The sequence below is a fragment of the Ranitomeya imitator genome, chromosome 4 (genome assembly GCF_032444005.1).
Source record: "Ranitomeya imitator isolate aRanImi1 chromosome 4, aRanImi1.pri, whole genome shotgun sequence".
Taxonomy (NCBI): Eukaryota; Metazoa; Chordata; class Amphibia; order Anura; family Dendrobatidae; genus Ranitomeya; species Ranitomeya imitator.
In genome coordinates, this window is record NC_091285.1 from 37,498,992 (window position 1) to 37,787,349 (window position 288,358).

At 46.0% G+C, this 288,358-nt stretch overlaps 3 protein-coding genes across 10 annotated transcripts; 2 read left to right on the forward strand and 1 right to left on the reverse strand.

The window, feature by feature from the left end:
* The first annotated feature begins 1,785 nt into the window (after positions 1–1,785).
* GLRA1 (glycine receptor alpha 1) lies at positions 1,786–174,267 on the forward strand. Of its 2 annotated transcripts, none has more exons than XM_069763534.1 (9): positions 1,786–2,435; positions 104,403–104,533; positions 105,233–105,300; positions 146,883–147,106; positions 150,268–150,350; positions 150,724–150,861; positions 151,593–151,807; positions 159,572–159,718; positions 172,090–174,267. In XM_069763534.1, exons 1-9 carry the CDS (start codon positions 2,380–2,382, stop codon positions 172,378–172,380), a joined length of 1,353 nt encoding a protein of 450 aa, XP_069619635.1. In that variant the 5' UTR covers positions 1,786–2,379; the 3' UTR covers positions 172,381–174,267. The 2 variants fall into 2 exon arrangements, with proteins under 2 accessions (XP_069619635.1, XP_069619634.1); XM_069763533.1 differs by having other exon boundaries at positions 2,072–2,435; positions 172,066–174,261.
* A 14,141-nt stretch (positions 174,268–188,408) lies between these two features.
* G3BP1 (G3BP stress granule assembly factor 1) lies at positions 188,409–211,062 on the reverse strand. Of its 5 annotated transcripts, none has more exons than XM_069763536.1 (12): positions 210,927–211,062; positions 195,648–195,761; positions 195,151–195,232; positions 194,894–195,067; positions 193,726–193,816; positions 193,311–193,404; positions 193,013–193,229; positions 192,814–192,915; positions 192,584–192,698; positions 191,893–192,018; positions 191,691–191,800; positions 188,409–189,566 (listed from the first exon to the last, which is right to left on the reverse strand). In XM_069763536.1, exons 1-12 carry the CDS (start codon positions 211,004–211,006, stop codon positions 189,357–189,359), a joined length of 1,515 nt encoding a protein of 504 aa, XP_069619637.1. In that variant the 5' UTR covers positions 211,007–211,062; the 3' UTR covers positions 188,409–189,356. The 5 variants fall into 5 exon arrangements, with proteins under 5 accessions (XP_069619637.1, XP_069619636.1, XP_069619640.1 ...); XM_069763535.1 differs by having other exon boundaries at positions 193,013–193,244; XM_069763539.1 differs by lacking the exon at positions 210,927–211,062 and adding an exon at positions 202,128–202,258.
* On the forward strand, positions 211,031–223,270 carry ATOX1 (antioxidant 1 copper chaperone). Of its 3 annotated transcripts, none has more exons than XM_069763540.1 (4): positions 211,031–211,170; positions 218,275–218,350; positions 220,741–220,894; positions 223,028–223,270. In XM_069763540.1, the coding sequence occupies exons 1-3, from the start codon at positions 211,165–211,167 to the stop codon at positions 220,866–220,868; spliced, it is 210 nt and encodes a 69-aa protein (XP_069619641.1). In that variant the 5' UTR covers positions 211,031–211,164; the 3' UTR covers positions 220,869–220,894; positions 223,028–223,270. The 3 variants fall into 3 exon arrangements, with proteins under 3 accessions (XP_069619641.1, XP_069619643.1, XP_069619642.1); XM_069763542.1 differs by having other exon boundaries at positions 220,741–220,886; positions 223,028–223,165; XM_069763541.1 differs by lacking the exon at positions 211,031–211,170 and adding an exon at positions 212,346–212,374.
* Positions 223,271–288,358: the final 65,088 nt, after the last annotated feature.

Here is a 288,358-nt window from a genome sequence, read left to right on the forward strand (position 1 = left end):
GGGACCCCTCAGTTTTGCTATGTTGATTATCAAAAATAGATCAGACCCCACTTTTTTATTTTTTTTATTTATAGCACAGGCATTGGCTGATGAACATTCCCATCAGCGGCGCCTGCCCTCGCTGTTATCAGTGACAGCAGGCATAGGCTGATGGGAGTAGTACTCCCATCAGCTGATGCCTCTGTCACCAGCGGTAAACTGCATGGGATCCACAGCATTCCAACCAGTGGTAATAATATTACCGCCGATCTAGTGCTGTCATACAGATGACAGCATGGGAAACATCCAGTGTTCAGGGTGCCGAACCCGAACAGTAACACAGATTTCCTGGGGACATCAATCAGCATGATGCTGGCAGCCAGATTATAGATAGATAGATAGATAGATAGATAGATAGATAGATAGATAGATAGATAGATAGATAAATAGATAGATAGATAATAGATAGATAGATAGATGATAGGTAATAGATAGATAGATAATGAGGATAGATAGATGATAGATAATAGATAGATAGATAGATAGATAATAGATCTAGATAGATAGATAGATAATAGATAGATAGATAGATAGATAGATAGATAGATAGATAGATAATAGATAGATAGATAATAGATAGATAGTAGATAGATAGATAATAGATAGATAGATAGATAGATAGATAGATAGATAGATAGATAGATAGATAGATAGATAGATAATGAGGATAGATAGATGATAGATAATAGATAGATAGATAATGAGGATAGATAGATGATAGATAATAGATAGATAGATAGATAGATAGATAGATAGATAGATAATAGATCTAGATAGATAGATAGATAATAGATAGATAGATAGATAGATAGATAATAGATAGATAGATAGATAGATAGATAGATAGTAGATAGATAGATAATAGATAGATAATAGATAGATAGATAATAGATAGATAGTAGATAGATAGATGATAGATAATACATTGGTGATAGATAGATAGATAGATAGATAGATAGATAATAAAGATTATTATTATTATTATTATCATGGATAGATAGATAATGAGGATAGATGATAGATAGATAAATAGATGATAGATAATAGATAGACAGATAACAGATAGATAAATAGATAGATGGATAACAGATAGTAGACAGATAGATTGTACCTGCCTCCATAGATTTCTCTACTTATTATTTTTGCTCCTCTACTTCCCTGTATATCTTTTCCTCTCAGCCCTCGGTCAGGAGGGGGTTAAGCCGACAAATCCGATCACTGCAGGTGCTGCTGATGGACGCACTCACCTGACGCGCTGCCCGGTCAGTGTAAATGCTGCAGAGGGTTTATTTCTGCTCTGCTGGTGGTAAATTCCGAGGGGGGCAGCTTTCGCCTCCCCCAGTGATAAACTTCTAACATAACGGTATGTTTCAGCAGGATGCCGCAGATGTGATTGCACAGACCCCATCGCCGGGCACTGGGCAGGACATGTCCTAAATCACAATCATCTCCAATTGCCAGAACTTCTTTTTTTTTCCTTGAGAATATATATATATATTTTTTTTTTATCAGGAACTGCTTCACAGGACAGAGGATGGCACAGAAGCTTCCAGGACAGTCGGGGTTAACCCATCCCAATGATGAACAAGCCTACCCTCCAATCCTGGGAAGCCTGGGACATTTAAAAATCAGACCGACCAATCACAGAGCCCGATGGGAGGAATTTCTGATGCTGGAGAAGGTTTTTTTTTTTTTTTTTTTTTTTTTTTTTTACATTTCAGCTTTTTTTTTTTTTTTCTTCTTCTTAGTTTAGTAAATTACTGCAGTAAGGACCAGGCTATGAAGTGTTGATTCCTCCAGGCTTATCATGGGGCAAGAAGAAAGATCCAACACGCCGATGCCCCCGGTCCTGGTAGAAACTTAAAGGGGGTGGGTGTTTTTTCCCCTTCTCATTTTAACCCCTTTAAGAAGCTATGGGACAGATTCCTTACTGCCACAGAGGCACACAACACGGGAGGAGAAGACAATGCTGAAGAGGGGACATTGAGGGTCCAGATTTGAGGGTTGTCCCTCCGTCATCTCCCCCCCCCGCAGGCTCCTCTATGGGATATCAGGAAACTGAGGTCTGAAAAAAAAGGGAAATCCTTCCTGATCTAGGAGCATAGTGGTCCCCAGGACCCATGACTAGCCCATGCTGGCAGGATACTAGCCACTTTGTATGGAGAGGATGGTGCAGATGCTTGGAGTGAGGCTTCCATGAGAGGAGGCTGCTGTCCCTGGTGCTGAAGCTGCCACCTTGTCTGGAGCTGTCCCTTCAGAACTCCAGCCACAGACTCTTCCTCCATCACAGGGACTGCAAGGACTATATCCTCTCAGTGAAAGAGCCACACAGCCGGCACCATGTGCAGCCTCAACGCTCTGGGCATCTACCTCTGGGAGACCCTCGTATTCTTCAGGTAAATGCCCATTTTTCTCATTTTTTTTTTTTTTGGCATGATTCAGAGGGGTTAATCTCAGCCACGGATTAAATCAGCCTGAATAATCTGGGGAGACTGTGTGTAATTTGTAACTGGCTGCTTTTTTTTTTTTTTTTTTTTTACTTTATGTAATTAGTGCTGCAAAATCTGTAACCGCAGTGCTGCTGAAAACAGCCCAGTGTTTGTGTCCCAGGGAGGGCGGCCACTAGCGGCCGTCTGGGCGCACTGCAGCTTTCGTCTCTATATACATGGCCGTTTAGCAGAAGCTTTTTTTTTTTTTTTTTACCAGATTAATATTACATGCAAGGAGGAAAGATCGTGATATGATCACATGTGACACGAAAGGGAAGAAGGGAAAAAAAAAAAAAGGAAAGATAAATGACCAAGAATGGGCAAGGTTACCTTGAGCCTTATTAACAATGCAATAGTGTGCTGCATGGATCTCTGTATGATGAGGGCAGGGGATTGTTCCTTTCCTTTCCTTTTTTTTTTTTTTTTTTGAGAGATAATAAAAAAAAAAAATCTGAATTATTACACAGGTTAAGGGAATTGGATTTTGCTAAATATTTTTGTAAAAAAAATATCCACTCTATTTTTTATTATTATTATTATTTTATTTTTTTTTATTTTTTTTATTTTTTTAATAACATTATTTTTGTTACATCCATGTTGTACTGTTGATACTGCTGAAATCGTGCCATTATTTTATACCACGGAAATCAGCGACGCAGTGGAGGTATTTGTAAAGGGCCATTAATCACTTGCCAGAAAGGAGTCATTGCCCATTAGAAGCTATTTGACTACTTATTATCATTTTATATATATTATATATATATATATATATATATATATATATATATTGGTATAAGATCATCTTTTTTTTTTCATTATATACAATAACATTTTTCTTTATTTTTAAACATTTATTTTACGAACGTGTGTATGCTTGTAAATCTTAATATGTATATATATTTATTTTTTTTATTTTGTAATTTTTTTTTTTTATTTTTTTTTACATCTATGCTTATTTTTTTGTAAGAAAATTCTCTTTTAATTTTTTTAACTGCGTTGCAAAAAAAAAAAAAAAAAAATCCTCCGTGCATGTCAAAATTTTCCTATAAAATGTAGGGGATCTGTTTTATTTTTCATTTATAAAATGTATTTAACTTTTTTTTTTTTTTTTTTTTTCATTTCACGTTTATATCCCATATATGACCATTCCACTATAATTTCGGGACACTTAGCTATAATTGTAAAAAATTTTATTTCTTCTTTTACTGTATTATTACTCATTATTATTTATTATTTTTCTATTTTTATACTATTACTTTATTGTTGCTATTATTATTTATTTATTATTATTTATTAGGTGTTGTAGTATTTATTTTTTAATTATTATTATTTATTATCATTACTTGTATCATATTATTACTATGATTTTGTATTTAACTTTTTGTACTAAATTGTATTTTATTATTTTTATTACATTAATATTATTATTCATTATTCATTATTACGTTTATTGTTATCAGTTGTAGTAGTTTTTATTTTTTAATTTGGTACTATTAATATGAATTGTTATTTTTACCATATTATTACTATTATTTTTATTTTATTATTTTTATTAGTACATTATTGTATATTTATTACATTATTATTATTCAATATTACTTTTATTATTTTTTATTATTATATTATTATTATTAGTTGTAGCAGTATTTATTTTTTTCACTTTTTACTATCATTATTTATTGCTATTTTTACTATATTATTACTGTATTATTATTTTTATTATTTTTTCACTTTTTACTATTATTATTTATAGCTATTTTTACTATATTATTACTGTATTATTATTTTTATTATAATAATAATAATGTATATTTAATATATTATTTTTATTATTATTTGTTATGCATATTCCTTTTATTATTTTTATGATTATTTATTTTATTTATTATTTAGTAATTTTTTATTTTATTTTTACTATGTTTATATATATTTTTTTATTTTTTTTTATTTATTTTTTTTAGTTTGTTTCATTCACTTGTCAAATGAAATGATAAAGTATCCTCACGGCTGGTTTGGATAGGTGATTTATAAAACATGGAGAAACATTTCTGGTCATAGTTCACATGGGTCTATTCACCGTGAAAGAAGTTTTTTTTTTCTCTGAAGACATTTTTTCCCCTCTCATTTCATTGATTTGCAGTCACTGTACCTTGACCAGCAGTGGACTCTCACTTGGTGACATCTATTGTTCTGTTTAACCAATGGGTCAGATGTGGACATTTTGACAATGCAATTAACAGATAATAATGTATCACGCTCTCCTCTCACTTGTGAAGGAACACTAAATTAACCATGGAGGCTATGAGTTGCATAGAGGACACATATGTTTACCTCCTGATAGTTTTTTTTTTTCAGTAGAATTTAGGGGGGAAAAAAAAGTCACAACACAACATCACAAAGACGTGTACCAAAATTATGTATATGGCTAGAAAATATTAATTAATGCCACCAGTACTTTTTCTCTAGCTCTCACCAGAAAATGACCTAGTGTTTAAATCAGTTTTTCACGTTCATTTTTGTTTTAATTTTTTGACAATATTATTTTTTTTTTCAGTGTCGAAATCAAAATATTACAAAATTCAGAAATCTTGCAGTTTTCATACTGGCCACTAGGGCGTTTTTTTAGACTCTAACTTCCTGTTGTCACAGGAAATTCACATTTACATTAGCCACACAGTGGTCAGACCACAGCCCTATCTTTTGTATTGAAGCATCTAATGAGCGTGTGCAAAGGGAAGGGGGCAGGATCAGCTGTGACATCGTCTATTGTGATTGGCGGATCTTGTGCTCTCCGCTGTATGAAGAGGAGTTATCTAGCCTAAAAAAAAAAAATTTACATGAAAAATTATTAAACTTGTAATTTTCAGATGGGCCACTGGGGATTTTTTTAAAAAAATCGTAATTCCTGTCTTTTCAGGGTGAGTTTTCAGCAAGTTCATTATCATCGGAGGCAGGATTACAAGGTTGTATGAAAGGTAATATTTCAATACTGGTAACGATTCAACAATCCTGCCTCTGATAATGATGTACCTGCTGAAATCTATTCCTGAAAAGACAGGAAGTCTATGGACAAATTCACACGTTCAGTATTTGGTCAGTATTTTACAAAAACAGGAGAGGAACAATCAGAGGAAAAGTATTATAGAAACACGTCACCACTTCTGAATTTTTCTCCAGCTCCTGGTTTTGGCTTACAGATACTGAGGTAAAATACTGAAAGTGCGTATGTTCATAGGACAGTGTGAAATTTGCAAGTTTACAAATTTTATTTCCAAAAGTTCTGTTCTGTGTATGTATGTCTATATATGTATGTATGGGCTCTCTTATGTACCGTGTATTGCCCTCTCTAACATCAATGACAGCTTGAAGTCTATTGTGGTAGTTGTGGATGAGGTTCTTTATTTTCTCAGATGGTAAAGCTGCCCACTCTCTAGCTCCTGTAAATTCCTGGACTGTCTAGCATGAACTGCACACTTGAGATCTCCCCAGAGTGGCTCAATGATATTGAGGTCAGGAGACTGAGATGGCCACTCCAGAACCTTCACATTGTTCTGCTGCAGCCAATAACAGGTCGACTTGGCCTTGTGTTTTGGATCGTTGTCATGTTGGAACATCCAAGTACGTCCCATGTGCAGCTTCAGGGCTGATGAGTGCAAATTTGCCTCCAGTATTTGATCATAACTTGCTGAATTCATCTTTCCTTCAACTTTGACCAAGTTTCCTGTGCCTTTGTAGCTCACACATCCGCAAAATATCAGCAAACCACCTCCGTGCTTTACAGTAGGAATGGTGTTCCTTTTATCATAGGCCTTGTTGACCTTTCTCCAAATGTAATATTTATGGTTGTGGTCAAAAAGTTCAATTTTGGTCTCATCACTCCAAATTACCTTGTTCCAGAAGCTTTGAGGATTGGAGGATTGTCTGTGTGCTGTTTTGCATATTGTAGGCGAGATACTTTGTGGCATTTGCTCAGTAATGGGTTTCTTCTGGTGACTCGAGTGACTCGATCATGCAGCCCATTTTTCTGCAAGTGCTTCCTTATTGTGCATCTTGAAACAGCCACACTGCTAGTTTTCAGAGTCCTGTATTTCAGCTGATGTTATTTGTGGGTTTTTCTTTGCATCCCGAACAATTTTCCTGGCAGTTGTGAACATTTTTGTTGGTCTCCCTGACCGTGGTTTTGTCTTTACAGAGTCCCTGATTTTCCATTTGTTAATCACAGTTTGAACGCTGCTGACTGGCATTATCAATTCCTTGGATATCTTTTTGTATCCCTTTACTGTTTTATACAGTTCAACTACCTTTTCCCGTAGATCCGTTGACAATTCTTTTGCTTTCCCCATGATTCACAATCCAGAAACCTCAGTGGCTGGATGAAAGATGCAAGAGTCTGTCTGGATTCCAGAAATTCACTCAGCTTTTATGCACACACATTGATTAAAAGTAAACAGGTCACAGGTGAGGATGTTACCTTTAGTAGCCATTCAAATCCATTTGTGTCAACTTCTGTGCATGTTATCAAAATCACCAGAATGCAAAAATACAAAGACAAAACACAAAGATTGAGCTTGGTTTAAGTTGGTATAAATTCAGTACATAAATGCATGTTCACATTTTCCATAAAGCATACAAAACCAATATATGCAAAGCATAATTTTGCATTCCATGCAAGCCAGGGTGTGGCCTCCCTCTCCTGAGCTGGAAATTACATTGGAAATTACTGGTGTCCCCAGGTCAGGACCCGGTATTTTTGTCTGGCTTTATTCACACACTGAGGTCAACTCTGAAACATGGTAAGGTTTTTAATATTAGACAGCGTAGGACCATCCTGATCATGGTCACCTTGTCAACAATGGGATGGCTTTTATGCTACAGTATTTTTGATCAAAAACAGTATTGCTAAGAACCCTGCGTTATTTAAATACACTATTGCTTTTTACTTATTTAGTTACAAGCAGGGTTTTTGCTCATTTTGTTTCTTGTAGATTTTGTATGCTTTATGGCCAACGTGAACATGCATTTATGTGCTGTATGTATACCAACTTAAACAAAGCTACATTTTTGTGTTTTTTGTGTGTCTATATATGTATGGGCTCCTTTTATGTGACTGCGCTCTGTGCTTCTTTCATACAGTATGCCTTTTGCTAAAAATAAGATCAGATCTTAGAAGTAATTTTGTTCTGGACTTTTTTAGCTAAATTAAATATATGGAAAAAGCTTCGATGAGAAATAAAACTATGTGAAATAACATGCTATACACCAAAAAAGAGAAAATAGCATGGACAGCACCTCCAAAAATTCATACAATGATCTAATGCCGCTAGGCAAAAATATATATTACTGAACATGAGCTTCTTAGTTTAACATTATGATCAGACTGTATGAAGTCCACTGCCGCACTGCCACGTCACGGCGAACTTCTCAATTTGTCCTTATCGCCTTAACGGAGCGGAGTCGTGCGTTTACCACTGCTGCAGCGACAATGCACCAGCAAGGCGAATGGCCTGGTGCCTCACAGATCAATGCATGAATTTCTGGAGGTGCTGTCCACTTTCTTTTTTTTTTTGGTGAATAGCATGTTCTTTCCCCTTTCTTAGTCCAGCACTCCTCCAATTTGGCACAGGTGATTTTAAATTAACAGGAGACTGCAAAGAAAGGGCTCTAGCCCATTTTTGCTCTCAATGGAGAGCTTGAGGAAGGTGAGTTTCAATGCTCCTTTCATTTGGTGTGGGTGCTGTGTGGCGGCCATTGTTGCTGTGGTTTTGTACTGGCGGTGCGGCGCGGACTGGAGTCATGGGGACTCAGCGTGAGGACTTAACTTTGGAGACTATAGGGTGGACCCACTGGACCATGACAATGAACCTCCCACGGGTGAGCTGACCAAGTGAACCACCCCTATACAGGGAGTGTTAGGGGCAGACCCGAGGGAGACTATCACCACGGCAGCTGGTAAGGAAGGATGGACAAGAAGGGCAACTAATAGGGATCAGTAAGGACTGACGGAGAGACTGAAACAGTGAAAGCGTGGGAATACTGACTGGACGGAGAACACGGGCAAGAAGGCAAGACGCGGGAACAGGGACTGGATGGAGGATACGGGCAGACAGGCTGGAGACAAGAACAGGGACAAGGCGGAGGACACGGGCAGGCAGACACTAGGAGAGAACAAAGGAGAGGACCAGGATTAGATAGACGGATACAGCAGCGGGAAGTGAACGGCGAACAAGTAGGCAGGGAGGAACGCAGGAGAGACGTGGGGCCAGATTCTCTTGTGGATCACAAATGAGCATAAGACACGGCCAAGAGGAAGAGGCTGCCTAATAAGAGCAGTGCAGCGCCGTACTTCCGGGTTGGGGGATCCTCCAGGAAGATAGAGAGGACAGGCAAGAGAGGCCAGGACCAGGCTCAGAAGTGTGCGCATGCAACGCTGAACCCAGCACGTGCGCACCCAATGTGAAGCAGAAGCCGGGTGCGAGCACTGAGGAGGAAGCGCCAGGCGGGGAACAGCAGCTGCGGGAGCGCGCCGGGACGCCAAGGAAAGGTATATATGGCAGGGCTCGGGAAGCGGCGGTGGCGGCGACGTAACACTCAGTCTTACAGCATGGGCGCTGTGAGATATCGGGCCATCTGCCCAGCCAGTGCATTGTCACTGCGGTGGTATTCGGTACATGACTCTGCTCTGTTAAGGAGATAGGATCCCACTGAGAAGTTCGCCGTGACGTGGCAGTGGGCTTCATACAGTCTGATCAGAATTTTAAACTAAGAACCTCATATTCAGTAATATATATTTGCCTAGCGGCATTAGATCAACGTATGAATTTTTAGAGATGCTGTCCATGCTCTTTTTTTTTTTGGTGTGCACTATGTGAAACATGACCATTTCATGGAGTCAGGGGACCATTTGTGTACGTATTGTGTTGACCTCTTGCCATACATTGAAAAGCCTCATTCCAACAATTAAAATGTACCTTTTGAATGTGGTTTCATCCAAAAATAGCAGGACTTTTAGTTTGGTTTTCATTTTTGCTTTTGTTTCTTTATTTGTTTTTATTACTTGTTTGGTTTTTGGTTTCTGTTTTTTACTTTTCTATCAATTTTGTTCCATTTTTTTCACCATTTTTGTGGAAAAAATTCAAGTCTTCAGTAAAAGAAAATTCTGCAATTTTTTTTATCACTCAGTAAGAAAACTCATGGAGCCAACTGCGCCTGTCCCATCACCTTGTGCCAGTAATGAAGCTGTATCTGCTGTCTTCATATTATATTGCACATGTCAATAAGTTGCCACCAGCAGTCTAGAGGATTAGGGTTAGTTGATTGTATGAGTACTCGTATTACTCCTACATGCTGTTCACATCTACATAAAATCCATGATAGGGGACATAGAAATAAGCAATGGCTTTATTCAGACTATATAAAAAATAGATGACAGATGATAGACGATAGATAGATGATAGACGATAGATAAATGATAGACAGATAATAGATAAATAGGTAATAGATAAATAATAGATAGATAGATGATAGATATATAGATAATAGATAGATAGATAGATAGATAGATAGATAGATAGATAGAAAAGAAAAATTGGAGGCAGCACACCATTTGTAGTGAAAAAGAGCTATTTAATCAGCCCAGAAAGCGACGTTTCTGTCCCAACAGGAACCTATCTCAACCTTGTTCTTTTTGTTAGATAGATAGATAATAGATAGATAGATAGATAGATAGATAGTAGATAATAGATGGATATATAATAGATAGATGATAGACAGATAATAGATAGATGATAGATAGATAATGGATAGATAGATAGATAGATAGATAGATAGATAGATAGATAGATAGATATAGAGATAGATAGATAATAGATAGATGATAGATAGATGATAGATAGATGATAGATAGATAATAGATAGACAGATAATTGATAGATAGATAGATAGATAGATAGATAGACAGATAATTGATAGATAGATAGATAGATAGATAGATAGATAGATAGATAATAGATAGACAGATAATTGATAGACAGATAATTGATAGATAGATAGATAATAGATAGATAGATAGATAGATAGATAGATAGATAATTGATAGATGATAGATATATAGATGATAGATATATAGATAATAGATAGATAGTAGATAGATAGATAGATATAGAGATAGATAGATAATAGATAGATGATAGCTAGATGATAGATAGATAATAGATAGACAGATAATTGATAGATAGATAGATAGATAGACAGATAATTGATAGATAGATAGATAGATAATAGATAGACAGATAATTGATAGACAGATAATAGATAGATAGATAGATAGATAGATAGATAGATAGATAGATAGATAGATAATAGATAGATAGATAGATAGATAGATAGATAGATGTGACTTTATGTGTTGTGGGATCATTTTCTGGTCACTTATTATTCTGCACATGTCTGACTTGCGAGCTTCATCTCATAGCATAATTCTGTTTGTGCCTGTTTGTATAGCCAAGGAACCACCGTAGGGTATTACATTTATTACCTGGTCTAATAAATGTCTTCTCTAGGGATGACAACGTCAGTGATTCATGTAATTAATTTTTGCCCCCCACTTTTTCGTACACCATATGCATAGACCATTTCAGGGTTAATCTGTAGAATTATCTGTAATCATAATGGCCTGAAAGTGATCAGGATCCCTAATCATAATAACAAAAAAAAATTTCAAATGGAGCAAAAATCACAATGGGGCTCACCTTTATAGTTATATCTGCTTCTAGGAAAGCAAGGTGACTACTTTTGCTGCCTTTCTTCTTCCACAGGGGCCGCCTTTTTGTTTTCCATATTCTGGAAAGGAAATTTTGGCTTTGCAGCTTTGGGGCCATTAGAGAAGGAGACAATATATTTTATTCATTGCCATTGGATATTGAGATGACTGTTCTCTGCGGGACTTACATTGCTGGTAAACAAAGGGCTAGAAAGTTGGCCGACGGGTCAAGGCAGGCGTGCAGGAAACTGGGAGAGGGCAAAATCTGGGTTCATAATGCAAGGGACATATTGTTAATTGTATTGAGGACTTGTCTCTTCCATGCGATTTGCTGCAGAAAATGGTAAAATAGTGATGGGTAAATGTCAGGGTCAAAGCCAGAAAGGCAGGTTGGTGGGCCAAGTGAGGTTGCCGATGGGTCACTTTGCATTAGCTTGGGTATATAGATTGCACAGGCCTACTGGAGCTCACTGAATATTTCTACTGGGTAAAAAAAAGTAGTATCAACAGAAAATTACCCATAAATCAAAATAGGACGTAAAAAAAAAATGGAGTATTGGATAAACAACAGGAAGCAAAATAAAGTATAAATTGCCAGTAAAAACAGATTTTATTAAGTCAAAATAAAGATTAAAAAAATCATTTATAGCTTCAGTGTTGACAAGGTGACTGCTAATCATAGGCAGGAACTGCAAACAGCACAATACAGGATGACATGACCTGATAGGGATTCAAATGAGAGTAATGCATAAATAAATAATAATAATAACACAATAATAATGCCTCTTATTCTTAATAAATAAACAGGATATACTGTTCCCAGGTTAAATACAAGTATAGGCAAGAGTAGACAGGAAAGTAACAATCACATGAGTAGGTCACCAGTCCATGTGAAGTCACCGATGCCCCGACGCACGTTTCGCTTCTTCGTCAGGAGGTGTGTTGGGGAGGGGTGGAGCAGATGAAGTAGTATGTGTCAGCGAATCAGAGCTTGGAGTCAGGAGGTGTGTTCAGTCATGTGGTTTGTATCGGGCTCATCACAGATAGGAGAAGTGCGGAAGATCGCTCCCAGATTGAACTGCTCATGCGTCGCTGACATCATTCACCGGAAGAGGATGGTTAAGCTTGTGGCCGAGCAGTCATGGATACGGCTCACGGCTGCCGCTCATTCAAAAGTCAGAGAAATGAGTCAGTGAGGCATGCGCAAAACTGGTGAGACAATCAGAATGAAGTGGGATCAAATATATACATGGTATAATAGAGTATTGCATAATATATCGTGATTTAAAGTGAAAAATTAAAAGTAAAAACAAACCCAATAAACATATATAAAAAGTGTTTATATTAATAACAAGTCCATACGGAGCTTGAGGATATTCCGAAATATAAAGATGGTAGTCACATCTAGATACTGTTCTGAGATACCTCTGGAAAGAACACAATCGGTGTCAAGACAGATTCCATGGTCTGATAATGTGGTAAGTACAATCTTGCATCGGGGTTATGGGATTTTCATAGTCGCCGTATAGGGCTCAAAATTGGTTCGACGAGGATGAGAACCGCCGTCAAGGTCACCGACCAAGATCACGTTTGGACCAAAAGGGTACGAATACAACCATTGAGGATACCATAGACAGACAATCAAATAGATATAATCCTATATGAAGATATAAGAAGAAGAATATTAGCATATGAAGGTACACTGGTAAGGTAAAAACAAGAGTAAAAAATGATACATCCCACCCCCATAAAAATAGGATACCCACCATTAAAGAAGGGAACTAACCCAACATTCTCATTGAAACCCCTTGGAGCCACCGTATGGAGTCTATAAATCCAATGACTCTCAATTTCAACTAAGGTTTTAAATAAATGGCTCTAATCAATGTAATCAATCAGATTTGTTTGGAGTTCTCACCGATAGGGAGCAATTGTTTGCACAATAGTTCATTTCTTGATATACCCTTTGCCCTCTGATATCCTCGACGGATTGACCGGTGACTGTATCCTCATTCTTGAAATCTGGAATAGAAGTCTTTTGCTTGTTTAACAAATGACTCTTCAGTAGAGCATATACGTCTAATACTGAGATGTTGACCGATGGGGATATCGTGGATAGTTGATTTTGGATGTGACGATTTAGCGTGCAAGAGAGAGTTGGTGACTGTTAGTTTGCAATAGACACACATCAGTTGTAATATATCCTTCTGGGGTCACCTGTATATTAATATCCAAGAAACTAAGTTTATGACCATAAATGTAACTACCGTAGATTTGTTGTTCAAATCATTAATATTTAATTCCATCATCATTATGTCCAATTGCTCTGGAGAGCCTTCCCAAACAAACCAGATATTGTCAATATAACTAATCTAGTTATGCATTTTATCAGTATGGTTGTTAGGGTTGCTCTGAAAAATCCCAAGCTCCGAGGAACAGATTGGCATTATGAAGGGGTGCAGGTGGCCCCCATCGCAGTTCCTTGGAGCTGAAGATAAATCTAAAAATTAAGCAATTGTGCTTTAGTATGAATTCCAATAGGCATAAAATGAATTCTACCAGAGGCTTCTCCAGGCTGCTTGATTGAAGGAACCAAGAGACAGCTTTGAGCTCATCATTGTGTCTGATGGAGTTCCACGTCAGCTATCACCATCAACATGTTGTCTTGCAAATGTAACCCATCAAAAATACAGAGTGCAGATGTAGTATCATTCCCAAGGGAAGGTAAGGTAGGTAAAAAAAAAGTCTAGCTGCTAGATTTTTGGTAATCGTATCAGTTTTCTGGTTTTTTTTTTCCACTGCATTAAATAATGTAAAAATAAGCCTTTTTTAGGCAAAAAATATTGCAAAATGCTCCAAAAACCATCCAGTTGTCTTACAAGCATCTTGTGAGCTTTTCCATTGACTTACAAAGTACAGAGCATTTTCCAAGTGGAAAATGCCACAAGAATGGAAGTGGTTAAAAGACATTCGAAAGTCTGAACATGTGCACAGCAAGTAATCTTTACATAGCGATGCTTAGGTTCATTCTTTTGAGCATTGTCTAATAGGTTTTTCAGATGGTTTCTGCAGTGGAATAGAGTAAGAGGTACTGGTGGCAGATCCACCAAAAGACCATTGCCAATGCTGCAGGAGAACGTGTTTCAAGCAACTTCGCCTGGGAAAACTTGGAGACTGCACATACATGTAAAAGATGCTGTGTGCCAGTGGAAAAATTTAGACCTGGGCCCCCACCTGCATGTTGGTTAGATCTATGGGCCCTTGTAGCATTCTAGATCCTATGAAGACATATGTGTTCACCCTCTATTTAATTATGTCCCCCATCCTGGTTCCTTCCTGTAATAATGTCCTCCATCCCGAGCCCCTTCCTGGTATATGGTCCCTCATCCCATGCCTCTTCCTGGTATTATGTCCCTCATCCCAAATCCCTTCCTGGTTTAAAGTCCCTCATCCCAGGCCTCTTCCTGGTATAATGTGCCTCATCCAAGGCCTCTTCCTGGCATAATGTCCCTCATCCTTGGCTTCTTCCTGTTATAATGTCTCTCATCCCATGCCTCTTCCTGTTATAATGTCTCCAATCCCAGGCCCCTTCCTGGTATAATGTCCCTCATCCCATGACTCTTCTTGGTATAATGACCCTCATTCCAGACCACTTCCTTGTATAATATCCCCCTTCCTGGTATAATGTACCCCATCCCAGGCCCCTTCCTGGTATAGTATCACTCATTCTGAATAATGTCCCTCATCCCAGGCTTCTATCCAGGTATAATGTCCCCCCATCCCAAACCCCTCCTGGTATTATGTCTCCCATCCTGAGCTCTTTCCAGTATTAATGTTCTCCATTCCATTCCAACATATTTAAAAAAAATGTTCTTTTTACCTTCCTCCGCTCCCAAGATACTCTACATCCTGTTTTTGCAGAGGCCAGCAGCTGACTTTGGCTTGCCCAGCACGGAGTATTACATCACTGCCATGCACCGCCTATGATGGGCACGTCGACGGCATATATTGCAGTGCAGGGAGCCAGCAGGTTCCTCTACAACGTTTTTACAATTTTGTTGGAAAAAAATGGCAAAAAACTTGCTGCATGAATAAAAATAAAAAGGAAGAACATATGAGTCGAACGCCAGGGCTGTGGGATACTCGGTACTGGGTCCGGTCACACTTAAAGTGGATGTCACGGTCACTGCGACCCGGTCCGTGGGACTGGGTGCCCAATTAAAGAGGAAAGGTCTTTAAAGGGTATTTTGGGATAAAGTTTATTCGTGACACCACCTGTGGTTCTCGGTCAGAGGGGACAGATGCTGCTTAAAGGGATCCTCTGGGGTGATGTTGTTGCAGCAAGATGGTGATGCTTCCCACAGGTGAATCGAGGTACCCAGGGCTCCAAAGGAGTATGGCAAGGATGGTGGGTTGCCGGTAAATAACGGAGGACACAGGGTTGCAGTCTTTACCTGGTTTACTGATGTTGCAGTCAGCCTCAGTCCAGGGTACCGGCAACAGGTACCTTTCTCTCTCCTGTCCTGGGACAGTATCTACCGTGCAGCCTGAGCTGTTCTCATGGGGTCTCTGGCACGGTGACTCCAGGCTCTATCTGCTGCTGTACCTCAGGTGTTGCATGGGCAATTTACGTACAGTTCTATGCCCTCCGGTGCTGCTGTGGGGCTTGCAGCTCCCCACAGCCTCGGGCTCCCCGTGCCCAGTTTCTGCGCTCTGGCTCAGAGGAGGCCCAATCGCAGCTTCCTTAAGCCCCTATTCTCTTCTCTGCTCCTTCCCTATCCCTGTCCACTCTCTACTGAACCCAATCCTCCTCCATACCAGGATCTTTATTGAGGGAAGCTCCCTTAAAACCGGGTTTAGAGCTCCCCCTTCTGGCCTGGATTCAGAAGGTATTGTGTGTGAGGTTACCTGCCAAAGGGATTCCACTTGTCTCCAGGCATGGCATTACCCTCCCCGAGAGGAAGGCAGCACCACTGTGGTACCCGAACTCCTGGGGTGCCACACATACAAAGACTATTTAAACTGTTTTTTTATGGATTTAGAAGTGCATTCTCTCCAAAATCCACATTAAATAACTCTGCAAGAGTATACCCCAAATAGTGCCCTTACAAAAAAAAAACAAACAGGTCACATGAAACTGCCAGGCCAGCACATGAGCCGCATTCATTTTAATCTAATGTCATAGCAAGATTATTTCATTCATGGGTTTTTTTTGTATTTATTAATAAAAATTTGTAAAAAATGTATTAAAATTCCTAAAAATATTTCAATAAATTAAAGTACTATTTTAAATAATTGCAGAGAAAATACAAAATAGACTAAATTAAAAACGGTCATTTAAAAATTAAAAAAAAAAAATCCTCATAAGATAATGAATGACACATAAACATTTTGAAAATCAATCCACCGTCATTCCAAAATCCCGAGCAATTAGATATTACTAGAGTTGGATACAGCCCTATATTAAACCACTTTCTGGTTCAGTAGAGCCGTGTATTTGATTTCACAATAAGGCCGTATCAGTCAGAGCAGGCGGCATGAAATCTGCTCCTGCTATAATCTCCCTTTATGGATTCCCACTAATATAAAATCTCGCTGTAAAGGAGATTCAGTAATGCCTTAATAGAGGGGCTGCTAATCGGTTCACCTTCCATCCAGCATTGGTGTAAACCTTCAGACGACACAGTTGTGGTAACCTAACAAATTGTGGAGGTCCCATACAGTTCCCATGACTCATTCAAAGGGCCACACATCAAATTTGGACAGAGAAGATCAAGGCATAAACACAGAAGCATATGACTTATACTTTTATGTTTAAAGAGAATCTATCACTTTCCATAAATATTTTTTTTAACCCAATGTAAATGCCGCCATTCACCTGATTCCGGCACTGTTTTTCTTTTGTTTCTGTGCCTCTCTATTCCTAAGATATAGCCCCCTTATCACATAAATCTATTATTTGGAACTAATGGCTGGTTTGGAACTCTGAGGACCACACCCTGGAACTCTTAGGTTCTTGAAGACGACACCCAGGAACTCTTAGGTTCTTGAAGACAACACCCAGGAACTCTTAGGTTCTTGAAGACGACACCTACGAACTCTTAGTTTCTTGAAGACCACACACAGGAACCCTTAGTTTCTTGAAGACCACACACAGGAACCCTTAGGTTCTTGAAGACTACGTCCAGTTGGAAAAAAATTACGTTTATATACTAGAACAAAGTGGCCATATCTCATAAATGAAGAGGTGCAGGAACAAAAGAAAAACGCTGGATTCCAAAAAAAATTACATACTTATAGCAATTGACAGGTCCTCGTTAAATACTCCTTTGACCTGTACATCAGGCTCCTTAGGACCAGATGCAGTTTTCTTGTTTGGCATCTCCGATCAACAAAATTGACTCCCAGGCTAAAATATCTTCCAGGTTAGCCTGTTCTTACATTCTTTTCCCTTAAAAGTTGAATGTTGGATTGGCCAATATTAATTTTTGGCTAAAATGGGCTGTCGGGTTTAGAGAACATAGTGTTAGGTCTCGAGTTCCCGCTTCTGCACAGGGGGAATCTCGAGCCGTCTCCGCTGCGGTCTCCCATTCTTGTCCAACCGCAGTGGAGTCTGCTCAGCGGGGACGTCGGTCCCGGCGTCTTGCTCGCTCTCACTCTGTGCAGAGAGTTACTGCTGCTTCTTCTGCTCCTGCCATTGAAGCCAGTGCTGGTCAGCAGCGAGCGGACTTCTCTGGGACTAAGTCATTGTCTGCACACACTGAGCATGCCCAGGGCAAGATCTCCCGTTGGAGATCGAGGGTCATGTGCTCAGACTCTGCAGCACATTCCATTGGTCCTCTTGGCAGGTCTTGGAAGGGCAAAGTTTCTGTGGCCACTTCCTGTCCTGCAACTATATAAACTGCGCATGACCACACGGCCATGCGCTAGTGTACAATTATATTGTGTGTGTGTAGATGTATGTCGAAGGATGAAAGCTCCTAAGTATCCCTCCCTAGTGTTGTTGTCTGCTCGCGGATGTTGGTAGCTCTCTAGCGCCCGACTATCCATCTGCTCGTTACACACTTCACAGCGTCCTGTGGCTGTGTCCGCCAGTACGGCGCCGTGCGCTTGCCTTGTGCTTTCCATACCCAAGCCTGGGTGGTTAGTGGCGTTCGTCAGTGCGGCTTCGCACACACTCTTGTGCTCATATAATATTTATAAGGTTCTTTACACACCCAGTTGTGGTGTTGTGCCAGCAAGGGTCTAATCGGACTTCAATCCCGTTTGGGGTTAAGTTCGCTGACCACTTGCTCGCGCTCTATGTGCGGTACCGCGGTCCTGTGACGCAACAGGATCGCTTTCTTCACACTGGGTGAGGTTAACCCACGTGTGTATATTTTTGAGTACCGTCATATAGTCTGCCATGTACTAACAGCAGGTTTTACCTGCACGGTGGACCCCGGACTGCGAACGCATCCATATCATCTTTCTTGGTGCGTTCCGCCAGTCCTAACATTGCACTAGCGCCAGGGTCTGGCTAGTAATGGCGGACAAGCAGCAATCTTTGCGGTATATCCAGCAGCTGGAGGGTAGGTTGGCGGCTCTCGAGAGCGCAACCTCAGCTGTGGATGTTACCGCAGTTGCTGTACAAGCTGCCAGCGTGGCTGCAGCAAGTATGTCCATTGCCACCCCTGTTCCGACATTTTCTCGCCTCCCGCTGCCAGAGAAATTTTCTGGTGATAGCAAATTTTGTAGGGGATTTGTGAGTCAGTGCTCTATTCACCTCGAGCTCCTGGCTGCACGTTTTCCCACAGAGCGGGCTAAGGTGGGATTCATAGTTTCTCTCTTGTCGGGCAGGGCGTTGGAATGGGCTACACCGCTATGGGAGCGTGGCGATCATGTGGTGCAGAGTGCTCCTCTGTTTCTGAGCACTCTGAAACAGGTCTTTTTGGGACCTCAAGTCTCCCATGATACTGCGCTTCAACTGCTGGCATTAACTCAGGGTGAGTCCTTGGTCAGTCATTTTGCCGTCCAATTCCGCACTTTAGCATCTGAGCTGGATTGGTCGGATAGGGCCCTTATCCCCATATTTTGGAGGGGTCTGGCTGACCACGTAAAGGACGCTCTGGCCACTAGGGAGATTCCTGCCACACTGGAGGACTTAATAACTGTCTCCACTCGAATTGACCTCCGTTTTAACGAGCGGAGGTTAGAACGAGCTCAGTGTAGGCAGAGGTTTCGGCTGGCTCCTACTTTCGCCAAACCTCTGGAATCTCCGGTCCTGGTTCCTGAGTCACTTGAGATCAGGGAAGTGTCACAAGCGGGATCTAAGTCCCGGACCGCTTGTGCACTCAGGGTCTGTCATGTTTGCCAGCAGTCAGGACATCTAGCCACCAGATGTCCTCAGCGGTTGAGGAAACGTCAGCGTCTAGTGGTAGTCGGTGGAGGTACACTTGACATGGCGACGTTTGCCTCTAAATTGTCCTTTAAGGGGACAATTACTATTGGCTCATTTTCCCACTCGGTAGAGCTCTGCGTGGATTCTGGGGCGGAGGGCAATTTTATGTCTTCTGCCTTCGCCCAACGTCACGCAATACCCCTGGTTATGCTAGCTCAATCAGTAACGGTACGAGTGGTGAATGGGTCGACACTGCCTTCACAGATAACACACCAAACCATCCCTTTTACACTGTCCATGTCGCCATCTCATCAGGAGATTATTTCTCTGCTCGTCATTCCGGAAGGAATTGATGAGGTCCTGTTGGGAATACCTTGGCTACAGTATCACTCTCCTCATATCGAGTGGTCCTCAGGCAGAATTCTGGGATGGGGTGAATCTTGTGGGGGTAGGTGTCAGAGGGAGTGCGTTCAGGTTGCTACAACAGAGGTACCCGCAGATCTTTCCTCTCTCCCCAAGCAGTATTGGTCTTATGCAGACGTGTTCTCCAAAAAGGCGGCGGAGATTCTTCCGCCCCATCGCCCCTATGACTGTCCTATTGACCTCTTGCCTGGTGCTGAGCCTCCCCGGGGTCGAGTCTATCCGCTATCTCTCCCGGAGACGGAGGCAATGTCACAGTACATCCAGGAAAATCTGGCAAGAGGATTCATTAGGAAGTCAGTGTCTCCTGCTGGGGCAGGGTTCTTCTTTGTGCAGAAGAAGAGTGGGGAATTGCGTCCATGCATAGACTACAGGGGTCTTAATGCCATCACCGTTAAGAATAAATATCCCTTGCCTTTGATATCTGAGCTATTCGATAGGCTCCAGGGAGCAAGGGTATTTACGAAATTAGATCTGCGGGGTGCTTACAACCTGATTCGCATCCGTGAGGGGGACGAATGGAAGACGGCTTTTAATACCAGGGATGGGCACTATGAATATCTGGTGATGCCCTTCGGGCTCTGTAATGCCCCAGCCGTTTTCCAAGACTTTGTGAATGATATCTTCCGGGATATGCTTTCCACTTCGGTCGTAGTCTATCTGGATGATATTCTCATCTACTCTCCAGATATTGACTCCCACCGGAGAGATGTTTGCAAAGTCTTCGATCTCCTACGGGCAAACTCCCTCTATGCCAAGTTGGAGAAGTGCATGTTTGAACAGGAGTCCTTACCTTTCCTAGGCTACATCATGTCTGCCCAGGGATTGGCTATGGATCCTGCCAAACTACAGGCTGTGATGGACTGGCAGGAACCCCATTCTCTTAAAGCGGTGCAGCGCTTTATGGGGTTCATTAACTATTATCGCCAGTTCATCCCGCACTTCTCAACTTTGGTAGCTCCCTTGGTTGCCCTTACCAAGACGGGGGCGAATCCCAAATTGTGGTTTGAGGAGGTCTCCAAAGCCTTTATCTCTATAAAGTCGCACTTCGCTAGCGCTCCCATTCTACATCGCCCCGATGTTGATAAGCCATTTATCATGGAGGTGGATGCCTCTTCTGTTGGTGCAGGAGCAGTCCTCTTCCAAAAGGATGCTCAAGGTCGGAAGCACCCGTGCTTCTTTTTCTCCAAGACCTTCTCATTAGCAGAGAGGAATTATTCCATCGGGGATAGGGAGTTGCTAGCCATGAAGTTGGCTTTCTCTGAGTGGAGACATCTCTTGGAGGGAGCACGTTTTCCCTTCCAAGTCTTCACAGACCATAAAAATTTGGTATACCTGCAGACAGCCCAGCGGCTGAATTCTCGCCAGGCCAGATGGTCCTTATTCTTCTCCCGGTTTCATTTCACCCTCCATTTTCTTTCTGGGGAGAAGAACATTCGGGCCGATGCTCTCTCTCGCTCCGTTGTGTCATCTGCGGAGGAGGAGGAGGAGCCTCGGCTTATTGTTCCCACCGAGAGCTTGAGAACTGTGGCTCTGGTTTTGCTAGAGTCTGTGCCCCCGGGCAAGACTTTTGTTCCATCCAATTTGCGACCGGAGGTTCTCTCTTGGGCACACTCGTCCAGGGTGGGTGGACATTTTGGTACCAAAAGGACATCTGAGTTACTGGCGAGGACATACTGGTGGCCGCATATGGCTCGTGATGTCGCAGAGTATGTTCGGGCGTGTGTCTCTTGCGCCAAGAACAAGACTCCTCGGCAACGGCCAGCTGGTTTGCTTTATCCTCTGCCGGTGGCAGACAGGCCCTGGGAGATGGTCGGGATGGACTTTGTGGTGGGCTTACCCAAGTCTCGTAATTGCACCATTATCTGGGTGATCACCGACCATTTTTCCAAAATGGTGCACTTGGTGCCTCTTCCACGGCTACCTTCTGCACGGGCATTGGCTGTTCTGTTCGTCAAGCATATTTTTCGCCTACACGGTATGTCAGACAAAATTGTTAGTGACCGGGGTCCCCAGTTTGCGTCTCGATTCTGGAGAGAGCTTTGTCGTCTACTCAGTATTGAGTTGAATCTCTCTTCGGCATATCATCCCGAGACAAATGGGTTGGTAGAGAGGGCCAACCAGACCTTGGTCACATATTTACGACATTTTGTTTCTGCCAGGCAGGATGACTGGGCATCCTTGCCACCGTGGGCAGAGTTTGCACTTAACAATGCCGTTGCCGACTCCACCGGTCAGACTCCATTCCTCCTAAATTACGGCCAACATCCGCGTGTTCCTGTGCCCATGCCTGTGTCTTCCGCTGACTCCAGGGTGGCAGACTGGGCTGTGGAGGCACGGGCCTCCAAGGAGAGAATGAGGTCTTCCGCCGATGTTCATCGGCGCCCCGCTCCGACCTTTGCTCCTGGCGACTTGGTGTGGCTCTCCGCCCGTAACATCAGGCTGCGTGTTGAGTCCACTAAGTTTGCTCCTCGCTACTTGGGTCCCTTCAAGGTTCTCGAACAGGTTAATCCTGTGGTCTCTTCCTCCACGCTTGGGTATCACCGACACCTTTCATGTGTCCCTCTTGAAACCCGTATACATGTCCCGGTTTTCCGAGTCATCTGCCGGGACATCGGGTTCGTCTACGGACGACTATGAGGTGAACGCTATTTTGGGGTGCAAGGTGGTACGCGGCAAAAAGTTCTATCTGGTGGATTGGAAGGGTTATGGCCCAGAGGACCGATCATGGGAGCCTGCTGAAAACATTCGGGCCCCACAGCTCATTGCTGCCTTCGAGCGTAGCGAGGCCCAAGGAGGGGGGGGCCCTAGGAGGGGGGTAATGTTAGGTCTCGAGTTCCCGCTTCTGCACAGGGGGAATCTCGAGCCGTCTCCGCTGCGGTTTCCCATTCTTGTCCAGCCGCAGTGGAGTCTGCTCAGCGGGGACGTCGGTCCCGGCGTCTTGCTCGCTCTCACTCTGTGCAGAGAGTTACTGCTGCTTCTTCTGCTCCTGCCATTGAAGCCAGTGCTGGTCAGCAGCGAGCGGACTTCTCTGGGACTAAGTCCTTGTCTGCACACACTGAGCATGCCCAGGGCAAGATCTCCCGTTGGAGATCGAGGGTCATGTGCTCAGACTCTGCAGCACATTCCATTGGTCCTCTTGGCAGGTCTTGGAAGGGCAAAGTTTCTGTGGCCACTTCCTGTCCTGCAACTATATAAACTGCGCATGACCGCACGGCCATGCGCTAGTGTACAATTATATTGTGTGTGTGTAGATGGATGTATGTCGAAGGATGAAAGCTCCTAAGTATCCCTCCCTAGTGTTGTTGTCTGCTCGCGGATGTTGGTAGCTCTCTAGCGCCCGACTATCCATCAGAACGTTACACACTTCACAGCGTCCTGTGGCTGTGTCCGCCAGTACGGCGCCGTGCGCTTGCCTTGCACTTTCCATACCCAAGCCTGGGTGGTTAGTGGCGTTCGTCAGTGCGGCTTCGCACACACTCTTGTGCTCATATAATATTTATAAGGTTCTTTACACATCCAGTTGTGGTGTTGTGCCAGCAAGGGTCTAATCGGACTTCAATCCCGTTTGGGGTTAAGTTCGCTGACCTCTTGCTCGCGCTCTATGTGCGGTACCGCGGTCCTGTGACGCAACAGGATCGCTTTCTTCACACTGGGTGAGGTTAACCCACGTGTGTATATTTTTGAGTACCGTCATATAGTCTGCCATTTACTAGCAGCAGGTTTTACCTGCACGGTGGACCCCGGACTGCGAACGCATCCATATCATCTTTCTTGGTGCGTTCCGCCAGTCCTAACACATAGTGAAATATTCTATTAAGGCAGTCTAAGAGAATAATGAAGATCACTCATATCTAGAGATGGGTGAATAAATTTGCATGACCCTGGTACAGTAGCTGGTTAAGTACTCCATAGGCTGCTGGATGGGAGTCCTATGAACCTTCTTCTACTTGTCGGTATCCCCAGCTTCTCTTTTGAGTAGCTGGTCTGATGCAACGTCATATTACAATGACGATGTTGCGCTAGTCTGGCTATTCAAAAGAATAGTTATGGATGTCGGCAGATAAGAGGTGGTTCACAGGGCTCCTGTCTAATGGCCATGGAGTACTGACTAGGGTCCTGAGAATTGATTGGCTCATGTCTACTCATAACAGCCATTAATTAGCCAAAAAAGAGAAAAGCAACAAATTGTGTCTCTTCCTCTAAAAGTAATATGTATAATGCCACCCCCCCCCCGCAAAAAAATAAAGTTTATGTTCACCTAATCCGAAAGACCATGTCCTCTTCTCCACTGCACAGAGAATAGTGACATCATTGCAACACTTGGCCAGGACGATAACATCTTGAAGGACGTAGACCGAGAGAAGTTTGCAGCCTAGAAGACGGAGAAAGGAAGTTACAGGATCCAAAAGTATTGGGGTCATTTTGACACCTACACAGACTGAAGCTTTGTGGCATCTCGTAAAAACTCGGCACATGTGCACTACCCCAGAACTTTGGCGCTGGAAACGTCACTTAGGGAAAACGAAAACTTCAAAAACTTTCACTATTTTTCTTTCTTTCGAAAAACTTGTGGCTGTAATACTCCATCCCTAATCCCCCACCCATGCTTGCCATTGTAAACCGATGCTGCCACTAATTAAATCTTGACGTTAAGGCTTTCAGCTCTCCCTATCATTAGCTTATTTTCAAGAGGCCCTTCTTGAGGAATTGCCCCTGTTGGTTATCCCGTAGATGGGGTTGAATGGGATTGACAAAAGAATTTCCCAAATAGTGTTTTATAATGATTTTATGGTATATAGAGGTCTGACATGCCAATGGATGTCTATACCATGCCATTGTTATCCTACGATGTAGGACTTAAGGTCTCCTTATGTTTTGGGACCCAGATAAACTGCACCTTCTCTATGTCACTGCCATCAACCGTAGCCTTAAGCAATTCTTTCCTGACCCAACTTTTTCACCTGATCCTGATGACGTGAGCGCTTGAGGATCTTTGAGCACGAAAGCCTTGGGGATATCTGTGAAATGATGTCGAATAAGAAGTTCCTCATTTGAGGCAATTATCACTCCATGTTCATCTTTTATAGCTCAGCAGCAGAATATTGCGCCTCTGCCAGCAAATAAACTCACATTTCTATGCTAATTTACAATATGCATTGTGTCAGCATCTGGCCGGGGTTGAGGCAGGCAGAACATGAGGTTGGTTGTGCGCCGGGTGATTTATATATGGGGTTGGTAGCGTTCAATCAATCTGGTTTAGATGGAAGCTTTAATGTCCTTGTTTAGTCCAAGGGATTAAGATTAGAGGAGGATTAATTGTGGTTTATCTAGTAAATATGAGAGATGCGATCTGATCTAACTCCCATCATTTTCCATATGTGATGATGGTAAGCATTGTACAGGAGGTGATGATGGTAGTACGTCATCAATGGATTTTTGTCATATCTGCCCCCATCATATCCGTTTTATATGGACACATTCGATACACTACAGGTTGTAATGAGCATATATGTATGAGATACACAGACTAAAATATCGGCATCTACCTATATATACAGAATTGTGCAAAAGGTTTAGTCAGGTGTGGAAACAATTTTGCACAGAAAGAATGCGTTCCAAAATAGAAGTGTCAGTAGTTTATCAATTTACAAAATACAAAGTGAAGGAACAAAAGAGAAAGGTTGTTCCAAACATCTTGGAGAACTAACCTCAGATCTTCTGTGCATGTTGCTTGTATAAATCCTTCTGTCTCCATGTAATCCCAGACAGACTGGATAATGGTGAGATCGGGGCTCTGTGGGGCCGTATCATCCCTTCCAGCACTCTTTGTTATTTTTTAAGCTGAAGATAGTTCTTAACAACATTGGCTGTATGTTTGGGGTCATTGTCCTACTGCAGAAAAATTGGAGCCAATTAGACAACTCCCTGATGGTATTATTTGATGGAGAAGTATCTGCCTGTATTTCTCAGCATTGATGACTCCAAGAAATGGACAACTTGGAGGACTGTAGACGCAGTAGTCGGCCAAGGAAACTTAGTGCAGTAGATAAAGGATGTGTCATACTTCCCTTTGAATTAAGAAGATGTCCAGCAGTGCCATCAATTTAGAACTGGCAACAACCATCAGTACCCAGCTACACCCATCTACTGTTCAGAAAAGTGGTCTTCATGGAAGAATTGCAGACAAAAACTATAAGTTCGATGTGAAAACAAGACTCAGCTATGCATGAAAACATGGGAATTGAACTGCAGGATAATGGCAGCCATTGTTCTGGACTGAGGAGTCAAATTGTGAAATATTTGGTTGTAACAGAAGTCAGTTTGTTCACTGAAAAGTTCCATCACCGTGTATTGCCCCCTCTAACATCAATGACAGCTTGAAGTCTTTTGTGGTAGTTGTGGATGAGGTTCTTTATTTTCTCAGATGGTAAAGCTGCATCTATCTATTATCTACCTATTATGTATCTGAGATTCACGAGGATGTAATTTACCTTCACAAACTACAGAAGTGACATTTATTTGGCTGATTCTATAGATACAATCTTGCGGTGTTTCTGCTGATACATGTAGAAATACAATGATTCTTCTTTACAATTGCAGGGATTTCTGACTGCACTGCATAGTTATTATTCCTTTCTTGCATATTCTGATCGATCCATGGCTTAAACAGTGATGATGGCAGCCAGGTATTTATATTCTAGTCTGTCCTGACATAGTTACATAGGCTGAAAAAAGACCTAGTTCCATCAAGTTCAACCTTTCTCCACCAATTGTACATTTTGTTCCTATATTAACTATAACCCACAATGTTATGTGCACTTAGGATATCATCCAGCCCTTGTATAAAGGCTGTTATAGTGTCGGCCATTACGACCTCCTGTGGTCGACAGTCTGACTGCTCTAACTGTAAAGAACCCTTTTCTGTTCAGCGGCCAGAAACTCCTTTCTTCCACCCAGAATGAGTGCCCCCTGGTCCTGAGTGTGGTCTTTGGAAGGAATAAGTCATATACCAGTCTACATTAAACCTCATGTGCCAAGTGTTTGCCCATCAGACATCTTATCCAGATCGTTTTGTAATATTATAATGTCCAGGTCAGATTTTAGTATCCTACATAGTACAGATCCCTGCGGTCCCCACTGCTCCCAGTACAGATCCCTGCGTCCAGGGGTGTAACTACAACAGGTACAGGGGTTGCAATCGCACCCTGGCCCTGGAGCCTAGGGGGCCCTAAAAGTCCCTTTGGCCTATAGAAATAGACTATTGCTATTAAAGGGAATCTGTCACCCCATTTTTTGCCTATAAGCTAAGGCCACCGCCATCAGGGGTTTATCGACAGCGTTCTGTGGCAAAGAGTAAGCTCCACATTGGGGAAAAAAATCCTTCCTGACTCCACATACGGCAATCAGACTAGTTCCCTGGATCAACTCCCTATCAAGGAATCTAGTATATATACCCTGTAACATTATACTTACGCCACTTCCTGTGTCCCTACTGCTACCAGCACAGATCCCTGCGGTCCCCACTGCTCCCAGCACAGATCCCTGCGGTCCCCACTGCTCCCAGTGCAGATCCCCGCTGTCCCCACTGTTCCCAGTACAGATTCCTGCTTCCCCACTGCTCCCCGAACAGATCCCTGCGGTCCCCACAGCTCCCAGTACAGATCCCTGCTGCCCCACTGCTCCCAGTACAGATCCCGGCAGTCCCCACTGCTCCCAGTGCAGATCCCTGATGTTCCCACTGCTCCCAGTACAGATCCCTGCGGTCCCCACTGCTCCCAGTACAGATCCCTGCGGTCCCTACTGCTCCCAGTGCAGATCCCTGATGTTCCCACTGCTCCCTGTACAGATCCCTGCGGTCCCCACTGCTCCCAGAGCAGATCCCTGCGATCCCCACTGCTCCCAGTACAGATCCCTGCGGTCCCCACTGCTCCCAGTGCAGATCCCTGCGGTCCCCACTGCTCCCAGTAGATATTCCTGCTTCCCCACTGCTCCCCGAACAGATCCCTGCTGGCCCACTGCTCCCAGTACAGATCCCTGTTGCCCCCACTGCTCCCAGTACAGATCCCTGCGGTCCCCACTGTTCCCAGTACAGATCCCTGCGGTCCCCACTGCTCCCCGAACAGATCCCTGCTGCCCCCACTGCTCCCAGTACAGATCCCTGCGGTCCCCACTGCTCCCAGTACAGATCCCTGCGGTCCCCACTGCTCCCCGAACAGATCCCTGCTGGCCCACTGCTCCCAGTACAGATCCCTGCTGGCCCACTGCTCCCAGTACAGATCCCTGTTGCCCCCACTGTTCCCAGTACAGATCCCTGCGGTCCCCACTGCTCCCCGAACAGATCCCTGCTGGCCCACTGCTCCCAGTACAGATCCCTGCTGGCCCACTGCTCCCAGTACAGATCCCTGTTGCCCCCACTGTTCCCAGTACAGATCCCTGCTGCCCCCACTGCTCCCAGTACAGATCCCTGCGGTCCCCACTGCTCCCCGAACAGATCCCTGCTGGCCCACTGCTCCCAGTACAGATCCCTGCTGGCCCACTGCTCCCAGTACAGATCCCTGTTGCCCCCACTGTTCCCAGTACAGATCCCTGCGGTCCCCACTGCTCCCAGTGCAGATCCCTGCGGTCCCCACTGCTCCCAGTACAGATCCCTGCGGTCCCCACTGCTACCCGAACAGATCCCTGCTGCCCCCACTGCTCCCAGTACAGATCCCTGCGGTCCCCACTGCTCCCAGTACAGATCCCTGTGGTCCCCACTGCTCCCAGTACAGATCCCCGTGGTCCCCACTGCTCCCAGTACAGATCCCTGCGGTCCCCACTGTTCCCAGTACAGATCCCTGTGGTCCCCACTGCTCCCAGTACAGATCCCCGTGGTCCCCACTGCTCCCAGTACAGATCCCTGCGGTCCCCACTGTTCCCAGTACAGATCCCTGTGGTCCCCACTGTTCCCAGTACAGATCCCCGTGGTCCCCACTGCTCCCAGTACAGATCCCTGCGGTCCCCACTGCTCCCAGTACAGATCCCCGTGGTCCCCACTGCTCCCAGTACAGATCCCCGTGGTCCCCACTGCTCCCAGTACAGATCCCTGTTGCCCCCACTGCTCCCAGTACAGATCCCTGCGGTCCCCACTGTTCCCAGTACAGATCCCTGCGGTCCCCACTGCTCCCAGTGCAGATCCCTGCGGTCCCCACTGCTCCCAGTACAGATCCCTGCGGTCCCCACTGCTACCCGAACAGATCCCTGCTGCCCCCACTGCTCCCAGTACAGATCCCTGCGGTCCCCACTGCTCCCCGAACAGATCCCTGCTGCCCCCACTGCTCCCAGTACAGATCCCTGCGGTCCCCACTGCTCCCCGAACAGATCCCTGCTGCCCCCACTGCTCCCAGTACAGATCCCTGCGGTCCCCACTGCTCCCCGAACAGATCCCTGCTGCCCCCACTGCTCCCAGTACAGATCCCTGCGGTCCCCACTGCTCCCAGTACAGATCCCTGTGGTCCCCACTGCTCCCAGTACAGATCCCCGCGGTCCCCACTGCTCCCAGTACAGATCCCTGTGGTCCCCACTGCTCCCAGTACAGATCCCTGTGGTCCCCACTGCTCCCAGTACAGATCCCCGCGGTCCCCACTGCTCCCAGTACAGATCCCTGTGGTCCCCACTGCTCCCAGTACAGATCCCCGTGGTCCCCACTGCTCCCAGTACAGATCCCCGCGGTCCCCACTGTTCCCAGTACAGATCCCTGTGGTCCCCACTGCTCCCAGTACAGATCCCCGTGGTCCCCACTGCTCCCAGTACAGATCCCTGTGGTCCCCACTGCTCCCAGTACAGATCCCTGTGGTCCCCACTGCTCCCAGTACAGATCCCCGTGGTCCCCACTGCTCCCAGTACAGATCCCCGCGGTCCCCACTGTTCCCAGTACAGATCCCTGTGGTCCCCACTGCTCCCAGTACAGATCCCCGTGGTCCCCACTGCTCCCAGTACAGATCCCTGTGGTCCCCACTGCTCCCAGTACAGATCCCTGCGGTCCCCACTGCTCCCAGTACAGATCCCTGTGGTCCCCACTGCTCCCAGTACAGATCCCCGTGGTCCCCACTGCTCCCAGTACAGATCCCCGCGGTCCCCACTGTTCCCAGTACAGATCCCCGCGGTCCCCACTGTTCCCAGTACAGATCCCTGTGGTCCCCACTGCTCCCAGTACAGATCCCTGTGGTCCCCACTGCTCCCAGTACAGATCCCTGTGGTCCCCACTGCTCCCAGTACAGATCCCCGTGGTCCCCACTGCTCCCAGTACAGATCCCCGCGGTCCCCACTGTTCCCAGTACAGATCCCTGTGGTCCCCACTGCTCCCAGTACAGATCCCCGTGGTCCCCACTGCTCCCAGTACAGATCCCTGTGGTCCCCACTGCTCCCAGTACAGATCCCTGCGGTCCCCACTGCTCCCAGTACAGATCCCTGCGGTCCCCACTGCTACCCAAACAGATCCCTGCTGCCCCCACTGCTCCCAGTACAGATCCCTGCGGTCCCCACTGCTCCCCGAACAGATCCCTGCTGCCCCCACTGCTCCCAGTACAGATCCCTGCGGTCCCCACTGCTCCCAGTACAGATCCCTGCGGTCCCCACTGCTCCCAGTACAGATCCCTGCGGTCCCCACTGCTCCCAGTACAGATCCCTGTGGTCCCCATTGCTCCCAGTACAGATCCCCGTGGTCCCCACTGCTCCCAGTACAGATCCCTGCGGTCCCCACTGCTCCCAGTACAGATCCCTGTGGTCCCCACTGCTCCCAGTACAGATCCCTGTGGTCCCCATTGCTCCCAGTACAGATCCCCGTGGTCCCCACTGCTCCCAGTACAGATCCCCGCGGTCCCCACTGCTCCCAGTACAGATCCCCGTGGTCCCCACTGCTCCCTATATCCCATTTAGAGAACACATACAGTAATTAATGACGACTCTTTGTTTCCTGTCATTTAGCCAATTCCTTTTCCAACCTTCTGTAGCTTCAGTATAAGGCTTTTATGTGGTGCCTCTGCATTTAATATTATGGGGGTCATGGTGTACCAGCGGAATATTACATATACCCTAAAATGCACCTACCTGACATTACACCACAACACTACAACACCAGAGGTCACCACTATGGGATAAATCCGATACTTAGGATTCCCTAAACCTGTGTAGATAGTATACAGTTATGTGCAGAATAATAAAAGAATAAAAGCCCAATCCTCATAATCGCATTTATTTCCATACACACAAAGGCGCTGGGAGCTGCACATTCAACTCCTAACAAAAACATCAACTAAATCAATTTTTAAACTGAGAATAATAGGCCGCTCAAAAAAATAGTATCTGCATTCTCATTTACAAACTCAAATATTTACAGGTTAAACTGAATTTTAGTTACAGACTTAGCTTTTCTGGTAATAATCACTGAACTACTGTGTTTCCCCGAAAATTAGACCAGCCGAAAATTTGCTCTAACATAATTTTACAGGATTTTTGGAGTATGCTTGAAACATAAGCCCTATTCCAAAAATAAGCCCTAGTTACAGTCAGGGCCAGCGATGGGTTGAGTCAAGCTGGATATTCACCTAGGGCACCCAAGTCTCTTAGGGGCAACCAGGGTTTATACTCCAATGTTAAAACTGCTTAAGGACCTTTGGTGACATCACAGTCATGTGACCATGATGTCACCAAAAGTGTCTTAATTGCAGGAGTCTAGAGCAACTGATCAGGAGACAGGCGGATATGTAGGGCCGCGTTAGGTGGAAAGGGGAGCAAACTGGCCATTTTCTCAAGGCCCCTCACTCTCTTTGGGGCCCCCAGACTTTTTATTCTGAGGCTAAGAAAGCTTGAGAAATATTGGTGACATCACAGTCATGTGACCATGATGTCACTAAAAGTATCTTAACCCCTTTACGACCTTGGACATATCCATGCATCCAGGTTGCTTGGTGCTCACCGACGTTGGGTCTATGGATACGTCCAGGCGATTTTGCGTGCACAGGGGATGTGCGTGTGCGATGACCACCGGGTATCAGCTGATTCTGATCCGCTCTCGGCACTTTAAACCCCTAAATGCTATGATTGATATCGATCGCAGGATTTAGAAGGCAAGCAGAGGAAGGGACTGCCCCGCTAGATGAATTCATTGAGAAGTTTAATTTTTTTAATGGGGTCATTTATAGGAGGTTCTGCTGTACTGGCACCTCATGGGCTCTGCCAATGTGACATGGCACCCTCAAGCCAGTGCATCAAAATCTGAACTCAAATATGGCACTTCTTCCCTTTAGACCTTTGCACTGTACCTAAAAAGTAGATTTTGACCACATATGGGGTATCTGGGTACTCAGAAGAAATTGCACAACAATTTTTGCAGTTCGTTTTGTCCCGTTACCTTCATGAAAATAAAAAGTTTGGGGTTAAACCCTTTACCACCTTAGATGTATAGGTATGTCTATGGTGGCCTCCCCCTATTTGCTGCGAGCTCAAACGACAAGCCCTTAACTTTTCCGGCACATGTCAGCTGATTTGAACAGCTAACATGTGCCCCTAACAGCCGTGGGTGGAATTGTGATCCACCTGCGGCTGTTGACATGTTAAATTCTGCTTTCAATCTCTTACCACATGACCGTGGGTTGTCGATGGGTTGGCATTACAACCCGGGGTCTGCAGGAGACCCCTGTGGTTGTCATTGCCTGTTAGCTATGGTAAAAAAACAAAGCAAAAAACAATTGTGGAGTTGCACTTTTTTGCAATTTCACCACACTAATTTTCTTTCCAGTTTTCCAATACATGATATGGCAATACCAATGGTGTCGTTCAAAAGTGCAACTCGTCCTGCAAAAAATAAGCCCTCACATGGCCATGTTGAAAATAAAAAAGTTATGGCTCTGAGAAGAAGGGGAGCAAAAATCAGAAACTCAAAAATGAAAAACCCAACGTCGCAAAGGAGTTAAAATAACATTTTTGTGGTACAAATGTGAATTTTTTATTTTCACGGCTCTACGTTATAAACTTCTGTGAAGCACCTGGGGGTTTCAGGTGCTCACCACACAACAACATTTATTCCATGAGAAGTCTAGTTTCTAAAACAAGGACATTTTCGGGGGACTTTCCTTTCTGAGGCCCATCGTGTGCCCAAAAATTAGCGTTCCCCAACATATGGAAAATATGAGAACTCAAGAGAAATTGCACACAAATTTGGGGTTCCATTTCCTCCTGTTAACCTAGGGGTCATGTTTTGGGGGTTTCCACTGTTAAGGCACATCAGGGGCTCCCAAATATGCCAAGGCGTCCGCTAATTACTACAGCCAATTTTGCGTTCCCAAAGTCAAATTAGGCAGCTTCCCTTCCAAGCCCTGCCATGAGCCCAAACAGTTTTTTTCTCCACATATGGGGTATCTGCGCACTCAGGAGAAATTGCACAACAAATTGTATGCAGCAATTTCTCCTGTTACCCTTGTGAACATGTTAAATTTTGGGCTAAGAAACATTTTTGTGGGAAAAATTTGATTTTTTTATTTTCATGGCTCAATGTTATAAACTTCTGTGCAGCACCTGGGGGTTCAAGGTGCTTACCACACATCTAGATAAGTTCCTTGAGGGGTCTAGTTTCCAAAATGGTGTCTCTTGTGGGGGGTTTCCACTGTTTAGGCACACAAGGGGCTCTCCAAATGTGACATGGCGTCCGCTAATTATTCCAGCAAATTTTACATTGAAAATCTCAAATGGAGCTCCGTCCCTTCCAAGCCCTGCCGTGTGTCCAAACAGTAGTTGTTCTCCATGTATGGGGTATCGGTGTGCTCAGGAGAAATTGCAAAACAAATTTGGGGTCCATTTTCCCCTGTTACCCTTGCAAAAATAAAAATATTTGGGTCTAATGTTCAGTGCTAATTTTTTGCTTCCACATTCCATCGATTTCTGTGTCAATATGTCACAAGAAAAACAATCTCAGTATCAGTGGGATCCATTGAAGCGTTCCAGAGTTATTACCACATAAAGTGACACTGGTCAGAATTATAAAATTTGGCCTGGTCATAAAGGTAAAAACAGGCTTGGGAGGTAAGGGGGTTAACTGCCGGAGTCTAAAGCTAAAGCGGAGACAGGCATGTATGTGCATGTAATGCCCAAAAGAAAGTATGTATCCATGTACACCCTCCGAAGAAGCTAACATGAAACGCGCGTCGGGGTAACCTTTCTCACCACTTCCAGGTTGCATAAACAGTTCAGTTGATTGTTATGGGTGTTTTCCATTACTGATTATCATTATTTTGCTTTGACAATAAATATTTACATGTGTATGTGAATTGTGTGCATTTACATGTGTATGTGCATTGTGTGTATATACATGTGCATGTGCATTGTATGTATATACATGTGTATGTGCATTGTGTGTATTTACATGTATATGTGCAGTGTGTGTGTATTTACATGTGTATGTGCATAGTGTGTATTTACATGTATATGTGCAGTGTGTGTGTATTTACATGTGTATGTGCATTGTGTGTATTTACAGTACATGTGTATGTGAATTGTGTGCATTTACATGTGTATGTGCATTGTGTGTATTTACATGTGTGTGTGCAGTATGTGCAGTGTGTGTATTTACAGTTGTATGTGCAGTGTGTATATTTACATGTGTATGTGAATTGTGTGTATATACAGTACATGTGTATGTGCAGTGTGTGTATTTACATATGTATGTGCAATGTGTTGTATATTTACATGTGTATGTGCAGTGTGTGTATTTACATGTGTGTGTGCGGTATGTGTATTTACATATGTATGTGCGGTGTGTATATTTACATGTGTTTATGTGCAGTGTGTGCATTTACATGTGTATGTGCTTTGTGTGTATTTACAGGTGTATGTGCAGTGTGTATTTACATGTGCATGTGCATTGTGTGTATTTACATGTATATGTGCAGTGTGTGTGTATTTACAGGTGTATGTGCATTGTGTGTATTTACAGGTGTATGTGCAGTGTTTGTATTTACAGGTGTATGTGTAGTGTGTGTGTATTTACAAGTGTGTGTGCAGTGTGTGTGTATTTACATATGTATGTGCATTGTGTGTATTTACATGTATATGTGCGGTGTGTGTATTTACATGTGTATTGTGTGTATACATGTGTTTGTGCAGTGTGTGTGTGTTTACATGTGTATGTGCATTGTGTGTATTTACAGGTGTATGTGTAGTGTGTGTGTATTTACGAGTGTGTGTGCAGTGTGTGTGTATTTACAGGTGTATGTGCATTGTGTGTATTTACATGTATATGTGCAATGTGTGTATTTACAGGTGTATGTGCATTGTGTGTATTTACAGGTGTATGTGCAGTGTTTGTATTTACAGGTGTATGTGCAGTGTTTGTATTTACAGGTGTATGTGTAGTGTGTGTGTATTTACAAGTGTGTGTGCAGTGTGTGTGTATTTACATGTGTATGTACATTGTGTGTATTTACATGTATATGTGCGGTGTGTGTGTATTTACATGTGTATTGTGTGTATACATGTGTTTGTGCAGTGTGTGTGTGTTTACATGTGTATGTGCATTGTGTGTATTTACATGTGTATGTGCATTGTGTGTATTTACATGTATATGTGCAGTGTGTGTGTATTTACATGTGTATTGTGTGTATACATGTGTATGTGCATTGTGTGTATTTACAGGTGTATGTGCAGTGTGTGTGTATTTACAAGTGTGTGTGCAGTGTGTGTGTATTTACATGTATATGTGCGGTGTGTGTGTATTTACATGTGTATTGTGTGTATACATGTGTATGTGCAGTGTGTGTATTTACATGTGAATGTGCAGTGTGTTTGTATTTACATGTATATGTGCAGTGTGTGTATTTACATGTGTATGTGCGGTGTGTGTGTGTATTTACATGTGTATGTGCAGTGTGTGTATATACATGTGTACGTGCGGTGTGTGTGTGTATTTACATGTGTATGTGCAGTGTGTGTATATACATGTGTATGTGCGGTGTGTGTGTGTATTTACATGTGAATGTGCAGTGTGTTTGTATTTACATGTATATGTGCAGTGTGTGTATTTACATGTGTATGTGCAGTGTGTGTATATACATGTGTATGTGCAGTGTGTTTGTATTTACATGTATATGTGCAGTGTGTGTATTTACATGTGTATGTGCAGTGTGTGTATATACATGTGTATGTGCAGTGTGTTTGTATTTACATGTATATGTGCAGTGTGTGTATTTACATGTGTATGTGCAGTGTGTGTATATACATGTGTATGTGCGGTGTGTGTTTGTATTTACATGTATATGTGCAGTGTGTGTATTTACATGTGTATGTGCAGTGTGTGTATATACATGTGTATGTGCGGTGTGTGTGTGTATTTACATGTGTATGTGCGGTGTGTGTGTGTATTTACATGTGTATGTGCAGTGTGTGTATTTACATGTGTATGTGCAGTGTGTGTGTATATGCATGTCTATGTGCGGTGTGTGTGTGTATTTACATGTGTATGTGCAGTGTGTTTGTATTTACATGTATATGTGCAGTGTGTGTATTTACATGTGTATGTGCGGTGTGTATGTGTGTATTTACATGTGTATGTGCAGTGTGTGTATTTACATGTGTATGTGCGGTGTGTGTGTGTATTTACATGTGTATGTGCAGTGTGTGTATTTACATGTGTATGTGCAGTGTGTGTATTTACATGTGTATGTGCGGTGTGTGTGTGTATTTACATGTATATGTACAGTATGTGTATTTACATGTGTATGTGCAATGTGTGTGTATTTACATGTGTATGTGCAGCGTGTGTGTATTTACATGTATATGTGCAATGTGTGTGTATTTACATGTGAATGTGCAGCGTGTGTGTATTTACATGTGTATGTGCAGCGTGTGTGTATTTACATGTGTATGTGCAGTGTGTGTATATACATGTGTATGTGCAGTGTGTGTATTTACATGTGTATGTGCAGTGTGTATTTACATGTGTATGTGCGGTGTGTGTGTGTATTTACATGTGTATGTGCGGTGTGTGTGTGTATTTACATGTATATGTACAGTATGTGTATTTACATGTGTATGTGCGGTGTGTGTGTGTGTGTGTATTTACATGTGTATGTGCAGTGTGTGTGTATTTACATGTATATGTGCGGTGTGTGTGTGTGTGTGTATTTACATGTGCATGTGCAGCGTGTGTGCATTTACATGTATATGTGTATTGTGTGTATTTACATGTGTATGTGCTTGTGTGTATTTACATGTATATGTGCAATGTGTGTGTATTTACATGTGAATGTGAGCGTGTGTGCATTTACATGTATATGTGTATTGTGTGTATTTACATGTGTATTTAGATATGTATGTGCATTGTATGTGTATTTATATTTAGATGTGTATGTGCATTGTGTGTATGTATACCTGTGTGTGTATGTGCAGTGTGTGTATGTGTGTGTGTATACAGTACATTGTAAGATTCCTAATTTATTAAGTTGTGGGCACCTTTTAATGAATTATGTGCATATTACTCCAGCGGCCCCGGTCTTTAAGACTGACCTGCACAATCTCCTTTTCTTCTCTTTCAAAATGTTCAGCGTATGACCGCTGCAGACAATCAATGGCCACAGAGATTGGCTGCAGCTGTCAAGCGCCCACCATGATGGAAGAGTCGGAAAGAAGGCTAGCTCCACTTTTTTTTAAATTGACATATTACCCCCTAGTCTGTTAAAAAAATATATATACTCACCTGCCGATCCCCTACTGCTCCTCCTTTCCGCCTATCAGATCCCTCACCAGATGACATGCTTAGGTGGATGACACTTGGCACTTGCAGCCGATCACTGCGTCCACTGATTGACTGCAGTGGTCTCATGCTGAAGGAGAGAAGGAGAAGGCACCAACATGGAACACAGTAACCAGGACGGAGGAACGACTGGAGAATAGTGCATGGCCAACAGCGTAGTGATTGGCTGCAGCGGTCACCTGCCAAATACCAAACTGAAAGAAAAGAAGAGGAGACCGGTCGGCAGAAAGGAAAAACTTCAGGGGGAACAGAGTGTGTGCATATGCTATTTTTTTGTGTGCCAATCTGGGGCCATGTTTAAAGGTTAAAAGAGGCATAGTGGTCTCCTCTCCTTCTCTTAAGCCATGGTGGCTGCCTGACTGCTGCAAACAATCAATTGGCTGCAGCGGTCACATGCTGAAAGGCAGGGAAAGGAGACCAGCAGGGCACAAGCCCAGCAGGACGAAGGACCAGTGGGAGATTGGAGGAGTATATGCTAGGACCAGTGGGAGATTGGAGGAGTATATGCTAGGACCAGTGTGAGATTGGAGGAGTATATGCTAGGACCAGTGGGAGATTGGAGGAGTATATGCTAGGACCAGTGTGAGATTGGAGGAGTATATGCTGGGACCAGTGGGAGATTGGAGGAGTATATGCTAGGACCAGTGTGAGATTGGAGGAGTATATGCTAGGACCAGTGTGAGATTGGAGGAGTATATGCTAGGACCAGTGGGAGATTGGAGGAGTATATGCTAGGACCAGTGTGAGATTGGAGGAGTATATGCTAGGACCAGTGTGAGATTGGAGGAGTATATGCTAGGACCAGTGTGAGATTGGAGGAGTATATGCTAGGACCAGTGTGAGATTGGAGGAGTATATGCTAGGACCAGTGTGAGATTGGAGGAGTATATGCTAGGACCAGTGTGAGATTGGAGGAGTATATGCTGGGACCAGTGTGAGATTGGAGGAGTATATGCTAGGACCAGTGTGAGATTGGAGGAGTATATGCTAGGACCAGTGTGAGATTGGAGTAGTATATGCTAGGACCAGTGTGAGATTGGAGGAGTATATGCTGGGACCAGTGTGAGATTGGAGGAGTATATGCTGGGACCAGTGTGAGATTGGAGGAGTATATGCTAGGACCAGTGTGAGATTGGAGGAGTATATGCTAGGACCAGTGTGAGATTGGAGGAGTATATGCTAGGACCAGTGTGAGATTGGAGGAGTATATGCTAGGACCAGTGGGAGATTGGAGGAGTATATGCTAGGACCAGTGGGAGATTGGAGGAGTATATGCTAGGACCAGTGTGAGATTGGAGGAGTATATGCTGGGACCAGTGGGAGATTGGAGGAGTATATGCTAGGACCAGTGTGAGATTGGAGGAGTATATGCTAGGACCAGTGTGAGATTGGAGGAGTATATGCTGGGACCAGTGTGAGATTGGAGGAGTATATGCTAGGACCAGTGTGAGATTGGAGGAGTATATGCTAGGACCAGTGTGAGATTGGAGGAGTATATGCTAGGACCAGTGTGAGATTGGAGGAGTATATGCTAGGACCAGTGGGAGATTGGAGGAGTATATGCTAGGACCAGTGGGAGATTGGAGGAGTATATGCTAGGACCAGTGTGAGATTGGAGGAGTATATGCTAGGACCAGTGGGAGATTGGAGGAGTATATGCTAGGACCAGTGGGAGATTGGAGGAGTATATGCTAGGACCAGTGTGAGATTGGAGGAGTATATGCTGGGACCAGTGGGAGATTGGAGGAGTATATGCTATTTTTTTTTTTCTAACCACAGTGGGACCTTTTGTCAATTTAAAAAAAGTATGGAAACTTCTTTTAGAAGAGCGATAGTCCACCCTTAAAAGTGATATGAGTGAAATGATTACCAGCCATGGCGTCCTAGATGATCTTTTTAGCTCAATTACAATATTTATTTAAAAAAAAAAAATCCCCATGAAAATGCTCAGTCATTGAGACTAAATGTCTGCGCACAAGTGCCGACCACCCACCTACACACCCCCACCAGTTAAATAACGTCGTCCCATTGTCTCCGCACCACCAAGGTTTTGTGTTCTGAAGACTTAATGGGGCACTTGTGAGTCAGTGGGGAGGAGGTTTAGACTTAGCAGGATATTCTCTTGTTCCATGTGAAGAGGAAAAGATGTGTAATACGATTAGTATGGTAAGTGTTCCTTTCATGTAGAAGGAGGAGGACGACTAGGAAAGATCAAAACGGATTTGAGATCATTGACGGCTGGAGAAAATAGTGAAGGTAGCACCGCTGTGCCAAGGCTTTCTGCTGGGCGGAAAGTTTAATTTGTTACTTGACTGTTAAAATAGGCAATTAACCTTCACACACAATAATGAATCAGCAGAATATCCACCGGAGTCAGGGAAGGCTGGAAACAGGAAGACATGGCCGCATGATAGTAGTCTGCATGCCACTCCATATCCACGATGGTACATACAGTGTGATCACTACACACAGTATGTGGGGCCGGGTTACAAAGCCCCACTGGTGCCACCACAAAGGAATTATAGGGGCTGTGTGGGGTGGTAAACATGAGGCTGCCTATTTTTTCAGAAACCGTGCCACGCTTGCCTATGGAGTGTGTGGGGCTGCAAGCCAGCTCCTTCAATGAGATAGATAGATAGATAGATAGATAGATAGATAGATAGATAGATAGATAGATAGATAGATAGATAATAGATAATATATAGATAGAAAGATAATAGATGATAGATAAATAATAGATAGATAGATGATAGATAGATAGATAGATAGATAGATAGATAATAGAAGATAGATAGATAGATATTAGATAATATATAGATAGAAAGATAATAGATGATAGATAAATAATAGATAGATAGATAGATAGATAATAGATAGATAGATAGATAATAGAAGATAGATAGATAGATAGATAATAGAAGATAGATAGATAGATAGATAATAGAAGATAGATAGATATTAGATAGATAGATAGATAATAGATAGATAGATAATAGATAGATAGATATAGATAGATAGATAGATAGATAGATAGATAGATAATAGAAGATAGATAGATAGATAGATAATAGAAGATAGATAATAGATAGATAGATAGATATAGATAGATAGATAGATAGATAGATAGATAGATAGATAGATAATAGAAGATAGATAGATAGATAGATAGATAGATAGATAGATAGATAGATAGATAGATAGATAATAGATAGATAGATAGATAATAGATAGATAGATAGATAGCTAATAGAAGATAGATAGATAGATAGATAGATAGATAGATAGATAATAGATAGAAAGATATTAGATAAAGAGATAGATAGATAGATAGATAGATAGATAGATAGATAGAAAGATATTAGATAAATAGATAGATAGATAGATAGATAGATAGATAGATAGATAGATAGAAGGGATGAGCAGAAGTTGGGTTTGGTTAGACCGAACCTTAGTCCAAAGTTCGATTCGGGTACCAGAACCTGAACCCCATAGAGATTAATGAGGACCCAAACTTTGGAGATGGAAAATCTTTCTTTCTTTCTTTCTTTCTTTCTTTCTTTCTTTCTTTCTTTCTTTCTTTCTTTCTTTCTTTCTTTCTTTCTTTCTTTCTTTCTTTCTTTCTTTCTTTTCTCTATAGATAGATAAGAGATAGCTAGAACAGATATGAGAAAAAAATTATAGCGTCGGATTGAAAACGTGAACAAAAAATTATTTTCTTGATGCCGCTCATCTGTCTTGCAGTTAGAGCTGTCCGCTCCATCATCCATCTCTCCCTGCAGTGTCTTCTTTTGGATCTTTAGTCTTAGTCAGTGCATCCGGGGACAACTAAGCCTCGGGCAACGCATGTAGTGACGTTGTGATGTCACGAGGTTAGACACCATGACGTGGTTACTGGACGTCTACTTGATGAAGCCTGGAGATTTGAAACAGTAGATTCGTCACCACGCCTGAAGTAGGAAGAGATCTGATGATGGGGCAGAGCGCTTTGGCTGCGTGACAATTGAATTGTACTGTGTAATTTTTTTTAGAACTCTACATTTATTATGCTCTAGGATGTGTAGAGACCGCCGAGCATAGCAAAACACATTCGATTTGGATTAAATAAATCTGATCCGAATCAAATTTCCGGACGAAATTGCCAAACGCACATTTCAACAGATTCACTTATCATTGCTTCTGTCCTGATTTCCTTCACTAGAGATGGGCAGATCTCTTAAAATTCTAATTTATCAACTTTCCCGAATTTACACTCTGCACTCTACAGAAGACAGAGAGAGGACCCCAATGATCCTAAGAGCTTACATTCTACAGGAGAGACAGGACCCCAATGACCCTAGGAGCTTACACTCTATAGGAGACAGAGGACCTCACTGACCATAAGAGCTTACACTCTACAGGAGAAAGAGAGAACCCCACTGACCATAAGAGCTTACACTCTACAGGAGAGAGAGGACTCCACTGACCATAAGAGCTTACACTCTACAGGAGAGAGAGGACCCCACTGACCATAAGAGCTTACACTCTACAGGAGAGAGAGGACCCCACTGACCATAAGAGCTTACACTCTACAGGAGAGAGAGGACTCCACTGACCATAAGAGCTTACACTCTACAGGAGAGAGAGGACTCCACTGACCATAAGAGCTTACACTCTACAGGAGAGAGAGGACCCCACTGACCATAAGAGCTTACATACTACAGGAGAGAGAGAACCCCACTGATCATAAGAGCTTACACTCTACATGAGAGAGAGGACCCCACTGACCATAAGAGCTTACACTATACAGGAGAGAGAGAGGACCCCACTGACCATAAGAGCTTACACTCTACAGGAGAGAGAGAACCCCACTGATCATAAGAGCTTACACTCTACATGAGAGAGAGGACCCCACTGACCATAAGAGCTTACACTCTACAGGAGAGAGAGGACCCCACTGACCATAAGAGCTTACACTCTACAGGAGAGAGAGAGGACCCCACTGACCATAAGAGCTTACACTCTACAGGAGAGAGAGGACCCCACTGACCATAAGAGCTTACACTCTACAGGATAGAGAGGACCCCACTGACCATAAGAGCTTACACTCTACAGGACAGAGAGGACACCGCTGATCATAAGAGCTTACACTCTACAGGAGAGAGAGGATCCCACTGACCATAAGAGATTACTCTCTACAGGAGAGAGAGGACCCCACTGACCATAAGAGCTTACACTCTACAGGAGAGAGAGGACCCAACTGACCATAAGAGCTTACACTCTACAGGAGAGAGAGGATCCCACTGACCATAAGAGCTTACACTCTACAGGAGAGAGAGGACCCCACTGACCATAAGAGCTTACACTCTACAGGAGAGAAAGGATCCCACTGACCATAAGAGCTTACACTCTACAGGAGAGAGAGGACCCCACTGACCATAAGAGCTTACACTCTACAGGAGAGAGAGGACCCCACTGACCATAAGAGCTTACACTCTACAGGAGAGAGAGGACCCCACTGACCATAAGAGCTTACACTCTACAGGAGAGAGAGGACCCCACTGACCATAAGAGCTTACACTCTACAGGAGAGAGAGGACACCGCTGATCATAAGAGCTTACACTCTACAGGAGAGAGAGGACCCCACTGACCATAAGAGCTTACACTCTACAGGAGAGAGAGAGGACACCGCTGATCATAAGAGCTTACACTCTACAGGAGAGAGAGGATCCCACTGACCATAAGAGCTTACACTCTACAGGAGAGAGAGGACCCCACTGACCATAAGAGCTTACACTCTACAGGAGAGAGAGGACCCCACTGACCATCAGAGCTTACACTCTACAGGAGAGAGAGGACCCCACTGACCATAAGAGCTTACACTCTACAGGAGAGAGAGGACCCCACTGACCATAAGAGCTTACACTCTACAGGAGAGAGAGGACCCCACTGATCATAAGAGCTTACACTCTACAGGAGAGAGAGGACCCCACTGATCATAAGAGCTTACACTCTACAGGAGAAAGAGAACCCCACTGACCATAAGAGCTTACACTCGGAGAGAGAGAGGACCCCACTGACAATAAGAGCTTACACTCTACAGGAGAGAGAGGACACCGCTGACCATAAGAGCTTACACTCTACAGGAGAGAGAGGACCACTCTGACCATAAGAGCTTACACTACACAGGAGAGAGAGAGGACCCCACGGACCATAAGAGCTTACACTCTACAGGAGAGAGAGGACCTCACTGACCATAAGAGCTTACACTCGGAGAGAGAGAGGACCCCACTGACCATAAGAGCTTACACTATACAGGAGAGAGAGAGGACCCTACTGACCATAAGAGCTTACACTCTACAGGAGAGAGAGGACACCGCTGATCATAAGAGCTTACACTCTACAGGAGAGAGAGGAACCCACTGACCATAAGAGCTTACACTCTACAGGAGAGAGAGGACCCCACTGACCATAAGAGCTTACACTCTACAGGAGAGAGAGGACCCTACTGACCATAAGAGCTTACACTCTACAGGAGAGAGAGGACCCCTCTGACCATAAGAACTTACACTCAACAGGAGAGAGAGAGAGGACACCACTGACCATAAGAGCTTACACTCTACAGGAAAGAGAGAGGACCCCACTGACCATAAGAGCTTACACTCTACAGGAGAGAGAGGACCCCACTGACCATAAGAGCTTACACTCTACAGGAGAGAGAGGACCCCCCTGACCATAAGAACTTACACTCTACAGGAGAGAGAGGACCCCCCTGACCATAAGAACTTACACTCTACAGGAGAGAGAGAGGACCCCACTGACCATAAGAGCTTACACTCTACAGGTGAGAGAGGACCCCACTGACAATAAGAGCTTACACTCTACAGGAGAGAGAGGACCCCACTGACCATAAGAGCTTACACTCTACAGGAGAGAGAGAGGACCCCACTGACCATAAGAGCTTACACTCTACAGGAGAGAGAGGACCCCACTGACCATAAGAGCTTACACTCTACAGGAGAGAGAGGACCCTACTGACCATAAGAGCTTACACTCTACAGGAGAGAGAGGACCCCTCTGACCATAAGAACTTACACTCAACAGGAGAGAGAGAGAGGACACCACTGACCATAAGAGCTTACACTCTACAGGAAAGAGAGAGGACCCCACTGACCATAAGAGCTTACACTCTACAGGAGAGAGAGGACCCCACTGACCATAAGAGCTTACACTCTACAGGAGAGAGAGGACCCCCCTGACCATAAGAACTTACACTCTACAGGAGAGAGAGAGGACCCCACTGACCATAAGAACTTACACTCTACAGGAGAGAGAGGACCCCCCTGACCATAAGAACTTACACTCTACAGGAGAGAGAGAGGACCCCACTGACCATAAGAGCTTACACTCTACAGGTGAGAGAGGACCCCACTGACAATAAGAGCTTACACTCTACAGGAGAGAGAGGACCCCACTGACCATAAGAGCTTACACTCTACAGGAGAGAGAGAGGACCCCACTGACCATAAGAGCTTACACTCTACAGGAGAGAGAGGACCCCCCTGACCATAAGAACTTACACTCTACAGGAGAGAGAGAGGACCCCACTAACCATAAGAGCTTACACTCTATAGGAGAGAGAGGACCCCACTGACCATAAGAGCTTACACTCTACAGGAGAGAGAGGACCCCCCTGACCATAAGAACTTACACTCTACAGGAGAGAGAGAGGACCCCACTAACCATAAGAGCTTACACTCTACAGGAGAGAGAGAGGACCCCACTGACCATAAGAGCTTACACTCTACAGGAGAGAGAGGACCCCCCTGACCATAAGAACTTACACTCTACAGGAGAGAGAGAGGACCCCACTAACCATAAGAGCTTACACTCTACAGGAGAGAGAGGACCCCCCTGACCATAAGAGCTTACATTATACAGGAGAGAGAGGAACCCACTGATCATAAGAACTTACACTCTACAGGAGAGAGAGGACCCCACTGACCATAAGAACTTACACTCTACAGGAGAGAGAGGACCTTACTGACCATAAGAGCTTACACTCTACAGGAGAGAGAGGACCTCACTGACCATAAGAGCTTACACTCTACAGGAGAGAGAGGACCTCACTGACCATAAGATCTTACACTCTACAGGAGAGAGGACCACACTGACCATAAGAGCTTACACTCTACAGGAGAGAGAGGACCTCACTGACCATAAGAGCTTACACTCTACAGGAGAGAGAGAGGATCCCACTGACCATAAGAGCTTACACTCTACAGGAGAGAGAGGACCTCACTGACCATAAGAGCTTACACTCTACAGGAGAGAGAGAGGATCCCACTGACCATAAGAGCTTACACTCTACAGGAGAGAGAGGACCTTACTGACCATAAGAGCTTACACTCTACAGGAGAGAGAGGACCTCACTGACCATAAGAGCTTACACTCTATAGGAGAGAGAGGACCTCACTGACCATAAGAGCTTACACTCTACAGGAGAGAGGACCACACTGACCATAAGAGCTTACACTCTACAGGAGAGAGAGGACCTCACTGACCATAAGAGCTTACACTCTACAGGAGAGAGAGGACCTCACTGACCATAAGAGCTTACACTCTACAGGAGAGAGAGGATCCCACTGACCATAAGAGCTTACACTCTACAGGAGAGAGAGGACCTTACTGACCATAAGATCTTACACTCTACAGGAGAGAGAGGACCTCACTGACCATAAGAGCTTACACTCTACAGGAGAGAGAGGACCTCACTGACCATAAGAGCTTACACTCTACAGGAGAGAGAGGACCCCACTGACCATAAGAGCTTACACTCTACAGGAGAGAGAGGATCCCACTGACCATAAGAGCTTACACTCTACAGGAGAGAGAGGACCCCACTGACCATAAGAGCTTACACTCTACAGGAGAGAGAGGACCTTACTGACCATAAGATCTTACACTCTACAGGAGAGAGAGAGGACCCCACTGACCATAAGAGCTTACACTCTACAGGAGAGAGAGAGAGGACCTTACTGACCATAAGATCTTACACTCTACAGGAGAGAGAGGACCTCACTGACCATAAGAGCTTACACTCTACAGGAGAGAGAGGACCCCACTGACCATAAGAGCTTACACTCTACAGGAGAGAGAGGACCCCACTAACCATAAGAGCTTACACTCTACAGGAGAGAGAGGACCCCACTGACCATAAGAGCTTACACTCTACATGAGAGAGAGGACCACACTGACCATAAGAGCTTACACTCTACAGAAGACGGACACAGTGACTCAGAAGATGGATTATGACTCTGCCCTATAAACCATCCATCTGTGGGAAGCGCTGATCTGTGATGTCCCCGGTACTGACCACCTCTGCACAAGGTATGATACTCTATAACCCGTCATAGTTGCAGGGTATTATGGGTGAAGCCCTGGCAACCAATAAAAAAGACATTCGCCCACTCTCAGATTTTCCGCGGATCGAGCCGCTCAGCTCTCACGATCACCAAGATTCCTTTTTGTACTTTCTCATTTTCTAGAACTTTCAACCTCAACCGATCAGAGATAAGCAACCAGAAGACTTTATCATCACCTACTGCCCCTTTCTCCTTACCTTGTAAATCGTAAGCCCTCGTGGGCTGGGTCTTTTCTCTCTCTCTGTATCAATTTATTAGGTTATTTTGCTTTTTATTTTTGATGTTATGTATTATATTGTGTGCTTATTTTATGCATTTCTGTAGTACAAAAGAAATATTATTCCACTAAAATAGTTGACAACTTTCCTCCTTGGTTCTGGATTCCTTAAATGCAGCATAAGTTGCAATGAAATACATTCAACTTTTATCAAAATTTACATTAGTCAGTTTCTGATTGGCTAAGAAACACTGCAGGGGCGGGGCATATAGGAAAGATGCCAGCAGTTCCACTTTACATCAGAGAACTTGATGAATTATGGTCGCGATCGACGTATTTCATATGCATCCCTGCTTAAAGGAGCGGTGTAATCACTGTACTGCTGGTATGACTCACACTTTTATTCAATCATTGACCTATCATCTCCTTCGGTGATATATTCATCTACGAGAAGTCGGGACTATTTCAGCACTTACTGAATTGTCAGGGTGCCAGCACTTGATACCTAGCATGAAATTCTTGATATATACTGTATAATGATTTGGCATGAATATGAGAGAGCTAAAGCTTGGCTCACTCAACCGAGAACGCTTTGTTCCCTTATTATTTTTTCTTTATCTATTTTATATATTTATATAATACTTGCTTTATATTTTTAATGTCAACTTTGTAAAATAATGATTTGTGGGGTTTTTTATGTTTTTTTATTTCTACTCTCAATTCTTTTTTATGTCTTTTTTGCCTTGAAAAAGTTCAAATGAAGCTTCCGACTACTGCCCTGGATACTTACATGATTGGTAAGCCCCCCACAACGGGGTCAGACTGATCCACTAAAGTAAGGTTGTCAATTTTTTTCAGGTACAAGAAAACCTTAATCGTTTTAGTAAAAGTTTCATCACAGTTTGGTCCAAGTTTCATCAGTTTTTTTTTGTACATTAAAAAAAAAAAAGTCAACTTTATTTATTTTATTCTCTGATCTAATAGTCTATGAAAATCGAATTGCTCTCGGATGCCGTCCCAGTGACCTGGGCTTTTATTTTTCTCACGTAACTACGGCATGAGAAAAAAATCGAGTGGCTCCGCAAATTGAATCGGATGCCATCGGAGTGCAGCTTGATTTAGACGGACACAGACAATGGAGAAGATGGAGAAATTAAGTTTTCCATCTTCTTCGCACCTTTGATATGATTCATGTGAGAGAATCGGATCACACTAAGCACGGACTGCACTCCTACGCAAAAAACGATATGTGAACGCGCCCTAACATAGGATTCCATAGTGAGGTTCTACTATTTTTCTATTTTGTGTCGCAGTTCTCTAGAGAACTGCAGCAGGTTTTCCTTTGTGATTTGTCGCATTACTTTTAGGCCGCATTGAGGTCAGACAAACCTTCGAAGAATCCTCTGACTTTCCTTCAAACTACTCAGACGATTTTCATCCGTGTGCCAACTGTGTCCGTTTTTTACGTCCGCGTGACATTTGTGTGGCATCCTTCTGGAATCCGATTTTATACTTGAACATTGTAAAATGTACATGATTAAAGACGGCATAATAACAGCAATAAATCTGTAAAAATCAGATGCGTACCGGATGTTGCGTATGGAACTAGATTTTTTTGCTCGCACGCATACACTTGAATAAGCGAGTCTCATCCAAAATATGAAAGAAATTCGGATCGCACTCGGCCACGCAAGTCACTGAGTCCGTGGAAAACATCAGACTGCATTCGGATAATGTCCGATTTCCACAGTCTGACAAAATGAAGACATTCTTTTCCACATCTTCTGAGAAAATCTGTTCACACTATCACACTATGATCACTCTCTGATCAAAGTATTACAACCCCTGGCAAAAATTATGGAATCACCGGCCTTGGAGGATGTTCATTCAGTTGTTTGTTTGTTTTTTTTTATAAAAAAAAAAATCAGATCACAGACATGGCACAAAACTAAAGTCATTTCAAATGGCAACTTTCTGGCTTTAAGAAACACTAAAAGAAATCAAGAACAAAATATGTGGTAGTCAGTAATGGTTACTTTTTTTAACCAAGCATAGGGAAAAAAATATGGAATCACTCAATTATGTGGGAAAAAGTTATGGAATCATGAAAAACAGATAAACAAAAAAACACTCCAACACATCACTAGTATTTTGTTGCACCACCTCTGGCTTTTCTAACAGCTTGCAGTCTCTGAGGCCTGGATTTAATGAGGGTCACACTGGACTCTCAATCAATCTGGCTCCAACTTTCTCTGGTTGCTGTCCCCAGATCAGCTTTGCAGGTTGGAGCCTTGTCATCGACCATTTTCTTCAACTTCCACCAAAGATTTTCAATTGGATTGAGATCCGGACTATTTGCAGGCCATCTATGACTGTGGAAATTTGCATGTTCTCTTCAGGCAGTCATCTTTATAAATCTCATTTGAATGGCACCAAACAAAAGTTCCAGCATCATCACCTTGCCCAATGCAGATCGCGATTCATCACTGAATATGACTTTCATCCAGTCATCCACAGTCCACGATTGCTTTTCCTTAGCCCATTGTAACCTTGTTTTTTTCTGTTTAGGTTTTAATGATGGCTTTCATTTAGTTTTTCTGTATGTAAATCCCATTTCCTTTAGGCGGTTTCTTACAGTTCGGTCACAGACGTTGACTCCAGTTTCCACCCATTTGTTCCTCATTTGCTTTGTTGTGCATTTCCTGTTGTGGAGATATTTTGCTTTAAGTTTCCAGTCTTGATGCTTTGATGTCTTCCTTGGTCTACCAGTATGTTTGCCTTTAACAACCTTCCCATGTTGTTTGTATTTGGTCCAGATTTTAGACACAGCTGAATGTGAACAACCAACATCTTTTGCAACATTGCATGATGGTTTACCTTCGTTTAAGAGTTTGATAATCCTCTCCTTTGTTTCAATTGATATCTCTCGTGTTGTAGCCATGATTCATGTCAGTCCACTTGGTGCAACAGCTCTCCAAGGTGTGATCACTCCTTTTTAGATGCAGACTAACGAGCAGATCTAATTTGATGCAGATGTTAGTTTTGGGAATTGAAATTTAGAGGGTGATTCCATAATTATTTTCCACTTAATTGAGTGATTCCATAATTTTTCCCCTCTGCTTGTTCTAAAAAAGTAACCATTACTGACTACTATATTTTTTGTTCTTGATTTCTTTTAGTGTTTCTTAAAGCCAGAAAGTTGCCATTTGAAATGACTGTAGTTTTGTGCCATTTCTGTGATCTGCTTTTTTTTTATTAAAAAAGCAAACAAACAACGGAATGAACATCCTCCAAGGCCGGAGATTCCATAATTTTTGCCAGGGGTTGTAGGTCAGTATTTTACCTCAGTATTTGCCTAAATCAGGAGTGGAACAATCAGAGGAAAAGTATAATAGAGACACGTCACCACTTCTGTATTTTTCCCGCAGTCCTGGCTTTGGCTTACAAATACTGAGGTAAAAAACTCACCAAATACTGACTGTGTGAACATGGCCTAACTCTTTCACTTAAACAAAGCATTACACTTTGGGGATGCATCACAATCATGCTAAAAGGGTTGTCCACCCATCAATCCTTTTTTAAAGTTGTCTGAGAATAGGTTAAAATGAAAAAATCAGTATACTCACATCAATCTGTCCCTTCTCCTCTTCCAGAAGAGCCCAGTTTGCCCATTCGTTGCAGTCAGTGATTTCTGTTCTAGTTAGACATGCATGTGACCGCTGCTGCCAACCACTGTCCAATATATCACTGCCGTAACCAGTGATTGGTTGCAGTGGTCACATTTCCATCTGAAAAAAAAGTACCATGATGTAGAACATCCAGGCCCTCACCTCCACTGGATAACATCTGTCCCCTCCCCTTCAATGTATAACATCCAGCCCTTCACCCCCTCCCCCCCCCCCAGTGTATAACATCTGGCCCTGGGTGTATAACATCCAGCCTCCAATGTATAACATCCGGCCTTTCGCCCTCCTAGTGTATAACATCCGGCCTTTCGCCCTCCTAATGTATAACATCTGGACCCTCGCCCGCGGTCTATAACATCCGGCCCCGGGTGTATAACTTCCAGCCCCTTGCCCCTCTGATGTATAACATCTAGCCCCTCGCCCCCAGTGTATAACATCCATCCCCGGGTGTATAACATCCAGCCACTTGCCCCTCCGATGTATAACATCCGGCCTTTCGCCCTTCTAGTGTATAGCATGTGGTCCCTCGCCCCCGGTGTATAACATCTGGTCCCTCACCCCCAGAGTATAATATCCGGTCCCTCACCCCAGGTGTATAACATCCGATCCCCGATGTATAACATCCAGCCCTTCGCCCCTCCGAAGTATAACATCCAGCCCCTCACCCCCAGTGTATAACATCCGGTCCCTCACCCCAGGTGTATAACATCCGATCCCCGGTGTATAACATCCAGCCCTTCGCCCCTCCGAAGTATAACATCCAGCCCCTCACCCCCAGTGTATAACATCCGGACCCTCGCCCCTGGTGTATAACATCCGGTCCCTCACCCCCAGAGTATAATATCCGGTCCCTCACGCCAGGTGTATAACATCCGGCCCCCGATGTATAACATCCAGCCCCTCGCACCTCCGAAGTATAACATCCAGTATAACATCCAGCCCTTCACCCCCCAGTGTATAACATCCAGACCCTCGCCCTGGTGTATAACATCCAGTCCCTCACCCCCCAGAGTATAATATCTGGTCCCTCACCCCAGGTGTATAACATCCGGCCCCCGGTGTATAACATCCAGCCCCTTGTCCCCTCCGAAGTATAACATCCAGCCCCTCACCCCCCTAGTGTATAACATCCGGACCCTCGCCCCTGGTGTATAACATCCGGTCCCTCACCCCCAGAGTATAATATCCGGTCCCTCACGCCAGGTGTATAACATCCGGCCCCCGATGTATAACATCCAGCCCCTCGCCCCTCCGAAGTATAACATCCAGTATAACATCCAGCCCTTCACCCCCCAGTGTATAACATCCAGACCCTCGCCCTGGTGTATAACATCCAGTCCCTCACCCCCAGAGTATAATATCCGGTCCTTCACCCCAGGTGTATAACATCCGGCCCCCGATGTATAACATCCAGCCCCTTGTCCCCTCCGAAGTATAACATCCAGCCCCTCACCCCCCTAGTTTATAACATCCGGACCTTCGCCCCTGGTGTATAACATCTGGCTCCTCACTCCGCATTGTATAACATTCGGCCTCCCATGTATAACATTCAGTCCCTCGCCCCATAGCGTATAACCTTCGGCCCCTTACCATGCCGCCTACCTTTACTAACATGTGGCAGAATATGTGGCTGGTGGTGCAGAGTTCACTGATATCAGTACGGTGCTGTAATAGGACATTACCAATATAACAAGTCCGGTCATCACATTTCTTCCCTCCTAAATCTTCCCCCATCACCTGTGAGTGATATTATTGAGAAGTGGAAGAAACCGCAGCAACTCAGCCACGAAGTGGAGACCCCGTAACATTACAGATGGGGGTCACTGAGTGCTGAGGAGCAGAAGGCAGAAAAGTCACTAACGCTCAGCTGACTCCATAACTGCAGAGCCCAAATATCTTCTAATATTAACATCAGCACAAACGCTGCACCCACACCGGGAGCTTCATGGCTGAGCAGCCGCCTGCAGCCTTACATCACCAAGCACAATTTTTTTTAATCAGCAGCTATTAATCTTTTACAAGGCTATTTACAACTTTGCAATGTATCCATAAAAATTGCATGCTATACTGATGGCCTGCGATTTTTTTTCTCGCACTGTCTGATTTCGGAGTGAAAACGTAGCATGCTGCGATTTTTTTCTGATGTCCAATACAGCTGAGAAAAAAATACTCAAATCTGCACTGATTCATTGAATAACATTGGTCCAAGTGCAATCTGATTGTATACTGGATTGCACTTGTCCGTTTTATATACAAGTGTGAACGAACCCTTACAATGCCTGTATGTCCTGAGCATGCTGGAGGCTGTATATTGGGTGTATTAAGTGGTGCATTTTCCCTAGTAATATTCTAAGGTATTTCTAGAAGGAAGATGGAATGTTTTGACATTTTTTTTTCCTCTAAGTGGTTCTGTCTATGCAGAAAACTGAAGCTACAACTCATTTTGGCAAATGGAAACAGCAACATCAGCATTCTGCGCAGCTAATGGGATGCTCACCTTCTAACATTTCACTCCAGACAGAAATGCAAACAGATCAAGTTCTCCAGATTATTTCCAATTAGCTCTTATTTAATTCCAGACTGAGAAGTGTCGATCCAAACCATTAATATTTACATCACACACACTGAAATAGAAGCGCGCCTTCCCTGACACATGTAAATTACATGTTATTGCTTAGTCCTGGAATATTTCTGGGTGTACACTCTGATAAAATGAATTTCAAATTTGTGGGATTGAGATTTCATTTAAATCTTTTAAACGCCCATGTTATTTCAGGATTCTTCATGTAAAGTGCCATTGTACAGTAAATTCTGAGTTAAAGGGTTTATACATAATGCCCTCCATAAATACCTATCTTTAACCCCTAACCACTATTGAAATTTGCATTATTTTAAAATTCTCTAGCATTCTGCGTATGCAGCTAACACGGTTCACTGAAACGAGTCGTCATCAGGGGATGGTGATAGAAGCAGGGTAAGTGAAAAAAACACCACCTCCTGATGACAACTTGTTTCAAAGCAATGATAGCAGCAGTGGGGCGGTGGTGCTTTCACTCACTCTGCTTCTATCACGGTTCCTTGATGACAATTCGCATCAGTGAATGAGGCGGCAGGCACAAAAGCTGCAGGGTAGCAATGACAAAAGCAGTGCGGCGGGAACAGAAGAAGTGTGGCAGCAGAGAAGTAAGTTGTGGTCAATTTCCAATGGCTCCACCACTGTTTAATACTCCCCTCAAATGAAATGTCACAAGCAGTAAATAGGGATGAGCGAATTTGCTTGGTGATACTTGGATATCACTCAAGTAGCTGGGTGCTCTGATGTGCTCAACACTCAACGAGCATTGGCTGGTGCTTGGATTTGAAGCTCGAATCACCGCCCCACATGTTTCGCTCCTGTTACACAGCCAATAAACATGCATGGATTTTCTGCCAGTCACTGCAATGCCATATTCAGCATGTTAGTGGCATTGTGTGATTGGCTGGCCGCATCAGAGGTTATGAAAGGACTAACACCGCCACGCTCAGCTTACTGATGCCATTGCGCATCTTAGGGACTCTTCTGATTGGAGGGAGAGAGAAGTTATCCAGGCCTGTGTGTGCACAGAAGAGAATAGTGAAACCAAAAACACTCAGTTTGAAAAAATGTTGCAGTAATCCGCAAGTGCTAGTAAAAGATGTAAAAAACAGGGTATTTGGTTGATACGTTTTTTGCAAAAAATGTATACTAAGCTGCTCTACCAATCTTCACGGTATACCCTTATCAGAGCAGTCCTAACTAATGTATGCAATCCCTATCTGATGTATTTAAAAACCTGATCATCTGTATATAACCTGTGTGAACAGGGTTCAGAGAGGAAAAATCCATGTGTGCATACAGGGTAGAACAGCTTTTGTGCAGATAGCCCAAGAGGAGTGGTGGAACTCCCCAGTCTTGTAGACACAAGAGAACAATTATGGAAACAGGAACACATGGGCTACTTGCACAGTGAACAAGTCTGTATGATCATGTTCACACACCACCAAGAAACCTGAAGACACAAAAGAGAATAGTAAAACCAAAAACACTCAGTTTGAAAAAATGTTGCAGTAATCCGCAAGTGCTAGTAAAAGATGTAAAAAACAGGGTATTTGGTTTTACTATTCTCTTTTGTGTCTTCAGGTTTCTTGGTGGTGTGTGAACATGATCATACAGACTTGTTCACTGTGCAAGTAGCCCATGTGTTCCTGTTTCAATAATTGTTCTCTTGTGTCTACAAGACTGGGGAGTTCCACCACTCCTCTTGGGCTATCTGCACAAAAGCTGTTCTACCCTGTATGCACACATGGATTTTTCCTGTCTGAACCCTGTTCACACAGGTAATATACAGATGATCAGGTTTTTAAATACATCAGATAGGGATTGCATACATTAGTTAGGACTGCTCTGATAAGGGTATGCCGTGAAGATTGGTAGAGCAGCTTAGTATACATTTTTTGCAAAAAACGTATCAACCAAATACCCTGTTTTTTACATCTTTTACTAGCACTTGCGGATTACTGCAACATTTTTTCAAACTGAGTGTTTTTGGTTTTACTATTCTCTTTTGTGTCTTCAGGTTTCTTGGTGGTGTGTGAACATGATCATACAGACTTGTTCACTGTGCAAGTAGCCCATGTGTTCCTGTTTCCTGTGTGTGCACAGCCTAACTAATCCTCTTGTGTTGATATTGGTGCTGATTCTGAAAGTGGCAGAATACAGCCTTTAGGCAGGGCTTAGGACTTTGCAGTCCCTTGCTAAATATATAGCTGCTGCACATGCCCACATTCTTTTTTTGGGGGATGAAAAATTTAATATATTGTCATCCATACAGTTTAACGTGCTTAATATTACATTAGGGTGGTAAATAACACTTCAAAAAAGCATTCAAAAATGTTTCTGGATTCAATTAGTCATCCATGGAGTATTACGCGCTTTGTGTTTCATTTTAGTGGCATATAACACTCCAAAAAAGTGTTGAAAAATTGTGCAGTATTGAATTTTTTATCCATAGAGTATTATGTGCTTTGTGTTCCATTTCGGTGGTATATAGCATTCCAAAAAGCATTTCAAAATTTTTCTGGATTGAATTTGTCATCCGTAGAGTATTATGTGGGTTGTGTTACATTTCAGTGGTATATAACACTCCAGAAAAGTGTTCAAAAAAATTTCTGCAGTCAATTAGTCATCCATAGAGTATTCTGTGGTTTGAGATACATTTCGGTGGGACCGTATTTTTTGGACTATAAGACGCACCCCTTCTCAGGCTGCTGTGGCTCACTGTTGTGGCTGTGGCCTGTTGGGTAGTGGTGGCGATGCTCTGCGGGATGAGGGAGATGGTGGAGGTGGTCTATGGGGTGGCTGGACCATTTAGACACAAATTACAGGATCATCAGTGGTACTGATCTATTGAAATAATTGTGTGCGTCTAAATTATAATAATATTGCTAGTGGTACTGGCAGTCTCTTTGCCCACAATCAGCTCCCCTATTCTGGTTGTCCATATTCTAATTGTTTGGGTGTCTGATTTTAAATGTTGTGTCATGGATTTTAATCGTTGTGTTAAATGCTAAGTTTTAAGCTCCCTGTTTTTTGCTGCTTTTCCATGATAATTTGGGATCTGGTTCTAATTTTTGATTTAATTGATTCTGCTATTTATGGTCTCTGAACAGTAGAACGATGGACCACACCTCAAGAGTCTGCTAAATATTACTGAAATATCCAAGGAAAAATATAGGTGAAATCAGCGCAAAAATAGGGTCTTATCCGAGAGATATAGTAAGCTTTACGCTTAGATTAAACTCACCTGTTTAATCCGTAAAAATAGCATATAGTGCAATATCAGCTGAAGCAGATCTACGGGTCAGCCAGTGACAATCAGACATCAATAGGTCACAAGGGGTTTGTGGATAGTCTCCGTGCTGCCAACCGGTTTAAAGACATATATCCCAGTGTAGTAAAATGATGGTTTATTTCGACGCATTTCGAAGTACAAAGTTACTTCTTCTCCAGGAAAACCACATGTATCTACTCTTCCTCCAGACTCTGGGACCTTGATTTCCAAATGAAATGCAAAATTTACTTTCATCTGAAAACAACACTTTGGACCACTGAGAACAGTCCAGTTGTTTTTCTCCTTGGCCCAGGTAAGACGCCTCTGGCACTGTCTATTGGTCATGAGTGGCCGGACACAAAGAATGTGACACTTGTAGCCCATGTCCTGGATACGTCTGTGTGTGGTGGCTCTTGAAGCAATGACTCCAGCAGCGGTCCACTTCTTGTGAATCTCCCCCAAATTTTTGAATGGCCTTTTCTCAAAAATCCTTTCAAGGCTGCAGTGATCCCGGTTGCTTGTGCACCTTTTTCTACTACACTTTTTCCTTCCACTCAACTTTCCATTAATCTGCTTGGATACAGCACTCTGTGATCAGCCGGCTTCTTTAGCAATGACCCTTCGTGGCTTATCCTCCTTGTGGAGTGTGTCAATGACTGCTTTCTGGACATCTGTCAAACCAGCAGTCTTCCCCATGATTGTGGAGCTACTGAAACAGACTAAGAAACCTTTTTAAATGCTGAGGAAGCCTTTGCAGGTGTTTTTTGTTAATTACTCTTATTTACTGAGATAATGACTTTTGGGTTTTCATTGGCTGTAAGCCATAATCATCAACATTAACAGAAATAAATACGTGAAATAGATCACTCTATTTGTAATGACTCTATATAATATTATAATATATTTGTTTACGTTTTTGTATTGGATAAACTGAAATAAATTAACTATTTGATGATATTCTAATGTTGCGAGAAGCACCTATGTATATATATATACAGTTTGCCCCTGGGTACATTTCGCCCCTGCACATTTTGTCCCCAGCATTTGGCCCCCAGGATGTTTCGCACCCACACATTTCACCCCCAGCAGTTCGCACCTGGGTACATTTCGCCCACACATATTTCATCCCCAGCAGTTTGCCCATTTTGTCCCCCTGCGGCAGTTCGCCACCGGATGTTTCGCCACTTGTGGTTCATGAATTCCCGTCCGTCATCAATGTTTTGCCCCCAGCAGTTCGCACCCGGCAGTTCGCCCCTGGATGTTTGTACCCTTGTGGTTCATGAATTCCCGTCCGTCGTCAATGTTTCGCCTCCAGCAGTTCTTCCCCGGAAGTTCGCCCCCGGATGTTTGTACCCTTGTGGTTCATGAATTCCCATCCGTCATCAATGTTTCACCCCCAGCAGTTTGCCCCCGGCAGTTCGAAGTGCTGCGGGTGAAACGTCCAAATCCCATATATATATATATATATACAGTGGGGCAAAAAAGTATTTAGTCAGTCAGCAATAGTGCAAGTTCCACCACTTAAAAAGATGAGAGGCGTCTGTAATTTACATCATAGGTAGACCTCAACTATGGGAGACAAACTGAGAAAAAAAAATCCAGAAAATCACATTGTCTGTTTTTTTATCATTTTATTTACATATTATGGTGGAAAATAAGTATTTGGTCAGAAACAAAATTTCATCTCAATACTTTGTAATATATCCTTTGTTGGCAATGACAGAGGTCAAACGTTTTCTGTAAGTCTTCACAAGGTTGCCACACACTGTTGTTGGTATGTTGGCCCATTCCTCCATGCAGATCTCCTCTAGAGCAGTGATGTTTTTGGCTTTTCGCTTGGCAACACGGACTTTCAACTCCCTCCAAAGGTTTTCTATAGGGTTGAGATCTGGAGACTGGCTAGGCCACTCCAGGACCTTGAAATGCTTCTTACGAAGCCACTCCTTCGTTGCCCTGGCAGTGTGCTTTGGATCATTGTCATGTTGAAAGACCCAGCCACGTTTCATCTTCAATGCCCTTGCTGATGGAAGGAGGTTTGCACTCAAAATCTCACGATACATGGCCCCATTCATTCTTTCATGTACCCGGATCAGTCGTCCTGGCCCCTTTGCAGAGAAACAGCCCCAAAGCATGATGTTTCCACCACCATGCTTTACAGTAGGTATGGTGTTTGATGGATGCAACTCAGTATTCTTTTTTCTCCAAACACGACAAGTTGTGTTTGTACCAAACAGTTCCAGTTTGGTTTCATCAGACCATAGGACATTCTCCCAAAACTCCTCTGGATCATCCAAATGCTCTCTAGCAAACTTCAGACGGGCCCGGACATGTACTGGCTTAAGCAGTGGGACACGTCTGGCACTGCAGGATCTGAGTCCATGGTGGCGTAGTGTGTTACTTATGGTAGGCCTTGTTACATTGGTCCCAGCTCTCTGCAGTTCATTCACTAGTTCCCCCCGCGTGGTTCTGGGATTTTTGCTCACCGTTCTTGTGATCATTCTGACCCCACGGGGTGGGATTTTGCGTGGAGCCCCAGATCGAGGGAGATTATCAGTGGTCTTGTCTTCCATTTTCTAATTATTGCTCCCACTGTTGATTTCTTCACTCCAAGCTGGTTGGCTATTGCAGATTCAGTCTTCCCAGCCTGGTGCAGGGCTACAATTTTGTTTCTGGTGTCCTTTGACAGCTCTTTGGTCTTCACCATAGTGGAGTTTGGAGTCAGACTGTTTGAGGGTGTGCACAAGTGTCTTTTTATACTGATAACAAGTTTAAACAGGTGCCATTACTACAGGTAATGAGTGGAGGAAAGAGGAGACTCTTAAAGAAGAAGTTACAGGTCTGTGAGAGCCAGAAATCTTGATTGTTTGTTTCTGACCAAATACTTATTTTCCACCATAATATGCAAATAAAATGATAAAAAAACAGACAATGTGATTTTCTGGATTTTTTTTTCTCAGTTTGTCTCCCATAGTTGAGGTCTACCTATGATGTAAATTACAGACGCCTCTCATCTTTTTAAGTGGTGGAACTTGCACTATTGCTGACTGACTAAATACTTTTTTGCCCCACTGTATATATATATATATATATATATATATATATATATATATATATATATATACAGTGTGTGAAGTAAGTATTCTCACCAAATGTTGGTAACAACCCATCCAATCACCACAGACAAAGAAATCATTCCATTTGATCACTGTGTATATAATGTTTCCAAAGACTGGAATAGTAAAACATTGAGACAGGCCATCATAGAAACCAGGCCCCTTAAAGCTCTCAGTACAAAGGATGTCATAATTAGGGAATATGGGGAGGCCTGTATCCTTGGTTTTGTGCCTATCATCTATGTGAAAAAGCAGCATAATTTGTCTTATTTCTTATGTTATTGTCAGGACTTTTAGCCCACAATACTTTGCTAAAATAAAATTTTGCATGTTTGCTTTTTTACCGCAGCTGTATTGTTAGGACAGCAAATCTGTGCACCTCATATATTATGTGGAGCTATATATAGTAAATATATAAGAACTACTTTGAGGTCATCATCAGGAATAGGAAAAAAGAAGAAGCTAGTGATCACTCATGGTCCATAGTACATGGAAAGTCAATTCACATTGGTTATACCGGTATTCAGTATCCAGTGGATAATGTTCTTCTTCATGTACTTCCTGCCCCTGGTGGCAGTGACATAACTTGTATCTTACGGGGTGTCATTGTAAAATCACCGACATGGCCTAACTGTTACCAACTATCACCCTTTGTATTAGTTTTGGTCTACTCATATGTGCCAATGGGACATTTTGGGTCCCCCTTGCCTCTAAGGCACAAATGAGACTGCAGCCCCTACAACCACTTGACTGATGGTAAATAACCATCTGGAGAAAGATGGACAGTGGATTATTGAGCTCATTTGACTTCTAGTAGTCCTGGTGATCAGTCAACACTCAGTACCTGATGGTTTTAGAGTTAATTCCGATTAGGACACCAACAGTACAGCAGTGTTTATGATCCCTAGTCATCTAGTGTGAGGTTATTCCATCAATGATGGTCCATAAGAGTCCAAAACCCCATCACCAACTTCAATCAGACATATTTGATTTTGTATTATCAACAACCATAGCAGGTCCCCTGTGAAAAGACTATGGACTACTTGGCTTTATCATGACAGCTCATGATCATTGTGTGGTGCGAATACTTCCAAAAGTTGTGCTGCCATCTCCCAATGAGCAGTAGAAGAAAAAATACCGCACACTCGAAACTGGTATGATGCAAAAGGTACCTTTTGCATCATACCAGTTTCGAGTGTGCGGTATTTTTTCTTCTACTATTGACTTGACCACACGGTCTGTTTTACCAGCACCTCCGTGTCCTTGACCTGAGTGCACACCATTATCCTTGTTCATCTCCCAATGAGCAAGCATTTGCAAAAATAGTTAAGACATAAGATTTTTTTTTTCAAGTGTCCAAGCAAAGCTCTTCTCAGAAGCATTACGACACATGTTCTATAATGAAGTCTACCCAAAAAGTGGCCAGAAAAAAGAGTCCTACATGTTGCACTTTGTATGAATGAGGATTTTTCCAACACGGTTCTCACAACCAGTTCTGTAAATAACATGTCACCTATAGAAAAGGTTTTTGCACTGATTCTGCTTACAAACCATTGCCTACTGTCTCACATAGAATAGGCCCAAAGAAAAGGGCTAAATTATCTGTAGAATGGCGATAATTAGAACTGAAAATCAGTGACAGAAACCATAGGGTTAGTCTCATATTTTTGCCATGGATTTCCCTCCAAAGAGTGATTTTTAAGCCATAAAAACCATAAACCATAAGTTACATTGTCATGGCAGGCAACTTTCTCAGCCACTACTTCGATTGATCCTAAACAGGTCCTGGCCTAGCTCATGATCCCTTTAAATCGTAACTAGATACTCAACTTCACCTTCTGACAGAATAAAGACATACAATATTGGCAGATAAACCTCGGTCCTGGAGCTTACGGGACCCACATAAGAAGACCAATACCATTAAAGACCAATGATATTTGGAGGACCTGTTGTGTATTACCACAGCAATTGTTCAGGGTCCTTAATTGGATGCATCTTCTAAACCACATCAGAAACACACCTGCATGAATAATAGTCAGTGACAGTCGGACACCCAAGAGATAAGAATGGTAGGAGCATGACCTCCACAAGAGGATATTCTTTCTGGAGATTCTTCGATGCTAAGATATAATAGATTGACAGTAAAATGTCTCTCGAAACAAAAGAAAAAGCTAAAAGTAACATCATTGATGAATCAAGGTCATTGAGGATATGTACAGTAACTATTCATGAGTTTGTAGAAAGTAAGACGTGGTAAAGTTTATTGCCCCGAGGCTGTCAAAGTCCTTTTGACCATGAAAGAGTTGGGTAGTGAAACTCCTCACAAAACAGCTGTGACATTTCAGTTAACAACTTAGCAGCTTCTCCGGAGAGAGGAACAATGTTTATGTTGAGATTTACATGCTCTGGGGAACATCAGCAAATAGTGACTGATTCATCTCTTGCCTTACTTGCCTGGCCATTCGGGTGTGCTTCAAATTGCTCAATTACTTCATCAAGCAGAAGAGTAACAGAGCATCAGATATTCCAGGGTGCCCAATAGATGTTACAGATGTAGCTCTGCTTAAAGATGGTCATTACTGGTCAAGCTCTGATCTTACAAATACTATTTGGTCCAAGTCCCTCTCTTTCTTTCTCATCCTTTGCTTAGTGTAGTTTTAGGGTATTACCCCAAAAAATCTCTCCAACGTTCTGGTCTTCTGACAAAATTACTGCCTGTTGTCAAGTGCAATCCTCCACTCCTGTCAAACTGCATACAGGCATGTCAGACAGGAGGGCTTTAAGCTTGGATATGATAAGATTTTGGATAATACCAATAATAATGCAAGCAGCAAAGTAAGGGAATATAGGTCTCAGCACCTAAAGTGCTGGGTATTGATGAGTAAATCTGCAAAAATTAAAATTTTCTCATTCGCCCGAAATTCTTCAGGGAATTCAATTTGCATTGAATTTATTCAATGCAAGTTGTATTATATTCTAGTCGTGTCTCTCTCGACCCTAGAGCTTATAGGAATCTGTCGCTTGGTTTTTGCAACCTCATCTGAGAGTAGCATAATTTAGCAAAATAAATCCCGATTTCAACGATGTACAACTAAGTTTACTGGGTGCAGCAGTTGTGACACTTTCAGAGTTTTTATATGCAGCATGTAGCAGAGCTCAGAGAACTAACCCTGCGCACACCACAGCTTTCTATGTACATTGTCTATTGACAGTGAGCTGCTAATCAGAGGAAGGGGTGTGGTCGGACCATGACTCACATGCACTGTAGTCCAGGCAGTGAAAATAAGTTCTTAGGCACGGTCTCAACATTGTGGATCCCAGTGAGCGCTAGAGGTGCCAAGAATTCCTGGCGCCCAGAGATGCTAAAGACATCTAAGCTCCTGAAGATGCCAAAGGTGGTCCAGCATAGACCAGAACAAAGAAGATGGCCGGACCAGAGCGCGGCAGCACGGAGGGACAAATGAGGACAGAGTGAGTATAATTTTGTTTTTCAACCTTTTCCAATCACTTTGTAATCTGACTAGCTGACATTTTACAGGATTCACCCAAGGAAGCTGCCATAAAATGTGGATTTTAATTTTTTTTATAAAATTTGAGGTTAATTTGATTCGGCACAAATTAACTCACTCATCCATGGTGGTGGCAGAATAGTGATGATGAAGAGGAACCACCCACTTAAAACTATGGATGGCAATTACAGAAAAGGAGAATTTGGACAGATTGTGGACATATTTGACTGGTACGTGCACGATGTTGTGTGGCACGAGGGCAGCAGTAATATGTTTTTCTAGAGCAACCAAAATGTTGGGCAGGAGTGATTGAAATACATGGTCATGTTGGGTCACCAGAGAGATATTCATTGTAGTGACTCTACCTTGGCCTATAGAGTAGAGTTCAAGATGGAAGACCACTCTTCTGGAAGGAAGACCACTCTTTATGACATCCAAATGCCCTAATTTTTAGCTATCATTCAAGTATTCATGGCATTATCCATTAATAGAAGCATTTATCTTCTGTAGTGGTGGAGCGCCTGAGGACATGCGAGATCATCTCAGACAACGTCGATGCTCACTGACATGTTTGACTTTCCTGTTAATTAGGTGTAAATTGACGTTATCATAATAACATGCTTACTCAACTTCTCAATTACATCAAAAGGCAAGAAAATAAAGAGGAAAGGTGTATTCATGCAAAGCAGATGTGCTGACCAACGGATTTTATAATTTCACCTTGGATGAGTATGAAGCAAAATTGGCCTATGTGAACTTCAAGGTTTAGAAAATCATTACTGGATGTTCCCAAAGGACTTTGCTTTGGATGAGGGAGAATTTAGCTGCTAAGTAATGTGCTGATTGAATTGACTGTATGTGGCACATAACGCCTATGATAAAAATATATTAGGGTGGATAACAAATTATAGTTGTCATGAAAAACTCATTTACAAACTAAATATTTAACCCCTGAATCTGACGAATTGCAATACAGTGACCGTATTTATGGAAATTATAAGGTTGCTCTTCTGGACGTTCCTTCGTTAAACTTGTATGTAATGTGTCTGGGAGTATTAATAAACCCATGGAGTCTCATGTTTTCTCTCTTACATCTCCGCCTTAAAGATTTTGATGCCTAACAATTGACTCAAGAGAAAAGTCTCTGACATACCACCAGAAAAAATTGGCTCCCATAACTATAACCAGAGAATGCTGCGCCCATAGATTACTTAGAAAATGCTGACCCCCCCCCCAATCCGTACCTATAAAATGCTGCCTCATAGCTGTAATTAGAAAATGCTGGCCTTAATAGCTCTCTCTCTCTCTCTCTATATATATATATATATATATATATATATATATATATATATATAAAAATGCTGACCCCCATAACTTCAACTAGAAAATGCTGAGCCCATAGTGGAATATAGAAAATAATGACTCCATAGACGTATCTACAAAATGGTGAACCCCATAGCTGTACTTAGAAAATGCTGACCACCCTCCATAGCTGTAAATAGAAAATGTGGACTTTATAGCTTGTCTAGAAGATACTGACCCCGATAGCTGTAACTAGAAAATACAGATTCCCCATAGCTGTATCTAAAAAAATGCTGACCCCCATAGCTGTACCAAAAAAAATGCTGACCCCCATAGCTGTACCAAAAAAAAATGTTGACCCCCATTGCTGTGCTTAAAAAATGCTGATCCTCGTAGCGTTAACTAGAAAATGCTGACCCCCATAGCTGTGCCTGGAAAATGCTGACCCTGTAGGTGTGCCTAAAAAATGCTGACCCCAATAGCTATGCCTAGAAAATGCTGACCCCCAAAGAGGTAACTAGAAAATGCTGACACCCATAGCTGTGCCTAGAAAATGCTGACTGCAAAGCAGTAACTAGAAAATGTTGACCCCCCATTAGCTATACCTAGAAAATGCTGACCCTGTAGCTGTGCCTAAAAAATGCTGACCCCAATAGCTGTGCCTAGAAAATGCTGACCCCCATAGCTGTGCCTAGAAAATGCTGACCCCCATAGCTGTGCCTAGAAAATGCTGACCCCCATAGCTGTGCCTAGAAAATGCTGACCCTGTAGGTGTGCCTAAAAAATGCTGACCCCAATAGATGTGCCTAGAAAATGGTGACCCCAAAGCAGTAACTAGAAAATGCTGACCCCCCATTAGCTGTGCCTGGAAAATGCTTACCCCTATAGCTGTGCCTAGAAAATGCTGACCCTGTAGCTGTGCCTAAAAAATGCTGACCCCCAAAACGGTAACTAGAAAATGCTGACCCCCCATTAGCTGTGCCTGGAAAATGCTTACCCCTATAGCTGTGCCTAGAAAATGCTGACCCTGTAGCTGTGCCTAAAAAATGCTGACCCCCATAGATGTGCCTAGAAAATGCTATGCCTAGAAAATGCTGACCCCCATAGATGTGCCTAGAAAATGCTATGCGTAGAAAATGCTGACACCCAAATGGGTAACCAGAAGATGCTGACCCCCATAGCTGTGCCTAGAAAATGCTGACCCCCAAAGCGGTAACTAGAAAATGTTGACCTCCAATAGATGTGCCTAGAAAATGCTGACCTCCATAGCTCTGCTAGAAAATGCTGACCCTGTAACTGTGCCAAAAAAATGCTGACCCCCATAGCTGTGCCTAGAAAATGCTGACCCCCAAAGCGGTAACTAGAAAATGTTGACCCCCAAAGTGGTAACTAGAAAATGCTGACCCCATAGCTGTGCCTAGAAAATGCTGACCCCATAGCTGTGCCTAGAAAATGCTGACCCCCAAAGCGGTAACTAGAAAATGTTGACCCCCAAAGTGGTAACTAGAAAATGCTGACCCCATAGCTGTGCCTAGAAAATGCTGACCCCATAGCTGTGCCTAGAAAATGCTGACCCCAATAGCTGTGCCTAGAAAATGCTGACCCCCAAAGTGGTAACTAGAAAATGCTGACCCCATAGCTGTGCCTAGAAAATGCTGACCCCATAGCTGTGCCTAGAAAATGCTGACCCCCAAAGTGGTAACTAGAAAATGCTGACCCCATAGCTGTGCCTAGAAAATGCTGACCCCCACAATAATTGGTTTAATCCCTCCAACTATTTACCAGCTTCATGTGGAAGTTAAGGTGGAGGCCCACTTACCAGCCAAGTCCCTAAAGAAAACCGCATACTACAACTCTCAGTATGAAATGTGGATTAATTATCATCAAGCTATGGTTCACCCAGAGATAGACTGCGCCATATACATGTCCCTAGACATAGAGAAACTTTCCAGTGTGAATGTGTACGTGGTCTCTATGTGTATGTTTGGTGTATATATTGTATTATTTGGTCATTAGAGCATGATATGATGGTATTATGTGTGCAGTGTATACTTATATATGTACCATATGACAGCATGTAGGGTAGTACTACATTATTTAGGCACCGTATGGCAGTATTATTTAGCAGTCTATAATGTTATTTTTTAGTACAGTATTTCTTTTCATTATGCACCACTTGGCAGTATTTAGTGGTATTGCGTATAGTATAGCAATATTATATGTACTTTAAAGGTTTTATTAAACAGTATGCAAGGAAATTTATTTTACACTTTGGGATTCCTCTCCTGACTTTTGCTGTTGAACTCTTTGATTTCTTTCTAACTCTCAACTAATACAATATTTTATATATGCAGAATGTACACACACCACATACACACCAAACATACACATTAAAACCACATATACAACATATACAGAGGTGCTTGAAAGTTTGCGACATCAAATTTTCACAAAGGTCCTACAAGTAGATAAAAAAACAAAAACAAATACATTGAGCGTAAAAAAATGCTTTTGTCATCTTTTAATTGAGAAAAAACATACAATATCACATATCTGTCAGCAGCAGCATTATGTGAACCTTTGGGATTAGCAAAAATTTTGAAGGTGAAAGTAGAGTTTGGTGTTTTCAATCAATGGGAAGGCAATCAGGTGTGAGTGGGTGACCTGTTTTCTTAAAAAAAAAAAAGAAAGGAATCGGTCAAAGTCTGATTTCACAACTCATGTTTGTGGAAGTGTATCATGGCACAAACAAATTTTATTTCTGAGGACCACAGAAAAAAGTTGTTGATGCTCATCAGGGTGGAAAAGATTGCATAACTATCTCTAAAGAGTTAGGAATAACTCCCAGAGCAGAGATTATAATAGTCCGCAAGGTCTCAAAGGAACCCAAGGTAGCTTCTAAGCAACTAAAGGCCTCTCATTTTTTCAACCCCAGACATGTGATATTGGATAGTTTTCCTAAATAGGAAAAATGACAATGTATAATATATTTTTCACCCATTTGTTTGATTTGTGTGAAAATCTAATTTAGTTTTAGATTAACCGTATGCAGAAATTTGAAAAATCGAAAGCGTTCATGAACTTCCAGGCAACTATGTACAAAAACATTGAAAAGTTTCTTACATCCTTAAGGATGATAAAAGAAAAACATTTTGAACCATCTTTTGCTTTGCTTGGTATGTTATGTTGCTACATTTCGATTAAGGGGAGTGAGAACTTTTTATACTTTCAGATTTTATAAATCTTTATTGGAAAGTCAACAAAAGACGGAATCAAGTGCTCTGAGGTTATTTTGGAAAATCCATGTATTGACTTTGTTTTCTTTCAAAAGAGACAGAAATGTGTAATTACCATCGGATTCCCTATTCTCCTAGATGCAAAATAATTAGAATTCGTTTTTACAAACTTCTTATTTTCCTTTAAGACTTTTTTGTATTGTAGGAACTTCTTAAAGATGATTGTGTTACTTTGTACTAAAATTCTAAACCGGATCTTTAGTGTTGCCTGGTTTGGCATTCTGATTATTTCGAAAATGAGCCTTGCTTTAGGCAAGATTTTTATTCAGGCAACAGCGCCACCCTTGTCCATAGGCGGTATTGGTTATTCAGCTGTAATCTAAAATCTAGCCAATGAACTGGAGCTTATTACATATATTGATAAAGGATATTTTGTTAAATTGGAATATATGGCACAATATAAATGAATGTTGAAAATGTGGAAAAATAGCTAAGTGCTAGCGTGCCAACATGCTTTTACTACCTTGGGTTTTGTAAGAGTTTTGGTATAGGCAGACCACCAAAAATCGTCAAGTCCTTTATTCACAGTTATTTTATTTCTCCCTTACCCCTTTAAAATACTAATGTTTTCATCTCACAAAAATTAGATGCACTGCTTACACAATTGTCAAGTTTTTTTTCATCTGTGACGTTAGAAAATAGAAATACCAAATAGTGTGACTCCAGGGTGATGTTCGTGTGCCGTTCCATTTTTTTCATCTGTAACAATACACATTGCTGAAAAAATAAGTATAGTAATTTGGAATGCTATGTATTTTCCATCTGTGACTTCAAAAATTAGTGTAGCCCACCAGAAACCAGGGGGAAAGGTTGTCGTGTCTTAAGAGCATCGCTAAATAGCAGGTTCTCCTTGACCAAATTGGGACAAAGGTAACTAAAAGTTTGCGTTGAACCTATCATCTGATTCGAGCGTCCAAAATTTCGGGCACCCTAAATCAGAGCCTGACTGCACAATTAAAGCTAGATATATCTTTCTCTGAAATGCTCCTGTGTTTCAGAGAAAATATAGATAGGCAAACCGGCAGTGGACTGTAGCCAGAAACCGGACTAGTCAGGGGTTTCCCAGGTTGGCGCTGCCCATCGTTGCTCCAGGTGTACATAGTGAGAGTTTTTCATTCACCTTCGGCAGCGCTGGGCAGAGCCGGCCAGGTGCAGAACCGGACTAATTTTGTTTCCGACTATCGTCCCTAGCCAGATCTTCTAGCTATACTTTTGCTCTGGCTTTTCAGAGAAAAGTGTACCTGGCTGTAATCGTGCAGTCTGGCTCCGAATCATATTTTAGGCACCATCAATAAAGTTCTCTTTGAAATATCGGACTGCAGCAGTGATGCTCTTTTTAAAACATGCAACCACTGCAGCCAATCAAAGACCTCAGCGGTCTTGTGCCATCTACTTTGGCATCACATCGGAGACCAATGATGGTTGCAGTGGTCGTATGTTGTAGACTGGATGTCACTGCTGCAGCAAAAACCTGCAGAGACCAGCAGAGACCCATCGTTGGAGCCGCAGGGATTTCAATAAGCTTGTAATTCTATTTTTAAAGATTTTTATAAAGCATGTCACTCAGGACTCAAAAAAATAAAGAAGGACTTTAGGCGAATTTATCTTTTTTATTTTAACTGCACATTTACAGATAAAGATTAGAGATGATCCAATCTTCTCCCCTGAATCTCTAGAATGGGAATTAATGAGCGCTCCTATATGCTGCAAATCTCAAACCTGTCATATCGATTCCACCATCTCTATAGATGAAGGAATCTATAAAAATTTATTTGCTCCATCGATTCTTCAGTGTGTGAATCATTCTGGTTTGCTGCAAATCTCAAACCTGTCAAATGGATTTTACCATCTCTGGTCGGAATCCTTGAGTCTGCAGTAATGCTAGCGTCGGGCGGTGCACTGGACACCAACCGCTTCTATATCAGGTTTAGAAGAGGACTGCGTGGATTACATGATCACATGTTAAGAACATGTAATCTAATCAGCTTCAGCTTTCCTTTACAATATGAGATATATTCTGTAGTTTCAAGTTTATCCTGCCACTTTCCAGAAGGTCTGGTGAAGGTTAGTGTAGAAGGGCTAGTAGAGTAACAAATAAATAAGTCTAAGCTCGAAATAGTGGAAATATGTAAAATATATAGTAATTTTCCATTATTTTTACAGAGATCCTTCACACTAGACTAATAGCTCAGAGTGGGGACCATTAGTTGGCCCAGACTTCACCACTCTGCTGTCCAGAATCCCAGAGTGCCTGTCAGCCATATCCTCCTTCTTCTCCTCTCGCTTCCTCAAACTCAATGTGGACAAATCTGAACTCATCATATTTCCTCCATCCCACAGATCTTCCTTACCTGACCTATCTATCGCAATCAATGACATCATGCTTTCCCCCATACCGAAAGTCCGCTGCCTCGGAGTAACCTTCGACTCTGCCCTGTCCTTCAAACTGCACATCCAAGCTCTTTCCACCTCCTGTTGCCTCCAGCTCAAAAATATCTCCAGAATCCATCCTTTCCTCAACCATCAATCTACTAAAATGCTTGTGCACGCCCTCATCATCTCCCGCCTTGACTACTGCAACATCCTTTTCTGCGGCCTCCCTGCTAACACCCTTGCACCTCTCCAGTCCATTCTTAACTCTGCTGCCCGACTAATTCATCTCTCTCCTCGCTACTCCTCTGCTTCCCCCCTCTGCAAATCTCTTCACTGGCTCCCATTCCTTCAGGGTATCCAGTTGAAATTACTAATACTGACTTAAAAAGCCATACACAACCTGTTTCCTCCATATATCTCTGAACTAATCTCCCGGTATCTTCCCTCACGTGATCTCCGGTCCTCCCAAGACCTCCTTCTCTCCTCCACACTTATTCGCTCCTCACCCAACCGCCTCCAAGACTTCTCCCGAATATCCCCCATCCTCTGGAAATCTTTGCCCCAACACGTCCGACTATCAACCACATTCGGATCCTTCAGACGGAACCTGAAAACCCATCTCTTCAGGAAAGCCTACAGCTTGCACTGACCCCACTACCTCCTCACCACCGAAGCTACCGCCTCACCTACACCGGAGCTCCTGCAATCCTCTACCTACTGTCTCCTTCCCCATAATCCTGTAGAATGTAAGCCCGCAAGGGCAGGGTCCTCGCCCCTCTGTATCAGTCTGTCATTGTTAGTTTGTTTACTGTAAGTGATATCTGTAACTTGTATGTAACCTCTTCTCATGTAAAGCACCATGGAATCAGTGGTGCTATATAAATAAATAATAATAATAATTAGTTGAGGATCCCTGTTCACAAATAGTTTTTGGCCTCCTTAATTTTCAACTACTAATTTCATGGTACATATGGTATGTCCACCTTTGGGCTTACATAAAATGAAACCAGTGGGCAAATCGGCAAACCTCTTTGAGACGACTACCCAAAATTGTGTTGAGAAGTGGTCTTCTAGAGAAGTGGTCCTCTAAAAGAAGACAGAAAGCATAGTTTACAGTGGGATACAACTTCAAATTTGTCTCAGTAGACATGAGCCAATAAATTTGAAAGCTTTTGGTCCAATGGCCAGGTCGTTATGGCGGCTGGACGAGAGCTTCCGTGGTTCCTCGTGTGTGCGTCATGCCACAATGATAATGTTTCACCAAAAGAGGAGCCAGGGATGTCGGCAAGTAGTTTATGTTATGCAGGGCTCTTATCCGGTGGCCATGGAATAGTGATCTGGCCGCTAGACCAGGGTCCTGCAAATCGATTTACACATCTTTAGTCCTGAGAAATCTGGTCTAGTGTAAGGGGTTGTCTCCTCAAACAGGAGAAAGTTCCACTGTCCAAGCAAACTGCCCTTGTGATGAAAGGTTGCCATCTCATAATTTGACCCCAATAATCCCAAGAACTGACATCTCTATAACACGTTGTTTGAAGAAAGACTTATTCTTTGAGACTTAAAAACCCAATTTATACAAAGAGAAATTTCCAAGTATTGTAACTACTCACTTTTTTTCTTAAATGGGCGCCCTAATCATAAGCTGATCACAAGGTGTTCCATCATTAGGAACCCCAATGATTAGAAGGATTTAATTTGAAGGGGAGCAACGTGTCCCAGTTCTCCTACAGCGCCACCACTGGGAAAATGAAGCATTACACAGTTCACCGCTTGTAACTAGTGTTGAGCGATACCGTCCGATACTTGAAAGTATCGGTATCGGATAGTATCGGCCGATACCCGAAAAATATCGGATATCGCCGATACCGATATCCGATACCAATACAAGTCAATGGGACATCAAGTATCGGAAGGTATTCTCATGGTTCCCAGGGTCTGAAGGAGAGGAAACTCTCCTTCAGGCCCTGGGATCCATAGGGATGTGGAAAATAAAGAATTAAAATAAAAAATATTGATATGCTCACCTCTCCGGCGGCCCCTGGACTTCACGCTGCTAACCAGGAGGCTTCTTTGTTTAAAAAGCACGCCTTTCGGACCTGTGAATGACGTCCTGGCTTCTGATTGGTCGCGTGCCGCCCATGTGACCGGCACGCGACCAATCAGAGGCCGCGACGTCATTCGCAGGTCCTCAATTCCTATAATTAGCAGTTTTGTGAATGAGAATGACGTCGCGGCTTCTGATTGGCCGCGTGCCGGTCACATGGGCGGCACGCGACCAATCAGAAGCCGCGACGTCATTCACCGGTCCGAAAGGCGCGCTTTTTAAACAAAGAAGCCTCCCGGATAGCAGCGTGAAGTCCAGGGGCCGCCGGAGAGGTGAGCATATCAATATTTTTTATTTTAATTCTTTATTTTCCACATCCCTATTGATTCGATACCGATACCCGATATCACAAAAATATCGGATCTCGGTATCGGAATTCCGATACCGCAAATATCGGCCGATACCCGATACTTGCGGTATCGGAATGCTCAACACTACTTGTAACCAATCTCCCCTTTGGCTAATAGATAAGGGACACTTGCCTCAACTCAATTCTATTACAGGGTATCTAAATATGGGTTTCCTAAATCAGACAACCCTTTTAAGACATCTAGACATCTGTAATTATGAAGAAACTGATCTGACATATAACAGAGAGATGGAGGGCACCATCAAATATAATAACCAGAAACAGGGGTTCAACCCACAGCATGACCTATAGTAAGATCCGTAAACACCAAGAAAAGGATGTCATGCTATATGGAGGGGACCACCAAACAATAAACAAAAAATATAGAAATAACTACAAATATTTTATTATGTCGACCAAAAAAACACACAAAACGACACACTACAGTTTAAGAACAGTTAAAAACACACACAGATGTGACATCATAGGTTCCAATAAGGAACCTCCCCCTGGACATGTAATATGATAAAGGTACAACTAAATATTTAATTCATGGGTACAACTGTCGTAAATACATATTTTCAAGATGATAAAGCTAAACCTAGCATAACCCGCTTGTGGTCACACAAATCAGTACATAATGACAAGAATGAAAGTAAATACCTGGCCCAGCTCGCAGCACTAAATATCAGGTACTACTATAGGAAAATGTGGTCCCGTTATTATACTGGGCAAGTGCCATGTACACATGTATGACAAATATGGAAATAAGAATTGCAAAAGGATATATACACATAAGCCTAAAGTAAAACCAGTTAGGCTATCCTACTATAACATGAGCAAAAACCAAAGCCCATACATAGCAAGTAAGCCCATATATACAGATGATGACCACAGTGCCAGAATAGGCCAGATAAGATGTCGTGTTTTTTTGGGCAGGAAATATCAAAATATGTAAGTAAGGCCTATAATAACCAGAATAAGATGAAAATAATAGGGTAGTATCCAAAATTAAAGAGGTACATCTACATTAAGCGCCCATATTGTGACCCACACATATATAGAATGAAATGGCAGCCAAGAGGTGAAGAGCCCCTAATGCTGAAATTCATATAAAGTGCAATTGCATTTGTCCCATATACACAAAGACCATGTCTGAGTGTCAGAGTGGCCCTCAGACCGGGCATACGATCCTAGGGGAAACCAGCGTATGATATTAAATGCAGCATAAAGAGGAACCAGAACCCACTATAGAGGGCAAAATACTACCATCTCTGTGCAAGTATAGAGTAGTGACGCTGATAGAACATGACCATAGTACCCATCCATACAGAGGTCCAGGGGGCAAAAGCCCAACGCGTATCGCCACCAAAGTGGCTTCGTCAGGGGCAGGTGCCAAAGTATGCGGCCGACTGCTATATATACACATAAAAGAGCTTACCCTAATTATGATTATGTGTATATATAGCAGTCGGCCGCATACTTTGGCACCTGCCCCTGACGAAGCCACTTTGGTGGCGATACGCGTTGGGCTTTTGCCCCCTGGACCTCTGTATGGATGGGTACTATGGTCATGTTCTATCAGCGTCACTACTCTATACTTGCACAGAGATGGTAGTATTTTGCCCTCTATAGTGGGTTCTGGTTCCTCTTTATGCTGCATTTAATATCATACGCTGGTTTCCCCTAGGATCGTATGCCCGGTCTGAGGGCCACTCTGACACTCAGACATGGTCTTTGTGTATATGGGACAAATGCAATTGCACTTTATATGAATTTCAGCATTAGGGGCTCTTCACCTCTTGGCTGCCATTTCATTCTATATATGTGTGGGTCACAATATGGGCGCTTAATGTAGATGTACCTCTTTAATTTTGGATACTACCCTATTATTTTCATCTTATTCTGGTTATTATAGGCCTTACTTACATATTTTGATATTTCCTGCCCAAAAAAACACGACATCTTATCTGGCCTATTCTGGCACTGTGGTCATCATCTGTATATATGGGCTTACTTGCTATGTATGGGCTTTGGTTTTTGCTCATGTTATAGTAGGATAGCCTAACTGGTTTTACTTTAGGCTTATGTGTATATATCCTTTTGCAATTCTTATTTCCATATTTGTCATACATGTGTACATGGCACTTGCCCAGTATAATAACGGGACCACATTTTCCTATAGTAGTACCTGATATTTAGTGCTGCGAGCTGGGCCAGGTATTTACTTTCATTCTTGTCATTATGTACTGATTTGTGTGACCACAAGCGGGTTATGCTAGGTTTAGCTTTATCATCTTGAAAATATGTATTTACGACAGTTGTACCCATGAATTAAATATTTAGTTGTACCTTTATCATATTACATGTCCAGGGGGAGGTTCCTTATTGGAACCTATGATGTCACATCTGTGTGTGTTTTTAAATGTTCTTAAACTGTAGTGTGTCGTTTTGTGTGTTCTTTGGTCGACATAATAAAATATTTGTAGTTATTTCTATATTTTTTGTTTATTGTTTGGTGGTCCCCTCCATATAGCATGACATCCTTTTCTTGGTGTTTACTGATCTGACATATAAAGAATTGTACCTTTGATGTAAAAAAAACAATATAGATAATGAGAGGTTGTATAGCGTCCCAGATGTAGGTCAGGATATCCTCAGCCTATGCCTTGGGGTGGCCTGACCATCTGCTCATCCTTTCCTTTCGGTACCTTCTCAATAGAAGCAGGATTTCTGTAGCCAATGAATCCTTAATGTGAATAACTGTATAAGTAATGTAATTTTTCCGGCAGCAATGTATCACTAACCCAGATCCTCATCATATGTTTATAATGGGTTTGGAAAGAGGAGATGTCAAGATCACCCTTCTCAGAACACTTTTGTCTTTAGAAGATATGAGTAAAATGTTCTGCTGGTGTCTGGAAGAAGCGACCTTTTTTTTTTTACAGAATTTGACACCTGTTTAACTTATTCAGATTCACTAAATTAATTAGAACCCCAATGTTATGGGTATTGAGGAAATCATCTAAACCTTTTTTAAAGGCTGTTATTGTGTCTGCCGTTACTACTTCTTGTGGTCGGCATTCCGCAATCAGACTGCACTAACTGTAAAGAACCCTTTCCTATTTAGCTGCCGTAATCGCCTTTCACCTACCTCAAATGAGTGCCCCCTGGTCCTTAGTATGGTCTTTGGAAGGAATAAGTCATGCGCTAGTCCCTTGTACTGACCACACATATATTTATACATGTCAATGAGCTATCCTCTGAGGCATCTTTATTCTAAGCTAAACAAGCCTGAAATTGGAACAAAAGATACTTCTTTACAATCTCTACAAATTGATAAATTAGGAGTAGTGATGAGTGAGTATACTCGCTACTCGAGATTTAGTTTATGTCGATGCAGCTGCATGATTTGCAGCTGTTAGACAGCTTGAATACATGTGGGGATTCCCTAACAAACAGGCAACCCCCACATGTATTCAAGCTGTCTAACAGCCGCAAATCATGCAGCTGCGTTGACATGAACGAAATCTCCGATCACGCCCAAATACTCGGAGACCACCCAAGCATGCTCGGGAAATCTCAAGTAGCGAGTATACTCGCTCATCACTAATTAGGAGTAATATACATTTGTGGCCAAAACTGACTAAAAATTGGGGTTCTTTTTTGTTAAAAAAAAAAAATGGGAGACTCCACCCTGCCTCGACTTCCATGAAGTAAACAAAATTACAGTTAAGAATACTGTGATAGCAGCATCGGTGCCCCTGCACGTGTCTTTTTCTTCCCCCTTGCAGGGATACTGGCCTGTGCACTCACTTGTCCATGCTCCCTCGGTGTCTGCTTCCTCCCACGACCTACACAAGGCAGGGAGCATGCTTAGGGCACTAGCAAGCACACTCCCGACCTCTCAAGAGGGCCAGGGTGCTATTAAAAACTTCCCCAGCCAATAGCTGGGAGACGTCTGGTATATAAGGCATCCTCCCCTATTAGGAGGTGTCTTAACAACGTTAGTGATTCCTTATGTATTCTGATATCTAGTTGTTAGGTCCCATACCTGTTCTCTCTGATCCTGTCCGCCCTATCCGCTCTGCCTGTGTCTAGTCCTGATTCTGATTTGTCTGACCCGCCCCTGTGCCCCTAGCCTCCCCTGCCCAGTCTGAACCAGTACCTGTGATCCTGCATCTGTGATCCCATACCAGTGGTCGTCCCATGATCCTATACCAGGCCTGGTGCCTGATCCAACATTGGTCTTCCAGCTTTTCCATCCCACTAACCAGTTCCTGGACGGTGATGCTTTTCTGTCCCGCTTGCGGGTCAGCTGCCAAGGCTCCTTGGGTCCATCCTTGAGTAGCATCTGGCTTTCACCTGGAGCCAAGTCTAACTCATCCATCAGGAGGGCGTCTAGCGAAGAGTCAGGTGTTTTCTTAGTTATGCCCCTCCAGGCTCTCCCCACTTCTACTCTTTCCAGACCTATATATAGCGTCACAATAAGTTTTTACACTTTTCTTGACGAATGCATCAAATTTATGAAGAACTAAATACTTGCACTGTTGACCATCATTCTTTAAGACTTCTGCAGTTTTCTCTGGCAGCTGGATGCCAGTTTTTGGACCAAATATAGATTGATGGCAACCCATTCTTGCCTAATTAATGCTTTGAGTTTATCACAATTTTGGTGTCCTGTTCTGTTTCTCCACCAACTTTTTGAGATTTGACCACAATTTTCAATGGGATCGAAATCTGGGAAATTTCCAGGCCATAGACCCAAAATATCAATGTTTTTGTTCACCAAGTCACTTAGCAATTATTTTTGCCTTGTGGAATGGTCTCCATCATGGTGGAAAAAGCATTGTTCATCATCAAATTACTCCTGGATCATTAGGAGAAATTACTGATGTAGAAGGATGTTTAGATCCCAAATATTATTCATGTTAGTGTTTATGAGGAAGCCCCCTCCGTTGGATGAAAGCAACCCCACACTTGAATGGTATCAGGAGGCTTTAATGTTGGCATGACACAGGACTCATGGTGGCACTCACCTTTTCTTCTCTGAACAATTATTCTTCCAGATGCCCAAAACAGTCTAAGGGGGGCTTCACCAGAGAAAATAACTTTCCCCAGTTCTCTTCAGTCCAATTTCTCTACTTCCTGCAAATTTTCTTTCTATGATGAAGCCCTCTTCAGACTGTTTGGGACATCAGGAAGACTATTTGCCTCTTGAGATCATTCAAGTGTGGATTTGCTTTTCATCCATGGAGGTCCATGGCCAGGAAACTCCCCAGATCTCAATCACATTGAGAACCTGCGGACAATCCTCAAAAAGTGGGTGGACAAACAAAACCATAGAAATTTTGATAAACTCCAAGCACCGATTAGACAATAATATGTTGTTATCAGCCAGAATTTGGCCCAGAAGCTGATACCCAGCTGCCAGGACAAATTGTAGAAGTCTTAATAACGGTCAACACTGTAAATATTGAGTCTTTGCATAAACCTCATGTATTTGTCTATAAAAGTTTAAAAACTTTTGAAATATTCATAATTGTACTTCTGTAGCCGTATAAACATCTGACTAAAAAATCTAAAAACACTGAAACAGCAAACTGTGAATACCAACATTTGCATCAGTCTCAAAACTTTTGGCCATGGCTGTACATACAGCATTGTAACGTTTTCTTTCATCTGTGGCACTGACTGACATTAATCAAATAGTATAAATTCAAGCATCTGTTTGCTTAGCTTGCTATTTTTTTCACCTGTTCGGAGACAGACCACACTGCAGAAAAAAAGGAAGTTGTAAACTATCAGATCAGTTTGTGGTAACTGAAGATGACATTTAACCTATGCCCCTGTCCATGACATTTGTGCCCAGTGCAAGAAATGGTCAAGTGAATTTTCATTATTCGATCCCCCAAAGGCCCTGTTTTGGCAATCCCCCAAAGGTCCTATTTTAGCGAACCCCCACAGGTCCTGTTTTGGTGATCCCCACAGGCCCTGTTTTGGCGATCCCCCCAGGTCCTGTTTTGGAGCACAGTTGGTTCACATTTGTCCTGTCCTTAGCATTCAACAGCAGTGGCCAGAATTGCCAACTTGGCCAATAACTGGACGCAGAGGTGACCCATCTCACCTACTTATTGGATGAGTGGGTACTTCTAGTGATCTCTGTTGAGTCAAAGAAGCAAGAACCATCATGGGACTAGGTAGGCGCTGGAATGGGACCTGCAAGGGATTGAGGAGGCAAACCTTAATACTAACCTTGATACATTCAGTTTTCTTGTAACTGTATTGACTATCGTTAAGTAATATTTTTATTATTATATCAAACATATATTTTAGATACCTATTTTATGTCGGCTGACCTGGCTTATGGGTCTGTTATCATAATAATATAGCCTAGATACTATTAAATAAAACAGTCATTTTTTTTCTTATTTGAAGCTTGCAGAAAAACAAAAGTCAGATACAGGAAAGAAAACCGATTGTGTTTCATTCTGGGGGTCCCAGTGGTCGACGATATGAAGGCATGATCAAATATACGTTCTTTATTATATGTGCACAGTGATATTTCTAATGTTGTACAATAGAAAACGATATTACCTGCCTGCCTCTAGATAGGAGTAGTATTAGATTTTCCAGGAATAATATGGTATAATATTATCTTTATAGAATCTATGTAGACTATTGTGTGGGAGGATTTTTTTCATATCGTAAGAAAGAGAATCATTTTCATCCTGACTGTCCTTGTAGTTTGCAGTGGTGGAGAAATTTAACTGTTATGGGCAGTTGAAAAGTGCAGGTAAGATGGCAATGAAGCACTGGCGATCATTTGTGATCATTTGTATGGCTTCCAAGAGCTAAAGTGCAGAATATATATTCATATATAATATAGTAATATAGAATACCTATCAGTGGAAGAAAATATAGCAAAAACCCAAGTTAACCCCATATCTGGTGGTGATAAGGGAAGACCCAGTAAGTAGAGTTGACCAAAAAGATCCCCTGTACCCAAAGGCCACAATGGGGCACTGCGAACCTCCTACTATCTGCCACCTCTTTGGCCCCTTAGAGATAGTACAAACAATATGAAGGACCACGTCAGTAATCTGTTGCCACAGAACGGGTGCTATGCGAAATGCCTCTTACTTGAAGGCATCCTCTGCCCCTCATTTTAGCCAATTTGATGTGACAACATCGTTCTGACTTGACATTCATGTGACATTGGCCAGGCCAGCTAATCACAAGAAACTGGCAGGTAGAAGGCGGCCCCAATGACCTCAGATTATGGATGTGGCTGACTGACTGGGTTCTGCAGACCAATTTGCATCTTCTCTATAGGCTTCACAACATCATTATTTTGCGGTGCAAAGCACTCATGGTCTTATGCACCTGTGCCGGGCTCCACTCCCTTCACCTAGGTCCGCTGCCCTCTGTTGTGTTCCACATCGAGCTTTGCAGGTTGCCCGGTGCGTGACATCATCTCCTTAGGCCTTTTAAGTTCCATTAGGACTCACACATGTGTCTTCGGATTGTTATCCTAGACTTTAGTACACCATGTTACTCACTTCCGTCTTTGCTGCCCTACTGACTTCACTGCATCATTTTATGATTCCCAAGATTACTGAGGGTGTTACCTCCTATCCCTCCTCATGTCTCATCCCGCTAGCTGCACCGATGTTCAGGGACCATGCACCTACCCAGACCAGCGTCTTAGTGGGTCCACTTCACCAGGAGAGCTGAAACAGAGCCTAACACATCGTATCTCAGTTGGCAGGACTTTAGCTCCTGTGGCCACTGGACCGGAGTCCTCCAAAACTTTTTGCTGAACTCCACATGTAAGGATCCAATACTAGCTCATGTTTCTCCCTTGAAAGAATTAGGCTAGGTTCACATTGCGTTAGTGCAATCCATTTTGCCGATACACTAACGGATTGCGCTAACGCAATGTCCAAAAAGGGATTGTGTTTGGCAGTCCCGCTAGCGCAGATGCCCGATCTGCGCTAGGGAAGAACGGACCCTGAACGCTGCAAGCAAATAACGGCACATCGCTGACGCATGCCAAAAATGGCATACGTTAGCGATGCGTTAGCGATCCGTTAGCAAATTGCAGTCAATGGGTGCGCTAACGGATCCGTTACATAGCGTTAATTGCGCCAATTTCGCAATGTAACGGATTCCGTTAGCGGACACCCACTAACGCAATCTGAACCTAGCCTTAGGGTATCTCTACAGAGGGGCTACAAATCACATAAAAAAGAAGAAAATTAAGTCAATGCGGTCTGAAGACCTTCTAATTTTTTCAAGCTTCATTTCAAAAATTGGAACCATCTCTATGGCACGTTATCCATTTCATATTTCATTCTAAAATGTCATTGGTGAACCAAACTGTGTTGTCAACCCTAATAAGTTATGCCCTGAAAAATGAAAACACGAACTAAATACACTTAATTTAAAATGGATGCTATCGGAAGACTCACCACTGGTGTAGTAGAAAAGTGCATTTTAAAGGGAACCTCTCACCAGGTTAAAGTCCGGCCAGCACCTAAGTCCTCTTTACAGAATTCTAGTATGCTATATGTATGTCCTCAATTCCCTATGCAAGGCACAAAAAAATACCTTTTATTATACACACAGATGGTGTGGTCTGGTCCAATGGGTGTCTCTGGCACCTCATCACTTCTTACGATCTTCGTCCTCCTTCCGTTTCATATGGATGACACGTCCTACATCATCCTCACAGTGTCCTCCATCGCGCTTCCGCACAGGTACACTTCACTTTGCCCTGCCCAGTGCGCATGCGCCAGGAAAGACCAAAGAGCGCCAATGACTTGGAAGTAAAGCTGGCACATGCGCGCCACAGTACAGGGCAGGGAGAACTGCGCCTGCACAGGAGCGTGATGGAGGACACTGTGTGGATGACGTGGGATACGTCATCCACATGATGCAAAGAAGGAGGACGGCGATCGTAAGAAGAGAGGAGGAGCCGGATAAGTACCAGAGACGCCCATGGGACCGGACTGCAACATGCGGTCTTTTTTGTGCCTTGCATGGGGAATTAGGGATATACATATAGTATACTAGAATTCTGCAAAAGAGGGCTTAAAGGTGCCAGCTAGCATTGTATATCAGGTAGTGATTCCTGGGAAAAAATGTATGCAAATTGAATGCTAGCTTGCATTTTCCACAATGAACCCACAATACTACATAGACCTATTCCAAAGGCTTCTCAAATATCCAATCAATACCTTTACTGATTATTATTATTATACATTTTTATAGCGCCATTTATTCCATGGCGCTTTACAGGTGAACGGGGCAAATATTGACAAGTACAATAAACATGAGTAAAACAAGGCACACACAAGTACAGGAGGAGAGGACCCTGCACGCAAGGGCTCACAGTCTACAGGGGATGGGTGAGGATACAGTAGGAGAGCGACCATGTTACAGATGTATGGAGGAGTCAGGTTGTGGATGGCTTTGTATGTCATTATTAGTGTTTTGAACTGTAGCCTCTGGGCAATAGGAAGCCAGTGAAGGGCCTGGCAGAGAGGAGAGGCTGGGGAATAGCGGGGGGACAGGTGGATTAGTCGGGCAGCAGAGTTTAGGATGGATTGGAGTGGTGCCAGAGTGCTAGAGGGGAGGCCAGAGAGTAGGAGGTTGCAGTAGTAGAGGCGGGGGATGATAAGGGCATGTACTAGTGCTTTTGTGGTTTCATGGTCAAGGAATGCACGGAACCGGGAAATGTTTTTGAGTTGAAATCGGCAAGAGGAGGCAAGGGCTTGGATATGTGGCTTGAAAGAGAGGGAAGAGTCAAGGATTACCACGAGGCACCGAGGGTTCGGGACCGGGGAAAGTGAGCAGCCATTGACATTGATGGATAGGTCGGGTGGAGGGGTAGAGTGAGGTGGGGGAAAGATGATGAATTCTGTTTTGTCCATGTTCAGTTTTAGAAAACGAGCAGAAAAGAAGGCTGAAATAGCAGACAGACATTGTGGGATTTTGGTCAGTAAGGAAGTGAGGTCAGGTCCAGATAGGTAGACCTGCGTGTCACCAGCATAGAGATGATATTGTAAACCGTGGAATTGTATGAGCTGTCTCAGGCTGAAGGTGTAGATAGAGAAGAGTAGGGGTCCTAGAACTGAGCCTTGGGGAACACCGACAGACAAGGGGCGAGATGAGGAGGTGGTGTGGGGGAGGGAGACACTGAATGTCCGGTCTGTTAGATATGATGAGATCCAGGATAGGGCCAAGTCTGTGATGCCAAGAGATGAGAGAATCTGTAACAGGAGGGAATGGTCCACTGTGTCATAGGCAGAAGACAGGTCCAGGAGAAGGAGGACAGAGGAGTGTCGCTTGCTCTTGGCGGTTAGTAGGTCATTGGTGACCTTTAGAGTTGAGCGACCTTGACCTTTTTAGAGTCGAGCCGGGTTTTGCGAAACCCGACTATGTCCAAAGTCGGGTCGAGTGAAATCGGCCGATTATGACGTAAAGTCGGGATCGACCGAAACACGAAACCCAATGCAAGTCAATGGGGCAGCATAGTCGGCAGTGAGTGGGGGCCAGGAAAACACCTAGAGTGCCCATTTTAATGTCAAAACCATCCATTCTTCTTAATGAAGCTTGTCAAGCGTAATTTACCTTAAAATAATTGGAAGGCATTTGAAATTGGGGGTCATTTGGCTAAAGTTGTGGGGGGTAGGGCTGGTTCAAGTAATTAGTGGGCCCAGTAAATCTGGACCACGTCACGGCAGTGGAGCAGGGAGAGGTAAGTATTTCAACTTTGCAAGTGCTGTGATCCTGAGCAAGCAGGGGGGGGCCCACTCGTTGGCATTGGCACTGGCACAGGGCCCCTCAAAGTACAGCGGTGTGTTTGCACGGCGGGGGCGCCTCCCACCGGCAGCAACACTTTTGCGTACTATGAGAGGCCCTGTGCCAGTGACGTCGCCAACTAGTATTCCTCCCCCCACCTGATGAAGGAACCTGCACTTTCATCTGCACCTTCCTCTTTGTCCCCGTGTAAGGTGGTATGGTATGCGGGAAGAGCAACCTGACTTTCAGCAGGGTCACAATGTTGTTGTGTAGCGTGCACGGGGAATGTTGCGTTATGGGTCAATGTACCAGCAGACTCATCTATCACTGGCTGGGCAATGGGCACGATGAAGTGGAAACACAGATATAGGCCCAAAGAAGAAAGTGGGCTAAATGCAGTTCAAAATTGGTAACACAGGAATAACCAGGGGGCATTGCAGTGGAGGACAACTGGAATGAGAGGCTGACACAGAGAGTAGGGCCAAATCAGTAAGTAGTCGAAATGCAGTTCAAAATTGGCAACCGTAGTAAACAGGCGGCACAGCTTTGTTCAGTGGAGGAGAACAGCAAGGAGTGGCAGACACCGATAGTAGGCCCCAACCCAACTAGTAGGCCAAATGCAGTCTAACATTAACAACTACTTAACGAGAGGCTGAAAATGGAATTTCAGGACAGGAAACCAGGAGAACAGCAAGGAGTGGCAGACACCGATAGTAGGCCCCAAACCAACTAGTACGCCAAATGCAGTTGTTCCATTTAACCACAATTTAATGAGAGCCTGAAGATAGAAGCTCAGGAAAGGCAACCTGGGGAACACCTTGGAGTGTAACACACCATCTCTCTCCACCCCATACCCATTTTGTAGGCCTAATGCTGTGTACTTTTCTACAACTACTAAACGAGAGTTGGAAGACCGAAGCAATGGCAAGGAAACCTGGGGAACACCTTGGAGTGTAACACACCATCTCTCTCCACCCCATACCCAATTTGTAGGCCTAATGCAGCCTACTTTCCGACACCTACTAAACGAGAGCATGAAGATCGAAGCTCAGGAAAGGCAACCTGGGGAACACCTTGGAGTGTAACACACCATCTCTCTCCACCCCATACCCATTTTTTAGGCCTAATGCAGTGTACTTTTCTACAACTACTAAACGAGAGTCGGAAGACCGAAGCAATGGCAAGGAAACCTGGGGAACACCTTGGAGTGTAACACACCATCTCTCTCCACCCCATTCCCCATTTTTTAGGCCTAATGCAGCCTACTTTCCGACACCTACTAAACGAGAGCATGAAGATCGAAGCTCAGGAAAGGCAACCTGGGGAACACCTTGGAGTGTAACACACCATCTCTCTCCACCCCATACCCATTTTGTAGGCCTAATGCTGTGTACTTTTCTACAACTACTAAACGAGAGTCGGAAGACCGAAGCAATGGCAAGGAAACCTGGGGAACACCTTGGAGTGTAACACACCATCTCTCTCCACCCCATACCCAATTTGTAGGCCTAATGCAGCCTACTTTCCGACACCTACTAAACGAGAGCATGAAGATCGAAGCTCAGGAAAGGCAACCTGGTGAAAACCTTGGAGTGTAACACAACCTGTCTCTACACCCCATACACAATTAGTAGGCCTAATGCAGCGTAGTTTCCAACAGCTACTAAACGAGAGCCGGAAGATCGAAGCTCAGGAAAGGCAACCTGGGGAACACCTTGGAGTGTAACACAACCTCTCTCTACACCACGGAAGGGCTGATTCTTAGGAAGGAAGGCTGTTGTAAATAAGCATTGCGCGTCCGAGGGTGATTATATTCTTATTCGGTATCTACTCACCCTCGGACGCGCCATGCTTCTTGATTTGTAATTAATGTTTATTTGCAATGTGCTTTTGACTTACTCAATTATTTTTTTAATTATTGATTTTATTAAATTAATAGTTTAACATCTTATTGGAAATAATTTAAAGGAGACGCGACAGGACAACACTCGGTGGATGCCATATCTGTGTTAACAACTCCAAAAAACTTTCAGTTAACTTCTTGCAGGAGAAAGAAATTGTAGCTGTTGGACCTTTGTAGTACAGTTCCAGATATTTGTTGTGTGTTTGTTTTGATTGTTAAAATGTCTGCATTTGAGATCTCAACACGATCTTATTTTTTATAATCAAATTAATTTTTTAAATATTTTATTAGGTTGGTTCAAGGGGTACACGGGCCGCAGTAGACAGGTCAGTGGAGGCCTAGTGGAAGGAGGGACCACAGACAGGCATCGAAGGCCTAAAATAATAACACATGGCTGTAGGCAATTTTAAATTGGTTCCAGGGGTACACGGGCAGCAGTGCCCTGGTCAGTGTAGTAGTAGTTGAAAGAATGGACCGCAGACAGGCATCGAAGGCCTAAAATAAAAAAATTGGGCTGGCTGTAGGCAATTTTAAATTGGTTCCAGGGGTACACGGGCAGCAGTGGTGTGGTCAGTGGAGGCCTAGTGGAAGGAGTGACCGCAGACAGGCATCGAAGGCCTAAAATATTAACACATGGCTGTAGTCAATTTTAAATTGGTTCCAGGGGTACTTGGGCAGCAGTGCCCTGGTCAGTGTAGTAGTAGTTGAACGAATGGACCGCAGACAGGCATCGAAGGCCTAAAATAAAAAAATTGGGCTGGCTGTAGGCAATTTTAAATTGGTTCCAGGGGTACACGGGCAGCAGTGGTGTGGTCAGTGGAGGCCTAGTGGAAGGAGTGACCGCAGACAGGCATCGAAGGCCTAAAATAATCACACATGGCTGTAGGCAATTTTAAATTGGTTCCAGGGGTACACGGGCAGCAGTGGTGTGGTCAGTGGAGGCCTAGTGGAAGGAGTGACCGCAGACAGGCATCGAAGGCCTAAAATAATAACACATGGCTGTAGGCAATTTTAAATTGGTTCCAGGGGTACACGGGCAGCAGTGGTGTGGTCAGTGGAGGCCTAGTGGAAGGAGTGACCGCAGACAGGCATCGAAGGCCTAAAATAATAACACATGGCTGTAGGCAATTTTAAATTGGTTCCAGGGGTACACGGGCAGCAGTGCCCTGGTCAGTGTAATAGTAGTTGAAAGAATGGACCGCAGACAGGCATCGAAGGCCTAAAATAAAAAAATTGGGCTGGCTGTAGGCAATTTTAAATTGGTTCCAGGGGTACGCGGGCAGCAGTGGTGTGGTCAGTGGAGGCCTAGTGGAAGGAGTGACCGCAGACAGGCATCGAAGGCCTAAAATAATAACACATGGCTGTAGGCAATTTTAAATTGGTTCCAGGGTTACACGGGCAGCAGTGGTGTGGTCAGTGGAGGCCTAGTGGAAGGAGTGACCGCAGACAGGCATCGAAGGCCTAAAATAATCACACATGGCTGTAGGCAATTTTAAATTGGTTCCAGGGGTACACGGGCAGCAGTGGTGTGGTCAGTGGAGGCCTAGTGGAAGGAGTGACCACAGACAGGCATCGAAGGCCTAAAATATTAACACATGGCTGTAGTCAATTTTAAATTGGTTCCAGGGGTACTTGGGCAGCAGTGCCCTGGTCAGTGTAGTAGTAGTTGAAAGAATGGACCGCAGACAGGCATCGAAGGCCTAAAATAAAAAAATTGGGCTGGCTGTAGGCAATTTTAAATTGGTTCCAGGGGTACACGGGCAGCAGTGGTCTGGTCAGTGGAAGTCTAGTGGAAGGAGTGACCGCAGACAGGCTTCGAAGGCCTAACATAACAAACTTGGGCTGGCTGTAGGCACTTTTAAATTGGTTCCAGGGGTACATGGGCAGCAGTGTATGGTCAGTGGAAGTCTAGTGGAAGGAGTGACCGCAGACAGGCTTCCAAGGCCTAACATAACAAACTTGGGCTGGCTGTAGGCACTTTTAAATTGGTTCCAGGGGTACACGGGCAGCAGTGGTCTGGTCAGTGGAAGTCTAGTGGAAGGAGTGACCGCAGACAGGCTTCGAAGGCCTAACATAACAAACTTGGGCTGGCTGTAGGCACTTTTAAATTGGTTCCAGGGGTACATGGGCAGCAGTGGTCTGGTCAGTGGAAGTCTAGTGGAAGGAGTGACCGCAGACAGGCTTCCAAGGCCTAACATAACAAACTTGGGCTGGCTGTAGGCACTTTTAAATTGGTTCCAGGGGTACACGGGCAGCAGTGGTCTGGTCAGTGGAAGTCTAGTGGAAGGAGTGACCGCAGACAGGCTTCCAAGGCCTAACATAACAAACTTGGGCTGGCTGTAGGCACTTTTAAATTGGTTCCAGGGGTACACGGGCAGCAGTGGTCTGGTCAGTGGAAGTCTAGTGGAAGGAGTGACCGCAGACAGGCTTCGAAGGCCTAACATAACAAACTTGGGCTGGCTGTAGGCACTTTTAAATTGGTTCCAGGGGTACATGGGCAGCAGTGTATGGTCAGTGGAAGTCTAGTGGAAGGAGTGACCACAGACAGGCTTCCAAGGCCTAACATAACAAACTTGGGCTGGCTGTAGGCACTTTTAAATTGGTTCCAGGGGTACACGGGCAGCAGTGGTCTGGTCAGTGGAAGTCTAGTGGAAGGAGTGACCGCAGACAGGCTTCCAAGGCCTAACATAACAAACTTGGGCTGGCTGTAGGCACTTTTAAATTGGTTCCAGGGGTACACGGGCAGCAGTGGTCTGGTCAGTGGAAGTCTAGTGGAAGGAGTGACCGCAGACAGGCTTCGAAGGCCTAACATAACAAACTTGGGCTGGCTGTAGGCACTTTTAAATTGGTTCCAGGGGTACATGGGCAGCAGTGGTCTGGTCAGTGGAAGTCTAGTGGAAGGAGTGACCGCAGACAGGCTTCCAAGGCCTAACATAACAAACTTGGGCTGGCTGTAGGCACTTTTAAATTGGTTCCAGGGGTACACGGGCAGCAGTGGTCTGGTCAGTGGAAGTCTAGTGGAAGGAGTGACGGCAGACAGTCTTCGAAGGCCTAACATAACAAAATTGGGCTGACTATAGGCACTTTTAAATTGGTTCCAGGGTAACACGGCCAGCAGTGGCCTGGTCAGTGTAGTAGTTGTAGAAAGAAGGGACCGCAGACAGGCTTCGAAGGCCTAACATAACAAAAATGTCAAAACAATGGTATTGTCAGTGCCAGGCATTGAAGGATGTCATCGCCTAGACTACACATTGGTGAAGCTGTGAGAGATAATTTTGCTAGTGGTAGAGCACTGTTTGAGCTGGGGGGGGAACTGGCTTGTGGCCGGCGGTACAGGCACAGGGCCCCTCATATTACAACGGTGTGTCTGACGTTGGGTGCGCACCACCACCGCCAGAGACACTTTATTGTACTATGAGGGACCCAGTGGCAGTGCCGTCGACCAAAAGCGGCCACACCCACCTCTTCAGACAAACAGCACTCTCAAGGGTCCAAGCGCAAAGTGGCGATAGCACGGCCCCGTGTGGGGAGTTTGGCCATTTCGTGAGGTGGAAACATGTCGTATGCTGGACAATCAGGTGAAGAAAATTACGAGATTGGAAAAGTCATTCAGAATAGTCCACAGGCAAGACCTTTTCATAGGAAAGCTAGGTGTCAGCCGGGCAGGGTGGGGCAAAAGATTTTGAAATCCAGTTGTGGTTCATTTTAATGAAGGTTAGATCATCTACATTTTGGGTAGCCAGACGAGTCCTTTTTTCTGTTAGTATTGAACCTGCAGCACTGAATACTCTTTCTGATAGGACACTAGCTGCCGGGCAAGCAAGCTCCTGCAATGCATATTCTGCCAATTCTGGCCAGGTGTCTAATTTGGATGCCCAGTAATCAAATGGGAATGACGGTTGAGGGAGAACGTCGATAAGGGATGAAAAATAGTTTGTAACCATACTGGACAAATGTTGTCTCCTGTCACTTTGAATTGATGCTGCAGTACCTGTCCTGTCTGCGGTCATAGAAAAATCACTCCACAACCTGGTCAGAAAACCCCTCTGGCCAACGCCACTTCTGATTTCTGCCCCTCTAACACCTCTGGTCTGCTGGCCCCTGGAGCTCGTGTGAGAACGATCACGGGCGCTGTGTGCAGGGAATGCCAGAAGCAAACGGTCAACAAGAGTTGATTGTTTTGTTGCTAATATTAGTTCCAAGTTCTCATGTGGCATAATATTTTGCAATTTGCCTTTATAGCGAGGATCAAGGAGGCAGGCCAACCAGTAATCGTCATCGTTCATCATTTTTGTAATGCGTGTGTCCCTTTTGAGGATACGCAAGGCATAATCCACCATGTGGGCCAAAGTTCCCGTTGTCAAATCTGCGGTTGTGCTTGGTTGAGGGGCAGTTGCAGGCAAATCTACGTCACTTGTGTCCCTCAAAAAACCAGAACCCGGCCTTGCCACGCCACCAATTTCCCGTGCCCCCGGGAAAGCTTCCTCATTAAAAATATACTCATCCCCATCATCCTCCTCATCCTCCACCTCCTCTTCGCCCGGTACCTCGTCATGTACACTGCCCTGACCAGACAATCGCTGACTGTCATCAAGGCTTTCCTCTTCCTCTGGTGCAGACGCCTGATCCTTTATGTGCGTCAAACTTTGCATCAGCAGACGCATTAGGGGGATGCTCATGCTTATTATGGCGTTGTCTGCACTAACCAGCCGTGTGCATTCCTCAAAACACTGAAGGACTTGACACATGTCTTGAATCTTCGACCACTGCACACCTGACAACTCCATGTCTGCCATCCTACTGCCTGCCCGTGTATGTGTATCCTCCCACAAAAACATAACAGCCCGCCTCTGTTCGCACAGTCTCTGAAGCATGTGCAGTGTTGAGTTCCACCTTGTTGCAACGTCTATGATTAGGCGATGCTGGGGAAGGTTCAAAGAACGCTGATAGGTCTGCATACGGCTGGAGTGTACAGGCGAACGGCGGATATGTGCGCAAAGTCCACGCACTTTGAGGAGCAGGTCGGATAACCCCGGATAACTTTTCAGGAAGCACTGCACCACCAGGTTTAAGGTGTGAGCCAGGCAAGGAATGTGTTTCAGTTGGGAAAGGGAGATGGCAGCCATGAAATTCCTTCCGTTATCACTCACTACCTTGCCTGCCTCAAGATCTACAGTGCCCAGCCACGACTGCGTTTCTTGCTGCAAGAACTCGGACAGAACTTCCGCGGTGTGTCTATTGTCGCCCAAACACTTCATAGCCAATACAGCCTGCTGACGTATGCCAGTAGCTGCCCCATAATGGGAGACCTGGTGTGCAACTGTGGCAGGTGCGGATGGAGTGTTTGTGCGACTGCGGTCTGTGGACGAGCTCTTGCTTCTGCAGGAGGACGAGGAGGAGGAGGAGGAGGAGGGGGTGCGAACGGCTACAGACAACTGTTTACTAGACCGTGGGCTAGGCAGAACTGTCCCAAACTTGCTGTCCCCTGTGGACCCTGAATCCACCACATTTACCCAGTGTGCCGTGATGGACACGTAACGTCCCTGGCCATGCCTACTGGTCCATGCATCTGTTGTCAGGTGCACCTTTGTGCTCACAGATTGCCTGAGTGCATGGACGATGCGCTCTTTAACATGCTGGTGGAGGGCTGGGATGGCTTTTCTGGAAAAAAAGTGTCGACTGGGTAGCTCGTAGCGTGGTACAGCGTAGTCCATCAGGTCTTTGAAAGCTTCGCTTTCAACTAACCGGTAGGGCATCATCTCTAACGAGATTAGTCTAGCTATGTGGGCGTTCAAACCCTGTGTACGCGGATGCGAGGCTAAGTACTTCCTTTTTCTAACCATAGTCTCATGTAGGGTGAGCTGGACTGGAGAGATGGAGATCGTGGAACTAGCGGGGGTGCCGGTGGACATGGCAGACTGAGAGACGGTGGGAGATGGTATTGTTGCCGCCGGTGCCCTAGATGCAGTGTTTCCTACTACGAAACTGGTGATTCCCTGACCCTGACTGCTTTGGCCTGGCAAAGATACCTGCACAGATACAGCAGGTGGTGCGCTAAATGGTGGTCCTACACTGCCGGAAGGGATGTTGCGTTGATGACTAGCTTCATTGGCCGAGGGTGCAACAACCTTAAGGGACGTTTGGTAGTTAGTCCAAGCTTTCAAATGCATGGTGGTTAAATGTCTATGCATGCAACTAGTATTGAGACTTTTCAGATTCTGACCTCTGCTTAAGGAAGTAGAACATTTTTGACAGATGACTTTGCGCTGATCAATTGGATGTTGTTTAAAAAAATGCCAGACTGCACTCTTTCTAGCATCGGATACCTTTTCAGGCATTGCAGACTGAGCTTTAACCGGATGGCCACGCTGTCCTCCACCAGGTTTTGGCTTTGCCACGCGTTTTGGGCAAGATACGGGCCCGGCAGATGGAACCTGTGGCGATGTTGATGCCTGCTGCGGCCCCTCCTCCTCCTCTGCTTCAGAACTGCTGCCGCCTGCACCCTGTTCCCCCAATGGCTGCCAATCGGGGTCAAGAACTGGGTCATCTAATAACTCTTCTTGTACCTCCTGCGCAACTTCGTCTGTGTCACCGTGTCGTTCGGTGGTATAGCGTTCGTGATGGGGCAACATAGTCTCATCAGGGTCTGATTCTTGATCAGCACCCTGCGAGGGCAATGTTGTGGTCTGAGTCAAAGGACCAGCATAGTAGTCTGGCTGTGGCTGTGCGTCAGTGCACTCCATGTCAGATTCAATTTGTAATGGGCATGGACTGTTAACTGCTTCACTTTCTAAGCCAGGGACGGTATGTGTAAAGAGCTCCATGGAGTAACCCGTTGTGTCGCCTGCTGCATTCTTCTCTGTTGTTGTTTTTGCTGAAGAGGACAAGGAAGTGACTTGTCCCTGACCGTGAACATCCACTAACGACGCGCTGCTTTTACTTTTACCAGTTTCACGAGAGGAGGCAAAAGAGCTAGAGGCTGAGTCAGCAAGATAAGCCAAAACTTGCTCTTGCTGCTCCGGCTTTAAAAGCGGTTTTCCTAATCCCAGAAAAGGGAGCGTTCGAGGCCTTGTGTAGCCGGACGACGAACCTGGCTCCACAGCTCCAGACTTAGGTGCAATATTTTTTTCCCCACGACCACCTGATGCTCCACCACTACCACTACCCTCATTACCAGCTGACAATGAACGCCCCCGGCCACGACCTCTTCCACTAGACTTCCTCATTGTTTTAAAAACGTAACCAAACTAACGTTATTTGTTGCAGTCACACAACTTACACGGTGAGCTATAACTTCAGTATGATTTAGCTACCCCTTTACAGGTTGGTGAGACCACAGCGAAAATCAGGCCCAATGTTACACACTCTTTTTTTGGTGGCTGCAAATTAGAGAGATGCCCCACACGCAGGACTGTCACTGAAGCACAAATGTTAATATTAATGTCACACTATTATTTTTTTTTTATTTTTATTTTTTTCAGGAACACTTTAGAAACCCCCCCAAAAAAAAAACATTGATTTTTGCAGGGAGAATTTAGAAAACAAATGTAACAAACTATATGCTTTCTATGGGCCACTGAGTGAGAGATGACGCACACAGGAATCAGGAGTGGCACACAAGCCCAGAGGCCAATATTTTTCTACCAATGATTGATGGAGTTATTTTCTCTGGTAGATTTTGGAACCCAAATCAAGGAAAAAAAATATAGGCTTTCTATGGACCACAATTGGAGAGAGAGAGAGAGAGAGAGATGGCACACCCAGGAGTCAAGACTGGCACACAAGCAGAAAGGCCAATATTAATCTCCCACTGTTTTTTTTTTTTTTTTTTTTTTTTTTCAGGGAGACTTTAGAAAAAAAAATAATAAAAAAAATATGATTTTATCAGGAAGAATTTAGAAACCAAATAAAATAAAATGATTTTTTCAGGGAGAATTTATAAAACAAATAAAACCAAAAATAGGCGTTCTATGGCCCACTGACTGAGAGATGACGCACCCAGGAGTCAAGACTGGCACACAAGCAGAAAGGCCAATATTAATCTCCCACTGTTTTTTTTTTTTTTTTTTTTTTTTTCAGGGAGACTTTAGAAAAAAAAAAAATAAAAAAAATATGATTTTATCAGGAAGAATTTAGAAACCAAATAAAATAAAATGATTTTTTCAGGGAGAATTTATAAAACAAATAAAACCAAAAATAGGCGTTCTATGGCCCACTGACTGAGAGATGACGCACACAGGAATCAGGAGTGGCACACAAGCCCAGAGGCCAATATTTTTCTACCAATGATTGATGGAGTTATTTTCTCTGGTAGATTTTGGAACCCAAATCAAGGAAAAAAAATATAGGCTTTCTATGGACCACAATTGGAGAGAGAGAGAGAGAGAGAGAGAGAGAGAGAGAGAGAGAGATGGCACACCCAGGAGTCAAGACTGGCACACAAGCAGAAAGGCCAATATTAATCTCCCACTGTTTTTTTTGGTTGATTTTTTTTTTTTTTTTTCAGGGAGACTTTAGAAAAAAAAATAATAAAAAAAATATGATTTTATCAGGAAGAATTTAGAAACCAAATAAAATAAAATGATTTTTTCAGGGAGAATTTATAAAACAAATAAAACCAAAAATAGGCGTTCTATGGCCCACTGACTGAGAGATGACGCACACAGGAATCAGGAGTGGCACACAAGCCCAGAGGCCAATATTTTTCTACCAATGATTGATGGAGTTATTTTCTCTGGTAGATTTTGGAACCCAAATCAAGGAAAAAAAATATAGGCTTTCTATGGACCACAATTGGAGAGAGAGAGAGAGAGAGAGAGAGAGAGAGATGGCACACCCAGGAGTCAAGACTGGCACACAAGCAGAAAGGCCAATATTAATCTCCCACTGGTTTTTTTGGTTGTTTTTTTTTTTTTTTTTTCAGGGAGACTTTAGAAAAAAAAATAATAAAAAAAATATGATTTTATCAGGAAGAATTTAGAAACCAAATAAAATAAAATGATTTTTTCAGGGAGAATTTATAAAACAAATAAAACCAAAAATAGGCGTTCTATGGCCCACTGACTGAGAGATGACGCACCCAGGAGTCAAGACTGGCACACAAGCAGAAAGGCCAATATTAATCTCCCACTGTTTTTTTTTTTTTTTCAGGGAGACTTTAGAAAAAAAAATAATAAAAAAAATATGATTTTGTCAGGAAGAATTTAGAAACCAAATAAAATAAAATGATTTTTTCAGGGAGAATTTAGAAAACAAATAAAACCAAAAATAGGCGTTCTATGGCCCACTGACTAAGAGAGAGAGAGAGAGATGGAACGCTTAGTACTGGCACACAAGCCCAAAGGGCAATATTAATCTCCCTTTTTTTTCCAGGGAGAATTTCTAAAACCCCCCAAAAAAAAAAAATAGGCTTTCTATGGCCCACTATTTGTGAGAGAGATGGGACGCTCAGGACTGGCACAGATGGCACGCTCAGGACTGGCACAGAAGCCCAGAGGCCAATATTAATCTCCCTTTTTTTCTGGGAGAATTTATAAAACCAAAAAAATATTTAAATAGGCTTTCTATGGCCCACTATTTGTGAGAGAGATGGCACGCTCAGGACTGGCACAGATGGCACGCTCACAACTGGCACACAAGCCCAGAGGCCAATATTAATCTCCCTTTTTTCAGGGAAAATTTATAAAACCAAAAAAAAAATTAAATAGGCTTTCTATGGCCCACTATTTGTGAGAGAGATGGCACGCTCAGGACTGGCACAGATGGCACGCTCACAACTGGCACACAAGCCCAGAGGCCAATATTAATCTCCCTTTTTTCAGGGAAAATTTATAAAACAAAAAAAAAAAATTAAATAGGCTTTCTATGGCCCACTATTTGTGAGAGAGATGGCACGCTCAGGACTGGCACAGATGGCACGCTCACAACTGGCACACAAGCCCAGAGGCCAATATTAATCTCCCTTTTTTTCAGGGAGAATTTATAAAACCAAAAAAAAAATTAAATAGGCTTTCTATGGCCCACTATTTGTGAGAGAGATGGCACGCTCAGGGCTGGCACAGATGGCACGCTCAGGACTGGCACACAAGCCCAGAGGCCAATATTAATCTCCCTTTTTTTCAGGGAGAATTTATAAAACCCCAAAAAAAATAAAATAGGGTTTCTATGGCCCACTATTTGTGAGAGAGATGGCACACTCAGGACTGGCACACAAGCCCAAAGGCCAATATTAATCTCCCACTGTATTTTTATCAGGGAGAATTTATACACCCCACAAAAAAAAATACAGAAAAATGAAAAGGCTTTCTATGGCCCACTATGTGAGAGAGATGGCACACACAGGGATGGCACTCTAGCAGAAATGCCAAATTGCCAATCTTAATCTCCCACCAAAAAAAAAAAAAAAAAAAACACAGGGAATGTCCTACAATTACTATCTCCCTGCCTGCAGTAATCTCAGCCAGGTATGGCAGGCAGCTACTATCTCCCTGCCTGCAGTAATCTCAGCCAGGTATGGCAGGCAGCAATAAGGAGTGGACTGATGCACAAATGAAATAAAAAGTGTGGACAAACAAAAAAGATAGCTGTGCAGAAAGGAAGGAACAAGAGGATTTGTGCTTTGAAAAAAGCAGTTGGTTTGCACAGCGGCGTACACACAGCAATGCAGCTATCAGGGAGCCTTCTAGGGCAGCCCAATGAGCTACAGCGCTGAGGGGAAAAAAAAAAAAAAAAAACTTCCACTGTCCCTGCACACCGAGGGTGGTGTTGGACAGTGCAAATCGCTGCAGCACAAGCGGTTTTGTGGTTAATGGACCCTGCCTAACGCTATCCCTGCTTCTGACAAAGCGGCAGCAACCTCTCCCTAAGCTCAGATCAGCAGCAGTAAGATGGCGGTCGGCGGGAACGCCTCTTTATAGCCCCTGTGACGTCGCAGACAGCAAGCCAATCACTGCAATGCCCTTCTCTAAGATGGTGGGGACCAGGACCTATGTCATCACGCTGCCCACACTCTGCGTTTACCTTCATTGGCTGAGAAATGGCGCTTTTCGCGTCATTGAAACGCGACTTTGGCGCGAAAGTCGCGTACCGCATGGCCGACCCCGCACAGGGGTCGGATCGGGTTTCATGAAACCCCGACTTAGCCAAAAGTCGGCGACTTTTGAAAATGTTCGACCCGTTTCACTCAACCCTAGTGACCTTAGTTAGGGCAGTTTCAGTTGAGTGATGTGGTCGGAAGCCAGATTGTAACCGGTCAAAGAGGGAGCAGGAGGAGAGGTGGGAGGACAGTTCAAGATGGACATGCTGTTCCAGAAGTTTTGAGGCATAAGGGAGAAGGGATATCGGGCGATAGCTGGACACAGAGGATGGGTCGAGGGAGGGTTTTTTAAGGATAGGTGTGATTGATGCGTGTTTGATGGATGAGGGGAAGACACCGTTTGTAAGTGAGAGGTTGAAAAGTTGTGTTAGGGTTGGGATGAAGACTTTTGCGAGGTTAGTGATGAGGTGGGACGGGAGCGGGTCAAGCGTGCAAGTGGTGAGATGTGATCTTGACAGAAGGATAGAGAGCTGATCGTCTGTCATGGTGGAGAAGCTGGCCTTGGAACAGGGTTATGAAGTCAAGAGGAGGGGCATTGGGGCTGCGGGCCAAAGCTTTGTCTGATGTTATCGATCTTCTGCTTAAAGAAGGAGGCAAATTTTTCAGCAGAAATGAGAGGGGAAGGGAGGAGGTGCTGGGGGACGGAGTAGAGAAATGAAAGTGTTGAAAAGCTGTTTAGGGTTATGAGTCAGGGAGGATATGAGATATGGATACTGATGAGCAAAAGAATGCCGAAACAACTGCCTGCGAATGGGCACCTCTTTCTTTTGGCTGTCTCGTTATCCGATCCTTAGTCATGTTGCAATGCTCATTAAACTGTTTTTTGGGGGGGTTTCAGCTAAACCTTTGCAACTACTCTGAGACTCCAGATTGCTAAATCCCGGCAGTGTGCAGTGTACACACTGTCAGAATTCCACTCTATTGTTTGTTGAAGTGATAGTAATGTACGTGGTTTGCATAGTTGCAGACATGTGTCAAATAGGTTCTCACCCAGTTTTTCATTAGAACATTGAGAAAAGTAGGAAAAGTTGCTAACCAGCATGTGACCGCAACTGCGCAAATGGCATACTTACAACAGAGTGGAATCCTGACAGTGAGTGATGCCGTAATAAAGGCATCATTATAAGATAGTGAAGTCGTCTTCTTTTACTTGGATTTTGCTTGGGAAAATGGATCATCCCACATTTGGGACTCAGGCATCTCTATGGTATTGCAGCCTCAGCCTAATGGTGTCTCAATACTACTATTGTGTGCACATTGCATACTGTCAGGATTCAGCAGCTTGCAGTCCAATCTGCTGACTTATGAAGTAGCTGCCTCCAAAGGTTGGCAAGAAAAAGTATAATCCCTTCTAGAGAAGAGCTAATTTGGAAATGTTTTCTATGGCTATCCTTCCTTTTATACACCTGTCTATTGGTTGTACCTTTACAAATGGTAAGAGTGCCTCTGTTCTTCCCACCAAGTGAATAAAAAAAAAACAATTTGCATTCCTGGATTTACCCAAGGGAGGGCAACTGCAGGTAGTTGGATTTTGCTGCACTTGCCCTCTTCTATTATCCCAATCACCTAAGCTAAATGACATATATATGGGATTTGCTGTAAATACAATTCCCTGCTATAAAAGTGAGTGGTGATTAAAGGTTAACCAAAAGGACCAGAATGAATGGGTCTATTTGCTTTAGTACCATGATATAGGGGCAAGATCCTGATTCCAGCTATGTATCACTTACTGGGCCACGGAAGGTGGTGAGTTCTCCTTCAATGGAAGAATTCAAACAGAGGCTGGACAGACATCTGCCTGAGATGGTTTAATGAATCCTGCATTGAGCAGGGGGTTGGACACGATGACCCTGGAGGTCCCTTCCAACTCTAACATTCTATGATACTGGGCTACTTGCTGTAGTTTTATTAAAATCACTGCATCATCTAATGCAGATCTACCAATCCTCTGAATGCTGAGCTCTGTATAACCCCGCCTACACCAATGATTGGCAGCTCTCTGTTTACACTTTGCATCGGTAGATATCAGTGATGGGGCGGGGCTCATTAATATGGAGGACTACATGGCAGCAGGTATACTAGTCCTCTGGTGATAATCTCCTGCTGATAAAACAGTGATTTTATCAAAACTACAGAAAGCAGCACAATAAGTGATACATCGCTGGAATCAGGGCCTCTGTCTCTATATTATGCTAGGTGGCAAAAACCTGGTGACAGATTCCCTTTAAATGTTCTGACTTTGACTCACAGAGTAGCTGTATTACTATAAAGGCATTTTTCTTCCTTCTGAAGGAGAACCATTTTTGGTGTGGGTGCCTATTGTCTTTCTCCCTCCTCATTAATAGTATGTCACTACTGGATCTTCAGTAATATCAGTATATACTGTATGTAAGAGTCGGAATTATTCTTATCGTGATCACATTCTTTTTCATATTTAATAGATACCTATTTATAGTTTTACAGTCCGGTTCATTTGCTATAAAAGGTGGACAGGAAATTACATTTTTTTCCCTTTATCAAATATTGAGTTTTAGAAGATTTACATGAGATAGTATTAATTTTTCATCTGAATTCTTGTGAAAATATTTTATGTTTTATCAACGCATTTATAGTATATTGCTTATATTCTTCTTCCAGTTTTTGTTCCGCAAACATCTTTTGTGTTGTTTTTTTGATTTGCTCAGCATTTTTATGATGATTTTGGCCGTCAGCGGTTTTTCGAAGGGTTTTTCTGATGACTTTTTTACAGTTTTATTTTTTCCACTCTATTGAATAATGAAGAAATTGCTATTGTTTTTTCGCTGAAAAAAATAAAACGGTGGCAAAAGGCTCCAAAAAACATCCATCCTTTTCCAGGCATCTTTTGAGCTTTCCCATTGATTTGCATTGTAAAGTGTGAGTGGAAAACACTTGAAGAATAGATGGGTTACTTCTTTTTTTATCCACTTGCCGTTTTTTGAAACCTTTAGCAGTATAAAGACGTAGAAAAGCCTAAACAAGTGTTTTTTTTATTATTTTCATTCTTTTGAGCATTTTCTGATAGATTTTTCAGGCAGTTTCCGTGGCGGAATTAAACTGAAAAAGATGTGTGCAAATAGCCTTATAGGGGTTCGCAGGTGGTTTAGGGCTTGAAATGGTAAAACTTCCAAAACCAAATTATCACAATCTGAGTCATTTAATAAAAAAAAAAAATATATATATATATATATATATTTATATATATTTATATATATATAAAGCTGAGTGTATGTATGTGTGTGTATGTATCAAGCCACGCCATTCCACATTGTCCCATCAGGAGGTACAACTCCTGTTTCCAAATGACATCATTTTGGGGCAAAAGAGAAATTTTTTCAACTGGATTTATGCCCACATTCAAAGTTCAAGGACAGATTTACCACTCAATTGTCCCACTGCTTCCATTACAAGGAAAAGAACCTCAAAGCAATCAAGAAGTAGGCTGGAAGATTCTAGTCTATTTGTATTGTAGAATGTAATAGTTTACGCTCATTAGCTAATGAACTTCTAAACAACAGAACATATGAATATCTAAAAGTATCTGCAAATGGCCAGATGTCTCAACAACAACAGATGCCAGCCGCTGAGATCTCGGCCCGTCCCTGAACGCCTGCTTTAGTGGCCGCACTGGCAGCAAAGTTACGTGTCAATCCTTAGTGAACAACCATTTTGATTTATGCATCGTGCTCCGCTCGCACTGGCATCGTGACCTCCGTTTTTACAGGTGCCATGATGGCTTCATCATGATCCATTTTGTACCAGATCCTTATGGATCCTATTACCTTATAAAGGGTCCATCGAATGTCTGATTTTATTGGCTAGGATATTACAGCATGCTTCTATTTTTGCTATCCAAGTAGAAGAGAACCTTGATGAAAATGTAAAATAAGCCTTAAAGGAGAAAGGAATTTACCAATAGTATCTGTCACTCTTAGGATTCAAGGGGTAACGTTTGTCCTTGCGGAGAGTAACTTATCAAGCATGCCGAGAGGCGGAGACCTTTAAGCCACAATGCTCCTCCGGGAAATATGCAAGGACTAGAAGGCTAGAACTCTGATGCTACCTAAAGGAAGTAGCAATCTTAAAAGTCCATGTCGACCCTTTAACGAGCCTTGTCACATGACTTACAATAAAAATCAAAACCAGAATCTCAATTTGCAGACACAGTGTTTCAGGGGTACTTCCCCCCGTCAGTGCAAAGTGTGAGATCTGGTTTGGCTGGGTGAAAGTCTCTTCATCTCGGTATGCTTGACATGTCACTCTACACAAGGAGAAACATTACCCCTTGGATCCTGGTCAGACCCTCTCACCCAGCCAAATCAGAGCTCACACTTTTGCACTGATGTGGGGCAGCACCCCGAAACACAGTGTCTACAAATTGAGATTCTGGTTTGGACTTTTACCCTAAAAGTCATGTGACAAGGCTCGTTAAAGGGTCAACATTGACTTTTTGGATTGCTACTCTCTATAGATGGCACCATAGTTCTTGTCCTCTTCCTCTCTGAAGAGACAATTTGCATATTTCTTAGGGTTCATTCCCACGTTCGATTTTTTAATACAAGTGCTATCCGTGGTTTTCATGGATAGCACTCATACCTGTGATAGTCTATGTGGCCATTCACCTGTCCGTGATTTTTCGCAGACCAAAAAGCCTATGGAAAATCCCAGAGATAAAGTGCCTAGCGAAAGTATTCAGCCCCCTGGAACTTTTCAACCTTTTCCCACATATCATGCTTCAAACTTAAAGATGCCAAATGTACATTTTTTTTGAAGAATCAACAACAAGTGGAACACAATTGTGAAGTTGAAAGAAATTTATTGGTTATTTTACATTTTTGTGGAAATTCAAAAACTGAAAAGTGGGGCGTGCAATATTATTCAGCCCCTTTACTTTCAGTACAGCAAACTCACTCCAGAAGTTCATTGTGGATCTCTGAATGATCCAACGTTGTCCTAAATGCCTAATGATTATAAATATAATCCACCTGTGTGTAATCAAGTCTCCGTATAAATGCACCTGCTCTGTGATAGTCTCAGGGTTCTGTTTGAAGCACAGAGAGCATCATGAAGACCAAGGAACACAACAGGCAGGTCCGTGATACTGTTGTGGAGAAGTTTAAAGCTGGATTTGGATAAAAAACGATTTCCAAAACTTTAAACATCCCAAGGAGCACTGTGCAAGCGATCATATTGAAATGGAAGGAGTATCATACCACTGCAAATCTACCAAGACCCGGCCGTCCCTCTAAACTTTCATCTCAAACAAGAAGAAGACTGATCAGAGATGCAGCGAAGAGGCCCATGATCACTCTGGATGAACTGCAGAGATCTACAGCTGAGGTGGGACAGTCTGTCCATATGACAACAATCAGTTGTACACTGCACAAATCTGGCCTTTATCGAAGAGTGGCAAGAAGAAAGCCATTTCTCAAAGATATCCATACAAAGTGTCGTTTAAAGTTTGCAACAAGCCACCTGGGAGACACAGCAAACATGTGGAAGAAGGTGCTCTGGTCAGATAAAACCAAAATTGAAGATTTTGGCAACAATGAAAATCGATATGTTTGGCGTAAAGGCAACACAGCTCATCCCCCTGAACACACCATCCCCACTGTCAAACATGATGGTGGCAGCATCATGGTTTGGGCCTGCTTTTCTTCAGTAGGGACAGGGAAGATGGTTAAAATTGATGGGAAGATGGATGGAGTCAAATACAGGACCATTTTTGAAGAAAACCTGTTGGAGTCTGCAAAAGACCTGAGACTGGGACGGAGATTTGTCTTCCAACAAGACAATGATCCCAAACATAAAGCAAAATCTACAATGGAATGGTTCACAAATAAATGTATCCAGGTGTTAGAATGGTCAAGTCAAAGTCCAGACCTCAATCCAATCGAGAAACTGTGGTAAGAGCTGAAAACTGCTGTTCACAAACGATCTCCATCAAACCTCACTGAGCTCAAGCTGTTTGCCAAGGAAGAATGGGCAAGAATTTCAGTCTCTCGATGTACAAAACTGATAGAGACATACCCCAAGCGACTTGCAGCTGTAATCGCAGCAAAAGGTGGAGCAACAAAGTATTACGTTAAAGGGGCTGAATAATATTGCACGCCCCACTTTTCAGTTTATGATTTTCCCCAAAAATTTAAAATATCCAATAAATTTCGTTCAATTTCACAATTGTGTTCCACTTGTTGTTGATTATTCATCAAAAATTAACATTTGGTATCTTTATGTTTGAAGCATGATATGTGGGAAAAGGTTGAAAAGTTCCAGGGGGACGAATACTTTCGCAAGGCACTGTAAATCTGCTTTTGATCCAAGGGTCAAATTAAAATCGGCAACTTAAATCAATGAGTCCACAAAAAAATCGGATGTAGTCTGAGGACTGTCTGATTTTCACAGACTGTCAGAAAGGAGAAGGTGGAGAAACTTTTTTTATTATTATTTTTCCACACATGAAAAAAAATGCATGACAGTCAAACCAATCTCTGATCCAACTTTAATGTCTGATTAGAATAATCAGTCCATTTTTGTCATACCTGGAAAACTTGGATGTGTGAATGAGCCCTTATGGTATGTGTCTTTTTGCTATGTATTTGGAGCGGAAACTGTGTGGAGTTTGCGTTTTTGATGTTTCCACTCCAAAAATCAGCACATATTTTGAAAAGGTATCCTGCTCTAAATAATCCCCTTTTTTAAAAAGGTCCATCAACAATATGCTAAACACAGGGATTTCTGCTTCTGGAACTGTTTAGGATTAGATGAATTATGTGAATTAAGTGTTCAGTTTCCCTACATCGCCTCTACAGGGCAAATAAAGTATTACATAGTTTTTTATTCAAATACATATTAAGTCCTTCAGAGACAAACCCTTTGTAATCAGTCTGGATGAGGGTCCTGAATGGGGAAATCTTACACTATTAGTCATTTATAAATTGGTTTTCTTCACCAATAACACTCTTTAGGGTTTGAATACAGCACTGCATACTATTGATCTAGAAGAAGAATTTTACACTCTTATCCTTAGCTTGTCTTTACTATCAATTTTCCATTTTATGCCTTTTTTTCATTATTGAAAATGTAAAGGAAATAATTTCCAAACTAATTTTAGGATGTGGGAAAACCTAAGTATGTCCAGACAAACAGGACACTTAGTGTATAATTTGAGCCTATCATCAGAAAAGAGAAAATTAATGCAATGGGATATAATCAAATTCTATCAAATTGTAGAAAGCAACAACAAGAACTCATTTTTAATATATTGGTTGGGAACATCCATATCACATCTCCACTATAGAGCTCACAGGTCAAAATCGGAGCCAACAATAGAAAAGGACACAGAATTTTGAAGTATGAGCGAAATGTTGTCAAAGCTTTGGTTCTACTGTATTCTACACAGACACGAGTTTCTTCTCCATGTCCATTTTGTCATTTATCCACCAAAAACTTCATTAGATGCTCAGTCCGTCATTTACATGTTTATTTTACTGTTTCTTTCTCTTTCAGTCTTGCAGCTTCCAAAGAAGTTGGGGCGTCTGCACGTTCTTCTCCTAAAATGATGTCTCCCTCTGATTTCCTGGACAAGTTAATGGGGAAGATCTCAGGATATGATGCCAGAATTCGACCCAACTTCAAAGGTAACTCATGCCTGCATTGACCTGGGGAGGTCCTCTAATTTATAATGTTATATCTAGTAATACGTGGTCCAAGAAGAGTGGTGGCCCTGTTAAGGCTTTCGCATTGGAGCCTAGGAGTTCTAAGTAGTGTTTTATGGAGGCAAATATATATCAGAAGACCCCTGTGTAAGAAAAATGTAGGTGTCCCTTGCTGTACAACATCTTGTCAAGGGTTTCATCATGGAGTTCCTTTCTCTTGGTTTTCAGTCATGTACTAAATGTTCTGGTAGATCATAATCCACCAGTGATCTTCATTGGATGTTGTCTGGTATTTTGATCAAGTTGTCAGCAAAGAGGAAAAAGTACTACAATAGAGAGAAGACCATTACTCACCCATTAATCCCCAATGTCAATGAGCTGCAGATGTGGTTCCCTCCAACCCTGCCGCAGAGATCTCAAGTGAATGATAAGCATTTGGGACCACCAGGGTGGTGGCACTGGGTCAACAAGGGATTTAATGTTTGAGGAAAGTTGACTTATTTTATAACATTTCCTTCTCTTAGGAAATCTTTCTGAAAATCCCGGGCAACCCATTTACCAAAGTCCCTTATAGATACTTAGAGCCAAAGAATAATTGCCAATTATGATAGTCATTAATGTATCAGTCTTCATTCAACATTCCCCACTGTTTTACTTAATAAATTCTCTGCTTCGACACAGGTCCCCCGGTAAACGTCAGCTGCAACATCTTTATCAACAGCTTTGGTTCCATTGCAGAAACCACTATGGTAAGCAATGATTTATTTGCTTTATAGTGTTAGTACAACGTGATCATACTCATGCCCTGCTTTATGCCTAGTCTAAAGCATGTAGTGGGTAGACAGGGCGTCAAACAGCTTCAAAAATAAAATCCAGATGTCAAACATTGATCCCTCAGGACTTGCACTTTGCTCTTTTATCACAAGTAAAGATGAGCGGATCCATCCATAACTAATCAAATTAGTTTTGCATTTCTCCCAAATTATGTATTTTGGCGAATCCAAAATTTGGGGGATTTAATTTGCTCCTGAGCGGGAGCTTGTTTTTGTGTGTTTGAGTTGAAGTTTTTATTGGTACCATTTAGGGCTACACAACATTTTGGGTCGCTTTTGAGGTTTGCTTCACATTTATCCTGTGCTCTACGCTGAGCTCTTATATCATCTACATCTCCGAAATATGTTATTCAGACAGAAATCTGATGGATCCATTGACTAATTAGGCAAGGGAAGCCTCTCTTTTGAGGGTATCCAATTTTTAGAGGTGCGTGCTTTTGTGAATGACTGAAAAAAATGGGACAATGCCAAGAAGGAGGCCAAAATGAAGTCTGAAGTGATTCAGTCTGCCACATTATAGTGAATGGTTCAGCGTGGGTTCTGTCTGAATCTTGCTATTGGGACATTTAAATGGAAACCCCAACTTAAGTGCTCAGCGTAGAGCTCAGGATAAATGTAATACCATGCGTAGCAGAGACAGAGGTCATTCTTTGATCTCCAGTTGCCATAACATCCATAGGCACCCTTTGGTTGTGTCCATGGGGTGAGAGTAAGAGTGGGAGCACCCTAACTCTCACAACCCACTAGATGCCACGGTCACTATTGGATTGCAGCATATAAAGTATTAAACAATCAGGGACAGTGCTGGCACCGGCTCTCACTACAGGAGCTCGGCTGCCAGCTAAGCTGATATCCTATGGTGATTGCAGACTTGTAAACCGCCACAGCATGCACAGCGCGCCATGTCCGGATAATCCAGTGCCAGTGGAGAGACTGAAAGAAATTTAAACATCTTTTCACACTGGCCACTGGGGATATTTTATTCAAATTTTATGTTCTTTTTGGAAAACAACATGTACATTAGTAGCAACAGACTGACTCAGATTCTGTATTTTTTTTAAAGTGAACAATGGGCGAATGTAAAGGTCTTTTTGAAGGGAGGCAGAGGAGGTGAGCTGTGACAACGCCTATTATGAATGGTGCATCATGTGTAATTCTAAAATCAATATCTGAACTCACCTCTGCTACTTCTCCTTCTCCCCATTTTAATTGTGGATAACATAGGGCATCACAATCAGTGTTCAGTGATGCCTGGTACATATGGTGTCATTCAGGCAGGGAGCTTATGGGTCAATACCATAGTATTGTTTATTTAATTAGCTCCTGGCTAGGGACCACACTCTATTTCAACCCGCAGCAGCTAACCATTAGCTGCCAGTTATATGTTTTACTTGCCCTGGTCCTCTGCTTATTTTAACTCCTAGCTCTTTCTACTTTCTGTTTTTTTAAGTCCCTGATTTTGACTTCCTGGATTTGACCAAGTCTCATGACTATTCTGCTAGCTTGCTCCACCACCCAGCAGCTACTATGTGAACGTAATCCAGGGGTTCCCGCATACGTCTAGATCCCTGAAACCCGCCTGTGCAAAGTCTGTTCGTGGAAACCCTTTTAAGAGCTGCTAACTTTCCACAGACAGGGTACCATACAGTTATCAGTTGTGTATACAGCTGTTATCTGTCCCTGCTATGCTGCCTGTGTTAATTAAACTCCTGAAAAGTCTTCTATGAAGAACAGGAAGTATCAGTTTTAAATCTACCTAGTGGCCAGCGTGAAAATTGCTAAATTTTCTATTTTTTTTAATACAAATTGTGATGTGATTTTAAAAAAATTCCCCAAAATTCTTAAACATACATTTTATACAGAGACTTGAAAATAAGTCTTATTTCTGATTACATATTCTGTTCAATGCAGAATCTTTTTTTTCTCATGTATATAATAATGGGGACATAAAGTGTTATAATGGTGGGCAAGGAGGTACTGGTTCAAGTAAAACTAATAACCTAGGGGAGAAATCTAAACCAATGTTGATATTTAGGATTCTTTTTGACAGTACTTCTGATGTTGAGGACCAAAGCAAATCTCCTATGACATGAGCGTATCCGTGATTGCTCTGTCGGCGGTCAATTCTTTTCATATAGCCGGAGCAAAGCGAGTCTTTTCGGCCTACAGAATGGTAATCATTGTAGCATGTCCTCCTCAGATCTATAAAATCCATTATGTCAAGGCCATGGTACTGCTGGCTTTCTGCTAACAAAGCAACCTCTTGAGTAATGCCTCTCCCCTCCTTCCCTGTTATCTGAAGCTCGGGGAGCTGACGGGAGCAGCATGACTCCATATTCCTAACCTGTCTGGGAATTAAAGCTCTTCTCTCTCACAGATTACTGGTCTCATGGGCTCTAGAGACACTTCATTATAGTACTATCTCACCCCGCGCTTTACAAATACTGATTGATTGAAGTTAGTGGAAGCTAACGCTCCATCGCTCGGAAGTCCCATGCAAGAGAAGATCGGAGAGTTCGTTGACCTTCTGTTAAGCCAAAACACTCCTAGTAGAGACGAGAAGATTGGGCAAAATTTGAATTCGCTTTTTTCCCAGGAAATTTGATTTGTCAAGAAGTTATTCTCCTAAAATGTAACGACTCTTATTATGATCTGGGTTCTCTAAAAAAAAAATCCTTGTACTCACTTCTCCGACCCCTCCGCTCCTCACCATCAAACGTCTGGTCCTCATCGCATCTTCAGATTGTCGACTCTCGTGCTGTATTCGTTAGCATCGATATGGCCAAGGAGGTTTCTGCGCATGTCATGATGCCATGACATTTCGCGTGACCAAAGGAGATCTGAACATGCAGTGAGGACCGGACGGGTGACACAGAGGGTCAAATAGAAAAGCAACAGCACTCCATCCATTTTTCAAGACCTGCTGGGTTGAAACGTTGCTTCACTATGGCAAAATAAACCTGTCTTTTTGAATTACTACACCTGGATGGAGCGCTGTTGCTTTACTATTTGAGTATCTGATTGTCCTGGAAGGTTCCCTGAACTTTCAATGAGCGCCCCGACAAGTGAGTGCTGTCAGCCTTCCTTTTTTCTTCTCTGGGTGACACAGAGGGGTCGGACAGGTGAGCGATAAGGTAAGTAGAAGGAATTTTTTTTACATTTTTATGGCCTTTTACGATTTTGAAAAATTAGCAGCCAGCACCGCCATTAAGCTAAATCCACGTGGAAACAAATTACCAAAAATTTGAATTTTGGTGAATGCGTATTTTTTGTAATATTGGAATAAAATTAAATTTTACTTTAATTTTTTCGCTCATCCCTAGTAGTAAATACAATCTATATTGGGTGAATCATTGGACAGTGTGTAAGTCATACTACTTTATAGAGCTGGGGTCAACAGATGAGTGAGTACTGATAACCAAGAGTATATATACTAAAAAGACAGACCAGGCAGCTGCTGTAGGACTCTTCTAGAAAAGGGGCTCATCCCAGCTTGGTGCCATACTCTTGTGAAGAACTGTGACGAAAAAGCCCAAGAATCATGGAAAGGGCGTAGAGGGGAAAATACCTTCCTTCCCTGTTAGTAAACCACAGCACAATTACTATTCCTGTTGTCATTTTTTTTTTATGGAAAACTGAAAAATACCAATAAAGTTGAAAGTCAAACATTTTTACACATGTTGCTCTACTTTGTAATTTGCAAATTTTTGGCCAATTTTTGTTTTGGAAAAAAAAAGTCTATTGAGATTGAGAAAGGTGATTTTCTTCTTTCCTATAGGACACACGCTTTATGGTTGACTCTCGAAACCCCCCAACCATTAGCTGATTGAAAGCACCAGAAGTGATGCAGCACCTTACATTCTGTAGTGGTCATTATTGGTACTGCGAGCTGTCTCCCATTCCTGGCACTTTCAATTAGTTGATTACTGAATGTGCTTGGAATCAGGCCCCTACCTCTTCTAAAGATAGGTCATCGATATCAAAGTCCGGAAAAAATCCTGCAAGATTGTCAGTGTGTCTTTGTATAGGGCTCTTGTGTTGAGACTCAGCTTAGGATTTCAAGCCACATGTGGCTTACAAACACAGTTGAAGAACACAGTGTTGGTGCAACTGCCTACTAGTTCAAGAGCTAAACTAAGCCATATAATTCCAGACTAATCTCCTAAATTCAGACCCCAGGTCACCAATAGAGAAGAATAGGCAAGTACTTAAAGGAACCTGTCAGCAGGATTGTGCACAGTAACCTACAGACAGTGTCAGGTTGGCGCCGTTATACTAATTACAACAAGACCTGGTGGTGAAATCTGTCTTGTGGTTGTTGTTTAATCTTTTTCAGTTTTGAGTTAATGATATGCTCCGGGATAGCCTGTCGGGGGTCTTCATGTGGTGCTCTGCTTAGCTATTCATAATGAAAACTGCTGACAGGTCATTGACCGCACTGTGACCTTCCCACAGTTTACATAATGAATATATGTACATACTGCAAAAACAAACTTCTGCCGGTGGTGCCATCTTGCTAGAAAAGAAAAAAAATTCCTCCTCCAAGACACTGACACTGTCTGTAAGGTTGATGTGCACAATCCTGCTGACAGGTTCCTTTCAAAAAGAATAGTGTCATGCCTCTGGCATATACTGGGACCCAGTATATGATCCAGGATAGTGAAAAACCGCTTAGATGCTACAGTCAATAGCGGTCAAACTGCTTAGCTGCTGCTATCAATAGCAAAATGGTTTGCCAAAGGGAAAGGGCTCCCACTGTCACATTGACCGTAATGCGATCGCATAATGTCCATTAGCTATTATTGGAGCCAAAACTCAACAATGTAAAAATGTAAAAACAGCAGGTGTAGTTGAATTGGTTGGGCATTGTTTACCTAACACATTGGCAGAGCATTCAGTTGGTCTACCATTGTTTACTTTCACACATTGGAGGGCCATTGAGTTGGTCAGGTATTGTTAAGTTTCACAGATTGGTCAGACATTGTTTACTTTCACACATTGGTCAGGCATTGTTTGCTTTCACACATTGGTTGAGCATTGTTTACTTTCACACATTGGTAGAGCATTGTTTTTTTCACACATTAGTTTGGCATTGTTTACTTTGACATTTTGATCAGACATTGTTTACTTTCACACATTGGTTTGGCATTGTTTACTTTGACATATTGGCCAAGCATTGTTTACTGTCACACATTGGTCAGGCATTGTTTATTTTCACACAGTGGTAGGGAATTGTTTATTTTCACACATTGGTCAGGCATTGTTTACTTTCACACATTGTTTGGCATTGTTTACTTTGACATTTTGATCAGACATTGTTTACTTCCACACATTGGTAGGGAATTGTTTACTTTGACATCTTGGCCAAGCATTGTTTTATTTTCGCACATTGGTCAGGCATTGTTTACTTTCACACATTGGTTTGATATTGTTTACTTTGACATTGGTCAAGCATTGTTTACTTTCACACATTGATAGGGCATTGTTTACTTTCACACACTGTTTTGATAAACTCAGGCTTAGTTTACTTTACACATTTCAGTAATTTAAATTAACCTCTACTAATACTAACAGCTATGCTCATGTGAGGACACCAATACATTAGGTTTTAAAAATGATAAATGAAAAATGAGATAAAAGAGTAAAAAAAAACTGTACAATAAAAAATAATAAAGGAATAAAACACCATATAAACAGCATATAAAAAATGGAAAAGCAAGAAAAAAGGACATATAATTGATATCTCTAAGTCCATAGTGAACTGATCGCGTTATTTAACCCATGTAATGAACAACATAACAATAAAATAAAAACAATGCAGATTAAGTTAGTTTATACTCAACCTATCATATAAAGTAAAGACGCTGAAAAAGTTGCAAGTGCCCCAAAATGATACAGATGAAGATGTCATCCCACAAACAATAAGTCCTCACACAGCTCTGTTATATAAACTTGGCACTGCCTTAATTGTGACTACCCTCAAAATGCCTTAAACTCGTTACTTACACCATGCGATAAATGATGTAAAAACTAAATCTAAAAAAAGTCCAAAAAATGTCAGAATTGTTTTTTTCTCATCCTCTCCTCCTCAAAAAAATGATAAAAGCTAATCAATAAATTGTATGCACCCTGAAATACAGTGGGGCAAAAAAGTATTTAGTCAGTCAGCAATAGTGCAAGTTCCACCACTTAAAAAGATGAGAGGCGTCTGTAATTTACATCATAGGTAGACCTCAACTATGGGAGACAAACTGAGAAAAAAAAATCCAGAAAATCACATTGTCTGTTTTTTTAACATTTTATTTGCATATTATGGTGGAAAATAAGTATTTGGTCAGAAACAAAATTTCATCTCAATACTTTGTAATATATCCTTTGTTGGCAATGACAGAGGTCAAACGTTTTCTGTAAGTCTTCACAAGGTTGCCACACACTGTTGTTGGTATGTTGGCCCATTCCTCCATGCAGATCTCCTCTAGAGCAGTGATGTTTTTGGCTTTTCGCTTGGCAACACGGACTTTCAACTCCCTCCAAAGGTTTTCTATAGGGTTGAGATCTGGAGACTGGCTAGGCCACTCCAGGAACTTGAAATGCTTCTTACGAAGCCAATCCTTTGTTGCCCTGGCGGTGTGCTTTGCATCATTGTCATGTTGAAAGACCCAGCCACGTTTCATCTTCAATGCCCTTGCTGACGGAAGGAGGTTTGCACTCAAAATCTCACGATACATGGCCCCATTCATTCTTTCATGTACCCGGATCAGTCGTCCTGGCCCCTTTGCAGAGAAACAGCCCCAAAGCATGATGTTTCCACCACCATGCTTTACAGTAGGTATGGTGTTTGATGGATGCAACTCAGTATTCTTTTTCCTCCAAACACGACAAGTTGTGTTTCTACCAAACAGTTCCAGTTTGGTTTCATCAGACCATAGGACATTCTCCCAAAACTCCTCTGGATCATCCAAATGCTCTCTAGCAAACTTCAGACGGGCCCGGACATGTACTGGCTTAAGCAGTGGGACACGTCTGGCACTGCAGGATCTGAGTCCATGGTGGCGTAGTGTGTTACTTATGGTAGGCCTTGTTACATTGGTCCCAGCTCTCTGCAGTTCATTCACTAGGTCCCCCTGCATGGTTCTGGGATTTTTGCTCACCGTTCTTGTGATCATTCTGACCCCACGGGGTGGGATTTTGCGTGGAGCCCCAGATCGAGGGAGATTATCAGTGGTCTTGTATGTCTTCCATTTTCTAATTATTGCTCCCACTGTTGATTTCTTCACTCCAAGCTGGTTGGCTATTGCAGATTCAGTCTTCCCAGCCTGGTGCAGGGCTACAATTTTGTTTCTGGTGTCCTTTGACAGCTCTTTGGTCTTCACCATAGTGGAGTTTGGAGTCAGACTGTTTGAGGGTGTGCACAGGTGTCTTTTTATACTGATAACAAGTTTAAACAGGTGCCATTACTACAGGTAATGAGTGGAGGAAAGAGGAGACTCTTAAAGAAGAAGTTACAGGTCTGTGAGAGCCAGAAATCTTGATTGTTTGTTTCTGACCAAATACTTATTTTCCACCATAATATGCAAAAAAAATGATAAAAAACCAGACAATGTGATTTTCTGGATTTTTTTTTCTCAGTTTGTCTCCCATAGTTGAGGTCTACCTATGATGTAAATTACAGACGCCTCTCATCTTTTTAAGTGGTGGAACTTGCACTATTGCTGACTGACTAAATACTTTTTTGCCCCACTGTAGCACAAGTAAAAATACAACTTAAGTCACAGAAAATTGTTATATACTTTGTAAAAAGGCATTGAAAAAATATAATGTGTGTCCTAAAGGTGCAAAATATGTGGGGTTAAAGGCAATTTGTCATCAGGTATTTGCTACTTAATCTGGGAGCAGGGTAATGTAGGAGCAGAGATCCTGATTCTAGCGATGTGTCACTTACTGTGCTGCTTGCTGTAGTTTTGATTAAAAAATCCTTGTTTTATCAGCAGGAGATTATCACAAAAGGACTCATGCCCATGAGCTCTGCTTTGTCTCTGACAATCAGGAGGAGTGGTCGACTTTCCTTCCTCTCGCGGAGTTCGCCATTAATAATCATCGCCATGAGTCCTCTGGGGAGTCGCCTTTTTTCTGTGTTTATGGTCATCCTCAGTTTAGTACTAATCGTCAAGGGTATTCTTCTGGGGTCCCTGAGGAGGATCGGGTGCGTGCGTCATTATCTTCTTCATGGAGGAAAGTTAAGCAGCGTTTACTTAGTATGGGTTCTAGGTAAAAGAGTGTGGCTGACTGTAGATGTGTGCCAGGTCCGGACCTAAATGTGGGTGATTTGGTGTGGTTATCCTCTAGGAACATCAAACTATAGTTACCATCACTTAAGTTGGGTCCCCGCTTTATCAGACCATTCACAATCTCTGCCGACTATAATGTCACGTGAAGCCATGGGAAAACAGGAGATGAGGAACCTGGGCCCCTGAACGGGTCCTGTCTTTCCTTAACTCGGGGGTACCCTTGATGGTAGGGAGGCCTGAGTCACCGACCTGTTCCTATCTCCTGTCCAGCCCTGAACTAAACCCCCAACCCCAGGTGAACAGTAATGGAAACAACAGATAAAGAATGACAGGGAATAAAGTAAACTGCACCTCTGCACTGTGGGTAGGTCTTTCCTTGGTTTCTCTGGCCTACAACAGGACGATCAGACTCTGCCTACAGTCCTGCTATGGAGCACAAGCATATCATTAACTGAAAACTTCTAACACTGATTACACAAGAACCACAAGACAGATTTCTTCACCCCAGGTATCATTTTAATCAGTATAACAGCGCCAACCTGACAATGAGTAGTAGTTTACTGAGCAAAATCCCGCTGACAGGTGCACTTTAAGGGATGACAGGCTCAGTCTATATTATTAGAAAGCAATACACAAAATGTGCTGGGTTGAAGCCATGAAAGAAGTCTTATTCCAGCACACATGGGAATATTCACTCGATGTCAGTCTGAAATCAACGTTATTGATATTCTGTGAAAGGAACAAAATGAACATTCTGTTCTGAAGCCGACACTCTGGGAAAAGAGTTATTAAAAAATGGAAAGTTTAGGAAACTGCGAGAAAGAAATCAATCTTCTTTAACTGTTTGCTAAATAACTTCTCCTGCAAGACTTCAAAGATGTGGACATCAGGACTCTTGGCATTGATTATTTCAAGACGTAGGGTCAAGATGTTTCCTTAACCCTCTAACCACTGCTGATACGCCTTTTAACGGCGGCAGATAAGGGGCCTTATTCTTCAGCGCCACTTTTTAACAGCGCAGAGAAATAAGGGTATAGCGCCCCCCCAACGTTAGAAAATCTCTGGGGTCTCAGCTATCAGGGGTAGATGAGACCCCAAAGAACATGATGCGGGCTGTTTTTTTTCGGTCCCCTGTGACGTGATCACAGTTATTCACCAAATAGAAAAATTAATGTCTGATTTTAAATTAATTTCTCTCTCCTCTGACGTGATCCAACATATCAGAGGAAAGAGAAATGGGGTCCCCAAGTCCCCCACTGTACTTTAGGTACCGGATCAGCAATCTCCCGGCCCCTCTCCTTCTTCCAAAGCAAAATGGTGGGCGCGTACTCGCCCGCCGAGATCTGTCTCCCTACACCCGGCAACTGCTGGGATTTTTTTTCATTGGCTGATAGCTTTTGATTACTGTGATAGACCCTATATATAAAATAAGTTTACGTCTAGTAGTGTTAGAATATTTTTAGGTCTAGTAGTGTTAGATTAGGTTAGGTTTCCTAATGTTAGATTAGGTTTAGGCCTAGTAGTGTTAGATTAGGTTAGGCTTACTAATGTTAGATTAGGTTTAGGTCTAGTAGTGTTAGATTAGGTTAGGCTTACTAATTTTAGATTAGATTTAGGTCTAGTAGTGTTAGATTAAGTTAGGCTTACTAATATTAGATTAGATTTAGGTCTAGTAGCGATATATTAGGTTAGGCTTACTAATGCTAGATTAGGTTTAGGTCTAGTAGGGTTAGATTAGGTTAGACTTACTAATGCTAGATTGGGTTTAGGTCTAGTAGTGTTAGATTAGGTTAGGCTTACTAATGTTAGATTAGGTTTAGGTCTAGTAGTGTTAGAATAGGTTAGGTTTACTAATTTTAGATTAGGTTTAGGTTTAGTAGTGTTAGATTAGGTTAGGCTTACTAATTTTAGATTGAGTTTAGGTCTAGTAGTGTTAGATTAGGTTAGACTTACTAATGCTAGATTGGGTTTAGGTCTAGTAGTGTTAGATTAGGTTAGGCTTACTAATGTTAGATTGGGTTTAGGTCTAGTAGTGTTAGATTAGGTTAGGCTTACTAATGTTAGATTAGGTTTAGGTCTAGTAGTGTTAGACTAGGTTAGTCTTACTAATGTTAGATTAGATTTAGGTTTAGTAGTGTTAGATTAGGTCAGGCTTACTAATGTTATATTAGGTTTAGGTCTAGTAGTGTTAGATTAGTTGTAGGTCTAGTAGTGTTAGATTAGGTTTAGGCTTACTAATGTTAGATTAGGTTTAGTTCAAGTAGTGTTAAATTATGTTTGAGTTATTAATGTTAGATTAAGTTTAGGTCTAGTAGTGTTAGATTAGGTTTAGGTCTAGTAGCGCTAGATTACACTTGGTTTACTAATGTTAAACCTAAAATGTTAGGCTTGGAGAAGGAAGCTTCATTCTCACTTGCAAGTGACCAACTTTTTGTAGTGAAGTGGAATGTCAGGAAAGACGTCTACATGCTGACCACACTGCATCTTGTCACCACTGTGATGGTCAGACACAGGGACACCACCAGGGACAAATAGAAACCAATCTGTATCACAGATTATAAAAAATGTATGGGTGAAGTGAAAGACCAGGGCCTGGCATAAAAAGGTAGCAATCTACCTAATCTAGATTGCTACCTACTACAGCTTCGTCCTCTAAAGAAGTCTCAAGGAGCACTCACTTTCCTCAAGTTCCAGGAGAAAATTGTTTAGTGTCTCATATTTGACTCAATGGCACAGAAGGAAGCATTCAAGTTCGAGGATGTCCGGAGATTTGGAGAGCACCATTTTATTTGCCCAGTAACTGCCACTCCCAATCAAAAGTATTCCCCAAAAAAGATGCCGGGTTTGTAGGAAGCTCGGCAGAAGGTGTGATTCCCGGTACTGTTGCCCCATGTGCCGATCCTAACCAGGGCTTTGCATCTCCCTCTGTTTTGAGAAACTACTACACATCTTACAATTAATAGAGATATATGTACAATATATTTTCTGCTTAGTGGGCCCCAGTTGAGTAATTTTTATGGAAGGAGTAACGAAAAGAATCTTTTCATCAGTAGATCACAATTTACCGCATTTCACATTTCCAGAACTTGATTAATCACATACCAAACTACTATTCACACAAACTACTATTCACTATTCATCTGTACACTTCACAGTGTGGACCCCACACATGTTCTTGAAAAATCAGGTCATCTGACAATTACTTCCAGGACTTGATTACTCCCATAAAACACTTTTGACCATTCATCTTAGTTTGACTCTTTTTACGACTATGTCTTGCTACACTAAAATGTTGTTTCCATTTATATTGCTTATATATTTATGTTAGTGATACGGGTATGATCGTTTTATTGGAGGATCTCCAATAATGAGGTGGTTCCATACTTATACACTATGGGCTTTACTGTATGCTTCTTGCCGAATCTCCAATACCAGACAATACTTTTAGAATTCTGTAAGGGATTGGTTCTTTTGACCTTGGCGTGTGGGAGCCTGCTATGTTGTACCAAGTCTATTGGCAGATACGTCCCTCATATAGGGACTGATGGAGCTAAATGGACGTTGTACGACCAGTCTCGGAAAGTCTCTGTTGTTCTAGCCCTGCTGGTCTTCTTCCATCTTTGTGTTTGCCACATAGTTGGCTGCATTTTCCTCCGCCTTTTGCCCTTCATTCCAGAACAGTTTATTCTACCTGCCACAATATACGCGAATGCGGGACAGCTGTTTAGTTATCAAGACCAAGTTGTATAATCAGCCAATGTGTTTTTAGGGGCATGACTGCCTCTGTGAGTAATAGTTCCTAGGAGGATTTTCGTGTTCGGAAGCTCAGTGTCTCTGTAAGCTTTGAACGGGTTCTGGAATTCCGTCAATTTTACCCCAAAGACCAAATGGCGTGCCATCTATTAGTATAGGCACAACTATGTGTCCAGTACTAACATTGGTGCCATATTGGATTTATTTGTGAGCGCTGAAAAATTACTGCAATAAAATTTGACGTTTGTTCCTCAGAACGTACAAAAAAGCTTCATAAAAGAGACAGTGACAAAATTGTCAATTTTGAATTTTGTGTTACATCAACTGGATAAAAAATGGTGGCATCAAACTACTCACTTCCTCCCTGGGTGAATACATTACAGGGTATAATTTACAAAAAAGATTTATGGGGGATTTCTGTTGCTCTTGAACCACACAGGCTCTGCAGATATGACAGTCTATTCCAAAAAGAGCCACATTTTTGCTCCAAAAAAATCAAATCTTGCTCCTTACGTTTCGATCCCTGCCGTCTGTCCAATGATCTTTTTGGCTACATGTTGGGTATCGCCATTCTCGTAAGAAAGTGTTTAACAATCTGTGGGGTCCACGTTTTGGTGTTACCTCTTGCAAAAGTGAGAAATTTGGGGCTAAAGAAGATTTTTGTTAAAAAAAAAAAGAACTTTATGACGACTTAATGTCATCAAATTTCTGTGGTACCTGTGAGTTCAAAATGCTCACTGTACCCCTGAGTAAAATCCTTGAGGGGTTTAGTTTCCAAAATGGGGTCATTTGTGGGGGTATACTGCTGTTTAGGCATCTTAAGGGCCCTGCAAATGTGACATGTTGACCGCCGTCTCTTTCAGCCAAATTTGTTCCTTCTGCTCCGAGCCCTGCCGTTTGTCCAAACAGAACTTTCTTACTACATGTGGGGTATCGCCATGCTCGGAGGAAAGTGGGCAACATACTGTGGGGTCCACATTTTGGTTTTACCTTCTGCAAAAGTGAGAAATTTGGGGTTAAAGCAAGATTTTAGTGGTACAATTAAAATTTATTGTTTTCTTTTCATCCCACTTTGCATTAATTCCTGTGAAGCACCAAAGGGTTAATTAAAGTATTGAACGCGGTTTTGGGGACTTTGAAGGGTGCAGCTTTTAGCTTTAAGGAATGGTAGCACTTTTTGGTGTTTTCTGTCACATAGACCCCTCAAGGTCAAATCAAATGTGAGATCATCCCTAAAAAAATGGTTTTGTAAATTTTGCAAAAATGAGAAATCGCTGGTCAACTTTAACCCGTATAACTCCCTAACAAAAAAAAAAATATGCTTCAAAAATTGTGCTGATGTAAAGAAGACATGCGAGAAATGTTATTTATTAACTAATTTATGTGACAAAACTCTCTGGTTTATGGGCATAAAAATAAAAAAAAATGCAACATTTTCCAAAATTTTCCTAAACTTTGCTAAATTTCTGGGGGGGGGGGCTTATAAATAAATGCAAGTCAGATCCAGCAAATTTTCCAATATCATAAAGTACAAAATCTCAGGATCACTGGGATCCGTTGAAGCTTTCCACAGTTATTACATCATAAAGTGACAGTGGTCAGATTTTAAAAAAATTTGGCCCGGTCATGAAGGTGGAAACAGGTTTGGTCACTAAGAGGATAAAGGAATATTATCAGCAGGTTTTTACTATGTAATCTGGGAGAAGCACGATGTAGGGTCTGAGACCTTTCTGTGCGCACTGTATATTGACTGAAAGCTTCCAATCAGTGGTAGGGGCGGGGTTAAATAGAACAGGAGGACTAGGAGGCACGTGACACCTAGTCCTGTAGTGATAATCTCCTGCTGATTTTATTGAAGCCTCAACACATAGCCTAGTAAGTGATACATCACTGGAATCATGGTCTCACCCTCTACATGATGCTGCTCTCGGATTACATAACAAAAACTGTCGAAATATGCCCTTTGATATAAATCCTGAAGGAAGATAGACTTTTGCAGAGAAAAGCCAAGGTCAAATAGAAATAAAGAGGACAGACTGAGTCTGAGGAACGTAACCAAAAGTGAAGACCAAGGAGTAGACAAGGAAAGATTTTTCCTTTAATGTTAGCAGCTTTAATTAGCTTAATGTTGGAAGAATCATCTAAGAAAAAGTATTGACTCCATCCTGTGCCTGGAGGCAGTGGCATCATTCTGGGTCCCAAACGTTCACCGGTCTTTAATAGAATTGGTCTTCTCATGTGGACCTTTTGGGCAACAAAGATGGGGTGCGACCACAAACCAAACACCAATTGTAGTTATGCCCCCTACTGGATGACCAAAGGCATATAAAAATGACTAACCTCGGGCCCAACCTCCTGCCCCGATTTATTTCAGCTACATTCATAACATGTAAGTTTTATTTTTTCGGTGGATCGGTATTTTACGGATGGAAGTTCTGGTAAAAGGCAGGGTCATGGCTTTTCCGATATTCCAATTTAATCTAGCCATATAATTTTAATTTCTTGTCATAAACTACTTAGATTTGTAGTGGTTGAATCGGAAAAAAAAAAGTCACGAAACGCGTCTGTTCCTTCCTTTATGAGCTGTGATCACACCAGAGAGAAGGTTCTGAAGATGAAAAGATTCCAGATTTCAGAGCCTGTGGGAAACAGGAATCTTCAGCCATGAATAATGACTCAAATCCAAAAGACGCATTAATAAAACTAATATTTTTAATTCAACGTTGTATAAATCAATGAAGCTCCGTTGTAACTTAAAGGGAGAGAGAAAGTCGCTTTCAAGAAGTATTCTGCCTGATGGAAAAATGAAAAGGTTTTTTTAAAATACAAAAAAACTTTTTTTTTGTACAAAACAGTTTGCTCTTATCATTAGTAGTCACCAGGTTTGACAATATAAACTGCATATATTATTAAGTAGAACTCTCGGACCTGATGAGACTGGTGTACTTATTTTTACAATCCATGTAAGAGTATCTGTATAATGCTGATATTGATGAGAGCATTTTATGAGCTGGAAGAGAACATAGTGTCATCTATTGGAAGCATCAATCCTATAAGACAATATGGACCCTTTACAGATCATCTGATAAGTCAGATGACTTATGATATAAAATCAAACCAGAATCACCATTTTCAGACAGCTGTGTAAAGGGGTTAACTAGACAACATTCACACTGCGCGTTGTCAGGTTTTTCCAGTGTCGGTGTCGAGAGCAGAAAGAGCCGGTTCTTAAAGGGATGTGTCACGGCAGCAGTGACCCGGTCTGTGGCCCTGGGCGTCCAATAAAAGAGTGATGATGAAAAGGGGATTTGTTCGTGAAGCCACCTGTGGTATTCGGCAAATAGGTGATGTTAGCTGACGCTGCTTGAAGAGACCGCTGGGGCTGATGGTGATGCAGCAGAGTTGTTACAGCTCTCCACAGGTAGAGCTACACCCCAGGGCAGTGATGGTGTTAAAGGGTGATGATGGTGGTTGTAGCGTAGGGCAGGTGACGCAGTAATAATTCAGAGGACACAGCGGGGTGCGGTTTCCACACGTTTACTCACAATTCTTAGTTGTAGTCCCCAGCCGGGGTGCTGTGTGTTCCGAGTCTGTGGTCCAGCCAGCTCACAAGTAAATTGGGTGCACCTTCCAGAACCCCCTTTCTATGCTCCTTTCCTGGCCGTTTTGCTGCACTGGCTCTCACCCTTCTTCCCTGCGCCTTCACACAGTGTCCCAATCCAGCAGCCTCAGATCTTGTTGATGACATTCTCTGTTGGTCTCCTGGATCCTATGTGGCTGCCTTTTCAGCGAATGTGTTGGAGCAGCAGCACATGCAGATACTGCAGCCTCTGGCTGGCTAGCTGAGTCTTGTAGTTCTCCACTTGTCTTGGGGGCCGGTTCCCTACTGCGACCTGGTCCCTCTACCTGGCGATGGTCAGTGCGGGCCCCACGGGTGGATTGCTCACTACCCGTGCCCCTAGGACCCCTTCTTTCTTCTGAAGCTTCCTTCTCTCTCTAGCTCCCTCTCACAGGGAGCTTTCTCAGCACGTCTCACTCCATCTGCTTCCTCTCACAATCTGCAGTGCCTAACTTTCCTTCCTATTTAGCTCCTCCCCTAACTACTTGCTACGCCCACGCAATCCTACCTAGTTACCCTCTCCAGACTGGGATGAGGCCATTCTCTCTTTGAGTACACCCAGATGCCCTGACTGGAGTGTTGTGGTGTTGGATGCTGGTGTGGAGTCCCAGTTAGTGCCCCCTCCTTACCCAGGAGCGAAGTCCCACACCTCTGGATGAGGTGCAGTACCTCTGTGGCGACCAGACCTCAGGGGCCCCACAATTATCTCTGCTCTCTGACATAATTTTGCACATAAATCCCATAATGTTACTGCAGCGCCCCAGAGTCCTGGTCGTTGCAGTAATGTTATTCTTCCTCCTGCGGGAGTGATGTTACGTCTGAAGGCAATGAAGGAGATCTTCTGTCCAGGTATTACAACCACAATACACACTTCACACTCCAGGCCGCCAGGGGGAGCCATGCTTCTATCTATTAGGGCACTCCTCACAATTAGGTAAAACTGGGGGTCTGGACAGAACGTTAGAAGGAGGAGAGGAGAGCAGATGGAAGGTCTGTGGGAGAACGAGGGTTCACAGAGCTGCGCCTGCCCCACGTGCGGCAGCATCCAAAGAACGAGACATTGAAAGGAATTGTGTTGCAGTGAGTGAGAAACGAAGTCATAGCAAAAGGAGAGGAACATCAAGGGGAGACCAGCTAGAAGCAGGCTGCCTCCTTCTGAAGCGCATTCACTGGTAGCCAGAACACTGAGGGAGTAAGGACCTCTAGGCTTTACTTCAGAGACTGGCAGGACAGTCGATTCCATGTTGGCTGCCCGACTATATACTGAGGAGGCACGGTGGCAACTTGTGGGGGCCGGGGCGTCTCTAGGGTCCCTATAAAAAGCCTCAGGCCATCAGTCATACGGGTTTGTCCTATCCATCAGGGGGACAGAGAGAAAGAGACTTGACACTGACGATAGTTGTGAGGACCTCACCGAGGAGCTCAGCAGGGAGGTACTACAACACTTAGGCGCTAGAGGAAGGCTATTGAATTCCACCTGGATAAGGGGACTCTGGATTTGCCTCCAAACTGGCCGGACACTGCCTGCCCTGTGATCTGGTGCCCTGGACTGTAGATGCTGAAGCCTTCAGTAAAGGTAAAGAGACTGCAACCTTGTGTCCTCGTTCTTCTCTGCGACCTCACACCATCCATCATCTACTTACTGGGAAACCCTGGGGATACACTTCACCTGTGGGAAGGTATACCATCTAGCTGCCATAACATCACCCCAGTGGACCCCTAAGCAGCGTCGGTCACCCTGACCAAATACCACAGGTGGCGTCACGAATATTATCCTATAACCTTTTGTCCTTTTATTGGACACCCCTCAAAGGGCCATGGACCGGGTCAAGCCACCGTGACATCCCAGACGAGAACCGAAGGGCCCGGTACCGAGTACCCCATTGCCCTAACGTGGGGACGATCCATTACATCACTGGGTTTATTAACTCAGAGATATAGCGAAATATATTGTGTCCTGTTATTCCTGTTTGGTGACATCACTGTTTATTATCTCAAAATTATAACATCACTGTTTTTATTATTTTTATTTTTGAGATATCGTGCATGCATTTCCCATGTTCTGTGACATTCAATATTTTGCCTATTATCCCTGTACTGTGACATCACTGTGTTTACATCCATACAATGGGTATCATTGTGTGTATTCATGCTCTGGTGACATTGCTGTAATCCATATTCCTGCACAGTGACATCACTGTGTGCATATCTAGGGACGTCTCCTGATGTCTCCAGGTGAACCAACAATTCTGCCATTTAAATTAAATACTGTATATCACAAAATTATTTTTTGATTAATACAGTTTAATTACATAGCCATTCCTTCCTGTCACTGCTCACCGGTACTCGCAGTGTTCAGCGGTAAGTGGCGACAGGAGGTCTGGGCAGCGGCGGTGACCGGATGTCAGGGAACCAGTGCAGCGGCGGTGAGAAGAAGCCAGGCAGCCTGCTATTGTAATACTAATGCCAGTCTACCGACCTGTTCTTACCGCTGGAAGAAGTCACGTTTATTACTTTACATTTTTTTCAGTTGAAAAAAAAATGTTTTGATGGAATATTCCCATCAATTTCAGAAATGTAAATTGCGTGTCAAGTCTGGTCCCAGTAGATATAGGTTACCCTTCTGGCTCCCCCATGGTATAAGTATAATGTGATGAAGATAAGACTGTAGTGTTACATATTTTTGTGAAATTATTTTACTTTTTTATTTCATCTTCCATACATATTTCCTTAAGGGAGTTTTCCAGGACTTCTGCTGTGCGATGATCTCATCTGGCTCACAGACTGCGATTTTCCTTCTTCCTGTGAGGCCACGTCAATGGAGCAGCTCCTTCTCTTCCGCTCTGCTTTGTCAACAGGGCCTCACTGCCAATGTCATGCTTATTGACAGCCAAATCTCCACTGTGTTAGGCTAAGCCATCTGTCACTCCACGTGACGTTGGCAGTGACGCTCCATCAACGGAGCAGAGCAGAAGAGAAAGAACTGCTCTGTTAACATAACATCACAGGAAGCAGGAGAATCACCTCTACGAGCGCTCCATGACCCACTATGAGCTGGAAAAGATCAGCACATCGCAGAACAGGAAGGAAAAATTATCAACTACCTACAGATAAGTTCTTAACCCCATAAAAAAATATGTTTCGGCTAAACCCTTTAAGAAAAGTAAAAAAGATTTACATGGCACTGCAAAACAGCATATGTATTCAATATATGAGTTGTGGACATTCCCCATTGGGTTCTTCCTGCTCTACAAAAATAGCAAAAAACTTGTCAGTGACATTCGGTATTATCATAAAACTGCAACCAAAAGTTCAGATAAAAGTTTGATAAAAGAGCAAGAGACTTGGGCGGAAACTACATCTTCAGGCTCCATCAGATCCTGCAGTATTAATCATGATGTAAACCTGCCCTATGAATGAGGAATAGATCTAATTATTCTTTGTCCATTTCTCTGCCACAGAAGGAAAAATAACAATTGAGAAATGATCTCATTATTCTTCTTTCCGCACCATGAGAGGTCCACTTAACTCCTCCAGCTTCTGCTTGCATGGTGGGATGTGGAACATTTTGCGTTAAGTGTGATTTTGCATTCAGTTGCCTTTTTTGTAAATTGCCATTTTTGAAAACAGAGGAACTAAATTTCTATATACACATATAAATAGGCTAGACTCATTCACTTTGCTAAAAAAAACAATTATGATTATGAACCTTCCTTGTTGTAATAATGCAGTATTAGACCCATACAGGTCACCGTATACAGCGGCAAGTAGCCTAGAAAGTGTGTTGTTAAATGGGCTGTTAGATACCACCAGTTGGCATCCATTTTGCCCTAGCCAGACATCCAGATAGTTGGCGTAATTTGGACATTAGAAAAGCTGTGTTTGCATTAAGGAGCCCAAAATTGGTTCAGCACACATTCAGGAGACCTTGGAAGGGAGTGTTTTCCGGGCAATTTGAGACTTTGCAGTATTGAGACTTATTCGCTGCAAAACAAATTTTTGTTATACAGTAGGTACGGAAAGTATTCAGACCCCTTTAAATTTTTCACTCTTTGTTTCATTGCAGCCTTTTGGTAAATTCAAAAAAGTTCATTTTTTTCTCAATCTCCAGACCTGAACACCATTCAAAACCTTTGTAATGAAAGGAGAGGATGATGCATAGTCACAAGCCATCAAACAAAGAAGAACTGCTTACATTTTTGCGCCAGAAGCCGTGTGAAAGACTGGTGGAAAGCATGCCAAGACGCATGAAAGCTGTGATTAAAAATCATGGTTATTCCACAAAATATTGATTTCTGAACTTTCCTGAGTTAAAACTTTAGTATTGTTGTTTCTAAATGATTATCAACTTGTTTTCTTTGAATTATTTGAGGTCTGAAAGCACTGTTTTGTTTTTTTAATTTTGACCATTTTTCTTTGTCAGAAAAAAATACAAAATTTATTGCTTGGAAATTCGGAGAAATATTGTCAGAAGTTTATAGAATAAAAGAACAGTTTACATTTTACTCAAGAATATACCTATAAAGAGAAAAATCGGATAAACTGAACATTTTGCAGTGGTCTCTTAATGTTTGCCAGAGCTGTATATATATATATATATATATATATATATATATCACCCCCACATAAGGGCAATGGGGTACTCGGTATCGGGTCCTTCAGTTCCCTCAGTGAGGATGTCACGGTGGCCCGACCCGGACCGTGGCCCTATGAGGGGCGCCCAATAAAAGGCAGAGTTCGTAGATAATGGTACTGTTCGTGATATCTGTAGTGTTCTGGGATGTCACGGTGGCTTGACCCGGTCCATGGCCCTTTGAGGGGCGTCCAATAAAAGGACAAAAGTTTATAGGATAATGTTCGTGGCGCCACCTGTGGTATTCGGTCAGGGTGACCGACGCTGCTTAGGGGTCCGCTGGGGTGATGGAATGGCAGCTAGATGGTATACCTTCCCACAGGTGAAGTGTTTCCCGAGGGCTTCTCAGAAGTGTAGATGGTGATGGTGGATGATGCAAGGCGCGGTGAATAACGAGGACACAATGGGTGCAGTCTCTTTACCTTTACTGAAGGCTTCAGCATCCACAGTCCAGAGTGCCGGATGACAGGGTAGGTAGAGTCCGGCCGGTCTGATGGCAACTCCAGAGTCCCCTTATCCAGGTGGAAATCAGTAGCTTTCCCCTTGCGCACAGTAACGTAGTAGGTCCCTACTTGCATTAGCTTCCATAAGGTCCTCACTCTTGTTACTTCTCTCTCTCTGTCCCCCAAATGGATAGGACAAACCCGTATGACGGTGGTGGCCTGAGGCTATTTTATAGGGACCCTAGCGTCGCCCCTCCTCCGCGTTGCCACCTTGTCTGCTTAGGTGTTTAGGTCGGACAGCCAACATGGAATCGACTGCCCTGCCAGTCTCTGAAGTAAAGCGTAGAGTCTATTACTCCCTCGGTGTTCCGGCCACCGGATCTGTGTTTCAGATGGAGGCAGCCTGCTTCTAGCTGGTCTCTCGCTGGTGTTTCACTCCTGTTGCTACGATTTCTGTGCTCACTCACTATGGCACACTTCCTTTCTTGTCCTCTCTTAGGATGCTGCCGCATGGGTTACAGGTGCAGCTCTGTGTCCTTCTTTCCTTACTGAGCCACTGATGTTCTTTCCCTTTTTCCTCTGTCTGCCTGACAGGTATCCCTGGGCTGAGCCCAGTCTGCTTCTCTCCCTCTCCTTCTCCTTCCGACTCCTGACTCCAACTGCCTGACTTCCTAACCAACCCACCAGTTTTACCCTTTGTGAGGAGTGGCCTAGTAGATAGAACCCTTAGCTCCCCCTGGTGGACTGGCATGTGAAGTGTGTGTGTGGCTGTGATGCCTGGCAGGGTGAACTCCTTTGGTGCCATCAGACGTAACACCGCTCCCCCTGGTGGAAGAATGACATTACTGCAACGACCAGGACTCTGGGGCACTGCATATATATATATATATATATATATATATATATATATATATATATACTTTCATATTCTGTATCCAGCTGCATTTAGTATTTATATATGTTTCACTGTACTCCTATAATTTTCCTGAATATTCCTCCTAATTTTTGTTTTCGATATATAATCAGATATATATGAGCTCATTCATGTTGATATATATATATATATATACATATATATATATATATATATATATATATATATATACAGTGGGGCAAAAAAGTATTTAGTCAGTCAGCAATAGTGCAAGTTCCACCACTTAAAAAGATGAGAGGCGTCTGTAATTTACATCATAGGTAGACCTCAACTATGGGAGACAAACTGAGAAAAAAAATCCAGAAAATCACATTGTCTGTTTTTTTTACATTTTATTTGCATATTATGGTGGAAAATAAGTATTTGGTCAGAAACAAAATTTCATCTCAATACTTTGTAATATATCCTTTGTTGGCAATGACAGAGGTCAAACGTTTTCTGTAAGTCTTCACAAGGTTGCCACACACTGTTGTTGGTATGTTGGCCCATTCCTCCATGCAGATCTCCTCTAGAGCAGTGATGTTTTGGCTTTTCGCTTGGCAACACGGACTTTCAACTCCCTCCAAAGGTTTTCTATAGGGTTGAGATCTGGAGACTGGCTAGGCCACTCCAGGACCTTGAAATGCTTCATACGAAGCCACTCCTTCGTTGCCCTGGCGGTGTGCTTTGGATCATTGTCATGTTGAAAGACCCAGCCATGTTTCATCTTCAATGCCCTTGCTGATGGAAGGAGGTTTGCACTCAAAATCTCATGATACATGGCCCCATTCATTCTTTCATGTACCCGGATCAGTCGTCCTGGCCCCTTTGCAGAGAAACAGCCCCAAAGCATGATGTTTCCACCACCATGCTTTACAGTAGGTATGGTGTTTGATGGATGCAACTCAGTATTCTTTTTCCTCCAAACACGACAAGTTGTGTTTCTACCAAACAGTTCCAGTTTGGTTTCATCAGACCATAGGACATTCTCCCAAAACTCCTCTGGATCATCCAAATGCTCTCTAGCAAACTTCAGACGGGCCCGTACATGTACTGGCTTAAGCAGTGGGACACGTCTGGCACTGCAGGATCTGAGTCCATGGTGGCGTAGTGTGTTACTTATGGTAGGCCTTGTTACATTGGTCCCAGCTCTCTGCAGTTCATTCACTAGGTCCCCCCGCGTGGTTCTGGGATTTTTGCTCACCTTTCTTGTGATCATTCTGACACCACGGGGTGGGATTTTGCGTGGAGCCCCAGATCGAGGGAGATTATCAGTGGTCTTGTATGTCTTCCATTTTCTAATTATTGCTCCCACTGTTGATTTCTTCACTCCAAGCTGGTTGGCTATTGCATATTCAGTCTTCCCAGCCTGGTGCAGGGCTACAATTTTGTTTCTGGTGTCCTTTGACCGCTCTTTGGTCTTCACCATAGTGGAGTTTGGAGTCAGACTGTTTGAGGGTGTGCACAGGTGTCTTTTTATACTGATAACAAGTTTAAACAGGTGCCATTACTACAGGTAATGAGTGGAGGAAAGAGGAGACTCTTAAAGAAGAAGTTACAGGTCTGTGAGAGCAAGAAATCTTGATTGTTTGTTTCTGACCAAATACTTATTTTCCACCATAATATGCAAATAAAATGTTAAAAAAACAGACAATGTGATTTTCTGGATTTTTTTTTCTCAGTTTGTCTCCCATAGTTGAGGTCTACCTATGATGTAAATTACAGACGCCTCTCATCTTTTTAAGTGGTGGAACTTGCACTATTGCTGACTGACTAAATACTTTTTTGCCCCACTGTATATATCAAAGAGCACCAGTGTATACACATATATAGAACATTCCCTCAGCTCCATAGACAACCCATCTAATGCCATAGTTATTTGCTTTATTTTCAGCCATAACTAGTCTACAGTAATAAAAGGAGTTTCCTATTCATTTCAATGGAAGCTGAGATGCAGTACCAGAGAAGGCCACTAAGGGGCTGCGGAGCGCTAGCTCTGGAAACAGGTAACTTCCGATGGCCACGGCGCCAGCCGAGCACCGGGGGGCGCTGAGCGTCATATCATCCAGTCTGATATTGGTAACCTAACCTTGAGGATAGTTCATCAATACCTCTATTATGGAACATTCCTTTAAGGACTAGAGTTGCGAAAGAGTTTTAGAAAGTTTAGAAAGTTCAGAGACCATTGTTTCTTTATAGAGTTTTATCTACATCATATATATATGCTGTATATACACACACAGGCCTTCTGGAAGGCCACATGCAGATGGCAATTCCCCGGAATACATCTGTTATGTGCATAATTCCCATTGCAAATGGGGCGATTGAGGTTAGAAAGGAGGACAGCTGGAGTCCGGATTCCCTCTGTTGTTCTCCAGGCTCAGGTCGTGGATTATGGAAGCCTGTCTACGGCTTTCTATTCTGAACCAGGTTTATAAATGTTATAAATCAGAGTTGTAGTCATTGGCGATGCAGAAATAACAGTCGCCATGAGCCCTGGTGCTTGGGGAGACTCAAAAGCTCCTGTTCTATAAAGCAAGACAATAGTATAATAAATAGGACATGGCAGGTGGGGGTCCTGCTCCAGATTGGACCCCATCTGCTAGAAGTTATGCCCATGATACAAGCACTGTGTAAGGTAGAGATATATGAAAAGAAGCATCCTCACACAGATTTTTATTACTTATTTATTTGCTTCCGAAATGTAACATTCTAAATAGTTGGAGCTCCTGCTCCTTTTGGTTCTTTCTCCTCTTTATTCTCCCTTCTCTCAATGTTACAGATAACAGCAGTTGTGGGGGTTTATAAACAGATTTGTATAACATAGAGAGGGGAGAAAGGATCTCAGGAAAGTGGGGCCATGGAGAAGGAGGAAATAAGTGCAGGATAGAAGCTGTGCTGATATATGAGCAGGGAAGTGAAGCAGCACTCTGGGTACACAGAGCTTACATACAGCCTATATTACTGAGAGAGACACTCCGGCAAGAAAAAAAAATCTGAAACTAGGAGCAGTCAGAAAAATGGATATCAGTGAATGAAAAAAAATGAAGATTACAGAATGCATGTTTATTAGTAAAGGTAACCACTAACATACATAAAAAAAAGTTTCTCTATGTCACAGGTGTCCATAGTCTTTGACACCCATTTACCAGATTAGAAGACACAGGTACTATAATTGGTACTTGATTTCAGAGCCTTGTTACTATGTCGCGGTAGCAGGACCTGCACAGAGTAGTGACATCTTCTTTTAAGCCTCTGCATTTGCTTCACGCCTTTTCAATGCCCCTTTAGCCTGTGTCTTTTGATCCTCATATTAAATGGACTTTGTTTCCTTTGGCGCTGAAGAGGTTAATGACTTTTGTATGCTGGTTAGAGACATGTAGCTCCATCTCACAGCTGCTCCTGACCTGCTCATTTCCTCTCTCTATAAAATCTGTCCAGACCTTCTCATCGTTGCCTGTGAAAGTTTTGCTTCCTGGCTTGCTGGAGTTAGTGTGCTGAAGTTGGAGTTCGTAGTTGCTGCTGGAGATTGTTGTTTGCTGTTTTTAGGTGTATTCTTTCTTGATTATCCTTTTCCCATTTGGTTTGTACCCTCCTATCCTTCCCTTTACACCTCTCTACCCATGGTGAGGGTTTTTGTATGTAAGTTGCTTTTTGTTATCCCTGTTTATCTTACAGGTATATACGGTAACATAACCGGCCCAGGCCTCCTGGGGGAGGAGACAGCTTCGGACATTAACAGGAGCATAGTAAGTTTGTAGACTTGGGCCTCTCCTCTCTACCTTTTAAGAGTACCCCCAGGACAGGGATTGTTAGGGTCTCAGTTCCAGGGATAGCTTGAGGCCCCCCTTTCCTTACCAAAGACCGTCATAGTGTGACAGGGTGTCAGTGCAGCAGACAGCTGGATTACTCAGGAAACAACTAATAGAGGTACTGGAAGTCGCAGGCAGACAGGAGATGCTCTGGAGATTGCAGACAGTTAGCAGAGGTACTGGAAACCACAAACAAGTAGCAGATGCCCTGGAAGCTACAGGCAGACAAGAGACATCCAGGAAACTGCAGAAAAGTAGCAGAGGTACTGGAAGCTGCAGACAGGTAGCAGAGGCACTGGTAGCCTCAAACAAGTAGCAGATGCCTCAGAATCTACAGGCAGACCAGAGGCGTCCAGGAAACTGCAAAAAGGTAGCACAGTTAGTCGAAGCTGCAGACAGGTAGCAGAGGCACTGGTAGCCACAAACAAATAGCAGATGCCCTGGAAACTGCAGGCAGACTGGAGATGTCCAGGAAACTGCAGATAGGTATCAGGGGTACCGGAAGCTACAGACAGGTAACAGAGGCACTGGTAGCCACAAACAAGTAGCAGATGCCCTGGAAACAGCAGGCAGACCAGAGATGTCCAGGAAACTGCAGATAGGTAACAGGGGTACCAGAAGGTGCTGACAAGTAGTAGAGGTACTGGAAGCTGCAGACAGGTAGCAGAAGTACTGGAAGCCGCAGGCAGACAGAAGATGTCATAAAGACTGCAGACATGTAGCAGAAGTACTGGAAACCACAAGCAGATAGCAGATGCACTGAAAGCCGCAGTCAGACCAGAGACATCCAGAAGACTGCAGACAGGTAGCAGAGGTACTGCAAGCCACAGGCTGACAGGACTTAGGAACACAAAAGTCTTAATACCAAGATACAGGTGTGTGTCTTGGTAGGCCTTATATAGGCCCCAGCAGATGATCACATGGGAGCACGCCAGGTCATTTGCAAATCCCGACCTGGAGCACAACAGAGTTGAGTGGACCAGGGTGAGGGAAGCAGTGCCCGGACCTAGGACAGGAGTGTAACAATAAGTTTCTTGGAGCTAAAATTTAAAGACCTGTGAGATTTAATGTAACGGACTTGACAACATATATAAAAATGCAATTTTTAACAGTAATTTTCCATCTGTTTGTGCATCATTGTGCAGCCTTTTCCAAAAATTACCTTGTGCTTTACTACAGCAAAGGGCATTGAGAGCTGACTTTTTGTGTAACGTCCTGAACAATGCCTAGCTGTGTGCGGATGATTCCCCGCCATTGTCTTTTTTCTTCTTTTCTGCCTGACACATGGTATAATGACATATAGCCCTTCACATGGTTCATCTTTTGTCCTTTAATCAAAGGAGACCTTGCGGGCAGACAGCACTATGCAGGCCCATTAAGTCTCATCACGGCAACTCAGATAAACGACTTTGGTCAGTTTCTGTCGTTTTGCGCCGGTGAGGGATTTGGGAAGAAATTGTATTTTTAGAAAAAGATTATTTAAATATTAAAGTCTGCAGCCGTCCCATAAATCATCTGCTGCCGGAGAGATGGCGAACAAGAGAGATTAAACCATGATATGCCTCGGCTGCTTGTCCACTGATGTCCTTACCAGCTAAAAATAAAGGCGGACAGACAAAATAATGATACTGGGACACGGACCGGACATTGCGGGATCAGTAACATCTCAACTGGCGGTAATATCAAGACTAGTCGGGCATCACATAATGGCAGCATACTGTCCCCTGAGCTGCCGGCAGTATGCTCTCGCTCTCCTGACTTCCTTTATATTAAAGGGATTGTCCAGGTTTAACTTTTCATTGGCCATAGGACTGCAGAGGTAGAAAATAACAAGCAAAGCATTACCTACCCTCCCCAGGTCCACTCAGGCCTCACCGCCACTGCCCCAGTCTTTGCTAACAGGCTGCAGCCCTCTGGCCAAATAAAAGTTAAACCTGCATAAGTCCATTAATATTATGCAAATCAGTGGGAAAGCTGGGTTATGGTGACTTATGCTGGTACCCAGCTTTCCTGTTGGTCTGCAGCAGCAACAGATAAGTGATTTATGGCTGAGATGATAACCAGAATGCAAACTAGTGGAAAAGCTGGGTTACTGTGGATTTTTCAGAGTGAGCACAGCTGTAACCCAGCTTTCCTGCTGGTCTGTAGCAGCAACAGATAAGTGCTCAGAGTGAGCCCAGCTGTAGCCCAGCTTTCCCACTGGTATGAAGCAGCACAAGATAAGTGCTCAGATGGAGCACTTCTGTAACCCAGCTTTCCGTCTGGTCTGCAGCAGCAGTAGATAAGTAATCAGAGTGAGCCCAGCTGTAACCAAGCTTTCCGGCTGATATGCGGCAGCAGAAAAGTGCTCACAATGAGCACTGCTGTGACCCAGCTTTCCAGCTGGTCTGCAGTAGCAACAGATAAGTGATCAGAGTGAGAACATCTGTAACAGAGCTTTCTGGCTGGTATGCAGCAGCAGTAGAAAGTGGTCACAATGAGCACCGCTGTAACCCAGCTTTCCATCTGGTCTGCAGCAGCAACAGATAAGTGCTTTATGGTTGACATGATAACCAGAATGCAGAGTGGTGGAAAAGCTGGGCTACTGTGGATTTGAGAAAGTCTTGCTGATCTGCTTTACAATTATGGGAGCAAGTGAGGAGGGAAACAGAAGACTGTGGCATTGTACAGCTAATTTGCTACTAAAAACGAGCTGGCAATTCAACAAGTGAATAACGGATGAACAAGGTTATAGACAAGATAAAAGTCCAGTTGCTTTCCTACCGTGTGATGTGCTGAGGCTGTGTACAGTACTAGGACCTGTATCTGTGTAAGAGTCGGGAGCAGCACCAGCCTGTAAGGACACTGCCCACTTACAGTATTCTGCCCTGCTTGTCTGTAACTATTAACAGATTAGCTTTGCAACAGGCAGTGAACCCCTAGAAGGTGACGCCTAGTGGCCATAATTTTAAACTAATTTTTCACTCTAAAACAAAGTTTTGCTTTGTTTCTTTTTTTAATGAAAGCAGATTGTCTACATTGGTAATTTTAACTCCAAAACTTTGTTGGAACGACAGTGATCATTTCATGGACGGCAAGCCTACAGTATCCCCACCAGTATGTGCACTAGCCCCATTAGTAGTTATGTGATACGTTCATCACTGCTTCATCATTGGCTCTGAAAATGAGTTTAAATACTGTTTGTCCCCTTTACAGCCACATATTATTTCCATGATTCGCTCATTTCGGACCTGTTGAAATGATGTTTGGTGCAAACACCACCCAGCGACTAATAATACCGTCATACAGTAACATACAGGATTAGGCGCTGTTCATATGTCCGTTTCGACTTTCCATTTGTCTGTTCTGGGTTAGGAATAAGTGATCCGTTGCCGGGGGGCTCCCTTTGATAAATGTTGGGTTAGTTTGGTGTCTGTTTTTAGAGAGCAAAAAAATCCATGCTAAAAATGTTACCCAAACAAACCCCACATTTATCACTGGGGGCCCCCTCTGCTTCCGGATGCATGACTGATGCAGCGGATCACTTATTCCATTTGTCTGTTCACAAACAGGATATCTAAAATGGTCATGCCCATGCCTAATAGCACAATACAGTAATTAAATATTAGGGTGGTACAGTGCTTAAAAAATACAGCACACTGTCACTAAATAATACCGTGATACCATGAGTGAATAAAACCTCTGTACTATAGTGGATATCACTACCATATCATTAGCATTCTGTAACTATAAAAGTGCCATATAGTGACTAAATTATGGTGTATGGTGTTACTAAATAGTACTGCTATAAAGTGATCAAATAATACTATCATATAGTACTTAAATATTATGACGGTACAGGGATTAAAAAATGCAGTACACTGTCACTAAATAATACCGTCATACCATGAGTGAATAAAACCTCTGTACTATAGTGGATATCACTACCATATCATGACCATTCTGTAACTGTCAAACTGCGATGTAGTGACTAAATAAGAGCACCATGGTGTTACTAAATAATACTGCTATAAAGTGACTAAAAAATACCATCATACACTAATTAAATATTATGGCGGTACAGGGATTAAAAAATGCAGCACACTGTCACTTACTAATATCGTCATACCATGAGTGAATAAAACCACTGTACTATAGTGGATATCACTACCATATCATGAGCATTCTGTAACTATAAAACTGCCATATAGTGACTAAATTATGGTGTATGGTGGTTACTAAATAGTACTGCTATAAAGTGATCAAATAATACTATCATATAGTACTTAAATATTATGACGGTACAGGGATTAGAAAATGCAGCACACTGTCACTAAATAATACCGTCATACCATGAGTGAATAAAACCTCTGTACTGTAGTGGATAGCACTACCGAATCATCAGTGCATAGCATCACCATTCTGCAACTGTGGAAAACTGTTATACGGTAAATAAGAGTCCTATGGTGTTAATAAATAGTGCTGCTATAAAGTGACTAAATAATACCATCATACAGTGATTATTACCACCATAAAAACAGTGACTAATGACTGTCGGCCAAATTATGTTTCGGATTATGGTTCAGCCAACAGCCATCTCAGCTGACTCTTTCTACAGTGTTTTTCGGTGAGAAAGCCGCCAACTAACATGTCGACTGGCGGCTTAACTCCAGGAGGGCAATGTGATTGTCGGTCCAAAATTGGACATGCCCAATCGACGTGTTCCCCAACGATCAGTTGACCGGCGCCCCCACACACATTAGACTGCCGGCTGAACCTATCGATATCAGCGGGTTGGGCCGGCATTAGTCTTAACGTCTTAAGTATGGCAGTAATAAAATAACACTGCCATACTGTTGCTAAATAATATCATTATACCACCAACACTGGGTTATTTATTTATTTTACTCACTTATATGGCGCCATTAACTCCACAGCGCTTCACAGACAACAATACCTGGATAACGGCATCATACTATAACTAAGACCGCCAAATAGTGTTTCATAATTACTAAATAATACCACTATACAGTGATTATAAAAACTTTAAACTTTAAGCATTAGTTCTGCAGAGCAATTTCCATGTTAGTACATTAGGGTTTAGCAAACTGGATCACGCAAGGTGTCGAGTGAGGAATGCCGCAGAGAATATCGGCAAATGGCGGCACTTAAATACTACTTATATAATGTACACCACTCTACCCTTAACCTTTTCATTGAATTTGTATGGATTTTTTGTAGGATGTACGTAAATGTAGACTGGAAAACAGCTCCTCTTTTCATTTCACGTGCATGGAATTTTCAAGGTCCGCAGCATCCATAACAAATAGCATATCCTAGCCTTTAATTATATCCTTGCATGAGCAAAGCTAAATCAGAAACACTGATAGAACTATCTGCTGGAGGAACCTGAAAGGTCATATATCAATGGTAATTTTAATATTTCACTCATGCATTAAACTTATTTTTTGAAGCTTTAACTTATTCTTATTTAAAGAAACAGAAAACATAAATATAAATTATAAATTAAAAAAAAAAAAAAGAAAACTTTTCCACGGTGTTTATCAGTTTCCGGGATTTTCAGCACGGTCTTAAAACAGTTTTGGAAAAATCTTGCAAAGAAAATATCAGCTAGTTTCTTTATCTCTTCCACTTTCACCTGGCAGAAAAATGAGGATATGACTGAGGGGCAGAACTTATTATGCAGACAGCACTGGGGGATGGTAGATAGAGCTGGAGGACTGCTGCGGACAGTTGTCCAACAGCCAGAGACAAGTCTGATCTGATGATTGCGAAGAGTAGGAGAAGGAGGGAAAGGCTAATAACAAATAATTTTGGTGGCAATACGGGAAGAGTGTGGTAGAAGAGGAAGTAAGAACTTACTGCCCTATTTTGTCCTGTAAATTGATGGCCTTATAGCAGAAAGCCAGTAGATCCCAATAGAGTCAACTGGATTCATACAATTCCTACCAGTCAGTTTGATACGTGACAGTCCCCACACAACTCTTCAGTATGATGCTCCACAATCCTCATTCAGTATGATGTCTTCACACTTTTATGATGACTCCACAGCGCCTTACTCAGTATGATGGCCCCTCACTCGGTATGATGGCCCCTTACTCAGTATGCTGCCCCCGCAACTCCCACTCAGCATGATGGCTCTTCACTCAGTATGATAGCCCCAACAGCTCCCCACTTATTATATTGCCCCAAACAGCCCCTCACTCAGTATGTTGACCCCCATAGCCTCTAAGTCAGTGTGATCACTCCCACAGCCCCATTTATTATTATTATTATTATTATACATTTTTTTCTGAGTATGATGTCCCCACAGCCCCACAGAGTCAGTGATCATTCCCACCACAGCCCCTATCATCTCACTATTATTGTTCCCACAGACTGTGACTCAGTATGATCACCCCCATAGTTCCCCACTCAATATTATGTCCCCCACATCCCCTGAGCCAGTATCATCACTCCCACAGCCCCATCTGAGTATGATGGTCCCCACAGCCCCTGACTCAGTATGATCACTCCCATAGCCCCATCTGAGTATGATGGTCCCCACAGCCCCTGACTCAGTATGATCACTCCCACAGCCCCATCTCAGTATGATGGTCCCCACAGCCCCTGACTCAGTATGATCACTCCCACAGCCCCATCTCAGTATGATGGTCCCCACAGCCCCTGACTCAGTATGATCACTCCCATAGCCCCATCTGAGTATGATGGTCCCCACAGCCCCTGACTCAGTATGATCACTCCCACAGCCCCATCTCAGTATGATGGTCCCCACAGCCCTTGACTCAGTATGATTACTCCCATAGCCCCATCTCAGTATCATGGTCCCCACAGCCCCTGACTCAGTATGATCACTCCCATAGCCCCATCTCAGTATGATGGTCCCCACAGCCCTTGACTCAGTATGATTACTCCCATAGCCCCATCTCAGTATGATGGTCCCCACAGCCCCTGACTCAGTATGATCACTCCCATAGCCCCATCTCAGTATGATGGTCCCCACAGCCCTTGACTCAGTATGATTACTCCCATAGCCCCATCTCAGTATGATGGTCCCCACAGCCCTTGACTCAGTATGATCACTCCCATAGCCCCATCTCAGTATGATGGTCCCCACAGCCCTTGACTCAGTATGATTACTCCCATAGCCCCATCTCAGTATCATGGTCCCCACAGCCCCTGACTCAGTATGATCACTCCCATAGCCCCATCTCAGTATGATGGTCCCCACAGCCCCTGACTCAGTATGATTACTCCCATAGCCCCATCTCAGTATGATGGTCCCCACAGCCCTTGACTCAGTATGATTACTCCCATAGCCCCATCTCAGTATCATGGTCCCCACAGCCCCTGACTCAGTATGATCACTCCCATAGCCCCATCTCAGTATGATGGTCCCCACAGCCCTTGACTCAGTATGATTACTCCCATAGCCCCATCTCAGTATGATGATCCCCACAGCCCCTGACTCAGTATGATCACTCCCATAGCCCCATCTCAGTATGATGGTCCCCACAGCCCTTGACTCAGTATGATTACTCCCATAGCCCCATCTCAGTATGATGGTCCCCACAGCCCCTGACTCAGTATGATTACTCCCATAGCCCCATCTCAGTATGATGGTCCCCACAGCCCCTGACTCAGTATGATCACTCCCATAGCCCCATCTGAGTATGATGGTCCCCACAGCCCCTGACTCAGTATGATCACTCCCATAGCCCCATCTCAGTATGATGGTCCCCACAGCCCCTGACTCAGTATGATCACTCCCATAGCCCCATCTCAGTATGATGGTCCCCACAGCCCCTGACTCAGTATGATCACTCCCATAGCCCCATCTCAGTATGATGGTCCCTACAGCCCCTGACTCAGTATGATTACTCCCATAGCCCCATCTGAGTATGATGGTCCCCACAGCCCCTGACTCAGTATGATCACTCCAACAGCCCCATCTCAGTATGATGGTCCCCACAGCCCCTGACTTAGTATGATCACTCCCATAGCCCCATCTCAGTATGATGGTCCCCACAGCCCCTGACTCAGTATGATTACTCCCATAGCCCCATCTCAGTATGATGGTCCCCACAGCCCTTGACTCAGTATGATCACTCCCATAGCCCCATCTCAGTATGATGGTCCCCACAGCCCCTGACTCAGTATGATCACTCCCATAGCCCCATCTCAGTATGATGGTCCCCACAGCCCCTGACTCAGTATGATCACTCCCATAGCCCCATCTCAGTATGATGGTCCCTACAGCCCCTGACTCAGTATGATCACTCCCATAGCCCCATCTGAGTATGATGGTCCCCACAGCCCCTGACTCAGTATGATCACTCCAACAGCCCCATCTCAGTATGATGGTCCCCACAGCCCCTGACTTAGTATGATCACTCCCATAGCCCCATCTCAGTATGATGGTCCCCACAGCCCCTGACTCAGTATGATCACTCCCATAGCCCCATCTCAGTATGATGGTCCCTACAGCCCCTGACTCAGTATGATCACTCCCATAGCCCCATCTCAGTATGATGGTCCCCACAGCCCCTGACTCAGTATGATCACTCCCACAGCCCCATCTGAGTATGATGGTCCCCACAGCCCCTGACTCAGTATGATCACTCCCACAGCCCCATCTCAGTATGATCACTCCCATAGCCCCATCTCAGTATGATGGTCCCCACAGCCCCTGACTCAGTATGATCACTCCCATAGCCCCATCTCAGTATGATCACTCCCATAGCCCCATCTCAGTATGATCACTCCCATAGCCCCATCTCAGTATGATCACTCCCATAGCCCTATCTCAGTATGATGGTCCCCACAGCCCCTGACTCAGTATGATCACTCCCACAGCCCCATCTTAGTATGATCACTCCCATAGCCCCATCTCAGTATGATGGTCCCCACAGCCCCCGATCAGTCTGATAGAAATGAACACTGCTTACCTACCCTTGCTCCCCTGGCATGCTGCTCGGGTCTGTGTAGTGAGAGGACTCTGTGGAGTAGGCGGGATGCAGTGATGTCAATGCATTGTGCTGAGTATTAGAAGCAGAGATGCAGGCAGGATGGTGGGTCATGACCCCAGATGACGTGGCGGTCTCACAAGACCTCACATCATCACAAGTCATTTTCGCAATGCATTATTGGGACCGGAGCATCGCGAGGAGCGGGAAAGCTGCGCGGATCACCAGAAGGTGAGAATATCACTATTTTTTATTTTAATTCTTTTTTTAACAATTATATGGTTCCCAGGGTCTAGAGGAGAGTCTCCACCCTGGGTACCAACCGCACATGATCCGCTTACTTCCCGCATGGTGGGCATAGCCACATGCTGGAACTAAGCGGATCAATGCATTCCTATGTGTGCAGAATCGCCGCGATTCCGCACTTTAATGGACATGCTGCGTTTTTTTCCAGAATACGATTACGCTGCGGAAAAAAACACAGCAAGCGCACAAAAAATGCGGGATGCATTCTAAAAATAGGATGCTTAATGTATGCGTTTTTGTCACGGTTTTATCGTGTTTTTATAGCGAAAAAATGCGAAAATTCCTAAACGTGTGCACACAGCCTTACTCTGTTATCCACCACTCTATTCAATGGTGTCCACATCCTGTGGATATGGTTAGCTATAAAATTAACATGATGGGCAAGGGGAAGGCATGATGGCGAGTGGCTCCTCTCGACAGGTTCCCCCCAAAATTATATTATCGATGATCTCAGCTCTGGCAGCTTTAGGCGACATATAGTATTACAAGATACAAGTGGGTATCCCATCTATATAATGTCCTTGAGAATTATTTTGAGGGGTTCTAGTTTCGAAACAACTCATCCAAGAAGTTCTCAGCAAACACGATCAGCTACATCCACACAAATATAAGCACACCTTGATCATACAATGCATCCTTCCTTACCTCTTTTGCTCAACATATCCCAGGTTGATTGACACAAAATGGTCAGCTTTGATAAAAAAAATGATTTGGTGACATTTTGTCAGGAGATGTTTATGCTATATGTGTTTTAAAAAGGTCACTGGCGCGGTATTCGAGGGGAGATTTGTGTCAAGAAGGTTGCTATCTTCGGTGATGTGAAACCCAAAAGTTTCTCTCCAGCATGTTAGGTGCTGAGGGTTAATCAGCCATTATAGGGGTTTGGGTTTTTTGTGAGTAGGTGTAAGAGATGGGCGGGACACCACACTCACCATATCTCCACCTCAAGGGTGTGGTTGGGGAGTTAACACTAGGACTACTGGTATAGTAATTTTGACTACTTACTTGCAGTAGTTCTAGTCAGGGTTCACGAGACCAGTAGTCCTAGAGTTAAATGTCCAGCTACATGTTTTTTCCTGCTGTGTGTTTGGAGATAGGAAAGTCTCCAGGTGGCACCTCCAGAGGGAGCTGAAGTATGCTGGAACCTGTAGATATTTGGGATTGTGCTATAATTTATCTTTTGTTTTGCCGGTAGGCAAGAAAGGCCATGTTTAATTTTGTCAAATCCTGCCATGGTTTATGTCGTGCTTAACAAACCAGCAGGCGATTGACCCAAGAAGTGTTCCTGTGTCTACCTTTGAGTTAGTCAACCTACCACCGTGTCTATAGGGGGCCATCCAGTGGTTGTGAAGCGAATTGAAGCCCGCCAAGGCTTTTCTTAGCGTGACTTATAACTATATGGAATATGTACCGAGGAAAATTCGCAGAAAATGAAGAGTGGAGAGAAGACTCGGTCACGTAAAAGGATTTTGCTTCCTCCTCTTGACTACAGCTAGCCATTTTCCTTTTTGCATTGTACTTGTATTTACGGTGTATTGAATTCAATCCATGAGAATGAAAATCTGATAATCAAATTACCCTAATGCACCACAGTATCAATAGCAGGCGGATCAAGGCGGATGCAGGGTTTCTTTTTTCTCGGGATTGAAGGAAGGAAATTTTAAAGTCATAGCTCCGTGTCTTCTATAGAAAAGGTCAAAATAGCAAGATCAATGGGAGAGGTGCTACATACAATACGCTCTTAATACATTTCTCAGGAACCCAGAAGTCAAGTCATTTAGCTAGAACCAGGAGAATGAAAAGGTCGCTTGCAATTCCAGCTTTGTATGTTCTTACGTTGACCCCATTCATCGAAAAATGTATGCTTTATTTTTCATTTTTATTTTGGTAATGGAAATGTTAACTCGTGTTAGATTTTAGTCCTGTGATTTTTTTTCTTTATTACCAGTAAATAATATCACATTATTTAGTAAAATGTCATGGCTGCCTTCCTGCGCCAATTATTCATTTCTTCCCTGACCATTGGAACTCCGATCAAGAAGAGTAAATTATAAAGCAATTCCTCTACTGGCTTCTTGTAATCGACTCATACGACTTCTTGACATAGGGGTCTTAGATTTGGGGCATGAGAATATTCTAAAAATCAAGGAATGTCCTTTTGTCTGTTGCCTGTCTTATGATCTATCTGTCTAAGGCAGTGGTCCCCAACTCGAGGCCTCGAGGGCCGCCAACAGTGCAGGTTTTCAGGATTTCCTTAGTATTGCACAGGGGTTGGAATCATCACCTGTGCAGATGATCACATTACCACCGATGCAATACTAAAGAAATCCTGAAAACCTGCACTGTTGGCGTCCCTCGAGGCCTGGAGTTGGGGACCCCTGGTCTAAGGGCTCACACACAAGACTCATTTTATCGTACGAGTGCTTTCCGTGAGTTTCACGGTTAGCATTCATACCTGTCATATTCTATGGGGTTGTGCATATGTCCGAATTTTTCCATGGTCCACAGAAAAATTGGGAGATATGTCCGATTTTGATCCAAGTGTTGGATCAAAATCGGCAATACAAGTCTACGGGTCTGTCAAAAAATCAGACCGCACTAGGATAACATCTGATTTTCACGGACTGACAGAATTGAGAATTTGGAGAACCTTTTTTTTTCTTTCCATGTCCGAGAAAAACTGATGCCACTTTGATCAAATTCAGATCAAAGTCTGATCAGAACCATTAGACCAGTATTTTCAGATGTGGAGAAAACAGTCATGTGGTCCTACGCTTACACTCACTTTCACCTACCCCATCCCATGCACAATTTGACTGCGATGTCTGCCCAATACCTTTGTACCCTGACTTTTTTTTATTTAAAGTGAACCCATCATTATGATTTTGCTAGTAAACTACAGGCATTGTCAGGCTGGAGCTGTTATACTGATTAAAATTATACTTGAGTTGAAGAAATCCGTCCTGTGGTTGTTGTTTAATTTGTTTGAAGTTTTGAGTTAATGTGACTCTCGTGTTTCGGAGCGGCCGGTAGGCAGGTCTATTTTTGGTGTTCTGACCTCATTGCCATCATTCTGGGCTTAAATGACAGATCACGAAATATTCAGTCATCTGCCTCCTATTTTAAATATTGCACCTGCGCATTTAATATTGTGGTCTTAAAAAAAAATTTTAAAAATTTTGCTCCAACAAAATGGTGCCGACGACAGCTCATTTTAAGTAGAATCTATCGGCAAGCGATGCTCTCAATCTGCGCATGCGCTCACCACTGCATTCCCGAAGACCAGTGTGGAAGCAAACACAAGAAGAGGATATCATCGGCGCTGAACCTAGGAACGCAGCACACACTGCATGCAAAGATGATATCCTCCTGGTCCTCAGAACACAGTGGGTGGCACATGTGGCACCATCTTGTTGGAACAAAATTGTATTTATTGAAGACCACAATATTAAATGAGCAGACACTGTATTTAAAATATGAGGCAGGTCACTGAAAGTTCATCAGTCAGTTGTAGCTTTGGTCAGTGGGGTGTATGCTCAGTGCTCTGTGTCTGATTTCTTGATCTTTGTTGTCAGACCTTGGATTAGTCTTGACTATTAGTGTGTATTATCTCTTTTGCTCTTGACACTCTCTAACCTCAGGTACCTGACCCTAGACTTGGACTCTGACTATCCATTTCTCTTATCCCTTTATCTTAATGTACCCTCCTGGCATTTGATTAAGGACTGTGACTTGACCATGCCTTTGTCTGGCCCCCGTGTCAGGGCCGGCGTCAGCACCCGGCACAGCGGGCAAATGCCGGGGCCCTGGGGAGAGGGGGGGCCCACTCATGCTGTCATAGATACAGCTGGGAGAGCAGAGCAGGAGATAACGTGCTCTCTCCGCCCACAAAGTCACTGCTGGCTGCGTTCTCTTAACCCCTATGTGCCAGCTCTGACACAAGCATCTTCTCACTCAGTCAGTGCAGCCAGGCAGGCACACATAGGGGTTAACAGAAGGCAGCCAGTGTGACATTGTGGGTGGAGAGAGCACGTTCTCTGCTCTCCCCCCTGGGTGGCTGCAGACAGTGCTGAAGTTTATCAGGCAGATTCCGGAGGAGCCCAGTGCCTGAGTGAGTGCAAAGGTATCCAGCAGTGGTTGCAGTTGTGGCTCAGTCTGCTGCTGTCTTTCTCCGCTGCCTAAAAATGTGGGTGATGTCTGGAGGAGCAGCTGGTGGGGTGCAGCCTGTAGCCGCCCAGCTCACCCAGAATACATGCATGCTGCACCAAACCTGCACCAGTGGGGTAGGAAGAAGCTTAACCCCTTCCCATCTGTTTGAAGGTTATTGCTGAACCTTAAAGATAACAATCCGACCCGCATAAATGGGGTTAACCAGATGCCAGGAGGAAGGGGAGCTGCTGCCATGGATAAAACTGAGCTGTGGCCTGTACATTGGGGCCCCGTAGCCCCAGGCTGGTGACTGGAGGGACTCTGCCCAGTGCTGGCATGTGGGTGATTTCTGCTCCAGAGTCTCAGCTTCTCTCCTCCACATCACACTGTGCAGTCACAGCAACATTGGTTGTGTCTGTCCAGGTCCCAGCAGCTGCCACTGCTCCCACCAAGGACATGGCATCACTTAACCCTTCCCCTGCAGCCACCGGCAACAAATCCACATTATTCCTTGATTAAATCAGGTTCCAACCCAATAGAGGAGCAGACATTTCCTGCTGCCATTAGGGTCCGGGAGGGGGTGACATTGGCTGCCCTGCTACTCTGTAGTGGGGGGTGACAAGTGTAACATGGGGTAACGATGAAGGAGAAATGCACAGGATAATAGTGAGAGCGACAGAGGGCAGTGTATGGTATGGAGCAGTCAGGGGGTGGGCTACAGGATCCCCCCATATTGTACATGACTGCTCGGGACAGGGAGGCGTTTAATGAGCTTCTAATGACAGGGCACTAATTGGGTCATTAGGGTTTGTGGAAAGGATTCATCATCAGGTCCCTCATTAATGCCCGAGCCGCCTGTTACTTCGTAGCACAGATCTGTTGGGGCCGCAAAACCAAACAACGTTGTTTATGTAGAAAAGTCTTTGTTTCATAGAAAAACTCAAAACAGAAAAGCACCTCTCCTGTATATATACACTGCACAGCACCTCTCCTGTATATATACACTGCACAGCACCTTTACTCCTGTATATATACACTGCACAGCACCTCTCCTGTATATATACACACTGCACAGCACCTCTCCTGTATATATACACTGCACAGCACCTTTCCTCCTGTATATATACACTGCAGAATCTACAATAGCTGTCACTCATGTAAGAAGTGAAATCTGGCATTGTACTATACATTTCTCTGCCGTATCTATGCATCATAAATCGGGGTATGTGTTAAAGGGGGGGCCCACTGAGACTCTTTCGCCCGGGGCCCTCGAAAACCTGGAGCCGGCCCTGCCCCCTGTACTCTGAGCCCTCCTGGTATCTAACCTAGGACCTCCTGACTAACCTGTCTCACGGCTTGTCCATGAGTGTTGACTCAGCGTCACGCCCAAGCACTGTACATACTATACTCAGCGTCACACCCAAGCATTGTACATACCATCCTGAACTCGTTTTCTAAAAAAAATGCCCACTCTTGCTCTATATCATTCTTACTTGGGTTTCATTATCCAAAACTATGTAGAAAGAGTGAGAGGCTTGTGAATGGACCTGCAAATACTGTATCCTGATTATTACTGGGAATCTTAATTTAACCATTAGAGAAATGGTAAATCTTCTAAAATCTACTATTAAAGGGAAACTGTCACCCCGTTTTTTCAATATGAGCTAAAAATAGCGTTAAATAGGGCCTGAGCTGTGCTTTACAATAGTGTCTTTATTGTCCCCTGATTCCCCACCTTTGCTGCCAAAATACCTTAGTAAAGTCGCCGTTTTCGCCTGTCAATCGCGCTGGTCCGGTCAAATGGGCATTGTGAAATCGCTGTTTCTCCCCCACCTCTTGCTTGCCCCTAAGAAATTTCTTCCCGGCGTTGGCGTAGTGTTTCGCGCTTGCGTAGTGCATTCCGCTCTCGCGCCTGCGCATTATGCTTTGCCCAACTGTGGGCATAGCATACAGCACATCACTGCGAATGCGCAGCTCTTCACTGTAACCTGTGTGCCCTGGAAGTCTGGATATGCAAATTTGCATACCGAGACTTCCGGGGCACAGAGGTTACAGTAAAAAACTGGCGCATGTATTGTATGCTTTGCCCACTGTTGGGCAAAGCATAATGCGCATGCGCAAGAGCGGAATGCACTGCGCAGGCGCAAAACAAGAGTGCGATCTGTGCTATTCACAGATCGAGTTACGTCAGACACGCCGAGGAGCGGGGGGAGAAACAGTGATTTCACAACGCCCATTTGACCGGACCAGCGTGATTGACAGGCGAAAACGGCGACTTTACTAAGGTATTTTGGCAGCAAAGGTGGGGAATCAGGGGACAATAAAGACAGGTCGTGCCCTATTTAACACTATTTTTAGCTCATATTGAAAAAACGGGGTGACAGGTTCCCTTTAATGAAGGCACACAGGGATAGTCAATGTGGAGTCCCTGCTCACGTTACAAAGAGTTCGAAACTGTAGACAATGAAGATTGTCCTCCTACAGGCTGAGAAGCTACTGCACATTCTTGCCTGAAAAATATTGTAAACGCCTCAGAAAAGAGTAAATTAAACGTTATTAGAGATCTATTGAGAAAATTAGCCTATATTATAATATTTGATCTTCATTGTCCTTTAGGATTACAGACTAAACATATTCCTACGTCAACAATGGAATGACCCTCGTTTGGCTTATAGTGAATATCCAGACGACTCATTGGATTTGGACCCTTCTATGTTGGATTCTATCTGGAAACCAGATCTGTTCTTTGCCAATGAAAAGGGGGCGAATTTTCACGAAATAACCACAGACAACAAATTGCTAAGGATCTTTAAGAACGGCAATGTACTGTACAGCATTCGGTGAGTCGAAATTTGACTTCAATTTACTTGGGTTTGAGAAATTTCTTAATATTGGACAGAGAACTGAAATTCCTTTTTATAATCTTGACAAATATTGTCCAAGGGAAAATATGTAATTTGATGTCATACACACTGGGTCAATTATTTAGCATTATAAACTGAGTTATGGCTTTTTCTAGGGGGTCTCCAAGAATGGAAACTTCCAAAGACATACTGATACAGAATTTAGATTGTGAACCCCAATGGGGACAGTTGTAGACCACTGTAAAGACCAAGAAATTTCACAGTTGAGTCACTTTGGCACGCCCCAGTGGATTCCTTCCAGCGGCGCAAGTATTTTGTCTAAGGAGTCCCTTTCGGACTTGGGCCGTACCATTACTGTCCGACTGGGGTTGCCGTCTAGGGCGTTCAGTGCTATTTAATTCTCACAACTCCGGGACCAAGTTGCACATTTTAATAAGCACTCCTCACCCTTTTGTCCAGTCTTGTAATGTCATGTTTTTGCTGTCATATTTTGGCAAATGCTGATATAGCGCCCCAGCCGAAAGGCACCCTACTGGAGCCAAGGCTGTGGCAGTCGGGTTCGGCACCTGAACCAGGGCCACTGGCAATAAGGGATCATTTCCCTCCATGTTCCTGTCCATGGCAACCGCTGTATCTCACCAACTATGTCAAGTTGTAGACCGTGTAACAGGGTGGTCTCGCTCTGAATACAGCGGGCCGAGGACTAAGAACAAAACCAAACAATTGGTCAAGGATCTACTTTTTACTAACAATGTAACCTGAATTACCCCGACAATGCAAGAAAGAAACAGAGTTAAATTTCACACATACCTAGCCTGGGTCAACTAGGACCATTGCACTTCACAACCAGTAGGCCCAGGGCGTTCTATCAGATACACTATAATTTGCCTACCCGTGGTTCCGCCTAATGCAGTAACTGAAAATTAACCAAGGGCAAAGGTGTAATTATATGGGTACAAGACCCGGCCCCTGCAGTGGTGTAGCGTAGAGATGCACAAACTTAACAATTCTCTGAGATTACAGTTATGTTAGGCTATCTGTACACAAGATCCCCCTAATGAGGTGAGTATTTAGCTTTGGTTATACAGTTCTACTAGGAACTAATGTGTCTAGCTGAGAATCTACGTTTGGCTCCAAACTCTAAGATTGCGTGCACGTTCCCACCGTGATCCCTGTGGTGGGGCCTGAGCTTAGGACTTAGCGGCTGTAACCTATTCACTGATGAGGCTGGCTGATTGTCCATTTGGTCATTTAGCTGGGAGGCCGAGGAGTGGTCCTGGACTTGTCAACTGGAGCGTACTTTTACCATGATAGGCTAACAGGTGGTCCTTCATGTCACAGCAGATGCCTTGGGGGGAATCCAACTCTGCATCCAACCATAGTCATCCCCCCAAAATAATCCTTTCTCTCTAACAGGAGTCATGGGAACAGGTACACATTTCTCCAGTACTATGGTCAGTTTCTGGAACACAACGAACTCCCAGGATGGCAGTCGATCATCCCACTCCAGTCAGCTCTCTGCTCAAACTGAAAAACACCATGAGGTCTGTTATGATCCAGTGACCTTGGAGCCGCATGAAACTTTCTCTGGACTAGGTGGTAACTGTACTGACCGCAAATCCTGAACTAACACCGCAACTAGAAGTAGCCGTGGGGTGTGCCTAACAAACCCTAGACACCTCGACAGACGGAGGACTAAATACCCCTATAGATGGAAATAGGAATTCTACCTTGCCTCAGAGCAGAACTCCAAAAGATAGGCAGCCCCCCACGAATATTGACTGTGAGTAGGAGTGGAAAGACACACGCAGGCAGAAAACAGGATTTAGCAAAAGAGGCCACTCTAGCTAAATAGGAAAGGATAGGACAGGATACTAAGCGGTCAGTATTAAAACCCTTCCAAAAATATCCACAGCAGATAATACAAAAAATTCCACCATCTAACTAAAGACATGGAACGTATATCTGCAACTCCTGAGAATCCAACAAGACTGAGAAAATACTGACACAATCTAAGCTGGACAAGAGAAAACAAATGAATAGCACAGAATTATTAAGCACACAGCATGTGTGCCACAGAAACAAAACCAGACACTTATCTTTGCTGATTTGGCAGCAAGGCAGGAGGAACCAGACAGAGGTCCAACACCTCCCAACAACCATGGACAACTGGCAAGGACTAATAAATCCTGCACACCTAAATACCCCAGTCAGAACTGCAATCAGCAGATACACCTGACCAGGACTGCAACCCAGGGACAACTGCATTACCACCTACAACCACCGGAGGGAGCCCAAAAGCAGAATTCACAACAGAGGTCTGCATTAGAGTCTATTCAAGAGTCAACAGTGACCTTTAGTGGCCGGAGTCCAATACTGCGACAATAACACACAGTGATTGATGATGACGATGTAAAGTGCTGCAGAATTAATTTGTATATAAGAAAAATAAATGAATAAATTAAATAAAAACTCATCTCTCAATCACACTGAGAACTGCATCCAACACACACACTGGGCCAAATTCATCATTTGTAGCATTTTTGTAGCTACTTTTTTTGTTTTTGTGCCAAATTAAAAAATATTGCACAAAATTAAAAATGCTTTTTGTTTTTGTCTTTAATCTGTTTTTAGACTTTTTCAGGTCAAATGTTGCAAAATTTGAGCCAAAATATCTAGTGCCCATAAAACCACCCCAGGTGTGGACTGGATTACATTTGAGCAACAATGAATCAGCTGAAAAAAATCTTTACATTTCACCCCCCCTCCCCCCCTCTACATTGATGAACATAAGAAAACCGTGGATACGCATATAAAACAGACTTTAGAAAAGGTGCAAATTAAAAGAAAAACAGGCAAAAACACCAAAAACTAAACAAAAAGCAAAAATGCAATAATAAATCAGACCCATAGTGCGAGGCATTGGTTTGCTTGTTGCTCCGAGGCTTATTTTCAACAAATTGGGCTCTTCTTACACTCATAAAAAGTAAAACTCAGACCATGCGTTTGCAATGTGTTTTTTTTTTGTGTCTTAATTTTCAAAAAAATGTTGACAAATTGCTGTGTTTTAGCATCGTAGGTGCATAGTGTGAACACAGCTTTAGCTATGCAATCTTTTTTTTTTTTTTATCGTACAGATTAACTTTGACTTTGGCCTGCCCCATGGACCTGAAAAATTTCCCAATGGATGTCCAAACCTGTATTATGCAGCTGGAGAGTTGTAAGTTGGAAAAGATTCTAATATCTTGGCCTACATTAATCCATACTGCTACCACCCATCAATTCCTCCTTCGATGCTTTATATTTCTTATCAAATATTTAGAAGCTTTATTTTATTCTTTCTTTAATCATAACCCAATATGAATTTTAATATTTTATTCGAATCTGAATTTTATTTTGAAAGCAATATTACTTTATTACATTTTCAAGATTTAATTGGACTGCGGTCTTCTGAGTTTTCGAAAGCTGATGTGCGAGTTTTTCATGAAAATGTCCAAATAATAGGGAATGGAAATATCCTTGAAGAAATGTGAAAAATTCAGGAATCTTTTGTATCGTGTAGGACGTATCTAAAAAAATGTTTCTGCACACAGTTGGTTACACCATGAACGACCTTATATTCGAGTGGGAGGAGGTGGGTGCCGTGCAGGTGGCAGAAGGACTTACATTGCCACAGTTTATCTTGAAGGAGGAGAAGGATCTACGCTATTGTACCAAACACTACAGTACTGGTGAGTGTCTATTGAGTCCACCACCTGCATCTTCCGATATGTGACCACCCACAAGCACTCAATTTTTAGTTGGTTTATGTCTGTTGTTTTTGGTATCCGGAAACTATTTCCGTTTTTTTTTTCTTTGTTTTTTTTTTTTTGTTTTGTTTTTTTCATTTTTCAGAATTTTTTATTGGCTTGAATTTAGAATTTATTTTTACTTCTAACCATTAAATCAAAATTAATTTTACAATTAGGGATGTATTAAGTGTGATTGGTTTCTTAAATTGGTATTTTCCAAAATGGAGAATCCCTTTATTAGAAGGATTCCAGATAATAGGATGATTACAAAATGTTTGAAGAAGACCTATCACCAAATCAAAAGTAGCCAGTTTTTAATTTTATTTTATATCTGCTGCTCCCCTAAGTGTTCTCCTTTTTTTATTTTTTTTTCAATCCGCCATACTGTTCCAGAGATATGGGCATTCTAATGTCAGGGGGTGTGGCTCAGTGGATCCTCTGGGGCGTGTCTTTAGGCTCTTCTGTATTAATAAATAAAATGTCCCATATCTCTGAAACAATATGTCGTATTTTAAAAAAGAAAAAAAAAACAGAATACTCAGGGGAGCCATGAGATTAAAGCAAGAGCAAAAACGAAGCACTTTTGTCCTACTGACAATTCCTCTTTAACTCGTACTTGTTGTTGTTGTCTCTAAACCGATTTCCTTACTCATTCTTTTTTTTTATCTAAGGAAAATTCACATGTATCGAAGCTCGTTTCCACTTGGAGAGACAGATGGGTTATTATCTGATTCAGATGTACATTCCTAGTTTGCTTATTGTCATCCTCTCGTGGGTGTCCTTCTGGATCAACATGGACGCAGCCCCGGCCAGAGTTGGTCTTGGCATCACTACTGTGCTGACCATGACCACTCAGAGCTCTGGATCTCGAGCATCTCTACCAAAGGTTTGTAATGTCAAACACTTCGCAGTGGACCCTATTGGGTCATGTTAACAACATCCTCTATACCTATATATCAATCAATCGTTATCTCGATTTTATAATGTATGGAAGAAAGTGCATGAGGCTGGATAATTATTTGTAGTCTATGGAGAAATAATCTCCTTCAGTGACAGGTATGAAATCGATGTAAGGGTATGTTCACTTGACGTTTTCTTGACTCGCGTGTCCTTTTGACAATTTTGTCAGCATCTTTGTTTCAAAAATTGCAAGCGTCTTCTTCATTATTTAATGGGCTTAAAAAAAAGTGCCCGAAAAACATCAGTAAAAATACACCCCCAAAAACCACTAGAAAAATGCCAGTGGAGAAAAAAATACATCAAAAAGCACTCAAGAACCAACGAAAAAATGCTAACAAGAGTCACTTCAAATTTACAAAACTCCAGAGAAAAGAAGCAAGTCCTGAAACGTCTTTTGTTTGAAAAGCGGATGTCTTTGACTGTCTGCAAAATAGTTGTGTGAACATATCATTAAAAGAATATTACGGAGCATGTTACTACTTAGGTTGGACGTTCACATTAATTATTGGTGGCTTAGAGTATGGGGGAAGTTCTTGAGAGAACTTGAAGGTAGAGGTCCTTAGGTGGTGAAGGTCCCTGTAATATTGCTTTTTATGCCCACCTTACATCCTCACCCTCTTAAACAAAATATTAAAATGTCGTTGGTTTAGAGTAACTGGGAAGTTCTTGAGAGAACTTGAAGGTAGAGGTCCTTAGGTGGTGAAGGTCCCTGCAATATTACTTTTTATACCCACCTTTCATCCTCACCCTAGCTTCCCATTGCGTTAATGTGTGCACGCTAACGGACTGCGTTGCACGGCGAAAATGTCACAATTAACGCCGTGCAACGGGTCCGTTAGCGCACCCATTGACAGCAATGTTATTTTTTGCTGAAGCGCATCGCTAGCGCATGCCATTTTCGGCACGCGCTGGCGATGTGCCGTTCTTTTGTGACGGACCTCGGGCGCTGCTTGCAGCATCCAAGGTGCGTCTGAGGCCCATTCCTCGCTAGCCTCAGGGAGAACGCCGACCCTATAGAAGCATTGCGTTAGCGCAATCCGCTAGCGTTATGCGCTTAACGGATTGCCCTAACGCAATGTGAACCTAATCAAAATCTTAAAATGTCCTTGGCTTAGAGGAACTGGGAACTTCTTAAGATAACTTGAAGGTAGAGGTCCTCAGGTGGTGAAGGTCCCTGCAATATTGCTTTTTATACACACCTTTCATCCTCACCCTCTTAAAAAAATCTACAGTAAAAGTGTCCTCACCTGGAAATATGACAAGCTTTAAAAGTTTAATTCCAGGGATGTAACTAGAATGCTATGGACCCCAAGGAACTTCTGGACATCTTCCACACCTCTCCCCCCCCCCCCCCCCATCATCCATAGCTTGCTACTTAAATACCCATTTGCCCCTGCTAGAATATTTATATGCTTTAAAAAAAAACTATTAATATGTTTATATATCAATATTACCAGTAATACCACCATGTGCCACCAAATATTAACACCCCCTTGTAGCACCATATCTTATTAATGCCCCCACGTGCCACCATATGATAGTTCTTTCACACCCTCTTTGTGTTGTTCTCATGGGGCTCGCCACCGCTCTAAGACAGCCATGATTGACGACTCTCCTTCAGTACTCACTCAAGGGATCCCGATGAAAACCTCATCTATTTAACTCATTCTGCACCCCAATCTACGCCCAGATTAAAGACATCCTGTCACGTAAGGCAAATGGAATAAAAATAAAACTATCACAGAATTTTTTATTATTGCATCCTATGTAAGAAAAAAACATTTTAATTTATATGTCCACAAAGTATTATAACTTGTCCTGATAAAAACATTCCCCAAAGAGCCACAGAGACTCAAAAGTAAATTGAAAAAAATATATATATTCACTGCTCAAAAAAAATAAAGGGAACACAAACAAGAGAATATAACTCCAAGCAAATCAAACTTCTGTGAAATCAGACTGTCCACTTAGGAAGCAACACTGATTGACAATCAATTTCACATGCTGTTGTGCAAATGGAATAGAGAACAGATGGAAATTATTGGCAATTATCAAGACACCCTCAATAAAGGAGTGGTTCTGCAGGTGGGGACCACAGACCACATCTCAGTACCAATGCTTTCATGGCTGATGTTATGGTCACTTTTGAATGTTGGTTGTGCTTTCACACTCGTGGTAGCATGAGACGGACTCTACAACCCACACAAGTGGCTCAGGTAGTGCAGCTCATCCAGGATCACACATCAATGCGAGCTGTGGCAAGAAGGTTTGCTGTGTCTGTCAGCGTAGTGTCCAGAGGCTGGAGGCGCTACCAGGAGACAGGCCAGTACACCAGGAGATGTGGAGGGAGCCGTAGGAGGACAACAACCCAGCAGCAGGACCGCTACCTCAGCCTTTGTGCAAGGAGGAACAGGAGGAGTACTGCCAGAGCCCTGCAAAATGACCTCCGGCAGGCCACAAATGTGCATGTGTCTGCACAAGCAGTTAGAAACCGACTCCATAATGATGGTCTGAGTGCCCGACGTCCAGAGATGGGGGTTGTGCTCACAGCCCAACACTGTGCAAGATGTTTGGCATTTGCCACAGAACACCAGGATTGGCAAATTCACCACTGGCGCCTTGTGCTCTTCACAGATGAAAGCAGGTTCACACTGAGCACATGTGACAAACGTGACAGAGTCTGGAGACGCCGTGGAGAGCGATCTGCTGCCTGCAACATCCTTCAGCATGACCGGTTTGGCAGTGGGTCAGTAACGGTGTGGGGTGGCATTTCTTTGGAGGGCCGCACAGCCCTCCATGTGCTCACCAGAGGTAGCCTGACTGCCATCAGGCACTGAGATGAGATCCTCAGACCCCTTGTGAGACCATATGCTGGTGCGGTTGGCCCTGGATTCCTCCTAATGCAGGACAATGCCAGACCTCATGTGGCTGGAGTGTGTCAGCAGTTCCTGCAAGATGAAGACATTGAAGCTATGGACTGGCCCGCCCGCTCCCCAGACCTGAACCTGATTGAACACACCTGGGACATCCTGTCTTGCACCATCCACCAGCATCACGTTGCACCACTGACTGTTCAGGAGTTGGCGGATGCTTTAGTCCAGGTCTGGGAGAAGATCCCTCAGGAGACCATCTGCCGCCTCATCAGGAGCATGCCCAGGCATTGTATGGAGGTCATACAGGCACGTAGATGCCACACACACTACTGAGCATCATTTCCTTGTTTTGAGGAATTCCCACTGAAGTTGGATCAGCCTGTAATTTGATTTTCCACTTTGATTTTGAGTATCATTCCAAATCCAGGCCTCCATTGGTTAATACATTTGATTTCCAGTGATGATTCTTGTGTGATTCTGTTGTCAGCACATTCAACTTTGTACAGAACAAAGTATTCAATGAGAATATTTCATTCATTCAGATCTACAGTAGGACGTGTTATTTGAGTGTTCCCTTTATTTTTTTGAGCAGTGTATATGTCTGAAAGGAAGCAGTGCGACAAAAATGAAAAAAATTCCAGCACTCTTTATGAGTCAATATACGAAAACTTCTTTACGATTATCCATAGCCTGTATATTTATATTTGTTGTTAAAAGTAAATGTAGATGATTTATCAAGCTGAACGCACCAAAATTTTGGTCTCATTTTTGACGCCTTGATCGACAAAGGGGCTTGGCCTTAGGGAGAAGAGGTGTGGTTATCAGGGAAGTGGTCTGGCCTAATTTGCGGTATGAAGCACCAAAAAGCTGTGTCCACATTGTAGTATACTTTTCTGGCAAAAAGTTAGCCAACTGATAGACCCTTACATGCATTAAACTAAACCCGCTGATATCGGTGGCCTTGGCCAACAGTTTTAACGTGTTGATAGCCTCTCAATTCTCCCCCGATGAGTGATTTCAGGGGAGTTAAGGATCCAGCAAGTCCAATTTCGGACTGTCGTTCCTTTTGTTCTCGTCTGGATGTCTCGTAGAGAACACAGGAGCACTCGGCGGAGTGAGCACTTCTGTCTATAGAGGAGGAGGGAGATATGGTTGCCTGCCAAACGTTGGTTTGGCGAACATCTAGTGTGTATGAGGCTCCTTACTGTGTGTTGACAGTCTTAAAGAGAATCTTTCACCAGGTTGTGCCACCTAATCTGAGAGCAGAGACCCTGAATCCAGTGATATGTCACTTACTTGGCTGCTTGCTGTAGTTGTAAAACCTCAGTTGTATCCACGGGACGTTATCCATAGTCAACCAGCTACCATGTAGTCCTCCATACTCATGAGCTCAGTATAACCATGCCACAATTGGCAGTTTTCTGCCTATGCACAGTGCATACAGAAAGCTGCCAATCAGTGGCGTGGACGGGGTTATACAGAGCTCAACATTAAGAGAATCGATAGATCTGCAGCAGATTGATCAGTTTTTAATCAAGCAGCCCAGTAAGTGACACATCGCTGGAATGAGGGACTACGACCCTAGATTATGCTGCTCTCAGATGGAAAAACTTGGTCCTGGTTTAAAATTAGACATCATGAATCACTAAGATAAATCTGGAGGCTGTCTATTCTAAGAATTAGAGAGTATTCATCAATCTGCTCCAATGTCTTCTATATCTTCCCCCATTCAGCTCACTCTTCCCATGTGGTCAGATTTCAGCACCATTTCATTGTTCGGGTCCATTCTAATGCTTTTTTCATGTCATTCTTCTTATTTCAGTCATCAACCTTCATTGTTTCCTTTCATGTGTTGTGGGCACTCATGGTTATTACCTTCTCTCAGTGCAGGAGGATCTGTGTTCTTTCAAGTTCTCGATAAGGCAAGTCTAGAACTAAACAAGTCTCTTAGGCCCCAATTCATCATTTGCTTCTTTTTTTTTTTTAAGTCAATTTTATTTTTTTCTCTTGTGGGACTAATTGCCTTTTTCGGCGACAAATTAGTCAAAATGGCGCTCGCAATGGATGTATTTGGCACCAAGTGAAAAATGGGCTTAAACTCTTCTTGCGACTTTTTGTTTTTGGAGCCAAAATTTGCCAAAAATTACCCCAAAATTTCACGTACTAGAAAATAATACATGGGAGGGGGCTTCAGTGAAATTGCACCAATTTGATAAATCAGCCGAAAACATAAAAAATCGCTAAACTCCATAAACAAAAAAACAATTGGGTGCGATAACAAAAAAAGGCACAAAACTAAACAAAAAAACAGGCGCAAAGGCAATGATGAATGGGGGTCCTATAGTTTAGGTATTAATAACATTTCGCAATATATTGTGATACTTCTGAAAAGACCACCTCCTACAGAAGACCACCCCGTCTCCTGTACCAGATATTTTGTGACATTCTCATCTTCCTTGTCATGATCTTCCCTCTAGAAAACTATTTTTTAACACTATTTTGGGTGGTCGTCCCAAGGAGTTTTAACTATTTCATACTCATGAACCCTGTTAATCAATATCAGATTGGAGCCTTCTCACTACAAGGGGCGGTCCAAAATACAAATTAATTTTCATTGTAAATTTTTGTCCCTTAAATGCCATAATCTAATTCCCGCATTACATTAGCTAACTTCTTTTCTTTTTTTTTTCCTACTTCCTTTTTGATGACGCTTCATGTGAGATTCCCAGTGCATGCTGGGATACTCAAATGACGCATCATCAGTCGACAGAGGCTGCGGTCACTGTTGCAGCCTCTGTCCCCTCATTGAAACGAAGAATTAAAATGACAGTACGCTCATATCAACAGTAATGAGCCAGCAACAGAGAGCACTGTCACTCTGTGTTGTAAGACCACTCAATGTATAGACAACAGTACCACATCCACAAGTGATGTCACTTGCGGGGGTGATGTTGATCTCTGCACATCAGGTATTCTTACACTGTATACTGACACTGACAGTGCGCTTTTTCTCTGGGTCGTATAAACAGTAATGAGCTTCCAACAGAGAGCACTGTCACTCTGTTGTAAGACCACCCAATGTATAGATAACAGTACCACGCCCACAAGTGATGTCACTTGCGGGGGGTGACGTTGATCTCTACACATCAGGCATTCTTACACTGTATTCTGACAATGACAGTGCGCTTTTTCTCCGGCTCATATAAACAGTAATGAGCCTCCAACAAAGAGCACTGTCACTCTGTGTTGTAAGACCACCCGATGTATAGACAACAGTACCACATCCACAAGTGATGTCACTTGCAGGGGGTGACGTTGATCTCTGCACATCAGGCATTCTTACACTGTATACTGACAATGACAGTGCGCTTTTTCTCCGGCTCATATCAACAGTAATGAGCCACCAACAGAGAGCACTGTCACTCTGTATTGTAAGACCACCCGATGTATAGACAACAGTAACACGCCCAAAAGTGATGTCACTTGCGGGGGGTGGCGCTGATATCTGCACATCAGGTATTCTTACAATGTATACTGACAGTGCGCTTTGTCGCCGTCTCATTACTGTTAATACGAGCCAGTGAGAGAGCGCACTGTCATTGTGCACATCGCACAGTGCACATTGTGCAGGGACTAGCCTTGCCCCTAAAACCAAGGTCACTGATGCAAATAATTAATTTGGAAATATGAAGAAATGACCTTCCAGTTGACCAAATACATGGAAGTCTTGCTAGTAGTCTTGGATGGTTGCCAAATAGGAATAAGGTAAGTTTGAATATTGGAAATTCACTTAAACAGGGTATTGGCATCTGAGACATTTATGTTTGATAAAAAAAAGGGAGTCTAATCGTTAGGTCCCGCACCTATCTCCAGAATGGAGCCAATTTTCGCGAAGACGATAACTGAGATGTTGCCACCCAAATTAGTTCCTGTTTCCATTCCTTTATAAAGGAGTCCCAAAAATTGCTGAGATGCTTGCCAATTTTTGAAGCTCTCATACAAATGAATGAAAACCAGTAGAATTGGTGCAAGTCAATTCTTATGACCGAGTCCTCCAGCCAGGACTGTAATTTCTGGCACATGGATGGAAGCATTGAGAACCTGATGACATCTGTGGGAATTCTTTTGCTTAGCTGGCCTGGTGCAACATCATCGTTGACGTCACGACAGGCCAACTGGTCAAAAGAAGATCTGTGGATATCTACAGGTAAGAGGCGGTTCTCAGAGTTCCTGTCCAATGGCCAGAGATCACTGACCCGACGGACGAGTTGCCACCTTTCCATTCTTTCCTACACTGGCACTGATGAAGGCAACATTCTTGAAGAGCTATAGAGGTTGGTCTAGGATCTCTCCTGCCTAGGGACCCAGATCATTCTGAGCACTACCACAATGGGCCACATCTAGGAAAATAGGTTAAAAGAAAATCGGTCTTTGTTGCTGACCTTTAATTTTTCAAAGAGCGCTATAAAAATGAAAGCTACGCTGTGATTGGTTCCTTTGGACAGTTTCATAAACCTTTCCCCCAAAAAACTTTCAAAAACCCAATTTAATCAACAACTTGAAGCTTCCTAAATTTAAAAAAAGGAGTTATTTGTGATTAAAAGAGGCTTTTGTTTTCTGTGAAACAGCGCCACACCACTGCATAGGCTTTGTCTGGTATTGCAGCTCATCCCCATTTATCAGATACAGAGACATAATTTTTTGTTAATTCATTTAAAACAGAAAATAATACACTGAATGCTGTGATTTATCAAAAGGAAGGTGTATATTATATGAATTTATAATATGCAATTTTTGCATTTTTTCCTCCCCTGCAGGTGTCCTATGTGAAAGCTATTGATATTTGGATGGCTGTCTGCTTGCTGTTTGTCTTTTCTGCCCTGTTGGAATATGCCGCCGTCAACTTTGTATCACGACAGCACAAGGAACTTCTACGTTTCAGGAAGAGGAGACGACATCACAGGGTAACCTCCTCTGGTCTACACTTTGCAGGACAGGGGGCTTTATTTTATACATGATTTCATCTAGATAGATTCAGATGTAAGGCAGAAAACCTTTCATCAATTAGACATTATATAAAAAAAAAATCGAAATAAAACCGCTCTTTTTCTAAGGTAAATATCATTTTACCTACTCAAAAATTGGAACTATTCCATTATCCGGACACAAGTTTCTGTGCGCTAATGGAAAAGAACCATCAATTGCACATGCCCCAGGTCTCTTCAGGAGCATAGACCCTGACGCTAGCAATGGGTAACTTATTGGGCTTCTTGCTGAAGTTTTATACATTTTTCAAAAATATGTGCTGCAGCTCTGCTAGTCTTCTCAGTGACAAGCTTCTCCTATTTAATCCTCAATATTCATACACTGTGTCAAACCCTGCCACCCACTATTGCTTGGCAACTTTCTGATTATATGTAACGTAGGCAGAAAGCTGTCATTCAACGACCTGGGTGGTATTAGATATAGATCCTCACTTGAGAAGACCAGCAGATCTGCAGCAGATATAACAATGATAATATCAAAACTACAGCAAGGAACTCAATATATGGTACAGAAGCTAGAATCAGGATCCCTGTCTCTATTTTTTTTTTGCTTCTCTCAGCCTGGGATGGGAGCAAAACATAAACTTGGTGACAGATCTTCCTTTAAACTTTTGTCCAGTTGTATGGCAGATACAATTACTGACAACATTGAGATAAAAAAGGAAACAGATTGAACTAAAAAAATGAAAAAGATTGAACTAAAAAGCTCAAACCTATCATTACTTTTGATTAAAGAGGAATGACTGTGACCAAAATTGTAAATTAGTCTCCCATAATATAAAAAAAAAATATAATTTATTTAAAAAAAAATTAAAAGTAAAAAACAAACAATTAATATAGATTTACTTTAAAAATGCTACTCAGTACCCCAGGTGCTAAAAAGTCAAAGCTGTACAAAAAACAAACAGTCAGGCCAAGCCATGGTCTACGGGGTCTACCGTTATAGACCATGTGAGCATTTATCTCCTTTTTCAAAATGGCAAGAACAGAAGAAACGTAACAAAATAATGAGCTGCAGACAGTTTGAGGTTAAGGTTGCCCTTCTGCAAGAGTTGAGGAGAGGGCGAGTGCCTATTCTGACTCCATAACTATGCTGCGAGAGTGGGGCTCTTGAGATTCTGTTTCTATGGATGTCTGTATGTGCCAGTACTCACACAAAGTGATTTCATCAGATAGCTTAACTCTACTGCAGAGGCACGTAACAAGATTCCAAAACAAAAGGTTTATTTGAAAGCTGGATTCTTGTACTATGTACGATTGCAGTAGGCAAAAAAAATATTCTGAACCAGAGATGTATAGAGATGATACTCCCACGAAGATGGCCGACAAAACACTGAACACAGGAGGAAGAAAAAGGAATGGAGGTGTTACTGACATCAGAGGTGGACTACTGGGAGAGACAGGACAAACCTAAAAAGGCAAACTTGATTGCATAGCATAAAAGCTACAATATAAAGACAATACAATGCCGTGTGATTCCCAAGTCATGGGACATCACAGTGCCCATTTCCTAGTATAGAGGAGAACATATTTTGATTTCTGCTGTGGGCCCCAACTACATTCCTGGCTGTAGTAATCAAAGGTGCCGGAATGGTATGGGTTCACCTGCTCTGCCGTCAGTAGATGATAAGAAAGGAATTTGAAAATCCAATTGCTATGGTTTATTGGTCAACGCGTTTCGAAGTTTCAAGCTTCTTCATCAGGACAAAACCACAAATTTACCATGGTTTTGTCCTGATGAAGAAGTTTGAAACTTCGAAACGCGTCGACCAATAAACCGCATCAATTGATTTTTGGATTCCTGTCCTCTTATCATCTACTGACGGCAGCAAAGGTGGACCCATGCCATTCCAGCACCTTTGATTCCTTCCTCACGGGTCTTCAGCAGCCTAAGCTTCTTTCAGTGGTTGTGTGCACACAACCTTATCAGGAGAACGTGATAGTGCGTAGTCTCCTCCACATTGTCTCTCCATATAAGACCCCATTGCGCTTTTTGTCCCTTCCAAGTTTACTCCTTTTCTACTGGCTGCAGTAAAGTATCATCCACGTTGATGTCAAGTAGATCAGTCGCATGGTTATGTGATGAAAATTTAGTTAAGAAATATATAAAAAATATATATAAATTTCTAGTATATCACCAAACCATGACATTGTTCTTTGCCAACAATTCCACTTTTATGGAATTTTTTTTTTTAAGGGTAGTTTCAATGTTTCTTCTTATGTTCCATATAATTATATTGTACAGCAACTGAGGCCTTCACTGTTTCAATGGTTGTGAGCAAACCCTGCAGCTTTCTCCGGCACATAAAGGCTAATGTTATACTTAATAGATTTCTCCGAGAGAACAGAATAATTGATGTTATTCATTTCAGTCGCGCTACAGAGTGCTGATCCTACTAATCACAGAGTGAAAATAGTTTTGAGTTTTTTATTTTAATTCTGAAGAAAAATTGCTCTGCAGAGGTAATACTGTATAAAAGGAAACATGATCTGTCTCCTCCTAGATTAGGTCAGCCAATCTCTGTGGCAATGAAGTGATTCAAAATAATAGCTGCGACCTAACTTCATGTTCGGCTATTTCTTTACCAACTCCAGTTCCGAAATGTAGCCTCGTCATACTCCTGCCCCCAGTTTTTCTTACTGGATATTCCCCCATAGTTATCTCTCTTGGGTTGTCTTGATGAGACATAGTAGGACCTACTCATGTGTCCACGTTACCTTTCCTCTTGGCATCACATATCCTGACATGAAATAACCAGTTGGGTTTTCCTGATACTCTGTTGGGACATGGTTATGCTATCCGTTTCTTGTGGTTGTGATGTTCATTGCAGCCTTTCATGGGTTTTGGTGGCATGCCATGATAAGGTATTTGTATAGCGAGAACATGGAGTCCTTAATGAAAGTTGCAGGAAGTTAAGAGTGGAAACATCTAGGTGGACATCAGCTGCCTACAGAGAAGTTAGGAGGTCCCCATAGGAAAGACCAAGAATAGGCCAACCTTTATGATGCAAGGTTTTGCTACACAAGACAGAAGAGTTTAAAACTCCCGATACACTTTAGATAGCTGTCAGCCGATCGATGGTTCATTGAGCCAGGAACCATCTTGCCCAACTCTCAGGAACGCTCGCTTGGCTGAGCGCTCTCCTTGAGGGAGCTGCTGCAGATATCTCTGGTGGTGCTTATCTCAGGGAGAACAAAAGAATCGGAAGCCTGAAATTGGTCATGTCAGATCCTTAACTCCTCCATAAGAGACCCCCATACACATTAGACTGTCACACGAACTCATCTATATCAGCAGGTTTGGCCTTACTTAAGTCTACGGTATGGGGGATTTTATTATTTCTCTTCTAGACTTTTGGGGCAATTTCCAACTGGAGTCTGGCCAAGTAGGAAAGGCGAAAATTCACAGCAAAAGAACACCATATAAGAATAGAATAATATACCCAATAAAACTTAACATTTAATAATACTTTTATAATAAAAACACACACCACATACAACCTTAGACCGGTACCAGTTGTTAGACACAAAAAATATAAGACAAAGATACAGGGTGCTCTCGATCCCTAGGTTCCCGACTATCTGTCCCCTACCTTGCTGCGGAGGTTGGCACCCTATGTATCCTGCGCGCAATGGCGCCCCCGCTCAACGTAGGCTATCCCTAAATCGCCCTAATGGGCCCTTACGTGCAAGAAATAGAAAAAAGGTCAAACAACAGAGCATTCACTCATAAACAAATTATCACAATGATAACTGGTAATAGACAACTTATTGCACATGCCCAGATATATTAGTGCGTATCATAAAATACGTTTGGCATTCTTCTGATGTTGCATTTATAATGATAAGCAACAAACTAGGGTCACCTGTATAAAATCCCTAGGTGGCCCTACCTGCCTGTGGGGGTTGGCACCCTAAAATCCTGCGCAGATGGCGCCCCCACTCCACAGGAAAGGCGATAGAACCAACTAGAGCTATGCCCCACTTTCGTCACATACCATATAGCAGTCCTGTATTCTGTTTCTATGGTATGCACAGCTCGTTAGACACCGTAGAGGGGGAAGCCACCTCTGGCCAATCTGTGTATTACATGGTTGGTTGTGAGCTGTAGCTGTGGGAAACCCCCTACGGCCAATCTATGTATTACATGGTTGGTTGTGAGCTGTAGCTGTGGGATACCCCCTCTGGCCAATGTATGCATTACATGGTTGGTTGTGAGCTGTAGCTGTGGGAAACCCCCTACGGCCAATATATGTATTACATGGTTGGTTGTGAGCTGTAGCTTTCTTACTAATCACAGATGATTGCTGCATTTTCACTGGTCAGATCAGCAACAATCGGCCAAGAGAACCCTTTTAAACACTTAAAGTTTTCCTGATCTGTTTTCAAGAATATCTGTCACCAGATTTATACTTCCCAAATAGCATAAAAGAGGGACAGAAACCCTGATTCCATAGATGAGTCACTTACTGCTGGTCTTCTTGCTGTAGTTTTGAATAATTCACAGTTATGTGCTGCAGCTCTGCTAGTCCTCTCGATAATGAGAATTACCATTCATTGACAGCTTTCTTTGACTGTCCCATCAACGGTGAGGAGTAGGGGTAGCCAGAGACCATGAATATCAATGACTACATAACAGAAGTTCACGACTGAGAGCACTAGAAGATCTGCAGCAAATAAAACAGTGACTTTATCAAAACTACAATATGAGGCACATTGCTATAATCAGGGTCTTTCAAATGGGGCAGTAAAAACCTATCTTTACACAGATAGACTACAGTGAGATTCCCATCAAATAGAAATTAAAAAAAAAACTACAGGAAATAACTTGTCCATGAAAACGGGCATACATCTTAATTGCAAATACAATGTTAGAAGACCTCAATTAATTTTAACTGTGGTCCAGGAGGATTAAAATGGATTTTTGGATCCTCAAGCAATGCCATAATGAACTGAAACAGTGAAGTAACCTGATAAAACGTAGTGCCACGTCTGCAGCTCTGATAAGGTAACCTGCTTTAATTACTGACATTGCTGAAAGCAAATATCTAATGAGTTGATGATAAACATAAAATGCATCACTCTTCCTTCACTAACTTGAAGGGATTACCCGTGACTGCACCTATCCTTTAAATGGGAATCTGTCACCAGGTGTTTCCAACTCATTTGAGAGCAGCATAACGTAGGCAAAGAAACCCTGAATCCAACTATGTATCACCTGAAACAATCGGAGTTTTTAGATTTAGCAATGCAGCAGAGCTGAGAAAGCAAACCCCGCCCACACCATGCTCCCTATATACATTGTCTATAGACAGTGGTCTGCTTATCACAGGAGGGGGCGGAGTCATACTAGCATGCACACACTGCTGTAGTCCAGGCAATGATAATCACCAGGTGCTAAAACCTTCATTGTAAGTAAACAATAGTACACACCCTGACATGCCACATTTTGCTGAAATCTGTGTTTTAACCCCTACCTAACGCTGCACTCAGATTACATAGCAAAAACTTGCTGACAGATTCCCTTTAAGTTAGAGAATGTGTTTTTATAAATAATTAAAAAAAGGAAAAAAAGAGAATCTGCACATTTGTGTGTGCGATTTTACTTGCGTTTTTCCCATTCATTTGAGTGGATTAAAAATGCTGAAAAAAATTGACACACTGCCCAATTTGAAAAAAAAAACAAAAACGCTTTAATGGTTCAAATCCACAGGGAAAAAATAAATAGCGCGTGAATGAGATTTCAGAAATTTAATTCATTTTCCTGATACTGTAAAATGTTGTGTTTCTTCCACTGCAAAAAAAAAACCACGAAAAAAAAAAACCTGCAGTGTGTGGAAAAGTTATTTCAGGAATGTTTGGAGCAGAAACTCTCCAGCTCTCAAATCAAAACTCATGTTTTTTAACTCCTCTTTGTTTTTTGACAGTTTCCGTGTGAATATAGCCTAAACAACCAGTTTATGTTTCAATTTCTTTTAATTCAACTTATGAAAAAATTTTTTTTTAAAAAGGTCACAAAAACAGTTGTTTTTCCAATAAGGGTATGTGCACACGACGTCTTCTTCCACCTGGAACCCACCTGAAAAACTGCGAAAAAAAAACTCAACGGAAGAATGAATGTTCCGTCTTTTGTCACTTCTGTTAACCGCTTCAGGCTTCGAAAAACAGAAAGCGCTTCTTTGTAATGAAGTAGCTCCTTCATTTTTTGGGGGGCGGCTGCTTGGAAGTCGCTCACTATTGAAAGTTTAAATTACCAAAAAAAAAATTAAAATAAACCCACAAAAATTGACTGAAAATTTCCCAACAAAGACTCTTCGAGAAAAATACTGCCTTGGAAAACTAGGTAGGTACGCGAAGACCACATGTGCACAAACCCTACATTAGTATCAACTGTTTGATAATATGGACAGTTGGGAACCATGAATTTTAGGATGAAGGAATTTAATAGATTCATATATTTAATAGTGTCATATCTTTCCTTAATTTTTTTTGACCGGTTGATGACGAGTAGTATTTTTTCAGGGTGTAAAGGAAATGGGGGCATGAAGGGAGGATGGGCGGCAGAGGCAAACCAGGGGATATGATTACTCAAAAACTAAGAAAATGAATTTTTAAGGACAAATGTTGAATTAAATATGTATATTTTAAAAAAAAAAAATTGGAAATATTTTTGAGTTCAGTGACAACCCTTCCTGTCCCTAAGAAAGTGAATTCCCATTTTGCTATTGGGATCAGGAATGAGGATCCCCTGTTTTGCACACCTGCATTAGACATTGCACCCCTTGACGAGGCTTCTCTAAAAGTATCGTGAAACTCAACAGGAGCCATTTGGGCATCCACATTACTAATGTGTCCTAAGTATGGCTTCAGGAAAAGAAAGGTCCATGACGGTAGAGCAGATGTATCCAGCTAGATGCATAACTAGAATTGTTTTCTATGTAAATATTCGGGAAAAGCTGGTAGATAACCCTCATGTGAGTAACACAGCCAATTGGTAGTCACCTAGCAGGTCAAAGGAGAACCCAAGCAGGTCATAAGAGCCCCAAGTAGCTTTGTTCCAGAGGTCTAGGAGCACATATGTCCTTTCTCACTTTTGGCCGCCGGTCAGACCATCGTTTCCGTTGAGCTTTTTTTGTACATGTGATGACTGCTGTTGAAGAGCGACCAAAACATTGATTGATGTTACATCTGATATCGGTTATTGAAATATGGTTGGCATCCAAAATTAATGAAGGTTTACTAATGAAGGGACCTTTGAAGGAACCTTGGAAGAACCTTTGAAAACGTGTTTCATCTCCAAAGAAACCCATACTTTTATGTCTATTTCACAGAAGTGTGGTCCAATGGTCCATAAAGTAAGTCAGTGTCAAAGCTCAGCGCAATATTCTGGCCAAGATTGTTTATTCCTTTACCTTCTGAAATGCCGAGAATCTGGAAGCACAAATGACAAAAAGCACTTGGTAATATGCCAAATTAATGTATAAGGGAGCCAAGATGATTGTCTATCAAATGGTGGTAGCCTCATGGTCGAAGCAGTAGTAGACGGTGAGATATGGAGCCTGAATGTCAAAAGTTCAAAACATTGTTACCCTTTTGCTTATCACTGTGGGGAACCGTTGACCTGAGACGGTTTTATGGAACCCTGGTTGTGATACATTGTCCTGTTGTATAGCTTTGTTGGACACCTAAAAAGAGGCCCAACTGTAAGAGGTCGCCCTATTGCATTTCCCTTCTTTTATGGTGCTGAGGTGCTAATGCTATGCTACCGGCACCCCTGTCCTTAGTACTCGTCACGCAACATGGCCACCAGTCTCCAGATACTTTCTCACTGGTGAAAGTTTTCTTTGACTGTTTACTTTCGAAAGGGTACGTCATAGATTATTATGAGGAAATGGGAAGGTTAGGAATTTCTGATTAAGAATAAGATGCAATTTTAGGAGGCATCTTTACTGTGAGATTTGTAATCTCGTTTGTGACATTTGCTCTGTAATATCTCAAGCTGCTGCCTTTCCTATGACAACCCCAGATGGTTCTCCGAGTGCGGTTATTAAATCCCACCTTAGAGAGCTGTGTGGTAGCAGGTGTATAAACACAAATATAAGAAAAAGCTGATCCAGATCTGTAGCGGATACAGCGATGTGGGTGCCTGAAATTCATAGATGGTACAGAAGTTTAGAAACTATGGTCAGATTGAGGGTGATTTACTAGTCCAGTCTATTATATAGATGGCGTCAATTTCGAGTAGACACATGGGAGAGGCCTGTCAATCAACGAGCGTAATGCAGCTCTTCAAACTATGTTTTCTCTGAAATGTACCGGGCTGCAATCGTGTAGCCTGGATCTGATCCATGCTGTCCATCAATACAAACACCTCCAGTTTTCATCTCATAGCAGTCAGTGTGGGAAGAGGAGGAATACAGCAGAGCTGATTGTCATAACAAACAGCTCTTGCAGCTCTCTTCTGACAGTATTCCCCCTCTCCTCAAACTGACTAGCATTATCAGCTCTACTGTACTCCCCCTTCCCCCTCACTGACTATCAGCAGCTGAAAGCTGGAGATGTTTGTATTGACTCAGCTGTTCTCTACAACTGTGCCCAGTAGGTGTAAAGATCAGTGTCTCATTTAAGAAAGCCTGTGCTACGCTTCTCTGGGGGCTTTTTTTTTCCCCTATACGATTGGACAACTTTATGTAGGAGAAAAAGTACATGTCCCCAGATATAAATCCCTGCTAACTTTGGTTTTATCCTAAATTAAAATCTAAATTTTGCAAACTAATATCTCTACAACGGAGAAGAGAGATTAAAAAATATGGTTTACTCAGCTCTGCAGCCACTGCTCCATGATGTGTCCAGCTTAACATGCTCAAACTGGGGACAAGTCATCTTTAACCCCTTCATGACCTTGGGATTTTCCGTGTTCGTTTTTTGCTTTCTTCCTTCCCAGAGCCATAACTTTTTTATTTTTCCATCAATATGGCCATGTGAGGGCTTATTTTTTGCGGGAAGGACACCATTAGTTTTACCATGTCATGTGCGAGAAAATGGGAAAAAAATTCCACGTGTGGTGAAATTGCAAAAAAAGTGCAATCCCACACTTGTTTTTTGTTTGGCTTTTTTTCTAGGTTCACTAAATGCTAAAACTGACCTGCCGTTATGATTGTCCAGGTCATTCCGAGTTCATAGACACCTAACATGTCTAGGTTCTCTTTTATCTAAGTGGTGAAAAAAAATTCCAAACTTTGCTTAAAAAAAAAAAAACTGTGCCATTTTCCGATACCCGTAGCGTCTCCATTTTTTGTGATCTGGGGTCAGGTAAGGGCTTATTTTTTGCGTTCCAAGCTGACGTTTTTATTGATACCACTTTTTTGCAGATACATTCTTTTGATCGCCCGTTATTGCACTTTAATGCAATGTCGCGGCGACCAAAAAAACATAATTCTGGCGTTTTTTTCTCGCTACGCTGTTTAGCGATCAAGTTAATGCTTTTTTTAATTGATAGATCGGGCAATTCTGAACTCGGCGATACCACATATGTGTAGGTTTGTGTTTTTTTTATTGTTTTATTTTGAATGGGGTAAAAGGGGGGTGATTTAAACTTTTTCACATTCTTTTTTTTTACTTTTGCCATGCTTCAATAGCCTCCATGGGAGGCTAGAAGCTGGCACAACTCGATCGGCTCAGCTACATTGCAGCGATCATCAGATCGCTGCTATGTAGCTGAATTGCAGGCTTGCTATGAGCGCCGACCACAGGGTGGCGCTCACAGCAAACCGGCATCAGTGACCATAGAGGTCTCGGGGACCTCTATGGTTACTATGCAGAAGCATCGCTGACCCTCAATCATGTGACGGGGTCGGCGATGCGTTCATTTCCGGCTCGATGGCCGGAAGCGCTGGTTAAATGCTGCTGTCAGCGTTTGACAGCGGCATTTAACTAGTTAATAGCGGCGGGTGAATCGCGATTTCACCCGCCGCTATTGCGGGCACATGTCAGCTGTTTAAAACAGCCGGCATGTCCCGGCTTTGATGCGGGCTCACCGCCAGAGCCCACATCAAAGCGGGGGTTCTGACCTCGGACGTACTATCCCGTCCGAGGTCAGAAAGGGGCTAAAGGGAATCTGTCAACAGGCTCCTACTATTTAATTGGAGAGCAGCATAATATAGGAGCAGAGACTCTGATTCCAGCTATGTGTCACTTGCTCAGCCACTTGCTATACAATCAGTATTTTATCAGCAGGAGATTATCACTGCAGTACTAGATGTAATGTGTCAGACAGTTTAGCTAATCTGTGTAATCCCGCCTCCACCACCGATTGGCAGTTTGCTGACAGTGTACACATGAAGCTGCCAATCAGTGACGTGGACGGGGTTATATACAACTTAGCATTCATAGTGCTGTTACATCTACAGCAGGGGAAACAGCGATTTTATCAAAACTACACCAAGCAGCTTAGTAAATGATATATCGCTGAAATCAGGCTCGCTGCCCCTACATCATGCAACTCTAAGGTTTCATAGCGAAAAAAAACTGCTGACAGATTCCCTTTAAAGTTTTATATTTTACCCAGTGCTAGAGTCACAGCTACCCTGCTAAGTACTGCTGTATAATATCCAACATGCTATTGCTGCTGTTGTCCATGTGTTACATAGAGATAAGTGAGCAGGAATCCCTCACTTCTCCATGCATTTAGAACATCAAGACATCTTAGCATCTAATTTGCATCCTCCAGCTCAAAGACTTTGCATGCAGAGGAGAAAACTGGTCAAAATGCAGGATAGGAGTCCTATAATGACGAATGATAGTATTATTTCTCATAGATGGTGGCCCGATTCTAACGCATCGGGTATTCTAGAATATGTATGTAGTTTATTTATGAAGATTTTAGAATAATGCAAGTTATACATAGGATTCGGCCGGCCGGGTGCGACCAATTAGTGAAGCGTGGTTTAAATTCCATGCCAGTTCGAGGCCGGACTGCACCTGTCGCTGATTGTTCGCGGCCGGCCACGTAGTATATAGCACAGCTACGTAGTATATAGCACAGCCACGTAGTATACAATAGCACAGCCACGTAGTATATAGCACAGCCCACGTAGTTTATGGCACAGCCCACACGGTATATAACACAGCCCACGTGGTATAGAGCACAACCCACGTAGTATAGAGCACAGCCCACGCAGTATATAACACAGCTTACGTAGTATATAGCACAGCCACGTATTATATTGCACAGCCCATGCAGTATATAACACAGCCCACGCAGTATATAACACAGCCCACGCAGTATATAGCACAGCCACGTAGCATATAGCACAGCCCACTTAGTATATAGCACAGCGAGGTAGTATATAGCACAGCCCACGCAGTATATAACACAGGGCACCATATCCCTGTTAAAAAAAAGAATTAAAATAAAAAATTAGTTATATACTCACTTTCCGGCGGTCCCCGGATCCAGGCCTTTAGCGATGTTCCTCGTGACGCTGTGTTCCCAGGAATGAATTGCAGCAACAAGCCGTGATGATGTAGCTGTCTCGCGAGACCGCTGCGTCATCTGGGGCCATTGCCGCAATGCATTCTTGGGACCAGAGCGCCGCGAGGAGCTGGAAAGGCTGCCGCGGATGCTGGAGGGTGAGAATATAATGTTGTTTTTTTTTAATTATTTTTAACATTATGTTTTTTGCTTTTTTTAAAATTATTTTTAACATTATATGTATAGGCAGCATCAATAGTAAAACGCTGGTTACACTTACAGGGTTAATGGCAGCGTTAACATACTGCGCTACACCGCGTTATGCCGCGGTGTAACGCAGTCCGTTTAACGGACTGCTGAAACGCTATGTGGGCGCTGACTGGAGGAAGTATGGAGCGGGCACTGACTGGAGGGGAGTAGGGAGGGGCCAATTCACGGCCGGACTGTGCCTGTCGCTGATTGGTCGCGCCCAATCGGCTGCAACCAATCAGCGACGTGGGATTTCCTTGACAGACAGACGGAAGTGGACCTTAGACAATTATATATATAGATGTATACACACGACAACTTAGTCAGGTACACTGTATCTATGTAATTTGAAGTCAGCTACTATCATAGTTTTGTAGAAATTACCGATTGACAAGATCCATGTTTTCCTAGTAGCAGCCTACAAAATTTCGTATGCCTACATTTGGTTTTGTGGATGCCCAAATAGTAGTAGGAAACCTATAGAAATGGTGAAGAAGAAAGCCTGTTAGAGTGGGTGCAGCATTCCTTATCTTATTTTGAGTAGAGCCCTATGCTTAATCTCTTGCAGGAAGATGACACCGGTGAAGGACGTTTCAGCTTTGCAGCTTACGGCATGGGCCCCGCATGTCTCCAGGCCAAGGATGGGATTTCCGTGAAAGGGAACAACAACAACAACCCAACAAGCTCCGCGCCTCCAGCATCAAAATCTCCCGACGAGATGCGCAAGCTCTTCATAAGCCGTGCCAAAAAGATCGACAAGGTGTCGAGGATCGGATTTCCTTTGGTTTTTCTTATATTCAACACATTTTACTGGATCATCTACAAGATAGTACGTAGCGAGGATGTCCATAAGCAGTGAAGAAGTTGGCCAGGGAGGGTTGAGGGGCGGACAATCTTAAGGAAACTTTTGGTTGTGGGTACACAATGAGTGAATCGATGATATTTCAGTGAAACACTAATCCTTTATCGTACCCGTGTACCCTAGCGCTGTACGTCGGGCGCACAAGGGTCACTTAGAAATATGAGATCAAAGGGGGGAGGAATGTAAGTAAGCTGCAGAGGAAAAGGGTTAAAAAGAACATGGATAACGAATGGGTTTTCATAAAAAAAAAATAGAAAAAAAACTGTATTAACTTTGTGCAATAGCAATGCAGAAATGCATGATTTTAAGAATGTGGCAATATATATATATGTATACATACAAATCCAAGGATTTGGGGCTTTAAAGTGTATATAGGCCTTAAGATTTACAGGTGGACAGGTCTACAGAAAGGGGATGAATCCACGGAGTTATTTGTAAAATATAAGAAAAGTGCCCGGATAATATATGTAAAATATGCAACATATAAATGTGTCAAATTATAGTCTCAATGCACAGAAATAATTAGTAGTGGTTAGAAAATATATTGTTTGCTCTTCGCTTATCGACTGGGCTCTGTGAGCCGTTGGTTCTTTCTTTTTAGGGATGCATAGTAGTCTGGAAACAATTATGGGATTTATTTTCGAATCCTATGATACTTTGTGATCATTCACGATCGACAAATTTAATTTTTAACCCAAAAATTACCTGGACATACGTTTTGATGTATGACCGACATGTCACAAAGTATCCTGGTGATGACTATATTGTAGAAAAACATGGATCGGAAAATGTCGGACTGGGGTTCGAGGGGCCCACCAGTAACCAACTCCAGGGCCCCGCTTTTCAGCTACGTGCAAACGTGAGATTATCCTCAATCATAAATTTATATAACAACGATCTGGGTAGATTGTTAAATGAAAAAGATGTCGCCTTTGTACATAGTGATTCAAGTATATTGTGCCAAGTTCTGCTTATACAAGAGGGGCCCGCCGGAGAATTTTACTGTTCTCCTGCTGGCCAGTCCAAGCCTATCTCCATGTGCTGGTGGAGATCTGTGTGCTGGGTATAAAATTATGTTAATATTTGGAAAGGTGAAAAAGAAAAATGTAATTTGAACTGTGAACCTGCACAATCTGATTGGTCTTACTTGGGTATTTCCATAGTTAATGAAAAACATATCGAATGGCTGAATATATTTAGGATTATGAGAGTTGAGCTAAAAAGACCTACGTGACGGCTGGACCAGTGCCCTCCAAACCTCCTGCCTCCATCTCGGCTGCTCTTCTGATAAGTAGACCCGGCTTGACGTAATTTTTTTTGGTGTTACACTGCACCTGGCCTACTGATCACAAGAGGAACGTTGCAGGGCTCGTGTCTGGTGACCAGGGACTATTGACGTGTCTGCTGGACTCAACTCTACCAGCTATCTTAACTCAATTGCATCCCTCGTTACACCGAATTTTACTACGATGTGGAATGGCCCTATAAGTTTTTCCTTTTCAGTAGAATTATCTATTTAGATCTATCAGACTTTATGAGGCTAGGGTCAGATGGCTGTAGATTCTCTCATCCAAGAGAATCGGGTCGATTATGTTAATCACACTCCGATCAGAGTGTGATCATAGTTTAATCCGAGGCTCTCTGATGAGAGCCTCGGAACTTTGCCTATTTATTAGGCAACCCCGGCATGTGTTGAGGCTGTCGAACAGCCTCGAGACGTGGAACCTCGGGACTCGAACATATTTTCAAGCACCCGAAGACACTCGGTTAGCACACTGGTTATCCGAGCACGTTCGATCATCATAACTTATGTGCACTTTTTGAATCCACTTTGCAATTCTCAGATGTTCTAAATGAAAATATTCTGAAATCTAAAATAAAGCCAAAAAAAAAAAAAATCAGCAATTTTGGAAAAATCTTAAAAATATCCCACCATTTTGAGTTTACAGCTCATATGCAGACCTATGTGTATCAAGGTTGACGGTCAGTTGAGACTGACTACATCAAACCTTGTGTATAGACTGATCCTGTAGACACACATTACTCTCTTCCCCCCTCTTCTTGCTACCTACTATCCCTAAGGCCAGTCTCACACTTACAGATTTTTCCAGTACGTGAAGAAACGGTCCCGGAGCTATCCGTGTCCGTGTGTGCACGTAGGCCATCTGTGTGTCATCCGTGTGTCCGTTTTTCTCATCTGTGTGCTGTCAGTGTGCCCGTTTTTTTAAACATTTTTTTCCATTTTAACCCTATGAATTCAAAAACGCACACGGACAGCACACGGATGGCATCCGTGTGCCGTACGTGTTTACACGCACCCATTGACTTTAATGGGTCCGTGTGATCCGTGCGCTCCCACGAACACTGACACGTCTTCGTGTTTTTTACACGGACACGCGGTCCGTGAAAACACGCTGACATCTGCAGAGACACATTCATTTTAATGTGTCTACGTGAGTCAGTGTCTCCGGTACTTGAGAAAACTGTCACCACACGTACCGGAGCCACTGACGTGTGAAACCGGCCTCAAGGAGCATGCAAGGAGCATTTAGCTTCTTGGTTTATCTTGGATTCATCCAATAGAAAAAATGCCAAAAAGATTGTCTCTCTTTGGCTATGATCACACGGCGGGATTTTCTCTCCTATGAGAAAATCAGTCCGATTACGCTGATCGCACTCTGATCACGCTGATCAGAGTGTGATCCTATTTTCTCCATTCTCGAATATCGATTTTTTTTTTCCCATGGACTCATTGACTTGCATGGCCGAGTGTGGTCCGAATATCAGATCAAACTTGGGCATGCTGCAATTTTTTTTTCCTCGGTCTGGCTGTGTCTTGGTAAAAAATAATGGGGCACGTGCACGATCTCGTGCCTATTCATGAGCGCTAAGGATCGGGTCCCAAATTGTTGCTTTATGGATTTATTAAAAAAAAAAAAAACTGTCCATCAATCTTTCCATCCAATTGTTTGCCTAGTTAGATATACTCTTTGGGCCTTTCGAACCTGTGACTAGTCTGTGTTGCACATAGCAGCCAATCAGCTCCCGGCTTTCATTTTTTAATCAGCCCTTTTAAAATGAAAGCTGAGCTGTGATTGGTTCCTATGGTCGACAAAGACAGTCCTTCTTTTAGACTGCCTTCTCTGCCCATAGCTCAGCATTTCATTTTTGAAAAACCAGGATACAAAAAAAACCTGCACCGAGACGAGTCACTATGGGCAACAACGGTATTTTTTTTTTCCTTTTTCACGGTTCTCAAAAATCTCTTTTTTTTCCCCTTATATTGGTTGACTGGTCTTAAAGAGGTTGTCTACTACTTTCGCATTGACCTATCCTCAGGATAGGTCATCAATCTCTGATTGATGGGGGTATAACACCCGGCACCCCCGCCGATCAGCCGTTATCGGTGTCGGCTGCCGGAAATACTCACCCGAGGAACTGTCCGGCTTTCTGATAGTACTACACATCCGTCTACTATTGATCTGAATAGCAGTGCCCAGCCGAGGCCACTATAGAAGACAACCAGCTCCGCAAGTGAGTATTTCCGGCAGCCGACACCGGTAACAGCTGATCGGCGGGGGTGTCGAGTGTCGGACCCCGACCGATAGGACATTAATGACCTATCATCAATGCTAAAGTAGTGGACAACCTCTAAGCTACAAGTCTGCAGTAACCCTACTGCACATTGGGCGCGTGACAGCAAGTATGTGATTTCCATACATGAGGTCACCTGCCGACTAGACGTGCGCGGCCTCAATCCATAAGGCAGGACACGTCTAGTCGGCATGTGGCCCTACATGTGCAAATCGCATAGTTACAGTAACATGACCGCCCGCTCCCGGCTGTTCTCATTTCACATAATTGAGTTTGTATGAGAAGATAGGGGATAATACTCTGGAGACCTAAAATTTGCCATGATAATCGTCCTAATTATTAGAAAAAAAAAACAAAAAACTTTTCAAATGGGAAAGAAGAAAAAAAAGATGTATCGGTGCAGAGATTGCTTAGAGCTCTGAGAGTCGTCTGCCACTAATGAACGCCGCTGTTGTTTCCTTTAGGATTATATTAAAAGAACAGCGCTAACGTCTGCCAGAAAAATCTGCAGCGCACCCAAAACAGGGACGACATCCCGTGGTGAGCACTACGAGAAAACAAAGGCCTGTTCTGCCACCTAGTGTCCACGCTGTGAATTGCAGAATTATTTAGTGGTGACAATGTGTCGGACCCATATATAAGTTGGACGTAGCAATAACTATCTGTGCTGCCCATAACATCCAATCACGCTGCAGCTTTCTTGTTATCGGCGCTGCTTAAAAAATGAAAGCTGAACTCTGATTGGTTGCTGTGGGCAGACTCAGGAGCTGAGCCCGCTCCATTCCGGCAGGAGGCTGCTCCCATTGCTGCTGTTTAAGCCTTTAAATGCATTTGTCATTCTCTGACAGCGGTATTTAGAGGATTGAGAACAGACAAGCTTGCAGGGTGTCGATGGGTTACCACTAGTGATGAGCGAGCATGCTTGTGTCCTAATCGAGCATTTTTGGCATGCTCGAAAAAAATGCTCGAGTCCCCGTGGCTCCATGTCTCGCGGCTGTTCGACAGCCGCAACACATGCAGGGATTGCCTAACAAACAGGGAACCCCTCCATGTGTTGTGGCTGTCAAACAGCGCTGAGACATGGAGCCACGGGGACTCAAGCATTTTTTTCGAGCTTGCCAAAAATAATTGATTAGGACACGAGCATGCTCAGAAAACACCTTATCCGAGCATGCTTGCTCATCCCTAGTGACCATGGCAGTTAGGGGCCAATCGAAGGCCCCCTTCACCGCCATCTTGATGCCCCTATGAAGCCCAGGCTGGGCCGTAATTTCACTACAGTGTTGCTGTACATAGTGATGGCCCAAAGAGGAAATAGAAAATAAAATGAAAATGAATAACGCGTAAAACAAAAAAATAGAACATAAATCACACCTCTTTTCCCATTTCAAGAAAATAAATGTAAAAAAAACCCACAAAAATTGGTATCGCCGCATTCATAAAAGTACAAGCTATTAAAATATAAACTCAACTAATCCAAATGATAAACTCCATTAAAAAAAATTTTAAACAACAGAATTGCTGTTTTTTTAGTTGCCGCACTTATTAACTTAAAATGATTGCAATTACACATTTTGTTATACACATTTATTTCCTTAGTTTGTATTGGAGAAAAACTAAAAAACAGGGGAAAAAAAGGCAAATTTTGACATAATTTCACACAAAACCCCCAAAAATGGTCCGGACAAAATTGTTGCCACCTTTCGAAAATTGTGTGTAAACAACTTTGTTTCAAGCATGTGATGCTCATTCACACTCACCTATGGCAAGTAACAGGTGTGGGCAATATGAAAATCGCGCCTGAAACCAGATAAAAAGGGAAGAAGTTGACTCAATATTTGCATTACGTGTCTGAGTGTGCCGCACAAAGCATGGAGAACAGAAAGAGAGAACGGTCTGAGGACTTGAGAACCAAAGTTGTTGAAAAATATCAACAATCTCAAGGAAAGTTGAGAGGTTTAAGAATCTTGCTGATGGTTATAGGTAGCGATAGATTGCAGTTATTTATTCCAAAGGGTGTGCAACCAAATATTAATTGAGGATGCCAGAATTTTGTCCACCCATTTTTGTTGTTTTGCGTGAAATTATGTCCAATTTGCTCTTTTTTTTTGTTTTTTTTTTATTGTTGTTCCAATACACACAAAAGGAAATGAACATGTATATAAAAAAAAACAAAAAACATGTTAATTGCAATAATTTTCTGAAACAATTTCAAGGGTGTCAACACTTTTGGCCATGACTGTATATAAATTATAATAAAAAAAAAACCTTGGTGATGCCATTACTGTACTGACATGGAAATAATGTTTTCCTGCCCCCACCCCCCCCCAAAAAAAAAAATACCTATTAACATTAGCGGAATTGGATTTTTTTTTTCAATGTAAAGTGTAATTTATAATTACAACTGATCAGGCAAACAAGACCTTATACTACTATGTCGATAGAAAAAAAAAAAAAGGTATGACTATTGGAAAAAAGTGGGCCCCAACTAAAAACTAAAGAGCAAAAACAAAAAATTGCCGGGTCATAAACAAAAATATGACAGTGAGATTAACAGTCGCAAACATGATCCTAGGGGGTTGTCTCATGAAAACTTCATGGGCGGGCTGAACTGTTAAGGCGTGACTATAGTGGGGGTCCCTCATTTAGGACACTCTTCTAGGAGCCAACGGGGGCATTTCCTGCTCTAGCAGACTGAAATCTTCCATTTTATCACATGGGCAGCAATTCATCTTGAATGACTACCATGTGATACTTGCCAAATCTCATGCAACGCCATGAAGGCTGTCAGGTAAAAGAATATCAGAAAATGTAGAAAAAAAATAAATACCGCACTCCTGGTAAATGTAGTAGGAGCCCAATCCGTATAAGTCAAATAGTAGACTTTTTTTTCTACTATTTGAAGGTCCAAAAATGTAGGAAAAATGCAGATGAAAAGATGCTCAAAAAACCCCCCCCCCCAAATTCTGGAGATGAAAAAGCTTTTTCCACCTGAAAAATGGATGTTTTTAACTGTCTGAAAAAGATGCATCGTCAACATACCCTTAGGCTATGTTCACATGAGGCAAACAATAACGACGCGCTTTCACAAGCAGAAGCCGCTTTAGGAAACTTCCCCGTTTTGGGAGTTTGGGGACAAGATGTTTCTGCTCCCGAAGAGATTTCAAAGAATTCTGGAAATTTTTTCACCCTGTAGTGTTTTTTTTGCAGCCTTTTTGATTGAACGGTGCCTAGTTTGTAGAGGATTCCTTTAGAATCTGCTTCGAAGAAGAGACCTGCACTTGTTTTTTTCACAAGAGTTTTTCATAATCTGTTCAAGGAAAAATAAACGCTCAAAAAACTCCTCATTAACAGCAGGGTGTATTTCCCATAGAAAGGAATAAGATTATGTTCACACGTTTTGTTTTTGCTGGAGTTTTTTTAAGCAAATTTTAAGCTGCGTTTTACAGTACCATACTACCAGCAAAGGCTATGAGATTTCAGAAATCTGATACACACACATTGTTTTTCCTGACTGAACTGGAACACTGCTGCTTTTTTGAAAACTAACATGTCACTTCTTTTAGAGTTTTTGCGATTTTTCACCCATAGGAAGCAATGAGTAAGTGTAAAAACGACGTTATCAGGTTTTACGGTGTATCTGGTGCAAAAAAAAAAAAACCTAAGAAAGCTGCATCATGTTTTTTTGGGGGAGGCACTAAACTTTATCAACTTGCACAAAGGACAATAAAAATGCAGCAAAATTTCAGAAAAAAACGCAACAAAACCTAATTTTTGTAAGCAGCTTCTTTACCGCCAAGAGAGCAGGTTTTGTCTGCATAAAAAAAAACACTGCAAAAAGCCAATGTGTGAACATAGCCTAAGAAGAGATTCGCAAGAGTTTTTGATGCTTTTTTTGGGTGGTGGAAGATTTCGGAGTGGATCTGCTCCGAGAACACTTATCGAAAACTCTTGTGAACATAGCGTCAATGCCAATAATGAACTACTAGTGGGTGCACCCAACAAGCAATGTTGACTGGTGTCACCCCAACGAAGAAGTCTCGGTTGCAGTCAAGTGTGACGTGAGCCCTCCTTCCCAAAATCTGAGGGTCTTACCCATTTTCCATTTCCTGACTGGCACTCCATGTCACATGTATAACGCTCTGACGTAAAGATTGCGCCAGTTACTTATTATTTCTGGAAGATTGTGTTGCCAATGTCAGATATTACTGTACTTTCAGGATTTCTAGCACTGCACTTTATCGATTTCCCCTAAGGAGAACATTTATAGCACTTTAATATACCCTATGGCAGAGGTCCCCAACCTTGTAGCTTGAGAGCCACATGTAGCTCACAAGCGCTTGATTTGTAGCTCGCGACTGTCTGCCAGCTTGGCGCATTAGCACCAGACGTAGCAACCAGCTATTAAGAGCAGATCTCAAGATTTGGACTTTTGAGCGTAGACCTGCACATAAGAAGCGATCTGAACGGGGGTAAGATAGGAAACCCTAGAGCTTGACATACCACCTTGGCGTGATTTCAGTGTAAAAGCTTTGGCTGCTATTATACCAGTAATAGGGGGCTCTGGGAGTCACTACTGAGAGGGGGCAGGAGCTGGATGTGGTTCTCGACCCTCTCTCAAAGCAGAATGTGGCTCTCAAGGTCAGAAAGGTTGGAGACCTCTGCACTACGTCTACACCCATGACCTAATGTAAGCACTTTGAGATAGTGAACACGCCTATGTTGTAGTGAAATGTCCTTCCGTGATGTAGGGTCATGGAATAGTCGGGGCCACGTCAGTCATATACATCCATTTATGTAAAGGTTACATTACTGGATAGATGATAAATGTATGAACACTGAGGGTCCAGCTACTGAGACGCTTATCAAGATCTAGGGTCTTCTGTGTGAATGGAGTGGTATTGAGCATGTGCGACCACTACTATCCACAGTCAATGGAGGAGTGGTCGCACATGCTCACTACCACTCCACTCACAAGAAATAGGACCTCTTGTGATCAGTGGGGGTCTCGGGAGAAGAACATCTTCTGATCATACATTTATGGGACAACCTCTTTAAGGCCCAAAACGTAATGCTTCAATAGCTAAACTAGAAATCTAGATGGAAATTAATCTAAAGGGGTGGTTAGCAGTAGACCACCTTCTTACAGAAGGTATATACTGAAGAAACACTGGGTTACAATGGGTGCCTATATCACCAATGTTTTACATGTGCTGGTCTCCCACTGATAGAGGTTCCAAAAATGAGACACCCCAAATCCTCATAAATCAGTGGCACAGCCTGGCTTTCTCTAGCCAGTGTGGTTTGTTGGCCCCAACACCCTTGGCACCCAGCGCTTATGCGCCCCACTCCATACCCCAGCTATCCCCTTGCTGTGATCATCTTCCAAAAAGGGGGCGGCTAAGAATATGTAACGGGTTTGGCCAAATTGTGCAAAAGCGTAGTATGACATACTGGCCAAAATATTGGTATTTTATATGGATTAATGCATCCACGTGGAACAGAAAAGATTAATTATACTTATTTTTCTAGTCTAGGGCATGGTCCCCTTTTTAGTCAAAAAAATAAATTTTGAGCTGTGGTTATACCGAGCGATTTTGGGTATATGAAAAAAATGTAATATTTAGCTTTGTGTAAAATAAGGAGTCTACACCTATTGGTCTAGTAATTTACTCCCTTGTGCGTTAAAGGGTTTGTCAAATTAGAAATAAAATTGCTGCTATCCTCCAGAGACAGCGCCACATCTGTCCACAGGTCATGTGCGGTATTACAGCTCATTCACTTCGGTTATGCTGCCATACTATCACACATGAACAAGAGTGGCTCTGTACCTGAAGGAAACCAACCATGTTTTTTCTAGAATAGACAACCCCTCTAATTTTAATTAGGGCACTATGCAGTCCTACCTATACCTCCAGGTCACAGACCGTGTAGACTCATCCAAAGCACTTTTCCTGAATCTACAGAGGTAGGAAGGAGTTATAAAGTATAACTTTTTTTTCTTTTTCAACCTTTGGATTAATATTTAAAGCAATAACATTGAGAGAAGAAAAGCTATAGCTTCCTTAAGACTTTAGTACAGAAATTAACTGGGAACTGGACACCCCGGGTCGTAATAGTCAGTGATAGCCCCAGACACATTACATGGACGATCATTGGTTTCAATGCAATTCTCGATTTTTCCTGTAGCTGTGGACAGGTGGTTTGTAGCCGGAATATCGCTTTAAAGTATGGATACACATGGGGTCTTATGTTATAGAGAATTCTATGGATGCCATATCACCGATCCATAAATTGTTTGAGGCCAGAAACCTTAAATGGGTTGTCTTGCCCGGTTTGACAGGGCGTAGAGAAGGTGGTACAGCTGCAGGGCAGCCGACACCTATGGATCCCTTTGATTAAAATAGGACTCATTCTGGACACTTATAGACTTTGGATTTGGATTGTTGTCCCCCAAATGTTCCCACCTAGCTGTGGACTGTATGGATCGACCAGGTATCTCAAAAACCTCATGTCTGCCCACGAGGCTGTCAAGCCAGAAGAGAAGCAAAAAGGTGGCTCTTCTGATGGAAATCCGAAAGAATGGTCCAGGATACAAAGTAGACTACATGCCGTTTTATTATCACTGCGTTCTGAAGTCTTCAGACTTCATCAGGTGATAGCCACACACAATGGCCATTTGTATCATGATGAAATCTACATTGACCGAAACGCGTTGATAATAAAATTGCATAAAATCTACTTTGTATCCTGGACCATTCTTTCGGTTCTCCACCATCAATAACCCACCTATTTGGGTTTTTCTTCTGGCTTGACAGCCTCATGGTCAGTCCATACTTGAATAGAGAAACACGGGTACATGAATTGAGCCTTAAATTTGTATGGGAGTGCCAAAACCTATTGCTCGGCAATTATCAGAATGTCCATACAAATGAATGGAAAGACATGAAGACCCCTTTTCTCTACTCTTGGTGGCACATCACGAGTCGCAGCCCCATAGAAATGCTATAAATATCCTAGGTGGGGGGAAAAAGCCAAGTGAAAGAGGCTATACAGAAGGGTCGCTACATAGGGGGAATGTGTCATCCCCCAACTATTGCTATGGCCCTGAGCTTAGGTGGCACTCCTGACCGTTGGCCCTTCCACCAATGGGAACACGAGCGCATATCCTAACAATGGCTCGAAAACCCCCTCTAAGGGGCTATTTTACTGAATCATCCTAGTATCTTATTCACCATGATCTTTGTAGAAACCGGTGAACAATGAAAATGTGTCGGACCTTTTGTAGACTATTGGTATATATTCAGATTATGGTCCTCGATAACGGGACAAAGCCTTCTCGTCTTATCTCCCCAAATGTAGGAACTTTCCTAAGCCAAGAGCAGTATCAGAACACAAGAGCACATTTGCTGTAAATGTAACGGAGAGATTATAGGTTACAGATGTCTGTAATATCTCTTATGTCCGTGACGCCAAGTGCTTCCATACCCTGCAGCTCGACGAAGAATAACGCAAACCGCTTTCTTTATGCAATTATTTTATAAACCGCCAGAGCAACACTAGAAGAAAAAAAAATACTTATAATCTTTTGCATGAAAAAAAAAGCAAAAGTTACGCAAATTTTATTTTTGGCTTGTTAAAAAAATATATATATATAAATAATAATAAAAAAAAAAAAAAGTAAAAAAAAAATGAAAACATTTACAGAACTTTCAGTTTGAACATGGAATGTAGCATTTGTTGTTATTGTACATATAAAGATATATTTATTATCCCATGTACCGTTCATCGCAATTCATATTGAAAATAAAGTTTTCTGAAATTTTTCTGTTTTGGACTTGTCATTTATTCTACAAAGGTTCAATGTCACCAAGCATGAAAAGTGAAGGATGAGAACATTACACGGGGCCTATGATTACGGGGAATGGCCACCATATGGACTAGACATCCAATATTCTGCACTTAAAAGGGGCGTAACAAAGCTGAGCAAAAACGGCTCCAGGTTAGAGTTGAGTAGAGATGGGCGAAGCTTAGCAAAAATGGCTCCAGGTTAGAGTTGAGTAGAGATGGGCGAAGCTGAACACAAATGGCTCCAGGTTAGAGTTGAGTAGAGATGGGCGAAGCTTAGCAAAAATGGCTCCAGGTTAGAGTTGAGTAGAGATGGGCGAAGCTGAACACAAATGGCTCCAGGTTAGAGTTGAGTAGAGATGGGCGAAGCTTAGCAAAAATGGCTCCAGGTTAGAGTTGAGTAGAGATGGGCGAACCTGAACAGAAATGGCTCCAGGTTAGAGTTGAGTAGACATGGGCGAACCTGAACAGAAATGGCTCCAGGTTAGAGTTGAGTAGACATGGGCGAACCTGAACACAAATGGCTCCAGGTTAGAGTTGAGTGGAGATGGGCGAACCTGAACACAAATGGTTCCAGGTTAGGGTTGAGTAGACATGGGCGAACCTGAACAGAAATGGCTCCAGGTTAGGGTTGAGTAGACATGGGCGAACCTGAACAGAAATGGCTCCAGGTTAGAGTTGAGTAGACATGGGCGAACCTGAACAGAAATGGCTCCAGGTTAGAGTTGAGTAGACATGGGCGAAGCTGAACACAAATGGCTCCAGGTTAGAGTTGAGTGGAGATGGGCGAACCTGAACACAAATGGCTCCAGGTTAGAGTTGAGTAGACATGGGCGAACCTGAACAGAAATGGCTCCAGGTTAGAGTTGAGTAGACATGGGCGAACCTGAACAGAAATGGCTCCAGGTTAGAGTTGAGTAGACATGGGCGAAGCTGAACACAAATGGCTCCAGGTTAGAGTTGAGTGGAGATGGGCGAACCTGAACACAAATGGCTCCAGGTTAGAGTTGAGTAGACATGGGCGAACCTGAACAGAAATGGCTCCAGGTTAGAGTTGAGTAGACATGGGCGAACCTGAACAGAAATGTTCAGCATTCACATCTGACAGTCACTGTTCAGGCTTGAATGCCAAACATGGACTTTCTGCTGAAGTTTATCTATTGCAGTGTTCGGGGTAAGTCCGAGGTCACAAGTAAAAAAAAAAAAAAAAAAAACAAAGAAAGAAAGTGAAAAAGGGGAAAGGTCAGGTACCATAACCCGAACTTCCACTGGTCTGCCCATTCCTAGGGTTGAGTGAAAAAGAATGCAGGACCCTGGTTCTGAGTCATCGTCAGTAGTCCATGGCCACACCAAAGCACTGCAAACCTACTACCTGCCGACATCCCAAGTTTCTTCTCAGAGTCATAGGTCGGGCCTGACATCATAGTTGTAGAGTGAAGAACACGTTGCATCAGATTTTCTGATCAGCCAAGTAGGTTTGCAGGGGTCAGGTTGAACAACCATGGACTACTGATGTGGCCACTGGGCCAAAGTCTTGCAAATGGTTTTGCTCAACTAAATGTTTTACAAATACACACACTTTAAAAGTTAGGCTGGTGCGACTTTGACAAGGACACCTAAGAGCCATGGACACAGTAGCAAGTATAGAAGAGCAGTCGTTCTAGGTGGCATTATTTGTTTCACGACGTCATGGGCTGACTCAGAGAAAGATAAAATAGGGGGTGGTGGCGGGTGGGGAGAAATTGTACCTTTGCCCAAAACAAACCAAAAGGGGTTTGGAACCACAGCTGCAAGTGCTATATTTGGTCATCTTTTCATAAGTTCCTTTAAATTTAAAAAAGGTAAGTCATCCAGAGCTGGACACACCCTTAAAAATTGCACAGACTTTAATTCTAAGGGTACCGTCACACTATACGATTTACCTACGATCACGACCAGCGGTATGACCTGGCCGTGATCGTAGGTAAATCGTAGTGTGGTCGCTGGGGAGCTGTCACACAGACAGCTCTCCAGCGACCAACGATGCCGAGGTCCCCGGGTTACAAGCGAACGCATCGCTAGATCGGTGTCACACACACATCTAGCGATGACAGCGGGAGATCCAGCGACGAAAGAAAGTTCTAAACGATCTGCTACGACGTACGATTCTCAGCAGGATCCCTGATCGCTGCTGCGTGTCAGACAGCGATATCGTAACGATATCGCTGGAATGTCACGAATCGTACCGTCGTAGCGATCGAAATGGCAGTGTGTGACGGTACCCTAAGTGAAATTCTGGTTGGCTGTAGCCACCACTAGGAGAGCTATGGTACAGTGCTGTCACCTGCAATTTCAGGGCCCCGACGCTCCGTCTCCACAGTTCTGCACCACGTCCTCACCAATCACATATTAACAGTTATCCATCTGTCATGTCAGCGCGCCATCCAATATTTTATCAGATAAAACCCAGACCCATAGAGTGTCACTTGTCCATTCACAGATCCTTGACCACCACAAAGCTGAACTTTGACACAAAGCGATCCAGTGTTGAGGGTCAGAATAGCAGACACAAGATATCCAGATATCCATCTCAACCTTTTTACCACTGGAGCGGTGTTTTAGCCACGTTGTATGTAATAAATTGCACAGGTTTATTGATGCAAACACTAACTGGCCAAGAAGGTACGTTATTTTGCAGTTATACCCCTTTGAGCTTCCCATGAAGAGGTTTTGATGGACATTTAAAAGGGATTCTGTCAGCGGGTTTGTCCCATAGAAAGATATGACCAGTGCCTTTTAACCCTGATATACAGAATTCATTAAAAGCTGTATATATGCCCACAAGCGAGAAAAAGACCTTTTATTATACTCACCTATGGGGCGGCCATCACTGGTCTTGAACCAGCGCATTTCTTGCTATGCAGCCCTCCGTGTGGCGGACGTGTCCCATGTCATCCAGTGTCCAGCATTGCACCTCCTGCGCAGGCGCACTTCGCTCAGCCCTGTCGACTGCAAAGTACTGAAGTGCAGGAAAAGGCCAAAGGGCCAGTGCACGCTCACTGCAGTACTTTACTTTGCCCTCGTCAAGCAGAGGGAAGTGCGCCTGCGCCGGAGAAAGACACTGGGGTGGATGACGTAGGATGCATCATCCGCAAGAAGGACAACATTGCAGGAAGAGAGAACCAAAACCAGTGAAGTCCATCAGACCGGACCGCCCCGCAGGTGAGTATAATTGAAGCTCGGTCTTGTCTGAGCGGTGACGTGATCACTCCCTTACACCGCCCCAGTGACTTTCTCCGTGTAACTGAACTCCCAATCACCTGGCTACATGAAGTTTTAACACCAAAGGGAACCTGTCGCCACCAGAAACATTTAACGTTAGTAGCAATGGAGGAGAATAGAGGGAAAATGCAGAACCAATTTGAAAAACCTCAGGCAGTCATAGCACAAAAACACCGAGACATGAAAACGGCCTCTTCAAATTTGATAAAGAGTTAACTAAGCCAGGTACTAGACCGAGGAACATGTTGCACCTCAAGATAATGCAGGTTGTATGTACACCTTTACCAATTTTATCCCCCAGATTCCATCAATGTGGCACTTATGTTGTGTATTGCTGTTTCAATATAATCAGTGTTTTATCAGCGAGAGATTATCTATTACAGGACAAGCTGCCTCGTGCCTCCTAGTCCAACTCCGCCTTCAGCACTAAGCCGCTTTCTGTCACTACACAATATACACAAAGCTGGAGGTGTGGATGGGGTATACAAAGCCAACACCCGAGCTCTGCAGGAGAGAAAACGGTCATTCTATCATAACTGCTGCACCCAGTAAACCAAGTCATACATCATTGGAATCAGTTTCCCTTTAGAATGAAATCTTGATTCCGGCAGTGTCATGGAGCTGCCTAGCGTCGTTGATAAAACGAGTTTTATCACTAGAGGACTAGTAATCCTGCTGCCAAGTAGTCAATCATATTGATAAGCTCTGTACAACCCCGCCTCCTCCGCTGCCCTTGCAGAGTGTGCACAGAAAGCAGCCAATCAGTGGTGTGGGCGGAGTTTCGCAGAGCTCAAAATTTGAGAACCGCTGCCAATCGGTGGTGTGGGCGGGGTTATACAGAGCTCAACATTCTGAGAACCGCTAGACCTACAGCAGAGAAAACTAATTTTTATCAAAATGACAGCAAGCAGCCCAATATAAGTGGTATCCTTAGAATCCGGGTCTCTGCCTCTACATCATGCTGGGGGCCCAATACAATGATCACACAGTACCCAATTCTCGACCACAAATGATCTAGTAATTACACTCCTATAGGCCTGGTTTGATCACAGGTCTGAACCAAACTTACAGCCTCAGACACATAGCTAGCGGTCAGTCCAGACACTGTTTGTTCAATATACGGGAAGGGAAAAGGTGTTGTATGAACAGAGCCCAATTCTCATCTCTGACAGTCGGACGGGCCCCATACACATTATGGAGGTCAGCTGGTTCAGAAAATATTACATTTATATGTATGACCACCTTAAAAAGGAGTTAAAAAAAAAAAAAATAAAACAACCAAAATCACGTCTGCTTTTTAACCCATTGGAATAAAGTCTACAGGATTGTTAATACAGACGTCAGGTTTTTTTTTTTTTAATGCATTTCTTTTAATTACTTGCCGAGACTGGAATGAGAGATAAATAGAAGGCACAACAATTTTGCTCTTTTGAAATTTTTGTTTTTTTTTTTACAAATACAAACTAAAAACCATGGAAGAAAAAAAAAAAAATTCCCTATAAAAAAAAAAAAAAAAAAATATTCACAAATCCAAAATGTGTTTTAAAAGTCAAGTAGCTAGACATTTAAAACCCATCCCATGATCCAAAATTTGAGTGGTAAAAACCAGCAGTTTCTGTAAATTTTTGTTTTATTTTCCAGGATGACGACGTAGATAAAAAAAAAAAAAAAAATAAATGTTAGTACAGAAAATTCCAATGATCACCCTTTATTCTGAAGTAAAACAGCACGGATGGAGATTGGAAGCGGCCGCTCGCGTCTTCATCACTACTCACAGCTTCAAAAGGATATATACTACTCTCAACACCCGAATACTGTGCCAAGGGCTAAGCCTTTTCTACAAAGGGCATTGAGTAAAGTGTCAAATCTGCCATCAGTCAGAAAACCCCAGATGCTAGACCAGTGTTCAAAAATCACACTGCGGATTTGCCTAAAATCAGGGAAATGTTCCGTTAAATTTGACTCCTGAAAAACAGGATTATACTTGATTTTCCTTTAATCCCCTAAAAAAGAAATTGTCCAACAAATTCTGGAAGAGGACCAAGAAGGGAAAGGGGAAGAAAAAAAAAAAAAAAAAAAAAATCTGTAAATTGCAACACAATTGGGATGGGAGATGTGAAGTGTAGCAGTCCGTCACATTGGGACACGTTGCCAGGACATCCAAGACCCAAGTTTCAGAAGGCTGCAGGACAGAAGAGGGCTGTACCCAAATTTGATGTTTAGAAGCCACTCAAAAGAAAAAAAACAAAGAAAAAAACAAACAAACAAAATCACTGGCGTGGACCTTGAATACCCCTTCCAGCCCCAAAACCAGGCTTCTGTGACATTGCACCGCGTGGTGGTCCCCTCAGACCGCCTCCAAGACCTCCACGTGGTCCTCCAGGGCCACGGGGCCTTTCTCCACGACGGTCACCCTCTCTGGCCGCCCGGGTCTTCTTCTCTTCCACGTTTAGGCGGACATCTCCACGGAACATGATGGGCTGCGTGGATAAATTAAACAGAACAATTCAGACCATTGCTTCAATTTCACCCAAAGGCCATGTTCACACTATGCGGTTTTTACTGCGGAACTGCGGCGATTTTGCCGCTGCGGGTCCACAGCTGTTTTCCATGCAGGGTACAGTACAATGTTACCCTATGGAAAACAGAAACCGCAGTGCACATGATGCGGAAAAACCCGAAAAAAAAACGCGCTGAATTGCTGCGGGAAAAAAAGAAGGACCATGTCACTTCTTTGTGCAGAATCGCAGCAATTCTGCACCCATAGAAATGCATTGATCCGCTTACTTCCCGCATGGGGCTGTGCCCACCATGCGGGAAGTAACGCGGATAATGTGCGGGTTATACCCAGGGTGGAGGAGACTCTCCTCCAGGCCCCGGGAACCATATTTGTATTAAAAAAAAAAAATTAAAATAAAAAATCATGTATACTCACCCTCGGAAGTCTCAGCGCTGCACGCAGCCGTCCGGTCTCAGGTTTGCTATGCGACCAGGACCTTCGGTGACGTCGCGGTCACATGACCGTGACGTCACCGAAGGTCCTGGTCGCACAGCATCTATGGAACCGGACTGCCGCCTGCAGCGCCCAGGAGATCACTACTAACACTACTATTGATGCTGCATATTGCTGCATATGCAGCATCAATAGTAGGGGTAAATCCCGCAGCGAAACCCGCAGGACAAACCGCGATAAATCTGCAGGGATAACCACAGCGGGTTTGCCCTGCAGATTTATTAAATCCGCTGCGGGAGAACCCGCGGGACAAAAAGAAACGTGTTAATGTGGCCAAACAATTCGACATAGTGGTTTTCCACATTCAGAACAGTGGTTCTTAAAATAAATAGAACTCCGTCCGCTCTCCTAGTCCAGCGGCTACTCGCCACCTCTGCTCCAGTCTCTGCGGATTGGCGGCAGCGGTGACTGCGATCGTTTCTAAAGCCAACTGCAGTTTTTGAGGAAAACCATCTTTGAAGCCCAGGAGCTAGCAGACTGGCGAGCCAACAGACAGCACCACTTACGTACTGCACGTAATTTTTGACCGGTTAAAGGGAACCTGTCACCCCCAAAATCAAAGGTGAGCTAAGCCCACCAGCATCAGGGGCTCATCTACAAGCATTCTGTGATGCTGTAGATAAGCCCCCGATGTATCCTGAAAGATGAGAAAAAGAGGTTATATTATACTCACCCAGGGGCGGTCCTGGTCCGGTTCTGGTCCAGTGGGTGTCGCGGTCCAGTCCGGGGCCTCCCATCTTCTTACGATGACGTCCTCTTGTCTTCACGCTGCAGCTCCGATGCAGGCATACTCTGTCTGCCCTGTTGAGGGCAGAGCAAAGTACTGCAGTGCGCAGGGCCTGTATGACCTTTCACGGCGCATGCGCACTGCAGTACTTTGCAGATAAGTACGCCTGCGCCAGAGCGTGAAGACAAGAAGAGGACGTCATCCTATCAAGATAGGAGGCCCCAGACTGGACCATGACGCCCATCGGACAGGGATCGCCCCTGGATGAGTATAATCTAACCTCTTTTTCTCATCTTTTAGGATACATCAGGGGCTTATCTACAGCATTCCAGAATGCTGTAAATAAGCCCCTGATTTTGGTGGGCTTAGCTCACCTTCGATTTTGGGGGTGACAGGTTCCCCTTAAGGGAAACCGGTCACCAAAAACAATTTACCATCAGGTTATGAGAGAAAAAAAAAAAAAAGTTATATTCTCTCTGCAGCGACTCATACTCCCTCCCGTCACTGACTGTGAATGTGCCGAGGAGAGAATACAGCACACTCACTGTATAGCGAGCAGTGTCTAACAGCCCCCTGCACCACCCTGATGACTAGAAGCAAGCGGCTGCAGAGAGAAATCTAAATTAGTTTTCTCCCTAAAGCCAGCCGCATGTAATTGAAGCTACATTTATCCGCAGATTACAACTATAGCATTTCTGGAGTTAACAGGTTCCCTTTAAAAAAAAACTAACATCCAGCACTGCTGTCAGAGACAGGTGCTGACTGTAAACCACAGCCAGAACCTGTCCTGTGTGGTGCAAGCTCAGCTCCTGAGCCTGCTCCATGATTGTGCTTGAAGGCGTTAAACCATATAATGACACTTACTCTGCTGCCGAGGATCTTCTGCACTGGTTCTGCATCATCAAACACCACAAAGCCAAAGTTGGGAAGCTTTCCGCCGCTGTTAATACGTAGCTCAACAACAGTGCCGTAAGCTGAAAGGAAAAAAAGGAGGAAAAATGGTGGCATCATCGCTAATAAATTACATCCCAGCGAGAGAATACAGGAGGAGTCTGCACAAACTTACTCTGGAAGAACTCCCTGAGCTCGTTTCTGTCTACGTCATGCGGCAGATTGCCCACGAACAACTGATGGCTGTCCGGATACCTGTTCATGCGCCGGGTTTCCAATTCTCCCTGCTCGCCTTCTCGCACTGAAGGGAAATCATAAAAAAAAAAAAAATAATAAGTCCATATTACGAATTAGGGGGTTAATGGTGTACAAGGAAGCTATAGCCTCCATAGTGAACCCTGACACAAAATTAGCGACAGGGCAAATACACAGGATTACGCCATCAACAGATTACAGCTGTGTACGTACACCCGTGCTACTCCATGAATTATGCTACTTTTTTTTTATTTCCTTTTTTTGGCACAGTAGCACTTGTGTTGCTTCTTCTCACCATAATCTGACAATACTGGCATCCACCACCAATTTAAAGGGAATTCACCATGCCCGATAATGCCATTATCCTGCACATCTAGAGCCAATTTGCAGGATAATAGCGTCATGCCGCAGTACGGGACCTGGGAGAAAACCATTTCTAGCGATAGCCACCAGCTCCCAGTCATGCGGGGCTGCCTGGAGGAATTCCTAATTGTGCGCAGCACAGAGCAGCGAGGGCGCACTGGCGCTGACTGACAGCATATACACATCACAGTACCTGCTGCTTTTATGCTGTTCTTACAACCCCCATGGTCATTACTCTGTACACTCACCAGGCCTTGGTCCTCCCCGTGGAGGAGCCGTTGTTGTCCTCTGTTCTCTGACTCTTTGATCTCTCTGTGGAGGTCTCTGTGACGTCTGGTTTTCAGACTTAACTTCAGGCCGGGGCTAAAGTCATACATGAAGGAAAAAACTTATACCACCACTGTGGTCACTACCAGGTGACTAGGCCCTTAGATAGAGAAACGTGGGCAGGGAGAAGAGTTATGGACACACTGCCTACCTGTGATGGCTGTACTTTGACAACATGTGGGGGTATTCCTGACACTGGGACAGCCCCACTGGGTGGGAGATTTTTGCTTGTTACAGATGCCCATGAGAAAGCCTAATAAAAACAGAAAAAAAAAAAATTTAAATAGGATTATTGGAAAACCACAAGACCTCACCATGTTGGTGATCCGACTCCTTCTCAGGCCACTTACCTTGGAGTCTTCTTGTACGGCCGGTGCGGGATCTGCAGGAAGAGGAGACAGGCTCTTCTCCACCACTTCTTCCTCTTCTGGAGCAGGATCCTCAGACACGGCTTGTTCACATTTTTCTTCCGTCAGCTCTGGCTCCGGATCTTGCTCCGGTTCAGGCTCTGGCTCGGGTTCCGCCTCTACGATCTGCTCTTCCAGTGGCTCATCCAAGTCATTGCTACTAAAATTACAGGAACTAATAGTCGTTTAGGACAAGATTTCCAGTCCTGCCGGCCGACAGAAGCAGAGGAATGTTACTTACTTCCCGGTCTGATCGTAGTATGCGCTGTCATCTGTGGCAACTACTTCTGGAGTTTGTGGCCTTTCCTCAGGCTCATCTACGTCCTCATCGGATTCTTAAAAAAAGAAGAAAAAAAATTAAACAAAAAAAAAAAAAACAGACTTTTTGACCGTTGAAGAAAACAAAAACAAAAAACAACCACTCCCTCTTGTTTTGATGCCTTGTAACACACCATTCTGTAGCGGTGATCTTCCCACGGCGTTACTTATTGTCACAGTATCATTTAAAGGGCAATTGTCATTTATAGCAAACCCACATTGGTAAAACAGAAGACGACTCTGGAATCCATATGTGCGGGAAATAGTTCTGTTTATTATAAAACCCATTTATGCTGTGGAGGTGCAGAAATAAGAAATCAAATTGAATGCATACATACCTTCAGGAGGTTCTGTGTCAGAGTCACCAAAAACTTCATCTTGGTAACGGAATATGTCGTTATGGACATAAAACTTATTTGCCACAGAGCCCTAAAAACCAGGAGAAAAAAAAAAAAAAAGTTAGTTAGAACTCACAGTTCTTAAAGGAATACTACACATTTTTAAAACCAGATTTGTTAAAGGGGTTGGACACCACTTTTAAAGTCCCTTTCATGTGAATTAAGTACATAGATAAGCCCTTTAATACCTAGTTTTCTGAAATCCTCCTCGTCACATGATCTCTGGCAGAGAATCCCCCTGACTTCCTGCGAGGTCAGTCAGCTACTTCCTGGCTCTGGAATCTGATGGTGGCCGGGGCTCTATTCAGCAGAGCTCACTGGGCATGTGGGCGGGGCTCTATTCAGCAGAGCTCACAGCGCATGTGGGCGTGGTCTATTCATCAGAGCTCACTGCGCATGTGGGCGGGCCTATTCATCAGAGCTCACTGCGCATGTGGGCGGGGCTCTATTCAGCAGAGCTCACTGCGCATGTGGGCGGGGCTCTATTCAGCAGAGCTCACTGCGCATGTGGGCGCAGACACAGCTCTCCCTGGCATCTGTATGTATATAGCAGACCTCTATATCCTGTGTGATGAATATACACCCTGCTGCACTAATACATTCGTCTTTCTCCCCAACATCTGTCTGACAGTGATCGGGAGTAGGGGATCATCTATCAGGGCTACTGTTCTGGTGCTTTGTGCGTTACTTCTATTCCCTGTAACAGGGTCCAGCACAGGAGATTGTGATGCTAGGGGAGGAGTGAAGGTGGTATTCCAGGTCTGTGCTCACTGCTGCCTTGTAGCCAAGCACAAGGGATGATGGGATATATAGTCAGAAAGGAGCAGGGAATTCTGAAGAGGAAGTGATAGATCCCATTCGGATGAACGGTCATAGGAATATCTGCAACAAAATCTGTAGTGTGAATTTACCCCAAGAAGGGGGTCTAGCTGAATGATTCATTGTCTATGGCACCGACAGACAACCGAGTACAGTACTTTGCCATCTCCATAAGTCTCATAGAATTTCAATATAGCAGCAATGGTCATAGCCAGTGAAATGGGGGACTCCAGACCCTCCGTTATCAGTGGGGAACCCTAGGGATAATCCTACAGAAATGATGACCTACCTCCGGTGCCAACACGAAGGTCTGCATGAAGCGCCGCATGGGTTGCCTGTTGTTGGAAAGCTCACCCATCACTTGTACCACAACCCCATCATTCAGAGTGGCATGGGCATCAACGTGCCGGATTTTTGTTCGGCAATCCTTGAAATTCAAGGACATTACTTTCTTGTGGATATCCTACAGGAGAGGGCACACATTAGCTTGCAGGTCACCAAAAAAAAAAAGGAGCGCGAGCGTGTTAAACGAAAACTAAAACTTACAGTTTGCCCATATACAGCATCGACTGGTTTTCCATTGCCGTCTAAGCCACCATGAACATAGGAAGAACTTTTGCCGTAGAACCTAGGAGGACAAAAAAAACGAAAATGAAGACTACTATGAAATACAACATGCAAATTACCGAGGCTCAGGCCAGAGGCCGCAATGACGGTCACCAATGGACGTGCGGGTTATTTTACGCTTTGGGAAGAGTCTCGTGTAGTAATAACTAATCAGGTGGCCGATGCCCTGTAAAAACCCCCCCATAACATGAGGAGCAACTTTCCTCTGTTAGGTCACCCAGAGCCTCACTAAGTACGCCCCTCCGTGCACGGAAGATGGCACAAGAATAAATGAAAAGGAGACGTAAGAGGAATATAGCGCACGCCCATCTCTGCACTTCGACTTTACAATATGGCCTCCTGGACAAAACTTGGTCATTATACTGTGGGTCCTCACAAGGAACCTGGAGGCGTCCATATTGGTGCAGACGTCTTACCTGTGCAGGAAGTCTGGTGCCTGGTTAAGCAGGGTGTAATACTGCCTCACAAACTCCCGCCCGACAAGCAGGGGACTTGGCTTCTCCATCACCATTTCTTTGGTCAACTGAAATCTGAAGAGAAAGAACAAAAATTAGCCCAAACAAAATTCAGAAGGACTTGGCATGATGAAGCCCAACAGACTGGTCCGTCAATGTCCTGCATACACATTACATAGTCCGCCTGTTTGCCCGGCATTAATCTTTGAGCCTTATCTACCATAAGGCGGACCTCAACCCCCCCAAAAAAATAGCCCAGGTCGAGTCACCATCCAAGATTGAGTCACTCGACATGGCAGCCAGGCTCAGAAGTGACGACCGGACTGAGCAACGTGGATCACATAGCTCATCACCAAATCTCATCAGTCTACAATGATTGCGCTCATGGTCCAGACTCGCGGCATGTAGCCTTACGGGGCGGTCATTCAGATTAATGGGTTTTGGCTTCTGCAAAGAAAATGGTTGATATTTCTGAACACCATTATCCAGCATGCTAACCCTTCTCTATGAAAATGAAGAAGCCTTTATACAACTTTTATAATGGTGCAGTTCGATCTAAGTGGATGATGTCCCTGTGTCATCTGCACATACACAATCTATGATCAGGAAGACGGCGATAAATCACCAACGCGTCACCGGCTGCCCGTGACCACAAGCAGAAGTTCAAGCCAGACTTTATCAAGAATTTTAGAGTGCGATTCCAAAGCTCCTTGCAGATACAGGAAAGCGACTATCAACAGAAAAGCGACTATCAAGCAGAGGAATAATTTCTGACTGAAGTGAACGTCTGGCAGATAGGACATGGAGGCCACCCATTACCTGGGCGCAGGCTCCTGTGCGGTGGATACAGACGGTGACATTCCTCCACCTATAACGCTCAGACCTTACACACCCAGCGACCACAAAGAACAGCTGCTAAGCAACATGGCAAGTACATAGCAAACAAAGCTGGAGAAGATACAGTCCAGCACCACGGGGACTTGTACCCCGACACCAGGCTACATCCCAGCAGGAACTACTATAATAAAATGTGGCCAAAATAAAACTAAGGGATCAATTTATGTTTACATCACAGGATAGCACGAGGTTTCTGTAATGCAAACTGTATAATCCACAAAAGGGACATTTATAGAAAAACTGAAAATTCTTACTGCACCCTACATATCAGAAAACTACAATGGGGACATCAAGGCAAGTAGAGGGTCACCTCCAATATATGAGAAAAGTGCAGCTTCACTGCTCTATGGGTAACACACTAGGTGACGATCCCCAGACTGGCTTCAATCAGGAATCCGGAAGGCAGAGTCTGATGATTAAAAGAGCTCTGCATACACATGATGAGAGCATTATACTGCCTCTGTACAAATCATGAGAAAAGCCCTTTCTAGAGATAGTCAACCCTGATGGCCTGTCCTTGGTGATGGGGGCATTATTACATCTGTGGGGTCAGACTCTTCTGCCAGTCAGCCAGTTGCTCTTCAACCCCTTGAAAGTCCTTGAAGCAGTCCAGGGGTGTGGAGTCGATAAGCCAAACCTCCGACTCAATTTCCATGACACTGACTCCACAGCCCTGAGAAGCACTCCCTGAAGGCCAGCTTCACAGAGCTGACAGTCACGGTCAGTTCCACCATGCGTCTTGTTGGACTAGATCCACACGTATCATGGGCCTGGATCATGGAGCACAGAGAGGTCACAAGTCTCCAGACCCAAAATCTAAGAGGCTGAAGAGTTAAGAGTTTGGGTCAGGAGGACCACGGCAGCTCCGTGCTTAGACCATGATACACGGACGTATGAATCTAGCCTTGCCCCGAACGCAGCCTCACAGGCTTTAGTGTAGGGTTCAGATCAGAAGGCCGGCATGGTCCAATCCACACATGGTCTTCCGTATTTGGACTGTAACATAAAAACCTATTCAGCCTCTTCTTACCATCCATGCTAGCGACAGACTGATACTATTGAAAGTGGTAGTTAAGTTTCAGAATGCTCAAACCTGAGCCTCACTCACCTTCCTTGGGTCCACCCGCAAGTCTCACTTCGATAGCATGGCAGCCAGTGGCCTCAGCAGGGGCCGTACTGGACGCGATGTCAGACACTAGGCGCTGTGGTGGAGATTCGTCGGTGGACCCAATGAAGGAGACTATAGTGCGATTTGTTATGTTTTACCTGCGCTTGGGTAGCACCCCTGTAAGTCTAACCGCACTGAACCTACATCTATAAGACATGCTTCAGGACTGGAGAACACAAGTACTAACAGATATGACAGGAGAGGGGGGCACAGGTGCAAGAATCCAGGGTTTCGGAGAACCTTATCACAAGAATGACCACCCATATTATGCGCAGGGACAATAGAGGAAAAAAAAAAAAAACCTTGCTGGCAGAGTTATTAGCAGCTCCGGCTGTAACTTGATTTTCAGCAGCTGCTATTTATGGCACCTGGAAATAACTTGTACTCACATTACTGAAGGCAGCGCCTCTATTCATGGCAAGTGCAAGAAGCAGATGGGACGTCAGCATGGAAACCTCAAACATTAGTGCTGGCCGGGCACAGACAGAGGCAGTGAGGACCGGGAGAGAAGGAGGAAGTGATAACGGGACACAAGAGCCCGGCAACCGCGGCACCAAACAGTCACCAAGAGAGGACGGCTACACATGGGGGCGTCCAAGGCAACGGCAATACCAGGAAGGGGTAACATCGGGACAGGACACAAGGGCAATTCAATTAAGCCACCTTCAGTACTGAGTCGCTGTCCCTGGTCCCCTGAACAGAGGCCTAAAGCCCCCTATGCACGATCAATCGGCCGACCGCTACCGGTCCCAAATCTCCCTTGAGAGCGTTGCTACCAGACTCCTTTACCAGTGGATCCTCTGCCAGTGAAGAAAAGGAGCGGCTCTGAAATTCAGGAGCTGGATCCTCCTACCCCCAACATCATCAGTGGTGGGGAGAGCCAGGAGGACCCCTGTACATAACGGAGACTGTCAATCCAAACACTGTACCAGGGGAGTCACAACGTCTCCAACAGGTACTGGGGCCTCCAGTAACAGCTCCGCACGGACGGACCCAATGTAAAAGCAGACAGGACGGCATCTACCAGCACCAAACTGTTCGGGGCATCTACCGGAATGGCTGAATTCACACTGTGAAAACCGTAGATCGGTGTAGACCCCCAGTCTGAGACGTGGTGATGTTGTGGAATATACGACCCCTTTCTGAGGTCAGGACCACGTTAGTAAGAGTCTCCCTCGTTCCAAATCTAGAGTTAATGATGCTGCCAGCGGCTTCCTGACTAGCTGTACGATTGATACATATGGGGCCATCGTGGTGCCGGCAAAGATCTAATAGTGCCACAAGGCCAATAGGAACACAGCCGCCAGCAAGCGGCACAATGCAAGCCAGGACTCTGCCGGGGTCCCTGCACCACCCATCCAGGCTTATAGTAGGGGCTACCACCAGGGTGACGCTGAGGTTTCCTTCGTTTTGATGACCGTGTTGTTGGACGCAGTGTTACTATTGCCAAAAAGTGTCATCATTGCCGGCCGAGCACATGAACATCAGGGCAGACTGGTCAACGATGTTCATAGACAGCAGAGTGGGACCAATCTGGGGGAGAAAGTCCATGTACCCTCCCCATACAATTAGTAGAACAGACAAAATCCCAAATCATAGACCACAATGGTCATACACAGCTGTCCCCCCTCACACGTGGTCACGGACATGCATGATCCTTCTATACCCTCCCAACACCTGGGTGACACCATCTTGAGGTGCTCATATTGTCTGACAGATGGAGGACATGACCACAACCACTTAATGGCAGTGTGATTACTGCTCTACAGACCGCATATAGCGCACCCCAACCTGTAGAGCCTCGTATCTGGAGGGCGGTTTAGTAGAAGCCACTGACTAGACCACCCGGCCACCGCTGATCTGGTACCCATTCCTACAAAATGTACCCCAGCACAGACATACTGATGGAAGAGATAGATTAGGTGCCCATTTGTCACCACAACATATTAATTTCTGACTCTTAAATACACATTTATCACATCTCCACTAGATGGGTGGGAAATGTGTTCCCTGGGGAAACAAAACGGAGGTCCCCAGGCCCACTGCTCCTCATCGCTGCAGTACATCGAGACCTCAAGGGTGCGGTGGTTGAGTGTGTGACCGCTGTTGTAGTCGCCATGTATGGCACGGACACCGCACTGTATGCCGCCACCTCTGGCACTACCACACAGGCAAAGGATGGACGTATGTTTTAGCTGCGCCATGCACAGATGCTCATGTAGAGCCTCCATCTTGAAATCAGTGGGGGGCCATGTAGTGGGACTACCCAACGATCGGTAAAACATTGCTGTAATGTGCCATTTACAGAAGTCCCTATGCAATGGACAGGGGATAACATGCCTTTTTTTTTTTTTTTAAAAGACTATCCCCCTTACCATCCATTTAGAAGGGGCAAATTCAGGCTGTTCTCGATACCCGGCACCGCAGAGTTCGGCTGCATAGAAATACAATCAGCCGCACACTCCGGTCCCAACTGCCAGGTATCGAGGCGAGTTTTTTGCATTGAACACGCAAGTGTGACTCCGGCCTTAGTCTGGCACTGCAGATTTGGGACACAGAGGTACGCCCCCGACGTGGCAGTGGGCTTTATACATTGATCAAAATCTTGAATGGGCTTGTCCACAGGGCTGTCATGGAAATTGAGGAGTCGGAGGTTTGGCTTTCCGACTCCACAGCCCTGGCCAGGAGTCTGCAGATCTCATGCTTGGTCACTTGACAGTCGTCCCAGTGCAAACCCACAGGATTCACAAGTCTGCAGTAACACGGAGCGACTGCACAACACAGATTTAACCTATTAATTGAGAATTTTGAGAACAAACAGTCGAGGAGGAGAAAAGGGACAGATTTCGGCAATAATAATATTATGTTTCTTATGTTCATGTGCACTTTATTTATGAAATAAAAATTTAAACAAGTTACACTTTAATATCTCAGTTACATACTGATGAAAAAATGGATTTCTCTAATAAGATTGGATCGCAGCTTCCCGTGACCCCATATACACGAGGGTCGATCCTACCGACGGATTCCCTTTAGTCTCAGATCAATGTGTAATATCTGGCTGTGGGGTCCAATTTCTTTTTTTCTGCAGTTAGATGAGCAGATAATCAGGAACGAGAAACGATTATTGGCTCGGTTACATGTACCAACACTGTGGACGCCCCTTTAAGGATTCGTCATTAGATATTATGTGATTATACGGCTTTATCCTGGAAAACCCCTTTCAGGCTGCGTTGCCACAATCAGCTTTTGATGTTGCTGATTTCCTGCACCCATTAAACAAAATAAGTAGTTTCCATTTTTCTCAAAATCTCTCCAAAACCTCATAATGGGAACGTAGGCAAATGTAAAGAGGTGACAGGTGCTATAGGGACTAACTGACTGATCACGGGGGAGGTGGTCTGACCGCCAGCGATATCAAGTATTATTCCGCGGAGCCTGATCGTGAATGGAGTGGCAGTGCGCTTGTTGGACTTCCATGGCAGTGCGCTTGTTGGACTTCCACTGTATTGATTGTCGGACCCTCAGTATCTCAGTATGTTGCCCGCTTTGGGAATAACTCAAGGGGTATTCTCAAAGAATAGGGAATAAATAACGTACTGATTGCTGGGGGTCTCACACCGAGTCCCGCAGAGGTCGACCATGCTCCATTCATGCTTGGTGAGACCACCAAACATAACCGAGCAATGCGGTCGGCCGGTCCAAGAATGAACGGAGCGGCAGCGCGTCACATGGTAAAGGTATGGGGGTCCTAGTCATGGGATAGGGGTTAGCTTCCCAAGTTTAAGAATACCCCTTTCTAGGGGGGGGGAAAAAAAAAAAAAGTTATTGCCAGTAAATTAGTAATAGTTCTGGGCATTCGCCAACCCCCTGATCAGGTCCTGCCAATAATCTCACTTTTCTGCTTCGATCCCTGAACAAAAAAGTGGAAAAACAGAGCGGAGATGTGAACAAGGGCCAATAAAAGTGTCACCTGAGTCAAATGGGCCACCGTACCGCAGCGCTCTACCTGGACTGTACCAATCTCTCCCACAAAATGGGGGAGTGGGAGAAACCATTCACAGCACACAGGGTCTGCGGCAGCACGAGACAAGAGGAGGGATTTATGGCGACCCTGTCACTCCCCGGAAAGGCTATTGTTCTCTGTTATCAGCCACCTTAGCTGAGGCCTGGGGAGCGACAATTTGACGCGCGACCACGAGCGACACAAAAGACGAAGCTGCGCGGAAGCCGCGGGTACGAGGAAGTGGCCGCAGAAGCCATGGCGTAGGCCGCGACGCTCAAGGAGAAAGAGGATGCGGCCCGGTTTTAAGCGGCGGGAACGACAAATCGCTCCTGCTGCTAACGGGAACGTACGGGACCCGGAGCGGGCTCACCTGCTGAACGTCCGGCTTGGGGCGGGCTCTGCGCTCCGATACAGCCTTGGTTTACTTCACACCGCGTCGGCTCAAGCAACGGCGTGCTCAGCTGCCGGCTACATATACCAAGTGTGCAACCTAACCCGCTGATCAGCGTTATCCAATCGCTGGGAGCGACTCTACAACCCTAAAAGCCGATTGGTTACCAGACACAAAGTGGGCGGGGTAATCACATGACTGACGTGTTCGCTAGCTAATAAGATTCCACACTGGTTTCCGTGAGTGCCGACACGCAGCCTATAGCAATGCAGGATACATAAGGATGGGCGGGACGCGAACAGAGGCCTTGAAACAAAGGAAAGAGCTGGGGCGTGATTGGCGCAAATTACCCGGAGCTAGTGTGGTTGTAGGGAAGTAGAGTGCCCCTGTGATATTGGGCGGGAAACCCTGGACGGCCATAAAGAGAGGCGGGAAAAAAGGAACAGGAGACCAATGAAAAAAGAGAGAGTCATTTGATTGACAGGAGAGGAAAAAAAAGAAGGGTTCTTAAAGAGAAAGTGTCCCATTCCTGGGCAGCCGGCAGTTAGGCCTTCCCATGTGGTGGGAGAGTGGCACGTCTCCTCATTAAAGGGGAAAAATGGAGGATGCGGACAGGTTACGGTGTTCCCACCCACGTCTGTCAATCACATTACTATATAATGTGCTGGGGACAGGAAAGCAGACAAAATGGAGAAAAATAATAATAAAAATATTTTTATTTTATTTTTCTCAGCCTTTATTTTTTTGCGGTAAAAATGACCCCACAGTATGATCCTCCCGGGCGGTCCGCTGACGGCGGTAAAAGAAATAACTGGCGGAACTCTGCTAATTACAGTCCTATATTAATCTCATTATTATTTCCTTCGTTGCTTGGTGTCGCCCCGTTACGGCGGCGTAGTTCTGTCGATGGCGCGGTGCGGGGGCTTGGTCTCCAGACGTCTTTATTGGGGTCATTTTTTGGGTATGTATGTCGATCTATTTTTATTGTGTTTTTTTGGGGTGCGATGGATGGAAAAAAAATAATAGTGCAATTCTGACATTTCCATTTTTTTTCCAATAAAATATATAAAATAAAAATATATATATTTTTGTAATAAATTTTTTGGGGGGGATATTTTTGAGATATACTATATATATACACTAGATGGTGGCCCGATTCTAACGCATCGGGTATTCTAGAATATGCATGTCCACGTAGTATATTGCCCAGCCACGTAGTATATTGCCCAGCCACGTAGCATATTGCCCAGCCACGTAGCATATTGCCCAGCCACGTAGCATATTGCCCAGCCACGTATATTGCCCAGCCACGTAGTATATTGCCCAGCCACGTAGTATATTGCCCAGCCACGTAGTATATTGCCCAGCCACGTAGTATATTGCCCAGCCACGTAGCATATTGCCCAGCCACGTAGCATATTGCCCAGCCACGTATATTGCCCAGCCACGTAGTATATTGCCCAGCCACGTAGTATATTGCCCAGCCACGTAGTATATTGCCCAGCCACGTAGCATATTGCCCAGCCACGTAGCATATTGCCCAGCCACGTAGTATATTGCCCAGCCACGTAGTATATTGCCCAGCCACGTAGTATATTGCCCAGTCACGTAGTATATTGCCCAGTCACGTAGTATATTGCCCAGCCACGTAGTATATTGCCCAGCCACGTAGCATATTGCCCAGCCACGTATATTGCCCAGCCACGTAGTATATTGCCCAGCCACGTAGTATATTGCCCAGCCACGTAGTATATTGCCCAGCCACGTAGTATATTGCCCAGCCACGTAGTATATTGCCCAGCCACGTAGCATATTGCCCAGCCACGTAGCATATTGCCCAGCCACGTATATTGCCCAGCCACGTAGTATATTGCCCAGCCACGTAGTATATTGCCCAGCCACGTAGTATATTGCCCAGCCACGTAGTATATTGCCCAGCCACGTAGCATATTGCCCAGCCACGTAGCATATTGCCCAGCCACGTAGCATATTGCCCAGCCACGTAGCATATTGCCCAGCCACGTAGCATATTGCCCAGCCACGTAGCATATTGCCCAGCCACGTAGCATATTGCCCAGCCACGTAGCATATTGCCCAGCCACGTAGTATATTGCCCAGCCACGTAGCATATTGCCCAGCCACGTAGCATATTGCCCAGCCACGTAGCATATTGCCCAGCCACGTAGCATATTGCCCAGCCACGTAGTATATTGCCCAGCCACGTAGCATATTGCCCAGCCACGTAGCATATTGCCCAGCCACGTAGCATATTGCCCAGCCACGTAGCATATTGCCCAGCCACGTAGTATATTGCCCAGCCACGTAGTATATTGCCCAGCCACGTAGCATATTGCCCAGCCACGTAGCATATTGCCCAGCCACGTAGCATATTGCCCAGCCACGTAGCATATTGCCCAGCCACGTAGTATATTGCCCAGCCACGTAGCATATTGCCCAGCCACGTAGCATATTGCCCAGCCACGTAGTATATTGCCCAGCCACGTAGCATATTGCCCAGCCACGTAGTATATTGCCCAGCCACGTAGCATATTGCCCAGCCACGTAGCATATTGCCCAGCCACGTAGCATATTGCCCAGCCACGTAGTATATTGCCCAGCCACGTAGTATATTGCCCAGCCACGTAGCATATTGCCCAGCCACGTAGTATATTGGTCAGCACAGAGTCACGTAGTATATTGCACAGTCACGTAGTATATTGCCCAGCCACGTAGCATATTGCCCAGCCACGTAGCATATTGCCCAGCCACGTAGCATATTGCCCAGCCACATAGTATATTGCCCAGCCACGTAGCATATTGCCCAGCCACGTAGTATATTGGTCAGCACAGAGTCACGTAGTATAGAGACTTAAAAAAAAATAAATAAACATACACTCACCTTCCGAAGGCCCGTTGAAGTCCTACTATACTCACCCTCTGCCGCCTTTCTCGCTCCTCGCGTCGCTCCCTGGATCGCTCCATTGCAAGCGGCAGCTTCCGGTCCCAGGGCTGGTGTGAGCAGGACCTATGATGACGTCGTGGTCACATGACCGTGACGTCACGGCAGGTCCTTGTCGCACACCAGCCATGGGACCGGAAGCTGCCGCTTGCAATGGAGCGATCCAGGGAGCGACGCGAGGAGCGAGAAAGGCGGCGGATGGTGAGTAAAGCAGGTTTTTTGTTTGTTTTTTTTAATTATTTTTAACATGACATATTTTTTACTATTGATGCTGCATAGGCAGCATCAATAGTAAATAGTTGGGGACACACAGGGTTAATAGCAGCGGTAACGGAGTGCGTTACACCGCGGGCCGTTACCGCTGCCATTAACCCTGTGTGAGCGGTGAGTGGAGGGGATTATGGAGCGGGCGGCGGGCAGTGAGTGCAGGGGAGTAGGGGAGGGACTAATCGGACTGTGGCCGTCGCTGATTGGTCGCGGCAGCCATGACAGGCAGCTGCCGAGACCAATTGACCAATTAGCGAATGAATAACTGTGACAGAAAGACAGACAGATGGAAGTGACCCTTAGACAATTATATAGTAGATATATATATATAAAAATTTTTTTGGGGGGGATTAAACATTTGTAGGATTTTTTAGATAGATAGATATACATATATAATCAAAAATATATCCAAAAAACGCCTAATTCCCCCCCCAAAAAATTATATATGTATATACACGGTATATCTCAAAAATATATCCCCCAAAAAATTAATAATAATAATAAAATATATATATATAAATTTTCTTCCCCATAGGGGACTTGAACCTGTAATCATTTGATTGCTTATTAATGATGAGTGAATGTGCTGGGATAAGGTATTATCTGAGCATGCTCAGGTGCTGAAATTAAAGGTGATGTCCGGCCTTAAGCTACAAGTCTACGTTACTCTATGTGACTGCAGACTTGTGACTCCTCGCACCGTGCACACTGTGAGGATCCTCCGGAGCCAGCAGTGGACGCGCGGCCTTACTCAATGCACATGTATTGAACGAGGCTGGATACAGTCTAGTCGGACTGTGGCCAGACATATGCCAATCGTATAGTTGTGGTGACATGACCGTCAGCTCCTGACGCCGTAGACTCCTCACAGCGTGATGTGAAGATTCAGAAGGCTGCAGTTACACAGAGTGACTGCCAACTTTATAGTCAGACAACCCCTTTAACAAGAGCACCAAAGTTGAGAGTAGTCTACTATAAAGGTTGCCACCTTTTTGCAATTGTGTGTCATTAAAAATTTGGTTGTTTTTTTTTCCAGGCTCTTTGTTTCCCCGGCGCATTCAACTTTGATGTGGTCATAAATCAACTGAGAGGAGCTCCGAAAAAGACAGATAAATGAGTTACAAACTCAGGTTTCTGTTCTGTCAATACGAGCTCACTGAAGGATCCTCAGTTACCCCCTATCCAGCAATAGAGACTATGGAAGGCAAACACTGCCACGTTAAAACTAAAAAAGAATCTATAAACAACAGTTGAAAGTTGTGTAAAAAATAAAGAAAGAATAAAATTAATAAAAAAATTAAAAAAGTAATACAAATAAAGAAGCGCACATTTGTTATATGGTCGTGTCCATGAAAGCCTGATCTACCAAAATATACAATTATTTCACCTGTACGGTAAAAATGGTAAGAGAAAAGAAAAAAAACGCTATAGTCGCCATTTTTTTTAGTCACCCCCCACACACACACACAAAAAATGCAATCCAAAGCAGTCAGAATGTCATATTAACCCTAAACTGGCACAAATACAGACTACTTCTCATCCTGCAAAAGAGAGACCCCCGCACCCAACAGCATCAACAGAAAACTAAAAAGTTACAGATCTCAGAAAAAACTGATGTTTTTTTGTTTTTTTTTACAAATTTCTGAGTTAGAAAAAAACATCTACAGGTCCTTCTCAAAAAATTAGCATATAGTGTTAAATTTCATTATTTACCATAATGTAATGATTACAATTAAACTTTCATATATTATAGATTCATTATCCACCAACTGAAATTTGTCAGGTCTTTTATTGTTTTAATACTGATGATTTTGGCATACAACTCCTGATAACCCAAAAAACCTGTCTCAATAAATTAGCATATTTCACCCATCCAATCAAATAAAAGTGTTTTTTAATAACAAACAAAAAAACCATCAAATAATAATGTTCAGTTATGCACTCAATACTTGGTCGGGAATGCTTTGGCAGAAATGACTGCTTCAATGCGGCGTGGCATGGAGGCAATCAGCCTGTGACACTGCTGAGATGTTATGGAGGCCCAGGATGCTTCAATAGCGGCCTTAAGCTCATCCAGAGTGTTGGGTCTTGCGTCTCTCAACTTTCTCTTCACAATATCCCACAGATTCTCTATGGGGTTCAGGTCAGGAGAGTTGGCAGGCCAATTGAGCACAGTAATACCATGGTCAGTAAACCATTTACCAGTGGTTTTGGCACTGTGAGCAGGTGCCAGGTCGTGCTGAAAAATGAAATCTTCATCTCCATAAAGCATTTCAGCCGATGGAAGCATGAAGTGCTCCAAAATCTCCTGATAGCTAGCTGCATTGACCCTGCCCTTGATGAAACACAGTGGACCAACACCAGCAGCTGACATGGCACCCCACACCATCACTGACTGTGGGTACTTGACACTGGACTTCAGGCATTTTGGCATTTCCTTCTCCCCAGTCTTCCTCCAGACTCTGGCACCTTGATTTCCGAATGACATGCAAAATTTGCTTTCATAAGAAAAAAGTACTTGGGACCACTTAGCAACAGTCCAGTGCTGCTTCTCTGTAGCCCAGGTCAGGCGCCTCTGCCGCTGTTTATGGTTCAAAAGTGGCTTTACCTGGGGAATGCGGCACCTGTAGCCCATTTCCTGCACACGCCTGTGCACGGTGGCTCTGAATGTTTCCACACCAGACTCAGTCCACTGCTTCCTCAGGTTCCCCAAGGTCTGGAATCGGTCCTTCTCCACAATCTTCCTCAGGGTCCGGTCTCCTCTTCTCGTTGTACAGCGTTTTCTGCCACATTGTTTCCTTCCAACAGACTTACCATTGAGGTGCCTTGATACAGCACTCTGGGAACAGCCTATTTGTTGAGAAATTTCTTTCTGGGTCTTACCCTCTTGCTTGAGGGTGTCAATGATGGCCTTCTTGACATCTGTCAGGTCGCTAGTCTTACCCATGATGGGGGTTTTGAGTAATGAACCAGGCAGGGAGTTTATAAAAGCCTCAGGTATCTTTTGCATGTGTTTAGAGTTAATTAGTTGATTCAGAAGATTAGGGTAATAGGTCGTTTAGAGAACCTTTTCTTGATATGCTAATTTATTGAGACAGGTTTTTTGGGTTATCAGGAGTTGTATGCCAAAATCATCAGTATTAAAACAATAAAAGACCTGACAAATTTCAGTTGGTGGATAATGAATCTATAATATATGAAAGTTTAATTGTAATCATTACATTATGGTAAATAATGAAATTTAACACTATATGCTAATTTTTTGAGAAGGACCTGTATAAAACAATTTAAAAATCTGGTATCGCTGTCATCAAATTGACCTGGAGAATCATATCATACAGTCACTTTTACCACATATTGAACAGTGTAAAAAAAAATTTTTTAAAAACGCAGAAATGGCAAAATTGCATTTTTTCATTCCATTTTGAATTTTATTCCTGTGCACCCCCTTTAGCTGTCTACTGAGTCTGCCCCTATAGCTGGGGGGACAGTAAACCCTACACCCCCTATAGATATGTCCCCTGTCTGCCCCTCTAGCTGTGGGGACGGGAACCTCTGAATCCCCTATAGATACAGTACGTCCCCTGTCTGCCCCTCTAGCTGGGGGGACGGTAATCTCTGCGCCCCGTATAGCTACGTCCCTTGTCTGCCCCTCTAGCTGGGGGGACGGTGACCTCTGCACCCCCTATACATACGTCCCCTGTCTGCCCCTCTAGCTGGGGGGGACAGTAACCTCTACACCCCCTATAGAAACACCCCCTGTCTGCCCCTCTAGCTGGGGGGACGGTAATCTCTGCGCCCCGTATAGCTACGTCCCTTGTCTGCCCCTCTAGCTGGGGGGACGGGAACCTGATTCCCCTATAGATACGTACCCTGTCTGCCCCTCTAGCTGGGGGGATGGTGACCTCTGCACCCCCTATAGATACCTCCCTGAGTCTACTCCTCTAGCTGGGGGGACGGTGACCTCTGCACCCCCTATAGATACGTCCCCTGTCTGCCCCTCTAGCTGGGGGGACGGTGACCTCTGCACCCCCTATAGATACATGCCCTGTCTGCCCCTCTAGCTGGGGAGACGGTGACTTCTGCACCCCCTATAGATACATCCCCTGTCTGCCCCTCTAGCTGGGGGGACGGTGACCTCTGCACCCCCTATAGATACCTCCCTGAGTCTGCCCCTCTAGCTGGGGGGACGGTGACCTCTGCACCCCCTATAGATACGTCCCCTGTCTGCCCCTCTAGCTGGGGGGACGGTGACCTCTGCACCCCCTATAGATACCTCCCTGAATCTGCTCCTCTAGCTGGGGGGACGGTGACCTCTGCACCCCCTATAGATACGTCCCGTCTGCCCCTCTAGCTGGGGGGACGGTGACCTCTGCACCCCCTATAGATACATCCCCTGTCTGCCCCTCTAGCTGGGGGGACGGTGACCTCTGCACCCCCTATAGATACCTCCCTGAATCTGCTCCTCTAGCTGGGGGGATGGTGACCTCTGCACCCCCTATAGATACATCCCCTGTCTGCCCCTCTAGCTGGGGGGACGGTGACCTCTGCACCCCCTATAGATACCTCCCTGAGTCTGCCCCTCTAGCTGGGGGGACGGTGACCTCTGCACCCCCTATAGATACATCCCCTGTCTGCCCCTCTAGCTGGGGGGACGGTGACCTCTGCACCCCCTATAGATACCTCCCTGAATCTGCTCCTCTAGCTGGGGGGATGGTGACCTCTGCACCCCCTATAGATACATCCCCTGTCTGCCCCTCTAGCTGGGGGGACGGTGACCTCTGCACCCCCTATAGACACATCCCCTGTCTGCTCCTCTAGCTGGGGGTACGGTGACCTCTGCACCCCCTATAGATACCTCCCTGAGTCTGCCCCTCTAGCTGGGGGGACGGTGACCTCTGCACCCCCTATAGATACGTCCCGTCTGCCCCTCTAGCTGGGGGGACGGTGACCTCTGCACCCCCTATAGATACGTCCCCTGTCTGCCCCTCTAGCTGGGGGGACGGTGACCTCTGCACCCCTATAGATACCTCCCTGAGTCTGCCCCTCTAGCTGGGGGGACGGTGACCTCTGCACCCCCTATAGCTACGTCCCCTGTCTGCCCCTCTAGCTGGGGGGACGGTGACCTCTGCACCCCCTATAGATACGTCCCGTCTGCCCCTCTAGCTGGGGGGACGGTGACCTCTGCACCCCCTATAGATACGTCCCCTGTCTGCCCCTCTAGCTGGGGGGACGGTGACCTCTGCACCCCTATAGATACCTCCCTGAGTCTGCCCCTCTAGCTGGGGGGACGGTGACCTCTGCACCCCCTATAGCTACGTCCCCTGTCTGCCCCTCTAGCTGGGGGGACGGTGACCTCTGCACCCCTATAGATACGTCCCCTGTCCCCACAGCTCGGTGTCGGTGCCGGCGGGGAGGCGGACATACTGTTACAGCAGGGTTAGAGTTGCCACAACAGAGCAGGAAGAGGCGCCATGTGCTGGTTGTGCGGTGACAGCGGCCATGACTCCAGCAGGACTTTATTAGTAGGAGGCGGAGGAGCGGGTACGTACTTTGTGCCGGGTTCTCCCATGATGAGAACTGTGTTGTCCTCACTTTGACCGTGCACACCAGAAGATGGCAGCAGCATCATGTCCTGTGTGCGGCTTCCCCAGCAGCAGGCCTGGAGAGAAAGGGAAGGCTGCTCCTCCTCCGGGCGACAGGAAGAAGCAGGGCCGGGCCTCACCGCGGCTTCCCCTCCAGCAGGAGCGCTGAGCTGTCAGAGAGCCGGAGAGCAGCCTGCAGCCAGCCATGCCGGTAAGTGAGCCCTCACCGTGCCTGTGTGCAGCCGGCCATGCCGGTAAGTGAGCCCTCACCGTGCCTGTGTGCGGCCGGCCATGCCGGTAAGTGAGCTCTCACCGTGCCTGTGTGCAGCCGGCCATGCCGGTAAGTGAGCCCTCACCGTGCCTGTGTGCAGCCGGCCATGCCGGTAAGTGAGCCCTCACCGTGCCTGTGTGCAGCCGACCATGCCGGTAAGTCAGCCCTCACCGTGCCTGTGTGCGGCCGGCCGTGCCGGTAGGTCAGCCCTCGCCGTGCCTGTGTGCGGCCGGCCGTGCCGGTAAGTGAGCCCTCACCGTGCCTGTGTGCGGCCGGCCGTGCCGGTAAGTGAGCCCTCACCGTGCCTGTGTGCAGCCGGCCATGCCGGTAAGTGAGCCCTCACCGTGCCTGTGTGCGGCCGGCCATGCCGGTAAGTGAGCCCTCACCGTGCCTGTGTGCAGCCGGCCATGCCGGTAAGTGAGCCCTCACCGTGCCTGTGTGCAGCCGACCATGCCGGTAAGTCAGCCCTCACCGTGCCTGTGTGCAGCCGGCCATGCCGGTAAGTGAGCCCTCACCGTGCCTGTGTGCAGCCGACCATGCCGGTAAGTCAGCCCTCACCGTGCCTGTGTGCGGCCGGCCGTGCCGGTAGGTCAGCCCTCGCCGTGCCTGTGTGCGGCCGGCCGTGCCGGTAAGTGAGCCCTCACCGTGCCTGTGTGCGGCCGGCCGTGCCGGTAAGTCAGCCCTCACCGTGCCTGTGTGCGGCCGGCCATGCCGGTAAGTCAGCCCTCACCGTGCCTGTGTGCAGCCGGCCGTGCCGGTAAGTCAGCCCTCACCGTGCCTGTGTGTGGCCGGCCATGCCGGTAAGTGAGCCCTCACCGTGCCTGTGTGCGGCCGGCCGTGTCGGTAAGTCAGCCCTCACCGTGCCTGTGTGCAGCCGGCCATGCCGGTAAGTGAGCCCTCACCGTGCCTGTGTGCGGCCGGCCGTGCCGGTAAGTCAGCCCTCACCGTGCCTGTGTGCGGCCGGCCATGCCGGTAAGTCAGCCCTCACCGTGCCTGTGTGCAGCCGGCCGTGCCGGTAAGTCAGCCCTCACCGTGCCTGTGTGTGGCCGGCCATGCCGGTAAGTGAGCCCTCACCGTGCCTGTGTGCGGCCGGCCGTGTCGGTAAGTCAGCCCTCACCGTGCCTGTGTGCAGCCGGCCATGCCGGTAAGTGAGCCCTCACCGTGCCTGTGTGCGGCCAGCCGTGCCGGTAAGTCAGCCCTCACCGTGCCTGTGTGCGGCCGGCCGTGCCGGTAAGTCAGCCCTCACCGTGCCTGTGTGCGACCGGCCGTGCCGGTAAGTCAGCCCTCACCGTGCCTGTGTGCGGCGAAAAATATGTTCGAGTCCCCGCGGCTGTTCGACAGCCACAACACAGGTCAGTTTTTTAGGCAATATTATAAATGACCAGACGGGTGCAAAATAATTCTCGTTAGCGGGTAGAGATTGATTTATCGAGGTATACTCACAGATGTTTGGAGCAGATCTGCTTCGAAATTCTATTTTTCTGAAAACTTTCTACATTTAATTCTATGGTAATTCTGCTTTCCTGCTCACGTGTTTTGTTTGTTTTTATTTTTTATTTTTTTTGAGTATCTTGTTTTTTATTTTTTCTGGTGAGATAAAAAAAAACCTGTCAATTCTTTGAAGCTCCAACTTGGCACTGTCCAATCAAAAGGCTGCAAAAACCCTTCAGATGAAAAACTCTTTAAAAAAAAAAACTTCCCAAAAAAGATGGAGTTTCTGCTTGAATAATTGTCGTTTGTAAACTCCTAACGCATAACTCTGTGTGATCGTGGCTTCTCTCTCCAGGGTGGTGCTCGTGAGGTAGTTTCTCTTCAGGGTGGTGCTCGTGAGGTAGTTTCTCTTCAGGGTGGTGCTCGTGAGGTGGTTTCTCTCTCCAGGGTGGTGCTCGTGAGGTGGCTTCTCTCTCCAGGGTGGTGCTCGTGAGGTGGCTTCTCTCTCCAGGGTGGTGCTCGTGAGGTGGCTTCTCTCTCCAGGGTGGTGCTCGTGAGGTGGCTTCTCTCTCCAGGGTGGTGCTCGTGAGGTGGCTTCTCTCTCCAGGGTGGTGCTCGTGAGGTGGCTTCTCTCTCCAGGGTGGTGCTCGTGAGGTGGCTTCTCTCTCCAGGGTGGTGCTCGTGAGGTGGCTTCTCTCTCCAGGGTGGTGCTCGTGAGGTGGCTTCTCTCTCCAGGGTGGTGCTCGTGAGGTGGCTTCTCTCTCCAGGGTGGTGCTCGTGAGGTGGCTTCTCTCTCCAGGGTGGTGCTCGTGAGGTGGCTTCTCTCTCCAGGGTGGTGCTCGTGAGGTGGCTTCTCTCTCCAGGGTGGTGCTCGTGAGGTGGCTTCTCTCTCCAGGGTGGTGCTCGTGAGGTGGCCTCTCTCTCCAGGGTGGTGCTCGTGAGGTGGCCTCTCTCTCCAGGGTGGTGCTCGTGAGGTGGCCTCTCTCTCCAGGGTGGTGCTCGTGAGGTGGCCTCTCTCTCCAGGGTGGTGCTCGTGAGGTGGCCTCTCTCTCCAGGGTGGTGCTCGTGAGGTGGCCTCTCTCTCCAGGGTGGTGCTCGTGAGGTGGCCTCTCTCTCCAGGGTGGTGCTCGTGAGGTGGCCTCTCTCTCCAGGGTGGTGCTCGTGAGGTGGCCTCTCTCTCCAGGGTGGTGCTCGTGAGGTGGCCTCTCTCTCCAGGGTGGTGCTCGTGAGGTGGCCTCTCTCTCCAGGGTGGTGCTCGTGAGGTGGCCTCTCTCTCCAGGGTGGTGCTCGTGAGGTGGCCTCTCTCTCCAGGGTGGTGCTCGTGAGGTGGCCTCTCTCTCCAGGGTGGTGCTCGTGAGGATTGTAGCCATAGAATTGGACCCTTTTTTGAAGAAGAAGAAAGGACTGACTATCATCTCGGCCATAGGTCAGAGATTTCGCTATGGCTGAGCACGTTTTAGGGCTCGTACAGATGACCGTAAGAATAGGACGATGGCTATATGTCGTTTTGACGGATAGCACTCGTCCCCTTCATAAGACGGTGAATCAGAAGAACTATACCATATGTCTAATTAGATGTATTTGCTAATATCATCAGTACACCCACTACATATTGGGTTAGGATTAGTAATGAGGGAACATGCTGGAATAAGGTGTTATCTGAGCATGCTCGGGTGCTAACTGAGTGTCTTCAGAGTGCTCGAAAAATGCGTTCAAGTCCGCGCGGCTCCATGTCTCACCGCTGTTCAACAGCCACAACACATGCAGGGATTGCCTAACAGACATCCCTACATATGTTGTGGCTGTCCAACATCCACGAGACATGGAGCCGCGGGAACTCGAACATATTATTCGAGCAGGCCGAAGACCCTCGGTTAGCACCCGAGCATGCTGAGATAACACCTTATTCCAGCATGCTTGCTCATCAGTAGTTGATTTTGTAGTGTAACCGTACGGAGATTTACCTTTTTAAAGAAAAAAAAACAAAAAACCCTTGGCTCTATAGTCTCAGATGGAGTCACACCGCCCTGACTTTCATTGTTTAACCTAAGCCACATGTCTCATAAAAGAAGGTGTTTTATACTTTTATGGATAAGTAAGAAAAACAGCCATAAACGTGGATATAACGCGACAAAATGCCGGCTTTGCCCATAGCTTATCAGGGGGGAAGCCTCTGACATCTCGTGTATTAAAAATTCTCTACTGATTATTTCCTTAAAGGGGTTGTCTGGTACAATCTATGTCTGCAGTCATACCAAATATGCTTTTTTATTTATTTTTTTCCCCCACACTTCTCTACTTTTAACAGGAAAAGTGAGGTGGTTTTGTTTTGGGTTTTCTTTAGTTTTGTTTTTTTTCTTTTCAATTTTTCACTTTATTTTCCAGTTCCCTAAGGGACTTGAACTTGCAATTGTCTGATCACTTGTAATAACACAGCATTACTGCTGTACAGTGGGTGCGGAAAGTATTCACACCCCTTTAAATTTTTCCCTGCAGCCATTTGGTAAATTAAAAAAAGTTCAATTTTTTTTTTTTTACATTAATGTACACTCTGCACCCCATCTTGACGGAACAAAAACAGAAATGTTGAAATTTTTGCAAATGTATTAAAAAAAGAAAAACTAAAATATCACATGGTCATAAGTATTCAGACCCTTTGCTCAGACACTCATATTTAAGTCACATGCTGTCCACTTCCTTGTGATCCTCCTGGAGATGGTTCTACTCCTTCATTGGAGTCCAGCTGTGTTTAATTAAACTGATAGGACTTGATTTGGAAAGGCGCACACCTGTCTATATAAACCTCACAGCTCACAGCGCATGTCAGACCAAATGAGAATCATGAGGCCAAAGGAACTGGCCAAGGAGCTCAGAGACAGAATTGTGGCAAGGCACAGATCTGGCCAAGGTTACAACACAATTTCTGCAATACTCAAGATTCCTAAGAGCACAGTGGCCTCCATAATCCTTAAATGAAAGAGGTTTGGGACCACCAGAAGTCTTCTTAGACCTGGCCATCGAGCCAAACTGAGAAAACGTGGGAGAAGAGCCTTGGTGAGAGAGGAAAAGAAGAACCCCAAGATCACTATGGCTGAGCTCCAGAGATGCAGTAGGAAGATGGGAGAAAGTTCCACAAAGTCAACTATCACTGCAGACCTCCACCAGTCGGGCCTTTATGGCAGAGTGACCCAACGGAAGCCTCTCCTCAGTGCAAGACATATGAAAGCTCATAGTTTGCTAAAAAAAAAAAAACACATGAAGGACTCCCAGACTATGAGAAATAAGATTCTCTGGTCTGATGAGACGAAGATAGAAATTTTTGGTGATAATTCTAAGCGTTATGTGTGGAGAAAACCAGGCGCTGCTCATCACCTGCCCAATACAATCCCAACAGTGAAACATGGTGGTGGCAACATCATGCTATGGGGGTGTTTTTCAGCTGCAGGGACAGGACGACTGGTTGTCATTGAAGGAAACATGAATGCGGCCAAGTACAGAGATATCCTGGATGAAAACCTCTTCCAGAGTGCTCTGGACCTCAGACTTGGCCGAAGGTTCACCTTCCAACAAGACATTGACCCTAAGCACACAGCTAAAATAACAAAGGAGCGGCTTCAGAACAACTCTGTGACCATTCCTGACTGTCCCAGCCAGAGCCCTGACCTAAACCCAATGGAGCATCTCTGGAGAGACCTGAAAATGGCGTCCACCAACGTTCACCATCCAGCCTGACAGAACTGGAGAGGATCTGCAAGGAAGAATGGCAGAGGATCCCCAAATCCAGGGGTGAATACTTATGACCATGTGATAATTCAGTTTTTGTTTTTTAATAAGTTTGCAAAAAGTTCTACATTTTGGGGGGGTTTTTTCCTGTCAAGATGGGGTGCAGAGTGTACATTAATGAGAAGAAAAATAAACGTTTTTGAATGGCTGCAATGAAACAGAGCGAAAAATGTAAAGGGGTCTGAATACTTTCCGTACCCACTGTATACAGAACAAAAATCAGTGTCTCATATGACCCCCCCCAAGCTGGCCATCACAGATCCTTCAGACGCCCCCTGCTGTCATCAACCCATCGGCTCCCTGCGATCACATCGACTCGTCAAACTTCTATACCGGATTGCGGCACTTAAATGCCGCTGTCGACCCAAAACCGCTATGACACGTCGCCCACCTGTGCCTCCAATAGTAACACCTCTGGGGCATAGTGTGAAGGTACCATTAGTCTTCATAAACCCTATAAAACCTTCCCTTTTTTGTAGACGTCTATAAATAATCCCTTTAATTACAGGAAAGATCGACAACCCAAATATAAGAGCAGAAGGGGGAGTGTCCTGGTAACCAAACTTTGGGGTAGGCTACAAGAACCCGAACTTTCACGGGTCTGCTCATCCCTAATTACCTGCTTTTTGACCTTTGAACCCTGTGGAGATGGCATTTTTTTCTTTTTAGTACATTAGAGTAATTAAACTTTCATTTTTTTTTTTTCATTTTTTTTGTTTTTATAGTTTTGTCCAGTATAGAAAGTTATGGGACTTTACTATACACTTTACTAGGGGATTTGTCTTCATTACTGTAAAGAAAAAAAACATGTAAATGGCTTCCAAACCCCTTTTTTTTTTTTTCCCAACATTTTATTTGTCTTCAGCTGCCCTGATATCAAGATGTACGTATTTGGAGTACAGATGATGGCAGTGATGGGTCACCCTCCTGTCCCACTTGGCACTGAGCTGAGAGAGGCACCACTATGGAGGAGCTGGAGCCAGAAAAAGATGCTAGAAAGTAACCTGTGATGATCTGAAGGGTCGGGTTACTTTAGAGAGGGTTTTACCCCAAAATAATGGTTTCTGGGACAATCCCTTTAAGGACAGGGGTTCTATGGAATTCGTGTAGGCGCTTTTCCTCTAAAAAATGTGAGATATAGGTTTGTCACTCAAGAGAAACCTAGCGCAGAAGTCATATGTAAATTGGACTGGAAGCTTAGCTGTTCCACTCTAAGGACACGCCCCCCGTGCACTTCCTGACTGATTTGCATACGGCTTCTACACTAGATTTCTCATGACTGGCACATCGGATCCCTACTAAAAAGGTATCATTTTAATGGGGGGACAAGCGGCAATACAGCCATACCATTACTTCTATATGGAAAATCTATTGACAGGATCCCTTTAAGTACAGTTTTCTATTATTGAGGGAGACACGAGATGGAATTGAATTCATATTTCATCCACGCACCATGTATTAGCAGATCGAGTAGAAATACGACCAGACTTTAAGGCGGTACTCACGTTAAGGACATTTATATTCCATAAATGTCCTTGATTGATGCAAATCCTATCTGTGGAGCCCCACCAGGAATGGGATGGTGAGGTCTCCATTCCCCACGGCGTGAGACAGGGCCTTGTTCTATACACACATATTATCAGTGAATCCCAAAGGATAAAAAAAAGTCTTATTGATGTGCAGTACCGGCCGCGGCCACTATACAGTCGATGGCGCTGTGCAGTTTTGTAACTGAGCAGTCGCCGCCAACATCGGGGAAAAGATAAAATACTCTGTTGTTGGGTCAAATGTTACACGGTTTGATGTAATAATTTCTCATTTCTTTTCCAGAAGGAAGAGTTTTTCGTGGACATGACCTGCGAGGGTTGCTCAAACGCTGTGATCCGTGTACTTTCACGGCTCGGAGGTAAGGATTCTTAAATATGAGCAGATGTTTAATTATGTGGAAAGCTGCCCTCTACTGCACATGACCTGTGCTAGCCCCAAATGAAGACTAATCTGTTTAAAGGGGTGATAATTACAACAACAACAAAAACTGCCCCTAATTGAAAAACACTTTAAAGGGATTGCCAGGATCTTACGTTATCATTACCAGATCGATGGGGCTCAACAATCGGGACCCAAACCGATCCGCTGATTGCAGGCAAATGGCGTAAGGCGCCGGGACACTACAGCTCCATACACACCATAGTGGTCACTCTCGGGTATTGCAGTTTAACTTCAATTTGAGTGAATGCAGTTGAGCTGCAGTTCCCCAGAATGGCCACTACAAAGTGTATGGCGCTGTGGTATTTTGGGTCTCTTCCCAGGACCTGCAAACAACTGATTGAGGGGGGTTTCCTGATATTGATAAACTCTCCTAACGAAAGATCAGAACGACTCCTTTAACCTTCCCAATGTAGGATGTAACCACATGTTCTGTGTCTGATCCTCAAGTATGGAGGCGGCTCAAGAGCTGAGCCCGCACCATACCCAGGAGACGCTGACTGTGTAACAGCGGCGACCAGAGCTCTGAATCTGCCCCCTACAATGTGATCGCAGGGTGCTGGTGGGACGTCATAGCGGCCAGGGATCCGATTAAGGCCCCCCATGGCTGCCATCTTGGTTCTGAAAAGCCCAGCATGTGGATGGGCTTCCATAGGCAGATTTCATTTAAAAAAAAAAAAAAAATACAGTAGTATTGCAGTATAATATAATAATCAAACCATCGCAGGTTGGAGTCTCGGTGGGACTAAAAAAAAAAGTTAAATTTTTAAAAAAAATGAATATAAAAATTCTAATTACCGTATATACCCGTGTATAAACCGAGTTTTTCAGCACTTATTTTGTGCTGAAAATGGCATTCCCCCCCCCCCCCCCCTTGGCTTATACACGAGTCATTGTCCCAGAAAGCCGGAGGAGGAGCGGCGGGTCACAGAGGCCAGAGCCAGCGGCTGTGACTAAAGCCTGTGCCGCTGCTGTAATGGCGCACAATGCCAGCCGTAGCCGCCAGCTTCCAGCACACATCATACTCCCCTACCTGCATGCCCTTGGTGCTGGCGCCTGCAGCTCTCCCATGCGCCCAAACAGTAGTTTTCTCCCACATATGGGGTATCGGCGTACTCAGAACAAATTGGACAACAACTTTTGGGGTCCAATTTCTCCTGTTACCCTTGGGAAAATAAAACAAATTGGACCAGAAGTAAAAAAAAATTTGTGGGAAAAAAAAAAAAATAAATAAATGTTCATTTATTTTATTTTTTAACATTCCAAAAATTGCTGTGGAACACTTTGAACTTGTATTCCTTAAATGATTCTATCCCACCACCCGACTGATGCCGTTAACAAAAGGAAATCAATGTTCTTGGCTTCACCCGTCAGTGATTTTAATGTTATGGCTGATCATTTAAAAGTTTAGCATTGTCAAATCTTAAAATTTAACTCTGCGCTCGCTGCCAAAAATAAAATGAAAAGACAAGGAAATGGCTCCCTGCTGAGTGTCCCAAAACAATAAACCTACAGGAAATTAGTTGGCTGCGCCATTAGCCTAGAGAATAGACAATCGGGTCCCGTCAGAAAGATTTAACAGTAAAATTAGTATTAAAAGAAAAAAAAATGTATGGAACACTAGATGTAATGGGTGCATAATAAACAAAGAATCCTTTTCTTAAAGGAACACTTAACATTTTGAAATGTATTCTATGATCGAAGTACGGTTTCTGATTGTGCAGAGTGACAAGTCAGGCCTGGCATGTAAGGAGACTTATAGGCCTTGCATGCTTCTCTTAAATATACAAATTGATTCTTCAGAGAGGAAGAGGACTAGAACTTTAGCGTCACCTGTTGGAATCCTAAAAGTCAATATCGATCCTTTAAAGGGAACCTGTCACCCCGAAAATCGCTGGTGAGGTAAGCCCACCAGCATCAGGGGCTTATCTACAGGATTCTGTAATGCTGTAGATAAGCCCCCGATGTTACCTGAAAAAGGAGAAAGAGGTTAGATTACTCACCCAGGGGAGGTCCCACTGTTGGTCCGGGTCCGTCGTCTCCCATCTTCATCAGATGACGTCCTCTTGGCTTCATGCTCCGGCTCCGGCGTACTTTGTCTGCCCTGTTGAGGGTAGAGCAAAGTACTGCAGTGCGCAGGCATCTGGAAAGGTCAGAGAGGCCCGGCGCCTGCGCACTGCACTTACTTTGCATCGGGGATTGTATTGTGTAACCACATAGACTTGCCTTTCTCTGAATGTCTGTGCTGCCCCTGTATCCTATGCCCCCCGACCATTATTCATTTATTGATCGAAGTCGTTTCTCCTTCAGATGTCCAGTATGAAATTGATTTGCCGAATAAGAAGGTGGTGATCGAGTCCGGTGATCACTCCGCGGACCAATTGCTGGAGACCCTGAAGAAGACTGGAAAAGAAGTCAAACACTTATCTACCAAATAATGTGGCGAAGGAGGAAGAGTGAGACGGTGAAACAATAAAACATATCCCAGTGTGTCTTAAAGGGGTCGTCCAGGACTTTAATATAGATGGCCTGTCCTTAGGATAGGTCACCAATGTCTGAGTGGTGGGGGTGCGACACCCAGCACCCCACGTTGATCAGCTGCTCCCGCTGTCCGCGGGAACTGCCCAGTTGTGGAGCTGCACAGCTCCGTCGTCGGAATAGTGGCCGCGGCCGTTACTGCACATCCACCTCCTATTAATTTGAATGTGCAGTAACAGCCGCGGCCACTATACAGTCAACGGAGCTGTGCTGTGCAGCTCCACAGCTGAGCAGTTCCAGCTGGTACCGGGTACAGCTGATCAACGGGGGGTGCTCCAATCAGACATCCGAAGTGTAGACCATCGGTGTTAATCTCTTCATGACCTTGGACGTATAGGTACGTCCAAGGTTGTGTTCCCGCTCTTGATGCTGGCTCCGGAGCTGAGCCCGCATCTTTCCCCGCACATGACCGCTGATCTGATCAGCGGTCATGTGCCTTGAACAGGATCCACCCGCGGCTGTTGGCAAGTTACATGCTGTCATGACTGCAAGTGTCACATGATTTGCATGCTCCCGGCCACATTCCGACTAGACATGTCTCGCCTCGCTCAATTCACTTGTATTGAGTAAAGCCGCATACGTCTAGTCTGCACATGACCACATTTATGCAAATCGCGTACTTATGGTCACGTGCCCGACGCTCCCAGAATCAGAGAATCCTGACAGTGTGCACACTGACAGTGGCTTCAGACGTGTACTCTAAGTCTGGACAATCCCTTTTAATGGTGGCAAGTGGAAGTCCCATGTCCACTTTACGGGGTCACAAAATGTGACGGGCTCCTGGTAACGTATCAGTTGTAGTGGCAGGCACATGTTTCTAACTAGTGGCAAATTATGTGTATCTACACCCAACGCCACGCACCGTCATGTACCCGGCTGCCATAACGCCACACATCGTCATATACCCAGCTGCCCGAACGCCACGTACTGTCATGTACCCGGCTGCCATAACGCCACACATCATCATATACCCAGCTGCCCGAACGCCACGTACTGTCATGTACCCGGCTGCCATAACGCCACACATCATCATATACCCAGCTGCCCGAACGCCACGTACTGTCATGTACCCGGCTGCCATAACGCCACACATCGTCATATACCCAGCTGCCCGAACGCCACGTACTGTCATGTACCCGGCTGCCATAACGCCACACATCATCATATACCCGGCTGCCCGAACGCCACACATCGTCATGTACCCAGCTGCCATAACACCACGCACCGTCATGTACCCGGCTGCCCGAACGCCACACATCGTCATATACCCGGCTGCCCGAACGCAACGCACCGTCATGTACCCGGCTGCCCTAACACCACGCCATGTCATACGTAGTTGACAACCCTTTTTCGACCTGAATGTTTTGCTCCGATTTAAATAAAAAGTTCTTCTCACCTCTGCTGCCATTCCAGCGGTTTCTGCACTCGCGTTCCCGGGGCTGTCCTGCAGTGGCTATGTCACGTGAGCCCAGTGCCTAATTAGCGCTGTTCCCGCGACGTTGGCACTGGCTTTCCCAGTGATCACGTAACACTGTTATGTCACACGATCCCTGAGGCCAATCGGCGCTGTCTTCCTTTTTTCCACTTTCGGACAAATCAAGGAATCTACAGGTGGTGACAGCAGCCCCAGCTCTGACTTCCTCAGGACGTCAATTACGTCAGCAGGAAGAGAGAATGAAGCGAACGCTGATTGGCATCAGGGATTGTGTGACATAAGTGTTACGTGATCCCTGGGAGAGCCGCTGCCAACGCCTCGGAAACAGGGCTGGCACCTGAGAGAAGTAGAAGTTTCTGTTTTATTATTTTACTTTTGGGGGGGAAACACTGGAAATTAGAAGGGTTTGTCCAAGTACCTGAATGGCATCTAGCCACTATTCAGGCTCCCAAAAGTTTGTGTTTACAACTTGCCACCAGATGGCGCTGTTCTTCGGCCTCCGGCAGTTCGGATCTTCCATCCGATTTTGTATGGACTCGCAGCACAGTACAAAGTTTTTTGGTTTTGTTTTTTCCGTTTTCTCCCTTGAACTCTTCAAGTCTGATTCCGATCTTTATTTTTCAGATTGGAGAATAAACTGCGCTGTCATAGACCTATGGCACTTATATCCCAACCTTTTATGATGAGACGGTGGAGCAAGAGTCGGGGACCTTTCTGTATGTTTCTTAGTTGTCGGGGGAGGGGGTTTATCTGATTATATGGAGTTACGCACAGTTGAAATGAATTTGCTGTTTGAAGTGCCTCTGTTTTTCTCGTAAAAATGGATAGAAAGCCTGTAGTTGTTTGTAATAAAGTAACACAATGTAACCCTGGGTCTTGCATGATTCGTTTCCAGGTCGGAGAACCCATCTGTAAGGGATTTCTGAGATAAAATGCTTAGGTACTTAGAACGGCTTCAAGCATCTTTAGTACTTAGAAGAGCCCCTCTGGCTGTTGTAACCTGCTGTAAACCTTCTGGCAATGTTCCTGATGAGTTTTAGTCTATTCCTCAAGGGCAATGACCTCCAGGTTGCTAATATTCTTGGGCTGTTAAGAAATTGGTCAAAAAAAGATAAGTAGTGCAGTAATTGGACGTGGAAGCTGCCACCAGATCCCAGATGAGGCAGGTGATCAAAGACCAGACTGACTACCATAGACCTGATGTAGAACGTGTTGGCAGTGGGCACTGAGGATTCGGTTGCCCAGTAAATTCTGAAGGTCTCTGTGCGCAAACATTTCTTCAGACCCCAAAACACAGGAAAATTTGCCTCCAATAAGCACAAAATCTTATAAATAATAAGTCACAGAAGATTTGGGATCCAGCTGTATGGAGCGATGAAACAAAACTGGAACTTTTCAGGTAGAGGCGTCTTCACCCCCATTACTACGCCCATAGTCAAATAGTAAAAAAAAAAAAAACAGTCTGAATAAAGTCCTTTTTATTTGAAATCAACACTATGCCCCACTTTTACACATTTATTTAAAAAAAATTATAAAAGCAAACTTATACTCATCTGTCTGATGAGAATATATAATCCAGCGAAGCCCATGTCACCTGTAAAAGACAAAAAAAATATACACCATATTCCTCACCTCTCCGACAAGAAGATAATCCATTTGTCCCTTGACAAGTTTACCTCTGCTACATCTAGATAGCATGCTGATTGTTGGCATGTTGTAAGTGTTCAGCCGGGCATCCAGCACAGACACTGAGCTGCGCGTCATAGCGCAGTGTCTTCCGGTGACGTAAATAAGGTAAGCGGAGTTCATAGCCAATGTACTCCGTTCACTGACCAGAATTATGTGTTTTTTTTGGCTTCCACAACATTGCAATAAGAGGCAACGAAAAACATTGTATCTACCGTAAAATGGGGTCAGTAAAAGCGTCAGCTTAGGTCACAAAAACGAAGCCCTCACACGGCCCCAGATCCCAAAAAATGAAAATGTTACGGTTTCTCTGAAAATGGTGACAAAAAAGTTTACGTATTTTACAATTATTATTTTTTTTCACTTAATTAAATAAAAACTATACATGTTTGGTGTCTTCGTATGTGTTCTGACCGGCAGAATCATATTGCCAGTTCAGTTTTTCCATATGCTAAATAAAAAAAATTAGGAAATTGCATGTCACCGCACTTTTCAGTTCTCCAGTGCACTATATGGTAAAATGAATGGCGTCGTTCAAAACTACAACTCAATCCGCAAGAAACAAGCCCTCTTATGTCTATGGGGACAGGAAAATAAAAAGTGAGGGCTCTTGGAAGAAGGGGAGGGAAAAATAAAAAAAAAAAAAAATGGAAAATCGCCTGGGGGTGAATGGGGTAAACAAGCCACCCTGCTGGATAATAAGCCGAAACTCGCCCATTTAAGGGAATATCCGGCTTAGAAATGTTCTTTTCCCATATTTCTGTTTGACGGAAAAATAAAAAAAGTTATGTCTCCGGGAAGAAGGGGAGCAAAAAACGAAAAATGGAAAATCGCCTGGGGGCGAAGGAGTTAAAATGGACATGCTAGTAAAGGTGACAGCTCCTCTTTAACCCCTCCCTGACAAGGACGTAATAGAACAATGAATGTCAGGTATACAAAGCAGGTTCAGGAGCTGAGCCCGCTCCACTAAAAGCGGGTGCTGGCAGCGTTATACAGCCGGCAACTGCCTCCAACAGCAGTGACCAGAGCTGGTTATGTTCACTGCTGTTTACCCCCTCAAATACTACTGTCAGTATCTTACATTTAAAGTTTTTTGTGTATATATATATATAGTTTTTCCCCCCTATTTTAGGTTAAAAGTCCTGGAAAACACCTTTAACAGCTTTTAACTGATTTTCCAAAATTGCCTAATTATATTTATGCATTGAAGTTACAAATAAAAATGGTTCCAAGGCTGCGATTACCCCTTTAAAAGTATTTTTTTTTAAATAACCACCAGATGGCGCTCATATATAAGGTATGTGAAACCTGAAAATCTACTACTAAACAGCAGTTATTGCGCTGACTGTCCACGTGAACCAGCAGGTTGTGTTTCGCACGCACAGCCCAGACGTATCTCGCGAAGACTGGTTTTTGGAAAAATATTATTCCGCCTCTGTGGAAATTGAATTAATACTGTTCGCTCAATATCTAATTCATATATTGCGTCCTTTTAAGTGTGATCAATAATACATCATATGTAGGACGCTAAACAAAAAGTTTTGCTGCGAAGACTGCAGAATTATGAATGCAGCTCTGGAGGGAAGCAGCAAATTTGGGCTTTTCCAATAAAAAATAAACTGTTGTTTGTGCAATTTCTTAAGCGGTCTCTATATTCCTGGGCAATGGTAGACTGAAAGACAGAAAAGAGACACAAGAAGGTCGCTGGCACCCACCGCTAAGACTATATATAAACTGCTACAATAAATCCACCCAGTAATTCAGCAGCTGCTGTGACCTCTGCCAACAAAAGCCAAGTGGCCAAACCGGCCAATAGTGGGGGAGCAGGGAAGAAAGTGAGAATGCTGAACTTCTGATCTGAATTACAGTCTGTATTATACTCCAGAGCTGCATTCACAGTTCTGCTGCTATCATTAGAAACCGAGAACAACCTTATCACATATTCCTAACAACTCCAAGAAGGCAGACAGATATCTTACTTTAGTAGCCTGGTAGTGTCCTTCTACCTCCATGAAGAATGAACCCTGCAGAAGTATGAATGCAGCTCTGGAGTATAGCACCTGATAAATAAATGCATGATATGTCACTTCAATTGAAGATCTCCCTTCGTGATCACTACAGAAGGGTAATTACATCCTGTTTTCTTGAATATCATTTTTTTTCCTGAGCATTTCCTAATTAAATTTAAATAATGATTCAGAGGGTGCAGACACATGTACTGCTATGGAGCCAAAAACATCCGCTACTGCATATACACTGCGAAAAATACTGTATACTGCAATGTAAGCAACATACCCGATGCCCTGACAGTCTGTTACATGACCCTCCCCAACTCCTATGTGCCATATACAGGACCCCCACCTACTGTACACAATATACAGGACCCCCACCTACTGTACACAATATACAGGACCCCCACCTACTGTACACAATATACAGGACCCCCACCTACTGTACACAATATACAGGACCCCCACCTACTGTACACAATATACAGGACCCCCACCTACTGTACACAATATACAGGACCCCCACCTACTGTACACAATATACAGGACCCCCACCTACTGTACACAATATACAGGACCCCCACCTACTGTACACAATATACAGGACCCCCACCTACTGTACACAATATACAGGACCCCCACCTACTGTACACAATATACAGGACCCCCACCTACTGTACACAATATACAGGACCCCCACCTACTGTACACAATATACAGGACCCCCACCTACTGTACACAATATACAGGACCCCCACCTACTGTACACAATATACAGGACCCCCACCTACTGTACACAATATACAGGGCCCCCACCTACTATGTACCATTACAGCGCCCCCCCACCTACTGTACACAATATACAGGACCCCCACCTACTATGTACCATTATAAGGCCTCTCACCTACTATGTACCATTACAGGCCCCCCCCCACCTACTATGTACCATTACAGGCCCCCCCCCCCCACCTACTATGTACCATTACAGGCCCCCCCCCCCCACCTACTATGTACCATTACAGCCCCCCCCCCACCTACTATGTACCATTACAGGCCCCCCCCCCCCACCTACTATGTACCATTACAGCCCCCCCCCCACCTACTATGTACCATTACAGGCCCCCCCCCCACCTACTATGTACCATTACAGGCCCCCCCCCCCACCTACTATGTACCATTACAGGCCCCCCCCCCACCTACTATACCATTATAAGGCCTCTCACCTACTATGTACCATTACAGGGCCCCCCACCTACTATGTACCATTACAGGGCCCCCCCCCCATCTACTATGTACCATTACAGGCCCCCCCCACCTACTATGTACCATTACAGGCCCCCCCATCTACTATGTACCATTACAGGCCCCCCCCACCTACTATGTACCATTACAGGCCCCCCCACCTACTATACCATTATAAGGCCTCTCACCTACTATGTACCATTACAGGGCCCCCCACCTACTATGTACCGTTACAGGGCCCCCCACCTACTATACCATTATAAGGCCTCTCACCTACTATGTACCATTACAGGGCCCCCCACCTACTATGTACCATTACAGGGCCCCCCCCCCATCTACTATGTACCATTACAGGCCCCCCCCACCTACTATGTACCATTACAGGCCCCCCCCCCACCTACTATGTACCATTACAGGCCCCCCCCCCACCTACTATGTACCATTACAGGGCCCCCCACCTACTATGTACCATTACAGGGCCCCCCCCATCTACTATGTACCATTACAGGCCCCCCCCATCTACTATGTACCATTACAGGCCCCCCCCCACCTACTATGTACCATTACAGGCCCCCCCCATCTACTATGTACCATTACAGGCCCCCCCACCTACTATGTACCATTACAGGCCCCCCCACCTACTATGCACTATTACAGGGCCCCCCACCTACTATGTACCGTTACAGGGCCCCCCACCTACTATACCATTATAAGGCCTCTCACCTACTATGCACCATTACAGGCCCCCCCCACCTACTATGTACCATTACAGGCCCCCCCCACCTACTATGTACCATTACAGGCCCCCCCCCCACCTAATATGTACCATTACAGGGCCCCCCACCTACTATACCATTATAAGGCCTCTCACCTACTATGTACCATTACAGGCCCCCCCCCACCTACTATGTACCATTACAGGCCCCCCCCCCACCTACTATGTACCATTACAGGCCCCCCCCACCTACTATGTACCATTACAGCCCCCCCCCCACCTACTATGTACCATTACAGGCCCCCCCCCCCCCACCTACTATGTACCATTACAGGCCCCCCCCCACCTACTATGTACCATTACAGGCCCCCCCCCACCTACTATACCATTATAAGGCCTCTCACCTACTATGTACCATTACAGGCCCCCCCCCCACCTACTATGTACCATTACAGGGCCCCCCACCTACTATGTACCGTTACAGGGCCCCCCACCTACTATACCATTATAAGGCCTCTCACCTACTATGTACCATTACAGGCCCCCCCCCCCACCTACTATGCACTATTACAGGGCCCCCCACCTACTATGTACCGTTACAGGGCCCCCCACCTACTATACCATTATAAGGCCTCTCACCTACTATGTACCATTACAGGGCCCCCCACCTACTATGTACCATTACAGGGCCCCCCCATCTACTATGTACCATTACAGGCCCCCCCCACCTACTATGTACCATTACAGGCCCCCCCCATCTACTATGTACCATTACAGGCCCCCCCACCTACTATGTACCATTACAGGCCCCCCCACCTACTATGCACTATTACAGGGCCCCCCACCTACTATGTACCGTTACAGGGCCCCCCACCTACTATACCATTATAAGGCCTCTCACCTACTATGCACCATTACAGGCCCCCCCCCCACCTACTATGTACCATTACAGGCCCCCCCCCATCTACTATGTACCATTACAGGCCCCCCCCACCTACTATGTACCATTACAGGCCCCCCCATCTACTATGTACCATTACAGGCCCCCCCACCTACTATGTACCATTACAGGCCCCCCCACCTACTATGCACTATTACAGGGCCCCCCACCTACTATGTACTGTTACAGGGCCCCCCACCTACTATACCATTATAAGGCCTCTCACCTACTATGCACCATTACAGGCCCCCCCAACCTACTATGTACCATTACAGGCCCCCCCCCATCTACTATGTACCATTACAGGCCCCCCCCCACCTAATATGTACCATTACAGGGCCCCCCACCTACTATACCATTATAAGGCCTCTCACCTACTATGTACCATTACAGGCCCCCCCCCACCTACTATGTACCATTACAGCCCCCCCCCCACCTACTATGTACCATTACAGGCCCCCCCACCTACTATGTACCATTACAGGCCCCCCCCCCACCTACTATGTACCATTACAGGCCCCCCCCACCTACTATGCACTATTACAGGGCCCCCCACCTACTATGTACCGTTACAGGGCCCCCCCACCTACTATGTACCATTACAGGGCCCCCCCCCCACCTACTATGTACCATTACAGGCCCCCCCCACCTACTATGTACCATTACAGGGCCCCCCACCTACTATGTACCATTACAGGGCCCCCCCCCACCTAATATGTACCATTACAGGGCCCCCCACCTACTATGTACCATTACAGGGCCCCCCCCACCTACTATGTACCATTACAGGGCCCCCCCCACCTACTATGTACCATTACAGGCCCCCCCCACCTACTATGTACCATTACAGGCCCCCCCCCCCCACCTACTATGTACCATTACAGGCCCCCCCCACCTACTATGTACCATTACAGGCCCCCCCCACCTACTATGTACCATTACAGGGCCCCCCACCTACTATACCATTATAAGGCCTCTCACCTACTATGTACCATTACAGGCCCCCCCCACCTACTATGTACCATTACAGGGCCCCCCCCCCACCTACTATGTACCATTACAGGCCCCCCCACCTACTATGCACCATATACAGGGCCCCCACCTACGATGTACCATTATAAGGCCTCTCACCTACTATGTACCATTACAGGGCCCCCCCCCCCCACCTACTATGTACCATTACAGGCCCCCCCCCACCTACTATGTACCATTACAGGCCCCCCCCCCACCTACTATGTACCATTACAGGCCCCCCCACTTACTATGTACCATTACAGGCCCCCCCCCCACCTACTATGTACCATTACAGGCCCCCCCCCACCTACTATGTACCATTACAGGCCCCCCCCACCTACTATGTACCATTACAGGCCACCCCACCTACTATGCACTATTACAGGGCCCCCCACCTACTATGTACCGTTAGAGGGCCCCCCACCTACTATACCATTATAAGGCCTCTCACCTACTATGTACCATTACAGGGCCCCCCACCTACTATGTACCATTACAGGGCCCCCCACCTACTATGTACCATTACAGGGCCCCCCCCACCTACTATGTACCATTACAGGCCCCCCCACCTACTATGCACCATATACAGGGCCCCCACCTACGATGTACCATTATAAGGCCTCTCACCTACTATGTACCATTACAGGCCCCCCCCCACCTACTATGTACCATTACAGGCCCCCCCCCCACCTACTATGTACCATTACAGGCCCCCCCCCCCCACCTACTATGTACCATTACAGGCCCCCCCCCCACCTACTATGTACCATTACAGGCCCCCCCCACCTACTATGTACCATTACAGGCCCCCCCACCTACTATGCACTATTACAGGGCCCCCCACCTACTATGTACCGTTAGAGGGCCCCCCACCTACTATACCATTATAAGGCCTCTCACCTACTATGTACCATTACAGGGCCCCCCCCCCCCCATCTACTATGTACCATTACAGGCCCCCCCCACCTACTATGTACCATTACAGGCCCCCCCCAACTACTATGTACCTTTACAGGCCCCCCCCCACCTACTATGCACTATTACAGGGCCCCCACCTACTATACCATTATAAGGCCTCTCACCTACTATGTACCATTACAGGCCCCCCCCCCCACCTACTATGTACCATTACAGGCCCCCCCCCACCTACTATGTACCATTACAGGCCCCCCCCCCACCTACTATGTACCATTACAGGCCCCCCCCCACCTACTATGTACCATTACAGGCCCCCCCACCTACTATGCACTATTACAGGGCCCCCCACCTACTATGTACCGTTAGAGGGCCCCCCACCTACTATACCATTATAAGGCCTCTCACCTACTATGTACCATTACAGGGCCCCCCCCCCATCTACTATGTACCATTACAGGCCCCCCCCCACCTACTATGTACCATTACAGGCCCCCCCCCACCTACTATGTACCATTACAGGCCCCCCCCACCTACTATGTACCATTACAGGCCCCCCCACCTACTATGTACCATTACAGGCCCCCCCCCACCTACTATGTACCATTACAGGCCCCCCCACCTACTATGCACTATTACAGGGCCCCCCACCTACTATGTACCGTTACAGGGCCCCCCACCTACTATACCATTATAAGGCCTCTCACCTACTATGTACCATTACAGGGCCCCCCACCTACTATGTACCATTACAGGGCCCCCCCCCCCATCTACTATGTACCATTACAGGCCCCCCCCACCTACTATGTACCATTACAGGCCCCCCCCACCTACTATGTACCATTACAGGCCCCCCCCATCTACTATGTACCATTACAGGCCCCCCCCACCTACTATGTACCATTACAGGCCCCCCCACCTACTATGCACTATTACAGGGCCCCCTACCTACTATGTACCGTTACAGGGCCCCCCACCTACTATACCATTATAAGGCCTCTCACCTACTATGTACCATTACAGGCCCCCCCCCACCTACTATGTACCATTACAGGCCCCCCCACCTACTATGTACCATTACAGGCCCCCCCCCACCTACTATGTACCATTACAGGCCCCCCCCCACCTACTATGTACCATTACAGGCCCCCCCCACCTACTATGTACCATTACAGGCCCCCCCATCTACTATGTACCATTACAGGCCCCCCCACCTACTATGTACCATTACAGGCCCCCCCACCTACTATGCACTATTACAGGGCCCCCCACCTACTATGTACTGTTACAGGGCCCCCCACCTACTATACCATTATAAGGCCTCTCACCTACTATGCACCATTACAGGCCCCCCCCACCTACTATGTACCATTACAGGCCCCCCCCCATCTACTATGTACCATTACAGGCCCCCCCCACCTAAAATGTACCATTACAGGCCCCCCCCCACCTAATATGTACCATTACAGGGCCCCCCACCTACTATACCATTATAAGGCCTCTCACCTACTATGTACCATTACAGGCCCCCCCCCACCTACTATGTACCATTACAGCCCCCCCCCACCTACTATGTACCATTACAGGCCCCCCCACCTACTATGTACCATTACAGGCCCCCCCCCACCTACTATGTACCATTACAGGCCCCCCCACCTACTATGTACCGTTACAGGGCCCCCCACCTACTATGTACCGTTACAGGGCCCCCCACCTACTATACCATTATAAGGCCTCTCACCTACTATGTACCATTACAGGGCCCCCCCACCTACTATGTACCATTACAGGGCCCCCCCCCCCACCTACTATGTACCATTACAGGCCCCCCCCACCTACTATGTACCATTACAGGGCCCCCCACCTACTATGTACCATTACAGGGCCCCCCCCCCACCTAATATGTACCATTACAGGGCCCCCCACCTACTATGTACCATTACAGGGCCCCCCCCACCTACTATGTACCATTACAGGGCCCCCCCCCACCTACTATGTACCATTACAGGCCCCCCCCACCTACTATGTACCATTACAGGCCCCCCCCCCCACCTACTATGTACCATTACAGGCCCCCCCCCACCTACTATGTACCATTACAGGCCCCCCCCACCTACTATGTACCATTACAGGGCCCCCCACCTACTATACCATTATAAGGCCTCTCACCTACTATGTACCATTACAGGCCCCCCCCACCTACTATGTACCATTACAGGGCCCCCCCCCCCACCTACTATGTACCATTACAGGCCCCCCCACCTACTATGCACCATATACAGGGCCCCCACCTACGATGTACCATTATAAGGCCTCTCACCTACTATGTACCATTACAGGGCCCCCCCCCCCCACCTACTATGTACCATTACAGGCCCCCCCCCACCTACTATGTACCATTACAGGCCCCCCCCCCACCTACTATGTACCATTACAGGCCCCCCCACCTACTATGTACCATTACAGGCCCCCCCCCCCACCTACTATGTACCATTACAGGCCCCCCCCCCCACCTACTATGTACCATTACAGGCCCCCCCCACCTACTATGTACCATTACAGGCCCCCCCACCTACTATGCACTATTACAGGGCCCCCCACCTACTATGTACCGTTAGAGGGCCCCCCACCTACTATACCATTATAAGGCCTCTCACCTACTATGTACCATTACAGGGCCCCCCACCTACTATGTACCATTACAGGGCCCCCCACCTACTATGTACCATTACAGGGCCCCCCCCCACCTACTATGTACCATTACAGGCCCCCCCACCTACTATGCACCATATACAGGGCCCCCACCTACGATGTACCATTATAAGGCCTCTCACCTACTATGTACCATTACAGGCCCCCCCCCACCTACTATGTACCATTACAGGCCCCCCCCCCACCTACTATGTACCATTACAGGCCCCCCCCCCACCTACTATGTACCATTACAGGCCCCCCCCCCACCTACTATGTACCATTACAGGCCCCCCCCCACCTACTATGTACCATTACAGGCCCCCCCACCTACTATGCACTATTACAGGGCCCCCCACCTACTATGTACCGTTAGAGGGCCCCCCACCTACTATACCATTATAAGGCCTCTCACCTACTATGTACCATTACAGGGCCCCCCCCCCATCTACTATGTACCATTACAGGCCCCCCCCACCTACTATGTACCATTACAGGCCCCCCCCAACTACTATGTACCTTTACAGGCCCCCCCCACCTACTATGCACTATTACAGGGCCCCCACCTACTATACCATTATAAGGCCTCTCACCTACTATGTACCATTACAGGCCCCCCCCCCACCTACTATGTACCATTACAGGCCCCCCCCCACCTACTATGTACCATTACAGGCCCCCCCCACCTACTATGTACCATTACAGGCCCCCCCCCCACCTACTATGTACCATTACAGGCCCCCCCACCTACTATGCACTATTACAGGGCCCCCCACCTACTATGTACCGTTAGAGGGCCCCCCACCTACTATACCATTATAAGGCCTCTCACCTACTATGTACCATTACAGGGCCCCCCCCCCCATCTACTATGTACCATTACAGGCCCCCCCCCACCTACTATGTACCATTACAGGCCCCCCCCCACCTACTATGTACCATTACAGGCCCCCCCCACCTACTATGTACCATTACAGGCCCCCCCACCTACTATGTACCATTACAGGCCCCCCCCACCTACTATGTACCATTACAGGCCCCCCCACCTACTATGCACTATTACAGGGCCCCCCACCTACTATGTACCGTTACAGGGCCCCCCACCTACTATACCATTATAAGGCCTCTCACCTACTATGCACCATTACAGGGCCCCCCACCTACTATGTACCATTACAGGGCCCCCCCCCATCTACTATGTACCATTACAGGCCCCCCCCCACCTACTATGTACCATTACAGGCCCCCCCCACCTACTATGTACCATTACAGGCCCCCCCCATCTACTATGTACCATTACAGGCCCCCCCCACCTACTATGTACCATTACAGGCCCCCCCACCTACTATGCACTATTACAGGGCCCCCCACCTACTATGTACCGTTACAGGGCCCCCCACCTACTATACCATTATAAGGCCTCTCACCTACTATGTACCATTACAGGGGCTCCCCCCCCACACCTAATATGTACCATTACAGGGCCCCCCACCTACTATACCATTATAAGGCCTCTCACCTACTATGTACCATTACAGCCCCCCCCCCCCACCTACTATGTACCATTACAGGCCCCCCCCCATCTACTATGTACCATTACAGGCCCCCCCACCTACTATGTACCATTACAGGCCCCCCCCCACCTACTATGTACCATTACAGGCCCCCCCCCACCTACTATGTACCATTACAGGCCCCCCCACCTACTATGCACTATTACAGGGCCCCCCACCTACTATGTACCGTTACAGGGCCCCCCACCTACTATACCATTATAAGGCCTCTCACCTACTATGTACCATTACAGGGCCTCCCACCTACTATGTACCATTACAGGGCCCCCCCCCCATCTACTATGTACCATTACAGGCCCCCCCCACCTACTATGTACCATTACAGGCCCCCCCCCATCTACTATGTACCATTACAGGGGCCCCCCCCACCTAATATGTACCATTACAGGGCCCCCCACCTACTATACCATTATAAGGCCTCTCACCTACTATGTACCATTACAGGCCCCCCCCCCACCTACTATGTACCATTACAGGCCCCCCCCCCACCTACTATGTACCATTACAGGCCCCCCCACCTACTATGTACCATTACAGGCCCCCCCCCCCACCTACTATGTACCATTACAGGCCCCCCCCACCTACTATGTACCATTACAGGCCCCCCCACCTACTATGCACTATTACAGGGCCCCCCACCTACTATGTACCGTTACAGGGCCCCCCACCTACTATACCATTATAAGGCCTCTCACCTACTATGTACCATTACAGGGCCCCCCACCTACTATGTACCATTACAGGGCCCCCCCCCATCTACTATGTACCATTACAGGCCCCCCCCACCTACTATGTACCATTACAGGCCCCCCCCCATCTACTATGTACCATTACAGGCCCCCCCCACCTACTATGTACCATTACAGGCCCCCCCACCTACTATGCACTATTACAGGGCCCCCCACCTACTATGTACCGTTACAGGGCCCCCCACCTACTATACCATTATAAGGCCTCTCACCTACTATGTACCATTACAGGGCCCCCCACCTACTATATACCATTACAGGCCCCCCCCCCCACCTACTATGTACCATTACAGGGCCCCCTCCCCACCTACTATGTACCATTACAGGCCCCCCCCACCTACTATGTACCATTACAGGGCCCCCCACCTACTATACCATTATAAGGCCTCTCACCTACTATGTACCATTACAGGGCCCCCCACCTACTATGTACCATTACAGGGCCCCCCCCCCACCTAATATGTACCATTACAGGGCCCCCCACCTACTATACCATTATAAGGCCTCTCACCTACTATGTACCATTACAGGGCCCCCCACCTACTATGTACCATTACAGGGCCCCCCCCCCATCTACTATGTACCATTACAGGGCCCCCCCCACCTACTATGTACCATTACAGGCCCCCCCACCTACTATGTACCATTACAGGGCCCCCCACCTACTATACCATTATAAGGCCTCTCACCTACTATGTACCATTACAGGGCCCCCCCACCTACTATGTACCATTGCAGGGCCCCCCCACCTACTATGTACCATTACAGGCCCCCCCCCCACCTACTATGTACCATTACAGGCCCCCCCCCACCTACTATGTACCATTACAGGCCCCCCCCCACCTACTATGTACCATTACAGGGCCCCCCACCTACTATACCATTATAAGGCCTCTCACTTACTATGTACCATTACAGGGCCCCCCCACCTACTATGTACAATTACAGGGCCCCCCACCTACTATGTACCATTACAGGGCCCCCCCCCCCACCTACTATGTACCATTACAGGCCCCCCCACCTACTATGTACCATTACAGGGCCCCCCCCACCTACTATGTACCATTATAAGGCCTCTCACCTACTATGTACCATTACAGGGCCCCCACCTACTATACCATTATAAGGCCTCTCACCTACTATGTACCATTACAGGGCCCCCCCACCTACTATGTACCATTACAGGCCCCCCCCACCTACTATGTACCATTACAGGCCCCCCCACCTACTATGTACCATTACAGGCCCCCCCCCACCTACTATGTACCATTACAGGGCCCCCCACCTACTATGTACCATTACAGGGACCCCACCTACTATACCATTATAAGGCCTCTCACCTACTATGTACCATTACAGCCCCCCCCACCTACTATGTACCATTACAGCCCCCCCCCCCACCTACTATGTACCATTACAGGGCCCCCCACCTACTATGTACCATTACAGCCCCCCCCCCCCACCTACTATGTACCATTACAGGGCCCCCCACCTACTATGTACCATTACAGGGACCCCACCTACTATACCATTATAACGCCTCTCACCTACTATGTACCATTACAGGCCCCCCCCACCTACTATGTACCATTACAGCCCCCCCCCACCTACTATGCACTATTACAGGGCCCCCCACCTACTATGTACCATTACAGGGACCCCACCTACTATACCATTATAAGGCCTCTCACCTACTATGTACCATTACAGGGCCCCCCCCCCCTACTATGTACAATTACAGGGCCCCCCACCTACTATGTACCATTACAGGCCCCCCCACCTATTATGTACCATTACAGGGCCCCCCACCTACTATGTACCATTATAAGGCCTCTCACCTACTATGTACCATTACAGGGACCCCCACCTACTATACCATTATAAGGCCTCTCACTATGTACCATTACAGGGCCACCCCCACCTACTATGTACCATTACAGGCCCCCCCCCACCTACTATGTACTATTACAGGCCCCCCCACCTACACCTACTATGTACCATTACAGGCCCCCCCCACCTATTATGTACCATTACAGGGCCCCCCACCTACTATGTACCATTATAAGGCCTCTCACCTACTATGTACCATTACAGGGACCCCCACCTACTATACCATTATAAGGCCTCTCACTATGTACCATTACAGGGCCACCCCCACCTACTATGTACCATTACAGGCCCCCCCCCCACCTACTATGTACTATTACAGGCCCCCCCACCTACTATGTACCATTACAGGCCCCCCCACCTACTATGTACCATTACAGGCCCCCCCCCACCTACTATGTACCATTACAGGGCCCCCCCAACCTACTATGTACCATTACAGGCCCCCCCCCCACCTACTATGTACCATTACAGGGCCCCCCCACCTACTATGTACCATTACAGGCCCCCCCCCACCTACTATGTACCATTACAGGGCCCCCCCACCTACTATGTACCATTACAGCCCCCCCCACCTACTATGTACCATTACAGGGCCCCCCCACCTACTATATACCATTATAAGACCTCTCACCTACTATGTACCATTACAGGGCCCCCCCCCCACCTACTATGTACCATTACAGGGCCCCCCACCTACTATACCATTATAAGGCCTCTCACCTACTATGTACCATTACAGGGCCCCCCCCCACCTACTATGTAAAATTACAGGCCCCCCCCACCTACTATGTACCATTACAGGGCCCCCCCCACCTACTATGTACCATTACAGGCCCCCCCCCAACTACTATGTACCATTACAGAGCCCCCCACCTACTATACCATTATAAGGCCTATCACCTACTATGTACCATTACGGGGCCCCCCACCTACTATATACCATTACAGGGCCCCCCCCCACCTACTATGTACCATTACAGGCCCCCCCTCCACCTACTATGTACCATTACAGGCCCCCCCCACCTACTATGTACCATTACAGGCCCCCCCAACCTACTATGTACCATTACAGCCCCTCCCCCCCCACCTACTATGCACTATTACAGGCCCCCCCCACCTACTATGTACCATTACAGGGTGCCCCCCCACCTACTATGTACCATTACAGGGCTCCCCACCTACTATATACCATTATAAGGCCTCTCACCTACTATGTACCATTACAGGCCCCCCCCCACCTACTATGTACCATTACAGGGCCCCCCGCCTACTATACCATTATAAGGCCTCTCACCTACTATGTACCATTACAGGGCCCCCCCCACCTACTATGTACCATTACAGGGCCCCCCCCCACCTACTATATACCATTACAGGCCCCCCCCCACCTACTATGTACCATTACAGGCCCCCCCCACCTACTATGTACCATTACAGCCCCCCCCCCACCTACTATGCACTATTACAGGGCCCCCCACCTACTATGTACCATTACAGGGCCCCCCACCTACTATACCATTATAAGGCCTCTCACCTACTATGTACCATTACAGGGCCCCCCACCTACTATGTACCATTACAGGGCCCCCCCACACCTACTATGTACCATTACAGGGCCCCCCCACCTACTATGTACCATTACAGCCCCCCCCCACCTACTATGTACCATTACAGGGCCCCCCCCACCTACTATGTACCATTACAGGGCGCCCCCCCACCTACTATGTACCATTACAGCCCCCCCCCACCTACTATGTACCATTACAGGGCTCCCCACCTACTATGTACCATTACAGGCCCCCCCACCTACTATGTACCATTACAGGGCCCCCCACCTACTATACCATTATAAGGCCTCTCACCTACTATGTACCATTACAGGGCCCCCCCCACCTACTATGTACCATTACAGGGCCCCCCACCTACTATACCATTATAAGGCCTCTCACCTACTATGTACCATTACAGGGCCCCCCCCACCTACTATGTACCATTACAGGGCCCCCCCCACCTACTATGTACCATTACAGGCCCCCCCCACCTACTATGTACCATTACAGGCCCCCCCACCTACTATGTACCATTACAGCCCCCCCCACCTACTATGCACTATTACAGGGCCCCCCACCTACTATGTACCATTACAGGGCCCCCCACCTACTATACCATTATAAGGCCTCTCACCTACTATGTACCATTACAGGGCCCCCCACCTACTATGTACCATTACAGGGCCCCCCCACACCTACTATGTACCATTACAGGGCCCCCCCCCCCCACCTACTATGTACCATTACAGCCCCCCCCCCACCTACTATGTACCATTACAGGGCCCCCCACCTACTATATACCATTATAAGGCCTCTCACCTACTATGTACCATTACAGGGCCCCCCCCCCACCTACTATGTACCATTACAGGCCCCCCCCACCTACTATGTACCATTACAGGCCCCCCCCACCTACTATGTACCATTACAGCCCCCCCCACCTACTATGCACTATTACAGGGCCCCCCACCTACTATGTACCATTACAGGGCCCCCCACCTACTATACCATTATAAGGCCTCTCACCTACTATGTACCATTACAGGGCCCCCCACCTACTATGTACCATTACAGGGCCCCCCACCTACTATACCATTATAAGGCCTCTCACCTACTATGCACTATTACAGGGCCCCCCACCTACTATGTACCATTACAGGGCCCCCCCCCCACCTATATGTACCATTACAGGGCCCCCCCACCTACTATGTACCATTACAGGGCCCCCCCCACCTACTATGTACAATTACAGGGCCCCCCCCACCTACTATGTACCATTACAGGCCCCCCCCCCACCTACTATGTACCATTACAGGGCCCCCCACCTACTATGTACCAATACAGCCCCCCCCCCCACCTACTATGTACCATTACAGGGCCCCCCACCTACTATATACCATTATAAGGCCTCTCACCTACTATGTACCATTACAGGGCCCCCCCCCACCTACTATGTACCATTACAGGGCCCCCCACCTACTATACCATTATAAGGCCTCTCACCTACTATGCACTATTACAGGGCCCCCCACCTACTATGTACCATTACAGGGCCCCCCACCTACTATACCATTATAAGGCCTCTCACCTACTATGTACCATTACAGGGCCCCCCCCACCTACTATGTACCATTACAGGGCCCCCCCACCTACTATGTACCATTACAGGGCCCCCCCCCACCTACTATGTACCATTACAGGGCCCCCCTCCCACCTACTATGTACCATTACAGGCCCCCCCCACCTACTATGTACCATTACAGGGCCCCCCCACCTACTTTGTACCATTACAGCCCCCCCCCCCCACACCTACTATGTACCATTACAGAGCCCCCCACCTACTATACCATTATAAGGCCTCTCACCTACTATGTACCATTACGGGGCCCCCCACCTACTATATACCATTGCAGGGCCCCCCACCTACTATGTACCATTACAGGCCCCCTCCCCCCACCCCCACCTACTATGTACCATTACAGGCCCCCCCCCCACCTACTATGTACCATTACAGCCCCCCCCACCTACTATGCACTATTACAGGGCCCCCCACCTGCTATGTACCATTACAGGGCCCCCCACCTACTATACCATTATAAGGCCTCTCACCTACTATGTACCATTACAGGCCCCCCCCACCTACTATGTACCATTACAGGGCCCCCCCACCTACTATGTACCATTACAGGGCCCCCCACCTACTATGTACCATTACAGGGCCCCCCCCCCACCTACTATGTACCATTACAGCCCCCCCCCCACCTACTATGTACCATTATAGGGCCCCCCACCTACTATACCATTATAAGGCCTCTCACCTACTATGTACCATTACAGGGCCCCCCTCCACCTACTATGTACCATTACAGGGCCCCCCCACCTACTATGTACCATTACAGTGCCCCCCCACCTACTATGTACCATTACAGGGCCCCCCCCCACCTACTATATACCATTACAGGCCCCCCCGCACCTACTATGTACCATTACAGAGCCCCCCACCTACTATACCATTATAAGGCCTCTCACCTACTATGTACCACTACGGGGCCCCCCACCTACTATATACCAATACAGGGCCCCCCCCCCACCTACTATGTACCATTACAGGCCCCCCCCCCACCTACTATGTACCATTACAGGGCCCCCCCCCACCTACTATATACCATTACAGGCCCCCCCGCACCTACTATGTACCATTACAGGGCCCCCCACCTACTATACCATTATAAGGCCTCTCACCTACTATGTACCACTACGGGGCCCCCCACCTACTATATACCAATACAGGGCCCCCCCCCACCTACTATGTACCATTACAGGCCCCCCCCCCCCACCTACTATGTACCATTACAGGCCCCCCCACCTACTATGTACCATTACAGGCCCCCCCCCACCTACTATGTACCATTACAGGGCCCCCCACCTACTATAGCATTATAAGGCCTCTCATCTACTATGTACCATTACAGGGCCCCCCCACCTACTATGTACCATTACAGGGCCCCCCCACCTACTATGTACCATTACAGGCCCCCCCCCCACCTACTATGTACCATTACAGGGCCCCCCCCCACCTACTATGTACCATTACAGCCCCCCCCCACCTACTATGTACCATTACAGGGCCCCCCACCTACTATATACCATTATAAGGCCTCTCACCTACTATGTACCATTACAGGGCCCCCCACCTACTATACCATTATAAGGCCTCTCACCTACTATGTACCATTACAAGGCCCCCCCCCCCCCACCTAATATGTACCATTTCAGGGCCCCCCCCACCTACTATGTACCATTACAGGGCCCCCCCCACCTACTGTGTACCATTACAGGGCCCCCCCCCACCTACTATGTACCATTACAGGGCCCCCCCCACCTACTATGTACCATTACAGGGCCCCCCCCACCTACTATGTACCATTATAGGGCCCCCACCTACGATACCATTATAAGGCCTCTCACCTACTATATACCATTACAGGGCCCCCCCACCTACTATGTACCATTACAGGCCCCCCCCACCTACTATGTACCATTACAGGGCCCCCCCCACCTACTATGTACCATTACAGGGCCCCCCCCACCTACTATGTACCATTACAGGGCCCCCCCACCTACTATGTACCATTACAGGGCCCCCCCCCCACCTACTATGTACCATTACAGGCCCCCCCACCTACTATGTACCATTACAGGGCCCCCCACCTACTATGTACGATTATAAGGCCTCTCACCTACTATGTACCATTACAGGGCCCCCCACCTACTATACCATTATAAGGCCTCTCACCTACTATGTACCATTACAGGGCCCCCCCACCTACTATGTACCATTACAGGCCCCCCCCACCTACTATGTACCATTACAGGCCCACCCACCTACTATGTACCATTACAGGCCCCCCCCCCCCCACCTACTATGTACCATTACAGGGCCCCCCACCTACTATGTACCATTACAGGGACCCCACCTACTATACCATTATAAGGCCTCTCACCTACTATGTACCATTACAGCCCACCTACTATGTACCATTACAGCCCCCCCCCCCACCTACTATGTACCATTACAGGGCCCCCCACCTACTATGTACCATTACAGGGCCCCCCACCTACTATACCATTATAACGCCTCTCACCTACTATGTACCTTTACAGGCCCCCCCCACCTACTATGTACCATTACAGCCCCCCCCCCCACCTACTATGCACTATTACAGGGCCCCCCACCTACTATGTACCATTACAGGGACCCCACCTACTATACCATTATAAGGCCTCTCACCTACTATATACCATTACAGGGCCCCCCCCCCTACTATGTACCATTACAGGGCCCCCCCCACCTACTATATACCATTATAAGGCCTCTCACCTACTATGTACCATTACAGGGCCCCCCCCACCTACTATGTACAATTACAGGGCCCCCCACCTACTATGTACCATTACAGGCCCCCCCACCTATTATGTACCATTACAGGGCCCCCCACCTACTATACCATTATAAGGCCTCTCACTATGTACCATTACAGGGCCACCCCCACCTACTATGTACCATTACAGGCCCCCCCCCCACCTACTATGTACTATTACAGGCCCCCCCACCTACTATGTACCATTACAGGCCCCCCCCACCTACTATGTACCATTACAGGCCCCCCCCACCTACTATGTACCATTACAGGCCCCCCCACCTACTATGTACCATTACAGCCCCCCCCCCCCCACCTACTATGCACTATTACAGGGCCCCCCACCTACTATGTACCATTACAGGGCCCCCCACCTACTATACCATTATAAGGCTTCTCACCTACTATGTACCATTACAGGCCCCCCCCACCTACTATGTACCATTACAGCCCCCCCCACCTACTATGTACCATTACAGGCCCCCCCACCTACTATGTACCATTACAGCCCCCCCCCACCTACTATGCACTATTACAGGGCCCCCCACCTACTATGTACCATTACAGGGACCCCACCTACTATACCATTATAAGGCCTCTCACCTACTATGTACCATTACAGCCCACCTACTATGTACCATTACAGCCCCCCCCCCCCACCTACTATGTACCATTACAGGGCCCCCCACCTACTATGTACCATTACAGGGCCCCCCACCTACTATACCATTATAACGCCTCTCACCTACTATGTACCTTTACAGGCCCCCCCCCACCTACTATGTACCATTACAGCCCCCCCCCCACCTACTATGCACTATTACAGGGCCCCCCACCTACTATGACCCATTACAGGGACCCCACCTGCTATACCATTATAAGGCCTCTCACCTACTATGTACCATTACAGGGCCCCCCCCCCCTACTATGTACCATTACAGGGCCCCCCCCACCTACTATATACCATTATAAGGCCTCTCACCTACTATGTACCATTACAGGGCCCCCCCCACCTACTATGTACAATTACAGGGCCCCCCACCTACTATGTACCATTACAGGCCCCCCCACCTATTATGTACCATTACAGGGCCCCCCACCTACTATACCATTATAAGGCCTCTCACTATGTACCATTACAGGGCCACCCCCACCTACTATGTACCATTACAGGCCCCCCCCCCCCACCTACTATGTACTATTACAGGCCCCCCCACCTACTATGTACCATTACAGGGCCCCCCACCTACTATACCATTATAAGGCCTCTCACCTACTATGTACCATTACAGGGCCCCCCACCTACTATGTACCATTACAGCGCCCCCCCACACCTACTATGTACCATTACAGGCCCCCCCCCACCTACTATGTACCATTACAGCCCCCCCCCACCTACTATGCACTATTACAGGGCCCCCCACCTACTATGTACCATTACAGGGCCCCCCACCTACTATACCATTATAAGGCCTCTCACCTACTATGTACCATTACAGGGCCCCCCACCTACTATGTACCATTACAGCGCCCCCCCACACCTACTATGTACCATTACAGGCCCCCCCCCACCTACTATGTACCATTACAGCCCCCCCCCACCTACTATGTACCATTACAGGGCCCCCCCACCTACTATGTACCATTACAGGGCCCCCCACCTACTATACCATTATAAGGCCTCTCACCTACTATGTACCATTACAGAGCCCCCCACCTACTATACCATTATAAGGCCTCTCACCTACTATGTACCATTACGGGGCCCCCCACCTACTATATACCATTACAGCCCCCCCCCCCACCTACTATGTACGATTACAGCCCCCCCCCCCCACCTACTATGTACCATTGCAGGCCTCCCCCCACCTACTATGTACCATTACAGGCCCCCCCACCTACTATGTACCATTACAGCCCCCCCCCACCTACTATGCACTATTACAGGGCCCCCCACCTACTATGTACCATTACAGGGCCCCCCACCTACTATACCATTATAAGGCCTCTCACCTACTATGTACCATTATAGGCCCCCCCCCCACCTACTATGTACCATTACAGCCCCCACCTACTATGTACCATTACAGGGCCCCCCACCTACTATATACCATTATAAGGCCTCTCACCTACTATGTACCATTACAGGGCCCCCCACCTACTATGTACCATTACAGGGCCCCCCACCTACTATACCATTATAAGGCCTCTCACCTACTATGTACCATTACAGGGCCCCCCACCTACTATGTACCATTACAGGGCCCCCCCACACCTACTATGTACCATTACAGGGCCCCCCACCTACTATGTACCATTACAGCCCCCCCCCACCTACTATGTACCATTACAGGGCCCCCCACCTACTATATACCATTATAAGGCCTCTCACCTACTATGTACCATTACAGGGCCCCCCCCCCCACCTACTATGTACCATTACAGGCCCCCCCCCCACCTACTATGTACCATTACAGGCCCCCCCCCACCTACTATGTACCATTACAGCCCCCCCCACCTACTATGCACTATTACAGGGCCCCCCACCTACTATGTACCATTACAGGGCCCCCCACCTACTATACCATTATAAGGCCTCTCACCTACTATGTACCATTACAGGGCCCCCCACCTACTATGTACCATTACAGCGACCCCCCACACCTACTATGTACCATTACAGGCCCCCCCCCACCTACTATGTACCATTACAGCCCCCCCCCACCTACTATGTACCATTACAGGGCCCCCCCACCTACTATGTACCATTACAGGGCCCCCCACCTACTATACCATTATAAGGCCTCTCACCTACTATGTACCATTACAGAGCCCCCCACCTACTATACCATTATAAGACCTCTCACCTACTATGTACCATTACGGGGCCCCCCACCTACTATATACCATTACAGCCCCCCCCCCACCTACTATGTACGATTACAGCCCCCCCCCACCTACTATGTACCATTGCAGGCCTCCCCCCACCTACTATGTACCATTACAGGCCCCCCCACCTACTATGTACCATTACAGCCCCCCCCCACCTACTATGCACTATTACAGGGCCCCCCACCTACTATGTACCATTACAGGGCCCCCCACCTACTATACCATTATAAGGCCTCTCACCTACTATGTACCATTATAGGCCCCCCCCCCCACCTACTATGTACCATTACAGCCCCCACCTACTATGTACCATTACAGGGCCCCCCACCTACTATATACCATTATAAGGCCTCTCACCTACTATGTACCACTACAGGGCCCCCCACCTACTATGTACCATTACAGGGCCCCCCACCTACTATACCATTATAAGGCCTCTCACCTACTATGTACCATTACAGGGCCCCCCCACCCACCTACTATGTACCATTACAGGGCCCCCCCCACCTACTATGTACCATTACAGGGCCCCCCCACCTACTATGTACCATTACAGGGCCCCCCACCTACTATGTACCATTACAGGCCCCCCCCACCTACTATGTACTATTACAGAGCCCCCCACCTACTATACCATTATAAGGCCTCTCACCTACTATGTACCATTACGGGGCCCCCCACCTACTATATACCATTACAGGGCCCCCCCCACCTACTATGTACCATTACAGGCCCCCCCCACCTACTATGTACCATTACAGGGCCCCCCCCCACCTACTATGTACCATTACAGGCCCCCCCCCACCTACTATGTACCATTACAGGGCCCCCCACCTACTATAAAATTATAAGGCCTCTCACCTACTATGTACCATTACAGCCCCCCCCCCCCCTACTATGTACCATTACAGGGCCCCCCCCCCCCCACCTACTATGTACCATTACAGGCACCCCCCCCCCACCTACTATGTACCATTACAGGGCCCCCCCCCCCACCTACTATGTACCATTACAGCCCCCCCCCACCTACTATGTACCATTACAGGGCCCCCCACCTACTATATACCATTATAAGGCCTCTCACCTACTATGTACCATTACAGGGCCCCCCCTCCTACTATGTACCATTACAGGGCCCCCCACCAACTATACCATTATAAGGCCTCTCACCTACTATGTACCATTACAGGCCCCCCCCCCCACGTACTATGTACCATTACAGGGCCCCCCCACCTACTATGTACCATTACAGGGCCCCCCACCTACTATACCATTATAAGGCCTCTCACCTACTATGTACCATTACAGAGCCCCCCACCTACTATACCATTATAAGGCCTCTCACCTACTATGTACCATTACGGGGCCCCCGACCTACTATATACCATTACAGCCCCCCCCCCCACCTACTATATACGATTACAGCCCCCCCCCCCCCACCTACTATGTACCATTGCAGGCCTCCCCCCACCTACTATGTACCATTACAGGGCCCCCCCACCTACTATGTACCATTACAGGGCCCCCCCACCTACTATGTACCATTACAGGCCCCCCCCACCTACTATGTACTATTACAGAGCCCCCCACCTACTATACCATTATAAGGCCTCTCACCTACTATGTACCATTACGGGGCCCCCCACCTACTATATACCATTACAGGGCCCCCCCCACCTACTATGTACCATTACAGCCCCCCCCCCACCTACTATGTACCATTACAGGGCCCCCCCCACCTACTATGTACCATTACAGGCCCCCCCCCCCACCTACTATGTACCATTACAGGGCCCCCCACCTACTATAAAATTATAAGGCCTCTCACCTACTATGTACCATTACAGGCCCCCCCCCCCACCTACTATGTACCATTACAGGGCCCCCCCCCCCCCACCTACTATGTACCATTACAGGCACCCCCCCCCCCACCTACTATGTACCATTACAGGGCCCCCCCCCCACCTACTATGTACCATTACAGCCCCCCCCCACCTACTATGTACCATTACAGGGCCCCCCACCTACTATATACCATTATAAGGCCTCTCACCTACTATGTACCATTACAGGGCCCCCCCACCTACTATGTACCATTACAGGGCCCCCCACCAACTATACCATTATAAGGCCTCTCACCTACTATGTACCATTACAGGCCCCCCCCCCCCACGTACTATGTACCATTACAGGGCCCCCCCACCTACTATGTACCATTACAGGGCCCCCCACCTACTATACCATTATAAGGCCTCTCACCTACTATGTACCATTACAGAGCCCCCCACCTACTATACCATTATAAGGCCTCTCACCTACTATGTACCATTACGGGGCCCCCGACCTACTATATACCATTACAGCCCCCCCCCCACCTACTATATACGATTACAGCCCCCCCCCACCTACTATGTACCATTGCAGGCCTCCCCCCACCTACTATGTACCATTACAGGCCCCCCCACCTACTATGTACCATTACAGCCCCCCCACCCACCTACTATGCACTATTACAGGGCCCCCCACCTACTATGTACCATTACAGGGCCCCCCACCTACTATACCATTATAAGGCCTCTCACCTACTATGTACCATTACAGGCCCCCCCCCCACCTACTATGTACCATTACAGCCCCCACCTACTATGTACCATTACAGGGCCCCCCACCTACTATATACCATTATAAGGCCTCTCACCTACTATGTACCATTACAGGGCCCCCCCACCTACTATGTACCATTACAGGGCCCCCCACCTACTATACCATTATAAGGCCTCTCACCTACTATGTACCATTACAGGGCCCCCCCACCCACCTACTATGTACCATTACAGGGCCCCCCCCACCTACTATGTACCATTACAGGGCCCCCCCACCTACTATGTACCATTACAGGGCCCCCCCCACCTACTATGTACCATTACAGGCCCCCCCCACCTACTATGTACTATTACAGAGCCCCCCACCTACTATACCATTATAAGGCCTCTCACCTACTATGTACCATTACGGGGCCCCCCACCTACTATATACCATTACAGGGCCCCCCCCACCTACTATGTACCATTACAGGCCCCCCCCACCTACTATGTACCATTACAGGGCCCCCCCCCCACCTACTATGTACCATTACAGCCCCCCCCCCACCTACTATGTACCATTACAGGGCCCCCCACCTACTATACCATTATAAGGCCTCTCACCTACTATGTACCATTACAGGGCCCCCCCCCCCACCTACTATGTACCATTACAGGCCCCCCCCCCCACCTACTATGTACCATTACAGGCACCCCCCCCCACCTACTATGTACCATTACAGGGCCCCCCCCCACCTACTATGTACCATTACAGCCCCCCCCCACCTACTATGTACCATTACAGGGCCCCCCACCTACTATATACCATTATAAGGCCTCTCACCTACTATGTACCATTACAGGGCCCCCCCACCTACTATGTACCATTACAGGGCCCCCCACCTACTATACCATTATAAGGCCTCTCACCTACTATGTACCATTACAGGCCCCCCCCCCCACGTACTATGTACCATTACAGGGCCCCCCCACCTACTATGTACCATTACAGGCCCCCCCACCTACTATGTACCATTACAGGCCCCCCCACCTACTATGTACCATTACAGGCCCCCCCACCTACTATGTACCATTACAGGGCCCCCCACCTACTATGTACCATTATAAGGCCTCTCACCTACTATGTACCATTACAGGGCCCCCCCCACCTACTATGTACCATTACAGGCCCCCCCCCACCTACTATGTACCATTACAGAGCCCCCCACCTACTATACCATTATAAGGCCTCTCACCTACTATGTACCATTACGGGGCCTCCCACCTACTATATACCATTACAGGGCCCCCCCCCACCTACTATGTACCATTACAGGCCCCCCCCAACAACTATGTACCATTACAGGCCCCCCCCACCTACTATGTACCATTACAGGCCCCCCCCACCTACTATGTACCATTACAGGCCCCCCCCACCTACTATGTACCATTACAGGGCCCCCCACCTACTATACCATTATAAGGCCTCTCACCTACTATGTACCATTACAGGGCCCCCCCCACCTACTATGTACCATTACAGGGCCCCCCCCCCCACCTACTATGTACCATTACAGGCCCCCCCCACCTACTATGTACCATTACAGGGCCCCCCCCACCTACTATGTACCATTACAGCCCCCCCCCCACCTACTATGTACCATTACAGGGCCCCCCACCTACTATATACCATTATAAGGCCTCTCACCTACTATGTACTATTACAGGGCCCCCCCCACCTACTATGTACCATTACAGGGCCCCCCACCTGCTATACCATTATAAGGCCTCTCACCTACTATGCACTATTACAAGGCCCCCCACCTACTATGTACCATTACAGGGCCCCCCACCTACTATACCATTATAAGGCCTCTCACCTACTATGTACCATTACAGGGCCCCCCACCTACTATGTACCATTACAGGGCCCCCCCCCACCTACTATGTACCATTACAGGGCCCCCCCCACCTACTATGTACCATTACAGGCCCCCCCCCACCTACTATGTACCATTACAGGGCCCCCCCACCTACTATGTACCATTACAGCCCCCCCCCCACCTACTAAGTACCATTACGGGGCCCCCCACCTACTATATACCATTACAGGGCCCCCCCCCATCTACTATGTACCATTACAGCCCCCCCCACCTACTATGTACCATTACAGGCCCCCCCCACCTACTATGTACCATTACAGGGCCCCCCACCTACTATACCATTATAAGGCCTCTCACCTACTATGTACCATTACAGGGCCCCCCCACCTACTATGTACCATTACAGGCCCCCCCCCCCCACCTACTATGTACCATTACAGCCCCCCCCACCTACTATGTACCATTACAGGGCCCCCCCACCTACTATGTACCATTACAGCCCCCCCCCCACCTACTATGTACCATTACAGGGCCCCCCACCTACTATATACCATTATAAGGCCTCTCACCTACTATGTACCATTACAGGGCCCCCCCCACCTACTATGTACCATTACAGGGCCCCCCACCTACTATACCATTATAAGGCCTCTCACCTACTATGCACTATTACAGGGCCCCCCACCTACTATGTACCATTACAGGGCCCCCCACCTACTATACCATTATAAGGCCTCTCACCTACTATGCACTATTACAGGGCCCCCCACCTACTATATACCATTACAGGGCCCCCCCCACCTACTATGTACCATTACAGGGCCCCCCCACCTACTATGTACCATTACAGGGCCCCCCCCCCACCTACTATGTACCATTACAGGGCCCCCCTCCCACCTACTATGTACCATTACAGGCCCCCCCACCTACTATGTACCATTACAGGGCCCCCCCACCTACTATGTACCATTACAGCCCCCCGCCCCCACACCTACTATGTACCATTACAGAGCCCCCCACCTACTATACCATTATAAGGCCTCTCACCTACTATGTACCATTACGGGGCCCCCCACCTACTATATACCATTACAGGGCCCCCCCCCCCACCTACTATGTACCATTACAGGCCCCCTCCCCCCACCCCCACCTACTATGTACCATTACAGGCCCCCCCCACCTACTATGTACCATTACAGCCCCCCCACCTACTATGCACTATTACAGGGCCCCCCACCTACTATGTACCATTACAGGGCCCCCCACCTACTATGTACCATTACAGGGCCCCCCCCCACCTACTATGTACCATTACAGGGCCCCCCCACCTACTATGTACCATTACAGGGCCCCCACCTACTATGTACCATTACAGGGCCCCCCCCACCTACTATGTACCATTACAGCCCCCCCCCACCTACTATGTACCATTATAGGGCCCCCCACCTACTATACCATTATAAGGCCTCTCACCTACTATGTACCATTACAGGGCCCCCCTCCACCTACTATGTACCATTACAGGGCCCCCCCACCTACTATGTACCATTACAGTGCCCCCCCACCTACTATGTACCATTACAGGGCCCCCCCCACCTACTATATACCATTACAGGCCCCCCCCACCTACTATGTACCATTACAGAGCCCCCCACCTACTATACCATTATAAGGCCTCTCACCTACTATGTACCACTACGGGGCCCCCCACCTACTATATACCAATACAGGGCCCCCCCCCCACCTACTATGTACCATTACAGGCCCCCCCCCACCTACTATGTACCATTACAGGCCCCCCCACCTACTATGTACCATTACAGGCCCCCCCCACCTACTATGTACCATTACAGGGCCCCCCACCTACTATAGCATTATAAGGCCTCTCATCTACTATGTACCATTACAGGGCCCCCCCACCTACTATGTACCATTACAGGGCCCCCCCACCTACTATGTACCATTACAGGGCCCCCCCCACCTACTATGTACCATTACAGCCCCCCCCCACCTACTATGTACCATTACAGGGCCCCCCACCTACTATATACCATTATAAGGCCTCTCACCTACTATGTACTATTACAGGGCCCCCCCCACCTACTATGTACCATTACAGGGCCCCCCACCTGCTATACCATTATAAGGCCTCTCACCTACTATGCACTATTACAGGGCCCCCCACCTACTATGTACCATTACAGGGCCCCCCACCTACTATACCATTATAAGGCCTCTCACCTACTATGTACCATTACAGGGCCCCCCCCACCACCTATATGTACCATTACAGGGCCCCCCCACCTACTATGTACCATTACAGGGCCCCCCCCCACCTACTATGTACCATTACAGGGCCCCCCCCCCACCTACTATGTACCATTACAGGCCCCCCCCCCACCTACTATGTACCATTACAGGGCCCCCCCACCTACTATGTACCATTACAGCCCCCCCCCCCCCCACCTACTAAGTACCATTACGGGGCCCCCCACCTACTATATACCATTACAGGGCCCACCCCCATCTACTATGTACCATTACAGCCCCCCCCACCTACTATGTACCATTACAGGCCCCCCCCACCTACTATGTACCATTACAGGGCCCCCCACCTACTATACCATTATAAGGCCTCTCACCTACTATGTACCATTACAGGGCCCCCCCACCTACTATGTACCATTACAGGCCCCCCCCCCACCTACTATGTACCATTACAGCCCCCCCCACCTACTATGTACCATTACAGGGCCCCCCCACCTACTATGTACCATTACAGCCCCCCCCCACCTACTATGTACCATTACAGGGCCCCCCACCTACTATATACCATTATAAGGCCTCTCACCTACTATGTACCATTACAGGGCCCCCCCCACCTACTATGTACCATTACAGGGCCCCCCACCTACTATACCATTATAAGGCCTCTCACCTACTATGCACTATTACAGGGCCCCCCACCTACTATGTACCATTACAGGGCCCCCCACCTACTATACCATTATAAGGCCTCTCACCTACTATGTACCATTACAGGGCCCCCCCCACCTACTATGTACCATTACAGGGCCCCCCCACCTACTATGTACCATTACAGGGCCCCCCCCCACCTACTATGTACCATTACAGGGCCCCCCTCCCACCTACTATGTACCATTACAGGCCCCCCCACCTACTATGTACCATTACAGGGCCCCCCCACCTACTATGTACCATTACAGCCCCCCGCCCCCACACCTACTATGTACCATTACAGAGCCCCCCACCTACTATACCATTATAAGGCCTCTCACCTACTATGTACCATTACGGGGCCCCCCACCTACTATATACCATTACAGGGCCCCCCCCCACCTACTATGTACCATTACAGGCCCCCTCCCCCCACCCCCACCTACTATGTACCATTACAGGCCCCCCCCACCTACTATGTACCATTACAGCCCCCCCACCTACTATGCACTATTACAGGGCCCCCCACCTACTATGTACCATTACAGGGCCCCCCACCTACTATGTACCATTACAGGGCCCCCCCCCACCTACTATGTACCATTACAGGGCCCCCCCACCTACTATGTACCATTACAGGGCCCCCACCTACTATGTACCATTACAGGGCCCCCCCCACCTACTATGTACCATTACAGCCCCCCCCCCACCTACTATGTACCATTATAGGGCCCCCCACCTACTATACCATTATAAGGCCTCTCACCTACTATGTACCATTACAGGGCCCCCCTCCACCTACTATGTACCATTACAGGGCCCCCCCACCTACTATGTACCATTACAGTGCCCCCCCACCTACTATGTACCATTACAGGGCCCCCCCCACCTACTATATACCATTACAGGCCCCCCCCACCTACTATGTACCATTACAGAGCCCCCCACCTACTATACCATTATAAGGCCTCTCACCTACTATGTACCACTACGGGGCCCCCCACCTACTATATACCAATACAGGGCCCCCCCCCACCTACTATGTACCATTACAGGCCCCCCCCCCACCTACTATGTACCATTACAGGCCCCTCCACCTACTATGTACCATTACAGGCCCCCCCCACCTACTATGTACCATTACAGGGCCCCCCACCTACTATAGCATTATAAGGCCTCTCATCTACTATGTACCATTACAGGGCCCCCCCCACCTACTATGTACCATTACAGGGCCCCCCCCCACCTACTATGTACCATTACAGGCCCCCCCCCCACCTACTATGTACCATTACAGGGCCCCCCCACCTACTATGTACCATTACAGCCCCCCCCCACCTACTATGTACCATTACAGGGCCCCCCACCTACTATACCATTATAAGGCCTCTCACCTACTATGTACCATTACAGGGCCCCCCCCCCACCTAATATGTACCATTTCAGGGCTCCCCCCACCTACTATGTACCATTACAGGGCCCCCCCCCACCTACTGTGTACCATTACAGGGCCCCCCCCCACCTACTATGTACCATTACAGGGCCCCCCCCCACCTACTATGTACCATTACAGGGCCCCCCCCACCTACTATGTACCATTATAGGGCCCCCACCTACGATACCATTATAAGGCCTCTCACCTACTATATACCATTACAGGGCCCCCCACCTACTATGTACCATTACAGGCCCCCCCCCCCACCTACTATGTACCATTACAGGGCCCCCCCCACCTACTATGTACCATTACAGGGCCCCCCCCACCTACTATGTACCATTACAGGCCCCCCCCCACCTACTATGTACCATTACAGGGCCCCCCCACCTACTATGTACCATTATAGGGCCCCCACCTATGATACCATTATAAGGCCTCTCACCTACTATATACCATTACAGGGCCCCCCCCACCTACTATGTACCATTACAGGCCCCCCCCACCTACTATGTACCATTACAGGGCCCCCCCCACCTACTATGTACCATTACAGGCCCCCCCCCACCTACTATGTACCATTACAGGCCCCCCCCACCTACTGTGTACCATTACAGGGCCCCCCCCCACCTACTATGTACCATTACAGGCCCCCCCCACCTACTATGTACCATTACAGGCCCCCCCACCTACTATGCACTATTACAGGGCCCACCACCTACTATGTACCGTTACAGAGCCCCCCACCTACTATACCATTATAAGGCCTCTCACCTACTATGTACCACTACGAGGCCCCCCACCTACTATATACCAATACAGGGCCCCCCCCACCTACTATGTACCATTACAGGCCCCCCCCCCCACCTACTATGTACCATTACAGGCCCCCCCCACCTACTATGTACCATTACAGGCCCCCCCCACCTAATATGTACCATTACAGGGCCCCCCACCTACTATAGCATTATAAGGCCTCTCATCTACTATGTACCATTACAGGGCCCCCCCCACCTACTATGTACCATTACAGGGCCCCCCCCCACCTACTATGTACCATTACAGGGCCCCCCCCCCCACCTACTATGTACCATTACAGGGCCCCCCCCACCTACTATGTACCATTACAGCCCCCCCCCCCCACCTACTATGTACCATTACAGGGCCCCCCACCTACTATACCATTATAAGGCCTCTCACCTACTATGTACCATTACAGGGCCCCCCCCCCCACCTAATATGTACCATTTCAGGGCTCCCCCCACCTACTATGTACCATTACAGGGCCCCCCCCCACCTACTGTGTACCATTACAGGGCCCCCCCCCCACCTACTATGTACCATTACAGGGCCCCCCCCCACCTACTATGTACCATTACAGGGCCCCCCCCCACCTACTATGTACCATTATAGGGCCCCCACCTACGATACCATTATAAGGCCTCTCACCTACTATATACCATTACAGGGCCCCCCACCTACTATACCATTATAAGGCCTCTCACCTACTATGTACCATTACAGGGCCCCCCCCCCCACCTAATATGTACCATTTCAGGGCTCCCCCCACCTACTATGTACCATTACAGGGCCCCCCCCCACCTACTGTGTACCATTACAGGGCCCCCCCCCCACCTACTATGTACCATTACAGGGCCCCCCCCCACCTACTATGTACCATTACAGGGCCCCCCCCCACCTACTATGTACCATTATAGGGCCCCCACCTACGATACCATTATAAGGCCTCTCACCTACTATATACCATTACAGGCCCCCCCCACCTACTATGTACCATTACAGGGCCCCCCCCACCTACTATGTACCATTACAGGGCCCCCCCCACCTACTATGTACCATTACAGGGGCCCCCCCACCTACTATGTACCATTACAGGGCCCCCCCCACCTACTATGTACCATTATAGGGCCCCCACCTACGATACCATTATAAGGCCCCCCACCTACTATATACCATTACAGGGCCCCCCCCACCTACTATGTACCATTACAGGCCCCCCCCACCTACTATGTACCATTACAGGCCCCCCCTACCTACTATGTACCATTACAGGCCCCCCCACCTACTATGCACTATTACAGGGCCCACCACCTACTATGTACCGTTACAGGGCCCCCCACCTACTATACCATTATAAGGCCTCTCACCTACTATGTACCATTACAGGGCCCCCCACCTACTATGTACCATTACAGGGCCCCCCCACCTACTATGTACCATTACAGGCCCCCCCCCACCTACTATGTACCATTACAGGGCCCCCCCCCCCACCTACTATGTACCATTACAGCCCCCCCCCACCTACTATGTACCATTACAGGGCCCCCCACCTACTATATACCATTATAAGGCCTCTCACCTACTATGTACCACTACAGGGCCCCCCCCCACCTACTATGTACCATTACAGGGCCCCCCACCTACTATACCATTATAAGGCCTCTCACCTACTATGTACCATTACAGGGCCCCCCCCCCACCTAATATGTACCATTTCAGGGCCCCCCCCACCTATTTTGTACCATTACAGGGCCCCCCCCACCTACTGTGTACCATTACAGGGCCCCCCCCACCTACTATGTACCATTACAGGGCCCCCCCCCCCACCTACTATGTACCATTACAGGGCCCCCCCCACCTACTATGTACCATTATAGGGCCCCCACCTACGATACCATTATAAGGCCTCTCACCTACTATATACCATTACAGGGCCCCCCCACCTACTATGTACCATTACAGGCCCCCCCCACCTACTATGTACCATTACAGGGCCCCCCCCACCTACTATGTACCATTACAGGGCCCCCCCCACCTACTATGTACCATTACAGGGCCCCCCCACCTACTATGTACCATTACAGGGCCCCCCCCACCTACTATGTACCATTATAGGGCCCCCACCTACGATACCATTATAAGGCCCCCCACCTACTATATACCATTACAGGGCCCCCCCCACCTACTATGTACCATTACAAGCCCCCCCCCACCTACTATGTACCATTACAGGCCCCCCCCTACCTACTATGTACCATTACAGGGCCCCCCACCTACTATGTACCATTACAGGCCCCCCCCACCTTCTATGTACCATTACAGGCCCCCCCACCTACTATGCACTATTACAGGGCCCACCACCTACTATGTACCGTTACAGGGCCCCCCACCTACTATACCATTATAAGGCCTCTCACCTACTATGTACCATTACAGGGCCCCCCACCTACTATGTACCATTACAGGGCCCCCCCCCACCTACTATGTACCATTACAGGCCCCCCCCCCACCTACTATGTACCATTACAGGGCCCCCCACCTACTATACCATTATAAGGCCTCTCACCTACTATGTACCATTACAGGGCCCCCCACCTACTATGTACCATTACAGGGCCCCCCCCCCCACCTAATATGTACCATTACAGGGCCCCCACCTACTATACCATTATAAGGCCTCTCACCTACTATGTACCATTACAGGGCCCCCCCCCAACTAGTATGTACCATTACAGGGCCCCCCCCCCCCCACCTACTATGTACCATTACAGGGCCCCCCCCCCCACCTACTATGTACCATTACAGGGCCCCCCCACCTACTATGTACCATTACAGGACCCCCCCCCCCCCCACCTACTATGTACTATTATAGGGCCCCTACCTACGATACCATTATAAGGCCTCTCACCTACTATGTACCATTACAGGGCCCCCCCACCTACTATGTACCATTACAGGGCCCCCCACCTACTATGTACCATTACAGGGCCCCCCCACCTACTATGTACCATTACAGCCCCCCCCCCCCCACCTACTATGTACCATTACAGAGCCCCCCACCTACTATACCATTATAAGGCCTCTCACCTACTATGTACCATTACGGGGCCCCCCACCTACTATATACCATTACAGGGCCCCCCCCATCTACTATGTACCATTACAGCCCCCCCCCCACCTACTATGTACCATTACAGGCCCCCCCCACCTACTATGTACCATTACAGGGCCCCCCACCTACTATACCATTATAAGGCCTCTCACCTACTATGTACCATTACAGCCCCCCCCCCCACCTACTATGTACCATTACAGCCCCCCCCCACCTACTATGTACCATTACAGGGCCCCCCCACCTACCATGTACCATTACAGCCCCCCCCCCCACCTACTATGTACCATTACAGGGCCCCCCACCTACTATATACCATTATAAGGCCTCTCACCTACTATGTACCATTGCAGGGCCCCCCCCACCTACTATGTACCATTACAGGGCCCCCCACCTACTATACCATTATAAGGCCTCTCACCTACTATGCACTATTACAGGGCCCCCCACCTACTATGTACCATTACAGGGCCCCCCACCTATTATACCATTATAAGGCCTCTCACCTACTATGTACCATTACAGGGCCCCCCCCACCTACTATGTACCATTACAGGGCCCCCCCACCTACTATGTACCATTACAGCCCCCCCCCCCACCTACTATGTACCATTACAGGCCCCCCCCACCTACTATGTACCATTACAGGCCCCCCCCACCTAATATGTACCATTACAGGGCCCCCCACCTACTATAGCATTATAAGGCCTCTCATCTACTATGTACCATTACAGGGCCCCCCCCACCTACTATGTACCATTACAGGGCCCCCCCCCACCTACTATGTACCATTACAGGGCCCCCCCCCACCTACTATGTACCATTACAGGGCCCCCCCCACCTACTATGTACCATTACAGCCCCCCCCCCCCCCACCTACTATGTACCATTACAGGGCCCCCCACCTACTATACCATTATAAGGCCTCTCACCTACTATGTACCATTACAGGGCCCCCCCCCCCCCACCTAATATGTACCATTTCAGGGCTCCCCCCACCTACTATGTACCATTACAGGGCCCCCCCCCACCTACTATGTACCATTACAGGGCCCCCCCCACCTACTATGTACCATTACAGGGCCCCCCCCCCCACCTACTATGTACCATTATAGGGCCCCCACCTACGATACCATTATAAGGCCTCTCACCTACTATATACCATTACAGGGCCCCCCCACCTACTATGTACCATTACAGGCCCCCCCCACCTACTATGTACCATTACAGGGCCCCCCCCACCTACTATGTACCATTACAGGGCCCCCCCCACCTACTATGTACCATTACAGGGGCCCCCCCACCTACTATGTACCATTACAGGGCCCCCCCCACCTACTATGTACCATTATAGGGCCCCCACCTACGATACCATTATAAGGCCCCCCACCTACTATATACCATTACAGGGCCCCCCCCACCTACTATGTACCATTACAGGCCCCCCCCACCTACTATGTACCATTACAGGCCCCCCCTACCTACTATGTACCATTACAGGCCCCCCCACCTACTATGCACTATTACAGGGCCCACCACCTACTATGTACCGTTACAGGGCCCCCCACCTACTATACCATTATAAGGCCTCTCACCTACTATGTACCATTACAGGGCCCCCCACCTACTATGTACCATTACAGGGCCCCCCCACCTACTATGTACCATTACAGGCCCCCCCCACCTACTATGTACCATTACAGGGCCCCCCCCCCACCTACTATGTACCATTACAGCCCCCCCCACCTACTATGTACCATTACAGGGCCCCCCACCTACTATATACCATTATAAGGCCTCTCACCTACTATGTACCATTACAGGGCCCCCCCCCACCTACTATGTACCATTACAGGGCCCCCCACCTACTATACCATTATAAGGCCTCTCACCTACTATGTACCATTACAGGGCCCCCCCCCCCACCTAATATGTACCATTTCAGGGCCCCCCCCACCTATTTTGTACCATTACAGGGCCCCCCCCACCTACTGTGTACCATTACAGGGCCCCCCCCACCTACTATGTACCATTACAGGGCCCCCCCCCCACCTACTATGTACCATTACAGGGCCCCCCCCACCTACTATGTACCATTATAGGGCCCCCACCTACGATACCATTATAAGGCCTCTCACCTACTATATACCATTACAGGGCCCCCCCACCTACTATATACCATTACAGGGCCCCCCCACACCTACTATGTACCATTACAGGGCCCCCCCACACCTACTATGTACCATTACAGGCCCCCCCCACCTACTATGTACCATTACAGGGCCCCCCCCACCTACTATGTACCATTACAGGGCCCCCCCCACCTACTATGTACCATTACAGGGCCCCCCCACCTACTATGTACCATTACAGGGCCCCCCCCACCTACTATGTACCATTATAGGGCCCCCACCTACGATACCATTATAAGGCCCCCCACCTACTATATACCATTACAGGGCCCCCCCCACCTACTATGTACCATTACAAGCCCCCCCCACCTACTATGTACCATTACAGGCCCCCCCCTACCTACTATGTACCATTACAGGGCCCCCCACCTACTATGTACCATTACAGGCCCCCCCCACCTTCTATGTACCATTACAGGCCCCCCCACCTACTATGCACTATTACAGGGCCCACCACCTACTATGTACCGTTACAGGGCCCCCCACCTACTATACCATTATAAGGCCTCTCACCTACTATGTACCATTACAGGGCCCCCCACCTACTATGTACCATTACAGGGCCCCCCCCCACCTACTATGTACCATTACAGGCCCCCCCCCCACCTACTATGTACCATTACAGGGCCCCCCACCTACTATACCATTATAAGGCCTCTCACCTACTATGTACCATTACAGGGCCCCCCACCTACTATGTACCATTACAGGGGCCCCCCCCCCACCTAATATGTACCATTACAGGGCCCCCACCTACTATACCATTATAAGGCCTCTCACCTACTATGTACCATTACAGGGCCCCCCCCCAACTAGTATGTACCATTACAGGGCCCCCCCCCCCACCTACTATGTACCATTACAGGGCCCCCCCCCCCCACCTACTATGTACCATTACAGGGCCCCCCCACCTACTATGTACCATTACAGGACCCCCCCCCCCCCCACCTACTATGTACTATTATAGGGCCCCTACCTACGATACCATTATAAGGCCTCTCACCTACTATGTACCATTACAGGGCCCCCCCACCTACTATGTACCATTACAGGGCCCCCCACCTACTATGTACCATTACAGGGCCCCCCCACCTACTATGTACCATTACAGCCCCCCCCCCCACCTACTATGTACCATTACAGAGCCCCCCACCTACTATACCATTATAAGGCCTCTCACCTACTATGTACCATTACGGGGCCCCCCACCTACTATATACCATTACAGGGCCCCCCCCCATCTACTATGTACCATTACAGCCCCCCCCCCACCTACTATGTACCATTACAGGCCCCCCCCACCTACTATGTACCATTACAGGGCCCCCCACCTACTATACCATTATAAGGCCTCTCACCTACTATGTACCATTACAGGCCCCCCCCACCTACTATGTACCATTACAGGGCCCCCCACCTACTATACCATTATAAGGCCTCTCACCTACTATGTACCATTACAGCCCCCCCCCACCTACTATGTACCATTACAGCCCCCCCCCCACCTACTATGTACCATTACAGGGCCCCCCCACCTACTATGTACCATTACAGCCCCCCCCCCCACCTACTATGTACCATTACAGGGCCCCCCACCTACTATATACCATTATAAGGCCTCTCACCTACTATGTACCATTACAGGGCCCCCCCCACCTACTATGTACCATTACAGGGCCCCCCACCTACTATACCATTATAAGGCCTCTCACCTACTATGCACTATTACAGGGCCCCCCACCTATTATACCATTATAAGGCCTCTCACCTACTATGTACCATTACAGGGCCCCCCCCACCTACTATGTACCATTACAGGGCCCCCCCACCTACTATGTACCATTACAGGGCCCCCCCCCCACCTACTATGTACCATTACAGGCCCCCCCCCACCTACTATGTACCATTACAGGCCCCCCCCACCTAATATGTACCATTACAGGGCCCCCCACCTACTATAGCATTATAAGGCCTCTCATCTACTATGTACCATTACAGGGCCCCCCACCTACTATAGCATTATAAGGCCTCTCACCTACTATGTACCACTACGAGGCCCCCCACCTACTATATACCAATACAGGGCCCCCCCCACCTACTATGTACCATTACAGGCCCCCCCCCCCCACCTACTATGTACCATTACAGGCCCCCCCCACCTACTATGTACCATTACAGGCCCCCCCCACCTAATATGTACCATTACAGGGCCCCCCACCTACTATAGCATTATAAGGCCTCTCATCTACTATGTACCATTACAGGGCCCCCCCCACCTACTATGTACCATTACAGGGCCCCCCCCCACCTACTATGTACCATTACAGGGCCCCCCCCCACCTACTATGTACCATTACAGGGCCCCCCCCACCTACTATGTACCATTACAGCCCCCCCCCCACCTACTATGTACCATTACAGGGCCCCCCACCTACTATACCATTATAAGGCCTCTCACCTACTATGTACCATTACAGGGCCCCCCCCCCCCACCTAATATGTACCATTTCAGGGCTCCCCCCACCTACTATGTACCATTACAGGGCCCCCCCCCCACCTACTGTGTACCATTACAGGGCCCCCCCCCCCACCTACTATGTACCATTACAGGGCCCCCCCCCACCTACTATGTACCATTACAGGGCCCCCCCCCCACCTACTATGTACCATTATAGGGCCCCCACCTACGATACCATTATAAGGCCTCTCACCTACTATATACCATTACAGGGCCCCCCACCTACTATGTACCATTACAGGCCCCCCCCACCTACTATGTACCATTACAGGGCCCCCCCCACCTACTATGTACCATTACAGGGCCCCCCCCACCTACTATGTACCATTACAGGGGCCCCCCCACCTACTATGTACCATTACAGGGCCCCCCCCACCTACTATGTACCATTATAGGGCCCCCACCTACGATACCATTATAAGGCCCCCCACCTACTATATACCATTACAGGGCCCCCCCCACCTACTATGTACCATTACAGGCCCCCCCCACCTACTATGTACCATTACAGGCCCCCCCTACCTACTATGTACCATTACAGGCCCCCCCACCTACTATGCACTATTACAGGGCCCACCACCTACTATGTACCGTTACAGGGCCCCCCACCTACTATACCATTATAAGGCCTCTCACCTACTATGTACCATTACAGGGCCCCCCACCTACTATGTACCATTACAGGGCCCCCCCACCTACTATGTACCATTACAGGCCCCCCCCCACCTACTATGTACCATTACAGGGCCCCCCCCCCACCTACTATGTACCATTACAGCCCCCCCCCACCTACTATGTACCATTACAGGGCCCCCCACCTACTATATACCATTATAAGGCCTCTCACCTACTATGTACCATTACAGGGCCCCCCCCCACCTACTATGTACCATTACAGGGCCCCCCACCTACTATACCATTATAAGGCCTCTCACCTACTATGTACCATTACAGGGCCCCCCCCCCACCTAATATGTACCATTTCAGGGCCCCCCCCACCTATTTTGTACCATTACAGGGCCCCCCCCACCTACTGTGTACCATTACAGGGCCCCCCCCACCTACTATGTACCATTACAGGGCCCCCCCCCCACCTACTATGTACCATTACAGGGCCCCCCCCACCTACTATGTACCATTATAGGGCCCCCACCTACGATACCATTATAAGGCCTCTCACCTACTATATACCATTACAGGGCCCCCCCACCTACTATGTACCATTACAGGCCCCCCCCACCTACTATGTACCATTACAGGGCCCCCCCCACCTACTATGTACCATTACAGGGCCCCCCCCACCTACTATGTACCATTACAGGGCCCCCCCACCTACTATGTACCATTACAGGGCCCCCCCCACCTACTATGTACCATTATAGGGCCCCCACCTACGATACCATTATAAGGCCCCCCACCTACTATATACCATTACAGGGCCCCCCCCACCTACTATGTACCATTACAAGCCCCCCCCACCTACTATGTACCATTACAGGCCCCCCCCTACCTACTATGTACCATTACAGGGCCCCCCACCTACTATGTACCATTACAGGCCCCCCCCACCTACTATGTACCATTACAGGGCCCCCCACCTACTATACCATTATAAGGCCTCTCACCTACTATGTACCATTACAGGGCCCCCCACCTACTATGTACCATTACAGGGCCCCCCCCCCCACCTAATATGTACCATTACAGGGCCCCCACCTACTATACCATTATAAGGCCTCTCACCTACTATGTACCATTACAGGGCCCCCCCCCAACTAGTATGTACCATTACAGGGCCCCCCCCCCCCCCACCTACTATGTACCATTACAGGGCCCCCCCCCCCACCTACTATGTACCATTACAGGGCCCCCCCACCTACTATGTACCATTACAGGACCCCCCCCCCCCCACCTACTATGTACTATTATAGGGCCCCTACCTACGATACCATTATAAGGCCTCTCACCTACTATGTACCATTACAGGGCCCCCCCACCTACTATGTACCATTACAGGGCCCCCCACCTACTATGTACCATTACAGGGCCCCCCCCACCTACTATGTACCATTACAGCCCCCCCCCACCTACTATGTACCATTACAGGGCCCCCCCACCTACTATGTACCATTACAGGACCCCCCCCCCCCACCTACTATGTACTATTATAGGGCCCCTACCTACGATACCATTATAAGGCCTCTCACCTACTATGTACCATTACAGGGCCCCCCCCCCCACCTACTATGTACCATTACAGGGCCCCCCACCTACTATACCATTATAAGGCCTCTCACCTACTATGTACCATTACAGGGCCCCCCCCCCCCACCTAATATGTACCATTTCAGGGCTCCCCCCACCTACTATGTACCATTACAGGGCCCCCCCCCACCTACTGTGTACCATTACAGGGCCCCCCCCCACCTACTATGTACCATTACAGGGCCCCCCCCCACCTACTATGTACCATTACAGGGCCCCCCCCACCTACTATGTACCATTATAGGGCCCCCACCTACGATACCATTATAAGGCCTCTCACCTACTATATACCATTACAGGGCCCCCCCACCTACTATGTACCATTACAGGCCCCCCCCACCTACTATGTACCATTACAGGGCCCCCCCCACCTACTATGTACCATTACAGGGCCCCCCCCACCTACTATGTACCATTACAGGGCCCCCCCCACCTACTATGTACCATTACAGGGCCCCCCCCACCTACTATGTACCATTACAGGGCCCCCCCCACCTACTATGTACCATTATAGGGCCCCCACCTACGATACCATTATAAGGCCCCCCACCTACTATGTACCATTACAGGGCCCCCCCCCCACCTACTATGTACCATTACAGGCCCCCCCCACCTACTATGTACCATTACAGGCCCCCCCTACCTACTATGTACCATTACAGGCCCCCCCACCTACTATGCACTATTACAGGGCCCACCACCTACTATGTACCGTTACAGGGCCCCCCACCTACTATACCATTATAAGGCCTCTCACCTACTATGTACCATTACAGGGCCCCCCACCTACTATGTACCATTACAGGGCCCCCCCACCTACTATGTACCATTACAGGCCCCCCCCCACCTACTATGTACCATTACAGGGCCCCCCCCCACCTACTATGTACCATAACAGCCCCCCCCCCACCTACTATGTACCATTACAGGGCCCCCCACCTACTATATACCATTATAAGGCCTCTCACGTACTATGTACCATTACAGGGCCCCCCCCCACCTACTATGTACCATTACAGGGCCCCCCACCTACTATACCATTATAAGGCCTCTCACCTACTATGTACCATTACAGGGCCCCCCCCCCACCTAATATGTACCATTTCAGGGCCCCCCCCACCTACTATGTACCATTACAGGGCCCCCCCCACCTACTGTGTACCATTACAGGGCCCCCCCACCTACTATGTACCATTACAGGGCCCCCCCCCACCTACTATGTACCATTACAGGGCCCCCCCCACCTACTATGTACCATTATAGGGCCCCCACCTACGATACCATTATAATGCCTCTCACCTACTATATACCATTACAGGGCCCCCCCACCTACTATGTACCATTACAGGCCCCCCCACCTACTATGTACCATTACAGGGCCCCCCCCACCTACTATGTACCATTACAGGGCCCCCCCCACCTACTATGTACCATTACAGGGCCCCCCCACCTACTATGTACCATTACAGGGCCCCCCCCACCTACTATGTACCATTATAGGGCCCCCACCTACGATACCATTATAAGGCCCCCCACCTACTATATACCATTACAGGGCCCCCCCCACCTACTATGTACCATTACAAGCCCCCCCCACCTACTATGTACCATTACAGGCCCCCCCCTACCTACTATGTACCATTACAGGGCCCCCCCACCTACTATGTACCATTACAGGCCCCCCCCACCTTCTATGTACCATGACAGGCCCCCCCACCTACTATGCACTATTACAGGGCCCACCACCTACTATGTACCGTTACAGGGCCCCCCACCTACTATACCATTATAAGGCCTCTCACCTACTATGTACCATTACAGGGCCCCCCACCTACTATGTACCATTACAGGGCCCCCCCCCACCTAATATGTACCATTACAGGGCCCCCACCTACTATACCATTATAAGGCCTCTCACCTACTATGTACCATTACAGGGCCCCCCCCCAACTAGTATGTACCATTGCAGGGCCCCCCCCCCCCCACCTACTATGTACCATTACAGGCCCCCCCCCCCCCCACCTACTATGTACCATTACAGGGCCCCCCCACCTACTATGTACCATTACAGGACCCCCCCCCCCCCCACCTACTATGTACTATTATAGGGCCCCTACCTACGATACCATTATAAGGCCTCTCACCTACTATGTACCATTACAGGGCCCCCCCACCTACTATGTACCATTACAGGGCCCCCCACCTACTATACCATTATAAGGCCTCTCACCTACTATGTACCATTACAGGGCCCCCCACCTACTATGTACCATTACAGGGCCCCCCCCCACCTAATATGTACCATTACAGGGCCCCCACCTACTATACCATTATAAGGCCTCTCACCTACTATGTACCATTACAGGGGCCCCCCCCAACTAGTATGTACCATTACAGGGCCCCCCCCCCACCTACTATGTACCATTACAGGGCCCCCCCCCCCCCACCTACTATGTACCATTACAGGGCCCCCCCACCTACTATGTACCATTACAGGAACCCCCCCCCCCCCACCTACTATGTACTATTATAGGGCCCCTACCTACGATACCATTATAAGGCCTCTCACCTACTATGTACCATTACAGGGCCCCCCCACCTACTATGTACCATTACAGGGCCCCCCACCTACTATGTACCATTACAGGGCCCCCCACCTACTATGTACCATTACAGGGCCCCCCACCTACTATGTACTATTACAGGGCCCCCCACCTACTATGTACCATTACAGGGCCCCCCACCTACTATACCATTATAAGGCCACTCACCTACTATGTACCATTACAGGGCCCCCCCCACCTACTATGTACCATTACAGGGCCCCCCCCCCACCTACTATGTACCATTACATTACAGGGCCCCCCCACCTACTATGTACCATTACAGGACCCCCCCCACCACCACCTACTATGTACTATTATAGGGCCCCTACCTACGATACCATTATAAGGCCTCTCACCTACTATGTACCATTACAGGGCCCCCCCACCTACTATGTACCATTACAGGGCCCCCCCACCTACTATGTACCATTACAGGGCCCCCCACCTACTATGTACCATTACAGGGCCCCCCACCTACTATGTACCATTGCAGGGCCCCCCACCTACTATGCACTATTACAGGGCCCCCCACCTACTATGTACCATTACAGGGCCCCCCACCTACTATACCATTATAAGGCCTCTCACCTACTATGTACCATTACAGGGCCCCCCCCCCCACCTATATGTACCATTACAGGGCCCCCCCACCTACTATGTACCATTACAGGGCCCCCCCCCACCTACTATGTACCATTACAGGGCCCCCCCCCACCTACTATGTACCATTACAGGCCCCCCCCCCACCTACTATGTACCATTACAGGGCCCCCCCACCTACTATGTACCATTACAGCCCCCCCCCCACCTACTAAGTACCATTACGGGGCCCCCCACCTACTATATACCATTACAGGGCCCCCCCCCATCTACTATGTACCATTACAGCCCCCCCCACCTACTATGTACCATTACAGGCCCCCCCCACCTACTATGTACCATTACAGGGCCCCCCACCTACTATACCATTATAAGGCCTCTCACCTACTATGTACCATTACAGGGCCCCCCCACCTACTATGTACCATTACAGGCCCCCCCCCCACCTACTATGTACCATTACAGCCCCCCCCCACCTACTATGTACCATTACAGGGCCCCCCCACCTACTATGTACCATTACAGCCCCCCCCCCCACCTACTATGTACCATTACAGGGCCCCCCACCTACTATATACCATTATAAGGCCTCTCACCTACTATGTACCATTACAGGGCCCCCCCCACCTACTATGTACCATTACAGGGCCCCCCACCTACTATACCATTATAAGGCCTCTCACCTACTATGCACTATTACAGGGCCCCCCACCTACTATGTACCATTACAGGGCCCCCCACCTACTATACCATTATAAGGCCTCTCACCTACTATGTACCATTACAGGGCCCCCCCCCACCTACTATGTACCATTACAGGGCCCCCCCACCTACTATGTACCATTACAGGGCCCCCCCCCCACCTACTATGTACCATTACAGGGCCCCCCTCCCACCTACTATGTACCATTACAGGCCCCCCCCACCTACTATGTACCATTACAGGGCCCCCCCACCTACTATGTACCATTACAGCCCCCCGCCCCCACACCTACTATGTACCATTACAGAGCCCCCCACCTACTATACCATTATAAGGCCTCTCACCTACTATGTACCATTACGGGGCCCCCCACCTACTATATACCATTACAGGGCCCCCCCCCCACCTACTATGTACCATTACAGGCCCCCTCCCCCCACCCCCACCTACTATGTACCATTACAGGCCCCCCCCACCTACTATGTACCATTACAGCCCCCCCACCTACTATGCACTATTACAGGGCCCCCCACCTACTATGTACCATTACAGGGCCCCCCACCTACTATGTACCATTACAGGGCCCCCCCACCTACTATGTACCATTACAGGGCCCCCCCACCTACTATGTACCATTACAGGGCCCCCCACCTACTATGTACCATTACAGGGCCCCCCCCCACCTACTATGTACCATTACAGCCCCCCCCCCACCTACTATGTACCATTATAGGGCCCCCCACCTACTATACCATTATAAGGCCTCTCACCTACTATGTACCATTACAGGGCCCCCCTCCACCTACTATGTACCATTACAGGGCCCCCCCACCTACTATGTACCATTACAGTGCCCCCCCACCTACTATGTACCATTACAGGGCCCCCCCCACCTACTATATACCATTACAGGCCCCCCCCACCTACTATGTACCATTACAGAGCCCCCCACCTACTATACCATTATAAGGCCTCTCACCTACTATGTACCACTACGGGGCCCCCCACCTACTATATACCAATACAGGGCCCCCCCCCACCTACTATGTACCATTACAGGCCCCCCCCCCCACCTACTATGTACCATTACAGGCCCCCCCACCTACTATGTACCATTACAGGCCCCCCCCCACCTACTATGTACCATTACAGGGCCCCCCACCTACTATAGCATTATAAGGCCTCTCATCTACTATGTACCATTACAGGGCCCCCCCACCTACTATGTACCATTACAGGGCCCCCCCCACCTACTATGTACCATTACAGGGCCCCCCCCCACCTACTATGTACCATTACAGGGCCCCCCCCCACCTACTATGTACCATTACAGCCCCCCCCCCACCTACTATGTACCATTACAGGGCCCCCCACCTACTATATACCATTATAAGGCCTCTCACCTACTATGTACCATTACAGGGCCCCCCCCACCTACTATGTACCATTACAGGGCCCCCACCTACGATACCATTATAAGGCCTCTCACCTACTATATACCATTACAGGGCCCCCCCACCTACTATGTACCATTACAGGCCCCCCCCACCTACTATGTACCATTACAGGGCCCCCCCCACCTACTATGTACCATTACAGGGCCCCCCACCTACTATGTACCATTACAGGGCCCCCCACCTACTATGTACCATTGCAGGGCCCCCCACCTACTATGCACTATTACAGGGCCCCCCACCTACTATGTACCATTACAGGGCCCCCCACCTACTATGTACCATTACAGGGCCCCCCACCTACTATGTACCATTGCAGGGCCCCCCACCTACTATGCACTATTACAGGGCCCCCCACCTACTATGTACCATTACAGGGCCCCCCACCTACTATACCATTATAAGGCCTCTCACCTACTATGTACCATTACAGGGCCCCCCCCCCCACCTATATGTACCATTACAGGGCCCCCCCACCTACTATGTACCATTACAGGGCCCCCCCCACCTACTATGTACCATTACAGGGCCCCCCCCCACCTACTATGTACCATTACAGGCCCCCCCCCCACCTACTATGTACCATTACAGGGCCCCCCCACCTACTATGTACCATTACAGCCCCCCCCCCCACCTACTAAGTACCATTACGGGGCCCCCCACCTACTATATACCATTACAGGGCCCCCCCCCATCTACTATGTACCATTACAGCCCCCCCCACCTACTATGTACCATTACAGGCCCCCCCCACCTACTATACCATTATAAGGCCTCTCACCTACTATGTACCATTACAGGGCCCCCCCACCTACTATGTACCATTACAGGCCCCCCCCACCTACTATGTACCATTACAGCCCCCCCCCACCTACTATGTACCATTACAGGGCCCCCCCACCTACTATGTACCATTACAGCCCCCCCCCCCACCTACTATGTACCATTACAGGGCCCCCCACCTACTATATACCATTATAAGGCCTCTCACCTACTATGTACCATTACAGGGCCCCCCCCACCTACTATGTACCATTACAGGGCCCCCCACCTACTATACCATTATAAGGCCTCTCACCTACTATGCACTATTACAGGGCCCCCCACCTACTATGTACCATTACAGGGCCCCCCACCTACTATACCATTATAAGGCCTCTCACCTACTATGTACCATTACAGGGCCCCCCCCCACCTACTATGTACCATTACAGGGCCCCCCCACCTACTATGTACCATTACAGGGCCCCCCCCCCACCTACTATGTACCATTACAGGGCCCCCCTCCCACCTACTATGTACCATTACAGGCCCCCCCCACCTACTATGTACCATTACAGGGCCCCCCCACCTACTATGTACCATTACAGCCCCCCGCCCCCACACCTACTATGTACCATTACAGAGCCCCCCACCTACTATACCATTATAAGGCCTCTCACCTACTATGTACCATTACGGGGCCCCCCACCTACTATATACCATTACAGGGCCCCCCCCCCACCTACTATGTACCATTACAGGCCCCCTCCCCCCACCCCCACCTACTATGTACCATTACAGGCCCCCCCCACCTACTATGTACCATTACAGCCCCCCCACCTACTATGCACTATTACAGGGCCCCCCACCTACTATGTACCATTACAGGGCCCCCCACCTACTATGTACCATTACAGGGCCCCCCCACCTACTATGTACCATTACAGGGCCCCCCCACCTACTATGTACCATTACAGGGCCCCCCACCTACTATGTACCATTACAGGGCCCCCCCCCACCTACTATGTACCATTACAGCCCCCCCCCCACCTACTATGTACCATTATAGGGCCCCCCACCTACTATACCATTATAAGGCCTCTCACCTACTATGTACCATTACAGGGCCCCCCTCCACCTACTATGTACCATTACAGGGCCCCCCCACCTACTATGTACCATTACAGTGCCCCCCCACCTACTATGTACCATTACAGGGCCCCCCCCACCTACTATATACCATTACAGGCCCCCCCCACCTACTATGTACCATTACAGAGCCCCCCACCTACTATACCATTATAAGGCCTCTCACCTACTATGTACCACTACGGGGCCCCCCACCTACTATATACCAATACAGGGCCCCCCCCCACCTACTATGTACCATTACAGGCCCCCCCCCCCACCTACTATGTACCATTACAGGCCCCCCCACCTACTATGTACCATTACAGGCCCCCCCCCACCTACTATGTACCATTACAGGGCCCCCCACCTACTATAGCATTATAAGGCCTCTCATCTACTATGTACCATTACAGGGCCCCCCCACCTACTATGTACCATTACAGGGCCCCCCCCACCTACTATGTACCATTACAGGGCCCCCCCCCACCTACTATGTACCATTACAGGGCCCCCCCCCACCTACTATGTACCATTACAGCCCCCCCCCCACCTACTATGTACCATTACAGGGCCCCCCACCTACTATATACCATTATAAGGCCTCTCACCTACTATGTACCATTACAGGGCCCCCCCCACCTACTATGTACCATTACAGGGCCCCCCACCTACTATACCATTATAAGGCCTCTCACCTACTATGTACCATTTCAGGGCCCCCCCCACCTACTATGTACCATTACAGGGCCCCCCCCACCTACTGTGTACCATTACAGGGCCCCCCCCACCTACTATGTACCATTATAAGGCCTCTCACCTACTATGTACCATTACAGGGCCCCCCCCCACCTACTATGTACCATTACAGGGCCCCCCACCGACTATACCATTATAAGGCCTCTCACCTACTATGTACCATTACAGCCCCCCCCCCACCTACTATGTACCATTACAGCCCCCCCCCCACCTACTATGTACCATTACAGGGCCCCCCCACCTACTATGTACCATTACAGCCCCCCCCCACCTACTATGTACCATTACAGGGCCCCCCACCTACTATATACCATTATAAGGCCTCTCACCTACTATGTACCATTACAGGGCCCCCCCCCACCTACTATGTACCATTACAGGGCCCCCCACCTACTATACCATTATAAGGCCTCTCACCTACTATGCACTATTACAGGGCCCCCCACCTACTATGTACCATTACAGGGCCCCCCACCTATTATACCATTATAAGGCCTCTCACCTACTATGTACCATTACAGGGCCCCCCCCACCTACTATGTACCATTACAGGGCCCCCCCACCTACTATGTACCATTACAGGGCCCCCCCCACCTACTATGTACCATTACAGGCCCCCCCACCTACTATGTACCATTACAGGGCCCCCCCACCTACTATGTACCATTACAGAGCCCCCCAACTACTATACCATTATAAGGCCTCTCACCTACTATGTACCATTACGGGGCCCCCCACCTACTATATACCATTACAGGGCCCCCCCACCTACTATGTACCATTACAGGCCCCCTCCCCCCACCCCCACCTACTATGTACCATTACAGGCCCCCCCCCCACCTACTATGTACCATTACAGCCCCCCCCACCTACTATGCACTATTACAGGGCCCCCCACCTACTATGTACCATTACAGGGCCCCCCACCTACTATACCATTATAAGGCCTCTCACCTACTATGTACCATTACAGGGCCCCCCCCACCTACTATGTACCATTACAGGGCCCCCCCACCTACTATGTACCATTACAGGACCCCCCACCTACTATGTACCATTACAGGCCCCCCCCCCACCTACTATGTACCAGTACAGCCCCCCCCCCACCTACTATGTACCATTATAGGGCCCCCCACCTACTATACCATTATAAGGCCTCTCACCTACTATGTACCATTACAAGGCCCCCCTCCACCTACTATGTACCATTACAGGGCCCCCCCACCTACTATGTACCATTACAGTGCCCCCCCACCTACTATGTACCATTACAGGGCCCCCCCCACCTACTATATACCATTACAGGCCCCCCCCACCTACTATGTACCATTACAGAGCCCCCCACCTACTATACCATTATAAGGCCTCTCACCTACTATGTACCACTACAGGGCCCCCCACCTACTATATACCAATACAGGGCCCCCCCCCACCTACTATGTACCATTACAGGCCCCCCCCCACCTACTATGTACCATTACAGGCCCCCCCACCTACTATGTACCATTACAGGCCCCCCCCACCTACTATGTACCATTACAGGGCCCCCCACCTACTATAGCATTATAAGGCCTCTCATCTACTATGTACCATTACAGGGCCCCCCCCACCTACTATGTACCATTACAGGGCCCCCCCCCACCTACTATGTACCATTACAGGGCCCCCCCCCCCACCTACTATGTACCATTACAGGGCCCCCCCACCTACTATGTACCATTACAGCCCCCCCCCCACCTACTATGTACCATTACAGGGCCCCCCACCTACTATACCATTATAAGGCCTCTCACCTACTATGTACCATTACAGGGCCCCCCCCCACCTAATATGTACCATTTCAGGGCTCCCCCCACCTACTATGTACCATTACAGGGCCCCCCCCCACCTACTGTGTACCATTACAGGGCCCCCCCCCCACCTACTATGTACCATTACAGGGCCCCCCCCCCACCTACTATGTACCATTACAGGGCCCCCCCCACCTACTATGTACCATTATAGGGCCCCCACCTACGATACCATTATAAGGCCTCTCACCTACTATATACCATTACAGGGCCCCCCCACCTACTATGTACCATTACAGGCCCCCCCCCCACCTACTATGTACCATTACAGGGCCCCCCCCACCTACTATGTACCATTACAGGGCCCCCCCCACCTACTATGTACCATTACAGGCCCCCCCCCACCTACTATGTACCATTACAGGGCCCCCCCCACCTACTATGTACCATTATAGGGCCCCCACCTATGATACCATTATAAGGCCTCTCACCTACTATATACCATTACAGGCCCCCCCACCTACTATGTACCATTACAGGGCCCCCCCCACCTACTATGTACCATTACAGGCCCCCCCCCACCTACTATGTACCATTACAGGCCCCCCCCACCTACTGTGTACCATTACAGGGCCCCCCCCCACCTACTATGTACCATTACAGGCCCCCCCCACCTACTATGTACCATTACAGGCCCCCCCCTACCTACTATGTACCATTACAGGCCCCCCCACCTACTATGCACTATTACAGGGCCCACCACCTACTATGTACCGTTACAGAGCCCCCCACCTACTATACCATTATAAGGCCTCTCACCTACTATGTACCACTACGAGGCCCCCCACCTACTATATACCAATACAGGGCCCCCCCCACCTACTATGTACCATTACAGGCCCCCCCCCCACCTACTATGTACCATTACAGGCCCCCCCCACCTACTATGTACCATTACAGGCCCCCCCCCACCTAATATGTACCATTACAGGGCCCCCCACCTACTATAGCATTATAAGGCCTCTCATCTACTATGTACCATTACAGGGCCCCCCCCACCTACTATGTACCATTACAGGGCCCCCCCCCACCTACTATGTACCATTACAGGGCCCCCCCCCCCACCTACTATGTACCATTACAGGGCCCCCCCCACCTACTATGTACCATTACAGCCCCCCCCCCACCTACTATGTACCATTACAGGGCCCCCCACCTACTATACCATTATAAGGCCTCTCACCTACTATGTACCATTACAGGGCCCCCCCCCCACCTAATATGTACCATTTCAGGGCTCCCCCCACCTACTATGTACCATTACAGGGCCCCCCCCCACCTACTGTGTACCATTACAGGGCCCCCCCCCACCTACTATGTACCATTACAGGGCCCCCCCCCACCTACTATGTACCATTACAGGGCCCCCCCCCACCTACTATGTACCATTATAGGGCCCCACCTACGATACCATTATAAGGCCTCTCACCTACTATATACCATTACAGGGCCCCCCCACCTACTATGTACCATTACAGGCCCCCCCACCTACTATGTACCATTACAGGGCCCCCCCCCACCTACTATGTACCATTACAGGGCCCCCCCCACCTACTATGTACCATTACAGGGGCCCCCCCACCTACTATGTACCATTACAGGGCCCCCCCCACCTACTATGTACCATTATAGGGCCCCCACCTACGATACCATTATAAGGCCCCCCACCTACTATATACCATTACAGGGCCCCCCCCACCTACTATGTACCATTACAGGCCCCCCCCACCTACTATGTACCATTACAGGCCCCCCCTACCTACTATGTACCATTACAGGCCCCCCCACCTACTATGCACTATTACAGGGCCCACCACCTACTATGTACCGTTACAGGGCCCCCCACCTACTATACCATTATAAGGCCTCTCACCTACTATGTACCATTACAGGGCCCCCCACCTACTATGTACCATTACAGGGCCCCCCCACCTACTATGTACCATTACAGGCCCCCCCCCACCTACTATGTACCATTACAGGGCCCCCCCCCACCTACTATGTACCATTACAGCCCCCCCCCACCTACTATGTACCATTACAGGGCCCCCCACCTACTATATACCATTATAAGGCCTCTCACCTACTATGTACCATTACAGGGCCCCCCCCCCACCTACTATGTACCATTACAGGGCCCCCCACCTACTATACCATTATAAGGCCTCTCACCTACTATGTACCATTACAGGGCCCCCCCCCACCTAATATGTACCATTTCAGGGCCCCCCCCACCTACTTTGTACCATTACAGGGCCCCCCCCACCTACTGTGTACCATTACAGGGCCCCCCCCACCTACTATGTACCATTACAGGGCCCCCCCCCCACCTACTATGTACCATTACAGGGCCCCCCCCACCTACTATGTACCATTACAGGGCCCCCACCTACGATACCATTATAAGGCCTCTCACCTACTATATACCATTACAGGGCCCCCCCACCTACTATGTACCATTACAGGCCCCCCCCCACCTACTATGTACCATTACAGGGCCCCCCCCACCTACTATGTACCATTACAGGGCCCCCCCCACCTACTATGTATCATTACAGGGCCCCCCCACCTACTATGTACCATTACAGGGCCCCCCCCACCTACTATGTACCATTATAGGGCCCCCACCTACGATACCATTATAAGGCCCCCCACCTACTATATACCATTACAGGGCCCCCCCCACCTACTATGTACCATTACAAGCCCCCCCCACCTACTATGTACCATTACAGGCCCCCCCCTACCTACTATGTACCATTACAGGGCCCCCCACCTACTATGTACCATTACAGGCCCCCCCCACCTTCTATGTACCATTACAGGCCCCCCCACCTACTATGCACTATTACAGGGCCCACCACCTACTATGTACCGTTACAGGGCCCCCCACCTACTATACCATTATAAGGCCTCTCACCTACTATGTACCATTACAGGGCCCCCCACCTACTATGTACCATTACAGGGCCCCCCCCACCTACTATGTACCATTACAGGCCCCCCCCCCACCTACTATGTACCATTACAGGGCCCCCCACCTACTATACCATTATAAGGCCTCTCACCTACTATGTACCATTACAGGGCCCCCCACCTACTATGTACCATTACAGGGCCCCCCCCCCACCTAATATGTACCATTACAGGGCCCCCACCTACTATACCATTATAAGGCCTCTCACCTACTATGTACCATTACAGGGCCCCCCCCCAACTAGTATGTACCATTACAGGGCCCCCTCCCCCCCACCTACTATGTACCATTACAGGGCCTCCCCCCCACCTACTATGTACCATTACAGGGCCCCCCCACCTACTATGTACCATTACAGGACCCCCCCCCCCCACCTACTATGTACTATTATAGGGCCCCTACCTACGATACCATTATAAGGCCTCTCACCTACTATGTACCATTACAGGGCCCCCCCACCTACTATGTACCATTACAGGGCCCCCCACCTACTATGTACCATTACAGGGCCCCCCCCACCTACTATGTACCATTACAGCCCCCCCCCACCTACTATGTACCATTACAGGGCCCCCCACCTACTATATACCATTATAAGGCCTCTCACCTACTATGTACCATTACAGGGCCCCCCCCCCACCTACTATGTACCATTACAGGGCCCCCCACCTACTATACCATTATAAGGCCTCTCACCTACTATGTACCATTACAGGGCCCCCCCCCCCACCTAATATGTACCATTTCAGGGCTCCCCCCACCTACTATGTACCATTACAGGGCCCCCCCCCCACCTACTGTGTACCATTACAGGGCCCCCCCCCCACCTACTATGTACCATTACAGGGCCCCCCCCCACCTACTATGTACCATTACAGGGCCCCCCCCACCTACTATGTACCATTATAGGGCCCCCACCTACGATACCATTATAAGGCCTCTCACCTACTATATACCATTACAGGGCCCCCCCACCTACTATGTACCATTACAGGCCCCCCCCACCTACTATGTACCATTACAGGGCCCCCCCCCACCTACTATGTACCATTACAGGGCCCCCCCCACCTACTATGTACCATTACAGGGCCCCCCCCACCTACTATGTACCATTACAGGGCCCCCCCCACCTACTATGTACCATTACAGGGCCCCCCCCACCTACTATGTACCATTATAGGGCCCCCACCTACGATACCATTATAAGGCCCCCCACCTACTATATACCATTACAGGGCCCCCCCCACCTACTATGTACCATTACAGGCCCCCCCACCTACTATGTACCATTACAGGCCCCCCCTACCTACTATGTACCATTACAGGCCCCCCCACCTACTATGCACTATTACAGGGCCCACCACCTACTATGTACCGTTACAGGGCCCCCCACCTACTATACCATTATAAGGCCTCTCACCTACTATGTACCATTACAGGGCCCCCCACCTACTATGTACCATTACAGGGCCCCCCCACCTACTATGTACCATTACAGGCCCCCCCCCACCTACTATGTACCATTACAGGGCCCCCCCCCCACCTACTATGTACCATAACAGCCCCCCCCCACCTACTATGTACCATTACAGGGCCCCCCACCTACTATATACCATTATAAGGCCTCTCACGTACTATGTACCATTACAGGGCCCCCCCCCACCTACTATGTACCATTACAGGGCCCCCCACCTACTATACCATTATAAGGCCTCTCACCTACTATGTACCATTACAGGGCCCCCCCCCACCTAATATGTACCATTTCAGGGCCCCCCCCACCTACTATGTACCATTACAGGGCCCCCCCCACCTACTGTGTACCATTACAGGGCCCCCCCCACCTACTATGTACCATTACAGGGCCCCCCCCCCACCTACTATGTACCATTACAGGGCCCCCCCCACCTACTATGTACCATTATAGGGCCCCCACCTACGATACCATTATAATGCCTCTCACCTACTATATACCATTACAGGGCCCCCCCACCTACTATGTACCATTACAGGCCCCCCACCTGCTATGTACCATTACAGGGCCCCCCCCCACCTACTATGTACCATTACAGGGCCCCCCCCACCTACTATGTACCATTACAGGGCCCCCCCACCTACTATGTACCATTACAGGGCCCCCCCCACCTACTATGTACCATTATAGGGCCCCCACCTACGATACCATTATAAGGCCCCCCACCTACTATATACCATTACAGGGCCCCCCCCACCTACTATGTACCATTACAAGCCCCCCCCACCTACTATGTACCATTACAGGCCCCCCCCTACCTACTATGTACCATTACAGGGCCCCCCCACCTACTATGTACCATTACAGGCCCCCCCCACCTTCTATGTACCATGACAGGCCCCCCCACCTACTATGCACTATTACAGGGCCCACCACCTACTATGTACCGTTACAGGGCCCCCCACCTACTATACCATTATAAGGCCTCTCACCTACTATGTACCATTACAGGGCCCCCCACCTACTATGTACCATTACAGGGCCCCCCCCCACCTACTATGTACCATTACAGGCCCCCCCCCACCTACTATGTACCATTACAGGGCCCCCCACCTACTATACCATTATAAGGCCTCTCACCTACTATGTACCATTACAGGGCCCCCCACCTACTATGTACCATTACAGGGCCCCCCCCCCACCTAATATGTACCATTACAGGGCCCCCACCTACTATACCATTATAAGGCCTCACACCTACTATGTACCATTACAGGGGCCCCCCCCAACTAGTATGTACCATTACAGGGCCCCCCCCCCCCCACCTACTATGTACCATTACAGGCCCCCCCCCCCACCTACTATGTACCATTACAGGGCCCCCCCACCTACTATGTACCATTACAGGACCCCCCCCCCCCCACCTACTATGTACTATTATAGGGCCCCTACCTACGATACCATTATAAGGCCTCTCACCTACTATGTACCATTACAGGGCCCCCCACCTACTATGTACCATTACAGGGCCCCCCACCTACTATGTACCATTACAGGGCCCCCCCCCCACCTAATATGTACCATTACAGGGCCCCCACCTACTATACCATTATAAGGCCTCTCACCTACTATGTACCATTACAGGGGCCCCCCCCAACTAGTATGTACCATTACAGGGCCCCCCCCCCCACCTACTATGTACCATTACAGGGCCCCCCCCCCCCCACCTACTATGTACCATTACAGGGCCCCCCCACCTACTATGTACCATTACAGGACCCCCCCCCCACCTACTATGTACTATTATAGGGCCCCTACCTACGATACCATTATAAGGCCTCTCACCTACTATGTACCATTACAGGGCCCCCCCACCTACTATGTACCATTACAGGGCCCCCCACCTACTATGTACCATTACAGGGCCCCCCACCTACTATGTACCATTACAGGGCCCCCCCACCTACTATGTACCATTACAGGGCCCCCCACCTACTATGTACCATTACAGGGCCCCCCACCTACTATACCATTATAAGGCCTCTCACCTACTATGTACCATTACAGGGCCCCCCCCCACCTACTATGTACCATTACAGGGCCCCCCCCCCACCTACTATGTACCATTACAGGGCCCCCCCACCTACTATGTACCATTACAGGACCCCCCCCCACCACCACCTACTATGTACTATTATAGGGCCCCTACCTACGATACCATTATAAGGCCTCTCACCTACTATGTACCATTACAGGGCCCCCCCACCTACTATGTACCATTACAGGGCCCCCCACCTACTATGTACCATTACAGGGCCCCCCACCTACTATGTACCATTACAGGGCCCCCCACCTACTATGTACTATTACAGGGCCCCCCCCCCACCTACTATGTACTATTACAGGGCCCCCCACCTACTATGTACCATTACAGGGCCCCCCACCTACTATGTACCATTACAGGGCCCCCCACCTACTATGTACCATTACAGGGCCCCCCACCTACTATGTACCATTACAGGGCCCCCCACCTACTATGTACCATTACAGGGCCCCCCACCTACTATGTACCATTACAGGGCCCCCCACCTACTATGTACCATTACAGGGCCCCCCACCTACTATGTACCATTACAGGGCCCCCCACCTACTATACCATTATAAGGCCTCTCACCTACTATATACCATTAAAGGTCCCCCACCTCCTATGTACCATTCACAGTACCCCCCTGCTATCTACCATTGCAGTGCCCCCAGCTACTATGTACAAGATACAGGGCCCCCCACCTACTATATACCATTACTGTTCCCCCACTGACTATGTACCATTCACCGTGCCCCCCTACTATGTACCATTACAGTGCCCCCCAGCTATTACGCACTATTTACCATTTATAACACCGACATGTTCTCACATGGCAGAGACGCCATTGGGGGCTCTCCTCACACATCGGGGCCGGGTCCATCTTCTACCTCCGTGCCTCATATCGCTGCACCCCCTGCCTGTTCAGTTTTCGCTCTTTTTGCCGGTACGGGCCGGATTTTTCTTCTTTTCGGGGGTGAAGGCAGGAATTGTGCAGTGGATATAAGAATGTGCTGTATTTAACCAGCTGTCCCTGCTCTGTGTGTGGAGGACGAGCTGCCGCAGGTGGGCCACAACAACGTAAAAATGCTATCGATGAGCCTATTGTCACTTCTGTCCAGAATACTTCGGCTTTGTTCACACTTGTACCACTAGATCTGAAGAAAACTGTGAGAAAATCCATATGGTAATAAATGCAATTCTCTGCCCAGTAGCCTTGGATAAGTTCCTCCATGGCCTCCTTGTCCCTCACTTATTGGAAGACATTTCCAGTCAGGCTGTAGACTGTGGCGAGTCCCTCTCATGGCTCTTGGGCTCCAATGCTGGTTGTGTAACTTAACCTCCACCTACCATAGGGCGTGTATAATCTCGTATGTTTATATCTGACAGGGTTCTTTGGACCCCCAGAATTTAGGGCCTAGTTATAAACTATATTCCTTCACCCTCTGTTGCTGCACTATGTCCCTTCATGCTTCTTTGCCCATTTTCACACAATAAACCTTCTGGAATCTCTCACTGCCGGTAGACTTTGGCAAGGCTCATTGTATTTGCTGACTTTCCCACAAATCCAGAAAGCTTATTTGTCATAGAGAAAAATTAAAATCCAAAAAGACTTCTCCAGAGAGGGGGCATATTCTCCTCATTTTGAACATATGGGATTAAATATAACTGGGGAAATGAGACAGAGCTGACACTTCAACTTCCCTTGAAGTAGGTACCTCCTGAAATAATCAGGTAATTACAGCATATATCCACTCTGAGAACCAGTCACTAGGACAAGGATTTGTTTACTCAGAGTACACTTCTGAGGCAAGAGCTTCCTCTGTTCAAAGTGCTTGTTTGAGATACTTTGGAGCCAGTGGTCAGTGAGTGTCACGGACATGGTTTGTGGAACCACTGTGCCACGGAGCCTGGACTGTTCACTAGAGCCTCTGATGGTGAGGCTAGACTTGGCTTCCGAGGCGTGCCAGGTGCCACTCCATGACAGACCAACAATCATGCAGCAGCTGGACCCAGAAGGACGAACTAGACAGAGCAGCAGGTAGGATTTGCATCTGAGTGCAGCAAGCAGGATTTGTCCTTAGAGTACAGCAGGCAGAATTGCATCTGAGTGCAGCAAGCAGGATTTGTCCTTAGAGCACAGCAGGCAGGATTGCATCTGAGTGCAGCAAGCAAGATTTGTACTTAGAGCACAGCAGGCAGTATTGCATCTGTGTGCAGCAAGCAGGATTTGTATTTAGAGCACAGCAGGCAGGATTGCATCTGAGTGCAGCAAGCAGGATTTGCACTTAGAGCACAGCAGGCAGAATTGCATCTGAGTGCAGCAAGCAGGATTTGCCTCTGAGTGCAGCAAGCAGGATTTGTACTTAGATCGGTGGGATTGCATCTGAGTGCAGCAAGCAGGATTTGTACTTAGAGCACAGCAAACAGGACTTGCACTGGAATGCGACCTTTCACAACAAATACTGTAACCAAAAAGGTTGCTCAGGCACCTCCCTGATGGAGAGGAAGCAATATATACATAATGCCTCATAACCATTGGCTGGGGAGGAAATAGCAAGTGCACCCGCTGGCCCTTTAAGAGGGCGGGAGCATGCACACGCGTACCCTTAGAACATGGCTAGAGAACCGGCTGGAAGTGCTGCTGGGAGCATGAGGAAGAGAGGAACCAACTGCAGTGCAGGTGAGTGAACTGACACGCTGGAGACCCTGCCTGTTAGAGCAGGGATCCGGCGTGGTGCTAACAGTGAGGAATATTGCGATTTGAATCGATCTAATATTTATGGGTGATATATTTTCGGTGTCGTAGTGAGGGGATAAACATAACAATCACATTACCGTATGGCCACTCTAACCCCTTCAATTTAATATTGTTCCGATTGATGATGCTATCCATGCCATATTTCATGTCTATAGAATGGCAAAATTGCGATAGGAAACATGATGACACTATCTACCACCTGGGACTCTCAGGGGCGAAGATATGCTAGAAGTTAGTGACCTCAGAAAATTCAAACAGATCTAGCACATCCCACAACCAGCCCACATATGAGAAAGGTACAGCTTGCTGTGGGTTCTGTCCGTTTTCCTAAGGAGTACCTCCCTCAGCTAAGCTCTGAGCCATTTCCTTCACATTAGGTTTAGTAATTTTCTTTTGTTATTCCTTTTATTTTGTGTGATTGTATATACCGTATTGCTTTGTTCCCTTTTTGTATCATCTTTGTATATTTTTATAAACACTTCCTATCTTTCCAGATTAAATATATAAAATGTAATAGCTCCGTTCCTTTTGCTCTGTAAACCGCCCCCCTGAAGTCATATGCTACATTTAACGAATGTCAAATTGGCCTACATATGCTGAATCGCTGATATGCACTGCCCCTGGGTACAACATTGGTCCGAGAGCTCTCTGATAGAACATCGGATATCACTTGGCTGTGTTATACGGCAAAAATATTTTGAATAAGTAAGTCACATTCGTTTCTTCTAAGGAGGTAAGAAGGTAATTGTGGCAACTTAGCTGCTGTGACCTGTAGATGGCTGGTCTACAAGTCAGGTTTAGGTCTCAGCAACAGACCTTCCTACTCACAGGCTTTCTATAGGTGTAACATGGCAGTGGCCATTTTTACTTCCCTAGACAAAGTGAGTGTAATTTGGTAATTAAAGGTATTTACAAATATATTCATATTACATTTTTCTATTCCCGCAGATGCTTTTTAACATGGGCAAAGTGGAAACATTTAACCACTTTAAGAGGGGTTAAGGACCTGATCCTTGAGACTTTAAGCTCTTTTAACCCTCTTGATCCAATTTTTTTGACAAGTCTGATCATTATGATTTATGTCGTCGATGTATTCGCTACGAGTCCCACTCTCTTACTCTTGTAGATTTTGCATGGCAGATGCTTGATTATCCCGGCACTGCATGAACTTGTTAAGTAGCTACATCAGAGTGGCTTCCATCCTGCTGATCTGCCGTCTCTAGGAGAATCCTGCATTGATGGGTCTTCTTTTTTCTTGCTGCAGGGGGTATGTTTTCAGCTTGTGGCTGGGAAAACCATGTCTGCACAGCAACGTGTCACATCACCGAAGAGGCTCGCCCCAAATCCATGCTGTAAATGATGATTTGGTACAGCTGGCAGACAACTCATCGCCTGCAGTGAATACAAGCACAAGTGGAGTTTGTTCAGCACTCATTCATCTGTTGGGTGGACCTGCCAGAACGCTATGACATAATATTCCTATAAAACTTACTGTAATTTTCTGCCCTATAAATCCAAACTATTTAAAGGGATTATGCCCATATAATAAAAAGGAGTCCCCTTGCTAAGATATTCTAGAATCTGGCTTCTATAACCTCAGCGAAGCCAAACAAATTCTCATTTGTCTGCCAAATGTAGTATTATTTAGCAGCCATTTGCATTTCCAGGCTGAGGCCCACCAGAAAACTTGCTCAATCTGATGACTTTAGCTAATAGAAGGGGTCCTAAGTGCACATCTATGATATATATGCTTTAAAATAGAATAAGAACTATGGTTGTCTAAACGAGACAAAGTTTGTAAAGGGATATTGATGTTTAGCTCCATTTAAAGGGAGCTTATCACTTGCTGTAAATATGTATTTTTCTTGTATGGTGTAAATGCCGCTGTTCTCCTGAATGTGGCGTTGTTTTTCTTTTGTTCCTGCTCCTTTCCGTTCCTGAGATATGATCCTTTCTTTCCTTTATATAAATGTACTGTATGTAGCCGAGGGGGTGTGGTCATCAACAGAAAGGAGTTTAGAACCACGCCCCCTGGACTACATAAAGTAGATTTATATAAAGGAAAGAAAGGATCATATCTCAGGAACGGAGAGGAGCAGGAACAGAAGAAAAACATCACTGGATTCAGGAGAACGGCGGCATTTACACTTGGTGAAAAGCCAAATATTTATTGTAAATGACAATTCCCCCTTAAAGGGCATTAGTGGACTTCGCATACAGTCCTGTGACTGCAGACGGCTAAATCCTGACAGTGTACAACACACACACTGTCAGGATTCTGTTCAAATACAATTTCCTAGGTTAAAGGGGATCCAGAACTTTAAAAAAAAAATGTGACTAAGCACTAACAGGCTACCTGTCTTTTGTTCAGGGTGACATTCTTTGCTTGCACAGAGCAGTCACAGACCGCTACTGCCAGCAATTCAGCTGTCTCTGCTGACGTCATGTCGAAAGTGCAGCGGCTCCTTTTCCGCCCTGCTCTGTTGACGGACCGTGACAGTGAAGAACCGGCTGTCAATCAGGATGATGACATCGCTCTGTCGACGTGACATCAGCAGAGGCAGATAATAAAAAAAACGGACAGCACACGTCCTATTTATACGCTCGTCTGTATGAGCCCTAACACTGAGGATGTCACCACTGTCCTTAGTGTAGCATGCTTCCATCCTAGGATCAGGCTCATTGTTTGGTCTACGTGGGATCTTATCCTCCTTAATCTATAAAGTCTGTCTCACGTTATAGCTGTGCACTGAATGCAGCGTAG

Bases quoted from the DNA above. Each gene is read 5' to 3' on its own strand.
- ATOX1 (XM_069763540.1), top strand. The intron at 218,351-220,740 runs GTAAGGATTCTT...TTTCTCCTTCAG, and splicing joins TGTACTTTCACGGCTCGGAG to ATGTCCAGTATGAAATTGAT.
- GLRA1 (XM_069763533.1), top strand. From the start codon at position 2,380: ATGTGCAGCCTCAACGCTCTGGGCATCTACCTCTGGGAGACCCTCGTA. The intron at 105,301-146,882 runs GTAAGCAATGAT...ATTGTCCTTTAG, and splicing joins CCATTGCAGAAACCACTATG to GATTACAGACTAAACATATT. The intron at 147,107-150,267 runs GTGAGTCGAAAT...TTTATCGTACAG, and splicing joins AATGTACTGTACAGCATTCG to ATTAACTTTGACTTTGGCCT.
- G3BP1 (XM_069763535.1), bottom strand. From the start codon at position 211,006: ATGATGCTGCTGCCATCTTCTGGTGTGCACGGTCAAAGTGAGGACAAC. The intron at 191,801-191,892 runs GTAAGTTTGTGC...TTTTCCTTTCAG, and splicing joins GCTCAGGGAGTTCTTCCAGA to CTTACGGCACTGTTGTTGAG. The intron at 189,567-191,690 runs GTAAGTGTCATT...TTATCCACGCAG, and splicing joins AGAAGATCCTCGGCAGCAGA to CCCATCATGTTCCGTGGAGA.